Here is a 272,043-nt window from a genome sequence, read left to right on the forward strand (position 1 = left end):
CCATCCATATGCACCTACCCCATTGTATCTCTGCTCCTGCTCTTCCTTCTACCCTTTTCTGTTCCAGAACCTTTTGATCTTTCCGTGTCTTTTATGGTCATTTATGGAACCTGAAACCAGAATGAACAGCCCCTTCACATGACTCTTTTTTTTTTCCTTTTCGGATATTCTCTGTATTTACATTTCAGATGTTATCCCCTTTCCCCCAATTCCCACCCCCTCCCATTGCCTCCATGAAGTTGCTTCCTCTCCCAACTACCCTCTCCTCCCTCAGCGCCTTGGCATTCCCCAATCTGGGAAAAAGAACCTTCACTGGACCAAAGGCCTCTCCTCCCATTGATGCCAGAGAACGCAATCCTCTGCTACAATGCACCTGGAGCCATGGGTCTCTCCATGTAAACTCATTGGTTGGTATTTTAGTCCCTGGGAGCTGTGGTGGATTTGGTTAGTTGGTAATTTTGTTCTTCCCATGGGGTTGCAGACCCTGGGCAAAAGTCACACAGAAAAGAATTGACAGCGTACTCAAGCTATATACCCCTGTGTAAGAAAGATCTGCTGAAAGACCAAGAAATCTCATGACTCTTGAATTAAGTTACTTTAACTTTTTGAGGGGACCTGGTTGTTGCTGCCACCACAGAATTCCCCAGCCCAGATTGAGCGCGGATTATCTTTCTTTGACCGTGTAGCACCACACACTAAAATTAGCGATTCCGGAGGGTCTGTTCTTCCCACGTTCGGACTCTGGTCCAAAGCTCGATCCTTGGGGCAGGCACATTGCTCCTCGGAAATGCATCTAATGCTCCCTTCGCTCTGTGGAGCCGTAGAGCTTTGCAGGGTGTGCAGAGCCAGGGCTGGGGTAGGAGAGAGAGCCCGACCTGACGAAGGACGCAGGAGCTGGCCCTCCGTGGCCACGTGACCCAGGCCACACCCAAGGAGATTACTAAATCACGTGACGCTCAGCCTAGGAACGTTTTTCTCACGTGACGGAGGAACCCTGGGTGGACCAATAAGGAAGCGGAGGCCAGGCTGGCGACCGGGAGGGGACGGTGCGCGGGAAGAGAACTTTAGGCATTCGTAGTAGCTGCCGGGACTCGTTGTGGGTCGTATCCTGTCCCGATCTGGTTGTAAAACAAGCTCGACTTAAGTGCCTATGTACCATGAAGTGTCTGATCACAGGGGGCAACGTGAAGGGTAAGTTTGGACCTGCTTTGCAGTAGACCATGTGAGCAAGCCCCAGAAGTCCCCCTAACCACTTTCTGCTCTCCTACCCGCAGTGCTGGGCAAGGCTGTCCATTCGCTATCCCGAATCGGGGACGAGCTCTATCTGGAACCCTTGAAGGACGGGGTAAGAGACTGGGGCGCAGGGATGGGGGCAGATTCAATGGCGAGTGGGGAGCCTAAGCTTGGAGTTCACTCGGCCTTACAGGGTTGATGGTGGACAGGTATTTCGGCTCAAATTATTGTCCCTTGGGTTGTTGGGACATCAGCTTGGGCCCTGTCTTCTGAGGCTGCATGTATACAGAGGGCACTTACTCTTCCTAGAGCACCTAGTGGCAGGCAAGGTGGGGCTAAAGTAGTTTAAGGGAAAAGCAAGCATGGCAGATCGTGGCCTCGGAAGACTTGGGAGGTCTACATGCAGAAGGTCTTGCTACACAGAAAGGGAAGGGAAGTTTCAATACTAAGCGATGGAAGAGATCTGCCGCAGGATGAAATGCAGGCCATTGGGGTGCGCCTGCCATTGCTCCTGACTATGTGTACTCTACTTTTTGTGTCTCAGCTCTCCCTACGGACTGTGAACTCTTCCCGTTCTGCCTATGCCTGCTTCCTCTTTGCCCCACTCTTCTTCCAGCAGTACCAGGCGGCTTCCCCTGGTCAGGACCTGCTGCGCTGTAAGATCCTGATGAAGGTAAGGACCACCTGAAGCATCTCCACAGCGGTACCACAGTACAGTACTCAGTAAATGATGACTAGGGAGTTAGTCTCACATGGGAGCTATTCCATGCAAAATGCAGTAAGATAAAGATGTTTAGAGGGTTATAAGAACTATGGAGAGGGTGGTGACCTTCAAGTTGGTCAAGAAAAGTTTAGCAGCCCTTCCCAGCAAAGGGAACAGCATGGACAAGGCCTGACAGTGTGCAGACATCCTGCATGCAGTGGGAAACCCTTACAGCTCTGTGGGGCCAGTGATGGGCCAGGGCCTACGTGGGATGTAGAGCTAGTCCATAGGAGCAGAGTGCCAGGCTGATATCCCACCCTGCCCAGTCCTTCCTGTCCGTCTTCCGCTCTCTGGCAATGGTGGAGAAGACTGTGGAAAAGTGTTGCATCTCCTTCAGTGGCAGCAGCAGCCACCTGGTGGTCCAGCTCCACTGCAAGTACGGTGAGCAAGCGGCCGGACAGCCGAGAGTTCCCTCTGTGAGTGTGGGAGGAAGGGAAGTAAAGGTTGTCAAGCCCACTGAGACTATTTTCCCTTATCCAGGAGTCAAGAAAACACACAACCTCTCCTTCCAGGACTGTGAATCCCTGCAGGCTGTCTTCGACCCAGCCTCATGCCCCCACTTGCTCCGCACCCCAGCACGGTAAGCACACCTGCTTTAGACTTCACCTGAATCTCCCACCCTTGGGGCTTTAAGTGTCATTCTAGGAACACTCCATTCTCGGCTGGCCTGGTTAGCCTATGCCTGTCATCTTAGCATTTCATAGATGCAGTGGAGGATCTGAAGTTTCAAGGCCGGTGAGTTTTTAGGCTAACCTAGGTAATTTGAGACTCTGTCTCAAAAAAGGGTGCACATGCTGGGAAGATAACTCAGTAAACTGTTTGATGTGCAGGCATGGAGGCCTGGTTTTGAGTCCTGGAGTTTATATAAAAATGTATAGTGTCAGGCTGGAGAAATGGCTCGGTGGCTAAAAGCACTGACTGCTCTTCAGAGGTCCTGAGCTCAAATCACAGCAACCATCTGTAATAGGATCCCATGCCCTCTGCTGGTGTGCCTGCAAGCAGCTACAATGTACTCACATAAATAAATAAATCTTTAAAAAAAAAAAAAAAAAAAAAAAAATATATATATATATATATATATATATTAAAATGTGTAGTGTCAGTTGGGTGGTGGTGTATGCCTTTAATCCCAGCACTTAGGAAGCAGAGGCAGGCAGATCTTTGTGAGGGCAGCCCTGGTCTACAAAGCAAGTTCCAGAACAGGCAGGGCTACAGAGAGAAATCCAGTCTTAAAAACCAAGATGGGCAGCACCTGAAAAGTAGCATCATAGAGCATATCTTCTGGCTTCTGCCTGTGCACATTCACACATAACACAAAAGCACCTTTGTCTTTAAGGGGGAAGCTCTGGGTTTCTGTGTCAAGACCACACAGCCCAGTGCATATTTGGGCCCTAACCTTGCTCTTCAAAAGTAGAAGCTTCTTCCTCTCCCCATTTCCACTGACTGGGGTCCTGCCTTCTGTATCCCAGAGGTCTGCTCTAACTGCTTTTCTAGAGAGAACCCATGACCAGCTTATAGATCTCTTGTATGACCTGAATAACCAACCCCGAAGGCCTGTCCCTGAGCCTTTGAAACAGTTTCAAAGCCCTCTGGCCTCTCATTCATCTTTTAGTGTCCCTCTTATAGTGGCTTCTTTCTAACTATCAGGGCTCTAGACTCTGGGTCAAAGGAAGAACCTGGGCAAAGAAGCTGGAGTCTAGGAGGGCTGCTGTGTAAGCCACCAGTCAACATCAAGACAAAGCATAGCAAGGAGAATGTGGTTCCAGCAGACATTAAGGTCACTGAAGATAAGTCCAGAATTCAGTGGACTCTCCCCTGCCTGTTCTGGACACTGTTTGCATCCAAGTAGCCCAAGGTCCCATTCAGTTTTCAGAGACTAAAAGACTCTTCAGGCCCCAATGTCAGTTTCCCCAGGGTCTGTTAATAGTGATGAGTTCCTTTTTGGAGGGGCAATCCCCTCACCCCCAAGTACTGGCAATAGAACCCCAGGACCTTGCATTTGCTAGGTGCTCTGTGCCACTGAGCTAAATTCCCAGCCCTAACTGCTTCTTTTTCTCACATAGAGTTTCAAATATAGAAGTCGGTATGATGGGTCAGCAGTTAAAGCTGATGCTTTAAGCCTGACTAGTTGAGTTGTCAGGTTTTAAATCCCCCCCTCCACACACACACAGTCATTTTCAAAAATTCAAATAGATGCCAGCTATCCCCCACCCTCTACCCCATGCTAGGGATGGAACCCAGAGACTGTAGTCTTGAGGCAAATCTAGGAGTTACTTTCCTATAAATGTTCAGCATTATATATCCTTAGAATATGGAAGCCAGGCTGGAGAGATGGCTCAGTGGTTAAGAGCACTTGACTGCTCTTCCTGAGTTCAATTCCCAGCAACCACATGTAATGAGGCTGCCCCTTCTTCTGGTGTGTCTGAATACAGCTCCAGTGTATTCACATACATAAAATAAATAAGTAAATCTTAAAAAAAAAAAAAAAAAGGAAGCCAAGGCTTGGCTTGGTATTCCATACCTTTAATCCCAGATTTTGGCAAGAGGAAGGCAGATCTCTGAGTTCAAGGCCAGCCCCAGCTATATAGTGTGAGACCCTGTCTTTAAAATAAGTCTACCTTGTTCCACTTCTGCTTTACACAGGGTGTTGTTGAGCCCCTGGGTTCAGAAACTGGATTGGGTATGGTAGTGCACACCTGTGATCCCAGCTCTTTTTAAGAGGTAGAGTTGGGCTGGAGAGATGGCTCAGTGGTTAGGAGCATTGTCTGCTCTTCCAGAGGTCCTGGGTTCAATTTCTAGCAACCACATGGTGGCTCACAACCATCTGTAATGGGTCTGATGCCCTCTTCTAGTGTGTAAAAGAGGTAGCATCAAAAGGCCAGGCGGATTGCTAAATTTGAGGTCAGCCAGGGCTACCTGTTTTAAAACTCCCATCCCCCAAAAAGTAGCAATGTCCTCCTATACCTAGCTTTCCCCCACCTCTGTACTCCACTGTTTTCTGGGTCCCTTAGCAAACAACCCTTTTCTTTCATCATCCTGTTTTGCCTGTTCCCCTCCACTGAGTATAGGCTTAGTTTTATGTGGTCTGTGCTTCCATTGCCTTAAAAGCTTCTGACCAGGCAAGTAACAAAGTGGGCAGAGCATCTCATGCTCACCCATTGCTTTGTCCTTGTCACAGGGTTCTGGCTGAGGCGGTTCTGTCCTTTCCCCTTGCACTGACTGAGATGACACTGGGCATTGGCCGTGGCCGACGGGTCATCCTTCGAAGCTACCAGGAAGAGGAGGCAGGTGAGGGAATTAGACCTGTCCTGGGGGGGGGGGCACAAGAACTAGGAGTGAAGCCAGGACTTAAGTCTTCTTGTGCCTGTCATACAGATAGCACCAGCAAAGCCATGGTGACTGAGACTAGCATTGGGGAGGAGGACTTCCAGCAGCTGCATGCCCCAGAAGGAACAGCTGTTACCTTCTGCCTCAAGGAATTCCGGGTGAGTTTACTATGGCTGTCCCCTGGTCTTTCAGCCAAGCACAGGTTCTTACTACCTGCTCTTTCCATCCCAGGGGCTCCTGAGCTTTGCAGAGTCAGGGAATTTGCCTCTTACTATCCACTTTGATGTACCAGGCAGGTAATTCCAGGCTTTTAGACTGTGGAGGAAGCAGGGCTGGGATGCCCAGAACAGGATAACCTACCTTAACCCCTCTCACTTAGGCCAGTCATCTTTACCATTGAAGATTCTTTGATGGATGCCCACTTTGTCTTAGCCACACTCTTAGAGCAAGACTCATGTTCCCAAGACCTGTGTTCCCCAAAGCCCCACCAGCCAGTGCCTCAGAAGCAGACACACAGGTAAGGGTGCTCACTACCTAGCCTTCCTTCCCTCCATTTCTGCATACTCAGGTTAAGCCTGTTACTTCTAGCGTCTGCACCTCCCCCACACATACTTCCTGTCAGGCCCAGCCTCTGTGGGGCTTCCAGCCTTAATGGTCAGCTGTACTGAGACCCCTCCCATCCATAGAGGCATCCCCAAGGTCCTGCTGGCTTCCTTCTCTGGCTGAGGCCTCCCCTCTGAGCCTCTTTCCAGACTAAGAGAGAAAGGGCTGCTGGGAGGCAGGGAGCTGCCTGGTGTAGGGGAAGCAGGTGGCTGGAAGGGCAGGTGGGTTGGGAGGCTGGGCTCAGTATAGCAGAAGCAGAGGAAGTTTGGTCTGGCTCTCAGCCCAGCGTATCCCTTGGCTCTTGTGCTCTCCAGCTCCTATCCCTTGGGAAGGTGAGAGATTGGGCCCCACGTGGCCCTGTTCACAGGACTTGTTGCTTTCCTCCCCAGCTGAGCTAAATTGGCCCCAGAATTCTCCCCCAGGCCCCTACCTGAACTCTTGATCAAAAGGGTTCCAGTTCCACCCCCTCCAGGAAGCTCCCACTTAACCCCTGCATCCTATCCTCCCAGCCAAATTAGGAAGTAATAAAACTGAAAGCTCACCAGCAGTCTTGAGGCCTCAAGTCCTCCTCAGATCCCTAAGTGGGGCCTGCCTCTGTATCCTTTTTCCTTGTACCTTGTTGATATTATCTCTGCCTACAGCACACCCCACTTAGATGACTTTACCAATGATGACATCGACTGTTACATGATTGCCATGGAAACCACCGTGGGCAATGAGGACTCCCGGGTACAGCCTTCCACTTCCCTCCCACCTGTCCCCCAGACCTCTCATGACCTTGCCCCTCCCTCAGAGGAAGAAGAGGAGGAGGCTGAGCCTAGTACAGTGCCTGGGACTCCCCCACCCAAGAAGGTAAAAGCTGGAGGTTGGGATAGGCACTGAGGTAAGGAAGCAGCTTCCAGAACTAACTAGGCTTTCTCTATTCTCTTTCCAGTTTCGTTCACTTTTCTTTGGATCCATCCTGGCCCCTGTACACTCCCCCCAGGGTCCCAACCCTGTGCTGGCTGAAGACAGCGATGGTGAAGGCTGAACTTGAGAAACTGAAGTCTGTGTCCAAAGGCTCATGGACCAAAAGCAGGCTCAGCCACTGGCAGAGTTGGGCTTCAGTCACTGGACATGGAGAAAGGTCTATGCTTTGAGTAGGCCCCATTTGGCTGCCTAGGCAACTGTGTTTGGTCTGTGTTCTATATTTACTTAGACTATACCAATCATGTTTCTGGTGCCCAGCTGTCACCTTACTTTGAGGCTCTATAGTATCTGGCCAGAACCAGAAGCTTAGCTTCCTTAGGTTCACCTGCCTCTAAAGATCAGTGTTGAAGACCCTCTGCCAATTATGAACTCCCTGTCAGACCCTTGTGTGGTCAGTGGGAACTGTCTCTCTCCTAACCTGATAGCCTCTGGACCTGACTGTGTCACTGGTGCTGTCTGTCTGGGCCCAGGCCCAGCCACTCAGTCTGCCCTCCCAGGTGGCTTTGTACCAAAGGACTATTGGCCCTCTGTCTAGGATGAGGGAGACAGAGGCCATGGCGAGAATCCAGCTTTGACCTTTATTCAAGAGACCAGATGGGTTGCCCCAGGATCTGGCTGCCAGCCATGCAAGACTGGAGACCCACAATCTGGTCTGCCATTGCCCTGAGCTGCAGCCTTGGCCCCAGGATTCCACTTGCAGCCACCACCGGTGCTGGTGGGAGGGACCCCTGGGGAATTAGATGCTGCTATTGATTCTTTAAAAAATAAAAGGAAAGACACTTAACGCTGTATGTGTGTTCCCCATGACGGGTGGGCCTAAGGGACCAGTGTGACCCATGGCAGCATGATTTCTGTACAAATAATCCGTCAAAGGGGCAGAAGGGCAACACATGGAGGCTATTTCTTGGCTTTGGCAGAATTGCGGGGTGGAGTGATGGGACGGCCTCCGGGGTTCAGGCCACTGAACTGCCCATACTTCCCCTTATTCTTATCAGCGGGCTTGAGGATCTGAAAGAGAAAACCCAGATCAGGGTCCTGGTGCTAAGCCTGGCAGCTTCCACCTAGAGAGAGCACATGAGTCTCTTCCCCACACTCACTGGAGGGAGCACATAAGTCTCTTCCCCACACTCACCTGGAGGGAGCACATAAGTCTCTTCCCCACACTCACTGGAGGGAGCACATAAGTCTCTTCCCCACACCCACCTGGAAGGAGCACATGAGTGTCTCATCTACACTCATCATGGCACCGGCGTTGTCAAACTCGCCACAGTAGTTGGGAGCTGAGAAGAGTGTTACCAGCTGCCTCTTGGCAAAGAACTCGTAGCCATCTTCTACAACCTGGGCAGGGACAGGAACTGTTTAGTCCATAAATTAAGCAGCTAGCCACCCACCCAGCCTGCCCCAGGCCACTAGCCCACCTGATGTGCTCTGCAGATGAGGTCCAAATCATGCTTGTGCAGGAACTTGGCTACCACCTCAGCCCCAAAAGTAAAGGAGACACCACGGTCATTCTCGCCCCAGCCTTGAACATCCTTGTCAGGGTCAGACCACAGGAGATCACACAATAGGCCCTGGTCAGGCACATCTGTGGGTCGCATAATACGTCTAATCTGCTCCATGGATTGCAAGTCTGGAGAGAGGCCTGAGGGTGGTGGAGTGGAAATAGTGTTCCTTAAGCCAAAAAGCAGGTACTATCCCATACCCAGAAGTTCTTAGGGGTCAGTTCCACTTTCTTCACCAACACTGGGTTCATCTTTTGGGCTCCTTAAGTTCAGGGAGACAGAATTCATTATTCCCCCGCTGGCCCCATTTCTGTGTAGCCTTGGCTGTCTGGGAACTCAACTTTGTATGTCACAACCACCTGGCCATCCCTCAGCTGTTAGAAATACAAAGAGCAGACCTCCATGGGGGAAGGAGGCGAATGAGTTGCCTACAGGATGCTAAAAGCCAGGAAAGAGTGCAGCCAAACTGGAGTGTGGAGCCGGGTATGGTGGTGTAAGCCTTTAATCCCGTCACTTGGGAGGCAGAGATAGGCAGAACTCTGAGTTCAAGCCCAGCCTGGTCTCAAAGTGAGTTCCAGGACAGTTGGCTGTTATGAAGAGAAACCCTGTTTCAAAAACAAACTGGGGTGTGAGTAATCTATAATAACGACAGCAAAGATGAGAGCTATTCCAGGAAACAGAGGAGTTCTGTTAACAACTTTCCAAGGCCCCTAAGGCTGTGGCCCAAGAACCCAAGCACAGACCCCCCACAACCACTCTTACCTCCATGGCAGCAGAAGATCTTCTCATCTACAATAGCTGCAATGGGCAGGCAGTTGAAGCAGTCAGTGAAAGTCTTCCACAGCTTGATGTTGTATCGTCTCTTGCCTGCACAGAAGGAAATGGCTCATAGGGAAGACCACCTACCACACAAAATCCAGTCTACTTTTCTGTGCACCCCTCTCCAGGGTACTTTGTGGGTTACTCTGACAAAGCTAGTAGAAGAGACTGGGAGGCAAAGTTTATATTTGCCTTGCTCTACCCTTATCTGTCTACCTTCCAGAATTCTAACATCTGGGTCCACAAGAACCTGAACTCCAGTCTGGTCCAACCTAGATGTCCCACTCTTATGAATGAGGCTAAACCAAAAGCAGGCCTGGTTTATTCTTACAGGCATCCTAAATGCGTAGTAGGGGATGTAACAGAGGGGAGTGTCATTGGGCAGAACTGTCGGGGAAGCTTAAGCAAACAGCAGCCCTGCATGTACATCCATTCACTAGGTCCTTCCTGAGTACCATGGATGGCAGACAGCATGTCGTTGGGGCCTTAAAGGGCTCCTCATTTGTGGTCTTTTGGCACGAGACCAATGTAGGGGACCTATGAAGAGCAGGGAATGTAGTTCTAGGCAACCAGCAACATTCAAAGCACTCACATTCATCATAGAAGCCATAGATGCGGTTGATGCTGGCACACTCATGGTTCCCACGTAGCAGAAAGAAATTCTCCGGGTATTTGATCTTATAGGCCAGCAATAGGCAGATGGTCTCCAAAGACTGCTTGCCCCGATCCACATAGTCCCCCAAGAAGAGGTAGTTGCTCTCTGGAGGGAAGCCACCATACTCAAACAGCCTTAGAAGGTCATAGTATTGGCCATGGATGTCACCTGGGAACCAGAGAAGACTAGGTAGGTGCAAGATGTAAACTTGAACCCAGGGCCAACAATGGGCTAAAGGGAGGAGAAACATAGGTACTGAGACGGGAATAGGGGCTATTTTCAGGAAGCTAAGGTGTTCTGAGCAAGGGCTTACCACAGATCTTGAGAGGCGCCTCAAGCTCCAGAAGAATAGGCTGGCTCAGGAAAATCTCCCGGGATTTGAGGCACAGACCACGGATCTCGTTCTCTGTCAGCTGCACATTTTTTCCAGGCCGTGAGCCCTGCACTGGGTACGGAATAGGGTCTTGAGACCCTGACATCGCAAGCCGGATGAGGGTAGGTGTCATGCCCTCCCCAACACGGGCAACTGTTGCAAGGGAGCCCCCTCCCCCTGAAACCTTTGCATCAGGCCTTCAAAGGCAAGATCCGACCCCTCAGCCACCCGTAGGCCCTCCGGAAAGGCGCCTATACTAAGCAGCCTGTCAACCGAAGCCCCCTCGTTTCGGGACTCCTTCCCAGCTACCTTTGCAGGAATCTCACCCTGAGCCCGGGCTACTCACGCGTCCCCGGCCTCGAAGCGCGCTCCAAAGCCTAGGCGCAGGGAGTGGGGGTGGGCTGCCGTGGCCATAGGACCTCACGGCCTGTCCCCGCCCAAGCGACGCTAGCCCTCGGGAGCGGCGGGCCCGCCCGCGCGCCACTTCCGGACGGCGGTGGGCCCGGGCTTGGAGCGCGTGCACCTTCCCTACCCATGCCCACCTTCCAGCAGGCGCCCGATGATGGAGTCCAGGTTGAGCTTCTCGCTGTCGGACATGGCGGCGCCGCCGCTCCGGCCCACCAGCTCCGGGCCCTCTCCTGCCTCCCGCCCTCTTGCAGCCTCCTTCCGGCCTGGCTCTCCTTCCGCCCTCCCCAGCCCGCCCCCGGCCCGCCGCTCCGCCTCTTCTGCCGGCCGCCCCGCCCTGCCGCGTCCGTAGTTCGCCGCTCTCTAGCGCCTCCCCTGGACGGGAAGCACCGCAGCCAGGGTGGGCCTTGGGCGGCCGGGCGGGGCCTAGCAGGGGTGGTGGGCGGGGTTTGTGGGGGGGTGGGACGGCTCCACCCTGGAGGAATCGCCCTGCTGTGTTCAGATGAGTTAAGACCGGAAGTACTGTAGAAATTGTTTTTCTCTTTCCAAGTCTCTTCCCACCCAAGCCCTGTGTGGGACTGTGGTGTGAGCATGTTAATCGCTGACTTCTCAAACACTGTAAAGTAATTCCTCGAAGTGCAGAAAAAGAAACTAAGGCTCAGTGATACTGAGTGGGCTCCAGACCTCCAGAGCCTCACATTCACCTTGGTCTTTATGGCCAGAACCATGAACACCTGCTACTGAACTCTCTGCAATGTTTTGGTCCAGGTTGCCTTGGTGCCTGCTACATCATGGTGTTTTTTTTCCATAAGTGATGTAATACTATTTTACCTCCTTCATGTTGTAAGTCCTTTGTAGAGTACTTGGACTTGTCTAGCATGTGCAAGGCCTAAGGTTTCATCTCCAGCGCTGGAATGAAAATAAAGAAAGAAAAGGGGGGAAGGGCATTATTTTTAAACAGTAAAACATTAAAGTAGGCATGGTATCATAAACCTGTAATTCTAGTGCCTGAAATTCCAGCACTCAGGAGTCTGGACACAGGGGGATCAGAAGTTCATGGTCATGCTCAACTACATAGAGAGTTTATCTCCTCCCTGGGCTACATGAGACCCTTGTGCCCAGACTGTACCCCTTCACTCTCAAAAAAAGAAGACCCAGGAGAGGGGGTTGGAGCAGTGGACAACATTAAAGCATAATTATTATTGGAACCATGAATTGTTTTACATGCAAATAACCTCAAAACTCATGGTGGCCTGTCATCTTCAACTTGGACAAGCCAGGGACTCTTCACACCCAGCATCCTGTGGATGGGAGGAGTTCGTGGCTGGGGCACTAGGGCAAGCAGGAAGAACCTCATAGAGGAAGGGGGGAGTCCCCCCACCAGGGAGGGGCCCCCAACAGGCTGCTGAAGCTGTGACTGAGGAGGAAGTGAGAGGAGGAGGTGAGGTGCAGCAAAGAGGTGAGCTGGAGCTAAGGGCCAAGCCTGGGGTGGGTCTCTGAACAGAGACTTGGCCTCTGTGGTACCTCAGGGACTACCTTACTCCCCAGTAAAAGAGGCTTAGTCCTCTATGACTTGAGGACAGGTGACTGGAATCCCCAGCCTCTGTCTGGCTGCTCACAGTGGCTCTCTGTATGTCCTGCAGCCTGTGACAGTGGGGTCTAGGGCAGAATGGCCCAGGCCCTGGGAGAGGACTTGTTGCTACCGTCAGAACTACAGGATGATTGTAGCTCTCTAGGGTCTGACTCAGAGCTCAATGGGCACAGTCCATATCGTCAGGCTGACCGCTATGGCTTCATTGGGGGCAACTCAGCTGAACTGGGGTAAGTGCGGTATGGGTAGGGGAGGTCATAGGGTACAGAGACTGAGGACTATGTTCTAGAATTAGGCCTGGTGTCAAGGGTCTTGCTGGGGCACTAGCCCAACACTTAGTGTCCCTCCTCGGGTTCCATGTGGGATTAAGGTAAGAAGGGTAGTGGAGGGGATGTCCTTTGTGTCTCTTTTATCCTCTGAGGGTCTGCACTTTCTCTTAAAACTGAACATCTTTTCCCTTTTTATCTCTGGCCCCAGAACCCCAGATGGAAATTGGGATGTTTTTCATTGTCTTCTCCAGGTTTACCTCACACAGTTAATGAGAACCAGACAGAAATGTGACACATCACACAGCAGATCAGAAACAGAAGCAGATTCAAACTCGGGACTTCTGGCTTCCAGTGCAGGGCACTACCCACCCAGCTTCCCCCATAAGTTATCTTTGTCTCTGTTTTAGAGGACAGCCAAACAGATCTTCCCTAAATACACACCTCCTGATCCTGTTAGTCTATCCGGCTTCTATCCCTACTGAAGCCCCAATCCCTCCCTTTAACTGTGGCAGCTTCTGGGCCACAGATCCACTTCCCGAACTCCTCAGAGATCTCCAGACCAGGAGCTGGGGTTTCTCTAATAAACTGGAATGGAAAGGTATATGTTCCAAGGAATACTTTGATACTGTGTCTGTTGTATGCCTCCAGGCTTGGTCAACCCTCTGCAGACCTCATCCGACAGCGGGAGATGAAATGGGTGGACATGACCTTACACTGGGAGAAGACCATGTCTCGACGATACAAGAAGGTAAGGATAGAGAGGTCTACATACACTGGTTCCCAAAGCTCTTAATCCTCCTGCCTCTGCTACCCAAATGGACTCTTGACCAATAAAAAGCTGTCCTTAGAGCTGAGCAGTAGTGGTGCCTGCCTTTAATCTCAGCACTCATAAGGCAGAGGCAGGCAGACTCTGAGTTGGAGTCTAGCCTGGTTTACAGAGTGAATTCTAGGACAGCCAGGGCTATACAAAGAAACCCTGTTTCAAAAAACAAACACAAAGGGGGGGGGGGAGGGAGAGAGAGGGAGGGAGAGAGAGAGAGAGAGCTGTGCTTATGTGCCTGGGACCTGCAAGAGAGCAAGAGAAGTTAACCTAACACACCTTGACCTTACCCACAGGTAAAGATACAGTGCCGGAAAGGCATCCCCTCAGCCCTACGTGCCCGGTGTTGGCCCCTACTGTGTGGGGCCCAGATGCGTCAGAAGAACAATCCTGGCACCTATCAGGTAAGAAAGTTGGCAGAATCTTTACTACCCCTTCTCAGAGCTCCCTGCCATCGAACCCTCACATCTACCTTCCCACCACCCATAGGAACTGGCAGTGGCCCCAGGAGACCCGCAGTGGATGGAGACCATTGGCAGGGACTTGCACCGTCAGTTTCCTCTGCACGAGATGTTTGTGTCACCCCAGGGACACGGGTACGAGGCCAGGAATACCCAGTGACACCAGGTCCTCATGCTAGCTCTTTTAGTCCTACTTTTCCATCCTTGGATGAGGGAGACCGTGGCCTGGGCAGAGGCCATCGAGGGCAGGGCAGGGATGCCTGGGAGGTAGCCTTAATGAGACCTTCTGGCACAGGCAGCAGGGGCTGCTGCAGGTTCTCAAGGCCTACACCCTGTACCGGCCAGAACAGGGATATTGCCAGGCTCAGGGACCGGTAGCTGCTGTGCTGCTCATGCATCTGCCCCCAGAGGTGAGTGACCTTGACCCTGCTCTGAGACCCTCAATACCTAGTGATCTGTGCCCCCATGATTCTGAGACACCCCAACCCCAGGTATTCAGACCTCAGGAATCTGTGTTTCTTTACTTCAGGTCCTGTTCTTATGTCCACCAATCTCAGTAACATTACGTCTATTATCCTTGACCTCTGAACCTGTGACCTTTGATGCTGACCTTTACCCCTGTGATCTAGGAATCTGGAAAATTTTCACTCTGACATTCTGAATACTGATCCTGAGTTCTGTACAATGCCCAGGCTTGCCAGGAATATCCCCTCACATTGGCTTCCCCTATCTTATAATTCATGGCACTAAGGATCTGGAGCACTGTAGCCTTGGCCCTGGGTTGCTTGGGGAGGGGGGTAACCAAATAACCTTAGGATTCTGGGATATAAACTCTGAGAGCCTTCCAACTTTTGTTACAACCTTATGTCCTCAAATATGGAACCCCAGGCCCTGTGACTTCCAACTCTTCACCTCCAGGACAGGGTGGGCTCTGAGCAGGGTGGAAGTGGTATGAATCCAGGCCCCTGTGCATGTTCCCCATCCCTCCTCCTCCTCTGTGGACAATTCCCTAAGGAGTACTCAACAGGCCTGTGCCCTGCCCTCAGGAAGCCTTCTGGTGCTTGGTGCAGATCTGCGAGGTCTACCTCCCTGGCTACTATGGCCCCCATATGGTAAGAGGCTGGGTAGGGAGGTAAAGGATGGAAATCAAGAGATGTGAAACTTGGGCTTTGGGAATGGAGGTTGGCAGCTTGGGCTAGCCAGACTAATAAGGAGCCCGGCTGTAGGAAGCAGTACAGCTGGATGCTGAAGTGTTCATGGCCCTTCTGCGGCGGCTGCTCCCACGTGTGTACAAGCACCTGCAGCAGGTAGGCGTTGGCCCTCTACTCTACCTGCCTGAGTGGTTCCTGTGCCTCTTCACTCGATCACTGCCCTTCCCCACGGTGCTGCGCATCTGGGACGCCTTCCTTAGTGAGGGTGAGTGGGGCCGGGGGGATAGCCCACGTTTCTGAATTTGCAGTGTTTGTTGTTCCCACTCTCAGCCCTTTTGGAGCCTCCTGTCACATGGACCTGAGTGTGTCTGTGGAGAAAGCAGACCATCTTATGGACACAATCCCAGAGTGATGAATGAGGGCCTCAACTTTGTCACAAACACCACTGTGGGAGGCCAAGAGCAAGGATAAGAAAGTCTCTGATGGGGTTGGGGTCTGTGTAAAGGAACCGGGTTGGTCAAAGCACCTACTGTGGAATGTGAGTGGCTCAGGGCGTGCAAACTTTAGGCATGGTCCACAGCCATAAGAGGTTCTCCTTCTCAAGGCCTTGTACCCACAACTCTTCCTAAGTAGCCTGGTGAAGCTGCCTCTGACAGCTAGCTTGTGAAACTTTCATTGGAGGGGGTAGGGCTAGGAGGTGACAGTACCTAAATTAAGAAGATATTTATAGAATGTCATAAGTGCCATGAAGAAAATAAATCAAGGGATGTGACAGAGTGTCAGGAGAGCAGCAGGAGGTGGCTGCTGTTTTTAAAGACAGTTCTGGCTGCTCTGTGGAGGAGGTAAATAGAAGGCAAGCAGGTGAAGGTTAGAGGCCGGGAAGACCACCGGCAGGAAGACTAGGTGACTCTTGGGAAGAAGGACACAGAAAGGTAAAGCCAGAAAAGAGGGTGCTGGAGGGGGGGCTGAGGATGGAAGGGGCATCAGAATAGAGCCAAGATGGACTCTGGATCTTTAGGGTTTATGCTTTGTGCTGCCTGTGTGTCTAAAGGTTGTTCTAGAATCAGCTTCAAGCTTGGGCTGGTGATGCAGTAGCTCAGTTGGTAGAGTGCTGCAAGAAGTACGCCATAAGCCCTAGATCCAATCTCCAGCATTACACGAAATTCATCATGGGGACACGTGCCTGTAACCACAGCACTTGGGAGACAGTAGCAAGATAATCAGAAGTTCACGATCCTCCTTGGCCACACAGTGAATTTGAGGCCAACCTGAGCTACATGAGACTCTGTCTCCAAAACTTAAAAAACAAACTGGAAAATCATGTCACAAGTATCCAAAGCACATGTGTCACCTCCCCTTTTACCCCAGACCTCAAGAGGCAGGGCTGATCATGGTTGTCCAAATGATCCATGTCCCCTGTACCTGAGGATAAACACTGCACAGGCTCCCTTTAATAGCAATAATGACGTTGGTGGTGGCAATTATTTCTTTGTAAGTCACAGTTCTCACTAGGTCTCTCTGTAGTGCTAACTGCTCTTATTGGTTCAGAGGATGCCAGAAAGGGATCGTGAGGTTCTAGGACTGGCAAGGGTTAGAGTGTCTGTGTGTCTGTGTGTCTGCATGTGTGTACATGAGTGCTGTGTTTTTGCTGTAGGAAGAAAAGCTCTGCACAGAACCTTTCTAGAGTCAGAGGTGGCAGATTCAAGATGGAAAGTACTTAATAGGCACCGACCCAAGTACTCTTCAAAGAAACAGGATGCTGAGGTCAGAGAAGGCTTAGCGTAAGACTGTTGTTAGCAGCCCCTGGCTCCTGACTAGCTGGCCTTCTTAGAAGTGTCTGGTGTCCTGAGGCAGGCTTGGCTCCTTCAGTGTCCTGTTCCCTCAAATTATAGTATTCCTTCTAAATACTTAATACATCATAATTTATACTTAAAATTCCAGTGCAGAGGCTGAGACAGGAGGATTTCTGTGAGTTCAAGGTAAGGCTGGGTCACATAATTTCAGGCCAGCATGGCCTGCAGAGTGAGCCACAATCTAAGAAAACTAAAAGCCAAGTGTGTGAGGTGGTGAGGTGGCAAAGGGTGCCTGTCACCAAGCCTGATGACTTGAGTTTGGTCTCCAGGATTCACATGACAGAAGAATTGACTCCTACAAGAGGTTCTGTGACCTTCACATGTGTGATGTAGCAGCACATAGAAGACACATGCTAAATAAATAACCAGGTGTGGTGGCACACACCTGTAATCCCAGTATTCAGGAGGCAGAGACAGGAGAATTGCTGCAAGTTCAAGACCAATCCATGCTATATAATGAATTCCAAGGCAGCCTGGGCTACACAGTGAGACCCTGCTTACACAAAACAAAACGCACTGGGCATGGTAGCACATACCTTTAATTTGAGCATTTGGGTTGGAGACTAACCTTGGCTACATAGTATGTTCCAGCCAGCCATAGCTACAGAATAAGACTGTCTCAAAAAAAAAAAAAAAAAAAAAAAAAAAAAAAAAAATCAAGCTTGTGATATCACATGCCTGCTATCCAGCTCTCAGGAGGCTCAGCAGGTCAATCAGTCTTAGCTATGCAGGCAGATGGAGGTCTGTTTACATGAGATCTCAAAAAGTAAACAAATGAATTGTAGTTGTTGGCCATTTTTCTATGCCTGAGTTGGGTGAAGTGAGCTGCAATGAGGCAGAAGGAGCATGTCTGAGGACTGATGGGGTTGGGGGACAGGCTAGTTTCCTTTGAGTGAACTACGCCTTCTCTGCAGGTGCCAAGGTACTGTTCCGTGTGGGGCTGACACTGATGCGCCTGGCACTGGGTACTGTAGAACAGCGCACAGCATGCCCAGGGCTCCTGGAGACACTGGGGGCCCTACGAGCCATCCCTCCTGCCCAGCTGCAGGAAGAGGCCTTCATGTCCCAGGTGGGTATCTCTGCTAGCAATCCACCATATGCCCCATGCTGTATGCAGGAAACTAAGCTTGGGGAGAGTAAGACGCAGTTCCTGCACTCTGTGCTGCAGAAAATGTGAGAACCCCAGGCCTCAGCTGTCTTCCTTTAGGTCTCAGCAAAGCTGTGTCTCAGCCCTCAGCCACTTCCTGGGGTTGTGTACTGCCTGCCCCATGGGGACCTAAAGGCTTCCTGCTCCCTGACACCTCAGTCCAGGCAAAGTTAGCATCAACTGTTCCCCACAGGTGCACAATGTAGCCCTGTCTGAGCGAGACCTGCAGCGGGAAATCAGGATCCAGCTGGCCCAGCTGCCCAAGTCATCACCTGGGCCAGTCCCTCTGCCACAAGCTCGCCTTCCTGGGGCCCAAGCCATCTTTGAGTCCCAGCAGCTGGCTGGGGTGCGAGGAGACACCAAACCCGAGATACCTCAAATTGTGGTGCAGCCCCCAGAGGAGCCCAACCCACCACGGCGCAAGCCACAGACCCGTGGCAAGACTTTCCATGGGCTCCTGATAAGGGCCAGGGGACCCCCTATTGAGGGTCCCTCCAGGTCCCACCGAGGCTCTGCCTCTTTCCTGGACACACGATTCTAAGTGTACCATGCGCTTAGTGCCACCATATCTCAATCAGCTGAACAGTGATGCCAGCCCCAGAAATGTGTACTGCACTTTACTGTGTGACTCTGCTGGTTCCAGCCAGGACCATCTTGAGGAGTGGAGTAACTCCCCACTTTAAGGACTGTGTCAGGCACAAAGATAAAGGAAGGATACTGAGTGGAGCTTGTGGGGAACTGTTTGGTGCCTGCCGTTGCCAGCCTCAAAGCCAGCACTGAAGGCTTGTGGGAATAAAGCTTCTGGATGAGATATGGTACCCCATGGGCATGGGAATCCTCAAATAAAGCCTGACTGAGAAGACACTGGATGAAGTTGGATCAAATATCCCTCCACTCTCCACCCTGGACTTATTGCCATGTTCTTTCCTGCCTTCATCCACCCTTTCTGTCCTAGCCCCACATGGGACACACCAAGGCTGCCCATTGGCTGCTGGATGAAGTGTTTACAGGGAAAGTAAACCAGTGTGCCCCAGCCTCTAGGGTACAGGTCAGACTTCTCTACCTGCCAGAGGAAGTCTCCCCAGTGGCAGGTGGGCCCTAGGGGGGCCCTCCAGCCTCCCATTGCCTCCCCTAGATGGCTCAGAGATTCCTTGGGTGGGGGACTCTAAACTATGTTGTTCTCCCTAACCATGCTCCTGATCCCATCTGTCAAAGAGAGCCAGAGAAGAACAAAGGCCTAGTGTGCTCAGGACAAAGGAGAAAGGTCCTGCTGGCCCTTGTTCTTTCCTAAGCCCTGATGTATTCCTTTGGGACCGCCACCATAGAAACCCTCTCCCACACTCACTAATTGCCCCTTTGGGTGCCTAGGGTGCCTGGGACATGAGACATCGTCAAGACAACAGGGCTGGATCTGATGCTGGCTTGTCTCCACAGAGTTGAGTCCTAGTTGCCCTGGCTCTCTGACTCCTTGGGTAGCTTCCCAGCATCTGAAGGTGGGAACAAGGCAGGAGTTGGGAATGAGAATTTGGAGGCCCTCTTTTCCATGGGAAACCATGCAGTGGCTGTGGGGAGACAAGAGACGTGAGATTAAGCAGAGGAAAGGTGAAGAGGGATGTGCTTCACTCTCGGAGAAAGGGACAGGGTTGAGTCAGAGAGAAACCAGCAATTCTACTCCCAAAGGAAGGGGCAACTGTTAAAATCGTTCTAAGATTTGCCCTGTGTAAGATTTGGATCAGAGGTCAGTGTATCCTTGAGGTATGATTACACTACCCTGCTCAGGACAAGTCCTTAGTATCAGTTCCTATGATACAATGTTGGAGAAAGAGCCAGTGTGCAAAGGGGAAGCCACCTGCCAGCATACACATTTAGCCATAATAGATGTCTCCTTGATAGGAGAGTCCTATCAGCTATACGGAGACGTTGGCACGGTCCCCTATCAGACTCTGGATCTGGAACATTCTAGTCACAGGGCTATAGAAATGCATTTTGTGAGCTGAGCCAGAGGATATACATCTGTCATCCAAGCAACCTGGAAGTGGGGGTAGGAAGATCAGGAGTTTGTCAAGGCCAACTTGTGCTACCTAGTGATACCCTGTTTCAACCTCCTTTCCTGTCCCCTGCCACCAAAAGGAAAAAAAAAAGCAAGAAAAGTATATCATATATGCGTTTGTGACACCTGTCAAGTTTAGGCAGACCTGTCCCCTCACATGGGGCTTACTTTGGAGGAAAAAGTTACAGGAGACCAGACCAGTATCTGTACTTTCCCTAGGAAAATGGAGGCTTAGAAGTAGAAAGAATCTCAAATCCTTCCTACCGTGGCAGGCCAAAGGTTTGCCCTGACCTCCAGTCTTGGCACTCCATTAACCACTAGCACCTACCCTCAACCACCCACAACTCTGGACATCTACTCTGACCTGCTCTCCTGAGGACTCCTATGTCAAATACTTAGAAAAGCCAGGCCTGGTGGTGCAGGAGAGCCAGGAGAGTCACAAGTTCAGTATTTATATGGCCTACTAAGTTCAAGGCCAGCATCAGTAACTTAGGGTTACTGTGTCTCAAAATAAAAAAGGAAACAGCTCTGGGCAAGGTAGCTTAGTGGAGGAGTGCTTGTCTAGCTTGTGTGAAGCCTTGGATTCCATCCCCACTACAGAAAGGAAAGAAAAAAAGACACGTGGGCCTCTGGAGCCTCCCTTCCCTCATCTTCTTCACTCACTAGGGTACCTGCAGCTTATTAATCTTTTCTTTTCTTTTTTTTTTTTTTAAGATTTACTTATTTTATGTATAGAGTACACTGTAGCTGTCTTCAGAACACACCAGAAGAGGGCATCAGATCCCATTACAGATGGTTGTGAGCTACCATGTAGTTGCTGGGAATTGAACTCAGGACCTTGGAAAAGCAGCCAGTGCTCTTAACCATTGAGCCATCTCTCCAGCCACCCCTCCCCCCCCTTTTTGATCTTTTCATTTTGGGTTCATAAGGCCGTTCCTCAGATTCCCTGCCCAGTGTCTCTGCACCAGTCCTGACAGCCTTACTAGAGGAAAGTTGCCTGGGAGGCTGAACATGCAGCCCAAGGCCACAATGGGAGCCAGAGGCAGCTAGGATTGCCACAACTTAATCTCAGGCTCTGGTCAGTGCCCAAACCCTGGCAGGCAGAAGCGGGGATCTTGCGAGGCAGTGGTGGTATACAGTTTTAATGTCAGCACTTGGGAAGCAGAGGCAGATAAATCTCTGCAAGTTCCAGGAAAGCTAGGGCCACACAGAGAAATCCTGTCTCAGACAAACAAAAATAGTGGGAATCTCAGGCATGCAATAGGTAGGGGAGGCCACCCACATGCTGCTTTTCCTCTACAGAGAGACCATGGGGATGGGACAACCTTTGCCTGAGCCACAAGCTCAGACACCCTCTGTAGAAGTAGCTCACTAGTAGTGGGTGCTTTCCAGCAAGACACTGGCCCGGGCAGAGTCACTGTTGTTCCTCCTCTGGGAAGCATTCTCTGGGCAGCGCATAAGCAGGTCCTGTTGCCAGCCATCTCCATGGCAACTCCGAGAAGTTAGAGAAGGGAAATAGGTTCCTCCTTGTGCAAGCACTATTGTTTTGTGATAGCTTCTGTCTGTACAGCTCAGGCTGGCCTGCAGTTCACAATGTAAACCAGGATAGACTCTAACTGGTGGTGATCTACCTGACTCTACCTTCCAAGTACTGGGATTACAAGTGTGCCTGGTTGATGTGAATGGCTGGTTTTGGTTTTGTTTTGAGACAGGATCTCACTATGTGGACAAGGCTAGCCTCAAACTCACAGAGATCCAAAGGTCTTCTGGGATTAAAGGCGTGTGCCTCCTTACCCAGCATGTGAACACTTGTATTCGGGTTCTGATGGGCCCTCCTTCATGAAGCAGTGCCCATCGATCCTTCTTTTGCACTAGCTGGGAAAAGACAGCTTGCTCCAGGCAGCCTGGACCCATGCATTCTGGTTGGGATAGATGGTGTGGCACAGTGGCAAATGACTCCTCAGCTAGGTGCCTTTATGCCATGAGCAACTGAGCAACCATTTCCTGTGAGCCTAGCAGCTCCTTCAAAAACTGCCTAGGAAGGGGCTCAGAGTCAGGAAGCACATCTAAGGAGTTCAACCAGTGGAGAAAGAAGCTGGGATGGGGCCCAGAGGTGTCTGCCAACCTGTATTTCCCAAAAGATATGAGCTGAGGCAGGAGCAGCGATTCCATATGAATCCCTGCCCTAGGATGGGGGAAAGGGGACTTTTTTCTTTTCAAGACAAGAGCCTCTCTGTGTAGCCCTGGAACTTGCTTTTATAGATCAGCTGGCCTTGAACTCAAGAGCCTCACCTGCCTCTGCCTCCTGAGTGCTGGGATTCAAAGTCCACCACACCCGATGGAAAGAGAGCTCTTGGTCTCCATCTTGTACTGTCATCCACTACAAAAGTTTCCTCACAGCCTCCCAAGTTCAGAGTCAACATGTGCCCCTCCTGCCAAGTTCTTGAATTGGAAAGACTTTCTAGATCTTTCAGACCCTCAGTTTTCCCCTACAGATAATGGGTAGATTACCAGTCCTATCCCAGATTCCCTCTTGATTTCCCTGCCCATCTCACTCTCATAATGACATCTGGGCAGAGTCACCTTACCTCACTCTATCCTAACTCAGCCCAGCTCAGCCTTGGGTGACATTACTTCTTCCCTGGCAAAGACACTGAGACAGCTCTGCCCACATGCCTGTCCCACATCTCAGTGCCCAGAGTACAAACTGAAGTTGCCCAACTTGAATCCGTCACCCCTTTCACAACTCTTGAGACAGAGATTTTCATGAGATAATATGGCGTACTGAACCATCACTACGATACTGGCCAGAAAACTGGACCAGCTCTGTCACCACCCAGCAGCAAGGCTGCATAGCACCTGAAAAAATGGCTCCAGAATCTACAAAGTCAGAGTATCTTTATCATGAAAACTGGGGTGAAAGAAAGTATAAATGATTTAATTGACTATGGCTAAAAAGGACTGGGCTATTCATATGGGGCAAAGTTTCTGGTAAGGGAGGTCAAATGCAAAGAGACACAGGCTCATGTTTTTATGTTGCTTGTGTGCATGTGTCTGTGTGTGTGTGTAGCATCTGTGTAGAGGTCAGAGGACAACCTGCAGGGGCTGACACTATGGCTTTCGGGGATTGAACTCAGGTTCTCAGTCTTAATCTCAGCCTTACCAACTGAACCATCTTATCGGCCATTTTTGTGTGTTTATAGGTGTGTTTGCTTGTTTGTATGTATGTGTGCCATGTGGCTGCCTGATGTTCCAGGACGTTAGAAGAGGGTGTCAAATATCCTGGAGCTGGAACTGCAGACTGTTAAGATCTACTGTGACTGTGTAGGTGCTGAGAATTGAACCTGGGTCCTCTGGAAGAACAGTGGGTGCTCTTAACCATTAAGCCATCTCTTCATGCATGCCACCTGTGTTTTTTTTTTTTTTTTTTAAACATGTTCTCAAATAGCTCAGGCTAACCTTCAACTTGCTATGCAGCCAAGGCTGCCCTTGAACTTCTAATTCTTGTTCCTGCCTCCATCTTTCATGTGGTAGGATTACACATGTGTATACTATACTTGGCTCTTTTTTTCTCGTTTTCTAGAAAGGATCTTGGTATGTAGAAAAACTTAGCCACAAGTATAGTGATCTTATTGCCTCAGCCTCCTGAATGCGAAGGTTACAAGTGAATGCCACCATGACTAGCTAGTGTTGTTTTATTGAGACAAAGCCTGGTCTGCTTGTGTTTTGAAACAAAATCTCTCATGTTGCCCAGACTGGCTTCAAACTCTATACATAGCCTAAAACGAACTCCTCCCAACCCTCCCATCTCAGCCTCGGGAATGCTTGGATTACAGGTGTGGGTCACCATGCCTGTTCAAGCCAGTCTTCAACTCATGGTCTTCCACCTCAGCCTGCTGATTACTGAATTACCCAAGTGTGTTTCCATGCCCAGCTACAGTGTCCTTGTCTTGTTGGGCGTTGTTATTGTTGCTTGCTCTTTTTTTCTGAGACAGGGTTTCTCTGTGTAACCCTGGCTGTCCCAGAACTCACTATGTAAACCAGGACTCAAACTCAGAGATCTACCTGCCTCTGCCTCTCAAGTGCCACCACTGCCAGGCTATATTGCTTTGTTTGAGGTACTGAAATTGAATTCAGACCCTCACTCATGCCAGGTGAGCTCTATAGCTGATTTACACCCCAAGACTTCTGACTTTTCATTTTGAGTAAAAGGTCTTATGAAGCTATCCACTCTGGCTTTCAGCTTGCTTTGTAGCGCAGTCAGGTATGAACTTATCATCATCCTCCTGCTTCAGACTGTCAGGTATCTGGATGACAGGCCTGTGATACCAGATCTAACTTAGTATTACTTTTTTTTTTTTTTTTTTTTTTGAGACAGTGTCTCAATAAGTAGCCAAGGATGGGCTGGAATTTGCAACAATTTTTCCTTCTGCCCAGGGCTGGGATTTCAAGGCTGCACTATCAAGCCTAGTAATATTGCTTCTTAACTGGTTAGATTGTAAAAATAATAGCACTCTCACAGTTAAACTCCTTGGGTGTGGACCAATCTTTCAACATGTTTACAAAGCTGCTGACTGGTTCCCTTCTCTATTTTCCCTCCTCTCTACCACTTGTAAATAATACATTTCGGAGTTTTTCTTTTTTCGCCTACTAGACAAACACAAGTAGCCTGATCCCCAGACAGGCTTATCTGGGAGTGGGACAGCACCTTGCTATTCCCTGGGCAGCATGCCCATGTTGGAGTACAGGAAGGATCCCAGTTAGCTGGCTTCTTACCAGGTGTGTGACCTTGGACACTTCACACCACCTCTCTGAGCCTAACTTCCTTATGCATAAAGGCAGTAATGACAGCTTTCAAGATGTTAAGAATTGAGATACTGCATGCTCTCTTGTAATAGTGCCTGTTACAAGAATAAATATTTACAGGCCAGGTGTGGTGGCACATGACTTTAATCCCAGCACTTAGGAGGCAGAGGCAGGCAGACCTCTGAATTCACGGCCAGCTAGATCTACAGAGCAAGTTCCAAGTCAGCTAGGGCTACACAGAGAGATTCTGTCTCAAAACTAACAAACAAACAAATAAAAACAAAACAAAGGAAGAACAATCACTTGCTGAAAATTTCAAGCTCACCTACTATCCAAAGCCGCCTACTAAGTCCTACGTGTTAAGAATCCACAAGAATCCCCATTTGAAAATGAGACGCTGTCTTCAGAAGCTGCATAAGCCATCTGTACTCTGCCTAGTGCCCACAATAGAACCCCTCTGTATCTTAGTAGCAAGGAAGTGGGGCTCCTGGGCTGGCTGCCTCTCACTGTAGGAATCAGTTAGCATAGGGACTGTCACCTGAGGCACATGTGGAACTAGGGCAGAGGAGTCCTAAGCAGCTCTGGAAAATCCAGTGGGGAGTGGGGGGACATGGGAAACTAGGGAGCCCTGGTTCAGTCACCTTCCCTTCTGAGTGATAGACAGAAGTGGTCCTCCTAGACTTCTGTGCATGCACTTTCTGGGAAACTATGAAAGCTGCCACCTCTGTTCCCAAGGAGTACTGCTGGATCCTTAATACTCTCATTGCTCAAGGTGTTTTTTAGAACAGTGGAGGTCCTGGGGAGCAAGCAGGGGGAGAGAGGATCAGAGTGTTTGGTATATATGAGGCTAGGCACTATGGCTGAAGGCAGAAGGAAAGTGAGAGTCAAGATTAAAACCTTAGCTCTCCAGATCCTACAGCCCAGAGCCAAGTTTGGAACCTACTAGTGTGATGCACACTGGCAGACTGCATGACCCTCTAGGTGTGATTGTGTGGTTCTCAGAGAGATTGTGGGTGTAATTGCATTTACACAAATCAGATTATGTGGGCTTCTGGAAGCCCTGTTGGCCCTGCCATAGCAAGGAGTATAGATTGCTGGCTTCACGTCAGCATTTTAATCGGCTGTCCTCATGCTACCTAACTGGCAGAGATCCTGGCTCAGGAAGGACACTGAGAGACCGTGCCATGTAGCCAGGGGCTCCTGACTAGGACTGACAGCTGCCTGGCTGGGAGCACTGGGAGCTTTGCTCCATCTAAGGGCAGGGTGGAGCCAGTGCCCCAGGCAGGCAGTAACAAGCTGGGCTCTCTCCCCACCAAGCCTCTCTCCTCCCAGTCCATAGCTTTTCCTCTATATTTTCCCCTGTGGGTCTCACTGTAGACCAGTCTGTGTCTGGATAGTCCTAGGCTCTGGCTCAGGCTTGTGTCTGTTCTGTAGATTATCTCTGTGTCAGTCATCAGATCCCAACACCCTCGGGATCACAAGTCCCTTGTCCTAAGCCTGGGTTGCGGAGGAGGGAGCCGCTAGGGAAAGGGGGAGGCGGGGCTCTGGCATGAGTCTAAGATGCCCTGCCCCGGGCATGGCTAGGCTCACTATATAAGGACAAGCCACTTGCCACAGTGTGTTGTGCCTCCACCACTGCAGAACTCCCTCGTTCTTTGCTCACCTGCCCACCTGCCTAACCTGGTCCAGTTGCTGCTACCAGCAGGTACCCCGGTTCCTGCCCTACCCCATGGGAGTCAGGGAGTGGGGATGAGTGGGGACATGGGTTGGGGACCCTGGGAGCTTGTAGAGCTTACCACTAACTTTACACATTCATGGGAACCCTGGTCACCCCACCACCACCACTGCAGGGGCTGAGCCAACAAACACCCCAGTTCCCAGCATAGCTGATGTAACCAGGGGTTGGAGGACTCTCAGATGTGTGGCTCTTGGGGTCCATGGAGCAGAAATTCCTCTTTTTCCTTGAGGGTGGGGGTGGGGTAGGGACAGGACAGAGGGTATATGGACTCCTTGAAGTCTTAAGGGCAGAAAGGGGCCAGATTACCCTGATCCCTGTTTTGTTTCTCTGTCCCCTAGTCTCTCTGCCTCTCTACCTCCAAGATGGTGAGTCTCTTGTGGTCCCTTTCCATAAAGATCCAAGTCCCAGGATAGAGGGAGGGCAAGGACTGGCACCCAGAAACCTAGCCGAGGACTGTCAGCTTACACCCCATAACAAGCTTCACCATTTGACCCTACCCAGTGTGCCAGGCACTTACCTATGCCATGTCATCCCCAGGAGGTAGGTGCTGTCAGCCCAATATGGTTCCTCATTCCAATAGCACCTATGGAGTACCGCCTATCTGCCCAGCACTGGTCTGGGTTTGGGGACACAAAGATGAGCCATGAGTCCATGATATCAGAGTATTTTCCTAGGAAAGGACACAAACAAGTCAGCCCTGGTGTCCTGAGATGCAAGTGAAGGTCTGAGGTGCAGACCTTGAATGTCTGGGCCTTAGCTTACAGTTTTTGAGCCAATAGATGATTTCCCTAGGCAAGTCAGAACCCATGGGTGGAAATAAGACAGGCACCAGGTAGCCACCAAGCCAGAGAGAGCTAATGACTGTTCAACATGGATGGCTCAGCCTGTCTCCTGAAAGACAGGCCCAGTTGCCACACTTGTATAGGCCAAGATACTACAAGGAGTAATGTCCCCATTTCCTTCACTCTGAGGCTCCCAGTCTCAGAGAGGGGGTAGGGTGTCTTCTTCCTGCAGACTTCCTGCAAAGAAAATAGTGCCAGAACCCCATACACTTGTAGACATATTGAATCAGGTGTGGTGACACATGCTTTTAATCCCAGCCATTTGGGAGTCTGAAGCAAAAGGATTGTCAGTTCAAGGCCAACCTGAGCTACACAGTAAACCAATCACCCAACCAGGTGCACACCTGTAATCTCACTGCTTGGGAGGTGGGGTGCCTTTAGTTTGAGGTCAACCTGATCTAAAAAGCAAAAAAATCTGTCTCAAAAAAAAGAAAAGGAAAAACGAAGAAGAAAAAGGAGCAAAAGGAGGGACTGAAGTTGCAAGGCAGTTGGTAGAGTGCTGGCTCAGTCTACCTGAGGCTGAGTTCTACCCATAGCACCATGTAAACCTGCTGTGGCAGAACATGCCTATAATCCCAACGCTCAGGAGGTAAAGATATGTGGATCAGAAGTTGAAGGTCATTCTCCACTACACAGAGCTTGTGGCCAGCCTCAGCTACATATAACCCTGTCTCTAAACAAAACAAAATGCCAATAATAAAAAGGGTGCCAGCCTTCACCAAGAGGTGTCACATCATCTGGGTGCTGAGGAAAAAAATAAATTCTAATAAGTAACAGTAAAAACTCCATGATGGTAGATGAGTCACTGAGTCCTGGAGAAAACAGGGCTAGACCTTGGTTGAAGTATTTCAGTTTGGAAACATCTGTGTGGACCAGTTACAGTGTGTCAGCTGGGATTGTAGCAACAAGATGACAAAGCCCAGGCTCCTATGATCCCAGCTAGGACAGACAGACCCTGGCTGTAATAGGGGCCAGCAGTCCAATGGGAAATATGTCCCTTCCCATTCGCTGGCCCAAGACACCACATTTATCAGTGTACCTAGCCACAGTTTCCACTTGGCAAGCCTTCCCTCCCCCCAACTCCTTCCTCTTTTGGTCCTTTGAACTTGACCCAGGTGGGAAGACTGGGAGGCTGGCTTGTACCATTGAGTGATTTAAGATACTCTTTTGATAATCCTGCCCAAAACATACTGTTTCTGCCTCCTGCTCAGCTCAGCCTGGATCCACTGAGTACAGAGTGGGACTATCCTCTGGGCTCCAAGGACCTGGATGGAAAGGAAGAACCACAGAAAGGAGGTGCTGGCCTGCCACCCACAGGCTGCTTCCCTGGGCCCTGGTGCCAGGATGTTAACCTGGATTGCAAGGGCTCCCCAGAAGAGGCTGAGGCTCGGGTCTGGACTGTACACTACTACGGTCTCCTTCAGAGCTGTCTGCAGCAAGCTGGCCTTCCTGAGACCCAGGACCGCAGCCAGGCACCTCGTACAGGTGCCTCAGGGCTCGGAAAAAAAAAAAACCGGGTCTCCAAGAGACAGGGAGGGACCTTCAGTTCAGTTGCTTCCCTTTGTCTGTCCAGGTTGGCTCCTCCCCCAGGCTGTGGTTCCATCTAAAGGCAAAACCAGAGGGCCTAAGGGCAGGCAGGTCATGTCTCCAAGGACATCAGGTCAGGGCTCCCCACCATGTCCCACCCTACCCATCCTGCTCCCCGGAAATCCACGATATCATTTGCATATTCTGTGGAGCTGAAACTTCTAGAGCGATGTCTTAGGAGATGCTATGGATGCAGCTGAGCAGTTGCGATCCCAAGATGCCTCCTTGTTTCATAGATCAGGTGGGTCATGAATAATTTTGTGTGGACCAAATGATCTTCAGCTAGAATACATGAGAATCACAGACTCATTCCCATCACACAGACTGGAAAACTGAGGCTTAGAGAAACAGTGGCCTTTCTGAGGTCATGTGCAAAATACAGGTTAGATTCCTCCTCCAGTGCCTTCTGGATCAGATGCAGATAAAACAGAACCAGTCTCAAGGCAGGGATTTCGGGCATCTCCCCTTTCATATTCAGCTCCCTCTGTCTTCTCATTTGACCCCTAAGAAGGACCTGGGAGGCCTAAGGGTGAGGGTGGGAATGTGGGAATAGGGGAAAGTGGGCAGAAGGGGAGCAAGAGGAGGATCCTTGCTGAATGTGGCAATATTCTCTTCCCCCAGGCTGCCCTGGGGCAGAGGTGACCTTGTGCATTCTGGGTTCCCCCAGCACCTTCCTTTCTCTGTTGCTGGAGGGTGGGGTCCAGAGCCCTGGTGAGTATGTGCCCAAGTTTCCTACCCTCTCCTACAGAAAGGGCAGCCCTGACCTAGACCAGCCACATCCCAAAATACCCACCAACCTTGGCAACTGCCTGCATTCTACAGGACCAGCTGCCATGCTCTGAATAGGGGTGGGTTCTGGGAGTCGCTGACCCCCATGACACAGAAGCCGGGACTGTGGGTGGAGGGTGTCGGCACTACTAAGCATTCCCTGGCGAGCCACCTTCCTCCATTTGTCCACAGGAAACATGCTCCTTTGCCTGTCCCCTGCCTGGCTGATGAAGGAGGCAACTCCAGGCCAAGAGGGTGAGGCAGCCCTGTTGGTGTCCAAAGCTGTGAGCTTCTATCCAGGGGGCCTAACATTCCTGGATGATTTTGTTCCCCCTCGGCATGCCACCTACTTCCTGGCAGGCCTGGGGCCAGAATCTGGCCATGGCAAGGAGGCAGCAGAGCTGGCTCGGAATCTCACTTGCCCCACAGGAGCTTCGTCAGAGCTGGCACGGCTGCTGGAGGACCGGCTGCTGATGAGGTGGTTGCTGTCCCAGCAGAGCGGTGTGGCAGTGCCAGCTACCCTGGCTTTCACTTATAGGCCTCCAGGGCTCCTTCGGGGAGGGGATGCCAGCCCTGGACTACGGCTGGTGGAGCTCAGTGGGAAGGAGGGCCAGGAAACACTGGTGAAAGAGGAAGTAGAGGCCTTTGTGCACTCCAAGGCCTTGGGTGATGCTTCACAGGTAACAATAGGTCCTTCTCTGCACCGAGGTCTGTGTGGGCACCTGCAGGAGGGAACCCATGTTGTGATTATCAAATCCTGCTGGGAAATCCCCAACTCTTAGCTCTGCCCCATTTCTCCATAGCAGTGCCCTGTGCCCTCCTACCTCAGTTTACTTACTGGCACCTGTGGCATGAGCATCCTACCATTCAGACACGAGATAGTAGTGGTGAGGAAGGGCCTTTTTCTTTTTTGCTGTAGGTGGCTGTGAGGCTAAGTGGCTGGCGCTGGCGGGGACAACAGGTGTTGCCTCTGCACCTGCGGGTAGAGCCATCCACAGTGGTGAACACAGTGCTGGGATTGCTGGAGAAGCTGGAGGAGGAGGAGAGTGTTCTCGTGGAGGCGATGTGCCCACCCGTCCGGCTGCCCTTACCAGGTTCTCGCCTGAGCCAGCCAGAAATTGGGAGCAGAGACTGACCTCTAGACCTCTTGTGGGCTTAGACTTCTCATGTTCCTCCAGGCAGTCCTGCACCTGGCCCTGAGCTGGCTGTGCGTATCTGTGCAGTGGTGTGTCGGATTCAGGGTGATAGGCCCCTACTGAGTAAGGTGAGAATGGCTCAGGTCTAGGGCATAGACCTGTCCACCCTAGCTCTGCCTAACCCCACTGCTCTGATGAAGGCCTGCCTGGTGCAGAGAGGATAGGATTTGGGGGGAGAAATTGGTTACTTCCAAGGGGACTCCTCGGGCTGACACTTTTTTTTCCCTCAACCTTCTTTAACCCTTCTGTATCAGGAGCCCAAGCTCTTGTGCTTAATCTCTGTTCCTTGTCCTGGGGACCTGATTCCCTTCCCAAGATGTTTCTCCTTACAGAAGAAACTAACTCAGGGTTAGTTCCATAGGAAGATGCCAAGCTGAGGAACCCAGGAAGGCTTGGGGGACCTCGGGTACTCAGCAGACGTTTAGGGGAGATGATGAAGGTTTTCCAAGAAACATGCTAAGGCTAGGAAAAAAACAGGGTACCTATAGCAGGTTGGAGCAAGCATGTTTGTAATCTTCGAGCTTAACCCTGAGGGATCTGAGCACCAGATGGCCAGTGAAGCTGAGAATGATTTGTAAAGTTTAGGTCTTAAGAAAGAAGGGGGTTCCTGAAGTGCAGGGAAGGTGGGGCCTGGATCTTGGTGTAGGGAAGATGCGCAGGCGTCAAAGGGGTACTTAGAAAGGTGAGTTTTGGCAGGGCTTCTCCCAGGCCAGCCCCTTCTGAACTGCCCTGTGGTCAGGTGGTGTGTGGCGTGGGCCGTGGGGATCGACCGGTGCGGCACCACTATACCCTGCCGAGGACACTGGGGGTGGCGCTGGCCCAGTGCGGCCTGGAAGAGGAGGCGCAGGTGGCGCTTCTGGAGCAGGGCATCAAACAAGCAGCTGAAGCCGCGTTGGCCGCAGTGCTGGCCCTGGAAGCCGGACTGAGCGTGGAGCAGCGCGGTGGACGCCAAGTGCACACTGACTTCCTCGGTGAGCACGGGAGGCGTGGCTCGGGCTGGGCAGCTTGGGCGGCGTGGGGACGGGGTTGAGAGGAACTCAGTCCGCGCATTCTTGCCCGTTCCAGGCGTAGACTTCGTTCTCACAGTGGTCGGACGCACGCTGACTTCCGTGGTCCTTAAGCTGAACACTGGCCTGTGCCTAGAGGCATGCGGCGCGCTTGAGGGGCTGTGGGCCGTGCCACGCCTGAGATGCTCAGCTGAGGAGGCAGCTGCAGCACCACTAGTGGAGACCATGTTGCGGCGCTCAGGGCGCCACCTCATGGAAGGCAAGGAGTTGCTGGTAGTCGGCGCAGGCGGCGTCAGCAAGAAATTCGTGTGGGAGGCGGCGCGGGACTACGGACTGAAGGTGGGCGGGGCGCAGCCCAAATCGTGTTCTGATTGGTGGGGGCTATGAATGGGCGGGACTAGTTCTTCAGGCCAGAGTGGCCGCTTTCCGGGGGCGGGCCTTCCTGGTGAGGGGCGGGCCCTGCTGCTGTGTGAATGGCCACTCAGAAAAACAAAGGAAAAGAAGAGGTGGAAAAAAATAGGCTGAAATGGGCAAGAGACTGGCGGTATTGCAGATTAACAGAGGAGCTCACTTCTCTATTTTATTTACTTTTGAGAAAAAGTCTCACGATAAATCCTGATTGACTGGAATTTTCAATGTAAATCAGGCTAGCCTCAAACTCCTAGAGATCTTCCTGCCTTTTCCACCCTAATCTAGAATTAGAGCGTGCACCACCAGGCTCAGATTTTTTTTTTCTTGCTGTCTTAGCGATTAAATTAGGACCTTGCATATACTATGGGAAAAAGCTCTCTATCCCTGAGCTAGAGCCCTGGATTTCATTATTTTTATCTATTGATTTATTTTTAATTTTATCTATTGATTTATTTTTAATTGTATGTGTATGGGTATTTTGCCTGCAAGTATGTTTATGCACCATGTACGTGCTTGGTGTCCACAGAGGCCAGGAAAGGGCGTCGATCCCCTAGAACCGGATTACAGGCTGTTGTGAGTTGTCATGTTGGTGCTGAGAATCAAACCTGGACCTCTGGAGGAGCAGCCAGGGCTCTTCACTGCTGAGCCATCTCTCCAGCACCGATTTATTTTGCTTTTTAATTTTTATGTGCTTGGGTCTGAAGTATGTATCTGTACAAGTGTGTGCAGGTGTCAGTGGAGTCCAGGAGAAGGTGTCATCAGATCCAGAGTCACCTTATGTGGGTGCTAAACACTCTGGTTCTCTGCAAAAGCAACAAGTACCCTTAATGCCTGAGTCATCTCTCCAGCCCTCAGTGTTTGGGGATCTTTGAGATATGTTCTCATATAACTCATGATGGCTTCAAACTCCTTATATAGCTGAAGCTTGCTTTGAATTAGTCCTCCTACCTCCACCTCCAGATTCTGGGATTTAGGAGTGTTATTTTATATTTATATTTTTGTTTATTTTAGTAATTATTTATGTCAGATATGGCTCAGACTGACCTGAAACTTAATAAGAAAATCAGGCTGGCCTTGAACTTTCTGAGATCCTCCTGCCTCGGTCTTCCGAGTGCTGAGATTACTCTCTTCAGTTCCTCCTGCATACCTTTCTTCCCCAAGACATATCTTTCACTATGTAGCCCAGACTTGGCATTCATAACAGTCCTCTTACCTCAGCCTCCCAGGTGTTGGAATTAGCTACTAGGTCTTGAACATCTGGGTAAGGAAGAAGTTCAGTTCTGTCATAGGGGAAGATTTTTGAAGCTGAATCCTGCAACTTGGCACACAGGATCCTCCAGGAGGGAAATGAACACTTTATTGATTTCAAGTTACATTTATTGTTTGAAGAAGGCTAGGACTCACGTTGTAGGATCTGGAGTTAGCCAGGCAACATACATTATCATTTCTATTGAAACAGATAAGAAAGCTGAATCTTTCTTAGGCTGGCCCTTGTCCACCACTGCACAGTCCCTGGGGAATTCCCATAAGCCTTGGCATCACAGTTCTTACCTGATAGTATGTCAGTTGAAGGACTGACAGACTCCTGATGCCAAGTTACCTCACACACGGCCACTTCTCCCTCATCAGTGGCTGCTTCTGCTTTGAGTAGCAGCTATCTAGTGTCTCTGTTCACCTAGTAAAACACAAGCTTTAGGGACACGGGGCTCCTTGAGAGTGCAGAACTTCACATTACAGTGTTAGAATATGTGGAAGGGAGCCATTGCAGTACATTGAGCTTTATAGGGACAGCGATGGGGCAAGCAAGAGCCAGACGGGCACTGGGCGGCTCTGTGCCTCTCCGAGGAAAATCAACTAGACACGGGCAAAGGAGATCCTAAGAAGTCAAGAGGCAAAATGTCCTCATATGCATTCTTTGTGCAAACCTGCCGGGAGGAGCACAAGAAGAAGCACCCGGATGCTTCTGTCAACTTCTCAGAGTTCTCCAAGAAGTGCTCAGAGAGGTGGAAGACCATGTCTGCTGAAGAAAAGGGGAAATTTAAAGATATGGCAAAGGCTGACAAGGCTCGTTATGAAAGAGAAATGAAAACCTACACCCCCCAAAGAGGAGACCAAAAAGAAGTTCAAGGACACCAAGAGGACTCCTTTTGCCTTCTTCTTGTTCTGTTCTGAGTACCACCCAAAAATCAAAGGCGAGCATCCTGACTTATCCATTGGTGATGTTGCAAAGAAACTAGGGGAGATGTGGAACAACATTGCAGAGAATGACAAGCAGCTATGAGAAGAAGGCCGCCAAGCTGAAGGAGAAGTACGAGAAGGACATTGCTGCCTACAGAGCTAAAGGAAACCCTGATGCAGCAAAAAAGGGGTGGTCAAGGCTGAAAAGAGCAAGAAAAAGAAGGAAGAGGAAGATGCGGAGAAGGATGAAGAGGAGGAAGAAGAGGAAGACAAAGATGAAGATGAATAAGTTGGTTCTAGAACAGTTTTTTTTCCTTGTCTATAAAGCATTTAACCCTTCTGTATACAACTCATCACTTTTAAAGGAAAAAAAACTGAAATGTAAGGTTGTGTAAGATTTGTTTTTAAACTGTACAGTGTCTTTTTTAATATAGTTAACACACTACCAAATGTGTCTTTAGATAGCCCTGTCCTGGTGGTATTTTCAACAGCCACTAACCTTGCCTGGTACAGTCTGGGCGTTATAAGTTGGCATGGAAATTTAAAACAGGTTCTTGTTGGTGCACAGCACAAATTAGTTATATATGGGGGACAGTAGTTTGGTTGGTTTTTTTTCTTTTGGCTTTATTTTCTTTTGCTTTGTTTTTTCATATTCAGTTGTCTTTGATGCAGCTTATATGAAGATAATTGTTGTCCTGTTAACTGAATATCACTCTGTGACTGAAAAAAAAGTGGCTGTTTTGTTGACATTCTGAACACTTCTAAGTAAATACAATATTTTTTATTAAAAAAAAAAAAGAATATGTGGAAGGAATGATAAGCAAGCCCCAAGCCTTGATGGCTGGTCTCTAAGCCCTGGAGGAAAGCTGCTTGTGAGCATGTTCTTCTTCTTCTTTTTAAGGTTTAATTATTTTTATTTATGAGTACACTGTTGCTGTCTTCAGACACACCAGAAGAGGGCATCAGATCCCATTACAGATGGTTGTGAGCCACCATGTGATTGCTGGGAATTGAACTCAGGACCTCTGTAAGAATAGTTGGTGCTCTTAACCACTGAGCCATCTTGCCAACTCTTGTGAACATACTCTAATAAGCCCTCTGGTGTACTTTTCTTGCACCCTGCTCCTCTCACCCAGCCTGCCCTTTTCTCCTTAAGTTTTTTTTTTTTTTCCTGACTTCCCTTCCATCCAAGCTGAAGAAGGTGTCTTACCTCTGCACATTTATTCAAGTCATCAATAAACACATATTGAGCACTTGGTGTCTACCTCTGTTGAAAACCATCCTGTATCCATGACCCAACACCTGCTCATATGGCTGTCCCTCTGCTTCGTTTCAGCTGCATCTGGTGGAATCAGACCCCAACCACTTTGCATCCCAGCTGGTCCAGACCTTCATCCACTTTGATGTGACTGAACACCGGAAGGATGAGGAGAATGCACAGCTGCTGGCTGAGCTGGTACGGACACGGAACCTGAAGCTAGATGGCTGTTTCTCCTTCTGGGATGACTGCTTGGTGCTTACTGCTCTCCTCTGCCGTGAGCTGGGTCTGCCCTGCAGCCCCCCAGCTGCCATGTGCTTGGCAAAGCAAAAGAGCCGCACCCAGCTACATCTATTGCAATGCCAGGGCCCACCCTGGCCTTCTACTTCCCTCCATGCCGTGGCCTGCTGCCCATTGGAAAGTGAGGCTGATGTGGAGAAGGCCATTTACCAGGTGCCCCTGCCAGGTGTGATGAAACTGGAATTTGGGTCAGGAGCAGTAGGCGTGCAGCTGGTGAAGGATGGGCCACAGTGCCATGAGCACTTCTCCCGGATCCTCCGTGACTTGCAGGGTGAGGCTGACCACCCAGGCATTGGGCTGGGCTGGGGCAATGCTATGCTGCTGATGGAGTTTGTTGAGGGCACAGAGCATGATGTGGACCTGGTGGTGTTCGGTGGACGGTTGCTGGCTGCTTTTGTCTCTGATAATGGCCCCACGAGGCTGCCTGGCTTCACAGAGACTGCAGCCTGCATGCCCACTGGGCTCGCACCAGAGCAGGAGGCCCAGATGGTGCAGGCAGCTTTTCGCTGCTGCCTGGGCTGTGGGCTGCTAGATGGGGTTTTCAATGTGGAGCTCAAGATGACTGGGGCTGGGCCAAGGCTCATCGAGATCAACCCTCGAATGGGAGGGTTCTACCTTCGAGACTGGATTCTGGAGCTCTATGGTGTGGATTTGCTTCTGGCTTCTACAATGGTAGCCTGCGGCCTGCAGCCTGCTTTGCCTGCCCACCCTCGTGCCCGTGGCTACCTAGTGGGCATCATGTGCCTGGTGTCCCAGCACCTACAGCTGCTGAGTTCCCCTGGCAGTCGAGAGACTCTGCAAGCCCTCCATGACCAGGGTCAGTTACGACTCAACCTGCTGGAGGAGGCCCTGATACCTGGCCAGTATGAGGAGCCCTACTGTAATGTGGCTTGTGCTGGGCCCAGCCCTGCTGAGGCCCGTCACCGCCTGCTAGGCATCTGCCAGGGCTTGGGCATTGACAGGCCCCATTACCCAGTTGCCCATTTCCTGTCTCATTTCAAATAGCACTGGGGTCAAAGAGCAGTAGGAATGAAGTGCTAGGGGAGGGGGTGTGATGCTCTGTTTCCCTGTTCCTCTTTCTGTCACTTTGCCCAAAACCTGGTTCAGCACACTCCTATGCCTCAGGTCTATTCCAGAACAGTAGAGCCATTTTGACATCAAAGTCTTCAGGATTCAAGGACCATAAAACAAGTATCAGGAATTTGCTGGGTCCTCTTGCCTTCCAGAAAGCCTCCATCTAGTCCCAGGTGTCCCCAAGACTCTAGCCTTTAAAGAACTAACAAATAGAGCTTCATCACCACATTGTCAGTTACCTAGCCCAGATGGGAGTGAGTGAAACCCTGGCTCCTCCTCCTTCACTCCTCCAACCCTCCGGGTTCACCTCTTCCTGTCACCTACACAAGGAGAGACCCTCCACCAACCCCTAGCCTTGGACAAAGGCCATGAAATCTGAGGTTAGCACACCAGTCTTTATGCAGCACAGCAGACCAGGACAGTTGTAGAGCTTGCTGAAAATGTCTGGCAGTGATTCACTGTGTCTGTTGGCCTGAGCAGTAAAAGCAAATGTCTGTCATCAGCAATAAGCATTTCCCTTCACACTTTTAGCAGACCCTAGTGCCCCATGCTACAAATGAGGAAGCAGGCTCAGAGAGAAAAAAATTACTGCCTCCAAGGTTCTGTCTCAATGGACGAGGACAGGATGCAAAGGCCAGCTTTCTCTGTTTACTGTTTTACGTGCTCAGTCAGCCTTCGGGTCCTTTCTATCTTCAGTCATAAGCAGCACTCAGACTCCTGTACACCTCCCTCCCATATATCATGCATGTTCCCCACCAGTTTTGTTGCTTTGGCCTCTGGCATACCTAACTAGCCTGCCCCTGGGACTTCCGAGTACCCACCTTTTCTCATTCTGGGAAGCTAGCTACTCTGTAAACACCTGTCTCTGCCCAGCACAGGAGCCATGGACAGCTCCCAAAATATGCCTACCCAAATAAAGACTTATAAACTAGTGAAGTATCTGGAATCCAGTTTGTTTTAGATAGTGCTCCCATTCAGTAGGTGGGGAGCTGGGAAGTGGGAGGGAGAGATGGAAACACATCCTATTGGCTGGGCCCCAGGGCTGACCTACATATAGGTATAAGGTAACCCCCTGGTCCAGACAGACTCCAATCAAAAGGCACGGGCATAGTTTGGGATAGAACCCAAGCAGTCAGGTTTGTGCGGCAAGTGATTTTACCCCTTGAACCATTTCACTAGTTCTCATCCATCCTTTCAACCATATTCTATTAAAGTATCTATTCTGAGTTAGGCAGCAGGAATACTCGGTATGTTTACATTAACAAAAGTCCATATTTAGATGTGTTGAGCCTTTCAGAACGGGAGCCTTATAACAAAGCCCAGGCAGTCGCCCAGAAAATGTCAGATTTGCAAGATCTTGAGCTTCAGGGAGGTTGTAAGGAGTGTCCCTAATACAATCTGCTGCTACCTAATACAATCGAACAGACACAACTTTGCTTTCAGGGCAGCTCACAGCTCTAAGAAGTGCTGAAGAGTTGCTATTTAAACCCAAACCTTCATACACCTGTAATTCTGCCCTTTAAATCTCACTTGCCCCAGAGTTAAAGTGAGAGCCTCTGTGCGTGCGGCTCGGATCAAGAGTTGGCCGAGGAGAAACCAACTAGGAAGATGATCTAGTAAAGCCTATTCATAAGGCTGCAGGATGGGCGGTCCAGATCTCTGGAACTACGATTCCCGAGAGGCTTTCTGACAGACGCCATCTTTTCTTCCCACCCGACTTGAGAGTGGGTGACGCTAGCTTGCGCCAACAGAGCGCGCGGCTGCTGTCGCGGAGAGATGACGTGAGCACAAGCTTGAGGCTGTCAGTCAGAGCGCCGCCTGGTCCGGGCCAAGGGTCCCGCGGGGCCGGCGGGGCCATGGCGGCCGTGTTTGATTTAGACTTGGAGACCGAGGAAGGGAGTGAGGGCGAGGGCGAACCGGAGTTCAACCCTGCGGTGAGTGTTTCCCTCCGGGCGCGACTGGACCCAGCTGGTTAACCAAAGCCCTGGCGCTCCCTACTGAGTGGTTTGTGGCACCTACAAACCCCGATCCTTCTCAGATCCAGCGCCAGTCCCAGCCCTTGGACCCGATCTCCCCTTTTTTTAATCCTTGGTCTATCCTTCCCAGCCTGTCCCCATCCCTGCTGCTGTCTTCCTATCCGTGGTCCTCTCCCCTGAGCCAAGTTTAGCCTAGGTTGAAAGGAGATGTTCTGGCACCTTTCATGGTTCTTATCACTTGGTTTCTCACAGGACGTGTGTCCCCTTGGCGAGTTAAGGGCTGCTGGCCTGGAGTGAGTGAGGGTCTTGCTTGGAGGGTGGGGGCATGGAATAGGGGGGCGGAACTTGGGGTACACTAGAGCCTTGCCCTTATTAACGTATTATATCTTTAGGACAGTGGGGCACTATGAGGAGGTGGAGCTGACAGAGAGCAGCGTCAACCTGGGCCCCGAGCGCATCGGACCCCACTGCTTTGAGCTACTGAGTGTGCTGGGCAAGGGGGGCTATGGCAAGGTACTAGCATCTCTTCCCCTCATGGTTACCTCATCTCTAGCCTGAAACAGCATACCATCCTTCACACCCAATAGGCTTGTAGTAAATCTGCTGAGTCTCTGATGGGATTCAGAGCTGGAAACCTGAGGGAGGGAAGGGCAGATCCTTTCAAAATCCGATGGAAATCTTTACTGTTCCACCCTTAAGCTGAGCTTAGAGCTTTTGGTCCCAATACTAGAGCTTTAGGGTGGGGCTTCTTGAAAATTGGACGTGGTCAGGGAAGTTAATCCAGTCTCCCCTGCCCTACAGGTGTTTCAGGTGAGAAAAGTGCAAGGCACCAACTTGGGCAAAATATATGCCATGAAAGTCTTGAGAAAGGTGAGTCATTTGCTCAGCCAGCAAAAACAGAGTAGCTGGCATCCCCGGCAGCCTGTGCCAGGGCTTGGAAAGACAGCCGGAAACATGATAAAGACAGTCCTTATCTTGGCACTTGCTGACTTAGTATCTGTTGTCAAATATCCATATATTTGAAGCAGTAATTCTTAAGTGAAAGCAACTTGCCTGCTAGGGTACATAGGGCAAGTTTTGAGTCTCAGGACTCATGAGGGCAGGTGGTATGGTTGGCATTCAGTGAATAGAAGCCCAGAATGCAGCTCAGCAGGAACCCGCAGCAAAGAATCCTCTGGCTTAGTGTGTCAGTAGTGTCAAATTTAGCTGAACTGGGTAGGTTACACCGTAGTCTCAGGACCTGAAGGGATAAAGCTGGAGGATCTGAGTAGTGGTGGACCACCCTGGATTACATAATAATTAACCTTGTCTCAGAAAACAAACAAAAAAGTCTCAAGGGTGAGAAACTGAGAGGATAAACCAGTTCCAGAAAAGTTTATTGCAGCAGAATTACAGAGAGATTCAAGTGACCAAAGATGGCAGAAGGTTAATGGCTGAAAAGCAAGCGAGAAAGACAGGAGTTGGGGGCAGTATTTAACTGTAACTGACTAATGAGCTCTCAGAAGTTCTAATCATCTTAATTATGTGTGCAAGAGACAGGGATATGCCAGGTGATGTATGGGTGTTTAGAGGCAGGGCAGAGCATAGGTAGGATACCCTGCTTACTGTCACTTATGCTCTTGAGACAAGGTCTCACTGAACCTGAAGCTAGGCTGGTGGCTAGCAAGCCCCAGAGATCTTCTGTGTCTTCCTCCCACAGACCCGGGTGCTGGCACACACAGCCATCCTTGGCTTTTATATTGGTACTGGAGATTTGAACTCAGATCTTCATGCTTTCATAGCATGCGCTTTTAACTTCTGAGTCTTATGCCCCCGTCCTCCCATTGCCTTTGTCATGATCAGACTTTGTCGAGGGGAAGACTGGAGGAGCTTCTAGAAAAAAAGGGGGCTCTTGGTGATAATGTTCACCCTTGGTACCCTGACTCTACGGTTGGTTACAGGTGGGATGACCATGATATCACTGCACAGCCATGGTCTATGCAGACCTAGAGTCTAGACAGTTATATACCCGGGTTGATTAGCTCCTCCTTTGTATAGTTGAATGTTGAGGTTGAGCATTCTGGAACAATAAATCAGCAGGACAAAAAGGAAAGCACTCTGGGTACTCACTCTGGGTACCTTCTAACTTACTCCTGTATCTCTAGGCCAAGATTGTATGCAGTGCCAAGGACACAGCACATACCCGGGCTGAGCGGAACATTCTAGAATCTGTAAAGCATCCCTTCATTGTAGAATTGGCCTATGCTTTCCAGACAGGTGGCAAACTCTACCTCATCCTGGAGTGCCTCAGTGGTAGGTGTGTGGGCTAGGCTGAGTAGTGTGTGTCAGGGAGCCAGCCTGGGAATGCTGGGTGGGGACTTAGGGAATCCTGAGAGGTATGATTGTAGAGGATGGCTAGGAGGCTCACACACCATGCCTGGCCATGTGTCCATCTGTCTGTCTCTCCATTTGTTCATTCATTCAGCAAACATCCATCGAGTGCCTAGTGTTTGTGGGGTGGGTGGGGCTGGTGGGACTTTGTATACATGTGATATCCAGAGAAAATTTCATTCACTTTTTGCTACCTTTCCTGCCTGTCCCCTGTGTGCCAGGCACCCAGTCAGGCCTCATCTAGCTTCACCCTTCTTCTTGGAAGTCTCATGGCTGTTTACTGTTTTTATAAGTTTTGGTTTTTGTTTGTTTGGTTTGGTTTTTTGTTTTGCTTTTGTTTTTTTGTTTTTGTGATTTTTTTTTTTGAGACAGGGTCTGCTTAGACCCTGACCTGCCTAGAACTTACTATATAGACGGTAATAGCCTTGAACTCAGGAGATCCACCTTGAATTTAGTTTCTCAAACTTAAGATCTCTGCCTGTCTTTGCATACTGAGTGCTGGTGTTAAAGGCGTGCGCTACACAACTTCCTGTTTTGTCTTTTGAGACTGGATCTTGCTAGATAGCATTGGCTGGCCTAGAACTCACTACATGAAACTCAGACCTTCCCTGCCACTGTCTGGGATTAAAAGCATGTGCCACTACACCCAGCAGGTCTGCTTCCAAACTAGGTTTGAGGTTCTAGCTTACCTGCGTTCTTGTATCACTCCACTATCTTGGTCATCTTCCTAGAGCATTCATCTCTAAACACCCAAACAAAGCCTTGGTCTTTTTGATCATGCCATTGCTCACCAAGAGTATTGATACCCATTCCTTCTACCTGTCTCCCCCGTACCAGCTGAATCCTATGAGCTTCTTCCTGCATGCTTGGCATCCCTTTCCACTCTATCAAGACACAAAGAGCTACACCTTCACTGCACTTCTCCATCATTGTATTGAGATTAGCTTCCTCTGCCCTCTATCATGAGGCTCTGAAGTTCCCAGAGCTGTTACCTTTGCCTGGCGTCCTAGAGCAGTGTCCACATGTCTGTCTTCCCATTAGACTGAGCATCCTGAGGGAAATGGCTGGGTCTCCTCAACTCTGCCCCAGCTTCACGCAGCACAGGGCCAGGCACCGAGTGAGTAGGCGACGGTAGATGTTTGCTGATTGAATTGAGTCCCCACGACAGCTCTGGGAGGCAGGTAGGGTGGGATCTACAAGTCCCATTTTTCTCTAGAAGAAACTGATGCTCAGATAGTAACGGGGCTGGGCCGAGTGCACAGCTGCTGATGTGCTTGTGTCACAGGTGGTGAGCTCTTCACACATCTTGAGCGAGAAGGCATCTTCCTGGAAGACACAGCCTGGTGGGTCTCTGGGGGTGCTTGTCCTTGCCTTTACCTGAACCTTTGCCCTGCCTTTACCTTGTCCTGTCTTTGCAGCTTCTACCTGGCAGAGATCACATTAGCCCTGGGCCATCTCCATTCCCAAGGCATCATTTACAGGGATCTCAAGCCTGAGAACATCATGCTCAACAGCCAGGGTGAGCATGTAATGCACACAAAGGCATTACATCGCTTGTCTTGCCAGGGTCTGCAGGGCAGGGCTGAGGAGCCCACAAGTAGGCCTGGCCATCTCATGGGCATCTCTTCAACATTCTTCCTCAGGCCACATCAAACTGACAGACTTTGGACTCTGCAAAGAGTCCATTCATGAGGGTGCTATCACTCACACCTTCTGTGGCACCATCGAGTACATGTAAGTAGCACCTGGCTGGCCAGGGTCTGGGAGAATAACCAGAGAGGGCCTGCCCTCACTGACAGTTCCACCCAGGGCCCCAGAGATTCTAGTGCGCACTGGTCACAACCGAGCCGTGGACTGGTGGAGCCTGGGAGCCCTGATGTACGACATGCTCACTGGATCGGCAAGTCCAGCTTCATTGGGAGCAGGGTGGGTGTTGGGGAGATCCCTTCCAGGCTGGGGCAGGACTGGGTGGGAGGACCCCTAGGCTGCCCTCACCTTCTGCCTTCTCCAGCCGCCCTTCACCGCAGAGAACCGGAAGAAAACTATGGATAAAATCATTAAAGGGAAGCTGGTGCTGCCCCCCTACCTCACCCCGGATGCCCGGGACCTTGCCAAAAAGGTGGGGCTCTTTCTCATCCAAGGACATGTTTCCATCTCTTCCCCTAAGCCCTGTCAGCAACTCTGTACGTATGATTGACTGTCCCTAGGCTCTGGGGGACAACCCCCCAAGCCCACCTGCCTATGAGAAACACTGGCTTTGGGATTCAGAACCCTGAGCTCAGGCCTGGGCTCTGAGTCCCTGAGCAGTACTGGATCTGTGTCTTTATCAGAAGAGTGTTCTTGTGAGTTAGCGCCAGTACCAGCCTGTTAGGGGAAGAGGAGTGCCATCAAGGCTTCCTGAAGAGGATACTATTAACCCAACTCTGAAACTACTGAGGAGTTCAGTGTGCAGAGGTCCTGTTCTAGATCTTATACCCTATTTCTGCTTGCTTTCTGCCCATTCTGGAGGCTGGGCACACACCATCCATTTCTCTCTACCCTTACTTCTTCCCTGTGCAGTTTCTGAAGCGAAATCCTAATCATCGAATTGGGGGTGGCCCAGGAGACGCTGCTGATGTGCAGGTGAGTTTGGTTTTGTCACCACTGGGGTCAATGGATGAAGTGGATTATAGCAGGGAGCTAGGCAAGTGAATAATTGACATTCCCTGGTACCCTCTACCCTCAGAGGCACCCCTTTTTCCGGCACATCAATTGGGATGACCTCTTGGCCCGTCGTGTGGATCCCCCCTTCAGGCCAAGTCTGGTGAGTATATTGGGGGGTCCTTTTGGCCACCTGGCATGTGGAGGTCCTGCTGTTTGGATTCCTTTAATTCCCCACGTGGTTCTCCCCACAGCAATCAGAAGAAGATGTGAGCCAGTTTGATGCACGATTCACACGGCAGACGCCAGTAGATAGTCCAGATGACACAGCCCTCAGTGAGAGTGCCAACCAAGCCTTCCTGGTGAGGGCCTGGGAGCTGTAGGGATCAGAACAAGAATTGTAGCTAGGGACTAAAGATGTCAGCATCACCTGGCCTGCCCTCTCCCCACAGGGCTTCACATATGTGGCACCTTCGGTCTTGGACAGCATCAAAGAGGGCTTCTCCTTCCAGCCTAAGCTGCGTTCCCCCAGACGCCTTAACAGCAGTCCCCGCACTCCCATCAGGTACCTAGGGACAGGGCAGGCATGTGGCTGGGGCAGGGTTCCCTAGCATAGACCAGTACCTGTGGGCTACTCTGGCCAAGCTTTTCTTTAAAGGCTAGCTTCAGGTTCATGCTCATTGTGGGACCCCAGTCCTTATACATTTGTGAGAGGCTGTTAAAGTGATAGTTTGTGGATGTACAATTTGTGTGCCCAAGTAGATAAAGAACCTAACCTCCCTTACCTGCTCCCTTACCTGACTAGGCCTAGGAGGCTCTGACTTTGCCTTTGTTTCTCTTGCAGCCCCCTCAAGTTTTCTCCCTTTGAGGGGTTCCGGCCCAGTCCTGGCCCACCAGAGCCTATGGAGCCATCTCTACCTCCACTCTTGCCACCACCATCATCACCACCACCCACAAGCACTGCCCCCCTTCCCATTCGTCCCCCCTCAGGAACCAAGAAGTCTAAAAAGGGACGGGGCCGCCCAGGGCGCTAGGAGAATAGAGGAAAAGGCAGCTGGGAGAACCTGGCTGGCTCCAACCTGCGGATGAGATTAGAGTGTGTCTTGTGTGTGGTAGGGTGAACCTTACAATCATGTACACAGAGGGCTGCAGGCTGCAGCCTTTGGACGTGGTTCCCAACCCCATCCCATCACAAGGGACTTGGCCTGTCTTTGGACCTGTGCTCTTGTAGGATTAAAGGACCGAATCATGGCAGAGTGGCTTTTGCTGGGCTTCAGGACACAAGAGTGGCTTGTTTAGGGAGAGGAAGGCATCTGAAAGGACCATGGACCTCCGTGTTTACCAAGTTTTATTTTCAGTATATCTGCCCAGTGCCTGTCTGGGGAACGGGTGGGGGTGTCAGTCTACAAAGCTCATGTGAGGGTGGGATGATGAAGGTCCAGGGCAGCTTGTGTTTCACCATGACAGCATGGGAAGAGAGGCTGGGGCAGGACAGGACAACAAGCTGACTCCTACAATGCAGTGACACGGAGGCCCTGGGCCCCTGCTCTTCCAGCACTGTCATCCCAGGCAGCACTGCCTGAGAAGGCATGCAGGTCACTCAGCAGGGCCTCAGCACTGCTGCCTGAGCCCACAGGACCCTGATTGCTGAGACCCAGACCTCCCTCACTGTCTGTGTCATGTACATCTGGGGTCTGCTCTGCTTGACGCTGCTGCTCCTCTTCCTTGACATCAGCTTCCTCCGGGCCACCATCCATCATGAAATCTTCTGCATCCTGTTCATCCTCCTGTGGCTCTGGTTCTTCTGGGGATCCCAGCTCAGTGCGGGCTCGAAGCCAGCGGCCTGGAGGGCTGGCCCAGAGCAGACGGCAGGTGTGGCCCCACAGTGCAGCACCCAGGCGAGCTGGGTGGTAGTACCCGCCTGAGGCACGGCTGAGGCGGCGCCAAGCTAAGGCTAGGCCAGTGACCAGCAGCAGTAGGAGCAAGAGCAGCAGGATAATGGTGACCACACTGGAGCCTGCACCATCCTCTGGGCCTGCCCCAGAGACCAATGCCCATGGCAGGGCCAGCAGCACCCCAAATCTGAGGGTACCAGGCAGAGCCTGTGGGAGACAATAGGGAGTTGTCACTTGATGAGACCAACTGAATTCTAAGACCTCAGCTGCCTCAGGCAAAATAGGGACAGTCAAGCAGAAAATCCCCAGCCCATATTTGGTCAGGTGCTCATAAACTCAACCCTGTAAGTCACTTCTCACTGCCTGAGGCCTGTGCACTGGCCTTCCCTCTGCTTAGAGACCACTTCCAAAGCCTCATGGCTACATGCTTGCCCTCACTTAGATAGGCCTGGCTGATGAGACCCTGCCAGACTTTTTTTTTCCACTTTACATTCTGATCATGTTTCCTTCCTGGTCACCCCTTCCCACACCTGCAAGACTACTACAGCTAACTTACTGCCTCAGCCCATCCATTCACTAACCTTAGGTCCCTTGATTGCTCTTTTCCCACCAAAGTAAGCACTTGGGTTGGGAGGGAGAGGAGGGGAAGCAGCTAAAACCACATGTGGCACATGGATGCTCAGTGGATATTAGCTGGATGTTAAAGTGGCCTGCCCTGCAATAGAGGGAATTGAAGGGACCTGAGAGGCTAGTGGCAGGTAGCTCTCTGGAGGCCATGATGGTGATACCTAGACGATATCAGAGGTTGACTGGTTTCAGAATGAGGGGTCTTTGAAGCCCCTCCTCTCAACCATGGGGCTGCCCCAGCTGCAGGGTTTCCGTTCAGCTCCCCGCTCTACCCTGAAGGGCCTCAGGCATACAGGGCCACCCAGCTTGGGGGCAGCATGTGTAGCTATCAGGAAGCCTGCGGTTGGAACAAAGCAGGTGGGGGTGTGTGGTAGCAGGGGCGGGGGAAGGGTGCTGGGTACAAGGCTCCCCTATAGCACACCAAACTCCGGGGAAGGAGTTAACCCAACTCAGCTCATGAGGGGACCAGGTGGGGGACTATCCCAAGGGTCTTGAAATAGGGCTATGCCTAGAGAGGAACTAGAGGACCTACCTTCAATTCCAGAGAGCTCAGATCTGAGGTGAAGGCTAAGTTTCAACCCATTCTAGTCCTGGGTCTTGCTACCCAAGGCTATGAAAGGAGACCCTTAACTCCTTCAACCTTGATATTCCATCCCTAACCCACTACGCCCCCAAGAACCCAGAAGGTTCCACAGCTCACCATTGATCCGCTGGCCTTTGCACGGGCACCCACCTCAGACTCTGGCTGCTTAGTGAGAAGTAAGTCCCGGAGCTCTTAAGTACAGAGCTAGTAGGAGTTCTGATACTTCCGTTTCCTGCCCCAAATGCCCCACCTACTCTTGCCTATCACAGGACCTTTATGGGGTCTCAGCCCCTCTCAGGATTACCCATACCAGATCCTCCCATGCCTCTCTAGGTGAGACTGAGACCACAGGATCTGTGACCAGAACTCCAGAGAGGAAGTATGCATCTAACCCAAAGCAGGAAATCCACATACATACTATATAGCTTTGGGGGGCCTGGAACTCAGATCGTATTTCTGCATCTGGAGTGCTGGAGCTAAAAGTGAGTATCTGGTTAACCTTAGAACAAAAAAACAAAACAACTAAGCTCTGCACATGCCACATATGAAGGTCAGATGCCTCTCTTCACTGTGGGATCCAGGGATTGAATTCAGGTCATCAGGCTTGCTTAGCAAGTGAATTTACCCACTAACCCATCTCCCGTACCCTCCCCTATCCTTTTTGCCTCAGTTTCTCTGAGCGGTGGAATTCTGGTATTCAGGGGCTACTTTCCATATAAGATTTACAGTTTTCCTTCTTAGCATCCACCCCTACCCTCCACAACAGTAGGTCAAACCTGGATTTAGAAAGAGCATTTTATTTGGAATGAAAATATAGAACCCATCTCTGCTGCTTCTGGTGAGAGGGCAGTAGGTTGGGCAGGTCGAAGACATGGTCCCTTAAAGTACTTGGGAATTTGCCTTGGTAAAAAATCTCCCAAAAGCCAGGTGGTGCTTCCAACCTGGGCCCCAGGCCATGGAGGGGTGCAAACTGGCCATGACCTGCCACAGAGGCACTGAGCAGCAAACTGCCTGGTGTGACCTGGCCACAGAAGCTAGGTGGGAAGGGTTGGAGGTGAAGGAGGCAGTGTTGGGAGCAGACCCCTGGTGGCCCTATGTATCCCCATTTTCCATGCGGCCCAGATGCTCCTCCAGGCGGCTGATGCGGTCCCCCTGTTCTTTGACCAGCACTCGAAGCGCCCGAAGCTCCTGCATCACCTCTTCCAACTTCCCAGCTTCCTACAAAGATATAAGGAAATCAGAGGCCATCAGCCATAACCCACCCCTAGGGAAGAGAACCAGGGCCCCGCCAATGGGACAGCACTCCTAAATGTAGGTCACGTACACCAGACCCAGCAAGGTTGCCACTGGGAACATCAGTAATTGCAGTAGCAGTGGAGGCTCCAGAGCGGCTGTGACTGGCAGGCCTGCTATCCGATAGTACATTGCGCCGGCTGACCTTCAGGTCCCGCTGTTTACTGGGCACATAGGCTTCCCGTAGTGAGATGAGGATTGGATCAGCATCCCGACCGCTCACCCAATCCTCTGCCTCAAGAGCAGCCTCAGGTCCGGCTGTGTCAGGGTACAGATCATCCTGGAAGAGGTCAGACTGGGCACCAGGTAGAGGAGGTCAGAATCAGATGGAGGTCCCTATCAGGGGTTTCCCATCTGGTCTAAGTGACTGCATCCTCAACACCCTTCTGACCTGTACTCTTGCCAACCCATCCTCTAAGTGCCTGATCCTTCCTGGCACAGCCCTTACTGGCACCATCTCCAGCAAACCACAAGGACCTCTATGAGGCTCTGTGGAGTCCTGTGAGCCATATCTATGGCCCACAGATTATGAGCTTTGCCGCAGGACATGCCTGGCAGACTGTACACAGCAGCTGGAGGACAGTGGGACTGTGTTCCAGGCTCTTCCCACAGAACACCACCCCAGCCCCAGTTAGTGCAGCCTCCTAGGGGAGCCTCTCCCCACCCCTCATCTTCCTCTTAAGTGCCTGGTCTGTCACTGCAGGGCTTCAGCTCATCCTGTGCCATTCCTTCAACAATTCACTAGAACTCAGGCCACCCTGTATTGGTACAGCCCATAGGCTATACCCACTCGACAGCCTCACCGTTGCCTTGGTGTGGCCCTTCTGCTAGGGGAGAGAGTGGGTGGACAGGGCGATCAGCAGCCTCACCTTTCTTGGCACAGTCATGACTATGGGCTCACACTTGCGCTCATGCAGTTTGTAGAACCTGGAAAGGGGAGGGGAGCCATGGTGGAACCTCCTACAGTTTTCCATTTCCCCACTTGAATATTCCCACAGGTAGACCTGAGTCCCCACATACAGGCTGTCATGGGAGTTAAGCTCATGCCTTCTGTCTCAAGGGTCCCTAAAGCATGACCACTAGGCAACTTAATGACTGTGATTCTACTAGTCCTACTTCTTCCTCCTCCCTTCCCCCTTCTCTCCACAGGTCTATGTAGATCAGCCTGCCTCTGCAAGAAGCTGGGATTAAAGGTGTGCTCTTCCCTTTGTTTTTTGAAACATGGTTTTATATATTCCAGGCTGGCCTTGCACCTACTAAACTCACTACAGGGCTAAGGATGACCTTGAACTTCTATTCCTCCTAGGTCTTCTTCCCGAGTGAGTTACAAACGTGTAGCAGCTCGTGCTTTACGGTGATGGAAAACATGGGCTTTAGCTGGGCAGGCTCTCCACCAACCAAGCTACATGCCCATTCCTGTCCTTTCCTTGTTTATATGTGAGACAGTCTTGCTACCCTGAACTTACAACAATGGCCAGGCTGGCCTCTGCCCTTGTAGTCCTTATATCTCCCAAACTGGGATAACAGGTACATGGCAACAAGCCCAGTTTAGCCTCCACAATCTGAACTTTCACCTTGGATGCTGACAACCTGGTCCCTGTTCTGTCTTGAATAAAGTCTGCCTACAGATGGCCACCTCAGAGGACCTTCATACCTGGCAATTTCACACTTGCTGACCTCCAAGCCCCTCTTAGGCATGCTACCCATACCCCTCTGGGGTTCTTTGCTGGTAAATGTATTCAGGAAGTGGATGTAGGGGGGCTCATCTGTGATCTCAAAGTACCGAATGCTGGAATCACCCTGTGGGAATAAGGAAGTTTAGCACTTAACCTGGTCCTTCCCTTCTGCTCAGCCCAAGTTTGCTGCCTACCCAGCCTCACCTTGCCACAGACATAGACCACACTGGTGTCTGGGTCATAGAAGGGCAGTAGAGCCCCATTGCTTGAATCCAGCTCCTGTAGGGCCATGGGCTCCTCAAGGTTTTCCTAAGCACGAAGGACAATTGGGTCAAGTCAGCATCTTCTTGTTCCAAGCACTGCTGGGCTGGCCTCAGTCAGCAGCACCTTTCTCCATTTTTAGGTCCCTCTTCCCAGCTTTCTCCAGGCCTTAAGACTATTCCCACATCACCAGCAAGTGTTGAAGACAACCGGCCACGAAGGCCCAGGTAGTACCAGCCCAGGCCTTGAAAGGGCTCTTGAACTGATTGTGCAGGAACATTCTGCTGAGGGACAGAATGTCCCTAACCCAGGGAATGGAGGCTCTAGGGAGAAGGGCACCTTTATGGTTTGTACAAGCAGAAATAAGGATGTGGGAAGCACTGGGGGAGCAAGAAAGCTGGAAATGGGGAAGGGAGGAGTTGGCAAGGTCCTGGAAGTCTCAAGGGCCAAGCTGAGAATCTATTAAGTACAGACAGACGTCTCTTCCATGCCAATCTATGCTGGGGTGAGGCCCAGGTCTCAAGCCTGCCTGCCTTAGGCTCATTACATCACTCACTGGGTCCCAGAGTGCCAGCTGCCGTTCACTCATGCGGCTGAAACCAGTGGTGAACACCTTCCCATCAGCCAGAAAGATGGCTCTCATGGGTCGAGCCCCCTCGTGAGCCTTCTCTCGTTCCTGTAGGATGGACAGGTGGTCAGTATGGTGCAGATCAAGACCCTAAGTCTAGACATTGTCATCTTTGCCCTCTGGGGATACCTACTGCCACCAGGGTGCCCCGCCTGGGATCGATGATTCGGACACTCTTGTCCTTGCAAGCTGAGCAAAAGAGGCTGCCATTGTGGTTCCAGCTCACGTTGTAGATGAGGTCAGGGTGCAAGCTGTCCAGGCGGTACAGCTCCTCTGCAGTGCCCACATTCCAGATAAGCACCATATTGTCACAACCTGGTAGGCAAGTGGTCATCAGCTCAGACAGCCTGGCATGCACTCGTCGGGCCATTAGCCCACTAGGCCCACTCTGCCCCCTCCTCTTGTACTGAACTGGGTCATCATCTTTGTGGCCATCGCTTCCCCTGTTAGACTGGGCCGTGAGAGGCTTCTCAACACTCCAGGATCATCCTGGAGACGGGTAGAGACGAAGGGGTATGAAATGGTGCAAACCTGCACTGAGAAGCACATTTCTGGCTGTGGGGTGCCAGGTGATGATGCCCACACGCTTGGTGTGCCCCTCGAGCACCACTACTGGCTCTGTCAGAGGGGAGGTCAACCCATTCTCTGGAATCTGCCACACCTGTGGTAGGGAGAGGGAGGATGGGCTCAGGCCTGTGCTTGCCCCGGCTGCCAGCATCCTTCAGCCACACCCTGAGACCCTAACTTGAACAGTCCTTCGCTCACCATGACAGTGCAGTCCTCTGATCCACTGGCAATGACTTCATCATTGTGAGGACACCAGTCAATGTCCAGAACAGGTCCTGTGTGCCCACACACAGTTGGGTAGGCCTTGTCAATGCGGCCCGTCTGTAGGCATGAAGGACAGTCAGAGAAGAACCAAAAGTCCTGTCTCCATTCCTCCCAGTATCTGTGGGCCCTCCAAGGTGCAAGAACGATGTGACTACCCTGGTTCCCGGTGGCCCAGATGTGACTCTGCTCCACCCAGCATATGAGGAAATGCCTGAAGCCTCTTATCCACACGTGGTGGCAATAAACACGTTTTCTAGTTGTAACAACAATCCAGCAGTAGTCATGGCTAAGAAGTGACACAAACTGCCCTGCCCACAGGTGTGGTCAGTGTGTCCTCAGGCCACCTCTCCACCCTGACCCGCTGAGGCCCACCTTGTTTAGAGGAAGCACCATAAAGGCACCCCCACCACTGGCTTCCACAATCACTGCCAGGAACTTGGGGTTGACTGCGCAGAAGGTACTGTCCCAGGTAACCCTGGACACTCGAATGTCCTCATAGCACTGGTCATTCTTGACTGGCTGACCGAATACATGCCGGAATTTGCTCTGTCGAACAACTTTTCGGAAGGACATGTCTGCAAGACAGAGATACCTGGATCAGCTTCTGCCCTCCAAAGACATACAGAGCACGTCACTAGGGAATTGGTCATGATAACGCTGGTTATCTATTTCCCCAGTTATAGAATGGGGTCATAGGTGCAGACCAACAGGCTCTCCCCCTAAGCCCCTCCCTGGCTAGGCTCTGGTGTGTGTGTGTGTGTGTGTGTGTGCGTGCACGCACACGCACTGCTGAAAGGAAGACAGCTTAGATCTTCTGTAGGTCCCAGATAGTTCCAAGAAGTTTTCCACGCCCAGAGTTTGAAAGCTGGGTGATGGGGAGAAGAGGCAGCAAAAGGGGTTGTTTGGTCTTCCTACTAGGCCGAAACTGAGTCCCAGAGAATGTGCAAAGAGTGCAGGACGTCCGGCCTAGGGACCCTGGCAGAACAGGGGTCGAGGATGCTACCAGGTCCTCAAAGTGGCCTCGGAGTACGGTCCAAGGTGAACCAGGAACCCAACTTCCAAAGATCCCTGCCCAGGAAGGGAGAGATGGGCGGCTGGGGGGGGGGGGGGGGAGGAGTTGGGAATGAGGGTGGGGCGCGGCGCTCTTCGGGCTCGCGCCCCCCGGCCCAGGCCCACGTCCGCGCCCCTAGTCCGTCCCTGCCGCTCTCACCGCTCACCGCTCACCGCTCTCCGCTCCCCAGGGGCGCCGGGGACTGCGGCGGCGACCTCGGGTGGCTTCGGATCCCGGCCTCTGGGAAGCAGGAAGCGGGAATCAGGAAGTGACAGACGGGGCGGGGGCGGGGCAAGGTCACGCGCAGAAGGCGGGACTTTGGAATGTCCCGCCCACGGGGCAAGGCCAAATCGCAAGGCTCTGGGCAGCTTGTTGAAAGGGGGAGGCCTGGTTGGAGCCATAGGAACATACTGTGGGAGTCTCTTGGGGAGGGGTGAAGTCTGCCCACTGATTTCCCTACCCAGTTCTACCAAAAGGATTCTCTCGCTCCGCCTCCAACGTTTTCAAGTGTTTTGTTTTGTGTTTGAGACAGGATCTTACTCAGCACACTTGCTGGCCTGGAACTGGCAAAGAACTCAGGTATCTGTCTCCCAAGTGCTGAGATTACAGGCATGTGCCACCACACCTAACCTTAGGTATGGGTTTTAAAGTTAGGGGTTCATGATGTCAGTTAGAAATGTACACTGGAGAGGTGAAAGGCAATCTCATACATCTTGCTGGACTCCAGTGGCTTCTGCTCCAACTTAGAGAAAATGGAAGTAGAGGATGACAGTGCATCCCATGCACCTTCCTTTCTTCCCTCCATGTCCTCAGATTTGCCCTATTTCCTCTCATCCTGGAGGACTTAGGTGTGCCCGTTAGGACCCACAGTAGTAATAGAACACTATTCCTCGGTGTCCATCTTCTGAGTGGCCGTCTTTCCCAGAAAGAGAAGGGCATGCGAAGAGAGAGCAGAGGTAAAAGGTGCTTCATTTAGCTTTCATGAAGCCCCATCTGTGTGTGGGAGAGTAAGTGGACTCGTGGCCCCACCTCAGTGGTCACTACACTCTGAAGAAACAAGCCTAGAGATGACAGGTACTTGATTGAGACCTCCCAGCTGGGATTCGGTCCTAGCTTGTTATTTCCAAGGTCTTCGGGTTTCTCACTGTTCATGAACCCTGGAGTCAGGCAGGCAGGAGTGTGGCTTGATTTGGGTAGCAGATGTTCAAAGGGAAGCACATATGAGGCCAGGTGGCTATAGTTCCAGATACCACTGCCCACACCTCACATTCCCACATCACCTCACTTCAAATAAAATCCATAGTCCCATGTTCCTCTCCCAGAATTCCTGTCTGACCCCAGGACACCCACCACTTTCCCCTCTCAGCGTGTGTCCCAGTGACACCAAACCTCAACTCCCACCTATGGCTAGCACATCCTGCTCTCTTCCTTCTTCTGGAAGCTCTTGCTAGCCTTGAGAAAGTCTCATCCTTCAATGACTCCAGGCCTCACATGTCACTTCCCCTGTGGGTCCTTCTGGTCTTCCCTCTCACCCAGTCCCTGTCTGACTTTCCTTGTTCCCATTAGTTGTTCTTAGTCCCAGATGCTACACTGTGTGATTATTTGGCACCCTGCTAAGATTCATGCCAGCAAATGAAAGACAGGGACTTGGTCTTGTCCACCACCACCCTATCATCCCCATCCCCTTCCAGTGCCCAGAAGGAGACCCTGCCCAGCACCAGCGTGAAACCATGTTATGCTGGATAAAAGAATGAGCAGCAGGCCTGAATATAGAATTGCAAAGTGTTCATATTCACAGCTCTCAGAACCAACACAGGGACCTCACTTGGAGGGGGAAGGTGCTCCTGCAGTTGCCTGAGCTAGGGACGGTTTTGAAAACTGACCTCTCCCTTTCTGGCTCCATCTTCTCTAACACAAACCTGTTCTGTGAGCCACTAGGATAACTCCTCTTTATCATGTAAAACCTTCCTTTTGAGTAGCAATTCTCCCACATGGGTAAGACTCCCTTTGAGGACCGTGGAGGCGGGACCAGTTCACTCCCTGAGAGATGTGGTGGGTGTCCCTGAGAAATGTTGGAGGCAGGGACATTTTATTCTCTGATCTGTCTGCCATGTTGAAAAGGATTTGGGACCCCTGTTAGGAGAAAGGAGAGACAGACATTTAGACTTTGCCCTTAGAGTGTGTAAAGTCCAGCAGAGGAGGTGAACATTTCCTGTGGAGGAGACACCATAGCAGCATAAGGGGCCAGATGGATAATTGGTTCCCATGCTACCTGCCCAGAGGAGGGCTTTGGCTTAGGCCTCATTTGGAATCAGGGTGCCTACTAGAGTATCAAATAATGGCTGACAGTGACTGAAGACAGACTTTCTACCAAAGAACCAATCATTATTATACCCACTTTACATATGGACAAAGCAAGTCCCCAAAAGAACTTTGTTGAAGGCTACATAATGAATGAGTGGCGGAGACAGGGCCCAATTACCCTTGGAGACATCCTGAACCCTATAAATGTCTCTAAAACGAAAGGGTGTCCAGAAAGCTCCCTGGTAAATGCTCACTAAATATCTGTTAGAGGAATTCATTCCCACTGGCTTTAGTGCCTCTGGTGATTTGAATAAGAATGGCCTCCATAGGCTCAGAGATTTGAATGCCTGGTCACCAGGGAGTAGAACTCTTTGATAAAGATTAGAAGGATTAGGAGGCATGGCCTTGTGGGAGGAACTGAGTCACTGGGGGAGGGGTGGGCTTTGAGGTTTCAAAAGCCCATACTAGGCCAAGTTTATTCTCTCTGCCTGTGAATCAGGAGGAATGTAACTACTTCTCTAACACTATGCCTGCCACCATGATTCCCTGCTATGATGATCATGAATTAAGCCTCTGAAACTACAGGCAAACTCCCAATGAAATGCTTTTTTTTTTTAGGAGACTTGCCTTGGTCATGGTAATAGAACAGTGACTAATACAGGGCCTATTGTTCCTTCTGCTGCCAGTGTGCTCTGAAACTGCCTTGGCCATTTTGTGGCCTTCTCGTGTGAACCCCACAAGCAAGAGAACATACCCTCCATTATTTTGTAGTGCTGGGGATTGAGCCCATGGCTGGAGCGTTTTTAGTCAAGCACCCTACTATTGAGCTGTATCACCAGCCCTTTCTTTTCTTTAGATTAATTTTTATTTAATTTATATGTATATCTGTCTATGTGTGTAGGTGCCTATGGAGATCAGAGGGGGTGTTAGATCCCCTGGAGTTTCATGAGTGTAAGTTGTCATATGTGGGGGCAGAGAACCAAAGTGGGTACTTTACAAGAATATTATATTCTCTTGGTTGCTAAGCCATCGCTCCTGTCTCACCAGCCCTTGCTTTTTTTTTTTTTTTTTTTTTTGATCCAGGGTCTCACTATGTAGTCCAGGCTGGTCTTGAACTTGAGACTCTTGCCTTGGCATCTTGAGTGCTAGGATTACAGGAGTGAGCCACGCCCAGCACACTTCCCCATCATGTGGATCAGGCGATTGCCACTAAGAAGGAGTTTGCAGCAACGCAGATGGGCTGCGTCCCTCCACCACGATACCTGCACAGCCTTAAGATACAAGCTTCCCAGGGAGAGCTTCTCAGAGACCTTCACTGTCGTGGACTCACTCGCTAACGGGAAAGGATGGCGGGGTAAGGGAGGGAGAGCTGAAGAGCTGATCTGGGAGCACTAGAGGCTGGGAAGAGAAAACTGGCTCGGGTGAAGAGGGGGTGACTGGAGAGAAGCACGTGGGAAACCGTTCTCAGAACTTCCTGTTTTGTTTTGTTTTTCCCTTGCAGCATCTGCAGCTGGAGAGGAAGAGTAGGCTCAGCTGTGTGACTTCCGGAGCTTTTGCCCTTCCTGGGACCATGGCGCCCAGGGCTCTCTGCCTTTAGGCAGCTTCTTGTCTGTATCCTGGGGTTCAAATTCTAGTATACTTTGCACCTGCAGTTTTCCCAGATCCTGTCCAACCCACCCTGAGGGCTAGTGGCAGGTGACATTAGTTCGGTTCTTAAGTGGAGTCAGACCTTGAAGATTTCTTGAGTCTCTCACCCTCAAGGCACCCTCAGGACACCTGGTTGTCTGCCACCCAAGCAGTCAGAGGATCGCAGGTACTCTGGTCAGATGGTGGCACTGTCCTCCTGTCGTACAGATCTAGCCCCCCCCCCAGGGGGGTCATTTTTCTTTCAGTGGTGTTCGCTCCAGAGCCTCACCATGTGCCAGGCTCCAGCATGTGCCGCACTCACTTGCTGAAGTCATCCTCAAAGGGCCCTCAGAGGAGGAGCATGGCAGTTTACCAAGCCAGGGTGTGGCAGAGCTGGATTTGAATCCAGGCCTGGCTGCTCCTGACTCCTGCCTGGATGCCTCATTCTTGGTTGCACCTTATTGGGGAAATCCTGTCCCAGGCTTGGTGTGCTGGGGGGGAAGGTAAGCATCAGAGTCAGCTCGGCTGTGCCAGGCCAATTGACTCCTGATGGAGTCTGTGGGCTCCTGGAAGCCTCCCTTCTCTACAAGAACATTTTTTGTTGGGTGCCCAAGCCAGAAAACCAGACGGAAATGGGGAAAGTTATGGAAAGATTAGAGTGAGATCAGTTCAAGCCTAGAGAAAGTGTCTCAGCTATCTTCCTGAGGGGGTAGAGATGATAAGGGGAAGGAAGCATGGATCTGAGAACGAACAGGAAGAGAGAACCCAGCGGGACCATCCTCAGTGGCTCCAGGATGCTGGGTGGATGTGTGATTGGGGTAGTAATGGAAAAGCTGGTGACACCCTGCCTGGGACTTTTGACTGACTGGTTTCACTTCCCTTTAGTCCTCCCAGCAGGCTCAAGAGACTCAGTGGGGTTCCTATTGCTGGGTTTCTTACTGTTCCCACCTCTGTCCAGCTGTTCTTTCTGATTCTTCTACTGCCCTGGCAGGCCTGGGCTTCCCGACACTCAAGTAGGTCCTGCACTGGAGGCTTCTTTTGGGGGGACATTACTAGGGTTTTCTTCCTGGGGAACAGCTGGTCTGTCTAAGTTCTCAGGGGCCCTGGGAGCGGGATCTGGAGATGGACTAGGGGAGTTTTCCTCACCAGGGTTAGAGGCTGATTCAGCCCCACAGGCAGGGGTCTGGGCTTCCGTGCTTGACTGTGGCTGGGCCACAGGATCCAGTTGTGACTGGGTCAGGGAGTCCACTTGAGGCTGGACCACATAATTTGACTGTGGTTCTTCTGAAGGGTTCATTTGAGGTTGAGCCGTGGGATCCAACTGTGGCTGGGTCAAAGGATTCACCTCAAGTTGAACCACAGTGTCCAATGGTGACTGGACTGAGGAGCTCACCTCAGGCTGGACCACAGAATCTGACTGTGACTGGACTGAGGAGCTCACCTCAGGCTGGACCACAGAATCTGACTGTGGCTGGACTGAGGAGCTCACCTCAGGCTGGACCACAGAATCTGACTGTGGCTGGACTGAGGGATTCACCTGAGGCTGGATCACAGGATCCAACCTTGACTGGCCTTCAGCTGTTGGTCCTGGCAGAGTCAAGCCCTCAGAGGTCACCTGAGCCTGTGGCTCTGCAGGTGTGAAGCTTCCAGGTCGCTCCTCACAGACAGCAGCTGCAAAGGAGGAGAGCACAGTGCGTAGTAGGGCCCGGAGGTCAGCACTGGCTGCCAGGCATAGGAAGGGGCTCAGGCAGCTGTTAAGCAGGATCAGGTAGTCAGAGTATACCAGGGCTTCCCAGAGCAGGTAGCCAGGGTAGACATCCCATAAGAAAGCCAGATAGAGCAACTGTGCCAGCTGGTAGGGTAGCCTCAGGACCACATAGGCTGACAAAATGGTCTTGGCCACACGGGCAAAGCCATGGCAGGCCATGGGCCTGGGCTGATGCCCACAACAGGTCTTGCAAGCAGTGGCTTGGGTAAGAACATGGCAGACCAGCAGCAAGAGGAAGGGCAGGAAGCCTCCCAAGATCTCAAGCATCCGCAGAGGCAGCTCCTCAGTGTCCCAGAAGTCCAGACAGATGACTAGATCATACCACCAGACAGCAGCCTCAGGGAAGACCAACCAGGGCACACTGAAGAGCGTGGCCAGCACCCAGACCCCAGCGCACACCCAGAGGGGCAGGCGGGCTGGACGGCGCCCTGGGTACCATCGTGGGCACAGTGCCAGCAAGCATCGGTCCAGGCTAAGGGCTGTCAATAGGAAGAGGCCGGAGGAATAGGACACACCCCACAGGAAGTAGTAGAAACGGCAGGCAGCAGTGCCCAGTGGCCAGTGCCCTCCATGCTGGATTTCTAGGATTTGAAAAGTCGCTGCTGCCAGGAATAAGAAGTCAGAGAGGGCCAGGCTGAGCAGGAGCAAGGCCAATCTTGTGCCAGCCCCGTGCCGGGCCTGTGAGCCAGCCAGCCATGCCATTAGCCCATTGGCTGGCAGTCCCAGGAGCAGCAAGGCCACCAGAAAGACTGTGTCCCAGCTGCCCTGAGGGTAGTAGTCCTCATCATCGAGCTCTGTGCGAGGACCGTGGCCAGCAGCGCCCAGGTTGACTTCCACAGCAGTGTCCATTCTGGGTCCTCAGCGTAGTGCAGGACATGGACTGCCAGTCTGCCGAATCAACAAATGCGTGATGGCTTGGTATGAGAGAGATGGTGTTGTGCACTTTCAGGACAGTCACTGCCCCTCTCTGGGCCAGTATTATTGCCTTTTAAGTAATTAGCCTGTGCAGGGCACTTAAATGGATAACCTCATGTGGTCCCCCTATAATCATTCTACCAGTGAAGAGATGGTTGTCCACTAACTCTGCAATTTGGTGAAGGTTACAGATATGGTCTGCAACTTAGACTAAACTTAAATACCATTTTGCCACATGGAATCCATGTGCTCAAGTGCATTTATTGGGGAGACTATTAAATGTTGTCTTTAGACAGGGTCTTGCTGTGGGACCCTGGCTGTCCTGGCACTTGCTGCATGGACCAGAATGGTCTCAAACTTGAGGCAATCCCTTTGTGTTAGCCTTTTCAATGCTGGGATTACCAACCTGTGCTGCCAGCTTTGGGTTTTATTGTTTGTTTTGTTTGTTTTAAGATTTATTTATCTGGGGCCAGGTGTGGTGTCAGATGCCTTTAACTCCAGCACTCAAAAGGCACAAAAACAGGAAAATATCTGAGTATGAGGCTAGCCTAGTGTACATAGAAATTTCCAGGCCAGTCAAGAGTGTGTTCTGGTGTCCAGAAAGGGGTGTTGGCTCTCCTAGAACTGGAGTTACATGGCAGTTAAGAACTACCACATAAGTATTGAGAACTGAACCTGGTTCCTCTGCAAGAGCAGCAAATGATTTTAACAGCTCTTATTTCTCCAGCTCTGATTTAAAATTTTTGAAACAAGATCTCATGTAGCCAAAACTGGTCTCAGTCTCATTACAGAGCTGAGGATGGCTTTGAACTCCTGACCTTCCTGTATCTATGTACCAAGTGCTTGGATTACAGCCATGCACCACTATGTTCAGTTTATGCAGTATTGCGGATTGAACCCAAGGCCTCTTACATGCCTGGCAAGCATTTTACCAACTTCACCATATCTCCTGACCCCTGCCTCTTGTTTCTTTTGGACAGGATGTCACTACGTAGACCAAACAGGCCTTAAAATTGAAATGATCCTCCTGCCTCTGCTTCCACAGTGTTAGGATTATGAGTACACTGCTGTGCACAGCTTCAGCTGTAAGTCCTGTTTTGTTTTAGGATAAAGTGCTTTAGTGGAACATCTGTGTGAGTGGAGAGACCGTGCTCCAAATGAAAGCTGTGGGAGCAACCCCTAGTGTTCCACAAGACAATTTTAAGTCTCTTAAAGGTAGTGAGGCTGGTAGTATCAGTACTTGGGAGGTGGAGGCAGGGCGATTGTCAGGAGTGCAAGGTCAGCCTACACTACCAAGTTTTAAAAGCTTCTCTCAAACAAATCAAACTGCAATGTCCAAGTTGGAGAAGTGGGTAAGAGGGTCAGGAGCTCAAGACCAGACTTTTTTTCTTGGGAGTTTGATGTCAGCCTGGGATACATAAACTATTATCCCAGAAGAGAAAGAAAGAAAAGTACAGAATCATCTCTTCACAAGAACATGATTCAAATGTTTAAAACCCCAGGAAGAGAAGTGCTGTTCCTGGTGGCCTGGCAGGCTGTGGCTAGGAGGGTCCTGTGAGCAGCTTGTGACTCTTCAGTGACTTGCACTGCTGCCTGTGTTTCTTCCCTGCACCTCAGAGTTCAGCACAGGTGGCCCTGTTTGTCACTGGAGGTTCTGTATAGGGGAGGCAGTGGCTCTCCAGGATGATGACAATGAGGTGGCCAGGGGGCCCAGTGCCTTCTGCTGTACTTTACCTCATACAACTGGTGGAGGGAAGGAAGTATCCCTTTGAGGGCCGAGGGACTGATGGCTACTGGAACACATCTAGGTCATGCTCGGAACTTGTGGTTGCAGCCACTGTGACCATGGCTCCCCACCCTAGCCTCTTTCTTGGCAGAGTCTCCTCTATGAATTCCAGCCCCTATGGCCTCAGACCCTGGATGCCCTCCTTTCAAGGCCTGGCTTACCTGGGAGGTGCAAGCCAGGTAGAAAGAGCAGGGTGCGTCCTGCTTGCCCAAGGTCCAGCCACCAACCGGTCCCACGATGGAGCTTGCCGCATGGCACCCAGTGTCGATATGGAGGCAGACAGGCAGGAAACCCAAGCTGCGGGAGCATCAATCATTCATGGGTCTGCTCTCCTGGAAACCCTAACCGTGGCCCCATAGGGCTAAGTTGCCAGCCAGGGCCCCCTATTCCAACAAGGTCAGACAATGGAGAGACCCCCTTGCTAGGAACTCCTCTGGCCCAGGGCGGGCTGTGTTGACTCCATTTCTCCATCATCATCCAAGGCCTCTGGCCTGGCCGCTTTTTAAAAGTTTCATATGTCTTATACCCCAATCAGGATGTTACTCTATAGGGGGGACTCAAGCTCAGTTCTCAGCCTTTTTCTAGTATGCCTCCTTCTGCCTTAGGGGCCTTCACTGGTCTTGGCCACGTGAAGTTCAACTATGGTACACCATTGTGTCTCCATTTCACAGATGAGGAAACTGAGACTTGAAATGAATCGGCCACTTTTACTAGGCAAGAAATAGCTGAGCTTAATATGAGCTCACTGAAGCTGCTGTACCCTGGCACCTTTTACTCTTGAGAACAGATTTCAAGACCCATCTGGTGCTGCCAGGCCACCCTGGGGCAGAGGGCGGGGATTAGGCTGGCTGCCTGACTCATTTACCCTAATCCCCTTCACTGTAGATCCCAGGTGATCAACTCAAGCCTGGGGGGCTATAAGCAGCTTTCTGGGCCCTGAGATGCAAGGGCCCTCCAGGGAGCTACATCACTGAGTTCTGTCATCTCCTATATGGCAACAGAGCACAGTGCACAGTTGGTTCCTGGCCCCCAGAAAATCCCTAAAGGGGCTGTTTCTTCAGGGAGTGCTGCTCAAGGCCCTACCTTGACCAGAAGAAGGAGCAAGAAAAAGAGTTGGCGCCTAGGGTCCCAGAGAGCCGGTTCTGGGGAACAGTCCTCTAGCCAGATCTCTGAGGCCTCAGGAAGCAGCAAGAACTCCCTAAGGACCAAAGTGGGGCAGGAGGAACCAACCTCCTCAGCACCTGCCAGGCAAGCCTCTCACCGACAGTCCCACCGACACCGTTCTGACCCCCAGCAGGATGCTGCCCAAAGGACTTACGGGCCCCTGCTCAACCGCATGTTTGGAAAGGTCAGGGGGTCTAGGGGTGGGTGGTTGAGGGTAATTCTCATCTTATCCCTTCCTGCTCCTACATGCCAAGGCCTCCTGCTTCTTGTGCCTCAGGCTGGGAAACACAAGAGAGGGTAGAGTTGTGGCCTTTTGTATCCTAGATCACGAGAGTCAATGTAGGAAAAGATTGGCTACAGACCATGTGGTATAGTAAACAGAGGCAACACCAGATATCTTGGAAAACTCATCTGAAGTTCCAAAGGCACTGGGAGAAGGTTGTTCTCGGCTTGTGGGGTCTGTAGGAGTTCAACTGTCTTCAGCTGCTGTGGCGGGGTTAGCCCTGCCCAGTGCACTTGCAGAGGCTGGAGGAGCTGAGGTAAACTGGGACATGTTGCTTATTTCTGTACAGGACCGTGAACTGGGCCCTGAGGAGTTGGAGGGTGAGTGTCCCTCACTGTTGCTGGGAGGTGGAAGGTGACCTGGGTCTGGCCTCCTGGCCTGACTTCTGCTCATCCCTTCAGAGCTTCAGGCTGCCTTTGAGGAGTTTGACACTGACCAGGATGGCTACATTGGCTACCGGGAACTAGGTGACTGCATGCGGACGCTGGGCTACATGCCCACGGAGATGGAGCTCCTAGAAGTGTCCCAGCACGTGAAGATGCGCAGTCAGTGATGGAGTCCTGCTGGGTGGTTGGGTTGGGAGCCAGCCTGGTTACCCAGAGTGTGGGTGGGCCATGGTCTTGTTATCTTTGTTTTTAGCTATTATTAGTGGGGATGGGGTGTGTGCCTCAGTGTGTTTGTAGAAGTGAGTGCTTCTATCCTGTGAGTTCCTGGGATCCACTCAAACTCCGGTCATTAGATGTGGCAACCACCGTTATCCCTGGAGCCACCTACTGCTAATGCTTCTTTAGTTTTACAGTTTCCAAGAGGAACATGAGATTTGCCCTTGATGTGCATATCCTGATTTGCTTTCTGCTGCTGTGATAAATACCATGACCAAAAGTAGCTTGAAAAGAAAAGGGTTTATTTTGTGTTACATTTTACAATCCATCATTGAGGGAAGTCAGGGCAGAAACTCAAGGCAGGAACCTGGAGGTAGGAAATGAAACAGAAACTAGAAAAATGCTGCTTATTAGCTGGCTCTTCGGGGACCATCTTCCAAGGAGTTGTACCACTCACAATGGAATGAGCTCTCCTACATCAATCATTAATCATTCAAATGCCCCACAGACTTGTCTATGGGCTACTCTGATAGAGGCAATTCCTCAACTGAAGTTCCCTCTTCCTAGATAACCCTAGCTTATGTAAACTTGACAAAAACAAAACAACAACAAAAACCAACGAAACAAACCCAAAAAACAGAGCAGTGGCACATTCCTTTAATCCTAGCACTAGGGACGCAGAGGTAGGAGGTTCTCTATGAGTTCGAGGCCAGCCTGTTCTACTTAGTGAGATCTAGGCCAGTGAGGACTGGATAGAGAAACCCTGCCTCAAACAACAACAACAAACACAATGAGCATTCAGGGCCATTCATCTCTTTCCCCCAAAGCTGTTATTTGCCTACTGGCATCTTGGGGACTGATGACATGGCAGTGCTTTGGAAAGGTATTTAGTACTTCCTACTCAGTTCAACAGATCTGCTTTCTAGCAGCCATAGCCCTGTTACATGGACTAGCTTCTTCCAGGCCCATCCCAGGATGAGAGCAGGAAGGTTGGCCAGCCACCCAAGGTCTCAGACAGCAACAGGATTTGAACTTGAGCTGACTCTCCAAAGCCAGGTCTTTTTCTGGCCCACTGGAGCATCATAGAGTTCAGGAGCATCCCTGACCCTCCCAGTATCCAAGAAACCCCTCTTTGAGCAAGGACCTAGGTGTGCCTTCATGGATTCAGAGCCCTGGTGGGAAGACAAAGTGTGGCATTGCCATCAAGCAGATTGTGATGCTCTGCCTGGGTCCACAGTGGGAGGCTTTGTGGATTTTGAAGAGTTTGTGGAGCTGATAAGCCCAAAGCTGAGGGAGGAGACAGCTCACATGCTGGGTGTTCGGGAGCTTCGAATTGCCTTCCGAGAGGTAAGAAGTACAGGGTGTGGCAAATGGGTGGCAAGGGTGGACCACCACATTCTTACTAAGAAGTCTCAACCTTCAGGAGGCCCAGAGAGGCAAGATTAGAGTCCAGGGACAGGTAGAGATGGCCCGGCTAACTCCTAGTTCAGGTCTGCAAATCAGGCAAACTTTCTACCATAGGAGACAACATTGGTTATTGAAGTTGGGGAGGGTTAGACAGCGGATGGGGAGCATCATTGCCTGGCATCTGGTAGTGTTGAGTGAGAGTAGAACCAAGAATAGGATGTGGTTGGGTTGACAAAGTATATAGCTAGTATGCACAAAGCCCTGGGTTCAATTCCTAGAAAGCCAGGCTTGGTGGTATACACATGTAATTCAGGACTTGGGAAGGCAGGAGATCAGGAGTTCAAGGCTAAGCTGAGTTTGAAGACAGCTTGGCCTGCTGTCTCAATAATTCAAACCCATTAACTAAAGCCGAAGGTGGCTGAGCATAGAGGTTTATGCTTTTAATCCCAATACTTGGGAGGCAGAGGCAAGAGAATCTCTCTTTGAGGTCAGTCTGGGCAGGATGTTTTAAATTTAAAAAAAGAAAGAAAACAAGGGAAGTAGAGCCAAATATGGAGGCAACATGGCATAGGAGCCCTGCTTGTACTCTCTACTTTGACAGTTTGACAAGGACAGGGATGGACGGATTACAGTGGCGGAGCTGCGGCAGGCAGCACCAGCTCTGCTGGGGGAACCACTAGAGGGCACTGAACTGGATGAGATGTTGCGAGAAATGGACCTCAATGGGGATGGCACCATAGACTTTGACGGTGAGTCATCCTTACAGACACCTCTCCCATGCCTCCAGCACCTTGAACCTCCTACAATCCCTGACCTGGATTGGCCTTTCTCTTCCCTCTCTTCTGCAGAGTTTATAATGATGCTATCTACAGGCTGAGGCACCTTCAGGGATAACATACTGCCTCTGGTAGCCAAGACACCAGCAGGAACCAGACTACCAACACCCTTTCCTAGCGTGGGAGAGACAGCCCTCCCCCAACCCCTAGGCTGCTTCACTTCAGACTACACCCAACTCCAGTGTTTGCCTAAACTGTCTTCTCCTCCCACCCACAAACTGTGGAGGGAAAAAAAAACTGTATCTGGTTGCAGTTCTCAATGGAGAACAAGATCTGAATCTCTTTAAATCCTGCAGAGGTAGGGAGTTCCCCAGTACTGTCTGCATTCAAATAACTGAGGCATAGTGCACTGGGGGAATTCCTAGGGCATAGTGAACTGTGAGGATGACTAGATCACTTCCCACTACTTGTGTGTATAAAGTGTCATTTTTCGGAAAATGAACTTGGGTCTGGTAATGGCTTAGCAGATAAAAGTTTTTGCCACCAAGCCTAAATTGGATCCCTGAAGTCTGTGAAGTGGAAGGAGAGGGAGCCAACCTCTCAGAGTCCTTCTTTGGTATGCTAATGCTATCCACCCACCCCCATCCCAATCCTGCCATGAATAAATAAATAAATGAAAAGTGAACCTGAATCAGGCTGTGGTGACTCACGTTAGTAATCTCTGTATAGAAGGCCTAGGCAAGAGGGGCAGAAGTTCTAACTCCGAAAGAACCTAAGAGGATGGCTGAGAGCTCAGTGTTGGGCCTTAGGAGTGAGCAAGCACAGGGGGAATTCAGTCCCGGCCTGAGGTTTGGGCGCCTGGATTCTAACACTCACAAGGGACAGAGATTGAGAGGGAAGGCATGAGTCACCTACTTACATTCCAAAGTCTGAAAAGAAACTGAGAAGAAAACTCAGGCATGAGAGAGTGGCTAAAGGTGACCCGTCAGGGCTTTCAGTGGAAAAAGTGTTAGAGACAAAGGTGACAAAGGGAAGCAGAAGAAGGGTCAGGTCTTTCTGCACTTGTCCCTGTGGACTTAATTTAAGGTTAGCCTGAAAGATGACAGATACAGAGTGTACCATTCAACAATCCAGCAGAGGGGGCAAGGAGGAAGTGAGAACTCTGATTTAAAGTAGAAGTCTAGGAAGAGGAAAGGAAACAAGCTTTTCTTTTTCTTTTGGATGGGGTCTCATATAGTCCTGGCTGGTCCTGAACAATCTATATAGACCAGGCTGTCCTGGAACTCACAGAGACCTTCCTTCCTCTGTTCTACCCTCCAAATTTTGGGATTAAAGGCATGTACCACCTACTATAGTCACTAAGGAAGTCTTTTTTTTTTTTTAAACAACTTTATTTTACAAAACAAAGATAAATGTACAGATTTTAAACATTTTTTGCTTAAAATTATACATTTTTTTGTCAGTACTTTTTTACTAAGGAAGTCTTTATGCCGCCTGTCAGTGTGTCTCAAGATAAAGAAATACTGCTTATAGTGTCTATCTGGTTCCTAACAGTGTTTGAGAAGTGTGACCAGTATCATCTGGGTTAGGTCAGTTAACCAGCAAGAGGCAGGCTCTGGGTTGGTGTGTGACTTTGGTACAGTGCCTGCCTGACACTGGCAAGGTCCTGGGCTCAAATGCCAGCATCACCAAAAAAAAAAAAAAAAAAAAGAAAGAAAGAAAGAGAAAGGCCAGCAGATAAAGATGCCAAGTCCCTGGGATTCACGGGATTCACATATGAAAGGAGAGAACTGATTTCCACAGTTGTCCTCTGACATGCCACATAGGATGTTACATTATGAACCTGTACTCCTAAATAAATAATATAATTTTAACAACAGAAAAAGAACTCATTGGTTACAACGTTAAGTGATGTATACTGGGTCAAAGAATGGAATTAGACTCAAATCTGCTCACTTAAAAATTCTTCTTAGCCATGGTGGCACACACTTTAATGCCAGCCTGGTGAAGAGAGGCAGGTAGATCTGAGTTTGAGGCCAACCTGGCCTACATAGCAAGTTCCTGCTGGCCAGTCAGGGCTACACAGTGAAGCTGTTTGTTTTTGCTTTTGTATTTTTGTTTTTTGAGACAAAGTGTCTGTGTGTAGTTTAGGCAGTCCTAGAACTCATTATGGGGACCTGGCTGGCCTTGAACCCAGTGATTTGCCTGCCTCTGCTTCCTGAGTGCTGGGATTAAAGGTGTGTCTGCATCTACCTCCCAGTGTGAAACTGTCTTAATAATAAGCAAAATGATTGTGGTGTGTGGGTGCCTGCCATGGCACGCTCGTGGAGGGCAGAGGATGATTTGGGGGACTCAGCTTCCCCTTTCCATAGTAGGATTCGGGGTTTGAATTCAAGCTGTGAGGTATGTGTAATAATTGCTTTCATCCAGTTTTCTTCTTAGTTAAAGTTTTGCAATTTTCCTTTTTCATTGTTTGTTCTCATTATGTTTATCCAACTATAACTGTGTGAATGCACTGCTAATATAAATTTGAGTTTCGTCTTTTTCACTTTTTGGAGAGGTGTCTCAGTTGTTCTTGCAAAGGACTTTGGTTTAATTTCCAGTAACCATGAGGTGGCTCAATACCCCCTTGGCATGAGGATGCCATAACACATGTATAAAGGTCAGAAGCAGCCCCTGCTGCTCTTCGCTTTTTGCTCTGAGAAAGGCAATGGCTATCTTAGCACTTCTGATACTGGGCCTGTAAGTTTCTGGGGATTCTCCTGTCTCCATCTCCCATCTCTGTAGGACTTGGAATGGCAGACATCCAGTACTGTGTCTAGATTTATGTGTTCAGAAGATTCCAACTCGGATCCTCTCAATCACATAGTGAACGATTCATTTATCCACTGCTCCACCTCCCTCAATTTTCTATTGATCGCTTTAATTTTTTTAAAGATTTATATATAGGAGTACTCTGTAGCTGTCTTCAGACACACCAGAAGGTAGCATCAGATCCCATTACAGATGGTTGTGAGCCACCATGTGGTTGCTGGGAATTGAACTCAGGACCTCTGGAAGAGCAGTCAGTTCTCTAACCACTTAGCCCTCTCTCCAGCCCCTTACTTTTCTTCTTTCAAGGTAGTTCCCTGTGTGGCCCTGACTGCCCTTGGTAGTTCAGGCTGGCCTTGAAATCATAGATCGCCTGCTTCTGCCTCCCAATTGCTGGGATTAAAGGCATACACCACCACCTGATTTTTTTTAAAAAAATCATATTTGTGTGTTTGTGCTCAAGTGTCCTATGGAGCATGTGTGGAGAGCCTATGGGAGTCTTCTCTTTCCTTCATGTGGGTTCCAGGGATTGAACTCAGGCTGTCAGCCTCCACAGCAAGTGCCTTAATCCTTGGAGAATCTCACAAGACCTCTACGGTATAGCTATATACCTAGCCTTGGCTACTTGCAGAGTGTCAAGTTACTAAGGTGCTCTGATTGCAGGTCTGAGGTTGGAAGGTCTGGTGGGCCAGAAGAGGAGTGAATCAAAGACTAGGTGTCTGTCCACTCACTCAACAAAGGCACAGGACTCAAAGGAGTCGGCATCCTGTTCTTTCTCTATGGACAGTCACTCAGCTGGTCTTTTGTGGCTTGCAGAGGACATCAGCCTGGTTTCCCCCCCCTTTTTTTTCCTCACCCTGATTTTAGAAGGAGTTTGTGTTTTTGTCCTTGGTGAGTTGGACTCAACCTATGAACTGGGGCCTTGAGCTTCTCATCTGTGAAATGGAGTTGAGGCCGTGAGGGTTCTAAGACTTGATTTGAGGAAGGTTCTCAGCACGGCTTGTTGCACGTAAGCTACTGTAAGCTCAGATTTCTTTAAAGATTCTGGTGTTTAAGTTTCAGACATTATTAGAAACCCTGATTTTCTAAAAATCTGAGATGTGTTAAACATTTGGTGGCTCTAAGCATCTCCTTGTCACCGTGCTGCTCTGCTGAGAAGCTGTGATCCCTCTGCTCCCTGGTTCTCCCAACCTCTGGGTCTAGGAAATAGGGCAGTGGGTTGGTAGAGGGGCACTGCTGTCTCTATATGACCCACATTTACAGACAGCTAGGACAGCCTAGTGCTACAGAGCCAGGCAGGAATCAGGGTACCAGCCTTTAGGCCCCGTGCCTTTATCACCTAGTTATCACCTATCACTTAGTTAGGACTACCAGGAACACTGTTATGGGTGTGTGTATTTGGGGGTAGTGGTGGTGGTATTGAATCTCCTCAGGGCTGAAGGCAGGGAGGCTGGGACAACTTCTTCATCCAGCTCTGCCCTGGACATAGTAAGTGACTTTAGACACACTTGAGATCATTCAGGTTGTCCTTGCTGCCATGGGAGGTTGGTGGTCTTCTACAGCCCCAGGTGAGTCCTTTACTAAACCTTTGTAGAAGGGAGCTGTGGTCATTAGTGTGCTGGGCCAGGCCTGGTGGGGCAGAAAAGTACAACTGTCCTTGCTGGAAGTAATTACCCTTTTATTAGCACAAAAATACATCAACCCAAGAGTCCAGGGCCAGGAATAAGTTAAGGCACATCAGGTAAGGGGCAGTATCTCCAGGCTGGCATGGCCCAATATTCTGAGCAAACCCAAAGGGACCTGGTGGTTGTGAGGGTCCCAGAGGGCTTCCGTCTTACAGGTGAAAGAAACAGAAGCGGGTGTAAGTTGGAGTAATACCCTGTGGACACGTGGAGGTGGCCTGAGGCCTTGGATCACTGGTAAACCACTGGCCAGCTGCAGCTCACTTCTCAAAGTAGGGCAGGTAGAAGAACTGGAAGCCCTGGCGGCCCTTGACAGCACAGTAGATGAAGATCACGTGGTAGACTGTGGGGGTAGTGTCTGTCAGTGAAGGTGCCTGGCCCTGCCCCAATCATGTCCCTCCCTCATGTCACTCTTACCTCCTGGGACTAGCAGCAGTATGCCTGGCACGAAGAAGATGGCGCTGGAGACACCTATGGTAGAAAGAAACTGACAGCTCACGACTAGGGGTCCTTGGGACAATGGCTGCCTGGGAAGGCCTCCCTCTCTCTGGGAAGGTGGCTAATTTGTGTTCAGAGTTGGGAGGGTTTGCCAAAGACCCAGGCAGGAGGGACACTCACCTGGAGAGGGGGCCACCTCCAGTCCCACGCCGACCAGGATAAGCACTGCATACATATGGGGTTGTGGAGGGGAAGGACAGGAGGGGTGAGGGCAGGGTCTTCCAGCCAGGCTTCGGCCTGATACATCTCCCACCTAAACTGATGTTCCCTGGGCAGACTTCCTCCCAGGATACTCACCAAGCTGTGTTTTTAGGGCAGGGAGTTTTTACTGCCATTTGGTATGACCTTTCAGTCAAGAAACACAGTGCACCCTCCATATGGCTAAGAACTGAGAACTCCACCACAAAAAGCAGATAGAGGTCTGGCATGGTGGCAAGCACCTTTAATCCCACCCCTCAGGAGGCAGAGACCAACCTGGTTTACATAATGAGTTCCAGGACAACCACAGCTATACAAAGAGACCCTGTATCCCTGCCCCCCGCCCCTGCAAAAGACAGATGGGGAACAAGAAGATGGCTCAGTGGGTAAAAAGTTTGCCAAAAGCCCAACTACTTGAGTTTAATTCCTAAGACCCAAATAGTGGAAGCAGAGAACCAATTTGCAAGTTACCTTCTGATTACATTGAGCTGTGATGACATACATTCCTCCTACACACACACACACACACACACACACACACACACACACACACACACAAACACACACGCACATGCAAATGAAAAGATGTGATGGAAGGGTGGATAGGTCCTGTCCCATGGCCTTTTTAGTGGATGGACCCACAAGATCTTGAAAGCTATGATATAACGTGGAAAGGGGTCTGTGTGGGAGCTTGAGTAACTGCCTCAGGTCAGTCAGGGAGATAGTAACCTCTAAGCCTGGCAGCGACAGCAGCGATGGCACCGCCAGGCCCTGGGCTAAGCATTACACGCAATGTCTTAATAGACTAAAACATGAACAGATGGGACACAGGAGAAGCCGTAGGTGAGAATTCAGGCAGAGAGAATCCAGCACAGGGGGAGCAGCACAGTCAAGTCTCAGAGTCTGGAGGGAACCTGAAGCTTTCTAGGAGCTTCCAGCACTTGCTGAGACTGAACGAGAACCTGGGCTAGAGGAATCTGGGACAGCACATTTTCCCAGACAGGGATTTGGCCTTTGGTGAAAAGGTGGACTCACTGATGGGACAGGGTACAGCCAGGGGCCACCATGAACTTTTGTGTATTTCATGTTCTACAGAGAGCACCCCAAAACGGGGTTCACACTTATTCCCTGACCCTGGTTTAAAGCTTCAGATTCTGTTCTATAAATGTCCTTTTCTTAGAGTAACATTCCTAGAGCCCTTGGTGGCTTTCTGGGAAAGCTTGGCAGTCATGTGGTGGATCTCAATCCCAGGCCATCTGTCTTCCAGCTGCAACCTGAGGAAGCAGCTCTTCTGCCTGTGTCCTTACTTCCCAAACCACCATGCTACCTACACTTGCTATGCTGGGTCGAGAAGGTGTCACCAATGCCTGGCCTGAAGTGGTGCTAGCAAGTGGCAGCTCTGTCTCCTACACTCAAACACCTAGAGGTGGAAATTAGATTCTGCCAGGAGACCTAGATGGCTGAGAGTTTTGACCTTCCTAGAGAAGGAAGGGAATGGGACCTAGAAAGGCAGCCACAGTTGGTCCTTCTTTATGGCCCTGTGTTGATCCTGACCCTGGATGCTCTGGGACTTTGTATCTCAGTCCCATAAGGAAGACAGAAATATGTGGTTGTGAAATCTGGACCTCAGCTTCCCTCACTGAATAGTGTGGGGTAGAAAAAGATCCTGGTCAGATCACAGACCACAGGAGAATCAGGCCTCATACCTGGCCTCAGGAACGCTAGTATCCCGAGCACCTATCCTGCTGTCATGAACAGATTCTGAACCCTGCTTCTCACGTGCCACCTCTATAAAGGTGAAAAAAATGGACCTGCCCATAGTCAACACAGAATAAATGGGAACTGGTACCTTTCCATCCTCTGGTACACTAGAAAAACAAACAACTGGGGGGCGGGGGCACGCAGGCAGCATATGCCTTTAATACTAGCTTTTGGGAGACAGAAGCAGGACCTCTGAGTTTGAGGCCATCCTAGTATACATAGCAAGCTCTAGGACAGCCAAGGCTACACAGAGAAACCCTGCCTTGAAAAACCAGTAAATAAATAAGTAAGGAAGTAAGTGGGGCATAGTGGCATATAACCGTAACCCCAGAATATGGGGAGTAGGGCAGAATAATCAAGTGTTCAAGATCATACCTCACTGGACTAATGAAACTCTGTCTCAAAAAAAAAACTTCAAATGGGGATAAGGAACTGAAGAGACAGCTCAGAGGTTAGGAGCATGTATTACTCTCACAGAGGACCCAGGGTTGGATCCCAGCACCCACATAGTGGCTCCTAACCCTGTCCAACTGCAGCTCCAGGGGATCCAATTCCCTTTTCTTACTTCCCTGGAGACTGCTCACACATGGCACACCTGTAAACCTGCATACACATAAAACAAAAATATGAAAAATAATTTTTAAAAACTTAAAAAAAAAAAAAAAAAAGGCTGGGTGGTGGTGGACACCTTTAGTCCTAGCACTAGGGAAGCAGAGGCAGGTGGGGCTTCAGACCAGATCTAAATAGTGAGTTCCAGGGCTATACAGAGAAACTCTTGTCTCAAAGAACAAAAAAACAAAACAAAAACAAAAACAAAACAAAAAAACCCAAAAACAACCCCCCCAAAAAAACAAAAACAAAAATACAGAATCAGGTTCCATTTGGCCAAATGATCAGGACTATGGGGCTAATCCTCTCATAGCCATGCTTGCTCAGTTCTATCAGGGGGCCTAGAGTGCTAAGGGGCTTCAGAGCCTGCTCTTAGGAGGGAGGGAAATTAGAGCCTTAGGACACTCACCTAGCCCCAACAGCAGAAGCAGGAAGGAGGCCAGCACTACCCGGCGGTTTTTCTGGATCAAAGGATGTTGGGTCCAGCTGGGTGGCAGGAGAGCAAGATGGAGGTCAAGGAGGTGAAGCAGATGGGGAGCCAGGGCTGGCTGGCAGGCAGAGGCAGAAGGTACTTGGAAGCTGAATCCCAAGAGAGGAGGCTCTCACCTGCAGCAGGCATTGTAGGAGCGCTGGGTGTTGCTGCTGATGGTGCTGAAGGACCACTGGGAGCTACGGATAGACATGTGCCCAGTATCCCTGAAGGACAGAAGGATGGTGAGGGGGAGAAGATACAGAAAGGGACAGAAGTCGAGAGAAAACTCAGGGTATTTATAGGGTCTGAGGTTAACCCCTGCAGGATAGAGGGTCCCAAAAGAGGTCAAGCGTAGGGGGTGAAAGTGAATTATAGAATGGGGTGTGTGTTAAGAAGAATGTAAAAGGGAAGAGTGACTGGGTTAAACTGAGGATTCCTAGAAGATAGAAAGTCTGGCACTGATAAGGTGGAAGCATGTGGCACTGGGGTAAGGTGACCCGCTGGAAAGGAGATCCCATAAGGGAAGTAGAGCTAGGCATCCCTACAAGACAGATATGTGCAGATGGGGACCGGGCAGGTTCCTGTAAACAAGGGTCTTGAGACATAGGGCCTGGGATGCAGAGTGGGTCCCCACCTGGCTCTGACCTGGTGCTGACTCCCCCATCAGGCTCTGGAGAGGCCTGGGCTCCATCCTCATCATTTTCCAGGTTCTGTTCCAAAACATAAGGTCCAGAGAGGTTTTAGGGTTTGGGCCTTTTCATTCCCCTCTGGGGTGAGGAGGAAAGCAGCCTGACAGCTTCTGCCTGGCCTGTCTAGCAGCTGCTCTCCTGGCTCTCCCTGCCCTCCCAGCATAACTGGTTTGATGATTCAGAAGCCAAAACTCAGGTAGGAAGTAGGTGGCTGTTGGGGGCTTCACATAGAAGCCAGCAAGAGTGGGTGGAGGGCTGCCAGCATAGATTCCAGGAGCAGGTGACCCCTCAAACCCTTAGGATTTTTCAGGGACCCAACATAGACTCTGGATTTGGTGTAGCATAGCACAGGCTTCTGGTTCCTATATCCGCCCCCCCCCCCCAAAAAAAAACAAAAAACAAAAAACAAAACGATAGGGTTGGGGGAGGCTACCCAAGACAATGATTTATGGTTTGGTTGGAATTAAGCAAACACATCACATGTGGGGACCTCCACTTTTAGGATGATTCTCAAAGCAGAGGGGATGCGATGCAGATTCTCCATAGGTCCTGTGGCCAGGGGCTCAAGGGATGCTGTATGAACCGACAAGGTCTGGTTCATATTGGAAGTACTCCCCAAACTCCGAGGAGTGATATTGGGATGTCAGTCTAAAAGAGAGGTGGGTTCTCCACTGTTGCTGAGACCTGAAGTCCTAGTCCGGGTTTGCGGCTCTCCGCAGATGCATTGGGGCCGAACTCGGAGCTCAAAGGGCAAGAACATAACTCTTGATGAGCAGACACGTCTAGGGGACAATTTTCCGTTCTGCTAGGGTCTCTAGGCAGAGGCTCCGGAGTTCGACTTCTTCCGGCCCCGGCCTGGGGTCCCGCCCTATCCCGGACAAGAGGGTGAGACGAGCAGGGCCGTTCACCTGGTAGCCTAGCCGGGACTGCTTGTCTTCATCAGCCACCTCGAACCGAGCCCGGCGATCGAAGTGCAGCGGCCCGAAGCGGGCGACCCCACTGGACTCGGGCCCAGACCCAGCGTCCTCCAGGGTCAACTCGAAGGCGTCATCAATGCTGAACTGGGGCCGGGCGGCGCTCATGGCCCCCGCCGGCCTAAGCGCAAAGCGCCGCCGCCATTTGAGCCCGCCACGGCCCCACCCACCAAACAGGGTCCCGCCCCTACTGGCCCCGCCCGACGCCCAGGGAGCGAAGATATGCCCTTTACAACGGCCCCGCCCTGTCCGCGCCTCCTCCGCAGGCCTGAGCTGCAGAGCGCCGAGTTGATTCAGGATCACATCAGAGTCTCGCGGGTAGCGGGACTCGCGGCGCCACCCAGAGGCTACCTTGGTGAGCGACAGCCCTGGCTATGACCAGGAACAAACTAGGCTTGTGCTTGAAAGAGTGGGTGTGTGTGTGTTTGCGGGGTCGGGGAGGAAGGGGCTGCTTTCCATGCCCAGCCGCTCAAACCTCACGAGATGGTCTAGATTCCAGCCTGCACTCCTGTGCCATCCAAACTCTTGGGCCTGTTCATATTACTCACCACAGCTTCCAATGAAGGAGTGTTGTCATTTTGCAGATGTGGAAACTGAGGCTCAGAGCTTATTTGTTTCCTCCAATTCAGAGTCCATGAGTTAGCTAAAGCGATTCCTAAAAAAAAAAAAAATCTTTCTCGCACGGATTACTGCATTTTCTTCTGTTATTTTTTTTTTCTTGGAAAAGGAGGATCTCCCTATATAGCTCAGCTGGCCTTGAATTTCCAATCTTTTTGCTTTGGCTTCTCTAGGCTGTGATTACAATTACAAGTATATACCAACCACCATGTTGGCGCTCCCCCTCCCTCTCGTGTAGGTTGGTCTCAAACTCAGTATGTACTGGAGTACCTTGGACTCTTCTTGCTTCTGCTTCCACCTTGTACCACCATGCCTGGTTTATTTCAAGATGGCAATTGAGCCTAGGGCCTACTGAATCCTGAGCAAGCATTCGTGTGTGTGTGTGTGTGTGTGTGTGTGTGTGTGTGTGTGTGTGTGTTTTCCAGGTTTCACTATATACCCCAGGCTGGCCTCCGGTTTGCAATACTCCTGCCACAGTACTGTGTTTTTGTTTATGTGTGTGGTGCATTTACATACACATGTGAGTACCATCAGACTTCAGGAGAGGTTGTCCCCTGGGGCCCGATCTATAGGTATTTGTGAATTGCCTGACATAGGTGCTGGAAATTGAACCTAAGTCCTTGACAAGAGCAGTACTCACTCTTAACCCCTGAACCATTTCTCTAGTCCTTAGTTTTTTTTGTTTTTTGTTTTTTGACATTACTGCTTTCTCTTTGTTCATCCCTTTCTCTTCAGTGCTCAGGAGTGTTTGGAACTGAGTAAATGCTCAATAAATATCTGTGGCAGGACTGAGTAGGCACTTAGCCAAAGTGGCACATCTGGGATTTGAACTCACATATTCCTAGCTCACAAAGTGTTTGTTGTCCTCCATGTCTACCCACCCTCTCACATTATAATATCCCATATAAATCAACCCAATTTCTCAGTTTATGGTGAAAGAGGTTCCTCTCTGTCATTTTCCCTCCCCTTTTCCCATCTCCCCTCCCCTTCTTCTCCCAAGACCTAGCCTCACTCTGCTTCAACAGACCCAGCCTGTCCTATCCCACACATGGCATTGTCTTCTGTGTGGATGTGTTTGCAATTTACAAACATGGTGTCCTGTATCAAGTGCATTCTGTTGTTTACATTTTTCCACTTTTCCACTCAGTGCTAATGGTTTCCACATGCATCTTGTTTGCTGTCTCTGCTAGCTGTGGGCGTGGTACCAGTTGGGCTTCCAGCACTCAGCCCCACAGCAATCAGGCAGAGGTTGCCTCATGCACACACTACTGCTGTCTTCTATGAGTGGTGGAGGCCCCCTCTTGCAGCAGGTGGATGTCCAGGTCTTAGGGTGATTTCCTGAATTGTGACGAGTTGACACCTACCCTAAGACTTCTGCCTTTCTTTCAGCCCCTGGTGGCATCCAGTTTCCTAAGAGCTGGTAGTTTTGATGAACATAAGAGATATGTCTCTCCTTCCCTATCTATGTTCTTTGGTTGGTTGGTGAGGTCTTTTTGACCTCTTCCTATGTGGCTCTTACCAGGCTGGAAATTGCTGTGTAGACATGGTTTCTTTCTTCCTTCTTGCCTCCTCTTTTCCTTCCTTCCTTTGTCACCCTTCCTTCCTGCCTTATATATTGTGTGTGCACACAAGTCTGTGTGTGCATGCATATATTCTGGTACTCATGTAGGTCAGAGAACTTAGTGAGAGTAAGCATGTTTTGTCTGTTATGTGGGTTCAAGGGCATCTAACTCAGATTGTCGGCCTGTGGCAGATGCCTTTATCAGACCCTCCCTTCTCTGTTCCCCTTCTTTTTTTTAGATTTATCTATTTATTTTATGTATGTGAGCACACTGTAGCTGTCTTCAGACATACTAGAAGAGGGCATTGGATCCCATTACAGATGGTTTTGAGCCACCATGTGGTTGCTGGGATTGAACTCAAGACTCCTGGAAGAGCAGTTAGTGCTCTTAACCACTGAGCCATCTCTCCAACCCTACCCTTCTTTTTAAAATTTATGTGTATGAGTGTTTTGCCTGCATGCATGCCAGAGTATCACATTGTGTGCCTGGGGCCTGTAGAGGTCAGAAGATCCCCTGGAACTGGAGTTACAGATAGTTGTGAGTGGCCACGTGGGTGCTGGGAACCAAGCCGTGGTTGTCTGGAAGAGCATCAAGCACTCTACACCACAGAGCCATCCTACCACCCTGTCTCAAGTACTTTTCCCATTGACTGGTTCACTGAGGAATACATCCATCTTACATGCCGGTCTTACATTGTTGGGAGAAATGCTACTTGCTCTTCAGTCTCTTTCTCACCTTGCATTTTTCTGTGTATGAAAGAAAATTTGATTTTGAAGTAAAATACACATAACATTAACTTGCCATCCTCACAGTTTCAAACTGCACAGTTCAGTCATGTATTCACAGTATTGTGTGGCCAGTGAGTCTGTAGAGCATTTTTTTTTAATTTTGTAAAATAGAAACAAAGTCCTTACTTAAAAAACTTCCCCATCCCCACTGTGCTATTCTACTTTCTGTCTCTAAGAGCTGCAATGTGATTACACAGTATTTGTAAACATGTTTGCCTGCATGTATGTATGTACATTATACGTGTGCCTGGTGCCCATAGAGGCCACAAGAGCATGTCTAGTTCTCTGAAACTGGGTTCACAGAAGGTTATGAAGTGCTCTGTGGGTGTGGAGAATGGAACTTACATCCCCTGAAGCATCCAGTGCTCTTAACCACTGAGCCATCACTCCAGCCCATACAGTATTTTTTCATGACTGATATTTCCCTTAGAATACTAATACGATTATGTAATATATTCAATTAGCTTAATTTCTGGGTGTGTATGCTACAGAAAGAGCCCAGGGACTCCCGAATGCCAGGCAAATGTTCCAACACTGAGCTATGCCTTCAGTTCCTAGCTTAACACTTTATTATTATTATTATTATTATTATTGGTTTTTCAAGACAGGTTTCTTTGTATAGCTATTGCTGTCCTGGAACTCTCTCTATAGACCAGTCTAACCTTGAACTCAGAGATCTGTCTCTCTTTGCCTCCCTAGTGCTGGGATTAAAGGCATGTACCACGACCACCTGGATAATATGTTATTATTTTTATTATATACATTTTTCATTCTGTGGTGTATACTTATCAGCCATATTGGTCAGCTTCCCTTCTTTGTACTTTCTGGACTGTGAGTACAGCAGATTACTTTCTACTAAAATTTGGAGCTTGCCTGTAAGCTCTCTTTGTTGATAGAAAACAAAACCAAGCATGTTTCCTTTCCCCTTCAGTAGCCCTGCCCTTCTCTAAGGACTTCCTGCTGGAAAGTGAAGCAGTGGAGTGAAGCTCTTAGCACCTGGGGCTCAGGGGAAAGACAGTAATCCTCCTGGTTATGATGAGGGATGAAGACACTGCAGAGGCCCCAAGACTCCCTTACCTCGAGAGCAGGAAAGTCTCACAGCTGTTGTTTATAGCTAGATTCCCAGGGGGAGAGACAGATCATCTCTCCCACTAAAGTAGCTCTTTCCTACCATCCATTTTCTTCCCTAATATGTAGGGGCACCTACTATGTACAATCACCCATAGATTCATCCAAACCCATAAAGTGTTGGGTTTCCCATGGGGATACTAATCCTAAGCTCTCTTAAGGGGTGGGTAGGGGATAGCTAAACAATTCCAAGCAAGCCATTTACCACTGAGCTACATCCCAGCCCAGTCCCTTTATTGTTATTATTTTAAAAGATTTATTTTATGTATATTAGTACACTGTAGCTGTCTTCAGACACACCAGGAGAGGGCATTGGATCCCATTACAGATGGTTGTGAGCCACCATGTGGTTGCTGGGAATTGAACTCAGGACCTCTGGAAGAGCAGTCAGTGCTCTTAACTGCTGAGACATCTCTCCAGCCCATTATTATTTTTAAGATAGGTACCCTATGTTGGCCTGTGTATAACCAAGGATGACCTTGAACTCCTGATTCTCCTGCTTGCCACCTTCAGAGTACTGGTATTTTAAGTGTGTGTCACCACACTGGGCTTCCTTCCCTTTTTTCTGAAGTGAATCTAGACTCCAGAATCTAGATGTCGTAATTTATGCTAAGCATGCATAAATTAAGCATGCAAAATAAAAGGGCCAAAGGTGAAGCAGTTTTTTCGTTTTTCATTTATCTAACTGGAATGCCGCTAACAGGGCATCTACAATTTAAACGGGGTGGCACACAGCTACTAGAGCTGCAGCCCCAATAAAGCCAGCTGGCAGGGGGAGGCCCCAACCGCGTCCCACGGTCCAACCAAGCTCCGCCTCTACGCAGGTTCAAGGCCCGCCCCCAGCTCCGCGTTAAAGCCGTAGTATTCAGAACCAATCACGGCTCTTTTCTTCATTCCCTCCCTTTTTGGCGTCTGCCCTCGGTCAAAATGGCGCCTGCTCAGACGCTGCGGAGGCTCTAGGAGTTGCCGAAACAGGTCCGGAAGCTACCGAGTGAGTCCGGAAGTTGCCGAAAGGGAGCAGCGGGGAAGGAGGATGGCGGATCTCATCGCAAGACTTCGAGAGGACGGGATCCAAAAGCGTGTGATACAGGAGGGCCGAGGAGAGTTGCCAGACTTTCAGGATGGCACTAAGGTTTGTGTCCATTCTCTCCCCCCTTTCCCAGCCTCTGTTCTGAAGCGCGGTGCGCATGCGAGGCGGGAGGAGGCCGTAGGTGAGAGGTTGCGCATGCCCAGAGAGCAGCTGCCAGTCACCCTACCGCTCACATGCCGAGCTCGACGCTGATTGGTTTGAATTTAAGTGGGAGTAAATTCAGACGTGTCTACTCCGCCCCTTGGCTTTGCTTTAGGACTGCATTGGATAGGGGTGGGTGTCAGTCATCTCAAATGGTTTTGGTGTGGGTGTGACCCCGGTGCTGATACCAGTACCTGAAGGTTCAAAGCTCATGCTGTTTTATGAGTAAAGGAAGCCCTCTGAAACCATCTAGGGCCACTCTTATTGTTTACATCGGGAAACTGAGGTCCTGGAACTAAAAAACAGAGTCCCAGAGATCCAGTTTTTCAGACCAAACTCCTACTTCAGCTTTCTGATAGATAATAGCATTGTTTTTATCTCTGGGCACCAAGTTCAGGCGCTCCCTTCCTGAGGATGTCTAGGTTTCCATGTTCTATTGCTGCAGATCTGGATACCAGTGAAGCCAAAAGCAAGAATTCTGTGATTGAATGTATGCTTGCTGGCCAGTGGTGTTAAGCTAGCAGGCAGAGTCTAGCCTGATGTGGTAAGGGGTAAATGCTGAGAGCAGGGGGTGATCAGCGTGTTTGAAAGAGGGATCTCCCAGCTGGGCCTGGTGGCATAAGCCTACATTCTCAGCCACTGGTAAAGCTGAGGCAGAAGAATTGAAAAAGTTAAAAGAGCAGCCTGGGCTACAGCATAAGTTCAAGGCCAGCCAGGAACACTTAGTGAGACCCTGCCTTAAAAAGTAGAAAGATGGAGGTAGAGAACAGGCTTTGGAAGAAGCCTGGCAAGAGGGATTCCAGATGAGACAGACTAGGATAATCATAAAAGGATAGAGGAATCTGTGAGCAGGGGCACCCGGTAAATAGCAGGCAGGATTGAACAATCATTGAGGGGTTAGCGGGGAGACAGTCTTCTGAGGGTGAGGTGCTTGCTGCTAAGGCCGATGGCTTGAGTCAGATCCCCAGGGTCTAGATGGTAGAAGGAGAAAGTGACTTCTGCAAGTTGTTCTCTGCGAGCCCCCAAATAGATAAATAAAAGTAACTTTAAAATATCACTAGGGTTAGGGATGGAGCTTAGTGGTAGAATCTAGGATGTGGAGGCCTTGGATTTCATCCCAAGCAGAAAAGTAAAAGAAAAAGCCCAGCCCAGTGAGCCCTGTGGTACATGTTCATAGGTTTCTCTCCCACAGTGCTAGACAGATATTGTTGATTCAGTTTTTCTGATGTGGAAACTGACTTCAGAGAAGCAGCACAGCCGTGGAGCAGTTAAGAGTGTGGGTTCAGCTAACCATATCCTGTTGAGATTTCCGTTTCAAGTTCTCCTCTGTCTGCCCTCACTTTAATATGATCTTATCTAGAGTCAACTTTTTGACACGACTCCATGCCCAGATTACTCCCAAATGTGGATATCTACCTTTCCCCACCCTTCTGCCCTTGATGTTGGAATGGTGCCACAGTATTCTTGTTTGTTAGGTTGGTTGGTTTTTGGAGAAAGGGTTTCTATGTAGTCCTGGCTGTCATGGAACTTATTCTGTAGACCGGGCTGGCCTTGAACTCAAAAGATATACCTGTCTCTGCCTCATGAGTGCTGGATTTAAAGATGTGAGCCACCATGCCCAGCTGTGACCACACAGTCTTAATCTATTTCATCTATGCTGACTCCAGTCCAGACAGAGTTGCCTGGGTCATACAGAAAATGTCTATCTCTGTCCCCCTCTTCCTGTCCTCATCCCTCTAAAAGTGACCACATCACAGCAACAAGAACCTAAGTTAGATTATATCCCGCATCTGCTAGAAGCCACCCAGTGGCTCTCATTTCAGAGTAAAAACTCGGGTCCTCAACGTATTCTGTGTGCCCTGTGGAGGTCATCCCTGCTCATGGCTGGGAGTCCATGGAGTCTGCACTCTTTGTTCACACTGTGGCACTGGCCTTGCTGATTTGAACACTGCACATGTTGGCCCATTGTGTGCTTTTGTACCTGTTGTTCCTTCAGCCTAGAAACTTAACCACCTTAGTCTCTGCCTGACTCACTCTTTCCTTTATTCCTTATTTCCTGTTCTCTGCTTAAAAATCTGTCTCCTTGAAGAAACCCCTGCCCCACTTCTGTTAATTTTTTTTTCTTAAAATGCAAAAATAAAAAACAAACCCCCCCCCCCCCCAAAAAAAAAGGAAAATCACTTTCCTCTAACACAGCATATGGTTTTGTCTGGCTCTTCTTCCTTTATTCTAGAAAGACTATGGAAGCTCCTTGGTGGCTCTATGGCTTCTGTGTGGTGTAGTAGTATTTGTGTGTGTGTGTGTGTCTTACACAGAGTATAGGCATATAGTAGGAGCTCAGTAGGTCTGATTGAAAACAGGCTCTGTCTCAGCCCTGTCCCCCAGTATCCATGGCCCTTGTCCTCTTCCTGTCTGTTACATCACTCTCACTGAGACAGTGCAATAAAGCCAGGTGCAGCACTAGCTGGTGGACCCAGGAGAGCATCATCCTATGTCTTTAGAAGCGAGGCTGCATTTGAGCTGGGAGTTTAGTGAGGCTTTGTACCTTTGCCTAATATCCCATGTGGTTTCACAGGCCACGTTCCACTTTCGGACGCTGCACAGTGACAGTGAAGGCACCATCATCGATGACAGCCGAACACGAGGCAAGCCCATGGAACTCATCATTGGCAAAAAGTTCAAGTTGCCTGTGTGGGAGACCATCGTGTGCACCATGCGAGAGGGGGAGATTGCCCGCTTCCTCTGTGATGTCAAGGTAATGCTTTTGGGTCTTGGCATTTGTCCAGCCATGCTCTGTGTTCGATCCTCAGGGCCCCTGCCCTGGCTTAGCCACAGACTTTGTCTAAATAAAGATTTGAGGTGGTGATTCATGCCTTTAATCTTAGCACTCTCTCTAAACTACCACCAGGCTTTTGACTTGCATCCTGGCCTCTATTCACTTTCCTGTCCATAAACCAGACTTCAGCTAGGGACTCGTTTTTATGCTTCATTCACACTTATATGGCACTTGGTCACTATTAGGGAGGGTTATATATGGCTGCTCACATGTCCCTTTGGAGTCTGGTGCCTGCTAATGTCTCCTCCTATACCCCTTACCCTTCCTTCTCTTTCATTTCCTATAGCTTGCCCCTTTCTCATACTTCAAAGCCAATTCATAGTCATCACCGCTGGGATGTTCCCCTGGCTGCTAAGGGTTTTCTTGAACCCCTCTTCTGTGTTCTTCTGCTCCCATGCCCTGTGGTAGTCAGGATCTGGCCTTCTGTCTAGTTGTACCCACACATAATGGGAATTGGCTTTTTTTTTAACCTCTTGCTTCCAATTGGAGCCAAAGCCCTTTGTCCAAAACCATCTGCATGTGGATGCCTGCTGGTAATCTACTGTGTGCAGAGAGCAGGGGGCAGTGAAGAGACTGTTATATGAATTCCACCATCCCTACATCTTTCTAAGGGTTATAGGTTAAGTTCTAGGTTAAGTCTCCTGTTTCTATCTTCCCAGTGCTTTGTTTGTCCTGGTACTGAGGACTGAACCCAGGGCATTGCACATGCTGTGCAGATAATGTACCTTTGAGCCATACACCCAATCCTATTCTTCAGAAATAGGTGTGGGTTTGTGGTGTGTGTGTGTGTGTGTGTGTGTGTGTGTGTGTGCGCGCGCGCGCGCACGCGAATGTTCGCACTCGTATGTATGCATGCATGAGTGGGTGCTCCAGACTGGCTAATGAGCTCTGGGAACACTACTGTCTCTACCTCCCAGTACTGGAATTCCAAGCACAGTAGGTCAGTCACACTCCTTTAATATGGCTGCTGTGCGTCTAAACTCAGGTCACTTTACCCTTGGAGCCATCTCCCCAAGTCCCTGATTTTTGTTTTGTCTTGTTTTTGAATCTCTGTATTGCCTAAGATGCTTTTAAATTCTTGGACTCAAATGGTCCTCCAGCCTCAGCTCCCTGAGTAATGATAGTTGCCCCAATGCACCAAGTAGCTCCCCTGGGAATTTTCTATGTTGTTATTTTTGTTGATTGTGTTGTTTTTAGAGACAGGGTCTCTTTGTAGTCCTGGGTAGTCTGGAACTCACTCCATAGATCAGAATGGCCTCAAACTCAGGGCTCAGAGATCCACCTGCCAAGGTGTACACTGCCACACCCCATTCCCTGAAGTGGAGCAGGAGAAGGAAGAGGCGGAGCTGGTAACAGGATGTGGTAAAGAGTTTAGCTTGTAGGACTCATCCCTAAGGAGAAAAGTGGGGTGGGGAGAGGAGAAGAAGAGACTAATACTGGATCAAGACAGAGAGGACACCTAAGGGAATTGTTAGTCCTTTTGTGAGTTAGGCAGGTGCTGGATTTTGTGGTCAGAGATGATGGCAAAGCCGAGTGCTTTATTGTGAGGGTAGAAAAGCACTAGAGGAAGTCAGGCAGTGGTGCACACACCTTTAATCCCAGTATGCAGGAGGCAGAGGCAGGTAGATCTTTGAGTTTGAGGCAGCCTTATCTAAAGAGTTCATTCCAGGATAGTCAGGGATACATGAAGAAACTCTTTCTTGAACCCCCAACACCACCCCAAAGAAGAAAGTAAAAACAAAACAAACAAAAAACAAGAAAGAAGGAGGGGAAGGGAGGAAAGAACCAGTGAACCAACCAGAAGGAGAAAAGCCTCCTGGTCTTCCTTGTATGGATGGTGATGTTGAAAAGTCTCTGTGCCCAGTGAGCACCTGCACACATTGATGGCGCCTTTGCTGCTTTCCTGCAGCATGTAGTCCTGTATCCTCTGGTGGCCAAGAGCCTCCGCAACATCGCTGAGGGCAAGGACCCCCTGGAGGGCCAGCGGCACTGCTGTGGAATTGCTCAGATGCATGAACATAGCTCCCTGGGTCATGCGGATCTGGACGCCCTGCAGCAGAACCCCCAACCTCTCATCTTCCATATCGAGATGTTGAAGGTAAGGACCCCTTTTCTCAAACAGGACACTAGTCCTACCTCCCCATATACCCCACTGTCCAGGGTTGGTCTGTGGAAAGGGGCAAGGGAAGGGAAACTGGAAGCTCCTAGGGCCCCACTGATCACCACCTTGACTCTCTTGTCTTTTGTCCATGAGTCCATCTTTTCCTCAACAGCGGACCAGCTGGCCGTGCTTTGAGGGTACTAGTTTAGGTAGTTCCTCTTGTCCACATAGGTTACTCTTCATGGAACATAAGCTTTGCCAGGGCATGGGTGTTCACTGTCATCTTCACTGTTACGTGAAGTACTCAGTATTCGGTATGCCCAGGCATGTACCGGTTGGTCAGTACATGCTAAGAGACCAGTGGTCAGGTGACATGTTTTTCAGCATCTAATGTCAGAGGCCTGGCCAGCCTTGTACTGGTCAGGTTTGCTGCAGAGGACTCTGAGGTGCCCCATGGGCTCTGCTCTGTATTGGTTCCTGCCTTGGCAGGTGGAGAGCCCTGGCACCTATCAGCAGGACCCATGGGCAATGACGGATGAGGAGAAAGCAAAGGCAGTACCCCTCATCCACCAAGAGGGCAACCGTTTATACCGTGAGGGGCAGGTGAAAGAGGCTGCTGCCAAGTACTACGATGCCATTGCCTGCCTCAAGAACCTGCAGATGAAGGTATACTCAGAGGCCGCAATGGGGAGGGGCCCGTGGAAGAAGCCAGGGCTAGGGCCAGTTCTCATCGTCTGCACTTTCCTTGCCCCCAAACACCCCAGGAGCAGCCTGGATCACCTGACTGGATCCAGTTGGACTTGCAGATCACACCGCTGCTACTCAACTACTGTCAGTGCAAGCTGGTGGCTCAGGAGTATTATGAAGTGCTGGATCACTGCTCCTCCATCCTCAACAAGTATGACGGTGAGCACCAGGCCTTCTGGCAGTCCAGACTGGCCTCTTCCCACCCAGCGCTATGGGCACTTGGTCCTAGCCCTAAGCTTTGACAGCTCCCCCTTCTGAGCTCCCCACAAGAGTCTGACTGAGATGCCATGCCAGTGGGGAAGGGTTGTGTCATGAGTGGCAGTGTGACAGGGTGGCACTGGTGCTCTGTTTAGAGAGTAGACCAACTCTCCTCTCATGCCTCTTGCTTGCCTTCCGGTATCCCTGCAGACAACGTCAAGGCTTACTTCAAGCGGGGTAAGGCCCATGCTGCTGTGTGGAATGCCCAGGAAGCCCAGGCTGATTTTGCCAAAGTGTTGGAGCTAGACCCTGCCCTGGCGCCTGTGGTAAGCAGAGAGCTGCGGGCCCTGGAGGCACGGATCCGGCAGAAGGATGAGGAGGACAAAGCCCGATTTCGGGGCATCTTTTCCCACTGACAGGGCCCCAGTTCTGCCCGGCCCCGCCCTGCCCTGCTAAGCCCACTGCTGTCACACCTTGTCAATCCCCCACTGCCACCTTGCGCTTCTGTGTATATAAAGGCCTAATTTATCTCTCTGGCTTTGCAGAGCTAATTCATCCCAAAGGCTGGTGGTCATCACTGGCTAGGTGATTGGTAGTCAGTGGGAGGAAGAGATGGGGTCTTACCCTAGCTCCCTGCTGGTTTGTGCTAAAGTCTCTGGGAATTTCTTCCTGGCCAGCACCAGCCTCAGGAGCCTCCAGTATTAAGAAGCAGGCACAGCCCCCACAGGCCACTTTGTTCTAGCCTTAGGTCCCACAGTCCTTGGCTTTGGGTTTTGGAGACAGATTTTTTTAGGGGCAGAGGTGAGGGGAGCTGCAGAGTAGGAGTCCACATGACTCTCATAAACTCAAACACTGTTGGGGGCAGACGGAATAGACAGACATCTAGGAAATGCCCTATGAAAGAGCAGCCAGGGCCCTTGGGGAAAATGAAAGTGAAGGAGCTCCAGCCTGGCCTTACTCTGACCTTGAGCAGCTCCTGGCCCCTTTTAGCACTTCAGTGTCCCAGACAGGAAGGGCCTTGGTAGAGTGCAGTTGTTTATTTTTATAGGTTCACACACTGGAGAAGCTGCTGGGCCCTAGCCCACTCCCTCCTTCCTCCACTGGGGGCGGTCCCCCACCCCCCCACAAAGGGAAGTAATACTGAGGAGTAGTCATACAGGGTGTGGGGCCAGGGCTGGGGCCAAGGGTCTAGGCCCCAGCCTCCCACAGTCACTGTCCCCCTTGAGTATCAATAAATAACGTAGGCCCAGCCACGGCCCGCTCACTCTTCACTGTCCAACTTGAGGCTGATGCTTCGAGTCTTGCCCCTGGCCAGGGTGGTGGGAGGTGTTCCTGGACCCTCTCGGTCCACCTGGCTGGGGCCTCTAGATCGAAGCAGCTGGCTCTGCTTACGGAGGAAGTCCACAGGGGCAGCCACAGCATAGCTGCTCTTGGCCAGAGCAGCTCTCGGAGGTCCTGAGGAGGCATGGGAGTGGGAGCCTGCCTCCAGCTGGCCCAAGTGAGCCACATAGCCATCTGACAGGAACTGTGGGCAGAAGGAGGCAGGGATGAGGGGACAACCAGCCTCCCCCAAGGCTCCTGCACAGGGTAGATAGACTGAGTGATACTGGCAAGTGGCAGCCTGGCTCAGCCTGATCAGGAAGCTTTCTCCCACTCCGTAGTATCCCCTGACTGTGAGCCAGGCACCTTGGCTCTACTCCCAATTTGCCTCTCTCTAGACCTGACTCATTGTCAAGCAGGCATCCTGGGGAAATAACAGCATTTAGCATTTAGCAAGCTCAGGCCTAGCCCCGAGCCTTTGACCTGCAGTGGATGATGAGACCTTTGTTATAAGTGATGAGTACAGATAGTACTCATTCCCTACCCACTGAGTGAGCTCAGGAAGGCCAAAGACCTGCCCAGGGCCACTACCCACAGAGCAAGCTCAGGAAGGCCAAAGACCTGCCCAGGGCCAGTAAGATGATCTGTATCTGAGACTTTGAACAGTCACAACCCCTGTGATCACTTCTAGTCTATATACAGTAAGTGTAGCCTACTGCCCCTGTCCCGGGAGGAATAAGTGGTTCCTGGGGCCACCAATACCTTACTTCTGCCCTTTCTTACAGGACTAAACACACTGGGTGGTCCTAGCCTTGGCCTAGGAATTCTGATCCCAGCTTTCCCTTGGGTCTTACCTGACACTGTGCTTGCAGTTTTCGAACGGCACGGCCGACAATGTAGGTCTGGCTTGGAGAGAGTCCCAGTGCTGCGTACACTGCGACATCTTTTGGTGACCCATATCCAGCCACGACATTCAGTTCTACCTGTGTGGAGAAGCCGGTCAGCAGCCCTGCAGGAGGTGTGGTAGGAGCCACAGCCATTCGGGAAGTGGGGGAAGCCATAGGGCTGAGGGTGTGGCATGCATCCCTCCAATAGCTGTTTCAGGGGCACCACTATTTGTGAAGAGATGGAGGCAAGGTCCTAGTCAATATAGCTCAATCCCCTGTTGGCCCTAAGGACAAGGGCCCTCAGGAGGGCGGGACCACTGAGACCTTTTCAGGCTCAGGTTGATGGGAGTGGGACCACTGTCATGTGGAGTGGGGTGAGGGCAGGTTAGGACTATTCTCAGCCACAGTACCTCTTGCACCAGGCTCTGCAGAAACATAGCTTTCTGTCGCAGTGGGTCATGGGTGAGGCCGTCACAGAAGGAGACAACACCATGGGGGAAGTTGTGTTGTGACAGCCAGGCCACTACACGGTGTTTTTGCATGTCAGGCCGGCCAGTCACGTACACAATCAAGTAGCCCGAGTCCTGCCAGTGCCTGTGAGATGGAGGCTTGTCAGCTCCAGTCCAGAGTGACGACAAGTCATTATGGCTGGTGGGGTTGAGAGTCCTACCTGACCACGTCCACTGCGCCAGCGCGCACCTTGGGGTCACTGCCCATGATAGAGACACTGGCAGTGAAAGAGCCATCGATACTGAAGACCACAGCTTCTGTGCCTCGGGACACCACCGTCAGACAGCACTCGGCATAGGTGTGGTCTCCCCTGTGGTCCATGGAAGCATGGCATGAGTGCAGTAGGGTGAGACTGGCAGTGCCCCGCCCCACAGGTAGCCCAAATACCTGCTGCTTACCTGACCACCATGCGCACAGGGTAGACACCAATGCCCAGTGCACGTTCTGAGGGCACTGGGAAGGTGAGACGGCCTGAGCTGTTGGTGACCTCCGTGCCAAAGTGGATCCACTTGCCCGACAGTGGCTGTGTCATGACATAGATGTCCACCTGGAAGGGGTGGGAAGGGCTATGGAGACACTCCTGTGCACATTTTACAGTCAGGGAGAGCAGATGCTGGCCAGGCAGGGAGGAATTCCAAGTTGATCTGCAGATCAACAGCTGTTAGGGCAGGGTAGGAATGCCAGGAGCACAGGCATCAGGTCCTGACCTTCTCTCCAGTAAGTGTGACCACATCCAAAGGTCCATACATGAAGCGCCCATTCAGCACCTGGGGACGACCCTCGCATACCACGGTGTCACTTGCCCGATGGTTGGAAGTGACGTTCTGGTGGGAAAGAGAGGGTGAGCTGGGGCCGGAAAGGATGCATATGTAGGGAGAAAGAACTGGAATCAGGACCACTCTGAGGAAGGGCTGCCATGGGAGACCTCAGAGGCTGAGCATGTGAACATCTGTGGACCCACGTGAAGTATATGAAAGCCGGAAGCTTTCTGACAGTTGGGATACAGAGATTATCAGGTGAGGATGAATGAGGATCCAGACTGACTAACTGGGGCTCAGGAGAAGTGGGTAGAGAAACCTCAGATTTCTAGGGGTAGAGTCAAGGCAAAGCAGAGATGAGGCCAGGACCCTGAGGATGCTGGGGACATGCTTGAGCCCTTCCTGGCGACACACACATACCCGGATCTTGACCTGTGTGCGTTTGCGCTGCCACTTCTCCCTGGGGAAGGCAGGGCTGTAGATGGATGGCTCCTCACACTCAGTCAGCTGTGGCCTCTCCTTCTCGATGACCTGCTCAGGACACCAGGCAAGAAACAATAGTCCTCTTCCATAGTCCTGGGCTTCCTGGTTTCCAGCCCACATCCCTGGCTCCACTCACCTGACGCAGAATGAAGGCCACTACATCTGCTGACTCCCAGTAGCTGGCGTGGAAGAGGTGGGGCAGCGTGACCGTGGGAAAGGCGGTGAGCGCCTCAGGGCAGTACAGTGAATAGTCGATCCGCTTGTTTCCCCACCAGCGTTCCAGGACTACACAGCCATGGTGGGCAGTGAGTCAGGGTGGCCCGCTGCCCACTGCCCATCTACCTGGTCTACGGGGGTCCTTCCCTCCCTCCTTTCCATCCACCTAGGACCATGTGTGTGCTTTATGAAGTGATGCTCTTCCAGGCAGGCTGAGAGTGCAGGCTAGTGCTGGCTGACTTACTCTTAACCACCTCACTGGTGGTGCTGGGTGCTGCTGGCTGGGCTGCTGGCTCATTGCCTAATTCATTGCCCTTCCAGAAGGCACCACTGGCCGAGGTGGGCGTGGAGGGCACCATCATCTCCAGCTCTTCCAGGAAGAGGCTCGAATGGGTCTGCAAAGTGTCAGCTGGGGGAAGAGGACCAACCTAAGCACCAGACTGGCCCCCCCATGTCTCTTTTCTTGAGGTCCCAGTATAACTTAGCTCCTGGACATCTACTATATGCCCTTTTAGCCTCTCTGGTTGGCTGAAGCTTTTCAGGGGAGAGACAGTGTTGTCTTTGGTGGTTTGCAGTCAATAACATTTCTACCAGAATGCCAGCTACCCCAAAACATGCAAGCATATACGTGCTCCCCATTAGTACATGCAACCAAGTGCCCATGGAGGTACAATCTTATACATAGGTACATTGACATGCCAACGCCACAAGCCAAAAAGTCCTAGGGACCCTGACTGCCTATGGGAGAAGAGGAGTGATTCTCGTTTCCCGGAGGGGTGATACGAGAGGTTATCTATGATGTGGGGGCTACTTCCTGTCTCTTACTCTCTCCTTTTTTCCCCTTAATTTTGGTTGGGGCAAGGGAGTTGTACCCAGCAGCAGGGATGAGCCATCTCCTAGGGGAAACTTCTGGTATCGAGGTACAGCCAGGGGGGCGATGGCCTGGAACTTGGGGGCCAGCAGGGGTTCCAGCCGGGAGGCACAGGGGTCAGCGGCATGGAAGAGATTGTAGATCTGCTCACAGGCTGGACGCATCTGAGCCACTGTGTACCCATTAGACAGAGAAGGGGGAGGTTTTGTTTGTTTGTAGACATGGTCTCTATATAGCCCTGGCTGTCCTAAAACTCACTATGTAGACCATACTGGCCTTGAACTCACAGAGATAAGCCTGCCTCTGCCTCCCAAGTGTTGAGATTAAAGGTGTATGCCATTATTCCAGCCTGGGGGTAAAGTGTGGTTAAGCCAGGCACGGCAGGGGTCTCCTGGCCAAGCAGTAGTGGAATCTTTCACTGGCTACTATGTTATGGGATAGAGCACTTCCTGCATGCTGGCCCTTTAAAAAAAAAAGTCTTAAATTTTCTTTTAGATTCATTCTATGTGTATGAGTGTTTTGCCTACATGCATATATGTGTACCATGTGCCTGATGCCCATGAAGGTCATAAAGGGGTGTCAGATGCCCTGAAACTGAGTTACAGATGATTGTGAGCTGCTGTGTGGGTGCCGGGAATTGAACTCAGATCCTCTGCAAGAGCAACAAGTGCTTTTAACCACTGAGTCAACTTTCCAGCCTTGGGAGCCCCTTCTTATATAGAACACCTTTTCCCCCAAGAAGTTCCTTCCAATCCACTTTGGGACCTAACCTTGCTTATCCTTTCTGGGTCTTTCATTTCCTCCTCTAACCAGGCCATTACTTGACAGTGAGGAAGAACAGTAAGAATTCCCTTGTCTCAGGTGAGCCAGCAAGGCTAGCAGAGATGGGGAAGGAACAAACAGCAGACCAAGAGCTCCCCTCTTACCCCCAGGGCTTACCCTCCATGGCGGGCATCACGGTTTTTCGTAGAGCCAGCACCAAGCCCAGTGGGGAGCCAAAGAGGAAGAAGCCTGAGACCTTGAAGTCCAGACGAGCAGCATTAATGGGGCCGTCAGGAGCCTCGGAACTAGCAGGTGGACAGGAGGCTGTGCTTGCACGACGGGGCTCCCCAGAGGAGGCAGCTGTGGAGGCCACCTGCAGGCTGCAAGGGAAGGAGAAACTCAGTGCTATCGCCTCTGAGGTCCAGCCTGTGCTTAGGGTAGGGATCATTGGACAGAACTGTCACCTGTTCTGAGAGCCGTCAGGATCAGGATTAGCCATGTCACTGGAAGTACGCTGAGCAGACAGAGCTGAAGGTTCTGGGCTAGCACGACCCAGTACCTCCACCCCATCTGCCAGCGGGTCCCTTACTGGACCAACTTCTGGGGAGAGCATCTCATTGTTCTAGAAGGGACAAAGGATAGAAGCATCCTTAGGCCTGAGACCATCTGATTCTTACTTAATTTGGAAGTGAGGATACAGGCTTGGGATTGGACCAGGCAGAGTCCCATAGGAGAGTCAACTTTGCAGCTGGGGCCCTGCCCACATGCAGAGAGGCCAGTTCTAGGGGAGCAGAGACCTAGAGCTGGAGACAACCCCCCTCCTGAGGAGGCTGGGTTTGGCCACACTGACCATGCTCCCACGACGGCTGCTGCCTCGACTCCCTGTGCCTGCACTGGCACTGTGGCAGAGCGCATCAAAGCCCAGGATGCCACCAACACCATCTCCGATCAGCACCACCTGAGGGAGAAGGTGGCACAACTGAGAGGCTTTGTCACCAACCTAGATGGGGCCACAGCTGCATGGGTACTGGATGCTTCCTGGGAGCACGTCTAACCCCTGACCTGCCCGCAGAAACCTGTGCCCTCCGATGAGCGCAGGAAGGCTGCATAGGCCTGGTTGGTGCGAGCGATGACAGTGGCCACGGCACCTTGGTAGCGGGAGGATGAGGTGGCCAGCAGCGGCAGGGCAGCCAGCGGAATGTGGTCCTGGGAGCGGGACAGGCTATCCCCATCATGGCTGTAGGGGCTCAGGCTGCAGGAGGAGAAAGTGTGGTGGGCCTTCATTTTAACTACTGCCACCAACTCCCCTGTGCCTGCTAGCAAGTGTCCTTTGTGGGGTGTCAGATGTGAGAGGCATTTGAGGTGCAACTGTTAATTGGGACTATTCAGATCCAGACATGATGGTCCACCCAGTGACCCTAGTACTCAGGAGCAGAGGTTCTCACCCTTCCTAACACTGTGACCCATTAATATAGTTCCTCATGTTGTGCTGACCCCCAACCATAAAGTTACTTTTGTTGCTACTGTCATTTTGCTACTGTCAGGAGTTGTGATGTAAATTATCACTATTTCCCAAAGGTCTTTGGGGATCGAGGTCCACAGGTAGAGAACCAGTTGCTCTGGAGGTTGAGCTAGTAGGATTCTCACAATTTGAGGCCAATCTCAGCTACGAGTTCTAAGCCAACCTGGGTTAAAGTGAGGCCATGTCTCAAAAAAGCAAAGTCAGAGGCTATGGCAATGGCTCGGCAGTTACGAGCACTGGATGCTCTTCCATAGAACCTGGGTTTGATTGCAAGCACCATCATGGCAGCTCACACTGTCTGAAACTCCAGGTCCCAGTTATCAGATATCACCTTCTAGCCTCTGAACACTAAACACATTTGGCAAAACACCTATACGTAGGCAAATACACACCATACACATAAAATACCAACAAGAACAAAATCAAACCAATACAGAACCAGTCCATTCGTGACCAGGACTGTTCCAGGTGTGTGATTTCCCTCTTTACCCCCCAGAACTGCCCTGATCTTGGGAGCACCCCAAATAGATGATTGCCTATTGGGGCCCCTGTGTGTGCTCCACCCTTCCACCCCTGGCCAGTACTTGGAGACAAGCGCATAGGCAGCCGCGCAGATGGGTGGACAGGGCACCAGCCGCAGTGCCACGTGACCCAGGGCCTCAGGGAAATGGACTCGGGTGACGGCCTCAAAGGCTGAGCTCAGTGTTTGCACGTCGGCCTGCTTGGAGTTGGTGTCTCCAGGGCCAGAGTCCAGGATGCTGCCACTGTGTAGGATGAGGAAGAGAGCGTGCACAGAGCATGCCTCGACCCCTAGGTCCCCGGTTCCATCCAGGCCCTGAGGGATACAATGAGGAGTGGGGTGTCAGATCAGTGGCCAGCCAACAAATGAGCAGAATATGGACATAGAGTAGTTGAACATACTTGCCTCTGAGTCCCTGGGAGCTCTGGCCACATCTTCAATGCCTTTGGTAGCCATGACTGCAGGATCTAAGACAAGGGAGAACCAGTGGGGGGGGGGGGGATCAAAGACCACTGGAACCCTTCATCATGGTGATTGCCTGATGTCCCTGTTTTATTCCCACCCAAACCTCCAGACCACTTTACATTCTATGCTTTTCCACATGCTGGCCCTGTGACATTGCCACAAAGTGTTTGGAAAATTTCTCATCCTGACCCATTTGATGTAGTGAACCATAGATCCAGAGGATGTGGATACATGGATACAAGGGATACAGAGGTAGAGCACTTGCCTAACAAGCATAGGAGCTTACTATCCTACCTCCAAAAAAAAAAAAAAAAAAAAAAAAAAAATCAGAAAAGATAGACTAAAACAGTCAGCAACCACCTCAGGGGAATACCATGGCAGCCACAAGCCACACGTGGCTATTTATACTGAGATGAATTAAAATGCAAAATCAGAAAAATAAGCCCCACATCTTAAGTGCTTGCTAGTCACATGGTGCTAGTGGCTACCACATAGGTGGCTCAGACCTAGAACATTTCCAGTGTCTTGGACAGTTCTGCTGGACAGCTTTGGTTCAATCCTTAAAACTGCAGTAAAAACATCAGTACCAAAGGAAGCCTTCCTGGATACCCAGGCAGTCCCTTCCTGGTGCCACCTGGACCTGTCTGACCTTTTCTCTTTCATCATTCCACCCTTTATCCATCCATTCGCCAACTGGGTATTAATGGGAACCCTCTCCAGGCTGACACTTCTCTCAGGCTCTGCTCATTTAGAGATGAACTGTTCTGAGTCCCTGCTGCTACAGAGAGTGCTGGTGTCCGGTATCCTGAGGTGAGAACTTTACCTGGTACCCCCTCCACCTCGGTTGGGGAGGCAAAGGCATCGATAAAATCATTGGAGTTCCACTTGGTCATCTCCTTGGGGAAGACCTCATCGCTGTCTGAGAATCCTTCTGAGGAGACAGTGGACTGTGTCATGGATAGGGTGACTTAGGAACTCTCCAAGACCCCCATCCTCCAAAAATGTGGCTTCTGTGCTGACCATGGGCATCAAAGAATTCTTCCTCGGAGCTGTTCTCAGAGTCTCGGGCAATGTTCTGCATGCGCCATTCAGACAAGCTCTGTGGAGACACACCGCCTGCAGGACCATCTGAATGTCAGCTTGGGAGCCTAGATGGGGTGTATGGCTCCCTCCCATCCCTGGCTCCTGTACCCCAGTCTCACCTCCATGTTGGGATGAGTAGGAGGAACGGGAGGATGAGGACCACTGTTTCCCAAAGCTGGCATCTGGTGAGGCGTCAGGGCCAGGAGGGGCCTCAGGCCCATCAGGGGTGCCAGTAGTACTGGTCCCTGGCCGGGCCTCAGTGCTGGATTTCCCAGGGGTCTGGGCTTCCGGTCCCTCATTACCAGTGTTGCACTTAGCCATACGCTGGGCCAGCATGCGTGCTGTCTCCTCCTCCAGTGCCCGGATGTCAGCCATGCTCAGTTCTATCCATTCATCCTGCCAACACCAGGCCTGGCGATGGGCCCGAAGCATCACCCTGCGCAGACCTGCAGAAGCCCCAGATGTCAAAACCATGCCTCCCACCCCTATTTGCCTGCCAAGGCAGCTGTATGCCCAGTCCTCAAGGTTAGGTAATGGCTCCCTTAGGCATACCACCCACTAAGTACCACAAGGACAGCAGAGCCTGTGTTGTCTAGAGGACATTTGTCTCCCTGTCCTTTCTGGTCTATTTCTCTGACTGCTCTGAGCACTGAACCAGTCACTCTAGCAAACATGATCAAGGCCTGTGGCTTGCTTTCAGCTGGCTTCCTGCTGAGGCGCTAACAGTTAATTAAGGTAGTAACAGTTAATGAAATGTCACGGTTAGTGAAGGTGTTAATAGTTAATGGAAATTCTGGCAATCCTCGAGAGGGTGGAGCGAAAGATGATACCCATATCATCTTAAGGATAGAAATAAAGGGAAATAAAGTTAAGAAACCCCAAAGAATCCAGAAAGTAAAATAATAATGGTTGAATTACAGACCTCGAGCGGAAATGCATTAGCATGCTAATAGGGGTTATATGTTGGTGATTTTCAGTTTCCTACTTGTGCTTTTCTTAAAAAGCATTACAGGGGAGTCTGCATCGCTCTCTAAATTCACTGTCCTTATCTGCAAAATGGGAATGGCAGTAGCCCTTGTCTTAAAGGGCTGTCATGGATACTAAGGGAGATCCTTCAGTAAGTGACTCTCAGGATCTGGTGCAGGTCAATCACTCAGGCACTGGCTGTCTCATGTCAGAAAGGAACATTAAGGTGCTGAGTTGCCTCACAGCATCACTTGCTGGAACAGCTACAGGGGTCAGTAGTGGAGGAAGTAGAAGCCAGGCCATGGGATCCCACCACCTGGGGCAGGTCTCTCTACGTGGGTGCAGGTGGCCCGTGTTCAGACCTGACAAGGATGCAGGGTTCAGTTGCAGCTCTTAGGGGTCAGTTCAAAAGAGGCTTTAACTGGATCTTTAATATCAAGGCCCTAGTTCTGGGGAACGGAGGTCACCCTGAGGAAAACAGCAATGGAATCAAAGTGCTCCTTGGCCTGCAATCCTCAGCAAATCTGTGAGGTGACCATCCTCACCTGGTGACCCTCCGGAGCGACTCTCAGCATTGCCAAATTCAGAGACTTCACAAAGGCAGCACCATCTTTGAGTGTCAGAGATAGCACAGGCCTCAGAAACCATGCTGCCAGCTTCTTGCCCTTTTAATTCTCTGAGGTGCCCTAAAGCAGGCTCCCTTGATTCCTAGCCAGGCTCCACTACCCCCTTCGCCTCTCAACCGTGTGAACGGGAACAACACAGGCATAGTGCATGCTGGGTACTCTCATCTGGATGCTCACCTAGTGCATGCTGGGTATTCTCATCTGGATGCTCACCTACATCATGGATGAACTGCTCAATCTTGGCCTGCATGCCCCAGTAGCGGAACTCAACCTTGCACAGCTTATAGGCACACATGAGAGGTCCTGTCTGGGCGGCTGTCTTTGCCCAGTCATCAGCCAGTGGCCCTCGGCCTGTCTTGACTGAGCGGTACAGCCGAGGGTCCTCCTCTGCTTTGTACTCTCCTGGGGCCACTGCATCCCGTACGATGTCGATGGTATCTGAGGGGGTTTCAATTGGCACTAAGCAACTCTCCTCTCTACCCACCGCCCCAATGATTAGGAGCCTTTCACAGACAGGAAGATAAGATTTGGGGCTTGTTGGGGACTGCCCACCAAGGCAATGGCAGAGGGCCCAAGAAGGCCTCACCCAGGATCCTCTGTCTTCTTTCAGCCCCACTCAGGTTAAAGACGTTAGGCTGCTGACCCCCATCAGGCAAGTAGTAGGTCTCTATCTCAATGGAGAATTTCTCCACAAAGGGGCAGGTGTACCTGGCAGAGGGTAGTATGAACGTCATGCTGTGTGTACAACGCTGTTTTCTTCCCAGTCCTGAGCCTGTGCCTGTCCCACACACTCACCGTGTCCGGGTATACGGGTAAGCATTCCAAGATTCCTCTTCTACCTGCAGAGCAGCCTTGGGCAACAGTGCCCGGAACCAGCCTGGGATGTGGGAGCCCACGTGGTACACCTTGTGTGTGTACTGCCCATTGCCTCCAGGCCCATCTGTGTAGGGCCGGTTGGCCAGGATCTCCACACCACTGCCCTCACCGCTAGACTCCTCCCGGCTCTTTTTCTGCAGCCCAGGACAGAAAATAGGAAACTCAGCCCCTAGCTTAAGTTCTGGGGTTCCCAGATTGGTTCTGATTCTTTGCATCACCTTTTTTAATAAAAAGATTTATTTAACTGTGTGAGTGTTTGACTGCATATATGTATGTGCACCACCTGCATGTCTGGTACCTGAAGAGGGCATTGGATCCCCAGATATTAGAATAGCTATTGATTGTGATGTTGGTGCTGGGGGGGGGAGTGACAAAATCCAGGTGCCCCACAAGAACAGCAACTGCTTTTAACAGCCAAGCTATCTCTGCAGCTTGCATAGACTTTTCAAGTTTCTGTAAGTTCCAGGGGTTGGGATCATGGGTTCTGCAACCTAGCATTTGATCCTGTCATTAATTAGGTGGAACGTAGGCCTAGTGTTTGTTGACAGACAGCACCTACTCCTGGCACAACTTAGGCTGCAGCAGAGGGAAACAGGAAACAGGAAGGCAGTAAGTGGCAGAAGAAAAGGAGGTGCAGCAAGGGTTACAGACCTGACTTAGACACCATAGCCATGGCTTGAATCTATGGGGGCTGGAGGGTAGGGGGCTCAAAGCAGAGAAGTTTGTGCAAGTCTGGGAGGGGAACATGATGAGTATGTTCACAGAATAGCAATGAGACTGCCTCTCAACAGATTTGACTTGCCCTTTCCCTCTGGCACCTCATCCCCAGCTCTTGTGACATCCTTCTGTGTGTGAGAGCCTCGAGCTGTCCTTTCATAGCTCTGAAGCCCAGATGTGACCCACTCAACCTCCACGAGGTGAGATATGGCCCTCTCTCCTAGGCACAGATTCTACAGGCCCGAAGAACAGACATAGCTCAGACCCCCTGAAGCTCTGCTAGCTTGCAGCATTTTTCTCACAGCCAGAGGCTAGATGCCTTCCTCACCATCTAGTTCCTGCCTGTCCTGTGCCTGCCAGTCTGAGGCCCTGATCCACATACCTGTTTTCTGATCTCCTGAGAATGCCAGGATTCTTCTACATTTTTCCCCAGAAGCCCCTGCTTAAGCTACCTACCACCTAGCGTCCCTGGCTCCCCGGTCTCCTAATAGACTGTGTTCCCTTCCCCCACAGGATTACAGATTCTTAGGATTACAGGAGACCATATGTAGGCTGAGCATTTAATGGATGAAAAAACACCCGTTGGCCTTTCTTGCCCTTTTGCCCCTCTGTTCCAACCTTCGCGAATATCCAAAAGCGGATATCTCTCTGTCCTCTTTTGGGCTACAGAATCCGCTAACGGAACTGGTTGTGGGGGATCCAGCGGGACTATCCCCCTGAGGCCTGCGAATTCCTTCTTCACTCCACCATGAAGCATGGCTCCAGAATAGCCTTCCCCACCATTCTCACCTGGATCATGTAGAGCTGGGCTACTTGGTACTCGTCCAGGCTCATGGGCAGCAGGATGTGGTACTCCTTGATAAGCATCCTGAAGACACTCCGCTGACCGCGTGCGGCCTCTGCTCCTCCTAGCGCAGGGTACCGCGCGGCAGTCAGTGCAGGGCGGTGGTGCGCGGTACCGAGCCCTGCACGCCCGCTGAGGGGCTCGGGCCGCGGAACCCCATGCCCGGGCCCGCCGCGGGGGAGGCAGAGGGGAACCCAGTGTTGCCTCCCGAGCCGCGGAGCCCGGAGCAGCAGAAAGGCTCAGAGCTGACCTCTTTTCCACGCAGCCCCCGCCCCCCGCCCGCCTGTCGTCATGGCAACCGCGCGCTGACGCGGCCCCCCAGAGTCGCGGACGCGAGCCGACACGCCGCAAGGCCATCCTCGCGTCTTCACCGTGGCCCCGTCCAGCGTTTACCGAAACAGCATCCCTCAGGGCCGCGCCTGGCTTCCAAGACCAGAACCTTAGGAACCCGCCCCCTTCATCACTTCATCCTCCAAAGTCGGTGGGGTTCGGTGTACTTCACTCCTAGACGTCCACCTAGACCCTTGTCCGCCAAGGTGTTTCTCTGGAAGCAGTCTTCATGAGCCTCTGCAACTCTGCTAATGCTAACTTACCTTATGGTACCAGGGGAAAAAAAAAAAAAAAAAAACAACCCTCCGTCCGGCGCCCCACTCCCAAACCTGCTTTCACCACTCTAGCGGGTAGCCGGGTCCTAAACTATATGCACCCTTGGTCTTCGCTGACTTTCCATTTGTCCTTACAGCCACCCCATCATCTTCCCACGAGGTTGCCCATTCCTGGCTGGTGCAGGAGCGGTCCACTGGTATCCCTCTGGCCTCCGCCCTGGGAGGCCCACTCTGCCCACCTGCGTCCCGGCCTGGCGCCACAGTTCCGCTGCAGACACCCTTCCCACCCCCATCTCGCACCCAGCGGGCGGGCGAGAGGCCCTCTGTCTTCACTTCCCTCTGCTCCGAGTCCCTGTCGCCAGGCGCGCTCTTGATCCGCCCGCTCACCGACGTCCCTGCTCACCTCTAGCTTCTGGCGGGCGCCCCTCACCCGACCCAAGCAGGGGTGGCCGGCCCCAAGGTAGGAGTCCGTTGTGTCCCCAGCCCCGGCCTCGGATTCCAGATGGAGCCCGACCCTCCAGAGGCGCGGAGCCGGCCCATAGCCCCGACCTTTTTCCCGGTCTGTCCGCCGGCGCCCCTGCTGTCCCTCCCCGCCGCGTCACTGCGGCCGCCCCGCCCCCTTCCTGGGCTCGGCTGGTCCTCCCCACCCCGGCAGGGTCGGGGGCAGCCCCGCCCGCAGCGCAGTAGGGCTGGCCCCTGCCTTCCTTCTCCAAGGCAGACAGGGAAGAGGCCGGTCCTCAAATGTCAGTTCTTTATTTCTGTGCTGTCTGTACACCCCCAAAATTGTTTCATTTCCCACCCAGGCCCAGTAAGGGCAGCCCTCCTGTGTACGTTGAAGAGGTGGAATTTGCCCTGGCTGGATCCCAGGTTAGAGGAAATGCTGTACCCCAACAGCCAGAAGTTGGAAGCTGTCACTTGCCTCTGTTTAGGGTTGGCATTTCAGGGTTACTTAGCGACATACTCAGGTAGAGGTCATCCCCTTGACAGACCCCAAGTCCTTCCCTGCTATGCCTGATAGGTAACTGCTCTGTTACAAGGCCCAGACACCCATGGCTGGCTCATGGAGCCACACCCAGCCTGGTTTAAGTTGTTGGGACAGTGAAGAGCAGCATCAAGCCAAGGTGCCGCGGGGAAGGGAGCCTCTAACTGCCTCCCTAAGGAGTCAGAGACCCGGTGTGTTTGGAGTCTTCCAAGGATGATTTAAAGTGGAGGGTAGTGTAGGGGCATCTGCCAGGCATGCCTGCCAATCCAGAGGAAGGGCCCTTGAGGCTCAGGCTGTTCAACAGTACCTCCAGCTGTGAAGACAGCCAAGGCCCTACACTGCCCTCTGGTGGCACCTCCCTATGCTGACTTCCTCCCCACTGGTGTTCTGGCCTTTCAGCTATTCTCCCCCCCGGCCCCCCCCCCAGCAGGAAGGCACAAAGCTGGGGTGGCAATGGACAGGATGGGAAGGCATAGGTTCACGCAGCCTTCCCCACTTCCTGCTCTGCACTTCCCCAGAGGAACCACACACAGAAAGGCTCAGAGCTGAGAGAATGATTCCAAATCATCTTTTATTTATACAAAAAGGGCATATTTAGTAAAAGACACACCAAAAAAAGAGTCGGCTGTGGCCCCAGAGATGAGGCAGGGAGGCCTTCTGCACTCCTGTTGGAGAGGGAGGAGGCAGCCTGGACTAAGAGTTAAGGAGTAAGTGCCGTGTGGTGGGACCACAGAGAGGAGCAAGCTCCGTTAGATCAGCACCGCGAGCAGGTCACGGATGAGACTCACAGTGGCCTCTCAGCACTCCTTCAGAGGGAGGAGACCAGTGTGTACAGCCAACTGGACGAAGATCTGCTACCTGGTTCCTGGAGGGCACCCATCACGGGACGCAGGACAGGAAGCCCAGGATAGGAAGCAACGTGGGGCAAAGGCCAGGGAGAAGCAGGTGCTCTGCAGTGGCTGGAAAGGTCCCGACGAAGAGGTCAAGGTGCTTCCTGTTACGTGCGGGCATTGCGTTCTGTCTCTGCCAAGCACTCTCTGACTAGCGCCCGAGCGTGGATGATGCCTGGGGTGGGGTGAGGATGGGGAAGTAAGCAGGGCCTCAGAGACCTTCCCCAGTCACCCTTCAGCAAGAGCACCTCTAATCTAGTGAGGCTGGATGAGATTAAGGATTTGGCTAATCCTGGAATTCACCCCAAGTTCCCAAGCACCTTCTTGGAAACTGACTCAAGTTCATTTTGAAACACCTCCCCCTGTTCTGTTCCAATCTAGGCTGCCCCAAACGTCCTGTACTGACTCTAGACATCCTCCATCTTACTGAAATGTCTCAATGTTCAGTATCTGTGTCCTGGGCAGAGCAAGGGTGGGCCTGGCTTCGCTACCTCTCTTCAGACGCTCCATGGCACTCTTGCTACCAGCATAGGTGGGTCGGATCTCTTTGCCCATCTCTTCTATGACAGACAGCAGGTCCGTGTAGGTGCTCTGAGAGCCCTGGGAACCGGGTGGCTTCATCGCCTGTGTCAAATGAAAATACAGATGTGACCTCAGACCCCAGGGGATCTCCTGTCCTCATCCATAAGCAAGCTCTTGGCCACACTCACCTGTACATACCCCATGGAGGGCGGTCCGAAGTCGTTAAAAAGTGGTCTGAAAGGTGCTGCAGCTCCTGGCACTGAGCCCGATGGCGATGGGACACTTCCGGCTGCAACAACACGAGTAAGAGGTCAGAGTGTGACAAGGACCCCGTCACAGATTTCCAAGCCCAGGACCGTTCGCCAGACTACCCCCAAAGGCATGCTTCTTCATTCCACTCTGAACAACTTCAGAGACACGCTCCTTCCCTGCGCTCCACCTACAATCTCTACGTGACCACGCCCACTTCTCAGGCCAGCAAACTGAGGCTGAGCCAGGCTCGCCTAGCAGGCCCCGTATTGCAAAATTCGAGCCGTTCCTCTACAAGACCTCGACTGCTCGGATAAGGCGAGCAACGGTGGAGTTGGAGCCTTACCTGTAGGGACCGGGGTGCCTGGCCCGGGGGTGCTGGAGCCAGGGGTACTGCTGGGGGCGGGCGCGATAGGTTTGTAAGACATCCCAACTCCTTAGTGCGGCGGCCGTCAGCCGGCCGCTCCTCCGGGGTTGGCTGTCCAGCAGCTCAGCCGCACTCTGATTGGCAAGCGAGCTGCACGCCCCTGGTAAATAGAGCTCCGGCCGGAAGGGCGGGCGGGAACGACCGTTCCTCACTCTCGATTGGTGAGTTCAGCTGTCACTTGAGCCTCCTCATTGGCTGAATCTTGCCCCTGCAGGCCGCAACCGCCGCCGATTGGCCTCTACCTTCCGGACCTCGCACCTGTCTGCCCCGGATTGGGCGGTGACCGCCGTCCTCCTCAATTGGCGAGTTCGGGGCCCGGGGCCGGCGCGCTTTCAATCCGATTAGTCCCGAGGCCCGAGAGGCGGGGCCTCGGCAGCGGGCCAGTCTAGTCCCCGCGGATTGCTCCGGTGGTGTGTGGGCGGCCGCCGAACACACTCTGTCCTCACTGCCTCGCGACTTCTCTCCGCTGTGGACTCCCAAGGCCACGGCTCCCACAGAGTGAGCCCTCCGCCCTGCCTCGAGCGTTTTACGTCACCTTTCACCGGTTCAGTGCTCCCTTCGCCTGTACGCATGCGCGCGCCTCAGGCCTGTATTTGTTCCTATGGCAACGGTTCCCTCACCAAAGTCATTACCAAGCTCTTTCTTTGGGTTGGTTTGAACCTTAGGTCTAGAAGGCAGCCAACGACGCTACTCGAGGCCTGAGCCCTAAGTCTCTCACCTTCTCCACAGACAATGATAGAACATCCTAGCATCCTGGACTGCGTTAGGTGAAGTCAGGACCCGGGTCAAGACCCTTGACTGGAATCTCAGCACCTCACTAATGGTTTCCTCCTGGGCTCTCCTTTTGGCGGGTTGGATGGGATTGAGAGGAAGTCTCAAGTAGCCCTGTCAGAATTCGAACTCCCTGTATAGGCGGGAATGACCTTGCACTCCTGACGCGCTGTCTCCCAAATGCTAAGGATTACAGGCACACGCCACAGATTCTTGCCTTAATATGCTTCAGCTTCGCAGAGAAACTGAGATGAAAGTCCATATGGGTCGAAGCACGGCTGGTCATTGTTCTGACTTCATTAATGAAACTCCCACCTGAGTCTGGCCAGCTCGTTCCTACTTCCTCGAAGTCAATTCACTTAAAAAAAATAAAAAACTATTTTAATGTATATGAGTGTTTTGCCTGCATCTGTATCTGCAGAATTGCTAAGCCATGTCTTTAGCCCCCAACTCATTAAAAAAAAAAAAATCGGCTGCAGAGACGGCTTAGCAGATAAGAGGACAGGCTGCTCTTCCAGAGGACCCAGGTTAGAATTCTCAGCATTCACATAGAGCCATTTGTAATTGCATTTCCAGTGGGCCCAATATGCACCAAGCAAACATGTAGTGTACAAACCAGAGAAAACACCCTACACACACACACACATACATCTATATATTTTTTTTCTTTTTTCTTTTCCTGAGAGAGGGTTCTCACTATCTTGTTCTGGCTAACCTGGAACTCAATATGTAGACCAGGCTGGCCTTAAACTCACAGAGATCCTCTTCTGCTTCCTGAATACTTTGATTAAAGGCATGCATCACCACTCTCAGCTAGATGAATCTCCTTTTTTGAGACTATGGTGGGGGGCGGGGAGGCTGAAGGAAAAAAAAGGCTCAGTGGCCAAGAGCTCTTGCTGACTGTTCTTCCAGAAGTTTTGAGTTCAATTCATCTGTAATTGGATCCAGTGCCCTCTTCTGGTGTATCTGAAGACAGCAACAGTGTACTCATATACATAAAATCAATCTTTAAAACCCAAAGAGCAAACAACAGCAACAAAAAAAATCTCAAATTAAAAAAAAAATCCTGCATCTAATCATGCCTCTTTAGAATTTTAGCATACTTAAACTAGGGACTGGGGTTGATGGTGAGAGTTTGTAACCTCATCTGAGGCTGGAGGATCATGAAGTCAGTGCCAGCCTGTCCCTCCCCCCCCCCAAAAAAAAACAAACAAAAAATAAAAGTTCTGGTCAAGTCACCCAAGATAACCCCCAAGTGTGCCAGCAAGACTGCACTGTGGGAAAGATTCCAGTGGGTGGGAAGGAGTGTGGGAAGAGGAGCCACTATAAAACGCTCCTTTTAGGAATGTCCCAGTTCCCCTCCATTCAGCCCTAAGCCTTCCTGCTTTCTCCATTGCTCCATATGTTCAGCACTTGGGGCTGAGTAATATCCAAACGAAACAAAATACCATGGACTGAGTAATTTAAATCGAGAAGATTATTTTTGCACAGCTTAGGGGCTAAAAGTCTGAGGTCAGACAACCAGCCTCCTGGGTTCCTGGTGTGGGTTTTTTTTTTCCCCAGTATCCCACAGGGTTTCTAGGTAAGAGTCCTGCCCTTTGACCTTTATTTTTCACTTTTTTCTCCAGATTTGTCTCAGTTGGAACTAGGGTGCACATGTGAGTTTAAGAGAACACACAAACATTCCACTCTTAACAAATGGGGGAAGTAAAGTGGGCTGTGCTGAAGAGACTGATTTTAGACGTTCCTCCTCTTAGAGAGAGTGGATCCTCCCTGAGGAACAGGGTGTGTCCCAAAGGTTAGAGCTGACAGCTGCAGCCTACCCAAAGACCAGACTCTGCTCACTGTAGGAAGTTGGCAGAGGCCTCTTGGCTTGTTTGTCAGGGGGACCTTTCCCCAGCCTGTAATTTTGTGTGTGTGTGTGTGTGTGTGTGTGTGTGTGTGTGTGTGTGTGTGACATACATGGGAATGTGTGGGTACTAAAGTCCATGTGAATGACTGAAAAGGCCAGAGGAGAATATCCGGTGTTTTCATCTACTGCTGTTTGCCTCACTGCTTTGAGGAGGGATGTATCATTGAACCAGAAGCTCACATTCCAGCTAGCTTGGCTGGTCAGGGAGCTCTAACTCTACCCCAACCCCTAAATTTTGGGGTCACAGGAACACTCAACCATCTTTACTAGGTATTGAACTAGGGATTTAAACTCAGGTCCTTGTGCTTGCAGAATAAACTCCTACCCCAGCCCCTGGGGGTTGTGTGTGTTTGTTTTTGAGACAAGATTTGCTATATATGAGCTGGAGAGATGGCTCAGCAGTTAAGAGCACTGACTGCTCTTCTAGAGGTCCTGAGTTCAATTCCCAGCAACCACATGGTGGCTCACAACCATCTGTAATGGGATCTGATGCTCTCTTCTGCTGTGTCTGAAGACAGCTACAGTGTACTTATATAAATAAATACATCTTTTAAAAAAAGATTTTGTTATGTAGCTCAAGCTAGGCCTGAACTCACAGCAGTGCTCCTGCCTCTGCCTCTCAAGCATGGCTTACAGTGTGAGTCACCTGGCTTATCTGTGCATTTTGGGAACCTTCTAGTATGGCACCCTGCAGATCAGAAGCTAATAAGTGAAACCCACAGACTCAGTCCACCTCACAGGCTGACCAATTCAACAACCATCTGTAATTTTATATGAATAGCTAACACTGTTTTTCTTTTACTTAAAAAAAAAAATGTTCTGGGGCTGGAGAGATGGCTCAGCGGTTAAGAGCACTGACTGCTCTTCCAGAGGTCCTGAGTTCAAATCCCAGCAACTACATGGTGGCTCACAACCATCTGTAATGAGATCTGATGCTCTCTTCTGGTGTGTCTGAAGACAGCGACAGTGTACTTATGTACAATAAATAAATAAATCCTTTGTTTTCAATATGTGTATGTCTGTGTGTCTGTGTGTCTGTGTGACTATGTGCAGGGCAGGACAGGTGCCTGAGGAATCCCTAAGAGGCTGACAGATTCCCTGGAGTTGGAGTTCCAGGCAGTTGTGAACCACCCAACATGGATGCTCAGGATTCAGCTCAGGGCCTCTGGAGTGGTGGGCACACTTGACTACTGAGCCATCTCTCTAGTCTCTTTCAAATTCAAAACCAAGCCAAACCCCTTTTTTGTTCTTTGTTTTGTTTTATCGTGTGAGTCCTGGAGCTCTATGAGAGTGGCTACATGTGCAGCGGTGCATGCAGAGTGACTGGAAGACAGCAAGCAGGACTCAGGTGGTTGTTTGATTCTTCTGCTGTGCGGATCCCAGAGAACAAACTCAGGCTGTCAAGCTTGGCTGCAGTCACCATTACCCACTGAGCCATTTTGCTGGCTCCGATGTGTATTTCTGTATTTCTCCCCACTTTATGTTTGTAAAGTTTTAGGGCTGAAGAGACAGCTCAGCTGTTAAAGGCTAGGGTCACAACTGACTTTATGTTTGTGAAGTTTCATACTAGAATGTTAAAACAAATGAATGGATTCACAAGCAGAGAGATGTCTCTACATCTGGTGAAGATAACTGACCCTCGAGCTGGAGAGATGGCTCAGTGTAAGAGCACTGGCTGTTCTTCCAGAGGTCCTGAGTTCACTTCCCAGCAACCACATGGTGGCTCACAACTATCTGTAATGGGATATAACAAGGACATTGGCAGCATGAACCCTTCTGCTCAGTTGGTGGAAACACAGCTTGATAAAGCTACTGCAGAAGATATTCCAGCAGCTTCTCCCAAAATTATAGTCTTAACACAATAACCCAGAAAATGGGTGTTGACCAACTGATTTGAAGATGTCTGCCCTTGCAAAGCATGCATGTGTGGCTGTTTATGACAGTTTTATGACCTGCAACAGTGTAGGTGTATTTTATGTTGTTCCACTCCTGGACACCTCAGACAGTTGCTCAGAGGAAGCTTAGTGTTTCATGGCTTCATGAACAGGTTTCAGTTCATTGTTGTTCCACTCTGGTTGGAGCCTATGTCAGAAGGTACCTGTCCAATTCACGGCTGTAAAACTTTCATGAGACATGAAAAAAGATGAAGAGGAAGATCCAGGATCTGAATTGTCCAGGAACTGTCCCCTACAAGAACAGTTGCCCAGCAACCTCTCCTTAGAAGGCCCCACATCCTTGAGCTTTCTTTCCTCCTAGTAAGTAGTACATAAACTGGGGGAACCAAACCTTCAACTCGTGGCTCTTTGGGGAGACATTTGAGATTTAAGCTTAGTATACACCTGTAATCCCAGAGCTCAGTAAGAGTCTGAGGACCATAGCCATGAGTTTGAGGTCAGGCTGGGTTACAGAGCCAGACTTTCTCCCAAAAGTAATTTACAAACTATAATAGCCTTCGATGGGTGAATAGGAACAGGTGGGTGTCTTGGTTCCTGCAGCTAATCCCAGAATTTGGGGGATGAGGTAAGCAGAACTCAGAATTTAAGGCCATCTAGTCTACACAGAAAGTTCCAGAACAGCCAGAGTTACATAGAAAGACTCTATTAAAAAAAAAAAAAAAAGGTGTCTAGATGAATTAACTGTGGTATACCCTTACAACAGATATACCATTCAAATACACCACATCAATTAACTGTGGTGTACCCATTCAACAGAGTTTTACTCAGCAACAAATAGAAATCATATATCTAGCATAAAATATTATAGATAAAAATCTTTTTATTTTAATTATTATTATCCATGTATTGATGTTTTGCCTCCATGTATGTCTACGCACCACTTTCATGCCTAATGCCCTCTGTGACCAAAAGAGAGTGAGCCTCCATATGGGTGCTGGGGAGAGAGCCTGCGTTCTCCAGAATAGCAGCCAGTGAGTGTTCTTAACTGCCGAGTCATCTCTTCATACAACGACATAAATCTTTTTTTAAATTTTTTATTAATTCCTTGTGAATTTCACACTAGGTATTCCAATCCCACTCACCTCCCCGTTCCTTTGCCCTCTGCCCTTGCAACTGAAAGAGTTAAATTTTTAAGCTAGCCCCACTAACCCTGCCTTGAGGACAAGTATGTCTCAAGGCTGAGAACAAAAACCGCAGACCACCTGGTCTCGATAAGGTCTGGCTCTGCAGTCCTGAGAAAAACTAGTACGGAAGTCAGTGTGCCCCAAACAGGTTGATCTAGAGTTGAATCATATCCAAAAGCAGACAGAGTGTGTCAATTTGAATAAACCAATGAAATTGCTATGTGCCTGTTGCTAACTGCTTATGTAATTTTCCCTATAAATATGTCCCCCTAATTGAGTTCAGGGTCGACTCCTCTATCTCCTGCGTGAGATATGTGTCGTCCCCAGAGTTCTGGTCTCCACCCCCACCCCTTGAATAAACTTCTTGCTTGAGTGCAGCAAGATAGGCTCTCTGTGAGTTCTTGGGTTTGAGTTCTCCTGGTACTTGAGTGAGGGGCTTCCCCGATTCGGGAGTCTTTCACAACCTCTCCACAAAAAGAAAATAAAAAAAAAAAACAAAAACAAAAAACATCTCATTATGGGAGCTGTAGTGTGTCACAGTGTGTCCCACACTATACTCTTTTGTCCATGCATCTTTTCTTGCAGATGTTCATTGCAATGAGTCATTGGTCCTCAATGGGTCTCCTCTTGCGTATCCTGTTGTTGCTCTGTGTCATGGAGACTCTGCAGCTTTGGTTCTGCAGGACCAGCTCCTTCACATGCAGTTCACAGATGGGGTAGATGTTGGGATGAGCCAACTCATAGCCTGGATCTGGGCTTGGGTGGTAGCTGTGTCAGCCTGCCAGCCCTCATCCATAGCACTAGGGCAAACTCCAGCACCACCTTGGCTAACACACACAGTGCTGCAGCTGGTGGGGGCAGGGCCAGCTCTTCTGTTACTGGGGCCAGCTCTACAGTGCTGCCCAGGTGAGGCCAGGGGGTCCTGCTCTCCGGAGTGCTGCAGCCATGGAGGGGGTGGGACCAGCTCTGCACAGCCCCTGGACATCAACATGCTCCTGGTCTGGCAGCCTAGACCAGGGACACCCACATGGCCTTGGCTGGTAACATGAGTCACGGACATCAACACAGACCCCTGCTGCTGCATGGTCACAGACCCAGATGTGGCCTCAGCAGCAGCACAGGGTGGGACTTCACCATGGCCTCAAGTGGCAGGGCAGGCTACGAACATCAGGCTGATCCTCTCCATCCTCACCTCTCCAGTTCTGCCTCCCTTCGTAGTGCTCGAACCATTCCATTTTTGTTTCTCTCTCATCTCTCCACCACATACTTGCATATCTTAGTGGTGCCCACTGCTGGCGGGTGGGTCTCTCAACATAAATTTTAAGTGTATGGTGCTAAGTGAAAAAAGCTACAGTGTGTATGATTTCCATTGCACAGCGTGCTGGAAAAGGGAAATTACCATAAGACTGATGGGTGACTAGTTGTCAGGAGATTGGTTAGGGCTCTGGGGGTGGAGCAGGATTATTCAAGTCTAGGCAGTGTTTTTAAGAGAGTGAGACCGTTTCCTAGGATTCTATGAGGATGAGTAGAAGATATCGGATATTTATCAATGAGCAAACTTTAATGTGTGTGATTTTTAAGAATGAATCTAGAAGGTAGGATGCCATGATGGAGCAGGGAAAGCAAGCAGAGAATCTAGTTGGTTCACAGACACAAAAAGAGTACCACTTTGGGAGTGGGCCACTGCTGACCTGGAACTGAGTTGATCCTAGAAGGCCAAAGGCCACAGGGCACCTGAGCTGGGAGCCGGGCAGTGAGCACGTTCCCAGGGAAACCCAGGATCTCCTCAGGGTCGGCTTGCGGACAGCTCCCCTTCTCCTCCCCACCTATGCCAGTTGGGATCTTTTGAAACATCTGAACTAGTGGCTCTTTTTTGGGGGAGGGGGTGGAGCACACATAACATCAGGGTACTGTGGGTACTTTCAGTGTCAGCAGACACATTGTGACTAAGACCTCTGGTGCCTTCACCTTCCACACACAGAGGCTTGAGTGGGCGTGGGCAGCTGACCCCACCTGCTTTCCCATCAGTTGTGGGGCTGCCACCCCCAGCTCCTGCAGAGACATCTTCTCGTGAATGATACCATCTGTGCCAGCTTTTGGAAAAGCCATGGGGCTCAGGCAACTCATTGTTGGAGGCTGTAGGGTTGGCAGTAGGGATCACTTAATTGAGGATTAAGGATTAATTGGGATCTGCAGGATGGGTGGTGCTGAGGCTGCTGAAGCCAGCACCGGCACCTCAGAGTCCAGATTTCAGGATCAGGAAACTAGGGCTGCCTCTTTGTTTTCCCTGAGACCATCTTGTGGGGACTAGTGTGCCTACAACTCCTATTTATTTGTGTGTGTGAGCCAGAAATTGGCAGCTGATGTCTTTCCCACTCTCTTCCTCTTTTCATTATTTGAGACTATGTAGTCTTGCCATATGCCTTAGTGTTTTACTGCTGTGAACAGACACCATGACCAAGGCAAGTCTTATAAGGACAACATTTAATTGTGGCTGGCTTACAGGTTCAGAGGTTCAATTCATTATCATCAAGGTGGGAAGCATGGCAGCGTCCAGGCAGGCATGGTGCAGGGGGAGTTGAGAGCTTTACATCTTCATCTGAAGGCTGCTAGTAGAAGACTAGCTTCCAGTCAGCTAGGGTGAGGGTCTTGAGCAGTCTCAACAATGTTAACAGTCTAAAGGTCAAAGTCTCTTCTGAGATTCATCCAGTCACTTAACTGTAATCCCCAAAGCAAGGCAGGAAACTAACTGGACAAACTTGGCATCTCCATGTCTGATGTCAAAGTGGTCTTCAAATCTCCAACTCTTTGTTCATCTTTGTTGACTGTAGCAAGCTTCTTTCTCCTAGGCTGGTCCCACTCCCTGTTAGCAACTTTCCTCAGCAGATAGCCCATGGCTCTGGCATCTGAAAAACTCTTGGGGTCTCCAAGAGAACTTCAGTGTTACAGTTTCTTGTTCCAATGTCTGGGATCCACACATGATCTCCTGAGCTCCTTCAAAGGGCTGCATCACTTCTCCAGCTCTGCCCTCTGTAGCACTTTAAGCTCAGGTTGATCCACTCCACTGCTGCTGCTGTTCATCCCATGGTACTGGCATCTCCAATACACTGGAGTCTTCTGCTGCAACTAGGCTTCACCAAGAGCCTCTCACAGGCTCTCTTCATGGTGCCAAGTTTCAACTCCTTTGCATGACCCCTTCAGTCCTAGGCTGTCAACAGCAGCTGGGGCTGTACCTTCATCAGTGGCCTTCCAATGGCCTCCCACAGTCCCAAGCCTCAGCTGTTCTTCATGACTCCGTCATGCCTTCAAAATCAGTACCGCCTGGATGACTCTTACACATTACCAAGTACGGCTGCAGCACGAGGTACAGTCTTGGCTATCTCTGAAACACAGCTTCCTTGTGCTCTTAAAAAACACTTCCCAGAAGATTTTGCCTTAGTAATGCTGGTCTCTTTTTTATTTCTTAGCTCCAGCTAACCAGCACCAACTTTCCCAGTAATCCCTTTTATTATGGACTCCACGTAGCCAAAGCTGCCAAGTTCTGCTCCTCGCTGGGCCTGGAACATGGCCCCTTATTCTATTACAGTATACCAGCTTTCTGTTTTCCAACTTCCTCACTGCCTACGCTTGGCTGTCCTGGAACTTGCTCTGTAGAGTGACTTTGGACTCAAAGATCTGCATACCTGTCTCCTGGGATTAAAGGTGTGTTCTTTACTTAGAACTTGCTCTATTCTAGGTTAGCCTTGAACTCAGACCTCTGCTTGTCTTTGCCTCCTGGTATTAAAGGTTTGTTCTACCGTGCCTGGACCTAAATTTAGCTGGATAGGATCTTACCCGAAGATCACTACTCCCTTAATTCAATGTAATATCCTTGAACTCAGGATTCAGTTCTATTTTACTTCCTAATGTCCCTTTAATACTCGAACCATATATTTTGAATTTTTCCTTTCTCAACTTGCTCCTGTTCATTAAATTGTTCTTCATAAGAGTGAACTTTAGTAACCACACAACAGAATTAACACCAGGTTATTTGAGACAAAGCAATTAATCTAAATATCTTCACCTTAGTCCAGGCAGAATCTTTGGACAACGGCAGAAAGCAGCCATGTTTTTCCCCAAAATACCACAAAAAAAAAAAAAAAAACAGTCTCTAGGCCACACATTTAAATTATCCACTGGAAACCTCTTGGGCAGCATCAAATTCCTACTTAATGGAATGGCCCATTAAGCCCCATTTAAAACCCCCATTTAAAGCATTCCACTGCTTTCCAAATCCAAAGTCCCAAAATCCACATTCATGGTCAGGCCCATCACAGCAATACCCCAGTCCCTGGTCCCATGGTGTACCATGACCAAGGCGTCTTATAAGGCTGGTTTACAGGTTCAGAGATTCAGTCCATTATCATCAATGGCAGGAAGAGGAGCTCTACAACAGAGCCACACCTCCTAATCCTGCCATTCCCTGGGCCAAGCTTGCTATCTTGACCAGGCTGGCCTCAAACTCAGAGATTTTTCTGCCTCTGTCTCCCGAGTGCTGGGATTAAAGGCGTGCACTACCACGCCCAGCTCCTTCTTACCTGAGACTGACTGGTATCAGTTGTGAACTACCACTGTCTGTGTTCACACTTTCTGTCCTTTCTTCCCTTTTTGAGTCAGGACTTCACTATGTGGCTGGACTGCCTTAGTGTTCTGAGCACTGGGGTTACAAGTATGTGTCACTGCCTACTTGATCTTCCTAGCTTTACATAGTCTTTATTTTTAAGCTTTATTTATTAGGTATAGTGTTCTGCCTACAGGCCAGAAGAGGGCACCAGATCTCATTACAGATGGTTATGAACCACAGTGTTGCTGGGAATTGAACTCAGGACCTTTGAAAGAACAGTCAGTGCTATTAATGCTGAGCCATCTCTCCAGCCCAACATAAAAGCAAGAGAGTGTTAAATTACAAATGTTTCTACATTACTTAGTCTGAGGCATTTTGTAACAAAAGTGGGAGTGGGTAGAGACAAGGGCTGTGAAGGCTCTGTATGAAGATGTGAGTCTCTAGTAGAGCAGAGCTTTAGGTTAGGGATACTTGTTAAGGAAAAGGACAAGTACCTGGTTAGGGAAGGAGTGAGTCCCTGATTCCTGCTAAGCAGGTCCTTCCTTCTCTGCTAAAAGGCTCACTAACATAGACTGTCCATTAGAGCGGTCTTGAAATGGGCAGGGCTGGCCAATCCTGTTCCCCTCCCATTGTACTCAGGAAGTACTCCCAGAGGAAAGAAGTCCTAGCTCTCAGACTGATGTGCTTCCTGGAGAGTCCTTCTGCCAGCTAGCACCTTCCTGGATGCCTAAGGCTGGGCTCTGAACAGTCCCTCTCCCAGGCTGGGGCAGAAATAAATGTGACAGAGCTGAGGGAAATACTCTGTCCTGGGAATTTCAAAGACAGAACTCCAGAAGCTCTGGTGTGTGTGTGTGTGTGTGTGTGTGTATGATCAGTCCAAAGGTTGTCTTTTTTGTTTTGTGCTTTTCTTTGTTGTGGGGTGAGAGGGGGTCAGAGACAGGGTTTCACTATGTAGCCCTGGCTGTCCTGGAACTTGTTCTATAGACAAAGGTGTCCTTGAACTCACAGAAATCCAACTGTCTCTACCTCCAGAGTGCTGGGATAAAAGGCATGCACCACAGTGTCCAGTTCAGAGATATCTTTTGGCACTTGCTTTGGGTTAGATCAGAGAGGAAGAAGAGGGAGCTTCTCTGGAGCTCACAATTGGGGTGACTTGTAGTTAGCCCAGTTCCAGGACCTAACTTTTTGGGGTCAGATACCACACTTTCAGGATGAGTGGAGTAAACACTCCACAAGCTGGGAGATGCTTTATTGCCAGAGAACCAGGATGAGGTAGGGGGTGATGACAGGGGAGGGGACTGTGCCCAGGCAGAGATAGGGAAGAGGCACACAGTCCTGTACACAATGACCTTCAAAGAACACGTGGGATCCTCTGCAATTCGGAGGCTGGGATGCTCCAGGTTGGTCCACCGCAGCTTCTATAAAGGCTCACCGAGACATCATCCGAACAAATTCTGCCAGGACAAACGAAGGTTTTAGGTCTTCCCTCCTGATCCCATCAGAGATGAGGCAGATCTGCCTGTCACAGGGTGGGCTAAAGGATGCTTGAGGACATTCAAAGGCTTCTGTGATTCAGGCAGGAGAGGTCTCGGTTGCCCAGATTATAGTCTTGGTTCTTCTCCCTGTTTCTTTTCCCCCAAGTAAACACTTGCGCTTTCCTGAGTTTCTTTTCTTGCCAGTAGGGAGTATGACATCCTTCCCTCGTTGACCCTCCATCATAACTAGGAACTGTTTAGAAACAGTGGTTCTCAACCTTTCTAGTGCTTCAATCCTTTAATGCAGTTCCTGATGCTGTGCTGACCCCCAACCATAAAGTTATTCTGTTGTTACTTCATAACTGTCATTTTTGTTACTGTTATAAACTGTCATGTAAATATCTGACCTTCAGGGTATCTGATACCCAGTCACAACCCACAGGTTTAGAATCCTGGAGGGCACCTGTGGCTAAGCAGGGGAAGCGTTACCTTCAAAGTCAACCAGGCCATCTCCATTGAGGTCAATGTCTTGGAGTATCTCATCTACTTCGCGTTGGCTGAGGCGTTCTCCCAACAGAGCCTTGAGGGCTGCCCGGAGCTCCCCTACGCTGATGCAGCCATCCCCGTTGGTGTCAAACTGTGGCAGCATGGATCACTGACTGAGCCCTGAATCTACTTGGCCTCTCAGTGCCTGCAGCCCCACATTCTCACCCACCCTCTCCACCCCTTCCACCCCAGGCACACCTCCCGGAAGGCATCTCGAAGCTCCCTCACGCCAATCATGTCTGCCGTCTCTGCCAGCAGCTTGGGGCCCATCAGCTCCACAAAATCTTCAAAATCCACCTTCCCACCACCTGAGGGTATGTCCATCCATTAGAGACCCCAGCCTAGCATCTGACCTTGTTTCCCGCCCCACTGCCTTCCTTTGGCTCCTGGCCCCTTCCTTCGTGGCATTAGATGGTCTGTCCTTCCTGGGTGCCAAAGACTGCGCCATCGGCAGCTCCTGGTGGGAAATTGTCCTCAGCTAGGTTTTATTTGTGGTTTGTGTGTTTCTCTGTGTAGCCATGACTGTCCTGGAACATGCTTTGTAGACCAGGATGGCTTCAAAATCAGAGATCTGCCTGCCTCCTAAGTGCTGGGACTAAAGGCATGTGCCACCAGTCAGCTAGGCTCTTAAGACACAGGTTCTTGGTTTCCCTGAGCCCCTGTTGTGTGACTCAAGACAAGTACTCCACCTCTTTGAGCTTCAGTCTCTCTATTGGTGAATGGGGATCATGTCATCCTTCCCGCTTTCCTAGCAGGTTCTCAGGAGGTGGCTCTCCCTTTAATGACAACTATATCCTGGGCTCTTGGAACAGCCCTTGCGGCTACCTCAGGGCTAGGCCAGGGCTGGGGCATGAGGCTCATGTAGGTTTGAAGCACATACTGATTTGTTGTGAAATCTCAATGAGCTCCATCTCCGTGGGCATGTAGCCCAGCGTCCGCATGCAGGCACCCAGCTCCCGGTAGCCGATGTAGCCATCCCGGTCTCGGTCAAACTCCTGGAAGGCAACCTGCAGTTCTGCCAGACAATGAGGTTAGTCCTTTCCTAAGCCTCACCCTCTACCTGCTGGCTCGGGCCAGCCCATCTTTCCCTTTTGCTCTAATCCCTTCTTGCTGCTAAACCCCAGCTCCTGTTTGTTACCACAGGGCCTTTGCGCACGTGGTATCACAATTTTTGTTCTCTCATCAAACATCTAGTATGTGCCAATCTCTGTTCTACATGATTAAAAAAGGGAGGAGAAGGTGGGAGAAAAGAAGAGACAGAAAAGCTAGCAGGAAGAGTTCCTTGCTCATTTTTTTCTGGCCAGCCCAGTCATTGGTTTTCCTATGAGTGCTCTACACAGCTGTAGCTCTCTCCAGAAGGTGGGGGCCTTATCTACCTGGATAGCAGGAGTTCAGCAAAGACCCTGTGGATATCCAGGAGGTGTCAGATAGATGGGCAAATATGAAAGCAGCCCTTGACCAGTGTGGTCACTGAGACCAAGGGGTGGCAAAGAAGGGAGGCTTTGCCACTTCTCCCTGCCCAGTCTCCCCCAACCCCCATGGATTTCTTGCTCCTCCTGGACCTTGCAGAGGCCCTAGCCCTAAACTTCTTCTTGTAATCCCCATCCCACACCCTACCTCAATGGCCCGTTCCCTGAACCTGTTACCTTCAATCTCTTCCGGTCTCAGCTCCCGGTTCTGCAGAGGACACAGATGGTTAGGAGTTCCTTGGCCCGCCCAGGCCTCATCACCCTCCTTCTGTGTCTTAGGGTTTCTCATCCACCCCACAGCGTATCCAAGGCCTGTGCCTCATTCTGCCCAGTCCTGTTCACCCATCTGGGTGTCTCAGGAATCCCTTTTCCCTGCCACTTGCCCTGTCTCCACAGTCCTCTGAGGTGCATAGCTCCTTTTAACAGAGGTAGATCCCAGGCTCAGACAGAAACTCATACCCAACCCAGCTGGCCTCAATGTCACTGCAGGTCAGCCTTGCCCCCGACCCTCTCCTGAGGGCTCTCCCACCTGTCCAGCCAGCCCCCCTTGAGAGCATGTCCTTTCTATTTCTGCTGGGGAATGTAACCTGGGCTTGTTATAAGCAAGTCTTCTGCCACTGGACTGCACCCCCAACTCTCAGGTGGCTGTTTCTTGGGTTCCTACCCAACCCCACGGCTGGTGTAGGGGTTCCTTGAGCTCTGCCCCACCCCAATGGTTGCATGTCTTTCCTCTGACATCCTCTCTAGCCTTCACACCCACTTGGGAGTGATGAGGCTAAGGGACCAGAACAACAGGCGGGCAGAAGAGTGACCGTACATACAAGCTGGGTAGCGGCGATGCTGGGTCGAAGGAAGATGCACGCTGGCCCCACCAGGCTGCCGAGCACTGAGTAGCCCTGTGTCCCCTCCTGCTCCTCAGCTCTGGGGCCAGGGCTGGGGCAGGAGCCCCCTAGGGGGGATCCGGGCCACCGCCAGCGGTCCTGTGGCAAAGTCAGCTGTGAGCTGGAGCAATGCCCATGTAGGTCTCCTATAGCCCCTCTCCAGCCCTCATCTGCTGCTCCTGTCTCTGAAGCCCAGCACCTGACAGAGGGGGAGGGGCCTCGAGGTACACAGACCCATTAACACTCCAGGCTGGAAGAGTTCATCCCTAATGGCTCAGCTTCGTAAACTAAAGCACAGAAGAGGTGGGGCTTTGGCCATCTCACTGAGGAAGCCTGTGGCAGAACAAGACCTGGCCTCTAGCTCTGGTTACCCTGGTCAAGGCTGAGAGAGTCAGGCCTGTACAGAATGGGTAGCTGGCCTATCAACTTAGCAGGGGGGACCTAGGCAAGCCTGGGGAAGTCCAGGAAAACATCTCTTTCAAGAAAAGCATACAGATACCCCCTCCATCTTCTCTGGAACCAATCTCTAATCCAGCCCAATACCCCAATAGTTCTGGCCTTCTATCTCTCCCCTTCACCTTCCTACCTTAGACCTCCGGTGCCAGGGCCGCTTGGCACAGTTCCCCATGGGTCTCTGAACCATGCCAGGCCCTGAGTCCTGGGGGGATGCTGTAGATTCTGCCAGCCCCCTGCTGTTTCCAGGGACAGCCTGGGAGCACTGGAGAGGATTTTCCTGGGGTTTTGTGGGCAAGATCAGGAGCGGGTGGGCAGGCGGGGAGCCCTGGGCCCGGGGCTTGGGCCCTAATCCAATCCGGGATTATCTCTGAGTACCTCTGTTTCTGTGTGAGTGTGGGCTTACTCAGAGTCCAGGCCCCCTGGAAGGCACAGTCTTCCAGATCTCCTCAGGAGGGTTTTCTAAACAGTCCCCCCTCTAACCAACCCCTGTCTCAGCCTTACAGTAATCTCCTCCTTCAGAAGCAGACTTGGATCCTCCGGAAGAAGTAAGTACCCAGTGCTTGGGCCAGCTGGATCCCAACTCTCCCAGTGTGGCAACTGGGGGACTGGAGGATGAAGTCCTTGGAGAGAGAACCTGCCTGCTTTTATCTTGGCCCAGTCTGAAGTTCCTGTGAACCTGTCAAAACCCTGTATCCATCCAGAGCTCGACATTGTGCATGAAGGGTCAACTCTGGGGACCCATCCCTCAGTGTCCACAGAGGTGGCAGATGGATTTTCTAACTTCTCCTGACCACTCTGGTCACCTATGTATAGACATGGTTCTGGGTGTATTTTATAGCCAGCTGGGATTTGGGGTCCTTTAGTAAAGAACAGTCCGTGTCCCTTACCTGTCCATAGGCAGCCTGCACCTGGGCTTCCAGCTCACGGAGGAGGGCCTGTCTGCGGGCAATAGGGCTGGCTAGGTCTTGGCTGGGTCCTGCAGTGTCTGTGGGTGGACTGGAATCCCCTTCAGGGAGGCTGCCATCTGCTGGGCCCTCAGGTAGGGCCATGGATGTAGGTGTGGTACCTTTTCTGTTCCAGCTGTGTCTCCTCAACCTGTAGAGAAGTAGCTCAATGGGAGCTGTGGCTGTTTCATATTTGGCTTTGGGGGTTAGGAGAGCCGGCTCCTCTAAAGTCACTACCTTCTTCCATTGCTGTTCCCATAGTCCATCTTTGAAATCTTCACCTTCCTCCTAGACTACTTCCCAACCTTCACAGGATCACAGACTATACACCTGGGCCCCTTGCTGATTCAGGTGGCCAGGCTCCCAAGCTGGCTGGCCTCCTCCCATCCCGTGTCCTGCCTGCACCTCTCTCGTTGGTGGTCCTAATGCGTTCTTCCTGCTCCGCATCCTGCTCACGCTTCATCTGCTTTGGCCTTTGCTACTATCTGTCTTGTTCTCACTACCCTCAGGCCTCTCAGTCTCTCTCTGTTCTCAGTTTCTTTCTGTGCCTTAACTTCTCTCTGTCCCTCTGTTCTCTCTGTCTTGACTCTCTGTCTCTGACTCTCTGTCTCTGTCTGTCTCTGTCTGTCTGTCTGTCTCTGTCTCTCTGCCCCTTCACTATTTCCCAGAGACTCTCAGTTTTCTCTGTCTGTTTGCCCTTCCTTCTTCTCCACCATTCACTTTCCCGGGACAGCGCCAAGATTTTGGAAAAGGATGCCACCTGCCCCTCTCTCCTCCACCTGGAGCTCCAGGATCCCTCTGTTTTCACTTCTGCTTCCCCACCTCCTGAGTAAACCACTCCCCTGACCTGTAAGCTTTTCTCAAGGAACAAGGGGAAAGGTGCCACACAGCCCCTTGCCCCTTGCCACACCCCAGTCACTCACCACACAGCTGCTTACTCTCACTTCCAGAATGAGGTCAGCTGTGGCCTGCTGGCCTGCTATGGGCCCCTCATGATTTATTCACATGCCCTCTGCACCAGTCTTTGTCCCAGGGAACCAGATCCCATGCCATGTCTGCCATCTGAGCTAGTGACTCTATCCTCGATTCAGTGACAAGCTTGCAAACATCAAGGCTGGGAGGGAGAGTTGGGGAGAGAGGCGGGGCCTCTAGCTCCCTTGGTGTGCTTGCCTAGCATACAGAAAGACCCTGGGCTCAATACAGTAGAGAACAAACTGGACATAGCATTGTGGACCTGTAAAATACCCAGAGGTAGAAGAATCAAAAGTTCAAGGTCATCCTTAGCTACATGGTGAGTTCCAGACCAGTCTGGGTTATAAGAAACCCCAGGGTGGTTTCTAGTCCCAGGAACCACAACAGACCCCACCTTCTCTGAAGACTCCAGCCTCAAGTGCATCTAACTCAGACAAGGGCCTTTAAGCAGTCTGTTTGTGCTTGAGAATACCCACCAGGCAGGTGAGAGGAAGGCTCTGCACACTAGGAACGCTGTTCATTCTGCTGATGAAGTATCCTGACAGTTGTCAACAGTGATCTGGCAGAGTCCTGGACCTCAAGTAACATTGGGCAGAGCCCTTGGGAGGTAGGGGAGAGGATCAGTGGCATCTGTAGAAAGTATGGGCATTAAGAGATGGGGCACCAGAGGGTGGCGTTGGCTGAGTGCCAGCTCTTAACCCTCTGCCTGGGAGCGGGTGAGCAACCTCACTTCTAAGTGGCGCAGGGGCAGCACCCTCAGCAGTGCAGGGTAACGGACAATGAAAAAATACAGGACAGACAGGAGGACTTGCTGTGCTTGGAGGTGAGGTAAGGTGACTGGGAACAGGCTGAACACAGCCTGAAGAACACTCTGAGATCTGGGATAGGCAAGACCAGAGGTGCGTGGAGAGGTGTGTGGCCGGGAAGTCAAGGGTGGGAAGGGTTCTTTGTTATTGTTCACATGACTCAGCATGTGGTTTTTTTCAGTCCCTTTGCACCAGGCAAGGACAGCCTCAAAAACAGTCCCCAGAAAGCATATTCTTTTATGTTCTGCAAGGTCTTAGAGGGGACCGACAGGGCTGAGTCCCCCTGGGAAAGTACTCTACTTTCTGATCTTTTTTTCCCCCCAGTACTGAGGATTGATCCCAGGGCCTCATATATGTGAGGTAAATACTCCACTAGTGAGCTACATCTCCAACCTTCTCCCCCACCCCCAGCCTCTCTCTCTCTCTCTCTCTCTCTCTCTCTCTCTCTCTCTCTCTCTCTCTCCCTCCCTCCCTCCCTCCCACTCTCTCTCTCTCTCTCTCTCTCTCTCTCTCTCTCTCTCTCTCTCTCTCTCTCTCTCTTTAATCTTGTCAAGTAGCTGGGAACATAGGCATGAACCAGCCAGTGAGTTCAGTGATTTGTTTGAAAAAACAAACAAAAAACAAAAATGGAGACCAACCTTGTATTTCTCTCTAGGAAAGTAGGAAGTAATGAGAAATATGTGTCTCAAAGTATTGTCCAAGGTGGTTAGGGAAATAATTAGTCACAAGTTCATAGGCCAAAGTTTTCCATGAGGACAAAGGAATTGTCTCCTGTCTGGAGGCCCCTCCTGGCTTGCATCTCAGTGTCCTGAAGAGCTCATCTTTGTGTCCTCAATTAGCTCATAGTGACTTAGCCAATCGGGTGTGAGCCCTGGCGCCCAGGGTTGTGAATCAATAGATCAGGGCACACTGGGCAGAGGCCCTCAGGAGACAAGAAAAAAGTTGGTGGCCTCTACAAAGGGAGTTGGTGGCAAGAGGGTGGGGTTGGCAGAGTGTCAACTCCAAGGTCTCCAGGTCTGAGTGCAGATTAGCCTTCTGGAATCTTCCATCTGTCAGGGTCAGAACCTTTGCAGTGGTAGAAGGATGGGTGTCCAGCTAGCTGGATAACTGGACAGAGTGGATGAGTGGCTAGTTGGAAATATAGATGCTCAGATAAGTGGATATATGCATCGCTTAGGAAGATATTGGAAGGGTTAATGAAACAATGGATGGATAAGCTGGTGAAGGTTAATTTGGTGGGCAGATTAGTATGTGGGATTTTGGTGGACTGATGTGTAGTGGGATTGGCCTAATGCTTGTATTCTAATGTTAGCACGGGTTCCCCAAAACTGTTTCCTCCAAAGACAAGAAAGTCCATTAGTAAGATACTGAGGTACCCTGGCCCCAGTTAATTATGATTGGTAAAGGTGCCACCAGTCAATAGTTGGTAGGGAAAAGACATGAGTGGGGTTTAGGTTTCCTTGGCTTGGGACCATAAGGAATGAGCAGGGGGAGAAAGGGGGAGAGAGCCACCGTTCCTTAGAAAAGTGTTTAGGAGAGAGGCTAGAGCCACCATGGGGTAAAGTGCCCTGGGCTCTGTGCCAAGAGAACATGGACCAGAGAGCTGACTAATTGGAGTTAAGAGCAGTCATGATGGAACATAGAAATCAGTAAGTCATAACTGGGAGTTATTGATAGGAGATCGATTCTAACAGCACAGAGGGTAGGCAGTTGCCCAGCTCAATCTAGAAAGGTTGTGTGTGTGTGTGTTTCATTCAGAACATAAACCACTGAGGTGGGTAGTAACCCTGTGCCAGGATTTATTAAAATATTCCAGCTACATTAATGGTTGAATGTTGGATAGATAAATAATTGGGTAAATAGAAAGAAAAGACAAATGGATGGAAGCGGGTAGAGGGCAGGTGAAGGTGCAGGAATATTTTTATTTTATTTTATTTATTTTAGTTTGTGTATAGGCATTTTGCCTGCACCCATATTATAGACAGTTGTGATCCACCATAAGGATGTTAGGAATTGAAACCTCTCTAGAGGAGTAGCCAGTGCTCTTAACTGCTGAGCCATCTTCTTAGTCTCAGGTGCAGTCTTATACCCCCATCCCCTTTTTGGACATGGTCGTACTCTGTAGCTTAAGCCAGTTTAGAACTCACTCTGTAACCCAGATTTGTCAGAAAAGATGCCTCAAATTTATGGCAACCCTCCTGCTTTGGTCTTTACAGGCATGAGCCCCAATGCCCGAGTTACAATCTCTGTTGTAGTAAATCATCCTATTAATTGGAGGTTTCTATCCCACCTTAGATCATTCAGTTCCCAGATAAAGGATGAAAGACCAGGATAAATCCTGACCCCCTAACAGGTAAAGACCCCTAGCAGATAGAGTAGAGGCAAAACTGTAGGATAGCAGGTTCAGTGACTGTTTCAGGAACTGGCTGGCCATAAAAACATAAAAGTTAAATAACACTTCATAAACAATCTTGAGAAACCGAATGTTCCCCTCGAGATTCTTCACTGGTAATTTTCACCTTATAGGCAATCTTGAGAAATCAGGTATTTCCCTTACGATTCTTCACTGGTATTTTTGGTATTCTCCAATGACGTTACCCCCCCCCCCAGGTTGTGATTTGTTTTCTTTAAAACCCCCTTCTCCCAGCCACTCGGGGTCAGACTCCTCTACTCCTGAGTGGGATATGAGTCTCGACCCCAGTGCACTGGTCAATTAAAAAACCTCATGTAATTGCAGCAAGGAAGGTCTTTCATGAGTTCTTGGGGGGTTGTGTTATCCCGAGACTTGACTGAGGGTCTCCCCTCTGTGGGGTCTTTCAGGACACAAACCTTTTATATTTATGATAAGCCTTAGACAGCACTAGAGCTGGGCAGATATTAACCCTCTACCCTATTTTGTCTAATTTCTTGTCAAATAACCCCAAGATATCGCTTGTCACCTGGGGCTACTTGTGTTCTGAGTGGCCAGCCCTCACGGCCTGTTCTCATGATCCCTATCCCTGTGGTGTCTTCCTCTCCCTGTGGTTGCTGCTTCAGACCCCAAGCATGTGAACCAAAGCCCACCTGCCCACCTCTCTTCTGCCTAGCCACAGGCTGTAGGCATCTTTACTGACCAATCAGGGATAACTTAGGGGACAAGGTTACATAGCATTACTTGGTGTATGTTAGTATCTCCTTATCCCTGGAGGCAACCAGACCTTGGGAGCCAATATTTAGTATTACAATGTGATACAGAGCAATAGGCCATCTCCATTTCCAGAAAGTCACCTACTAACCTTAGACTCTCCTAGATGACATTAGCCGGTCCTATTGGGTAAATTCTCAGCAGATCAGCAACATGTCTTTTGTATGTGTATGTTATGTGACGTCTATATGGATGTCAGAGGACAAGTTAGATGCACCATCCACCTTGTTTTATTGGGAAGGATAACTCACTGGCCTGGAAATCATCAAGAAGGGTAGATTCTAGCTAGCATAACCCAGGGATCTGATGTCTGTCTTGTACTGGGATTAAGGTTACATGTTAACATGCCCAGCATCTTTTACCTGGGTTCTGGAGGTCAAACTCTGGTCCTCTTACTTACTCCAACAGCAGGTTACCAATTTTACCATCTCTCTAGTCACTGAGTTATATTGTTTATAACGCATGACTTAGGGTGGAAACCATGGCTACACAGGTGTCCCCCAGTCATTTATTGACACTAATCAATGCATGACTAAAGTTATGTCTGTCATCCAGACTTTCAAGTGCAACACCTCTGATGACAAAGATAACGTTGTCTCTGTCAGAAGTCATCAAGGAGAGGCTAGTGGATGACTTTCCTGAAATGGCCTACACTTTTTTGATTTGTTTGTTTTATTTTGCTTTTGGCACAGTCTTCGATGGCTGAGTTCTTGGAGGTAAGGCCTGAGAGACTTCATCTCAGGATTGAGTCTTGCTATTGATATGCCTTTTCTGTCATTATTAAATTAATACAGCAATTCCTGGGCATTAGTCTACCCTATTAAGCAGGTTTTCGCAGATCAACAAAAATGCACTATTTTATAGTGATGCTATGTAGACAAATAAATGATTTCTTAATTCCTAATAGTGAGTCTATAGAATTCCTAAAATTATACAAGTAATTTTGGGCCTTCTGTAATATGAAAACTGCAATTAGGACTCTGCAAACCTTCATGTGTCATGAGTTAATTGCACTAAGGTAGAAAGTAGGTGTGTAACAGAATTAGGATTAAGGATAGCACTCCTGAACTGGGGAGATGGTTCAGTGGTTAAAAGCACTGGCTGCTCTTCCAGAGGTCCTGAGTTCAATTCCCAGCAACCACATGGTGGCTCAAAACTGTCTGTAATGGGATCTAATGCCCTCTTCTGGTGTGTCTGAAGACAGCTACAGTGAACTCATATACATAATATAAATAAATAAATTTAAAAAAGGATAACATTTCTTTAGGCCGTTAATCATTATCTGATAACTAAAGGCCATAAACTGGGAGTGAATCATATATTGTAGGTGTGAGGACAGAAGATAAAATATTGACTGGATTTATCTATACAAAACTTCAATACTAATGAGACACTAGGCAGATAAGCCTCCTGACAGAAATGTGCTAGCTTAGAGAATTATAGTTTTAAACTCTCAGTGTGCCCGTGGAGCTAGCCACAGATAATGAACCTTTAGTTAGTTAGATAGCCAGCCTTAATGAAAACACATGTAAACCTTTCTGTGGTGACTCCTTATTCCATTTATAATTTAAATTTATGTTTGAATTTTTGTGAACTTCTGAAAAAAGAGGCTCGGAACACTATGTGATCTATTCTCCTGATAGACTAGGAAGGATGGCATTAGGAAGCAGAAGAACGGAGGAGAAGCAGAAAAAACAACAGGACACAGCAGGATAGAAGAGAGTGGGAGGGAGAGAGGAGAGAAAGAAGAAAATAGAGAAGAGCTGAGGAGAGAGGAGAGGCCCGAGAGAGCACAGCAGAGCAGGAAGTGCAGAGAGAGCAGGAAGCTGCAGTTTTCTCACCAGGAGACAGGATGGAGCAGGCTTCTTACTGAAAAGGACGGGCTTTGTCAACAGACTTGGCTTTCTTTCATTTAGCAATAGAAAGGTAGACCCTTTTTCTTTCTCTGTGCAGTGAAGGTTAGAGGTTACTTTTCATCTAGAATGAGTGAGTTCTTTCTACACTGGTGCTTTGGCTTCTGTTCTGTCTACCGTGTGTGTGTGTGTGTGTGTGTGTGTGTGTGTGTGTGTGTGTGTGTGTGTGTGTGTCTGTGTGTGTGTGTGTCTGTGTGTGTGTGTCTGTGTGTCTGTGTATGTGTGTGTCTGTGTGTGTGTGTCTGTGTGTGTGTGTCTGTGTGTGTCTGTGTGTCTGTGTGTATGTGTGTGTGTAAGCATATGTAAGTATAGATGTGTGTGTGTATTTAAGTTAATGAGACAGATTGTTGGGCTCAACAAAAAGGTGAATGTGTGTATGAATGTAAGAATGTTTCTATGCACATTTGCTTGTGTAAAAGTTTTTCTTTCTCTGGAAGGGACTTTCTTCTCCTGGCTTAATAAAAGTTAATTGCTCCAAACCTCCCTCTCTCCAGGCCAGTGAGAGGCAAGGCTTCCAGATGAGAGAGAAAGGAGCCCTAGCAATTAATCCTTACTTACTTACTTAATCCCTCCTTATTTAACAACTGAACTTTACATCGCTTGAGGCCTCTGACCTCAGAGTCACAGAGTCAAGACAGGTAAAATGTTATTATAGATAGCAACTTTCATTCTCCCAGAAACCAAGTTTTGCCCCCACCCCCACACTCCTAGAGTCTTCTCTACATTGTCCCCCACGGTCTTGAACCTGGAGCCTCACCTGAGAAGCACCACACACAGGCCAAAGTGAGTGAGGCCTGGAGAAGTGGGAGCGCTCTAGCTCAATGGTGTGACCACTGCCCGAGTCAGTCCAGGTCCCTTAGAACAAGTGGTCACATGACCCTAAAACTCCAAAGCTGAAATCTGGATTTGTACTCAAGAAAAATGAATGCCAGGTGGTGGTGGCACATGCCTTTAATCCCAGCACTCAGGAAACGGAGGCAGGGTGACCTCTAGGAGTTCAGGGCCAGCCTGGTCTACCAAGTAAGTTCCAAGACAGTCAAGGCTACCTAGGGAAACCCTATCTCAACAAACAAAACAAAACAAAAAGTTATAAAGTATTAACACATACCCCAACATGGATGAATTTTGGAAAATGTTATGCTAAGTGGAAGGAGCCAGAAAAGCAAATACATACTGTATGAGTCCACTCATGTCGTCACCAGAGAGGAAAATCCTTGGTGCCCGGGTGTTGTGGTTTGAATATAATGGCCCTCAAAGACTCATGTGTTTGAATGGCCTGTAGGGACTGGCACTATTAGGAGTTATGGCCTTGTTGAAGGAAACGTGTCACTTTGGGAGCATGCTTTGAGGTCTCCTATGCTCAAGTTGCACCCAGTGTGACACACAGTCTCGTTCTGCTGCCTGTGGATATAATAAGAGTTGCCTTGGTCATGGTGTCTCTTTTGCCTTACAGACAATTAATTCTTCTAGACTCCTTCCAGTGACCTAGCAACACGGTTTATCATCACCTGCTGTCATAACTACCTGTGTCACCACCAGGTGTGGGTGGCCTGGCATAAGAGGACTGCTTGCTATCTCAGTCCCTCCTCCTCCTCTGTCACATGGTATGATTTCTCAGGGGGACACCTTGGCAGCCAGGCCTGCTTAGCCCCTTACCCCACCTGCCCACTACATTATATTTCATAACATTGATGCCAAAGGACTCCAGAGGCTCTTCTGGTGTTTGCTTCTCATGGGACTAGGTAACACAGCAGGACCTACATCCAACCTGCCACCACCTGCAACAACTCTACTTTCTGGCTCACCCATCCTGTATCATCCCATCCACCAATGACACTTAGGTAAATTTCCCTGTTGGTCTTTTTAATTTCTCCCGGAGTCTGAGGAAAAGACCTACTATTGTCCAAGTCCCACAGACTGTCCTGTCCTCAGAACTGCAACCCCGCCTTTTCCGTAGATCTCACTGGGCTATTGTGCCCTCCTCTGTTCTTCCTCAAGTCTTTCTGTGGATGAGACCCTCTATAAGAGTTTGGTTTTCATTCTCATCTCTGGCTTCCTCAAAATCCCTGATACCAGGCAATGAGAATCTCCTCTGGCTTAGCCAGGCTAAACCTCTGACCCCCCGTTGAGTTGAGGTGACCCACCGAATGACCCTCTGAAGAATTTGGTTTTTGTTCTTCCTCTGAGTCTGAGGATGTGCATGACTACAGGCTGCAGTGATGTTCCACCTTCCTTCTCATCCACAGGAGCAATCCTCTCATTCCCCTCTTGCAATGCCTCTTAGGAAACTTCCAGCCTCTACATGGCCTTAAATGTATTTGTCTTTCCAATCATATGTCTACAAATGCTACAAGTGATTGGGAAATGGGGAGAGATTCTCTATTTCTCTTTTCTCTAAACCAGGTTTCTTCCCGCCTGATGTATCAACCATTTGTTTGTAAATTTGTTTCCAAACTCCAGGTAAACTTCCAGGCATGAACCTGCACACCCTCCCCTCCTGCAGATGGCCTGTAGGACCTCTCTGTCTCTCTTCCTGGGCTCGGATTTTATTCCTGATTTCCAGATGCTCACTGACACAGACAAATGATTCTCAAATATCTTATATGTACTTGCTCTGCGCTGCATTAAAATTGTACCTCCCCAATCTTAAAAAGCTTTTATCTCTGATTCCTTTACATTCTGCTCTCAAAAAAAAAAAAAAAAAAAATTATATCTTGAGGTTTTGCTGTAAACTCTCATCTAAGGCTTTATAAGTTGCTCACTGGATGTGGTCTAAAATTTATATAATCTACAATAATATTTGGCTTTAGTCAACTCTTGTTTAGGACATATATATTTGTATGTAACTCAAATTCAACTCTGTGTGTATGTAACTTGGATTTAACTCTCTATATATGTCCATATAATTTAGATGCAACTTTCATTTAAGGAAAAAAATACAAAAACTATAGATTTTCTACAAAGAAAAACGATTTAAACATTAGTAACCATGTGACTTTGCCATCTTCAGACGACCACATTGTATGAAGCAACAATTTTGAAACTGCTCAGCCTAATGAACTGTTTATTAATTTGCCTCCTTTTAGACTAAGAAAGCAACAAGTCTTGTGTTTTAAATTGGTGTGGATTTTTGTGTGATGATAAAAATCAAAGTTATATTTTTTTACAACATACTGTGTATGTGATTCAACCCTGTCTTAAAATGTTTCTTATATGATGATGAAATTTCAAGATCACAAAGGTAATTCAGATTAACAGGAGCTAATTTAGAATGTGTGTCTAACCACGTGTGTCTTTGATGCTTTATGACCACACATGCTTGTGTGAATAGGTACTCTTTCTTTCTCCTGCCACCAGCTACCTTGGCTAAATTCACCTCTTTTCTCTCCACTAGATCTAATACAACAGGAATCCGGATGTCACGTAAGTATGGGTAACTTGGAAATCATTCCAAACCGTCCTACTGCTGCTTTGCCTTAGTGTTAGCTCTGAAAACCTTAAGACAATGTGAAGTCATCTCTCCCATGTTCCTCCTCCACAGAACAAAAAAGCCTCATTCGCTGGGCCTAATGGCCAGACTGCCTCTGCCTGCAGTGCCATAGAGACCACGGGAACCTGGGAGCATTGTCTAGGCAGCAGACTATGGACTAGTCCCTGTTGTTTTAACCGATATATGGCATGTAGATGAAAACTCATCCTTTCAGATCTCTGATCATACTGCTGACTCAGCTGACTCTAGCTTCACAGCTTGAGAACAGGCAACAAGCTTCTTACCCGAGGTCGTGGGTAGGTCTTCTTGCCATCACCGTGGTAGTTCTGAGTCAGTCCGTTAGCTCGTTAAGACTGCCAGGTGTCCTATTTAAAAAGAAACAGGTTTACCTTGCTCACAGGTAGCAGGTAAAAGGTAAACAGGTTTCAGATATAATTTAAACTTTAAAAGTTCCGAGTTCTAACACTGATCAATGACTTTAAAAGTTCAGAGTTCTAACATGATCAATGGAGTTCTGAGCAATTATTAGCCTAGATCTGGTAAAACATTCCACTAAACAAACAACTATCCTAGTCACAAGTTCAAGATTTTACGTTCCTTTTGTCTTTTAACTATAGATTTAAAACATATCCCTCTCTCATAGAACATATTTCTCTCTCTCTGCTCCCCCTGCCCCCCCATGTGTTCCTGGCCGGCCTCTCTTCCCTCTCTTTCTGTCCTTCTCTGTTCCCTTTCTCCCCTTCCCCCACAATAAACTTCCCTTATATCAGGTCTGTCATATGGTGTGATTTCTCAGGGGGACACCTTGGCATGGGCCTGCCGGGTACCCTCTTACCCCATCACCACCAAATTATACTCCATAACAGTCTCTTCCCAGCAATGGAAATCCTAAGACACCCAGAGGTGAGGAGTCGCTGCTAACGGGCTCAGGGCTTCTTCAAGGGTTTAATGACAACGCTCTGGACTTGGATAGTGGTGACAGTTGCTCAGTGCTGAATATATTAAAACCCACAGAACAAGGCTGGAGAAATAGCTCAGTGGTTAAGAGCTCCAGGTGCCCTTCTACAGGACCCTGGTTCAGTTCCCAGCACCCACATGACAGCTTGCACCTGTCTGTAACTCCATTCCAGGGGATCTAATGTCTTTTTCTGGATTCTGCAGGCAGTGCGTGCACATGCTGTACTTGCAGACAAACCACCCGTATACATAAAATAGGTTTAAAAAAAGAAAAAGAACTGACAGAGTATCCATTGTATTAGGGTGAACTTTCCACAAACCAAGGCTCTTTATGTTTTTAAATTGCTCTTAAAAATAGGTATAAATAGACAAACAGTCTCAAGATGGGCACAGACAGAAGAAGCTGCTTAGCCCATTGAACTGTCCAGGATATGCTTCTGGGGTGTTAGAACGGAAGAACTCTCTCTTTAGGCAGTCACCTGGAACTCTGTAAGGAGGGATAGCCACATGATCACAGAAAGGTCTCCTATAAGGTAGTCTGTCTGTCTGTCTGTCTGTCTGTCTGTCTGTCTGTCTCTCCCTCCCTCCATCCATCCATTCTTCCCTCCCTCCCTTCATGTCTTCCATCCATCCATCCATCCATCCATCCATCCATCCATCCACCCATCCATCCATTCATCCACCCATCCATCCATCAATTAATTAGCCAGGTAGTTTTTCTTGACCATAGTCCCTGAAATCAGCCAGTGTAGGAGGTAAAGGGTCCACTTTGGCTCACGATTTCAGAAGTTTCAGACTGTGGTCTCAGTGTCCTGTGCTGAAGAAGCACATCGTGGTGGGAGCATGTTCAGACAAAACTGCTCACTTCATAGAAGAGAGAGGGGCTGATTTTCTCTATATTCTCTTCAGAGCATGTACCCAACGACCTAACTTCCTCCACTGGGAAATGGCTCAATGGGTGGAGTCTTACCACACAGGCACAAGAACTAAATCCAGATTCCCAGCACTCACAGCAAAGCCAGGCACAGCAGCACATCCCCGTTACCTGAGTGCTAGGGAAAGTGAGGGCGGCGGTGGAGACGGTGCAATATCTGGGCTCACTTGCCCAGCCGGATGGAGCCAAATTGATAAGCTCAATCAGAGATCATGTCTCAAAAAATAAGGTGCAGAGTGAAAAACAAATGCAGTCTTTGGCCTTGACTTCTGACCTGCACATGCACAGACACACACACAGACACACACACACACACATATGCGTGCGTGTGCCCCACAGAGTTTCACCATCTTCTAACACAGTGATTTGTTCTCAACCTTTCTAATGTTTTGATCCTTTAATACCATTCCTCATGTTGCAGAGACCCCCAACCATAAAATTATTTTCGTTGTTACTTCATAACTGTAATTTTGCTACTGTTATGAATTGAATGTAAATATCTGATATGCAGGATATCTGATGTGCAACCTCTGTGAAATAGTTGTTCAATCCTCCATTCCCCAAAGGGCTCATGACCCACAGGCAGCAAATCACAGTGCTAATGGTACCACAGTCTGATAACCAAGTCTTTAGTACATACTTTTGGGGGTCACCTATTCAAACTATAGCACATGTTTTCCCAAGTCTGTGATACTTCTACATAATGAAGAAATGTCTTTGAGATACCATATCCCATCAGCATAATGGCAACAAACCCCTCTTCCTTCCTCTTTAACTTCTTTCCAGGGTTGCTTGGGAGATGAAATGAGATCATTTCTATGAAAGGTCTTAGTAAGCAGCTCTGTGCTGGGCAGATGTTCCTCCAGCTGTGAGCAGAGATGAGAGCCCAGCTCTGACACCACCTCCTCCACTTGCTCCCAGCCCCACAAAGCTGCCAGCTCAAGGGAGGGGAAGTGCTTTCCAAGTATGAGCCTTGGCTACTAGGATTCTCCTGATTGGGGTAATTTTGGCACCCCCAAGTTCTAGGTGGATAGTTCTGCATCTCCACTTTCTATGTAGCTCTGACCCACAGAGAGCTCCAGCAAGGAACCCTAGTGGGGAATTGGCTGGAGTCCGGGGCATGCCAGGAGGATTGGCCCCAGGCTTGGGAGATGGCTTAGACTGTGAGCTGCTTGCCTTGCAAACAAGGACCTGACCTGAACTCCCACGACCCACATTAAAACGAAACAAACAACACAAAAGGCTGAACATGTAATGAAGAAAGGATAGTCAGTCCTTGTGGCTCAATGGCCAGCCAGCCTACCCTGTTAGATGAGTTCCAGATCACTGTGGGGCCTGTTGTCCTGTTCAGGAAGGTGGATAGCAGTTGAAAAACAATACCCAGACACCACACACCCATACACACACACACACACATCCCACATACATATATAGACACACAACACCCACCACACACACACATACCCATCACACACACAGACAATCACACTACACACACACACACACAAACACACATCACATGCATATACACACTATACACAAATACACACCACACATCACACACACATGTACACACCACACACATATACACACAATTCACCCTAGTACACACGCATACCACACATATATACAAATACTTACAACACAAATAAACACACAGTACACCTTCAGACACACACATTTTAAACAGAAAAGGAGAGATGGAGGGAGGGAGGGATATGAAGAAATCCTTATCACCACCTTTAACTACTAACCACCCCTATTAGCAACTTTGCTGTTCTCAACTGCCTCGGTTCTGCATGATTTTATTTATTTATTTTTATTTTATTACGATTGTGTGTGTGTGTGTGTGTGTGCGCGCGTGTGTGCGCGCGCGCGCGCGCGTGTGCATGTCACCATGGTTGGAGGGATGAGAGGAGCATCCTTGGGAGTCTGTTCTCTCTTTTCACTGTGGGTTTCAGGAACTGAACTCCTGTCACCGGGCTTGGTGGCATCCCCTGAGCTTTCTCACTGGCTCTGATTTATTTATTTTTCATCATGTGTGGAGGGGATGTGCGTGTAAGTGCAGGTGTGGCTCAGAAGCCAGAGGTGTGGGACTCCCCTGAGCTGGTGGTGTGTGCTGCCTGGTGTGGCTGTTGGTATCTGAATCTGGGTCATCTGCAAGAGCAGAGCATGATCTCAGCCTCTGAGCCACCTCTCCAGTCTGTTTTCACTTTTTGAGACATGGTTTTCCTATGCAGCCCAGGCTGGTTTCCCTCAGCACCTTCCTCCTTAGAGCTCACAGCACTAAGAGTCCAGGTCTGCCCTGCCACACCCTGCTCCAGTGGTACCGATCGTTCCCTGTTCTGTTTCTCCTCAACAAGAAGGTATCAAAGGGGGAACATGGGTTTAAAAAGTGAGGTTCCCAGCCTGGCAGTGGTGGCACACTCCTTAATCCCAGCACTCGGGAGACAGAGACAGGTGGATTTCTATGAGTTTTGGGGCTGGTCTGGTCTACAGAGCAAGTCCAGGTGAACCAGGGCTACACAGAGAACAGAGAAACACAGTCTCGATAGATAGACAGACAGACAGACAGACAGAAGTGAGGTCCCCAGGGGACTGGCTAGACCAAGCCAGTTGAAATCCTGTTAACTAGCTGTGTGACTTTGGGCAGGTCACTTCACTTCTCTGTTTTAGTTTCTGCCTCTCTGAAGCAGGAACAGTGCTAGCCTCCAGGACTGATACATGTACGCCTTAACTCTTGCTAAGAGTTTTCTGTCATGGCACCACCCAGAGAGGAGGGGATGGTTCATTAGTTAAATCCCTTCATTCTTTCCTTGAAAAGACAGACCCTTGCTATATAGCTCTTGCTGGCTTGGCGATCTTGGTGTAGACTAGGCTGCCCTGGAATTTGAAAGGGCTGCCTCTCCGTACCACCACTCCCAGTAACATTGCTGTTACTATTATTGCTATTATTTATTTTTTGTCATGTATAGGCATGGTTTCTCTTTGGAGCCCTGGATGTCCTGGAAGCCTATAGACCAGACTGGGCTGAACTCAGGGATCCTCTTGCTTCTGCTTCCCAAGTGCTGGGATTAACCACCGCCCCTTTGCATTGCCTTATTTTCACAAGGAGCAAAAACATTTAGTATACTACGTGCTGTTGGCATGTAAGGCGCTGTCCAAGCCCCTGGGGACACAAGAAAACGCGTGTTCTGGGCGTGTTAAGGTGTGAGGCTTACCACGTGTGCCTCTTGCAAAGCTCTAGTAGAGTACAGCACAGAAGATATAAAGGTGAATTTGCCCTGCCCTGCCCTGCCCTGCCCCAATACGTCTGCCAGGAACCTGGTACACGGAACATGAAGACTTGGCATGTTTCTGGGACAGTGTGGGATGTCTGAGGGGGTGGAGCCTCGCTGTAAATATAAGGTCCCCGTCAGGTCACTGTTTCTGCTGAGCTTGCACCACACTGCATCTGCCCAACAGTAAGTAGGAACCTGGAGGTGAGGGCGGGGGCAGTCACACACCCCACACACACTTCTACTGCCCCGTGACCCTGCAGTCCCGGCAAGGTCCTGCTTCATCGTGCTTGTTTCTTGTCTACCTCTCCTAGTGCCACCTTACACCATCATCTATTTTCCCTCGAGAGGTGTGGCCTCAGCGCTTTCTAGAGATGGGCACAAGCAATAGTCTTCTTGGTCATTCCTGGGGAATCCCAGTGGAGTCGGAAGGGCGTGGCCAAGACCTTTGGGGGCGGGACCGAGACTTGGGGTGGAACTACAATTGTGGTTGGTGGGGTCAGGACTGCCCCCTTAACCTCCATAGGCAGCTGCATTGTCTGTTACTTTTCCTCCTTCCCCGTGTTGTTGTGGGGTTTGGTCTTCGCTTTCCAAGATAATGTTAGGACATGGCCTCTACCACCACATTTCTCCCCTCCCTACAAGGCTCCCAACCTAGTTTAGTCTTCTTGTCAGCTCTCCACTCTCCCAAACTCTCCCAGGATGCCCTGAGGGTAGGTCTCTTTGCTGTCCCTCATCTCCGTCCCCTATATACAGGACGCTGTGAGGTTATGCGAATGCTGCTAGCTGACCAGGGCCAGAGCTGGAAGGAGGAGGTGGTGACCTTGGATGTTTGGGAGCAAGGCAAATTCAAGGCTTCCTGTTTGAGTGATTGTTCCTCCCCGTGGTGAATCAGGTTGGGGCACAGCCTTAGGGTGCTGTCTAGGACGGGGGGGGGGGATATGCAACCAGGTTCAGCACCCCTTACAGATAGGTCTTCTCCCAGCTGTTTGGGCAGATCCCCAAGTTCCAGGATGGAGAACTCACTCTGTACCAATCGAATGCCATCCCATGGCACCTGGGCCGCTCCTTCTCCTTCGGTGAGTTCTGAAGCCCAGCCCTGAAAGGCACCTGACAGATGTTCGTCAGAATGTCCTGGGGCTTTGAATTGCCTCACCTGCAGCCACTGATGTCCCATATGGCTGGAGGACAAGTGGGTTACCCTAGAGGATGATGCAGGGCCGAGGTTCCAGAAGGCTACCTGTGTGCTGCTGGGCTGTCTGCTGTCTGCACAGCCAGGGGCTGTGAGTTTCCAACTTGTATCAATTTTCTAATGACATTCCCTGAGAGGCTATGACTTTCTATGTAAGACGGTGTGGGAGGGCTAGAGACTTCCCAGTAGACTTGGGACTTCCTGTTCTTGTCTTTCTAACTTGGCCATACCTGAGTCTGAGAAACCCGTAGTCACAGTGAGGAGGCCTCAGCCTGTTTGAAGAATGGCAGGACTGTGACTCTCTCTGGGTCTGGTTAGGAGAGGGGTACCTGGGGTTCCACATTGATGTGGTAACCTGGAGGTAGATGGGTAGACAGCTTGTTTTAGGGGAAGTACAAGCCAGAGAGTCTTTGTCTTCCCTTAGTGTAACAGAGCCAGATGGCAGGTGTGGCCCCCCAAAAAAACAGCCCCGGGCTTCAGTTGGTTGTGAGCCTGGAGCTTAGTAGGCTCCTCCCCTGTGAAGGTAGGACTTGGCTGAAGTAGGCAGGGAAGACCCTCACGATAAGGTTAGAGAGTAAGGTTCTACAGGCGCAGGCTGAGGTCTTCAGTCGGTACATAGGGAAGAGTACGGAACCCGAGCCTGCTGCCTGCCTGCTGACCCCGGGCTCTACGGCAAGGACCAACAAGAGGCAGCCCTGGTGGACATGGTGAACGATGGACTGGAAGACCTATTCAGGCGCATTGCCCGGCAGTTCTTCCATATCAACGTATGTAGGGGCCGCAGGCTAGTGCCAAGCAGGGTGGCAAGGAAAGGGAAATCACTTTGGTCAATCTGGCTGCAAGTCCCCTGATGGGGTCATTTCTGACCACAGAAGGAGGGCAAGGACCAGTATCAGAAGGAGCTTCCAGGACACCTGAAGCCATTTGAAACGCTCTTGACCTGGAACAAGGGTAGCCAGTCTTTCATCGTTGGTGACCAGGTGAGTACTGGGTCAGGCCTTTCCCAACCTTCTCATTGTCAGATCCTTTCTCAGAAGGGTAAACTGAGGCCAAGTTCCCTGATGCAGAGGTAGAAGCAGGAAGCATCCAGTGTTTTGCTCCATGGAGCTTCTCCCTGTCCTGCCTCAGCTCAAGCCCTTTTACACCTTTGTCCTGTAGATCTCCTTTGCTGATGACCGCCTGCTAGACGTGTTTCTGAACCTTGAGCTCCTGTTCCCTGGTTACTTGAATGACTTCCCCCTGCTCTCTGCCTATGTGGCACGCCTCAAAGCCTGACCCAAGCTCAAGGCTTTCCTGGAGTCTCCTGAGCATGTGAACCGTCTCCTTGCTGCTTTCATAAAGATGTGAGCCCACCTGCCTCCCCCAAATCACACCCCAGACCAAGAAAAATGATGTCAGTAACCAGTGCATGACATGCCTTTAATCCAGCACGTGAAAGGCAGAGGCAGGTAGATCTCTGTAGGTTCAAGGCTAGCCTGGTCCACAAAGTGAGTTCTAGGACAGTCAGGGCCTATCTCAAACAAACAAACAAAAGACAATCAGGAGGCTGGAGAGATGGCTCAGTGGTTAAGAGCACTGGCTGCTCTTCCAGAGGTCTTGAGTTCAATTCCCAGCAACCACATCATTCCTCACAACCATGTGTAATGGGACCCAATGATCTCTTCTGGTGTGTCACATAAAATGAACAAATACTTACATAAATAAGTATTTTTATTTAAAAAAATGTTTTTAATGGCAGGAAGCTGCACTGTAGGCTTAAGGGACAAGGGTGAAGACACAGGGGACTGTCTACAGGGTTGACACCTAGGCCACCCTTGCTAAAAGATCAGTCCCAGCACTTCCAGGAAAGATGGTCTTTGGGACTCTAAATCTCCAGGCCCCACTAGAGGGCTTCCTGCTGGGCGGGTGACTGACCTCTAATCCTACAGGATTTCTTCATCCAAGAAAAATGCAGCTCTTACCCTAAGGGTATCAGCTAGTGTCTGTCTCATTCGGAGAACTCATTCCGGGCAGACATTTACCCTCGGGAGTGACACATACACTTGTGTGTGTCAGTTGTGCAAGCTTGTGGCCAATTGTCACGTGTTATCTGAGTTGGAGTCTCCTTTCACACGTGCAGGCAATCGGTAAGAACAGGCCTGCAGCTCTAGGAGCTCCCTGCGGCTTTCAAACTGGGAGCGTTTGGAGACCCGTGGCTGGATCTGCTCTCCAGCCCACAGTGCAGCCTTCTGCCTTTGGAACAGCCTTTTGTCTCAAGGTTAAAAGCGCTGTCCTGCTGCTACTTGGGATAGAACAGGAAGAGTAGATTCAAGGGGACTGACCTCATTCTCCCAAAAGCTTTCCCTTTTCTAGCCCTCCTAGGATTGAGAGGGCTGAGAAATGAGAAGGGATCAGGGCTCAGCGTGAGGATCAGGTCTCCAACCTGAGATCAGGGATCATCAACTCGGGGAGTATGTTTAACCCAAGGGGCAGGGCTCACCATGAAGACCTAAGCTGGTCTTAGGACTGAAATCAGGATTCAGCTCAGGGATCAGGACTTAGTCCAAAGATTAGAGTTCAGTCCTGGGATCAGGGATCAGAGCTTAGCCCTTGAGTTGCACTCCTCAGCTACGTCATACAAGCAGAAAGTCTATGGGAATTTTTCACCATCTCCTAGTGTAGCTTCTACAGCAACTGCTGCCACCTTCCTAGAGAATGTCCTGAGGCTCTTCATACCCTGAGGGGACTCAGATGTACCATCAGGACTGTCCAAGCTGCTCTTACCTTTATGTGGGTCCCATGGAAACATAACTAACCCTCTCTGGGCCTGTTCTCTCTCACGTTGAGGCCAAGCTGAGGCCACACAGAGCTGGAATTTGCAGTCAATCAGGTGGATACTAAGCCTGCTCTCTTTCCCAAACATCCCCAGTTGCTCTCTGGACAAGTAACCCATATTGGGTAGTTACATATTAAATACTCAGACTGAAGCCAAATGGTAGAAATCTGGGGTCATGTTCAAACTCCAGCAGTCTGGGCTTTTGTGTCTGGGCTAGGAAGGCTGTGTGTTGCTTCTGTATACCTGGGAAATGAAGCTGGGGTCGACCCCAGCCAGGAGTCCCCCAAACTGCCCAGTCCCAGTGTTTCCCTGTTTAGCAACAAACCCACCCCACCCCTGAGCTCTGAACATTCCTCTGTCAACTTTAGCCGAGGCTGGAGGGAGGAGCCTTGCTCTGCATGCCTGCCTGAACTAAGGTTATTTTCTGCCACAAGGCAGAGATGCTGCCCCAGGGCCCATGGGTACAAGCTCTGTTCTTTCCACTCAGCTTTAGTTTCTGTCCAGACCCTAGTTTTTGTCAGAGCAGGGAATAAACGAAAGGACAGCTTTCCTCTTAGAAGTATGACCACCAGACCACAGGAGGCAGCAGCCTCTCCTATGGAGTTCTGGTGCAGGAGGCTTGAGGCCTTCCCACGGATCTGTCTGGCCTGTTTTTGTGGAAAGTTACCATTTTGCAAGTCTGAAGCAGATGCTTTTTTCTGCTGTTCCAAAAATAGTAACTGTGACCTTTGGCTTATAAATCCAGCCAAGGCAACAGTTGCATACACATGGGACTCTGCCCAGTTCCAGCCTGCCAACTGCCAGGGCATCTCTTCCTCCCACTCCCTGGGGATGTTAGTTCCCAGCATCCTCCTCCTGTGCAGGTCTTGTCCTTTAGATGCAGGCCTAACATGTGACCCAAGGCTAGCCAATCCCAGAGCCTCAGCTCTAGCTGTAGTTATAGAAGGAGGAACTGGGCCAATCTGAGTCCATCTCTGACAGGATACCCCACCTCACTGGCACAGTTGGTCAGAGGCCAGGAGCACCCTGTCATGTCCCTTTCTTCACCTTCCTCTGAGGTGGAGCCCCCTCTGAGAGAGGAAGCTCCCTCTGAGATATGGGTCAGGTAGCTCCATTCTGGTCAAGTATCTGTCATCCCCCCAACCTCTCTCCCCACTCCATCCCTCTGTCCCTCCCTCCCTCCTTCCCTCTCTCTCTCCTTGATTCACCAGAGCAGGATGGGGCAGAATTTAAGTTCTTGGTACCTGGTTTGAGAAGCTAACTTATCCATCTATCCAACTTCTGGTTTGGTCAGATGAACCACAAACACTTGCCTCTGGAAACACAACTTGTGTCAAGTAAATGATGGTCACCTTTAACCTTAGCACACAGGAGGCAGGGGAAGGAGAATCTCTTTAGTTCAAGGTTGGCCTGATCAATGGAGTTCCAGGATAGTCAGTGCTACACAGAGAAACTCTGTCTCAAACAAACAAGAAACAAATATCACAAGAAGAGGAGGAAGAGGAAGGAGTGTGATGGTTTGTATGTATGATAACGTGGCACTATTAGAAGGTGTTGTCCTGTTTGAGTAGGTGTATCACTGTGTGTGTGGGTTATAAGACCCTCACCCTAGGTGCCTCAAAGTCAGTATTCTGCTAGCGGCCTTCAGATGAAGATGTAGAACTTCCAGCTCTGCCTGTACCATGCCCGCCTGGATGCTGCCATGCTCCCTGACTTGATGATAATGGACTGAATCTCTGAACCTGTAAGCCAGCCCCAATGAAATGTTGTCCTTATAAGAGTTGCCTTGGTCATGGTGTCTGTTCACATACGTAAAACCCTAACTAAGACAAGGGGAGAGAGAGGGAGAGAGGGAGAGAGAGAACAACTTGTATTCCTTTGACTGAGAGAGATTGATAGGTTCAAAATCTGTCTACAAATCCTTTGACAATTTCCTCCTTAAAACACAGAGCTCTGGCTGGTTGGTAAAGCGCTTGTTTTGTATGAATGAGGACCTGGGGGCTGTAGAGATGGCTCAGTGGTTAAGAGCACTGACTGTTCTTCCAGAAGTCCTGAGTTCAATTTCCAGCCACCACATGGTGGCTCACAGCCATTATGGGATCTGGTGTCCTCTTCTTCCCTGCCGGCATACTTGCAAGCAGAATGCTGTATACATAATAAATAAATAAATCTTAAAAAACAAACTAACTAACAAAAAAAACAATGAGGACCTAGGCCAAGCACAGTGGTGCACACCTTTAATCCCAGTGCTCAGGAGGCAGTGGTCAAGAATCTCTTGTGAGTCTGAGAACCTGATCTGATATGAGTTCCAGGCCAGCCACAGCTACACGATGAGACTCTGGGGAAAGGCTGAGGACTTGGGCTCCACTCCCAGAACCCATGGAATAGCTAAAAGTAGCAACCATGTGCCTGTAATCCCAGCACGTGTGGTGGAAGATGAGAGCATAGATCCCTGGAGTTCACTGGCCTTTTTTTTTTTTTAAAGGCTGTAAACCCATCGTGGCTGAAGGAAGTGTGTATGTGTGTGTGTATCTATGTTTGTGTGTGTGTGTGAATCTCTTGTGTGTATATCTATGTGTTTGTGTGTGTGTGTATCTGTTTGCATATCTATGTGTGTGTGTGTGTGTGTGTGTGTGTGTGTGTGTGTGTGTGGTGCTGGCGACAGAGCCCAGGTTTTTACAATAATATAGATGTGCTATTCTACTGAATGAAGGCTTTGGATCTTATATTGTGACTTCACAGAGTCAGAGACCATCAGAAGCAGACAGATAAAACATCCCTGGAAAGACCTGCCTATGGCATGGTACCCCCTACTCCCACCCCCACCCCTGCTTCCTTTCTGTCACTTAAATAATGAGTGGAGTATAATCAGCCTCAGGCCTTGGTGCCTCTCTGTTCACCTTCTGTGTGATGATCACTAGACATCTTTGTCAATTGGAAGTCAGAATTTCCACAGCTCACTCCATAGGCTCAGGGTGTGTGTTGACAGATGTTAAAACAGGATCTGCCTGTATAGCCCAGGCTAGCCTTGAATTCCTGCCTCAGCCTTCTAAATCATGGGAAAATAGGCATGTGGAATATTTTACCACTGGCTTTGTCAGCCCTAGAATTTGCCTCCTAAGAATGGGGGATATAGAGGATACCTCCTCCCATCCCAGGGATTGGAATATGCAGGTAACCATTGTTGTGATGTGGACAACAGGCCTGGGTTTGTAACACCATTAGGTGTACACTAGCCCACTCAGATGACCCTGCATTTGTGATTCGGTGAAGAAAGTTTCTATTATTGGAAGCCTTGGTCACTGAATCTGGATTTATCTGGTCCATATAGAACCTAGTGTGTGAACAAGAAGACAAAAGGGCTGCAGATCTAGTTGGTCAATAAAGTTTTTGCCACACTTTGGACCTGAGTCCAAATCCCCAGTATCCATGTAAAAAGGCAGACGTGGTAGCATGCGCCTGTCATCTGGTGCCGAGAGGACAGAGACAGAAGGGTCCCTGTCAGATCAGTAATCTTCAGGTTCATGGAGAGACTCTGCCTCAAAAAATAAGGTGGAGGGGGGTGGAGAGATGGCTCAGAGGTTAGAGCACTGACTGCTCTTCCAGAGGTCCTGAGTTCAAATCCCAGCAACCACATGGTGGCTCACAACCATCTGTAATGGGATCTGATGCCCTCTTCTGGTGTGTCTGAAGACAGCAACAGTGTACTCACATACATAAATTAAATAAATAAATCTTAAAAAAGAAATAAGGCGGAGAGCAACACAGGAAGTACACTGCATCAACCTCCTGCCTTCATACACAAGCATACAAATGCCTGCACACACACACACACACACACACACACACACAACAGAGATATAGGAAGTCTTAGGTGTTTTCTTAGCCTCTGAAGAGGAAACTTTTTACAGACTTCCATGTGGTTTTTTTTTAAAAATTCTACTTCTTAAAAATAATAAAAGGGCTGTCAAGCCCAGCACAGGGGCATTTGGTTGTAATCGTAGCACTAGGCAGGTGGATCCAGGAGGGCCATGAGTTTGAGGCAAGCTTGGGATATATACAGAGTTCGAGTCCAACTTGAATTACAGGACAGCTCCAGGAAAAGAAGGAAAGAAAGAAAGACAGTGGGAAGAAAGGAAAAAAGAAAGAAAGAGACAAAGAAAAGAGAAGTCACAAAAACCAAACAAATAAAATCCTAGGTGAATACCATGCATGTAGAGAAATGTCCTAATGACCAATGTTCTCATTTCTCAAAGGGCCGATACAACACAGAAGCTGATGGCTCAGGTCAGACCTTTGATTCATAGAATTTGCTTTTAGTCATTTGCTGACGGTGTATAATGTGTCCAGGCACTGCGTTGAGTATTTTAGATATGTTGTCTCATGTAGGCATGTGGTTCAAGTTCACAGGCTGTAAAGAAGCCCAGTGCCTGTTCTCTTACCTACTATACTCTTCACCTTACCTCCTCCCCTTCCTTCCTTTCTCCTCCTCCGGATGACACTTAGGTGGAGCCCTGGGCCTCATGGGCACTGCACACACTCCTCTGCTGCTCTGCGCCTCTGTTCCTCTTTTCTTTCTAACAAGAGTGATCTACAGGGGACCTGACTGGGCTGTGCTTTGCTGCCCTACCAGCTGCTTTCTGGCTGGGTCCCCAGGATGATCTAAGGAGACACTGTATGAAGGAGGCACCTCTTTCCCACACCAAGGCACCCCTATAGCAACCTATAGGATACCATAGACCTCAGTGGGGAACCAGACTGGCATCAGCTCACACAATTGCATGCCTGCCTTCTTGGTGAGGCTTGCAAGGCCCATACCAAGGCTTTGTGACAACCTGTATGACTCCATTCTTGGGATACTGGTTCCCCCAGCATAGCAAATATGAATATATCATTAAGAGGTTTTCCTGGATCTAGTGGTGCCAGCCCAGAGCCATTACTTTTTGGCAGGGCAGCATGTGTTCTGGGGCTGCCTCATTGTCTGGATCACTAAGGCTAGGAAGATGTGGCTCGTGATTGGCTGGCCTGGGTCACGTGCCCATAATGGTCAATTTTGTTTGATTCATTAAGATTTGGTTCCTTTTGAGGAGGAAGGGCTTTGCCAGCAGAGCAGAGGGGAGAAAGAATGCTCAGCCCCTGCGCTGACTTTATCATGCCAACCTGGTACCTTTGGCCAGCATCTTCTACACTCCTTTAACCTCAGCACTTGGGAGTCAGATGCAAATGGATCTCTGAGTTCAAGGCTAGCCTGGTCTACAGAGTGAGTCCCAGGACAGCCACAGATACACTGGGAAACCCTTTCTGGAAAAGCAAAAGCAAAAGAAAAAAAAAAAAAAAATCCCTAAGAGGAGCCTGGATATATACAAGCAGGAACTTTGACCAGAGAGGGTCATGTGGATGCCCAGGGCGTGGATACCACAGACAGCACTGCCTGTGGCCAAGCAGGCAGGACTAGATGTACTAGTGGGAAGAGAGGGAGCCGGACAGCTCCATTTTAGCCGACCTCGATCTTCAGTAGCAGGCAGATACAGCAGCGCCCGGGACAGAGACTGGACTTTCTGCTAGTGGTCCAAAAAGGATGGTCCAGCAGGCAGAGGTGGATGTCTGCACCAGACCTGAGGATCTCACTGTGTTTCCTATTCCCACTATCAAATGGCCAACAGTAGCTGTACATTTACAGTTCAACTCCATTCTCACACTAAGCTGCCCCAAGCCAACACAGATCCCCAAGGGAAGGACTTAGTTGCACCAATCTTAGTCGTAAGCTTCCTGTCCTCCCCCCCCCCCTGAGTCTCACTATGTGGCCCTGGCTAGCCTGGAACTCACTATGTAGATCAGGTTGGCATCAGCTCAGCAGAGACCCACCTGCCTCCACCTCCCCAGTGGTGAGATTAAAGCATGCTTAAACCTCCTGGACCCTGACAAATTTGCTACCAAACTGGGGGTTCCGGTGGTTCATTGATTTGCTGAAATGGCTCACAGAACTTTAGCAAAATTTCAGTCGCATTCGACTCTGAAAAAGCGGGGTGAAGAGCAAGGGGCGTGGTGCGGTAGGAACAGAGTAACAGGGAATGCTCATGCCTCGTTCTGGGCAAACGCAGAAAAGCACTTAGGGGACCTAGGCTTTGGTTTGTCACCGGCAACTGCGGCCACCAGAGTCTGCAAAATGCAAAACTCAAACAATAGAAACATGTTGGCAGAATATTAGCATTCTCCAAAAACATTAAAATACTCAGGAGGGCTGGTGACTAGGAGCGACCCTCTGCCTCAGCCTCTGCACGCTCGCGCCCCCTGGTGGTCAACACTTTATTTCTTAGAGCCGGTTTCCAGTGGTTTGTTCTGGTTGGTTGATGGGTGGGTTGGCTTTTGAGGCCGTGGATTATTCTATTACTGCTGTTTTGTAACCTGTCTGCAGCCTGCGCTGATCTGCTTCCTGAACAGCGTCCAGTCTGCCAGCCCCCCTCAGGGAATACTGCACGGTTTTCGGCTTCTTTATTTTGGAAATGAGATTACAGTAATCACATTGCCCTCCTTATAGAGTTTTGCTTTCTCAACTTAAAAAAAAAATACAAAATTAGACTGGGTAGTGAAACGTGTCTGCAATCCTAGGACGTGGGAGGCTGACAGAGAAGGGTCATTAGTTCAAGGCCAGCCGGGGTACATAGACTGTCTCAAAAACAATGAAAACAAACAAACAAACAAACCAATGTAACCAAAACTAAAAACCATATCATAGGTTATAGTTCATAGTTTGGGTAATAACCTAGCATGTCCAAGACCCTCTGAGACCAATCTCAGGCACACAGCATTGCTGGCAAGCTGGTTTTGTTGATCCGCACAAGCATGCCACCCACAGACACACACCAGGCATATACAGACACACACAAGCAGGATAAAACATTTAAATTTAACAAACAAAACGAAGGCTATGAGGCAAGAGAGAAGGTAGAGCTGTTAGGACAACATAATGCCGTGTCAGAAGACTGGCGTTTGGAACTCAATACTCGAACGGAGCAACTCACAACCAGTTATAATCAGCTCTAAGGGATCTGATGCCCTCTTCTGGCCTCTGTGGGCACTGCACTTACATACACATACCTATATACATATGAGGGCACATGCTTATACACACAATTAAAAGATAAATTTTTTATTTATACTTTTAATATTTATATAGACACACTCTAATCCCAGCTGTCGGGAAGCAGAGAATCCCTGTGAGTCTGGTTGACCCAGGGAGGACCCTATCTTAAAGTTGAGATCTTCGTTTCTGGTATTGTAAACTACGGACATTAATTTATAACTGGTTACTTTGTGAAGGCCTCAGTGACGAGCCTCCCTTTTCAGCTTCCCTTCCCTAACCTTTGCCGTTATTGTCTTCACAAAGCCAGCGTGACCATTTAGTCAATCGATCGGGATTCTATGCTACCGTGAGCCTCCACAGTGCACAGACACCAAGGCGGTGTTTGCAGGCTTCACTGCTCAGCTTTGCACCTCCCTTCCTTCCTTCCTCACCTCTAAATCACGCCCTCGGAGGTGGCAAGGGAGAGGCTAGAGGGGAAGGGTAGACCGGCTCCCTAGCCAGCGGTCTCCACCAAAGCCTAAAGTGCACCGAGTAAGAATGGAGAACCGTGGGCTATCGAGGTGGCAGGTGAGTCAAGGGGCCTGCGGTCAAGCTTGATGGTGTGAATTCTATTTCTGGATCTCATGTGATAGAATGAGAAAGCCAGCTCCAGGGCTGGAGGGATGGCTCAGCGGTTAGAGCACTGACTGCTCTTCCAGAGGTCCTGACTTCAATTCCCAGCAACCACGTGGTGGCTCACAACCATCTGTAATAGGATCTGAGGCCTTCTTCTGGTGACAAAAGACAGTATCTGAAGACAAGAGATAGTGTACTCACATACATACAACAAAAAAATAAGCATTAAAAAAAAAAAGAAAGAAAGCTCCAGCAAATTGTCCTCTTGCTGCCACAGATGCTGTGGTTTGAGCATGAGTGTACATACTCATGTACACCTCACACACCCATACACACACACACACACACACCTATACACACACATACCCCACACACCCATACATACACACACCCATACACACACACACCCCACACATCCATACACATACACACACACACACACACACACACACACACACACACACACGCATGCATGCACACACATGAACTGTCAGAGACTAAACCCTCAAGGCCAAGATAGAGACTAAGCCCTCAAGGCCAAAATGCAACCTCCTCTAAGTCTGGAACGACAAGATAAGCCAGAAACACCTGTGACCTTCGAGAATAGCCACACATTGTTCCAAGACCATTGCCCTGGCCTTCCATCAGGCTCCTCTCCTCCCCAAGCATACACACGCACACACGCATGCATACACAGGTGCACTCATTCACTCACACACAAACATAACAGAAAAGTCTACAGAAACTGTTGATAATACCCCTAGTGTTTTCTGGGCCCTGGGAGGCCTTCATGACTTTAGCACATCACCTAGCATCTGCAGAGAGAAATGGTCTCTGAGAAACCATGGTCTGTCTGTGAAAAGGGGTTGAGACAGCTCAGTAGCGTTTTCTCTGTTGCCCCCGAGCAGTGAGGTAGAATCCAAAGCTGCTTGACCACCCTCTGAGTCTACTGCAGGAATATGTCTGGAGTTCCTACCTCCTGGGTCCTGATGTCAGTGCGAGGATGTTGGCAGGTGCGGGACATCGCTCTGGGGCACTCCACAGTAACCACCCTGGTGAAGCAAATGACACTGAAAGGTGCTCATGACTCTGTCTTGAGGACACTGTACCAGGGGTCAGCAGAGTTTCTACACAGGAGGGACAGCACATGTTTAACCTCTGGGACAGCACAGCAGCTGTGGGGTTCATCATCCCGGCAGCTGCTGTTGTACAAAAGCAAACAGACAGCCGTGTAAAAGGCAAGCATGGCTGAGTAACTCTGCAGCACACCTTTAGTCCCAGCACTCAAGAGGCAGACACAGGCGGATCTCTGTGAGTTCGAGGCCAGTCTTGTCTACAGAGAGAGTTCTAGGACAGCCAGGACTGCACAGGTAAACCCTGCCTTGAAACAAATATACAAGGGTCCAACAAAACCTTATCTACAGAGACAAGTAATGGCCAAGGTCCTCATGTGTGAGCCCTTACTTTCTACGGTGACCTAGACACACTGACCTCAACTCCAGTAGCAAACTGCAGAAAGAGTGATTTCAGGGGGAAAAAAAGAGGAAAAAAAAAAGCTGGGTATACTGCTCAGTGGTTAGAAGCACTGGCTGCTCTTTCAGGGGACCTGGGAACAGTGTCCAGCGCTCACATAGTGGTTCACAAGCATCTACACCATGCATGTGATACACAGATGTGCATGCAGGTGAAACACACATGCATATAAAATAAGGAAAATTAATGTTAAAAAGATCAAGAGGTTGGGGGTTGTTGAGCAGACATACTTAGACACAGGTGATTGAATGTGTGTGTGTGTGTGTGTGTGTGTGTGTGTGTGTGTGTGTGTGTGTGTGTGAAGCTTGAGACTGAGGGTGCCTAAGGTATTGGCAAAGGGGACCATTGCTGCACAGTCCTCATCACTGCCGTGATTGGGGAAGGACTGTAGTTGCTGTCACACTGCCACTTCCTGACCTGATGCCGCTGTGGGCATTCCCAGTCAGATGGCTGCAGACTCTCTGGGGAGAGGCACTTTCTCCCATCCATGCTTTCTCCTCACATGCCCATGGACTGACGAATTAGAGTCCCGAAGCCTCCTCCCAGCCCCAAGAATCTTGAGGAGAACCTCTGGTCTCAGGCTCTGCCTGACAAGGGCTTGGCTGTCATCTCATTTCTCTGGGACTCTGCTCCTTCTTCTCGAAGCCACAGGCTAGCCTGTTTGGCAACTAAAATGAGAGTTTTAATAAATCATAGTTTGGCAAAGTAAAACTATAGACTAATCAAGTCCACCAGAGGGCGCAGGCTCACATGTTCCAGATGCCTCAAATACAACAACCTTCTGCAGAACCATGTGCACACAGAGAACACACATTCTAGAAATACAGAAGCACAGCACAAAAAGGACAATTATGCATGTAAAACAGAACAAATAGTGGACAAAAAAAGTTGAAGAATCAGCAAGATGGCTTAGCAGATAAAGACATTTGCCACCAAGCAAAACACTCCCTTGCATAACACAATAAGTAAATAAATGATTTTCTCAACGTTGAAACAGTAAATAACAGATTTATATACCATATAAAACTGAAAGATGGGGGCTGGAGAGATGGCTCAGTGGTTAAGAGTACTGACAACTCTTCCAGAGGTCCTGAGTTCAATTCCCAGCAACCACATGGTGGTTCACAACCATCTGTAATGAGATCTGATGCCCTCTTCTAGTGAGTCTGAAGACAGCTACAGTGCACGCATATATAATAAAATAAATAAATCTTAAAGAAACAAAACTGAAAGATGGAAATATAAAAAGCTGGTTGCAGCGAGTGACAGAGTTCTACGTGAAAAGCTGAGGCAGGAAGATGGCTAGAGATCACAAGCCCCAGGCCAACCTAAGCAACATCCCAGGATCCTGTCTCATATACAAACAAATCGGGCTGAGCGTGCAGCTCAGTTTGCAAAATGTATGCTTATCAAGTACAAAGTCCTGAGTTCTGCCCTAGTGCCTTATAAACTGGGCGTGGTGGCTCACACCTGCACTCCCAGCACTCAGGAGGCAGGAGGTGGATCAGAAGTTCAAGATCACTCTCCAATACGTGGAGGGTTTGAGGGCAGCCTGTGAGGTCAGCATGTGATAGTCTGCATGGCCAATGAACAAATGTATGTATGTATGTATGTATGTATGTAAAACAGCTTAAACTCTAGAATAAAATGGTGAGTGATACCTGTGTTGGAGACTGTCAGAAAAAGATAAACTAGAAAAATGTTATATATTTTATGTGTTAGCAAAGTACCAGACAGAAACCAGCATCATTTTCTCAGCCTCTGGTGTATCACAGGTGTGCCTCACCATGCCTGGCTTAAAAATCTTCTTTTCACTTACATCAGGCAGACTTGACAAGCCTTCATGGTTGTCGTGGATGGTGGCTGGTGCCTATAATAATCCTGGCACGTGGAAGGAAGCCTGACGCAGAGGTGTCTTTGAAAGTTCTAGGCAACCCTGCCCTATATTGAGACTTGTCTTAAATATATATACACACATATATGCATATATATATAAATATATTTATATTTATTATGCGATGTTTATATTTAATATATAATATTTATATATATTCTATTCTTTCATGGAGAGTCTCGGTCCTGGGTCTTTAAGCCATTGGAAGGGGACCTTGGAATCATCTTGGGAGCATGCCCATCCCAGTTCCAGAGAGCCTCAGTGGATGGAGAGCTACAGCCTCTCTGGACCAACTAAGGTTGTGATAAAGATCTCAGTGGGGGCAGGTGGGGGTGCTCCAGAACTGTGGAGATCTTTCTGGAATAAGCACTCCAACACCAATGAGAGAGGAAGGAAGCCAGGTTAGTTACGAAAGGCTGCTGGGTCCAGTTTGTATTTTCATTTTAGATTTTAAAACCACAAGGTGGTCGGGCGAGCAAGCAAGCAGGTTGCCCGGTGGTTAAGGGCGGCAGCACATTGTCTTGGCGGTTTCTGCAAGTCAGTCTGTTTGGCAGCAGGGGAAGCAGGCTTATCCAACAGGCAGTAAAAAGCGTGTCACTAAAGAAATCAACAAGTCACTATCTAATAGTTGGTCTTTTCTACATTATTCTACATCACAATCAATGACTCATAGGTCCACAGTATGGGGTGGGGCATGCAGAACCCCATTTTCAGCTATGCTAGAATTTTGGCTGGCTTGATAATGTTGGCAGGTAATTAATTGTTGGTGAGTTCAGGAGTGTGGTAGCCAAGAGACAGCATTCACCTTCTCCTCCCCATCGACTGGTCCTCCCTATCCTTTGGTCTTTTCTGCCCCCTCTTTTGAGACGTTCACTAAGCCTTGGTAGGGGGATTGTGGCATGTTTCATACCTCCGTGGCGTTAAGTATATAAATACATTTTAGAACGGAATAGTTAAGGGGAAATCCTATTAAAATATGCAGAAGGCTTATGATTTGGTTATGTATTTATTGAGACAGGATCTCACTTATGTAGCTTTGGCCAGCCTGGATCAAGATGGCTTTAAATTTTCAGAGGTCTGCTGATCTCTGTCTCCTGTCTGCTGAGGTTAAAGGCATGGCACCAGACAGCCAGCTATGCAGAAGATAGGAAATGATACTTCAACAGAGACAATGTACCCATGTGCAAACAAACCCAGGAAAAGAAACTCAACACAGGAAATTAAGTTAACACAACAAAGACAGAACACAACAAAGTGTCCAGCTGGAAATTAAACCTCAATGCTCAGGCAAAAAAGGCAAGTCCTCCGCCACTTGTGTGTTTCAGAATGGCAACACTAAAGCTGCAACTGTTGTTGCTGCTGCTGCTGCTGCTGCTGCTGCTTCATGCTGGGGAGGATGGAAGAATTCTTCCACAATGCTGGTGGAAGCCGGAAAACATTCCAGCTACCTTGGCAGCATCTTAGCAAGTTAAACATGTTCTTCCGGCATGACTCGGCAGTCTTTCTACACATATATCACGTAGTTTGGGAGCCCTACTGTTTACCTAACCAATATGCAACCATATAGGGCAGCTGTATTCATCATTCCCATGAGCTCAGCTGCGCCTCAGCTGGTAAATGGATGAACTGTAGCAATCTAGTCAAGTCACTATGATTCAGCAAATCCCATCCATTTGCCCAGTGGGTTACCCCTTTTTCTGCTTGCTCCTGGAACCTTCATGTTTTTCTTAGTGTCCCAGGCGTGAGAACACACAGAACTGGAGTTCACCTCTCCCTGGGGTTGGATTTCTTCTGATGAGGAAGTCCTTCCACACCGTTGATGGAAACCGAGAGCTCTCCTCCACAGCATGTTAGGAAGTCATTTCAGAAAGGGTCCCGTTCTCCAGATCTGGTTTCCTTTGCAGTCATAATCCTCCTGCCTCAGTCTCCAGAGTGCTGTCATTCTAGTCATGCATCATCATACTCAGCTCAGCACAGTTCTTGCATATGCGTGTAGTATCTCTGTGTGTGTTTGCATGTGCATGCGTGCATGTTCCCATGTGTGCAACTGTGTGTAAAGGTCTGAAATTGACACCAGGAATCATCATCAATTGCTCTCTGCTTTCGTTTTTTGTTTGTTTGTTTGTTTTTAAATTGAGGCAGAATCCCATGATAAACTCAAGATCACCAATCCCAGCTAGTCTGACTAAGCTAGCGGGAATCTTGTCCCTGTCTCGTAGGCAATAGGATTACAGGCCAAAAATCTACACAAAATTCTCTAGCCCTCAGGTCTGATGCTCTGAATAAGGCAGTAACCCAAAGTATGGGTTGGGAGGGTGGGGTAGGAGCTGGGGGGGGGGGGCTGTAGTCCAGAGATTTCCCTCTCATAACTACCCAGCCCTTTGAGAACAGAGCAAGAGGTTCAGTGATATACCTGTAATTCCAGCGCTTAAGAGGCTGAGGCAGAGGAGTTGCTACAAGATCAAGGCCAACTCATGCATGCAGTCTAAACAGAGCCCATAGTTAGGAACCAGCAGCTTCCACCAGGCAAGAAAAAAAAATTCAAGAATACAAGAAGGGCCCAGACCCTCAGTAATGAAAACTGGGGCCCGAGGGAGCTGACGGTAGTTGAGAATGTGAGACTGAGTTCGATGCTATGTCTGCCAATCAAGGATCCGCACAGTTTGGGACCAGCACTTCCACCCCAGACATCCCAGACACAGCCAGGAACTGAGAGTGAAGTAGATGAATGCATAGACGAAAGGGCGGGCTCAGACCGGAAATCCAGTAGTCACTTGATGCCGCGATACACATGCCTGTGCTCTGTAGAAGGGGGCAGAAAGGCCAGACTGTGCTGTGGGAAAAGGGAATGGTCCACCGGACACTGTGTCAGAGCCTGGGGAGGGAGTTAAGGGTGGAAAATGTTTCTGCATATTTCAGTTCAAAATAAGAAGCAGACTTGGGATTCTTTGAAGTAACCAGAGTGGGAGAAGAGAGGCAGAGACAGGCACCAGCTAGGACAGTGGCAGGCAGTGTGGGGAAAGAAAAAGTAAGACACAGACATGGCTGCCCACAGCTGCTTCAATAGTTCAAATCCCTGTTACCCAGGGAGACACAGGGAGAGAAGCCAGGGAAGGAGAGCCAGAAAGAAGCAGCCCCCAGCCAGCCTGAGTAGGATAACACACTTAGATGTGTGTGACAGTGAGGTTGTGTGTAGTAGCCTTTAGGAACAGATGTTTATTTTGTTAATATTTTTTATTTAAATAAAATGACATGCCTCTGAGTTCTGGGGACCGAACTTGGTTCCTCTGCAAGAGCCGGGAGTGTTCTTAACTTCTGAGCCACCTCTCCAGCTGTTACTTTTGAAAGGCTGAAGAACTGGTTTTTTGACATGGAGGATCCGGGATCTCAGTTTTCTGACTGCTCCTGGCGAAGGTCAAAGATCAAATGAAGCTCTTTGGGCAGGAGAAAGAAGCTGGTGAGTTAGGATGGCCACTGGTGGAATCTACCGGAGAGGTTGGTATGTGGGGACAGGCAGAAGGTGGACAGAGTTGCACCTGCAGAAAGCCGGCCAGCTCCAGCACGAAGTGGTAGAGGGCCGAACACACCCCTCTCGGAGCAGGACCCAAAATTGAACCCAGCACTGCTGCAGACTCAGGTCCAGCTTGTGAGTGTCCCCGGCAGGAGGCGGGAGCTGCGGAGCTCTGCTATCTCCCTCCACCTTGTTGACTCAGCATCCGGGGCGGGGCGCGAGGCCCCTTATAAGGCTGGCGGCTCTGGGGCCTGTATTTGCGTCCGCGCCCGAGAGACCTCGCTGACTACGCAGCTCTGCGTCCACACCGTCTACGCAGCAGTCAGTAAGTCCGCGCCGCCCAGCTTCCCCGGACTACCAGCTGGCCGCTTCCGAGGCCTGGGCTCGCGGGACTTCAGCTCTCTGCACCGGGCAGCTTGCATCCAGAGCCGGGGTTGGGGGTGGGGTGGGGGACAAAGCAGAGAAAGGACCCGGGAGATTGGGCAGGAGGGTGCACCACCCTGAACCCTAGTCACCCCCCTTCTTCTACCTAACATTCTTCTTCTGTTCACCCCAGTGCCGCCATACACCATTGTCTACTTCCCAGTTCGAGGTAGGAGTTAGCCCTGCAGGAAGGGGAGGTCTCGGGTAGGGGCTGCAGCTCACCGTTCCCATCTGCCCTGGTTCTGCCCTCCCCTCTGGTTGCAAGACTCTGCTTCCCTCACCATGCCCTGTCCCCTGACCCGAGGTTGTGTTGAGGCTGGGCCTACACACTGTCCCCAAATCCTTACCCTGACTCCATACAGGGCGGTGCGAAGCCATGCGCATGCTGCTGGCTGACCAAGGCCAGAGCTGGAAGGAGGAGGTGGTGACCATAGATATCTGGCTGCAAGGCTTGCTCAAGCCCACTTGTGTGAGTGACACGCCTGGTGGAGGGAGCAGAGGTAGGGCCCTAAGAGGACAGCGGCCTCACCAAGCTTTGTTCCTCTGCTCCAGCTGTACGGGCAGCTCCCCAAGTTTGAGGATGGAGACCTCACCCTTTACCAGTCTAATGCCATCTTGAGGCACCTGGGCCGCTCTCTTGGTAAGTTCTGAACTCAGGTGGTCCAGCTAGTGGGCAGGGTTTCTGCTAGTTTCCGGGTATCTGCCCTCCTGGCCACTCCCCTTTTAGTCCAGCGTGGACAGAACCAAAGTAGGGACACACAGAGATTATCCTTGTTCAGGCTGCAGTTGTGGGCTGCCTGCTATGGCTTCCTGTTGCCTCTCATGGGCTCAGGATTCACATGACTGCCACATCCCCTCCCCCCAAAGACCTGCTAACAGCCACATGCCTGAGGGCTGGGGTTTGAAGTGAGGAAATCAGGGATCAGTCTTGCTGTCTCTCCCAACCTGCAGGGCTTTATGGGAAAGACCAGAGGGAGGCCGCCCTGGTGGATATGGTGAATGATGGGGTGGAGGACCTTCGCTGCAAATATGGCTCCCTCATCTACACCAACTATGTGAGCCTGGATCCCTGAGTGGGTTGGGGGCGGGGGGAGGGCGGTGAGCAAAGGAGCTTCCTGTGTCAGAGCCAGAGTCAGGCTGGTGTAAAGAGGACCAATAACTTCAGGAGGGGGCAGGGCCGGTAGTTGCAGGTAGGAAGAGTGTGTGTGTGCCTACACATGTGTAGGTGTGTACGGAGCTGGGGCTGCCTTGGACCAGCTGGCTTGGGGCTGTTGAAGAGTCTCATGACTAGATTTAAACATGAAGCTCCGAATGGTCCTCCGAGGTGCCGGCTCTGAGAGAGAGCTCCGCAGTAATAAAGAGCAGAGAACTTGACTGAGGGCGGTACCACACCTGCAGTCACAGTTGGGAAGCCTGAGCTACTGTGAGTTGTGCGGGCAGCCTAGGGTGGAGAAAGAGATCGTAGCAGGGATGGAATGGCAGTATGGAGTAGGAAAGAATTAGCAGTTCAAGTGAATGAGACGAGGTCAAAGTCTGGATGTTGGCTGCAGGCACAGTGGTAGCTAGGCTCCTGTCTCTAGGCAGTTAATGGTAGGTCATGTCCCTGGGGGTGGGGTATATCTAGAATTCATTCCAGGGCAGCAGGATTCCAGTGCCCACTGCACTGTGAAGGTGGGAAGATGGTTCATCTCTGGGTGTCTTCCTGGCAGGAGAATGGTAAGGATGAGTACGTGAAGGCCCTGCCTGGTCATCTGAAGCCTTTTGAGACACTGCTGTCCCAGAACCAGGGAGGCAAAGCTTTCATCGTGGGTGACCAGGTGAGTGGTTTTTGCATTCCCTTTTCCTTATGGATAAAAACAAGAAGGAGTAACCATTTGTAAAATGGAGCCGAGCTATGGGGGTGTGGGGGTCCCTCATCTCTCTGCCCCCCAGCCCCAGCCTTCTCCCAGCTACTGATACCCACACCTCCTACCCCTACAGATTTCCTTTGCCGATTATAACTTGCTGGACCTGCTGCTGATCCACCAAGTCCTGGCCCCTGGCTGCCTGGACAGCTTCCCCCTGCTCTCTGCCTATGTGGCTCGCCTCAGTGCCCGGCCCAAGATCAAGGCTTTTCTGTCATCTCCCGACCATGTGAACCGTCCCATCAATGGCAATGGCAAACAGTAGTGGACCAAAGACACAAGAGCTTCTTGTCCTCCTTTTCAAAGACTAATAAAGTTTGTAAGAAGAGGTGTCTCAGGTGTGTTTCCTAGTGAAAGGGGGCTCTGGGACCCCCAGGCTGGAGAAGGGCAGAGGACCAGGAAGCTTGCACACAAGGGTAGGAATAGAACATGCTTAATATTTGCTGACCTTTGAAATAGATGGCCGGGGGAATAGAAAGAGAAATAAAGTAACATCTAATGAAGAGGTTTTCCAGTTGATTTGCCAGTCTGTCTCTGGAACACTTAACACCTGGCTGCAGGCCAGAGCTATTTAGTTTCCTGGCTTGGGATAGGCTGAGGCACTGTGACCGGAGGCTGGCCTGGTAGAGGGTTACAAAGTATGTGGGAGTCCTCCCTTGGCTTGCTGGTGATGCCTGAGTGTCTGTTGCCCAAATGGATCATAGCTATGGACTGTCATGCTCAGGTGTTTCGTGCAGGTTTCTCTTGGTCTCAGTATTCTGCACTTAATGAAATTTTTTTTTCCTTTTAGCCTGGATTTTGTTGCTGTAACAACAGAACACCTGAGGCTAGGTAACTGGAGATTGTCACCATCCACTAACTGCTCTGAGTCACTACCATGCTCTAACTTGTATGAGACAATGGCTTTCTGGCTGAGAGTGTCATCGGAGTGTAAATGAGGAGAGGATGACTGCCTCTCTTTTGTGCCTATAATCACCACTATCCAACCAGCACCACCCACCAGTCACAGACTGACACCATCTGTAGGCTAATCAGTGTAGATTAGAACCCATGGGCACATGTGTATATCACAGTACATACACTGTGAGGGTAAAAAAGAAAAGCCCAAGAATTTATCAAACATTCCTAGCCAGGGAAAGTGCAACACCTTCACCAGACCCCGTAGAAAGAAGCACATTGTCACAGCAATGGCCTTACCAGTCTGTTATTCAGACACATGACACAGACATCAAGGGACCTAATTGGCAGAGAATCTCTCTTTTTTTTTTTTTAAAAGATTTATTTAGGGCTGGAGAGATGGCTCTGAGGTTGGGAGAACTGACTGCTCTTCCAGAGGTCCTGGGTTTGGTTCAGCTACACACCAGAAGAAGGCATTAGATTACATTATAGATGGTTGTGAGCCCATGTGGTTGCTGGGAATTGAACACAGGACCTCTGGAACAGCAGTCAGTGCTCTTAACCACTGAGCCATCTCTCTAGCCTGGCAGAGAATTAAGAGTCACTCTAGCTCCACCTCTGCATGGCCCTATTCCCACTGCTTGATGAGGCCCATTCAAACAGCCAGGCAACCATCCATCCATCCCTTCAGACTCCTGGCTCTCACCTTGAGTAAGGATCCTGTACTCCAGTAGCTGAGCTCTACATTCTCCGATTAGCTTCTTTAATATTTAAGCACCTGCCTGTCACTCTGCCTCTGTGTTGGCTCTTTGCCTTGTCTTTCAGGAATTCATCTTCGAAGCCTGCAGCCTCTTCCCTTCTGCCCTGGGAAGGGTAAGGAGCAATCTAAGAGTTAATATTCCTCAGGACCGATATGAAAGATGCTGTTGCCAGCATTCATGCTGTCATGGGAAACTGGGATTACTTTATAAATTATAGCAGACAGAGACAATGCTGAGTACAAGCCCATTGCTGCTTGATACATTCTAGCACCTTGAAAAGACACACCTCTAACCACAGAGGATACAGAGTTCTGGAGTTGGAAAAAAACAAAAAAAAAAAAAAAAAAAAAAACAAAAACGAAACATTGTATCTGAATCCACACAGCTTCTGGCAAGGAAGGTACACAGCTGGGGAAGGAAATGTGAGGAGTCTTGAAATGTGGGGACTCCTGAGGGGTCTGTGGCCAGCACCCAACACTCTTAGTAGCATCTTTCTCTATTCCTTCCTTCCCTCCTTTTATTTCTCCTCTTTCTCCTTATTTCGTGTGTGTGTGTGTATCTGTGTTGTTTTATGAGATAGTGTTTTTCTGTGTAGTCCTGGCTGTCCTAGGACTCACTCTGTGAACCAGGTTGGCATTGAACTTAGAGATTCACCTGCATCTTTGTGTCACCACTAGCTGGCTATTTCTTTCCCTTTTTAAAAAAGATGTATTTATTACATATAAATACACTGTAGTTGTCTTCAGACACACCAGAAGAGGGCATCAGATCCCATTACAGATGGTTATGAGCCACCATGTGGTTGCTGGGATTTGAACTCAGGACCTCTGAAAGAGCAGACAGTGCTCTTAACCACTGAGCCATCTCTCCAGCTCCAGCTATTTCTTGATAGTTGAGAGTTGGATATGATTGTGAGTTTTGGTGGGAGAAGCTACATTAAGCCACAGTGCCTTCCACAAGGGGATTTCCTGAGCTGCTGCTTATTTATTTATTTTAGATTTACTTATTTTTATCTTATCTATAGATGTATTTTCTATTGTGCTGGTGTCTGTGGAGGCCAGAAGAAGGTGATGGTGCTCCTGGAAATGGAATTACAGGCAGTTAGAAGTACCATGTGGTGCTAAGGAACCAAACCTGGGTCCTCTGGAAAAACAGTCGATGCTCTTGAACACTAAGCCACCTCTTCAGATCCTTAAAATACGTTTATCGCAAATGGTTGACAGAGTTGGGTTTGAGGTGGCACATGCATAGTTGCTTTATCCCCTGTGCAAAATTTCACCAGAATTTGTCTTAAAAACTGAGTGGTGCTGAGGAGAGAGAAGAGTCAGGTGAGATGCTGGAGACTGGCAAAGACTAAGGATGCACGAATGAGAGCAAAATGGAGCTCTTGGTGGGAGGTTACGTTCATATCTCACCCCGGGAGCTAAGCTTCTTACCAGATGTTTCCCTTGTCCTCCCAGACACAAAGATCAGAGGCTGGAGACAGTTATGGCTCAACAGTTATGAGTCCTTTGCTGCACAGACATAAGGACCAGAATTTGGATCCCAGCGGTTAGGTAACAAGCCAGGTGTGGTCCTGCGCACACTTATAACCCTAGCTTAGTCAGGGACTAAGTTGGGGACTGCTATGGCTTGCTGGCTTTCAGCCTAGCTGAAAAACCTTGAACTCCAGATTCAGGGAGGGACGCTGCCTCAGAGGACTATGGTGATAGAAGAAGAAGCATATTGTTCCTTTTCTGGCCTATTTGTGAACGCTGAACACACCCTCAGATACAGTCATGTACACACACACACACACACACCACTTTTTAAAAATATTTATTTTATTTTATATGCATTAGTGTTCACCTGCATGTGTATTATGTGAAGTGTGTCTATGTGAGGGTGTTGGGTCCCCTGGAATCAGTTACAGACAGTTATGAGCTGCCATGTGTGTGCTGGGAATGAGCCCGGTTTCCTGGGAGAGCAGCCAGTGCTCCTAACCCCTGAGATATCTCTCTCCAGCCTTATTTATTTTCTGTGAGTGGGTGTTAGGTCTGTGCACCACATTGCATACAGTGTCTGTGGAAGCTTGAAGAGGACCTTGGCTCTCCTGGCCCTAGAGTTATGATGGCTGTGAGCTGCCATATGGATGCTGAGAATTGAACCCAGGTCTCTACCTCTAGCTCTTACACACAACTAAAATAAATACAACAAAACTTAAAACAAAACACAGATTACTTCAAATAGAGGAAATAGGTTACAGTAGGTAGGCCTTTTCTTTTTTGTTTTAATTACATTTCATTTGGGAATCAAGAAATGGCTCAGTAGTTAAGAGCACAGGCTGCTTTTCCAAAGGACCTGAGTTCAGTTCCCAGCATCCATACAGTAGTTCACAACTCTAACTCCAGTACCAGGGGATTTGACACCCTCTTCTGGCCTCCACGGGCACCAGACACACACATAGTGCACAGACACAGAGCTACACAAAACATGTGCATACATAAAAGAAAACATTTAGTTACATATATTTATTTATTTAGTGTTTTAATGCATGTGTACTTATATACATATGGGTGACTGTGGAGGTTGAGCATGAGTACACAAATGCAGGCATCTGTTCTTGAAGGCCACAGAGAGTGTCAGGCTCTCTGAGCCAACCTATGTGCAGAAAGAATCTAAGCACCATCTGTCAATAAAAAAGCCTATGGCCAATGAGCTGAAGCAGAAAATAGGAGGTGGGACACTGGCAGGAAGAGAGAGGATTCTGGGAAATGGTGAGAAAATGAAGGGAGATTCTAGCTGGATGCTGAGGAAGAGGCTAAGGAGGAAGCAAGGAGACTGAAAGAGAGGAGCTAACCATGTGGAAGACATAGAATAGTTTGAATGGATTAAGTGTGTTAGGAGTTAGTTGGGGAATGAGTCAAAGCTTGTGGGCAAGGCATTTATTAATACAAAGTTTCAGAGTCGTTATTGATGGGAACTAAGTGGCTGGAAGGAAAAACAGATTTTGTTGTAATTGTTGATGTTTACACTGATGAGATTCTGGGCTATCATGAACTTTGGTCCTCAGAAAGAGTAGCAAGCACTTTTAACCACAGAGCCATTGTTTCAGCCCTATCTGGATTTTTATAAGCCTGGAGGCCGATACTGCCAGCTGCTTGAATCCAGCTTCTCAGCAGACTTTTCAAGTACCGTGTTGTTGTTGCTGCTGTTTGGGATGGGGTTTCTCTGTGCAGCCCTGGCTGTCCTGAAATTCACTTTGAGGACCGCACTGGCCTCAAACTCACAGAGATCTATTTGCCTCTGTCTTCCAAGTGCTAGGATTAAAGACATGTGCCACCACGCCTGGCTTTGAATCTGACTTTTATGTTGCCCTGAGGATGGGTGTACCATGGGGTAAATGTTGACAAGAGCCTCAGAGTCTTTGCGTGGTGGTGGTATTCTGGTGTCAAGTGAGCTCCTCATCTGAATGGACCCATAGAAGACTGTGGCCTGAGGAATAGCAGTCACTGCTTTTGTTATTACTTTCATTTTTATGTTACTTTTCTCCTGTCTGGGACAAGGTACCTTGAAGAAGTAATTTGGAGAGAGGTTATTATAGCCCAGGGCTACAGTCCACCACAGTGTAGACACTTGACAGGATTCCTGGCAGCAGGAGCATCAGCCATGACTTTCTCACTTCTTAGAGGATTAGGAAACAGGACTCAGTACAAAATCAGGGCTACACTCAATGTCCACCCCAGTGGCCTACGTCAGGAGGTAGGACTATGTTCAGAAGGTTCCACAGACTCCCAAAACAGGGCCACAAGCTGGGGAACAGGTGTTCAAACACACAAGCCTATGGAGGACATTTCACCTTCAAACTAAAGTCACTGAGTTTTGGTAGTTTGAGATAGTTGTGAGGTTTGAATGAAAATGGCCCCCATTGGCTCATAGAGAATGGCACTATCAGGAGATGTGGTCTTACTGGAGTAGGTGTGGCTTTGGAGGAAATGTGTCACTGAGGGTACACTGGGGGCTTTGTTTTCAGAAGCTCAAGCCAGGCCACTGTCTCTCTTCCTGCTGCCTGCTGATCCAGATGTAAAAACTCTCAGCGCCTTCTGCAGCACCATGTCTGCCTACATGCCACCATACTTTCTGCCATGATGACAATGATGACAATGGACTAAACCTCTGAACTATAAGCCTGACCCAATTAAATGTTTTCCTTTCCAAGAGCTGCTGTGGTCATGATGTCTCTACACACACACACACACACACATACACACACACACACACACACACACACACACACAAAAGCTAAGTCAATAGTCTTGTTATATAGCCCAGGTTAGCATTAAACTCACGGCCCACCTATCTCTGTCACCTGTGTGCTAGAAGAAGTTACAAGTGCATGACACCACACCTGACTCCCAGCATTGAGAAGGCGCTCCGTATTCAAACTTTTCTGGCTACAGAGTTAGTTCCAGACTAGCCTGGTTATGGAGTGAGCTCCTGACTCAATAAAATAAAATAAAATTGTGTGTGTGTGTGTGTGTGTGTGTGTGTGTGTGTGTGTGGACATACGAATGGGAGTGGGGGTGGCTGGAGAGAAGGCTCAGGAGGCGAGAGCATATTCTGCTCTCATTGAAAATTAGAATTTGCCTCCCAATACCCACACCAAGAGAAGCTTTAGGGATCTACCACTCTTCTAGCCTCTGTAGGCACACACACACCCTCCTCTGCTCCCTACACACACAAAAAAATAAGATTAACACAAATAAACAACATCAACTGAAGAGCTAGTGTGGCAGCTCATACCCTAGCACTCAGGAAGTGGAGACAGGAGAATCAAAAGTTCAAGGTCATTCTCAGCTACACAAGGTCATCTTGAGCTACACCAGAGCCGGTGTAAAATCTTTATCATTATCAGCATCACCTGAGGGCATCTCTGCAGCAGTCAGACAGGGAAGCAAATCCCAAAGAAATAAGAAGAGTCTGTAATCAGGGGTTTATCCCAAATCATTTAAGTCCAGTATAATTTAAGGGGAAAGTTTCCTGGTGTAATACAATCAATCCCTTGTGCACAAAGAAACATAGTTACATTGAAACACAACTTGGGATACATGTCCTTTCTTCCAAGAAGATGGGCTCTAGAGATAGGCTTCCTGCATAAATTAAGGGCCTGGGGAAGGCTCTGGACTGTCTTTGTCATACAGACAGGGTAGAGGTCATTTGGGTTTTTAGTCACCTCTGGTCCTGGTGGGAGCTTGATATCTCCAGGCCCAACGGAAATCACCTCCAACTCCCAGCTTTCTGGATGGAAGAATAGCAGTCAATCTTTCCCACTTCGAAGACAATCATATGTGCTTAACATTCCTGGTTTCTCTGGAGATCTTGTGGGCACAAGGACCTTTGTCCTGTGCTCCCCAAAACCACCACCACCATCATCTAACTTGGAGGTCAGTAAATGAGTGTGTGGGCATCTCATGATTCTAACTCCTACATGAACAGACCCCTATAAAACTGAGAACAATCAGTTCTACATGTGAAATAAGGGAGAGAGACACACTCTGATTCATTTTATTGGTGGCCCACAGAAAAGTTATCCACATGGAGAAAGGCCAGAAAGAAGCCCAGCTTTTCAGTCTATAGGTAGGCTGGAGTCACAGCTCACGAGGCCACTCCTGGTGCTGCCACGTGACTCCCATCCACATGGCCAGCGACACAGAAGACAGAGAACAATGATAATATTTGTCTGTAGGAAAAGGACCAACAAAAGCAAGAGTCCTCATGACAGAATCTGGCAGAGCCTCTGTCCCTAAAGACATATTCATCCAGATTCTCCCTCAAATCTAAATTTAGGACGAGAGACAAAGGGAGGGTTGTTAGTGTTGGTGTGTTGCTGTGTGTGTGTGTGTGTGTGTGTGTGTGTGTGTGTGTGTGTGTATGTGTGTGTGTGATTGTGTAGACCAGAGATTAGCAGCTGGTATCTTTCTAAGTTACTTTCCACTGTTTTGTTTGGTTGACACTGAGCCTTGCTATATAGCTCTAGATGGCCTGTAACTCAAGAGATCTGCCTGTATCTATCCCCTCAACACTAGGATTAGTTTGTGACACCACACCTGCTACCATCTTATTTTTGAGACAGAGTCTCTCACAGACTCTACAGTTCACTGGACTAGTTGCCAGTGAGCCCCAGGATACCTCCTATCTGAAGCAAGCTGTGCTGGGATGGCAGGAGTGTTTGGCCACACCTGGCTCCTACCCAGATGTGAGGGGTTGGAGTCAGGTCCACAAGCTCTCAGAACCAGCACTTTACTGGCTGACTGTTGCCCCAGCCCTGTTGTAGTAAACTCGGCCCCCAAGTTCTCTCTCACTTAGAAAATAAAACTCTCTGGCCAAACAGAACTAACATTATATTTATCCCAGCAGCGCCGCTCTCTGGTTCAGCTCTCTCCTGGCAGAGGGCCAGCCCTCGAACTCTATCCACACTCCAACCAGCCCAACGAATTCAAAACTCCAGAAACTTGTAATTTAACAATGGCTTTATCTCAGATTTTCTCTGTAATTTTACACTCTACAAAATGTCCACACTATAAACTCAGAGCACAATGATATGATATAATTTGCCCACCTAGACAAGACAAATCGTCCTGTACAAATCCACCTCTTATAAAATATTCATAACAACCTGTAGCTATGCAGAGAGGGTCATCCTCCTCTTCCTCCCTCTTGCTTCCCTCTCTTTCTCAAACTTTGTTCCCACCTACCCTTCCTTCTGACAGGCCTTGTGTCTGCCCTCTTTTAATTTCAACCACACAGCCCCAAAGAGAGGTCTTTACCATTCTTGCACTGAACCCAGAGCTGTCTTCTGGGGTTGAGCTGGATCTGAGGCATGACATGCTAAGAAGCCTTGAGTGGCTATGTCAGGATCACTTGAGCACAGCGCCACCAAAAGATAAAAAGTCCCAGCTAGGGAATCTCCCTGTTTTGAGAAATTTGGAAAACAAAGTTTACTTCTAGATCTGGTGAGGTGAGGTAGCTTGTCAGGTAAAGGAACCCATGCCTTGCCCACTGCCACACCCACTGCCGAGCCTGAGGACCCACGTGGTGGAAGGTGACAGCTGATCCAGTTGTCCTCTGACCTCCACATGTGCTCCATGGTATGCACATGCCCACACATAATATAAAGTGGTTTCACTCTGTAGCCCTGGCTGTCCTAGAAATCACTCTGTAGACCAGGCTGGCCTCAAACTCACAGAGATCCACCTGCCTCTGCTTCCCAAATGCTGGGATTAAATGCACCTGCTGCTATTAAATGTTTTAGAAGAGGGGTGAGGGTCATCAGCAATCAAGCTCTCACCTAGGAATTGTCTGAGGCCCTTAGTTAAACCCCTATTACCATAAAAATAAAGTTTAAAATGTAAAAGAAACATTCAAATTCATGGTTTAAGAAAGTTATAGGGGTCTGGAGAGATGGCTCAGCAGTTGAGAGCAGTGGCAGCTTCCCCAAAGGTCCTGAGTTCAATTCCCAGCCATGTATAACTGTAGTCCCATGGGATCCAGTGCCCTCTGCTGGTATGCAATGGTCCATGCAGGCAAAGCACCTATACAAAGAATAAATCTTTAAAAAATCATGTGTCTCAGTAGTTAAGGGGATGTGCTACTCTTGTGGAGGGCACCAGTTTAATTCCAAGCACCTACAGGGCGGCTCACAACTGCCCATAACTCCATGTCTAGGGGATCCAACTCCCTCTCCTGACCTCTGCTGGCTCCTGCCTACACATGGCACACATACGTACACTCAGACACCTATACATACACATTAGATAAACACATTTTAAAACATCTCCATTGTGCTTGGGATTTGGACCTAGCCCCAAGAGATAAGTCAACGTGGCACAAACAAGAGAGAAACGTTCATATTTATTTAAGGCAAGTTTTCCATGGCATGGGAGCTTCCCAAAGACGCTCCGAGGAAACAGCTGGTATTGAATAGTCATGTGGCGATCAATTTGCTAAAACAGGACAAAGCCAAGGAGCTTGGGGAGGGCAGGTAATAGGGTGGAGAAGTGACTAGAAGATGGGGGCTGGCTTAGGGAGTCATTTGTGTAGATTTCCCTCAGCCTCAGTATTCTCCCTTAAGGTTAACCTTAGCCCAGGCTTCGGTTAAAAGCAATGGCTTCTAGATACCACACCCACCTCCATGCCTGACAGAATTCACTGCAGTTAAGCAGAGGGACAAGAAAGAGGCTAACTGGGGGGGGGGGGGGGGTGATGGTGTTGATGTGGATGGCAAGGGCTGGTTCCCTGTTGAAGATTTCCTCTGCACAATGCTCATTGTTGTTTCCCATTATCAGAGGAAATGACAGCAGTCTCCCACACTGGAGGCGGGAGTGGTGTTCAGCGGTGGGGCTGAAATTCCTGGCCAATCAGAATCCTCCCAAACAATAAAGTCCACAAAAACAAAAACTCCTCTCTGTTTCTCACAAAAGAGCGAAGCAACTACAGTCCTGAGCTTCTAGCCTGGGACTCAGACCAGAGGCTCAAAGGGAAGCTAAGTACAGAGCACTTGGAACCTGGGACCCACCAGGTGACTACGGAGAATGGCCCCGTCTCAAACAAATGAAAACAAATAGGGCCAGGGAAGTGACTCATCCAGTAAAGGTGCTGGTTGACAAATCTGACACCTGGGTTCGATCCTTAGGACTCACTTGGTAAGAGGGGACTGACTCCTGTACATTGTCCTCTGACTTCCACACATATGCCACTGTATGCACACGCTCGATAGATGGATATACACATAATACAAACAAACAAAAAGAAAATGAAAATTCTTTGACGTTTAAACACAGGCTTCAAAATACGATGGGAAAACTATCATCCATTCAACTGCTCAAAAAAATTCTTTACAATAATCATCTCTTTTGCATCCAAGAGAGTTGCAGAATATTCCAGACAGCAAAAGAGAATATATAAGCTTATTATAAAACCATACAACTAAAAATAATAGTCAGGCAACAAGTCACAACTAGCATCTTTTTACTTTATAAAATGACCTTTAAGAATGACACAGGGAGGGGCAGGGGGGATCCGCACTGGAGAGATGGCTAAGTGGCTGAGAGCAATGACTGCTTTTCCAGAGGTCCTGAGTTCAAGTCCCAGCAACCACATGGTGGCTCACAACCATCTGTAATGGGATTTGATGCCCTCTTCTGGTGTGTCTGAACACAGCAATGGTATCACACACATTAAATAAATACATTTTTAAAAGCCATAAACAAACAAACAAGTAGCACGCGAGTCAGATGTGTTGCTTTGAGGAAGCAGAGCAGATATCTGTCAGCTTAAGACCATCCAGGGCTACATGATAAGAACCTGTTTTAAGGGGTCAGGGTGAAGAATGGCATTATGGGCTGGGGTGTAGCAGAGGGCTTGCCTAGTGTGCATAAGGCACTGTGTTCCCAGTATCATGTAATTTCAAGTGTGGTGTGCCCACTTGCCATCCCTGTGGTCTGATGGTGTAAGGAACAAGAAGTTTAAAGTCATCTTCAGCTACATAGTGTAAGGCCAGCCTGGGCTACATGAAAAGGATATCCTCTTCAACTGAGTAGGTTTTAGGGATTGGAGTCAGGTCTTGGACTTGGCAGTGGGTGTCATTATCCAGTGAGTGATCTCATCTGCCCTGTTTTGATTTTATCTGTTTGACACGGTGCTATTCTATGTACCTCAGGCTGGGGAGACTCCTCATCCAGAAAGCAAGGCTGAGGCCACAGGCATTTCAAAAATTACAACTAAAAAATCACAGTCTCAGGGCTGGAGAGATGGCTCAGTGATTAAGAGCACTGACTGTTCTTCCAGGGGTCCTGAGTTCAAATCCCAGTAACCACATGGTGGCTCACTACCATCTGTAATGAGATCTGATGCCCTCTTCTGGTGTGTCTGAAGACAGATAGTATACTTATAATAAATAAATAAATCTTTAAAGAAAATCACAGTCTTAGAGGCTGGAGGGCTGGCTCAGCAGTTAAGAGCACAATCAATCCCCTTTTGAGGAGGACCGGGGTTCAATTCCCAGAACCCACATAGTGGCTCAGAACCACTGTAACTTCAGTCCCAAGGGATCTGAAGTCCTCTTCTGGCCTGTGTGAGGTAGACAGACATACATATAGGCTAAACACACACACACACAAAAAACTACAATACAATGAATCCCCATCTGTCAGGACCACTACCCCTATGTCTCTGCTGTCTGATTATGTGGCTCTCTGAAAGGCAGGTACCCCAGAATTCTGTGTTGTTATTTAAGATCAGCCTGCCTGTCACAGGAGGCTTGACTCAGTGGTAGAGCTACACAAAAGAGTCTCCACGCAAGGACTAGGGGCATAGATCAGTGATAGAAGGCTTGTATAGCTTGCACCAGGCCCTGGGTTCCACCTTCAGCATTGGAAAAGAAACATCTTGGCCATTCTTGGCTCTCTGCTGTTCCATACACACTATACTATCAAATTCTCAGTTCTATGAGAAGCCATGGAGAGCCTTAGGCAGAGTTTGCACTGAGTGTGTAGGTTTGGAAAGTAAAATTCCTGAGCCTCTGAAATACTGGCTGACTCTAGGGCTTGTAGACCAAATCATGCAAGAAAAAAGCTCTAAGTAACAGCCATGGTCTTTAAAGTACCTCATGACCCAGTGCAAAAATGGAGGCTCGGAAAGAATTCAGTATAGAGAGAAAAAAAAAAAAAAAAAAAAAAAAAAAAGACTGCAGGGGAAGAAATTGCCTTTGGGAGGTAAACAGTGACCTCTGGAGGCGAACACACAGCAGTGCTGAGCAGCTCACCCTGTGTCTGACCACAAAGACAGGGCAGGCTGTTTTCCTTTTCTTAAGCCCAGTAGTTCTCAACCTTCCCAATGCTGAGACTCTTTAATGCATTTCCTCATGTTGTGGTGACCCCAATCATAGAATTAGTTCATTGCTACTTTGTAACTATAATTTTGCTACTATTGTGAATTGTAACTTAAGAACCTGACTGTAGGATATCTGATATCCCACCACTGTGAAAGGGGTTGCTCAACTTCCTAAGGGAGTCATGAGCCACAGGTTGAGAAGCTCTGATTTACAAACCAAGGCCATTCTAAAAACTGGATTCTTTGGAGTAGGGCTATTCAGTTCACATTTGTAATCGTTTCGAACGAGTGTACTGACACCTCCTGTATCTGCCATCCCATACAGCCACCAAGGACCCACTGGACAAAAATATACTGACTGCTCTTCCAGAGTAAGAAAATATTACAGCTTAGTATTTGAGGACAGAGAGAGTAAGCAGAGTGTCTGGGATGAGTCAGGACTGGCGGAGGAGGGGACAAGCCAGAGAGTCAGATGGCTATCAAAGCTCAGGCAGGCAGCTGGAGTGCCCTGCTCCTGTGATCTGTGACCTGTCTCAGTTATAACCTCAGTGGCTCCCCGAGGAAACTGCAGATGATGTCTACCATGACCATCAGGACAGGAGACAGACAGGGACAGGGACAGCAGCAGGATGCCCAGCCAGGTGAGCACACAGGCCTGGTGCTGGTTCACTGCCCACCTCCCTCCCAGCGGAGAGGTTTCTTTCAGCTGCATGCTGTGGACTGCGTTTCTGTCAGCTGGACTGTGTTCCATCTGATTCGATTCATATTATCTAGGCTGGAAGTAAAACTTAGCTATTATTTAGTCAAGATAAGTGATCCCAGCACTTGGGAGGCAGAAGCAGGCAGATCTCTGTGAGTTTGAGGCCAGCCTGGTCAAACAGAGTGAATTCCAGGACATAGTAAGACCCCGTCTCAAAACAAACAAACAAATTAAACAAAACAAAACAAGCCTGCTAGATGTGGGGAGGCATTCCTTTAATCCCAGCACTCAAAAGGCAGGAAGTCAGGAGTTCAGGGTCATCTTGGGCTACATATCAAGTTTAAGGCCAGCCTGGGCCCCAAAATACCCTGTCATAAAACAACAACAAAGTAAAATAAAATTTAAAAATGAGAACAATAAGTCTGTACATACACTGCATGCCATCCCTGTTCTAAAAGTTTACAGGTGAAAACATCTAATGCAGGCAAGCATGCCTGGGGCACAGAGAAGTCAAGGAACTTGATCCAAGCCACAGAGCATGTCAAGAGAAGGGCAGAGGATTAAACCTGACTGGATTCAGATTCTTCTGTCAGCAGGTATCCCTGAGGCAGCTATAGTTTACCTGATGGGAAAGGGATTGAGGTGATACAGCACAGATTAAGAAGGAAAGTTACTCCATCATCGCAGATGCCAGCCACCCTTCGGGATAAAGCCATGCTCCTGGGACAGTCCTAAACACTATCAAGACCTCTCTCCCAAGGCACAGATAGAGCTCAGTTGGTGTGGTTTGGGGTGGGGCTGCCTAACATGCATGAATTCCTGAGTTCAATCCCCAGCTCTGCATAAAATCAGATGTTAGAGAAGTTAAAGCCTCCCTTGCTTCTGTGGAAAGTTTGAGGCCAGGCCGGGCAGCACTGACTCTGTCTCAAAAACCGGAAGCTTCATAGTTACCGGTGGTCATAAGAATTTCAGATTTGAAAGCATGTTGCTCCAGGATGGTGGGCAAGGAGTTTAGTTTCTTTTGTTAAATTGTAAATGTTTTGGATCATTGAACTCATGTGCTACTGTAAAGTGTCTTTTTTTACTAATTTTTAAAATGTATATGAATACACTGTAGCTGTCTTCAGACACACCAGAAGAGGGCATCGGATCCCATTACAGATGGTTGTGAGCCACCATGTGGTGGCTGGGACTTGAACTCAATGATCTCTGGAAGAGCAGTCAGTGCTCTTAACCACTGAGCCACCTCTCCAGTCCCTGTTTTGTTTTGTTTTGTTTATTTAACCACTGTGAAAACAGAGTGCAGAGAAGCCAAAGGGATTATGTAATTAAGTTGGGTGGTGAAAACGCACTGCTACCATTTTTGGATTTGTCTTCTTTCTTTCTTTTTCTTTCTTTCTTTCTTTCTTTCTTTCTTCCTTCCTTCCTTCCTTCCTTCCTTCCTTCCTTCCTTCCTTCCTTCCTTTCTTTTTAATTATTATTATTTTTTGAGTCAGGGTCTCATGCAGCACAGACCAGCTTCAAACTAACTTGCTGTGTCGGCAAAGGTGATCTTGAACTCCAATAGCCAGGCCTAGTTTATACAACATTGAAATACAACCCCTCTAGTCTTCGTATTTTGTATACTTACAATGAAAGGAAAGTTATATTTTTAATTTTTGAAAATACCGGTTATGGTATTAAATACGCATTTCCTAAAGAGAAGTTTGTCAGGCAGGCCTTTATCCCACTCAGCCAGGACAACAGCTACTCTATATAGTTGGTCCTGTGGATGAAGAAAGTTCCCTGGGGATGGTGACATTCACAGGGTTCCTCAAGAGGAGGAATCAGAAAAAAGGGGCCAAAGGGACTAGCAGACCCCTGGTGTTGCCAGCTGTGCAGACGGCAATTGGAGCTGGTGCCTTGGAGCCTTGAATTCTGGATCTAGGAACGTTAAGCATAGTCCCGGTCAGTGAGGAACTGTGAAGAATTTCTGGTGGAGGGTGGGGGGCAAACAGGCCTGGAATTTATTTATATGAGTGCACTGTAGCTGTCTTCAGACACACCAGAAGAGAGCATCAGATCTCATTATAGATGGTGGTGAGCCACCATGTGGTGGCTGGGATTTGAACTCAGGACCTCTGGAAGAGCAGTCAGTGCTCTTAACCACTGAGCCGTCTCTCCAGCCCATGGCCTGGGATTTATAAATTTCTGTTGGCTCCACATTTGTAGAGAATGAATTAGAGTAGCTAAGAGCCAAGTGGGGTCCTTAAGGGACCTGAAAGTTTCCAGGTGGCAGATAAAGAGCCAGGGCTAAGAGGAAGGGCCTGTGGTCATGGGAGCAGGAGTGTCCTCTGGAAGAGACAGTAGGTATGAAGCATGTGAGATGGTAGGCATCCCTCATGTTTCTCTATGTCCAGACAGAAGCCAAATATACAGCTAATGACACGGCAGGCTGAGAAAGAAGGAAGTACCAGGCCTCAGACCCTTCAGAGGAAACTGTTTAGAAAATGACACCAGAGTGGACTTTAAAATAGATTTTCTCTCTAGCCTAACTTAGCTTCAAACTCATAGCAATCCTCCTGCCTTTGTCTGCCAAGTATTGGAATTACAAGTGTGACCCTGTACAACCAGCTAATGACCTCTGTGTCTCCTTGTTCTTGCTCTGCCTCTCTCTGTCTTCCTGTGTGACACGTACCTCTTTATTAGGGTCACGGGCAGGGTGTTGAGCATGCTAGGCAAGCCAAGGGACATCTCCAGCTGCCTCCTTTAAAAAATGTTTTTTCATTGTTGAGAAAGGGTTTCCCTATGTATCGCTCCATATGCAAGGATGGTTTTGAACTTGTAGCAATCCTCCTGCCACCACGTCAGACTCCCTTCTTTACTTTAGGAGCCTGGAAAATAAGTGCACTGGCAGCTTTACCAAGCTGGGCGGGCCCAGTTTGCATCACAACCAAGCTGTCTGCCTCTGCAAATGGGGTACATCACTCCTACTTGATGTATGTGGAAGGATTAATGGGATAAAACATACTAAGCACTTGGTGCTGAGCCTGACACTAGATGATTGTGGGTCCTATCCGTCATTCTCCATTTCTGTCCCTTTCGTGACCTGCATCTTCTCCCTGGGATCTGAGTACTTACCATGTGTCTGGGAATACCCTGGCTCCACCCATCTCCCCTCCTTCTGCCCTAAAATGATCCACAGGCTTAGGTCTGAGCCCTGGATTAGCTGTGTAATCTCTAGCTCGACCCAGGGTAGAGGAGCCTGAAAAGCCCTGCCAGGCTGTGAAACTTCAGGCAGGATGTGGATGCTCCTGGTGCGTCTTTTGGGAGCATTGATGAACGCAGTGACTGTCACAGGCTTGCTTGTAGTGCTATGGGTCCTACTGCGTGACAAGCAGGGAAAAGAAACAGGGATTTGGGTTCTATCAGTCAGGGAGGAAATCCTTCAGAGCCTTACTTTCACCCCCACAGAGTTAAGGCCATGTGGGGCTACTGTCCCAGTTTGCTGTCTGTATCAGTGGTAAATGCCATGACGAAACAAACAAACTAACAATGACAACAACTCTCAAAACCCTCGGGGAGGAAAGGCTTACACTTCCATGTCACAGCCCCTCATCCAGGAAAGCAATGTTGAACACTCAGGGTTCCTGTGGGCAGAAATGATACAAAGGCCACGGAGGAACACTGCTTACTGGTTTGCTTTCCATGGCTTACTCAGATCTTTAAAAATACAGTACAGGACCATCTGCCCAGGGATGACTTCACCTACAGTGAGTTGGCCTTCCCACATCAATCCTCAATCAAGAAAATGCTCCCACAGACTTGTCTACAGGAAATTAATAGAGGTAATCCCTTAGTCAAGGGGTCCACCTTTTCAGATGACCAATGTGTGTCAAGTTGACAAAAAGAAAGAAAGAAACAAACAAACAAACAAAAATCTCCAACAAAGCTGGAGAGATAGCTCAGTGGTTAAGAGCACTGACTGTTCTTACAGAGTTCAAATTCCAGCAACCACATGGTGGTTCACAACCATCTATAATGAGGTCTGATGCCCTCTTCTTGTGTGTCTAAAGACAGCTGCACTGTACTCACATGAATAAATAAACAAATCTTAAGAACAACAACAACAACAACTTCTAGCCAGCGTATGCTGTGGGCAGTGTGAAAGTAAACACATTCATTCTCTTACACACTAGATTTCTAAGTCAGATATTTGAGTGACAATTTTGGAGCTTTGGTTTCTTTGAAAAACAAAAAGAAGGATTGGAGAGATGGTTCAGTGGTTAAGAGCACTGGCTGGGGGGGGGGGGGGACAAAAAAAGCAAGTGCTTCGTCTCAGAGATCTGGCGGAGCCGTCACCATGCCTCTGGCTAGAGACCTATTACACCCTTCCTTGGAAGAGGAAAAGAAAAAGCATAAGAAGAAGTGGCTGGTTCAGAGCCCAAATTCTTACTTCATGGATGTGAAATGTCCAGGTTGCTACAAGATTACTACAGTTTTCAGCCATGCCCAGACAGTGGTTCTTTGTGTGGGTTGTTCAACTGTGTTGTGCCAGCCCACAGGAGGAAAAGCCAGGCTCACAGAAGGCTGTTCATTTAGAAGAAAGCAACACTAATCATCTATAAAAGTTCCTGAATTTGTGTTTTTCACGGAAAGCCTTATCAACTTCAGTTACTCTACCAAGACAATGTAATTATTGTTTGGTTTTATAAAGTCTACAACAATGATCTCCTATTTTGGTGTCAGTTTTTCAATAAAGTTTTAATTATGGGAAAAAAAAAAGAGCACTGGCTGCTCTTCCAGAGGTCCTGAGTTCAATTCCCAACAACCATATGATGGCTCACAACCATCTGTAATGGGATCTGATGTCCTCTTCTGGTGTGTCTGAAGACAGCTACAGTGTACTCATATACATAAAACAAATAATTCTTTAAAAAAAAGGAAAAACACAGGAATATTATGGAAATGTGTTTTTGTTCTAATACTACCTGTGAAGATATAGGGCTGCTTCAGATTGTTCACAGCAGCTGACTATGATTTCCCTCATGCTCTAGCAAGGGCATGATTTTGCCAGCTACAGACAGTTTCTGTGATGTGACATTTGGAACTCTGTGGCGTTTTCAGAGGGCATATATGTGGGGAGCCAAATGCGGACACCATTACAAGATGGCGCTGACTCCCTCATGGTTTGAGGTAAACAACTTCATATATAGTAATGCTCTTGTCAGCTAAGGCGCTGCACCTTGCTCATGCGCTGTACATAACCTATCTCCGGCCAATCCCGAGTCCTCTGGTGTCAGCAGACTGGTGACAACCAATCATGGCAAGCCCGTATGCACTTCTCCCTATATAAGTGGACAGGTAGGGTAGTTCAGGGCCCCTCGCTTCCTGCTCTCCCCTTCAACCAAGAGGCTCCCACAATAAAGCGTGATCTGAGAAGAATCCTCTGGTGGTGGTCGTGTTTCCTCGCTGGTCGAGGAGCGCGCCACACATATAAATAATTAAGCCCCAAGAGTTTGTTAAGTAGTTGTGCACAAAGAAGAAACAAGAAGAGGAGGAAGAGAAGGAAAAGGAAGAGGAAATAATTAGATATCCTAACAGTAAAGATCAGACTTGCCCCAAGGAGCTGATGCCCCCAATCAACAGGAAGTAGTCTAATGATAGTGTTGCCCCCTTCTGACCCCTGACTTTATTCAGGTGTAAGAGTCCATGATACAGGGAAGAATGATGCCCTGGACTCAAACAGTATGCAAACACAAAGAGTGTTTTATTCTCAGAAGTCCAGCGCACTGGGGCCTCCCATTACCAAGACAGAGAGACACTCATGTGAGCTCATAGGCCCGATTTAAAGCATCTTAGGGGAATATTAAGACCTTGTCTAACAAAGCAGAAGGAAGGAAAGAAGGAAGACAGGCAGGCAAGCAGAAAGAAAGAGAACGTATATCTGGGATTGGTTTGTGAATCCAACATTAGAAAGTCAGAGGATCACAGCAAGTTCAAAGCCAGCCTATGCCATGTAGTGATTTCCAGGCCTTCCAGGGCTAAAGGAAATTCTATCTTAAAAGAAAAACAAGCAAAACATTTTTATTTTGCTCTTTAAAAGTCACACCAGAACCAGATCAAGGTCCTTAAATACCATCTTAGAGCTAAGGTTCTAAAGACAGGAGTAGTCTGGCTGCAGTGTGTTACCTGAGCGCCAAGGGCTGGATCTCTGAGAAGGGGAGGGGAAGCCTTGTAGCATTTGCTGGAGCCTGTGACACCTACTGACCAACTCTGGTCTCTGTATTACTGTAAAAGACTTACAGACACACTGCTCTGAGAAGACCTATGCAAAGATGCTGGGTCAGCTTTGTGGAAGGCAGGGGGGCACTGGTTCCGTTGTTAATGAATGCTTCCTCAGGGCACACAGATGCTCTGGGGGAGCGCTTAGTTCAGCGAGGCTTGGCTAGGTCAGCCACCAGATCAGGAAGATCCCGCTGTAGCCTAATTAATTCTCTCCCCAGCGTCCATTCGTATATACAGCTGGTGCACACTAAACGCAGAGCCTGTAGGAACTGGAATACTTGGGATCCAGCAGAGTGACACGTGAGCCTTGTTTACTAGGGAAAGGAGACTGACTGGTCTCCAAGAAAGGAAAGTCTAGGCTAGCTGGACTACATCTCCCAGAAGATGCAACACCAGAACAAATTTCCGGTCTCTGTGCCCTTGCATTCCCCCCCTAGTGGGCGGGGCCGAAGGCGGAGCGCGAAGTGAGGAGGTATCTGGACACGCCTCCGGCTGCGGGACGTGTGACGCACTTCCTGTGCGCCCCTCACCCGTGTGTTTCTGTCGCGCCGGTCTCGGGGTTCGGAGTTGTGAAGGTGACAGCCGGAGGTTACCGGTCTGGCTCCCGCGATGCTAGCAGCACGGCATTTTCTCGGCGGGTCGGTTCCCGTGCGGGTATCTGTGCGTTTCAGCAGCGGCACGGTGAGGCCCACCCTGATTCAGGCCTGGCGAGCGGCTAGCGGGATTGTAGTTCCCTCTGTAAAGTCCTCTCTGGGCTACCACCCGGCCTGGATAAAAACGAACAGTCCTATCTCGGGGCTTATTCTCTGCATTCCAGCTTCTCTTGTTTTAATAACCTCGTCCTAGGGTGAGGGTTTGCAGGTTTTGAGACATCTTAGTCTGTTATTCCTTCCTTGCAGCCTTGCCGGGTATCAGGATTTTTGTCCTATTTGAAAGTTCAGAACGCAGCTTTGGAAAAGATGTGTATCTCCTCAGTCCCCGGACAGTGTTCTGCTTCCTGTATTGGCCAGAAAACGTTTTTGTGATTTTTTTTTTTCTGTGAAATAGGGGCTCACTATATAGTTCTAGGCTGTATTCAAACTAGTGGTGATCCTTTGATCTCAGACGCTCTGGGTGCTTCTGGGACCACAGGCATTCATCACTGCACATGAAGAGAAGTGCTTTTAGGGAGGTAGGAATGAATGTCAGGCCACTTTCTACTAAGTCACGAACCATTCCAGTCCACACCTCTCCTTTATCTCAGATAGACTCCGAACACCTTTTGTTTCCCAGCCCCAATGAGGCATTTCTCTTCCATCAGTGATCACATATTACCTCTTTAACAGAGTTAGTACAATCAAGCCCCTCCGGGTTTTACTCTAGTGGAAAAGCCAGACAAGTCTATGCTGGGCTTGGAGAAACAATGTTGGAGCTGTTGTTGAAGTGTGACGTGGGCTTAGTGGGGACCATCTGCTTTTAGCTTTGTGAACTTCCCTAAGATCCTTTTGTTTAGGGCCTCGGTTTTTTCCTTTGGAAAGTGGAGGAAACCATTCCTATCTCAGGGATGTTACCAGGATGAATAGGGATGAAGAGTGGCATGTTTAACTCGGTATTTTATAAAGAGGAGGCACTACTATAAGTGGTGGTCAGAAGCTTCAAAGACTTTGAAGCCTTTGCCCCCTCTGTGGTGCAGCTCCTGTGTAGGAAGGCCCAAGAAGCTAAAAATTCTGCCCCAACCCCTCATGGTCCCCAGGCTCTGGTGGACCTCCTGACCTTCTGTCTCCTTAGACAGCACCCAAGAAAACCTCATTTGGCTCGCTGAAGGATGAAGACCGGATCTTCACCAACCTGTATGGGCGCCATGACTGGAGGTAAGACAGTGCCTTTAGCCTGCTGGGTCCTTCAGTGCAGGGCTTCTCCTTCACATAATTTCCATTCTGTACAGGCTGAAGGGTGCCCTGAAGCGGGGTGACTGGTACAAGACAAAGGAGATCCTGCTGAAGGGGCCCGACTGGATCTTGGGTGAAATGAAGACATCAGGTTTACGGGGTCGTGGTGGTGCTGGCTTCCCCACTGGCCTCAAATGGAGCTTCATGAATAAGCCCTCGGATGGCAGGTTTGTGGGGAGTATCCTGAGCTCTGGTTGCAGGACACGCTAGGGGTTGCTGAATCACTGGACTTCGGGGCGATGCTGGGAAACTTAGCAGGTTGTAAGAAGAATTTAAGAGGTATCTCCTCAGCAGAGACTTAAGATGTTACAATCCATACAAGATTTTGATTTATTTTTCTAACTTTGCCTTTTAGTAATTGGCAAGCTTTGGAGAATCTGGTCCTTTTGAATTTTCTTTTTTTCTTTTTTTTTTTTTTTTTTTTTTTTTGTGTGTATGTCTGAGTATGATATGCAGAATTAAAAAGATAATGGTTTGCTCAGCTTTTGACCTGCAACTTCAGTTGACACCTACAATGCAAATTATAAAGTTAACCCCTGAGTTGGCATAATGGCTCAGCAGGTAAGGGAGCCTGCCAAGCCTGGTGACCTGAAGTCATCTCTGGAACCCACATGGAAGAGAAAACTGACTTCCATAAGTTGTTCCCTGAACTTTACATGTGTTATGGCACATGCTGCCTCCACCAGTAAATAAATGTAATAGACAATATATATATATATATATATATATATATATATATATATATATATATATATATACACACACACACATACATATTTTCAAGACAGGGTTTCTCTGTGTGGCTTTGGCTGTCATGGAACTCATTCTGTAGACTAGGATGGCCTTGAACTCGGAGATCCACCCTTCTGTGCCTCCTGAGTGGTACCACCACTACTTGACTTTTTTTTTTTTTTTAAGTCAACTACTCTATCTCCTGTTGGCCTCTGGGCTGTGGTGGAGGTTGAAGAACAGTTCTTAGGACCAAGAACTGAATTGACTCTCAAGGGACACATAGGGAGATGTTGGATCTGTTCTCTTAGGAGAATATCAATTATCTTGTGGACTTGCCTGGTCACAGATGAAATAGGCAGTGATAGTCCTGTCATCAGAGTGACACAAAGAGAACCTTGGGTAGGGCAGAGAGAATCGGCTGCCTTGAGGCTTCTCTGAGTGCAGAGGGAATGGAGTTTGGTTGAGAACTGGGTCCTGGTGGGTCTGTAGCCTGACTGATGTGCAGGACCCCACAGGCCCAAGTATCTGGTGGTGAATGCTGACGAGGGAGAGCCAGGCACCTGTAAGGACCGAGAGATCATGCGCCACGACCCTCACAAGCTGGTGGAGGGCTGCCTGGTGGGAGGCCGGGCCATGGGAGCCCGGGCTGCCTATATCTACATTCGAGGGGAATTCTACAATGAGGCCTCCAATTTGCAGGTGAGCACATGAGTATTAGCTGTCAGTACATGTACACTTCACATGCTGTCTTTCCTGGCACAGCCATTCTTAAATAGTAGTTCCAGTTTCTGGGCTAGCAAGGGTGGGGGTGGGAGGTCCATTCTTACATTCATCAACAACATGACCTGGCCCCATGGTTCTTCCTTTGTGCTTCCTAAGTTCAATTTAGGAAGTATTGAAGAGTTTCATGAGCTCCAGATTGGAGGCTAACTCTTGGGGTATAATGAGGCTGGGAAACTTACACCTTGTCCTACAGGTAGCTATCCGAGAGGCCTATGAAGCAGGTCTGATTGGCAAGAACGCCTGTGGCTCTGACTATGATTTTGATGTGTTTGTGGTGCGTGGGGCTGGGGCCTACATCTGTGGAGAAGAGACGGCACTTATTGAGTCCATTGAAGGCAAGCAGGGAAAGCCACGCCTGAAGCCACCCTTTCCAGCAGATGTGGGTAAGACTTTGCCCAGCCCTGAATGAGGCTTTGCTGTAACTCTGCTCTGTGGGATCCTGGGTCTGACCAGGTGCCTTCTGGGTAGTTTTTGCAATATTTTCAGAGCCCTTTGGAGGGGAGGACAGATTAATGGGGAAGGTGTTAATAACACAGGCTCTGCCAGTGCCACTCAGCCTTCAGTTGACATCAGATATCCATGTCCCCTCTGGGCGGTGTACTTTCTTCCTGTCCCAGGAACTAGGGTTGTGGTGGTTAACAGGAAGTAAGCTTCCCTGGAGTCAGACGCAGTGTGGGTCAGGAGTGATTAGGAGACAAGAGTAGGAACTGCCATCGGAGCAGGACATCCCACTAACAAGTCAGGTTCCCAGTGGGGTAATGGAGCAATCCTTTAATCCCAGCACTTGAGAGGCAGCAGTGGGTGAATCTCTGAGCTCAAGGCCAGCCTAATCAACAGAGTAAATTCTAGGACAGTCAGGGCTATGCAGAGAAACCCAGTCTCAAAAAGCAAAACATGTTCCCTTTCCTGGGAAGTCACCAGTCTCTTGTCACTTCCTTGAAGGAGTGTTTGGATGCCCCACAACTGTGGCCAATGTGGAGACAGTGGCTGTGTCCCCTACCATCTGCCGTCGTGGTGGCACCTGGTTTGCTGGCTTTGGCCGAGAACGCAATTCAGGTACCAAACTGTTCAACATCTCTGGCCATGTCAACCACCCCTGTACTGTGGAGGAAGAGATGTCTGTGCCACTGAAAGAGCTGATTGAGAAACATGCTGGTAAGCCAGGGCCACTCAGGAGGGGGCAGAACTGTGGGAGAGCACAGTGGGATAGCCATGACAGTCCTTTCGAAAATTGTCACAGGTGGTGTCACGGGTGGCTGGGACAACCTCCTTGCTGTGATTCCTGGTGGCTCATCTACTCCACTGATCCCCAAGTCTGTGTGTGAGACAGTGCTGATGGACTTTGATGCGCTGGTACAGGCTCAGACGGGCCTGGGCACGGCTGCGGTTATTGTTATGGATCGCTCGGTAATGGTCCTCATGCCCCACAAACCTGCCAGCCTGGGACTGTTTCCTCCTAGCTGGTCTGAAAATCCCTTGACTAGCTCTTGCTCCCAATTCCTACAGCCTAAAACCCTGTACAGTGGGAAAGTGTGTAACAAAACACTGGAACCCAGGTCAGGTGTGTTGTGGGAGTCTAAGATGCCTGTGCACTGTACTTGTCTCCTAGACTGATATCGTGAAAGCCATTGCTCGTCTCATTGAGTTCTACAAGCATGAGAGCTGTGGCCAGTGCACCCCGTGCCGTGAGGGTGAGCTTCCAGGGAAAGTTGGGATGTAGTTGCTGAGCTGTTCTTAACCTTCCCCCATGAGGCCTGCATCTCTTCAGAGTTGTCTCCTTCATGGTGGGAGACCCTCAGGCCCTTGTGCTGCTCTGCTGCAGGCGTTGACTGGATGAACAAGGTGATGGCCCGATTTGTGAAGGGGGATGCGCGGCCAGCTGAGATCGACTCCCTGTGGGAGATCAGCAAGCAGATAGAGGGCCACACCATTTGTGCTCTGGGTGATGGGGCCGCCTGGCCAGTACAGGTATACATTGCCCTACTGTGTGACACTAAGGTGGGGACAGCCCAGAGCTTTGGGAATTTGGAACTCTGGTTTATACAGTGCCTCCCTCGCCTTCCTAGGGTCTGATCCGACATTTCCGGCCAGAGCTCGAGGATCGGATGCAGCGATTTGCCCAGCAGCACCAGGCCCGGCAGGCAGCCTCGTGAGCCCATACCTTAGCCTGCCAATTTCATATCCCTTGGGAAGCTGGAGAATAAACAAATGCTGCCCATTCTCCAATCACAGCTTGTCTGGGACTTCCTTTTTCTCCCCTCTGTCCCTCACCCATGTGTGGAGATTTGTTTCTTCACTGGGCAAGGGAAGCAGAATGGGACCAGGGCATTGAAGGGTGGACTTGGCTCACTTCTCTTTTTGTGGCACCAGGACCAATCCCAGGGCTTTGGACTTGCTAGGTAAACATGCTGCCACTGAGCGACGCCCCAGTCTTAAGTTTGGTCCATCATAACCTCTAAAACAATGCTTCTTAGCCTGTGGGTCGCGACCCCTTTGTATTAGGATTCATAACAGCAGCAAAATTATAGTTGTGAAGTAGAAATTAAATAATTTTATGGTTGGGGGTCACCACAACATGAGAAACTGTATTAAAGGGTTACAGTATTAGGATGGTTGAGAACCACTGCTCTAAGGGGTGAGAGACAGGAGAATAGGAGTCTGGTCTGCCCTGTGAGGTGAGGGCATAGAAAAGGCAGACATTTCTAGGGAAAGGACAGGCTCTCAGCTGGCAGAAGCAGGTGTTTATTTTGCTTTGTGTTTTGGGGTTGCATATTTGGACAAGAATGTGCGTAGCAGATGGGACCAACCCAGAGCTCTTTCCAGATGCAGCAGACAGCTTGGCCCTTGAATGGGTTGCAAGCAGGGCCCTGTGTTGACTAGTCACCAAGTTGGGGGGGCACACTGTCCAGCAGGTGCCACAGTTCCAGCCGGTGGTCACAGTGGCCTAGGCACTCACGCCAGTGGCGTAGGCGTTCCCCACTGGCTCTGCCACTCAGCTGCACCCCACCTGCCAAGGGATGGGTTAGCAGCCCTCAGAGGCTCCTGAGGCTCCCTCCTGCACCCCGTGTTTCTGCTCACCAATGAAATCATCAGCTGTCCCCAGGTCATAGTCCCACACAGACACCAGCAGTGCCTTCTGGGCCAGCTCCTCCCGAAGACCTGCGTAAAAGAATTCCTGTAGGGTAGGGGACAGGAAAGATGTCAGTTCTTTGCAACTTAAGAAACACGGTCAGGTAGGGCCTGATTTGCTAAATCAAGACCACACTTGACTGGAGTCTCCCAGTTGCGACCCACCTCATTGAACTCAGGGTTCAGGGTCTTTCTCCGAACACTGGTCTTATATTTGGATTTCTTCCCAGAACTTGGATGCAGGAAACTGAAGGGAGAGATGGGCTGGTTAGGCATGGCCCTGCAGAGCCAAGGACCCTCTCACCCTTCATGCCCACCTGGTTGTTTCTACTCACAGGCGGACAAAGGGGTCTGAGTAGCCATTGGCATCCATGGGAGCAAGGTGGGCGCAGCGCAGCACACCCACCAGCAGGCCACCACGCTCCGAGCTGTAGCACAAGGACAGTAGGATGCGTCCACGTTCCTCCCCAAACACCTCTGCCTCCATTTCCTCCTGCAGGTGCAAGCTGTGCTCAGACCCTGTGCAGTCTGAAGCCCCCAACCTGCAGAGGCCCAGTGTGAGTACAAATGGCTACAGAGAAACCAGGCTGTCAAGTTTTATTTCCCTAGATAGCCATTTTCCCTGCACCCAGTGAAGAGACCTTATAGTACCTTATAGAACCTTCCAAAGCTCAAAAAAAGTTAAGGGTTTGCTGCTCATGTCAGGGCAAGTAAAGGAACTGATGGTGAACATCACAGCCATGCCAGGGGCTTTCTAAGTGGCTGTCCTCATGCATTGGAAGTAGCTCTGCAAGGCTGTCATCAGGGAGAGACAGGTCTCTTACATCTTAAGTCCACCTTCACTTCCACTGATTGGCAGACCATCTTATGAATAAATATTCTTAGACACTAGAGCTCCCTGCAGAGATACAAACTTTCTTACCATTGGCAGTGCTCAGTACCGAAGGCATGATTGCATATGGGTTCTGGGATTGTGGGGACTGTTTTAGGGCGATGTCCACTACTTTGCGGGCTGAACTTAGGTAATTAGATACTACAGACACTTGGGCTCCACTAGAGGGCAGGGCACCTACAACTGTTGACAGGAGCAGGAGCCTCCCAGCCTTGTCCTTCCTTCTGGGCAGGGCCTCAGGTGGGGTTGAATAAGCACTGAGGTTACCTTCATTGTCTCCTGAGAGGCAGACCCAGAGGTATCCTCTACCCTGACACTAGTAGCAGACAAGCATCCTAGGAGCTGATCTCTTCTACCCTGCCCAATCTTCCCACCTCTGGCCACAAGTACCATCTTTCAGTCTACCTATAGTCTGAGACCTGTGCAGGCTTTTCCTAGTATCTCCAGGCTGCCCCAGCAAAAGAGTCACTGTCACCTTGCCCAGCCCCTGAGACACTGGCACCTCTTGAGGCCTCACCTAACATGAGCGATGAACTCAAATTCCTCTAAGTCCTTAAAGGCCTGGACCCCTGTCCACTGCACCCCTGATCCCAGCCTGGATCATCTAGGTTTGCTTGTCTCCATAGCTGCTCAGTCAAGCTTTGCTACCCACCTCCTCATACAGAGACATGCCACGGGCTGTGTCCAGGCTCTTTGGCCTCTTGGTCTAAAAAAATCAGAGACTTGGTCACTTTAGTAGATACTGTCCAGGACCCCTCCCCCACTCTCCTAACCACATGGCTCCTGGTCCTGTAGACCCAATTTGAGCTTCAGCCCACTTACCAGCCTCCGCTTCTCCAGACAGATGTCAAAACTCCTGGCTCGGTTTGGCACCAGCTTCCTCAGGGGCACTCGTAGCTCCCCCAAGGGGGGTACTCGTCTCCGGCGCCTCAGCCGTGAGTCCTCACACACACATAGCCTGGTGGCCATTCAGGTCAGTCCTGGTCATACAAGCCCCACACCCTGTCTGCCTACTGGTGCCCTGATCTGTGTCCTCACCTCAAGGTCTTCCGTCCAGCATCTTGGCAAGTAAAGCCATGATAGGTGAGTGTCTCTTCCCATACAGGTTCCCTGGTACCTCGAACTGTGCGTGTCCGAAGCTGGCTGGCCTGGGATCAGGAAGGCAGGTCAGGCACCCTCCTGGCTTCCTGCCCTGACTCTTGGATACTAGCAACTGAGATTTAGTTCTCGGGGTAGGGTGAGGTAGGACCAATGGGTACCCTAAGCTGGTCCTGCTGTCTAAGGGCCTGGATTTTACTCTCACCTTGCTGGCCCCTGGCAGCAAGTTAGCTTTGACATATGTGTCCACAGAGCCTGCGGCTGGTGGCTTGAGGCCCTGGGAACAGAAAGTGGATATATAGAGAGACCTGTGGCTTGTTCCATTCCAGGGACTCTGCCTCTGTCCTCACCTTTGCACGGTGGGCTGTGCAGTGCAGGGCGCTGTTGTCCGCATCAAAGAGAAGGGTGAACTCCAGGGTGCCTAGGGCAGCTAAGGTGGCAGGCAGTAAGTATGGTCACCCCATTCCCACACCCACTTGTCCCACATGGCACACTGTCACTTGCCTGGCCTCTGCCATGGGTGCCAGAGACATTCCTGACCCCATCCTAGGGAGCATCCCCATTGTCTCCCCTACTTACTGCTGTCATCCGAGTCTCCTTCGGGTTCAGGGCTGGGCTGCAGCTGGGGTGCAGAGTGGATGGCCGGGGCCAGCACTGCCTGTTGATCTGGGGTGTGCAGCACCGGCTCCAGGAAGGGGTAGAAGTGTGGGAAGTAGTCAGAAATGAGGTGGATGGGCCGTATGGGGCCAGGGCTCACGTCGATGGCCATGTGTTCCTGCATGCTCACCCGCTGCCGCCCACTGGCTGGCCCTGCACATGCCATGGTGGTCCAGACATGGAGACTCAAAGAAGCTCCCACCTACTGAGGACACCGGCCACACAGCTGGCCACCAAGATGAAATAAAGAGGCATCACCAAGGCTCCCCTAGGACAGACAAGGTGTCCTAAGACACCTTGCCCCACCTGCAAAGTCAAGGCTGGAGTCAACCTTCTGGGATCCTTACCTCTTGAGAGCTGTGTCACACTGCTTTGCTGCTGCTGGCTCTCAGGGTATGTTTAGGGTGACAGAACCTGAGAATGAGGTGACCCATCTGAGCAAGGTGTGTCTACACCTCCCAAGAGCCCTTCCCTAGCACTGGGGACCCAGCCTTGTCTCCTGCCCCTGCCCTCTCCGTTCACACTCTGGAAAGGAGCTATTTTTACACCATCATGTGGTCCTGCTGCTGGTAAGGAGGTTGCAGGGCCAGAGGTGACAAAGGGGTGTGTTGGGGGGGTAGGCAGGAGAGAAAATAGGTGAGAAGGGCGGAAATGTAGGGGAATGTAGAGGGAAGAGGAAGAGATGGGGGGCCGTGGAGGTGCTCCTGTAGAAGTGGGCACAGCAGCTGGGAGGGCCCTACATTCTAGTCCCCTCAAGGAGACCAGTGATCACACCACACTCCTGCCCTGTCCTCCGACTGGAAATACAACTGAAGCAGTGATGTCCCTTTGTCCCCTTCCCCCCAGTCTGTCCCCTTAGCCTTCTGGTGGCTGTGTGGTGGAGATGGCCTCTCCATCTCCCTGTGGCTCTTCCACTTCCTAGGCAGTGCTTTTTACCCACTGCCCTTCACCCTGGCCACTGGTCACCCTGTTGGAGGTGTTCTGAGCAGGGGCGTTCACTGACAGGAGCTGCCCAGCACCCATTCCCCTTCTGCTCCACAACAGCTTGTTGGTTTCTGAGACAAAGTTTCACTGTGTAACCCAAGTAAAAGGGGGCTTTGAATTCTCCATCCTCCTGTCTCCAACCCTGGAGTGCGGGGATGGGGGTGGGGGGGGGATTACAGGGGTATGTCACATGCTTGGCTTCTTTCACTTCTTAAACATTTATTCTGTGTATGTATGTACATATATGAGCACGCATGTCATGGTCAGAGGACAGCTTGCAGGAGTTGGTTCTCTCCTTCCACCATGTGGGTCTTAAAGATCAAGCTTTGTGACAGGTACCTTCACTCACCATGCCTCTATCATGGTTTTGAAACAGGGTCTTTCATTGGCCTGTGTCTCACCTAGTAGCCCACACTGGCTGGCCAGCAGCCCTAAGAGATCCATCTGTCTGGAATTCCAAGGGTGTGCTACCACGCCCCATGTTTCACTTTCCACATGGAAGATGCCAGAGTAGTTGTCAAACACTCTTTTAATTGGTCTGGAGTAGCCTGGCAAAATGGAGGTAGAGGCACTTCTAGGCCAGGCAGGCTTCAAACCCTAGGCAGCTCTGGGACAGCTAGGGATGGCTGGTAGATGCCAGGAGCCAGCAGCTTCAGGGCAAACTCAGTGATGACAGCTGTGAGGCCCCAGACACGGTGTGGTCCATGCAAGAAGACAGGCAGTGTGTAGCGGAAGTGGCCACCCTGGCAGAAGTGGGTATACCCCTGGTTCTGTGTCTGCAGCAAGTGGGCCAGAGACAGCTCAAATACGTTATCCACCTGTGAGCAAGAGACAGAGAGAGGGTGGACAGAGGACTGCCTGTGAGTCCACTGGCAGGATAGCCCAGCTCCCCACTTGCCCCCATTCACCTCCTCAGAGTTGGGCCTGAGGCTCTGCAGATCCAGTGGGCCCACGTTGGCAAGCACTGGGACTATGGTTGCCTTTCTCTGGGGTAGGAAGAGAGTGAACACTCAGGAGGAGCAAACTTAGAAAGCAGACCCTCCTCTGCCCTCCGGTCCCAGGCCTTGGTTTCTTGCCATGCTGCCTCACAGGTTTCCCTAAAATTGTACTACCCTAAAATCGTCCACTTGTCATTCAAACCCAGGTCAATTCAGCCTAACCTGCAAACCTTCCTGGACCCTGTCCTGAACTGAGCAGGGCTGGCTTACCCGGTCACCTGGGGTACTGAGTGACAGAATGAGGGTGGCTCACCCGGTCATACACTGGCTGCAGGACACCCCACACGTGCTCCTTGGACACCTCTAGGCCCAGCTCCTCCTGAGTCTCTCGAAGGGCTGTATGTATTACATCTTGGTCGCCGGGATCACACTTACCACCTGGGAAACTAAATGGGGAGAGGGAGTCTTGGGACCACAAGCCATCAAGAGGCAGTTTACCTCCCTGTTCTATCAGAGTAAGGGGAACAGGCAATGAAGATAGAGATTACAGCATGCGGGTCTGGCAGCTGGTTAAGACCGTGCTGGGGGTCAGACACCCCACGTCTGCCTATGGTGTTCCAGTGGTGCAAATATCGACCCCGGGTGTCCTCAATTTGCTGAGGAGCTCGGATCGCCTCTCTCCAGTCTACGGTTAATGGGCAAAGTCCTATTTATGAAGTGGAAAATCAGAGGGATATGCGGGCCACAGGTAGTGCGCCGGCAAGGCCGGCGTACCTGACTTCCCCTTTGTGCCTTCCAACCAGGCGACTAGAGCGCAGCGTGTAGAGCAGCGCAGGGACCCCGCGCACCAGGCACAGCGGCACAAGCACTGCGGCCGCCGCGGGTCGCGAGCGTAGCCGGGCAGTGGTCCGTGCTAGCTGCTGCCGGCAGCGCTGCTCGTCCTCCGCGGACAGGCAGTCAGGCAGCATGTCTCAGACGTCCGGGGCACAGGCGGCACCAGCCAGCAAAGGAGGGGACGCAGCAGAGGGCAAGCTTTGGCGCGGGGCGGGGACCTAAGTGGAAGCCGGAAGAGCTGTAGCCTCAGAGGGGCGTGGTTTCCCGGAGCCCGGTATAGGAGGGGGACAGGGCTGGGACTGCCCTTGCAAAGCCTAAGAGGCCGGCGGTACGAGGCTTGCCGAGGTGGAGCCTCCGAGAAGGACAAGGCAGTGCCTGCTAGGGTGGGACTTCGGAGGAGTTCCAGACAACGCCTGCAAGGGAAAGCTTCGGAGACCGTCGGGGGTGTGGTTTAAGGCGGAGTTTCGCTGCTATTGAGTGACAGAGGTGATTTAGGTTGCGGAATCTGGGGCGGAGCTTGCTAGGTGAGGGCAGAAGCGGTTTTGTGTATAGGGACAAGAGCGCCACTTAAAGGAAAGACCTGACCTAGAGCTGGTGGAAGGCGAGTCCAGAAAAGCCGGCCAGCTTCGTTTGAGATTCTTTTCCGGGCCTGACTTCCCTATTAGTGTGGTCTGGACTTTCCCTAACAGTTGGTTTGGACTGTTTCTGGAACGCTTGAGTAACCTGAATTGAATGGGTCCTGACTTCGGGTTCGGGAGTGGGGATATCTGGCTGTTGAAGATCTTCTGGGCTCCTTGTCTCTCGTCTCCTGGGTGTCTGTGCTTTCCAGAATGTCTAACCGAAGAGCTCCGAGTTGGAGTTGAGTCGGAGTCCTCCGGTGCCCCTGGATGCCCACTCCAAGAGAACAAAGAGTACGAACCTTCCTCAGCCTTATCCCACCAGTCTCTACCGAGAGAACTTCGATGCCTATCTACCTGGACTTTTACCTCTGGCCTTGATCGGCTACCTTGGCCTGTGTGATTCCTATCTGCATATTAGGCACACTTCGATGGCCTCTGGTCCTCAGGACCAGCCTTAGAGCATTGCATTTAAATGGAATGACGAGTATCAGCTGTACTTTGTGCTGTGTGACTATGAGGCTGAAACCTCCCTGAGCCGCTTCCGTCCTTATATGGGTGCACAAAATATGGACGCACCAGGTTAGCCACAGCCTTGCTGGTGTTGTTTGTTACCATCACCCCGTGCCCTGGGTCCAGCTTTTTGGAGGCCTGTGACGGGACTGTCTGGTCTGGGAGTTCCTGAGGACAGAAGGGCTGTGACTGCTGGTGCCAAGCAGTTTAATGTGGGGGGAGGGGTGGACAACGGAAGCAGGATTTAGAGGAGTCATCCTTGAAGCAGGGGGACAGGATTCAGGACTTTGGAGTAGGAAGTAGACCTGATTCAAACAAAGGCTGGCAGGCTCCAGACGGGCTTTGAGGCAGGAACCACTGCCACCAGGGCTTCCAGTTGAGGTTCTTTCCTTAGGAGATGTCTTACAGAGGAGGGTAGGAGAGGTGGGGCACAGGGTTAGGGGACTTTCACAGCACTTGGCTATCACTGGGAGTCTTGGTTAGGTATCAAGCACAAGGCAGAAGTGGGCAGGAGCCCCAGGCCAGCTGTGAGGGTTGTGTCGTCCTGATCTCCAACAGTGCTGATGTTGGGGAGAGGGTAAGGTGCCAGCCGAGCTCTTGGGGCCCCAGCATGGCTTGGGGATCCAGGGTACAGGTTCTGATAAGGGAGGGGTCTGTAGGTGGCAGGGGCCAGCAGGACATCAGGGGCAGGCAGCAGCTGATGGTGTGACTGGGTAGGGGTCCTGGAGCTGGACGCTGAAGCTTTACTGGTATCTGAGGGAGAAAATGATTTGAGTAGACTGCAGATGTCCCCCCATGTCCCCAGTCCTAATATTGAGGCCTATGTATTATTTGTCCTTGTTCTTTGCCTGAGCTTTCTTCCTTACCTTCTCTCTCCAGCTGTCTCCCAGTCCCAAGCTAAGCCTCCAGTCTCTAATGCCCAATCAGGATCCCCTCCTCCAGGAAGCCCAGCCGGCGCCCCTAGGTAGGGGTGGGGGATGAGGATGTTGCTGATCATAGTGAAGACCCTTCCTAGAGGCTTATGTGCCTGCCAGTGTGTTTGGGCTGGGATCTCACCTTTCTGTCGTTCCACAGAGCTCTTAAGCAGGCAGGGACTGAGGCTGTTCCGACTCCGGGCAGGGATGCTGAGTAATGGCCGGGGGCTCACAGGCCTGAAGATAGGGCAGAGACAGGAATGGGGTAGGAGGCCAAAGGAGCCCCCACCCCAGATGTTATGGTCAGAGTCAGATAGGGGATCCCAGGGCAAACTAGAGGACATGACCATGAAGGAGGTCAGGAATGAAGGCCTTAGGAGCTGCTCGGGATGGAGGGGTTGAGGGACGGTCCAGAGGTGTGCTTAGAGCAAGAAGGTCGGAGTGAGACACTACCATGAGTCTGTGTCAGCCTCTCTGAAGCCTTTGGCAAAGGGGTTGCTGGCAATTTTCAGCTGTGTGATCTACAGAGAGAAAGTGTAGTTATGGACTGGCTTCTAGCCCTGGAGGCCTACACTTAGTCTCTGTCCCCTGGGAACTTCTAGTCAGCAGGACCCAGACCCCCGTGACCCAGGCTCTCTCGTGCCAGCAGGAAAGCAGATATCCAGGGGACAGAGGCACCTCCAGCCTCAGTCTCTGCCCCTCAGGGCTGGTCTGGATGACCAGGATCTGTGGGATGACCCACCCTGTGATTCTGATAGGCTGTCACGGCTGTGAACTGCGTCTCCGTGAAAACAAAGGACTTGAAGTTTTCCTGGGCATAGCGGGCGCTGTCCTTGCGTGGGTCCACGAAGACCACGTGGAAACGGGGCTGATAACGGTGCATAGAGTTGAGAATGATCTGCAGGAGGGTGGAAGCCAAGTACAGGGGTGGAGCTGGGGCAGCCACCCTCCCTGGGCCCAAGACTCCTTTACCCTCTTCTTGCCTGCTGTCCACCTGTAGCTTTCACCTTCAGGACTGTGTAGAACCTGAACACCTTTTCCACTCATCACCTTGTAGCAGCCCTGGTCATCTTTCACCCAATCTCCTCGGCGGCCTCCTGGCTGGCCTCCCTGCCTCCATACCTTGTCCCTGTGCCCATTCCCACGCGGCAGCTGGGGAAGACACACACACCTGCTCTAACCCATATAGCCTAGGTTCTCACCTCCGGCACTTGGCCCTGTGGGACAGCCTACCCACCGCTTTCCTTGTCTCCACTCCAGCCCCACTGGGAGTCTCCTTGCAGTCTCTCACTTCACTTCATGTTTTCTGGCCTCAGGACCTTTGCTCAGTCTGTCCCCTAGGCTTCCAACTGCCTCCCCTCTTTCCTCCTCTTCCTCCCCCATGCCAACACCACACCAGCCCTGCCAGCTCCAGCTCCAGGCTTTACACAACCACATTCTGCCCTGCCAGAACTGGCCCAGTTCCTCCCCATGACCGTCCAGTGGCTTGTGCCTCACGTGGCCATTGTCATCCATCAGGTTGTTGGTCAGCTTGAGTTTGTCAAAGGACACGATCTGCCGCATCCACTGGGCACCCTTGGCTGGCGAGTCGGGGTGGAAGTGCACTCTGCCAGGCGTGGCAGGGTCGGCCTTGCCTGCCACCAGCCAGGCAGAACTGTGGAAGGCGTACCTGGAGAGGGGTCAGAGTGAGTGGCCAGGGGCTGTCCCTGCCCTACTCAGTGCCATGTCTAACCAGGGTGACAGTGAAGACGCTGATTCTCACCCTGTCGTGCTCAGCCTTCCTGGCGGGCATCGTTTGCTGTTTGTGTATGCCTCAGGCTAGCCCATTCCCTCTTCTGCCTAAGACCTGTTGTTGCTTTAGGCTGGGACCCCCTGGCATGGACTGGAAGGGCTCCACCTCACCCTGTCTGCCCTCAGGGTCACGTTCCTGTTCTCAGCACCCCGCTCCCTTCCCAGGTCCAGACCTGTATCTCTTGTCATCCAACGGGATGAAGTCCATGAGCAGAACATAGTCGGCCAGCGTGTCCATGCCCAAGATCTTCACCTGGAAGGTTGGGAACATCCTCCTGTGGGAAGGAGGTGCTCAGCCAGGCTGTGCCCCTCCCCCAGCACCTGCCCAGCTCCTGCTGTCCATGCCCATACCTGCCCGCTTTGGTGACAATCATCTCTGTGCCCAGCTGGTTGAATTCTTCCCACAGTGGCTTCATCTCCAGCTGCACCATCACACTGGACACACGTGGATTCTTGGGGCCCTGCCCAGTGGGCTCTGCCATGGCTTGGGCTTCTGTGGACATGCTGCAGAAACCTGAGGGGAATGGTGTCCCCAGCCGGGATTCCCAGTTGGTGCTGTTTACAGGAGGGGGATAGGTCTCTGGAGGAGCAAGTACCCCAAGGCCAGCAGACAGGAAGACTGTGGAGAGAGGATGAACCCCTGAGTCCTGGCCTTGTCAGTCTGGTTCCCTGTCTGTTCAGCCTCATCTTTCAGGCCTTATCTGTGTGCCTCTTCTTCTGGAAGACCCCTGGCTGCCATGTTCCTGTCCCCAGTGATGTCAGCCAACATCAGTCCACAATCATTTACTGTGAACTTCTCGTCTTTAGTTTTTCCCTGAGACATGGTCTCATGTAGCCCAGGCTGGCCTCAATTTCATTATGTAACCACAGATATCCTTGAACTTCTAATCCTCTAGCTTCCACTTCCCAGGGCCTAGGGATCCAGGCATGTGTCACCACAACTATTTGGTAGCCAAGGCTGGCCACAAGCTATAGTGTATCCTCCTGCCTTAGCTTTTCAAATGCTAGGATTATAGCCACTGTACTTAATGTAAAGTCTTTCCCTCAGAAAAGGGTAGAGACAAGCAGCTACATGGCCTTGGGCAAATTGTTTCACCTCTTGGATCCCCATTTTCCCCATTTCAGAGGCCAGACAGACACCACAGTGAGAATAGAGTGTGACACACAGGAGGCTCTTAGGTGGCATGTTTATAGATGATGTATACATGGGGACAGGAAGTGTGACAGGAGCTCATGTGGCTCCATGGAGCCCCAGCAGCCTAGCGCTGTCTGATGGGAAGGAAGCTGAAGGGAGATCTCAGAGCACACAAATTATCCTGCCTAGACCCTGAAATGTGGGCTATGTCCCCAGCAAAACCTTTACATTGTGGCTAGAGTATACACAATGTAAAATTTACCATGTTAAACATGAGCATACAGCTCATGGCATTGGGACATTCATGGATGTGTATGCACCCCCTTCCTGTTCTAGATAGGCTCAGTCATAATTTGCAACACACAAGCCTTGGCCAAAAACTTCCAAACACTCCAATCTCTTATTTAATATAATGATACTTGGGCTTTGAGATGGCTCAGCAGGTAAAGAAGCTTGCTGCCAAGCCCAATACCTGAGTTTAATTCCTACAACCTATGTGGTGGAAGGAGAGAACCAACATTTTGAATCCTCAGACTTCCGTGTATACACACACTGGACTAGTTCACTTTCTATTACTCCAATAAACATGGCTGAAAGCATGTTGGGGAACAAAGGGTTCCTTTGGTTTATAGCTCTCCGTCTATCCTTAAGGGAAGTCTGGCAGGAACTCAAGCAAGTGGGAGCTTGGAGGCAGGAACGGAAGCAGAGGTCATGCAGAAGCCTTCTTACTGGCTTGCTCTGCTCGCTTTGTTATATAGCCTAGGACCACCTGCCCAGGAATGGCACCACACACTAGTGGGCCAAATCCTCCACATCAACCACTAAGAAAATGCCCTGTAGACATGCTCATAGGCCAATCTGATTGATGCAAGCAATCCCTCTGGTGAGGGTCTCACTTCCAAAATGACTGGCATGAGGTGGATACCTAACCAGCACACACTAAATAAATAAATAGTAACTAAACAATGACCCCCCAGCTGGGGACACAGCTCAGTTGGTAGATTGCTTGCTTGCCTACTGTGCACAAAATGCCTGGGTCAGTTCCCATCATGTTAAAAATGTACACAACACGGTGGTACGTGTCTGTGATGCCAGCACTTGAGAGGTAGAGGCAGAAAGATCAGAAGTTCAAGACTTTTCTTGGCTACATTGTGTGTTGAGGCTGGTCTGGGCTACACGAGACCTTGTCTCCCTGTCCCTGTCTCGATAAAATAAATAGATACTAAAAAGGAAGGAAGGAAGGCAGGAAAGAAGGAAGGAAGGAAGGAAAGGGATAGAATGGGCAAGACTGATTAAAAAAAAGCAAAGGTACTGGTTTCAGTATGATGTCATCAGCCATCAGATGACAGTTAGGACAAGAAAAGAATCCAGAACTTAACAAGTGTGAGAGAAATTATAGAGAAATTGGAATCAGAGGTTCCTTACAAAATCAAACGCCAAATCACTGATGTAGGAACCCACAGACAGGCGTCTGCACACCTACCTCAGGGCAGCTCTGCTCCGGTAGCCAAAAGGCAGAAGCAATTTAGTGGCCACTGGCAGATGAGTAGATAAGGAAAATGTAGCTCACAATGGAATACTATTCACCCTTCAAAAGAAAGGGTTTTCTGATGCAGTGGGAGAGGCCATGAGAGCATCCTGCTATGTAAGACAGGCCAGAAACACAGCGCAGGTCTGTATAATTCTAGTCACAGAAGGTTAAAAAAAATTTACAGAAACGCAGAAAGTGGTGGTTGCCAGGGCAGGCAGAGGAGAAAAGTGTTCAGTGGGGATTTCAGCTTTATAAGATGAAGAAAACAAAAAAGCCCATGCATGGTGAGGAGTATACAGCTATGAATGTCCTAATGCCATGAGCTATGCATTGAGACACAGTGAACACTGTTATATTATGTATCCTTGCCACGGTTTAGAGGTGCTGCTGGTGGTATAGCTCCGCAATAGAGCACTTGCCTAGCATGCATGGTGATTTGGTTCCATTCAATGCCCAGGACTGGATTTTTTAAAAGGTTATTTTGAGCCAGGTGTGGTGCACATCTGTACTCCCATTATTCAGGAAACTGAAGTCACCCTTAGTGACATATTGACTTAGGTAAGCCTCAGCGACATTCGACCTCTGTTCAGAATACAAAACCCAAAAATTTATGGAGAACATTCCAGTAAAGGGCTGCAGATGGAAGAATTCTCGGAATTTGTTGTGGTCGAGAGACCAGAGGCAAGGTCTCCATTCTTAGCAGTGCCCCCTGGTAGGCAGGAGCAAAGGGCACTGTTGGACCAGTAGAGGCAAAGACAGGTGGGAGGGCTGGAGGGGCCTCTCCGCAGGCTAAATGGATGTGGTGAAAGCCAGACAACCCGAGCTTCATTTCCATAGCTAACGAGACGGAAGGAGAATAATGCCAGCTCCAGAGAAGTTGTCCTCTGAACCCCCACAAACATTCCATGGCTATCCCACCTCTGCCATGCACACTCACATGCATATATGTCCAGGAATATGCACATGCTATAATTATAAATAATAGGTGACTGGCGGTGTCACCAGGTAGGCAGTGCCACTGGATGGCTTACAGAACCTGTGTGGACAGGATTTGTGCCATGTCTTCTGCAGCACAGGTGGAGACCTTTAGGAAGGATCGGCAAGATCCGAGGCCATAGCTCAGGGAGCCCCTTATCCAGTTATCCTGGAACCCCATCCACTTACAAGGCCACCTCTACAGCCTGAACCCATACTTACCTGCCATGCGGACAGCCGGATCTCAGCTCAGGCTAGGCTGCAGCCTCACCCAGTGAGGGGTGGCCAGCGAGTAACACGGGGTTGACTCCTGTGCTCAGCAACACACCCCACTCTCGAGCCTGTACCTGTTCCCGGTTCCCAGTACTTCCCTCCTTGATTGTCCTCTGTCCAAATCCCTGGCTGAGGATTTTTCTCCTGAGCTGGACTCTTGGTCTAGATGTTCGTAAAGCCCAGCTTGGGGATGTTTCTGGGGGTGTCTCTCAACCACCTCTGATTGTAGGGTCTGAGCTGGGCCACTGGGTGGGTTTGGCTCTGGAGGCAGGCTCATGTGGAAGGGGGCAGGTGGGAAGGCTGTGACGTTGCAAAACTCCCCCTCTCCTCTCCTGGTCCTCTCTCCCTTCTCCAGCTAAGAGGCCCCCAGCTATTCCCGATCAATGGGCCCCAGTGCAGTTGGGGGCAGGTTGCCATCTTAAGGACAGCCTGGGGTCCACAGGGGCCAGGCTCTGACTAGATGGAAGGGCTGAAGGGGAGGCAGCAGATGTGGGCTACGTGCAGAGGTGGTGCCCTTTCTCCTAGCCTAAGACCCCAGCCTATTGGTATTGTCCCTACAAGCCTATAGCTTGTCCCTGCAATGGACAGGTGGGAGATACGGGGAAGGCAGGGAGAGCTCCAGATTGGGTGATTCAGATTCTCCCACCAGTCTGATGTCTCAGTGTCCCTGACTTCAGTGAACAATCTCTCTGCCTGTGATGATCCAGCCTTAGCTGAAGAGCAGCATACAGGGTCATCCCCCACATGACAGTCACCTGTCATCACCTTTAGGTAGACTGAGGCATGCTGAGCATCTGCTTGCACACTGGTCCCTCTCTAGCCTTGCTTCCCTCTTCCAAGCTTCCCCACTGCCCAGGGGTTGGGCTTCCTATAAGCCCCTGCTTCCTTCGTTGAGAACATCCATTGACTGGTGCTTAGCAGCCTGCCTGGTCAGGCTACCTCAGGCTACCTCAGGCTATACTCCTGGGAGGAAGTATCCAGACCTCCAAAGAGTCGGGTGCTAGAAGTCTGTGCCCATAGAGGCCATGGTCTTTGTTGGGGCAAAACCCAAGCCATGGTTGGAGGGGTGCTTTATTCTGAGTGTAACACGTTGACAGTCATGCCTCTCCCTGCCATTCATTCAATGCCCCAGATTCCAGCCTGAAACTGGAGATGTGTGTGTGTGTGTGTGTGTGTGTGTGTGTGTGTGTGTGCAGTGTCCTCCAATGAAGTATGCCCCAGACCTCCTGCCCCAGAGTTCAATAGGAGAGAAAAGGGAGAGGTTTGGGGATCCTATCCCAGTCTTAGCTACTCCTCCTCAGTCCAGATTCTCAGAAGTGGGCCAGCCTGGATTCTGCTGAGCCTTGATGAATGTGTGTGTGTGTGTGTGTGTGTGTGTGTGTGTGTGTGCCTTCCTTTGATACATGTAACAGGAAGCACACACATATGAGCATAAACATGCTAACTCACATGCCTGCATGTACACACATGAACTCAAAAGCCTATCCATGACAGGACAGTGGGTGGGGCTTCTGCGTGTGTAGTCTCACAGATAGGACCCACAGCCCAGTACATAACACATTCACACTGCACAAGGCAAGCCATCCGGCAGTCCTCCCTCCTGCCTCAGGCCCCTGCTGGCCCCACTGCCCTCTCATCCATCTTGCCTGCCAGCTGCTCCCTGGTGCACCCATATCCTTCACACCTTCTCATCTCACAGCTCAATACCAGGAGGCAGTGTGGCAGCCATGGCCGCAGGGAGATGAATGAGCCAGGCAGACTGCAGAGGCCGGGAGAGTTCAGCTGTGGGAGGGCAGAGCTATGAGTAGGTTGTAATGCTGTGCCTGTCCAGAAGGGTACCTGGTTCAGGACTAAGGGACACCACTAGGACCTTCCACTGGTCCCCTCATGCTGGTGTGGGGTTGGTTGAGAAAGTGGTGGTAATGGTGGTGAAGGGATCTTGGCTTCTCTCTTGGGTTTCTTTCAGCCCCAACCCAGGCTATCTCCTCCTAGTGCCCTTGTGGCTGGGCAGTCGTCCTGGGCACACCCTGTCTGCATCCTGACTCCTCTGAGCCACCTGGGAATTCACTTCTGGGCCATGTGCCTAGCTATGCACAGATCGCCTCAAAAGAATGCTGCAGACCCAGAATTCTTGGGAACACACACACTCTAAGAACACAGGTAGGCACAAATCTGGACAAGTACAGCTGTATATGTTTACACGGTCAAGGTCACATGCCAGTAGGGGGCTGGGGATACCCCCACCCCCACCCCAAGCTCCTGATCTTTCTTCACCTATAGGATCTTTCTTTATCCCCAGGATGTGTGGCTACATACAGACACAGAGGTGCCCATCACTGGCTCCAGATCCTTCCAGATCCAGGCCCTTTTCCCAGTTCCCCTTTGGTATGCCCACATGTAAAGGTCCATGCATGATCCTGTGGCATCCCTGCCCTCCTCCATCCACCTTCCTAGTCAAAGCCCATGCTGGGCAAAGAACAAGAACTGTGAATTTTTTGGGGGGGTACAGTTTATTTTATATCATGAGATCAGTTGTCTGGGAAGGGACATGGTGTCCAGAGTGAGACAGGGGACCCTGGGCTTGGAGCTGTGTCTTGGGACCCATTGTTCAGATAGGGAAACTGAGGTCAAGCAGGTATGACTTGGGTTAAAGAGTCTGGGTGGAGCTGGGAGTCAATCCCGGCAGGGCAGGCACTGAGACCCGGATCTTCTCAGATTTCAGAAAAGCCACATGCTTCTCATAGTAGGCAGCTTCGTTAATGAACATGGGGTACACAATGGAGTCCCCCTCATACAGTACATCCTCTCCGCTGAACAGCTTGAAGATAGGATCACCAGGCCTCAGTGGTTCAAAGTCATGGTCCTGGGAGAAGAGCCAAGGCCAAGGTTGCTGGGACCATGACCTCCACCCCCATGCTCCCCCAGAAGAGTAACCCTACCCTTGCCAAGGAGCACTGCTTAGAGACAAGATTAGTCCTGAGAAATGTGTCACCAGGGTGATTTTGCTGTTTCAAGAACAAGGTTCATACTATGCAAATTAAAATGGCTATGATGTCATCAAGAAATACCCTCACCAGAATCACTCCTATATATATAGTCTCTTTCTGGACAAAATATAGAACATGTTTATATTTTTTAAAGTAAAATCTCTAAAATGACTAGTGTTATACAGCATTTGCCAAGCGTATGGGCAGGTCTGGATTAGGATGCTCTCCCTAAATCATAAATAAGTATCATAATATAAGATTAAAAATACTAAGCCTGATGTAGAAAAAGGCTACTGGACTGCACAAGACCCTGCACAGCGACCCCGTGTGGACAGTCAGATCACAGGCACGGGGCTGCTCACATATCCATGGAAAAAGAGTATTTGCACTTCTAAGCAGGTGACTTGGGTCTTGTCTCCTCCCCTCTGCTCTAGTTAAAGGAGGACAGTATCCACCAGCCTCCCTCGCTCCACTGTGACGATTTAAGCTTCTCCAAATACCAGACCCAGGGCGAGGCTCTAGGTGCAGGGATTCTAAAGTACTGGGGACTCAGTCCATTGTTCTGGGTACCCTTATTCCCCGCAACACCGACCTGCAGTTGAGGGTGCACGGTGCCAGCCAGGTTACCATCCGTGGTGCGTGGGAAGTCCACCTTACCCGAGATTCTGTAGCTATCCATCTCAAAGGCGGGGAAATCCTTGCCTGGGTAGAAGCTGGATGTGACCACTTGTCCCTCCAGTTTCCAGAAGCCAGCCCTTTCTTCAGACCTCAGTTTCCCTGAAAAGCTACAGGAGGGTCTCACCTTGGTTGAAGAGCTCGATGAAGTCCAGAGTGGACTCTACCAGAGTTCTCATCCGGGAGAACTGGTCGGCCCGCAGCACACCCTGAGGCTGGGGGCCCAGTTCCAGACCTGAGGACCAGGAAAGAAGATGTCCGGCAGATGCCCCAGACCTAGACATGTGTAGGAGGTCCTGCTCCCCTGGCTCCAAGCATCTTTTCTACCCTTTCTAGTTCCGCCCTCCTGGCTCCTCCCCCTCACTGCCGCCCCCTCCTCCTTTCCTCCCCACCGCTCAGCTCACAGATTCCTTTCTTGGACAGAGATTGCAGGCTGAAGGTCTCTGTCTCAGATGCCTCATACTGTAAGAAGTGGAAGGGCAGCCCCGGGTTGTGCAGCTGTGGGGTGAGAGGGACCAGTCAGGACCCAAGCCTTCTTGAGAGGGGAAACTGAGGCACTGACTGTGGGAAGAGCAGTGCGCAGGAATCACAGGGTCATCCACCCTGACCCATCTCTTTTCCTGGGTTGGCAGGTTACAGCAAGTCTGAAGTACCTCAGGTGGCAGGCCCCAGGGAACAGAGGTGACAGTGATCCCTTTGCCCCCTCCCTGCCCTCCTTCCTGCCCTCTAGGGACCACCTGTAGGTAGTTGCACAAGTGGAAGTTGAAGGAGTCGTGGGAGACTTTACTGATGAGGCAGACCCCAATGTTGGCTGTGGTGTTGTGCAGGTCTAGTATTAAGTCAAAAGCCTGGCCTGTGCCTTTGGGACCCAATAGCTGGTTCAACTCTCGGGCTCTTTTCAGTTCATATGCATCATCAGGGGTAGCGGTGGAGCTGTGGGGAAAGGAACGGTCATCAGTCACCGTCTTCTCAGTCTTCCTTTCTTTGGCTAATGTCTCACTTTTTTGGGAGGGGGCAGATTAGCTGGATGCCACCTCCTACAAGAAGCCTTCTCTGACTGCTCTTGGCCAGGCTAGATGCTTCATGTAGTCCCACCTCCACCCCAGTCTTTTGATGTGTCTCCAGTAACTTGAGGCTCACATGTTGGTCCTGTTCCTTATGTGGGTCTCACTCCAGCTGGTAAAAGAGTCTGGCCTAAGGTTCAGTGATGGACTCAAACTATAGTCCAGGCAGACTTCCTAGAAGAGGTGACATTGAACTGAATATCTCTAAATCATTTGGTCTTTGAGAAAAGGTAGAGGTGCCTTGATAGCCACAGAGGCAGGTCTATAGGAATGTTAATACCTGGCTGTGGATCAGCCAACCTGGCCGAGGGTGCTCACCCAAGGAAAGCGAGGGTGCAGGTGCGGTTGAGATCGCAGTCCATGTAACGGCGACAGGCAGCAGTGGCTGCTGGGTTGGCCAGAACTGGCATGGCTGAGAAGCTGGGTCTCTGCAGCTCCCCTGGGGTCTGTAGCCAGTACTGGACCAGGTGGACGCCACACATCTCATTCCCATGGGTGCCCCCAGTCACAGCCACACGGAGCAGGGGCTTCCGGGATCCAGGCAGGGAGGACATCCCAGTGTGGGGAAGGAGTCACAAGAGATGTGGAGCCTGGTATCCAGAAGCCCTGAAGAGTCTGAGGCAGGGGGCTGCTTGGGAAGATGGAGATGTCAACTACGATGCCAAGTTCACGACACCAGCAGCCAACTTTTTGTCCCCCTTGCAACCTCAAGTCCTCTTCGGGAACATTTGAGGGTGGGTGTCCGAGGACCTAAGCTGAGACGAGGGACTCAGACAGTCGGAAGGTAGACTGTTCCCACCCACACCACCATCACCACAGAACTATTTTACAGATGGTAAAGCCAATGCCAAGCTTTCCAGGGAGAGAAGACTGAAGCATCAGTGAATTGTAAGATTTGAACCCTTGGGCTGGAAAGATGGCTCAGTGGTTAAGAGCACTGGCTGCTCATCCAGAGGTCCTGAGTTCAATTCCCAGCAACCCTAAGCTGAGCAGCAAGTGTCTGGGTTCCAGGTCACCTCTGCACCCTCCTCGGAACTGGCCGGAAGTCTCGGGGCATCTTACCTGCTGGGCTTCCCTAGGCCACAGGCCTAATGCGTCCACCTCTCAGGCGACTGTATTTATAGGCCTGCAGGCCTCAGGCAGGAAGTGTTTGTGCCAAGTTACCGGAGAACTGGAGACGGGCGGGCGGCTGGGCTGAGAGCCAGGAGCCACGGAGCCAAAGTTCACAGGGCCCCACCCCTACTCCTAAGCTCCGCTCCCACTCCCCCTCGGGCTAATGGGTCCAAGTCTCTGGGGCTGATTACTGTCCTTGCCCACTCTGCTGTCTTCTTGGAATGGGGACAGTTCTACTTGAAAGGGTCTCTGGGGACTCTGTTGGAAGTTACACTTGCCCAGAAATGCCTGACCTGGAACAGCGTCTCCCAGTCCTCAGAATTAGGGGTGGTCCAGTGCCTGGTTTCATATGGGTAGACAAGGCCTGCCTGGTGTCCCGCTCGGATCCATGCTGATAGGCGCTTTTCCTGAGGCCACTTAAGGCAGACAGCAGTGGACAGTGACTTGATTTTGGCCACAGCAGCCCTGTACTTTGGGGACCACCAGAAAAGGAGTCCCCTTCCCTGCCACCTTCTTTCTGCACCGCCCTTTGTCTTTGCAGCTCATGACTCACCTCCAACCTCTTTAAAGCTGTGACCCATGGGGTTCAAATCTTTTTTTTTTTTTTTTTTTAAGATTTATTTACTATATGTAAGTACACTGTAGATGTCTTCAGACATACCAGAAGAGGGCGTCAGATCTCATTTCAGATGGTTGCTGGGAATTGAACTCAGGACCTCTGGAAGAGCAGCCAGTGCTCTTAACTACTGAGCCATCTCTCCAGCCCAAGGGTTCAAATCTTATAATTCACTGAAGCTTCAAACAAAATTGCAAAATGCTTTGTCTGGTCTTTGTGATGGCCTTTAAGGACACTGTAACTGAAATGGCTTTGTTTGCTCTGCTTTGGTAAACAACTCTCAAGCCCAGTTTACAGATGTGGAAACTGAGGCTCAGCAGAATAGCTAAGGGTATACCGAACACAGGGACAATTGGACCTGGAAGACAGGGTGTGATCCTTTCTTCTCCCTGATGCCTCTGTGGGGTCCTGGGGAAGTCCTGCTCCCTGACCCACAGTTGTCTCTACTGAGCTTAGCTGTCCACAGGCAGGAGCCAAGCACTGTTCAGAGGTCACTGAAGAAAGAGGTAGTGAACCATGCAGCTCACTAAACCATCCGATTAACTATGTCCACTGACTGTGAGTGTGTGAGCGCTGAGGTCAGGCTTTGTGTCCCAGGATGTACTGACTAGATTGTTCCTGATGTGTATATAAAAAAGAAAAGATATGTCCTGGGTTTCGGCACCAATGTTAGGAAAAGGATAAAGAGAGAGAGTGTGTGTGGGTGGGGGGTATGCTCCATGGAGGTGCAGAAAGGCATGGAGGGAAGGGGATGCCTCTTGGGAACCCATACTGGGAATCCCTGACCCCCGGTGGGACCAGCCACAGTATAGTAAAGAACAGAGTTTATTCAGGGCATGGGGAGGGGAGTTAATAGGGTAGTAGGGGCAGAGAGAAAAGAGAGGAGTAGAGAAGTAGAGGCCGGCCATGAGCATGTGGAGAGAGAGGGGGAAGGGAATGGGAAGAGGAGGGACAAGGGGGGAGAGCAAGGGAACAAGAGCAAGATAGTAAGGGGGCAAGAGAGAGAGGAGGGGGCAAGCAGCCCCTTTTATAGGGCCAGGTAACTGTGGAGTGGAGCATACCTGGCTATTGCCAGGTAACTGGGGTGAGGTTTATAGAATTCCAACAATTCCTGCTGTAGGTCCAAGCTTACCAGACATAGTTTGGGCATTCTGGGTGTCTGGGGCTCTCTGGGTAACCTTGTCAAAACCACTTAGATCACACTCCAGCCCGAGTCTGTTCTCTTACCCTCCCCCACCCCATGAGCCCTGTGACTCACCTTTGTTCTCAGGAGGCCTGGCAGATATCCTTTGGCAGAGAGCTGGAAGAGGCCCTGGGAACATTTTCTGTAGTCTGGGGCCTCAGCTGAGAGAAGGCAAAGACCTTCATAAGGTCTATGCAGAAGGTCACTGAACCTTTTGTCAACAGTTCTTGGGGCTGTTCAGCAAGCCCTTCCCATGCAGATGGCAGGGTCGGTAGGAGGAAGCAAGTGTCCTGTCTCCTTCCTGGGCCCTGCTCTGCTCCAGGGTACAGCCCTGGTGTTCAGTCTAAAGGTTCCCCAGCTGCAGGGGTCCTGCTGACTCCTGCAGGCCTTGCAAATAGTAACTGCTTAGCAACTTGGCTGTTTATAGGGGGTGGGAGGGTTCAGGGCCCTTCCTGCCAGAAGGGTTGGCTATGGGGAGACCACAGTGGGGAATGATTTATTTCCTCAGCTGAATCTAGCTTCTCTTGTTTCTGTGGGTTTGTAGAATAGCCGAGAGCCAACATAGAAGCACAGAGTTCTAGTTCTCTCTCTCTCTCTCTCTCTCTCTCTCTCTCTCTCTCTCTCTCTCTCTCTCTGTGTGTGTGTGTGTGTGTGTGTCCGTCTGTCTGTCTGTCTGCCTGCCTGTCTGCCTGCAGATACAGTTGTGAAGAGAAGCTAGGGCTGGCCTGATGAGTTATACCCCTGAGCCCCAGGAAGAAGAATGCTCCTGACAAGCTGTGAGACCCAGAGAGAGGCAGCATGTTTCCTGGGCCTTAGGAAATGAGCATGAGGCAGCCCTAGAAATGCATCAGAACTAAGCTACCACCACCCAACCCATAAGTTGTAAATCTTGATCCAAGAGGGTCTGTGGCTTGAGATCCATGCCTGAGAGTCGTGGTCCCAGTGGCTTTGAAGCCCTCGGCCTGATCTTCCTCTCTCCTGATTAGGCTATGACTCCCTTTGTCTGCTCAGCTCCCCTGGCCTGCCTGTCATATCTCGGTAAAAGTCTGACAGCCTTGTTCTCTGTGCTTGGTCTGCTGAACCCTGAGGAAGTGACACTGGCCACTGTCTTACCTGTGGGAGGAGGGAGAGAGAGGAGGCAGCTGAGGGGTAACTTTGTTCTTTGCCCCTCAGTCCTCCCACACCTGCTTTATTAATTTGATTTCAGGTACCAGGCAGGGACAGTTCTGCCTGACTACTGGGGACATGGCAGGCAGACAGGGCTGGCTTCTGTCCTCTTGTATCTGCTTTCTAGAGAACAGATGTTTGGACAGGATTATATTTCTGTGGCCACACTGGGACCGAGGAGCATGGGACGTCTCTTTGCAGTCCTCTGGAGGGCACTGAGAAAATTCTGTGGTCCACAGCCCTAGCCCCAGGGAACAGCTCTGTCCTTTGCCTCTGCACCAAGTCAGGTAAGACTTTCGGAACTTGGTGCTGCCTCTCAAGAGCTGAAGCTGTAATAGCTCAAGGAATAGCATCCCATTTTCTGGGGCTGTGATAAAGGCTTCATGACCTTTATGAAAGGTTAACAGGTCTACACAAATCCATCACTAAAGAAAGTCAGGACAGGAACTCAAGACAGGAACGTGATAGCAGGAACTTGAAGCAGAGGCAATGAAGGAAAACTGCTGACTGGCTTGCTCCCCATAGCTTGCTCATCCCACTTCCTCACACATTCCTGGACCAACTGCCCAGGGATGGCACCCTGAGCTGGGCCCTCCCCATGAGACTCATTCATCAAGAAAATGACCTGCAGGCCAATCTGATGGGGATGTTTTCTCTGTTGAGGTTTCCTCTTTCCAAATAACTCTAGTTTATGTCAGATTGTCAAAAAAACTAACCAATACAGCCCACAAAGGGCAGGAGACCCTTTGCCGTGGTCTTACACAGATATACACCTCCACCTGAATCCTTCCTACAGTCTGACGTGGCCTCCCTCTCCAGACCTGAGGTCCTGCTGCATGCTCTGCCTTCCCACCACCTTCTCTGGTGTTAGCCCCTTCAGCTTCCACTCCAGAGCTGTCCTAAGCTTTTTCTTGCTAATTGGATGTTCTGGGTTTGGATGGGGGAGACTGATACACCTGTATTGTCTATTTTCTTTTGGCCTCCCTGGTGCCTAACGACCACTGTGGGTCCAGCACCTACAGCTGGTCCCACATGACCCCACTGGAGCCCCAGAGTGGCTCCCAAACCTGTCACTCACCTGCCCCATGCACTAGCCCACCAGTCTCATCATCCAACCACCTCATTCATCCAGCCCTCATCCACACACTCCTCTGACCTCAGCAGGCGCCTCCTGTCTTCATTTGTTCTCTCCGTCATCTACCCATAAGCCTCTGTTGTGCTCCCCGTGTACCAGTCTGGAGATGCCATCACTCAGAACTTTAAAACCACACTTCTTTTCATTTCCTCACCCCCAGGCCACTCGCTCAGATTTGCTGTGCTTCTAAGGATGAGTGGTAAAGCCAAGGCTGAGAACTGGAAGTGGCTCCAGGGTGGAGACAGGGAAGAACAAGGGACCAATCCCAGGGTCCAGGCATCCTGTCTACTCAACCTCCAACCCCATGATCCTTAACAAAGCTGTCCCTCAGCTCTGCCCTACCATCCTCTATGAGCTTAACACAACCCTGGCTTGACTCAAGGCCTCAGTTTCCCTGTGTTTAAATGAAGTCTTCAGTTTCTTTCTTTGTTGAGATAGGGTCTTTACATATCCCTGGAATCACTTCATAGATCAGGCTAGCCTTATAAAAATCACAAAGATCCACCTGTTTCTACCTCTGCTGGGATTCAAGGTATCCACAATACCCAGTCCAAAGCCTCTATTTTTAAAGATTTTGTTATTTTATTTTCCATGTATGAGTGTTTTGCCTTCATGTATGTCCATATGTGTGCTTGGTTCCTGCTGATGCCACAAGAGCGTGTTATATGCCTTGGAACTGGAATTCCAGATGATTGTAAACTGCCACGTGGGTACTGGGATGGAATCTAGTCCTTTAGGAGAGCAGCCAGTGCTTTTAACCATGGTCTATCTCTTTTATTACCAAGTCTCAAATTTTATATTCTACCTCTCATTACATCTTTCTAGGAGATGTGGCCAATACATATACACACATCCCTGCCTGGGCCCAGAGCAGACATAACTAATCAACCATGCTTTCCTTCTTATTCATGCTGTTTCCTGGCCTGCTATCCTATGACTAACCTGTATTCTGCCACATCTGCTGTGTCTTGGGGCATGGGACCATCTGGTGCCATGATCCATGAGTAAATCTTTTCCCCCTGAATTTGCCCATGTCAGATCATTTAACAGAAGCTACAGAACGTAACTAATAAACACACTTTAGATTCCACCAATTAATCAAATCCAGGTTCATGATCATGTCACTTCAGGTGGGACAAAGCCACCCCCAGGTGTGGATGGAACTGTGAGAAACTACTCTGTCTTTCAGGATCCTGTTATGATCTGACAAAGACAGTCCCCCCAGTCACCAGATCTGCCCAGACTTGGTGAGGAAGCTTCTCTGTCTAAGCAGAAGATCAGGAGGCTGCTGAGGGCACTGTGCTACAGGAAGGGGCTGGACCAGCCACCTGGAGTTTCTGCCAGTGTGTTCAGAAAAAGTTTCAGAAGTGGGGTGTTCACAGGCTGGACCAGACACCTGCCTTTCAGAAACCACTGGGGGCTTGGAAGCCGCTGAAAACTCAGGTAGGTTGGGCAGGACAGCAGGAGAGAGGAGTCAGGGTGGCATTCACAGGATGGTACAGCTCTGGGAGCCCATGGCCCAGCTTATCAGTTGCTGGTTCCAGGTACCATAAGGTGGGTAACGGAGGTCATTAAGCTTTTCTATTCCAGGGCTGCGCAACAGACAGGCACGCTGGTGGGAGAAGGTGTCAAAGGAGAACTTGCCATGGTATCTGCCCATTCCGCTGTTGCCTGCAAGGACACAGAGAGTAAGTGTGTGAGGATAGCACCTGAGCAGCTATGCTTGCCAGCCTGAAAAGCAGTCACCTGCCAGGACCAGGAACAACCTTGCAAGTTCTGAGAAGGTCAGGGCAATCAAACAACGATTTATAAACAGGTAAACGATTTATACATAGAGGCCATAAGAGGCTCAGAGCCTACATCCATGTGGAGTAGCAAAGAACTTTCTGGGATGGGGGCTGGACTATGGAGAGGAGGCAGTAACTCACCAACTCCCCCCAGGGGCAGAGCTGGTAGGGTCAGGTAGAGAAAGCCATCGTTGCCTCCAAAGCCACCGCTGCTGGTGCGTTCCAGCATCTGGTTCACCACCTGAAAGAGTCGGGAGTGAGCAGGGGTGGGTGGGTGAGTCCTGACAGTCCCCTGGGGGGAAGAATCCCTCCTTCTGTGTAGCCTCACCCAGCTCCTCCTTCCACAGAGCAGTCCCTTATTTTAAGTACTCACTAAGGGGCAAACTCATGCTATTATCGTGAGGAGGTCTGACCTTGGTGTGAGAGTGGATCCCCACTGCAGCCAGGCAGGCTCTGCCTGACCTCAGTGTGAGAGTGGATCCCCACTGCAGCCAGGCAGGCTCTGCCTGACCTTGGTGTGAGAGTAGATCCCCACTGCAGCCAGGCAGGCTCTGCCTGACCTCGGTGTGAGAGTGGATCCCCACTGCAGCCAGGCAGGCTCTGCCTGTGAGGTCCTGAATGCTGTTGTCCTTCGTTTTCATACAAGCTTGGCATATGAGGAATTTTACACAGCTCAGAAGGGGTCAGGGGCCTCCCTAGCACACCTCTTACTGCCAGCAGAGGCTCCCCGAGCCAGAACAGACAGCGGGCTAGTTGTGCACCTGGCATGTGTGTCCCTGCTTGTGCCCTGTCTTTGGGTGTCTTTGTGCAGTATTCAGTGGAACCAGGCTGGCTGCTAACACTTGCAGGATTAGTATAAAGCCCCGATCAGGAGGTGTGGCCAGTCTGTCCCCTTTTCACCACATCTGTGGCCCCAGCCTTGAGAGGCCCTACCTGGCTGTTGTTGGAGAAGGCATACAATGCCAGTGGCTTCTCCCGCTGGTTAATGAAGGTGATGGCCTCCTCCAGGCTTCTCACAGTCACCAAGGGCAGGATGGGCCCAAAGATCTCCTCCTGCATCACAGGCTCTGTCACCTGCACGTCTACCAGTACTGTGGGGGCTGCAGACAAGGGAGAAGACAGCTTTGCTTGTATTCATGCCTAGGAGGGGAACAAAGCTCCAGAATGGGCAGATTCTGGATCTGAACTCTCAGTACTCCAGGGTCTGAGTGTCCAGTAACCTGACCACCTAGGACAATGAAAAGCAAATAGAAATTTAAGCCCCCACAACCGGGGTCCCAGCTCACTGAGACTAAAACTGTGGGGTCTAAGGTGGTAATTGAGGAGCCAAAGGCTTAGGCACAGTAACAGCAGAAGAACAGGTAAACTCAAGGATACAAGGACTCTTGCTGAGGCTCACATTCAGGGGCCAGCACAGCTCCCTCCAGTATGGAAATGCCTCATCCCAGGTGGCCTGTGTGTCAGGGGCAGGAGACTCACCAATGTAGCGCTCCCCCTCATCGCTCTGGCCCCCGATGGCCACTCGGCCACAGCCCAGCAATCCCTGGAGCCGCTTGAAATGCTTCTGGTTGATGATTCTGCCCAGGTTGGGGGAGGTCTGCGGGTTGTCTCCATAGAAACGTGTGATGGCATTCTGCAGGGCAGGCACCAGACGCTCCTGCATCTCCTGGCTACACAGGACATAATCGGGGGCCACACAGGTCTGGCCGGCGTTGAAGTAGCGAAACCAGGCCACACGGTTGGCCACTGTCTGGGGGTCACAGTTGTCATCCACATAGCAGGGGTTCTTACCCCCCAGCTCCAGGGTGATGGGCGTCAGGTGTTTGGCAGCAGCGGCCATGACGATCTTGCCTACCCGAGGGCTCCCTGAGAACATGGTCGAGAGGCACCTGGTCAACTGGTCTAGGCATTAACTTTGGCCTCCTCTCTCCACAGAGACCTTTCTCAACCCAAGTTCTGGGCTGTTCCACCTACATCCTAGAGTCAGTCCCTCCATCCTGACCACCCAGGAGTCAATCTCCAAGATTCTCAGAGGGCCCGGAGAGACATCCTCAGGGACACCCCACCTCTCGACTATCCCCTCCCCTGGCTTATGGCCTTACTACACAAAGCTTTCCCACTGTGTTATCTGCTGTGCCCCTTCCCCAGGATCCTGGACAGGGCGACCCTTACCTGTGAAGAAGATGTAGTCAAATCTGTGTTCCAGCAGCTGCCCGGTCTCCTCGGGCCCACCCAGCACCACAGCAAAGCAGCTCTACAAAAAAGGGGGAGACAGCTCAGGGGACAGACCAGGGGCAGGAGGGCAGCTCAGGGGGCAGATCCAGGGCAAGAGTGCCTCCCCACTGGCCAGGACAGGGGTGTGGAGTGTGGGGATGCCAGCTGCTGGATGGGCAGAGCCGTGCTCACCTGGTCCAGATACTGGGGTAGCAGCTCTGCCAGCACCTTCTCTGTGTTCTTGCTAATTTCTGATGGCTTCAGCACCACACAGTTTCCTGCCAGGAGCCAATGGGGAAGTAGAGAGGGGAGGCTGGTGCCTGTGCTCTCCGTGAAAATCTGGAAGCCTTCTTTCTGAAGGATCATCCAACTAGGAGGGCTCAGAACCCCACTCACCTGCAGCAATGGCCCCCACTAAAGGCATGATCACCAAGTTCAAAGGGTAATTCCAGGGGGCAATGATAAGCACCAGGCCAAAGGGCTCTTTCCGGATGAAGGCTGAGCTCAGCTTCGTGAGCTAGGATGCAGAACCATCGTCACATGCTAGATGGGTAAGGGCCCAGCCCACCCCCACGCACACGCCCTGGGTAATGGAGTCCCCAGATGAGAAGACTGGCTTGCTTTGGTCTCAAGGGCAGGAATGAGCCACTGCCACCTTCACCTGCCATCCCTCAGCCAATGGGGCTCACCAAGTTGGTGGACACAGATTCGTCTTTCATCCAGGTCTGCAGGTTCTTGAGGGCCAGGTCCACCTCATTCTGACACAGGATGATCTCACTCATGTCTGACTCGAAGGCTGACTGTGGGGTGGGGAGGTCAGATTCAAGGCTGGGCCAGGGTCTACCATTTGCACAGGGCTTGACAGTTTTCTTGAGCTTATAAACTCAGCGTATGGTAGTCCTGGTGGTCCCATGGAGAGCAATTCTGGACTGCAACTGCCTCTACTGAGACTTTGGGCAAGGAACTTAACACTGGCTGCCTCAGTTTCTCAGCTTGTGACCTGAGAACAGCTGTTACTCTGGCCTGTCAGAGGCACTCTGTGTGCTTAGTTAAAGTTGCAGTCTGTGCACAGAGCAAAGGTTAAAAAACTGGAAGATTTGGTCCTTCAGGGCACAAGATGTCACTAAGATGTGGCCCAGCTTGGCAAGGTCATCACTGCCCCATCCAGATGCCCCACCCATCCCCCCATGCAGTACCTTGCCCAAATCCTTAGCCAGTGCATCTTGCAGCAGCTGCTTGTTGTCTTGCAAGAAGCGACCCAGGCCCTGCAGCTGTGCTGTCCGGAATTCAGCAGGCCGAGTCCGCCCTGCATTGAAGGCCTCCCGCAGTCCCTGCAATGTGGCCTCAGAGGGGCCTGTCCTGCAAGATGGAGCAGTGTTCATTGGTAGTCTGTGCTCCTGTCAACCTTTGTGGAGAGCTTCATTAGATCCAGGGCCCAAAGCAGTCCCCCAGTACACATCAGACACACCCTCCTTTCCCATCCTCCCCAACCCTGAGTTTCATATCCCTCCCAGACCATATGGCCAGTTGCTACATAGTGGAATTGTATGCGCATGAGGTTCCTGTATATTTCTGATTCTGGTTTTATCTTTATGACTTTTTGTTTGTAGTTGTTTGAAATAAGCAATTTCATACCTTTCTGTTTTCTTTTAAATTTTATTTATTATTGGGAGTGAAGAGAAGGGCTCACACCACCTGCAGTGTGAAGGTCAGAGGTCAGATTTATGGTTGGTTCTCTCCTTCCATTTTCCAGTGGCTTCCAGGTCACCAAAGCTCACAGGACTATGTACCTGAGCCAACACGCCAGTCTCTGTCTCTGTCTGTCTGTCTGTCTGTCTGTCTGTCTGTCTCTCTCTCTCTCTCTCTCTCTCTCTCTCTCTCTGTGTGTGTGTGTGTGTGTGTGTGTGTGTCCCTGCCAGCATAAGTGGAGATGAGTACAGTCCTGTTGCACAGAACATGGTTTTGTGTGTGTGTGTGTGTGTGTGTGTGTGTGTGTGTGTGTGTATGTGTGTGTGTGTGTGTCCCTGCCAGCATAAGTGGAGATGAGTACAGTCCTGTTGCACAGAACATGGTTGTGTGTGTGTCTGTGTGTGTGTGAGTGTGTGTGTGTATGTGTGTGTGTGTCCCTGCCAGCATAAGTGGAGATGGGTACAGTCCTGTTGCATAGAACACGGTAGGAGGAGCAGATCTTCCTGGAAGAGACTGAGACCAACGGAGCCACCTGGAAAGGACTCTCTCCACCCACTAAGTTTCCTGCAGGCTGTGTGCTCCAGTTCCCCAGCTCCTCCATCCCACCCCCAACAGCATTTCTCTGTGTAGCCTTGTTTGTCCTGGAGCTTGCTCTGTAGACCAGGCTAGCCTTGAACTCACAGAGATCTGCCTGCTTCTGCCTCCTGAATGGGCTTCCCAGATTTGGGGAACTGTCACTCATGCTGGGTTGGGCCTTGGTGAGGCAGATGTCTTGGAGTCATTTTGCTCCTGTAAGTGACCCCTCACCCACGTTCCTGTAAATAACCTGTAAAGTCATTGGCTCCTCAAGTTGGATATTAGTGGTTTCCATACTTTGGGTTGTCATGGTATTCCTCTCTAGGGTGAGTAGATATATGGGTTCTGTCACCCCAGGAAAAGTTTTGCCTCACAACAGTAGCCCAGGCTTGCCTCCAACCATGAAAGTGATATTTATATGTGCATGTGCTTGTGCGTTTGTATTTATGTGTGCCCATTTTCAAGTGTCTACATACCTGTAAGGAGTGTCTGTCAGTGGGTGCATCTTTACACTTGTATGTCTGTACACATATGTGTTTTATGCAATGAGTTGGTTGGGAATGGGTGTTGCCTGTTTGTGTGAACAGGAGAAGCACATGTTGGTGTTAGCATTATCTTTAGGCGCTACCCAACAGTTACCTAGCAACAGCCAGTACGAGGTAGGAGTTTGGCTCCCATATTAAAAAGAGCATTCAGTTCTCTTCCCCAACTCCCTCTCATTTCTATGTTTCCAGCTGACATCTTCTTTTCTTTCTCCTCTCACTTCTGTCTTTCTCTGACCCCTTTCCTTTAGACCCATCCTATAACTAATACCTGCATGGGCCCCACTAAGGTGCCCCCACACCCCAGTGCATCATTTCACTACATTACAAAATATATCCGGGCTCACAGCCCTGAGAGGGAACAGGAGCAGTACCTGCTGAATACCCTTGAGGTCCTGCCCCATTAGCACCTATATCCTCCCTGGACATCAGCAGGTCACCATCCTAGTTAAAGACACCCACACCCATCTCTGAAGACAGTGCCTCTCTGTGGACAAAGCCACTCTCAGGCATTACCACCACAACTCACCCCATCATACACCTCTTCAACCTGGCAGTGAACAGAATTTTAAAACAGAGCCCCTGTTGATAGAATTCTCAGGACAGCGCCCATGAGGACAGAACTCTTAGGACAGAGCCTGTTCTTAAGAACAAGAGGCTAAATTGAGCAGCTACTGCAGGCTCTCAAGGGCTGTTTCAGCTGAAGAATGTGGGGAGACAGGAGAGTGCAGACTTGCCCTCCTCCCCTTGACAGACAGAGTGAGTGATTTCCTAGCTGAGGACTCCACATTCAGGTCTCCCTCCCCTGGGGCCTACAGGACTGTCCCTAAGCAGATTCACCTCCTGTCAGGGCTGAATGGGGACCCAGGCCTTCCTTCCTTACAGCCAGAGCTAGAGGAGTCCCCACCTAGACCCCTAGCCAGAAAGACCAGAGGCTATTCCCTGAAGGAACTCCCTGGAGGACCTGGGCCTGGCTGGGGCTACAGGAACAATTGGTGTAGACTCTGTACCTGGTCACATTGCCCATGGTTCTAGCAGTGTCCTGCCTTCCTGGGGCTGAACATGGGATGTGGTAAGGTCCCTGGGGCTCCTTAATGTGGGGCAGCCGACTCCACTCGTTCAATTATAATCTGTAGGATTACTTTTGTGCACACTGGCTGACACTGACTGACATGTCAGTTACATGGCACGAGTCTGTAATTATACAGGATCAGCACCATAGGCATCTCTGGAGACAGCCAGAGAGCCGTCATCCGGGCTCTAACTGCAGTGAAGACACAGGGACAGTGTGCACTGTGAATAGGGGAGGGGCAGCGGGGCAAAGGCCTTGGGGTGCAGAGTCTGAGAAATGGGGTGTATCAAGGACAGTTGTCTTGATGGGACCTGATTCATGGGGAGCTGGGGTGGATTCTGTGGACACCACATAAAATACGGAACAAGGCTGGAGGAAGACAGAGGGGTGGCATGCCTCACCTTATTTAAGCCTCATAGTACATATTATTACTCTGTACTAAGGATGAGAAAGTGAAGCTCAGAGACTCTATGTGATTTGTTCCAGTTAGCTTTGACTGTTAACCTGACACAGCCGAAGGTCACTTGAGAAGGGAGTCACAAATGAGCAATTGCCCAGACCAGATTTGCCTGTGTGGGATTGTCTTGATTGTTAGCTAATATAGAAGTGCCTAGCCCACTGTGGGTGGCACCATTCCCTAGATAGGTGGTCCTGGCCTGTGTAAGAAAGTTAGCTGAGAATAAATCTGTTTGCTAATCAGAAAGCAGAATCCTCCATGGTTTCTGTTGTATTTCCTTGACATTGAGTTAACACCGGCATTGACTTCCCTCGGTGATGGTCTCTGACCTGTAAGCTGATATCAGTTAGCTTACATCAGTTTTCTCCTCCAAGCTGCTTCTGGACAGAGTGTTTTATCATATGGACAGAAAGTAAATGAGAGCAGCTACTTCAGGCTCCTGGTAGACAGTGGGTGTTTTTCAGTCCCCGCACCTCTCTCTTACACCACGAACACTATGACCATGTTCCAGTATATGTCCCATTTGGTGTGTGTGGAGGAGTTATGTATGCATATATGTGGTGTGTGTTCACACGTATAAGTGACTGCTTGTATGCATGCAGTTGTGCCTGCAGGTAAGTGTAGAAACCAGATTGACATCTGCTATCTTCCTCAATTCCCTTTCTTTAATGAGACAGAATGAATTACCTCACTCCTTGAGATGCTTTAGCCATCACGACTGAGGGGAATCCCTGTCTCTGCCTCCCAACAGTGGCTTAACAGGTGGCCTTCCATGCCCAGCTGGCTTTTGCTTGGATGTGAGGGAATCACTGTGTGTGGGGGGTGGGGGGTCATGATCTCACTGCCCAGCCTTAGCTGACCTGGTACTCTTTATGTAACCTTGAACTTGAAGCAATCCCCCTGCTTCTGGGTATGAAGGTGACATGTGTGCCACCATGCTGAACTTCTAGTCACATAGTTTTTATAATCTCCTCTATACCTTTCAGTTGCTTCCAGATTTTCCAAGAGAAAGTAACATTTCCAGAGCCATTGTTGTGATAAAAATAAAAAAGGTTTTGTTTCCACCGGGGAGAGTCGCTGTAGTATGGAGCTGGACACCTGGTCCTCTACAGCCCGACAAAATCATGACTCAACAGTCAATAACTTATCAAACAGATTTATATGTTAAATTCTCAATCCACAACACATCCAAACAGTAAATTCACTGCCAATTAATAAAGATATAAACCACCCACCTAAACAAGATAAAATGGATCTAGTTACCTTGATCTGAACCACCCTCCTCTGCAACCTCCATCTTGAATCTCCTCTCTCTCCTCTTCTGCCTTAGCAAAACTTTGTCCCTGAGCACTCTCTACTGACCTAGAACCCCTGACCCCCATGCTTCTGCTCCTACCTCCCAAGTGCTGGAATTATAGACAAGTGGCATTACACTCAATGTGTGCAGTCCTGGGGATCAGACACGGAGCCTCATGCACTCTAGGCAATCCCTCTGTCATCCCTGGACCTACTGTTTGCTCACAATGCAGTCTAGGCTGTCCTTGAATCCATGCTCCTCCTAGAGACCTGAGGCTACAGGCATATGCCACTGTGCCCCATTGGTAATGTAGCTTTTCAAACCTAAAACTAGATTGAGTGTTGTAATGCACACCAGCATTCCAGAGGTAGAGGCAAACAGATCTCAGTGAGTTTAAGGCCAGCCTGGTCTACATAGTGAATTCCAGGACAGCTAGAACTGCACAGTGAGACTCTGACTCAAACAAACAAACAAACAAACTTCTCAGCTCTGCCCTTGCCTTCCAAGAAGTTCCCTCTTTTCTGACCCTGGTCACAGCTCTGGTGTCCCTTGCCAGGTCTCCATCTGCTTGTAAGGCTACCACCTCAGCAGCATGGAGCTCCTCCAGACAGGACAGGGTTTGTCCCTAGTCCTGGGACTATTGGGTGTTTCTTATATGTAACAGGATTGTGAGGCTCAGAAGAACAAGGCAGATGACTGTATACCTCTGATCTAGACCCCCGGTCCTATTGTAATGAGCACTGCCCTAGGTTCATTGCTGGTCTCAAACCCTCAGCTCCTGGCCCTGCCCTTCACCCGTGACTCCATATCCCATTCCCAACAGAACTGTCCCCCACCCAAAGTCTTTTGTACTGAAGCCCCTTTGCCACCAGTGCCAGTGGCCCCACCTACCCCTGACAGGACTCCAAGCCTGTGTCCTTGGCAGACATTCTGGTTCCAGATATGCAGCTTCTCTTTTAGCCAGACTCTCTTGCCTCTGCCGATCCTTCTAGGTGGGACCACACTGCCTTGCTCTACCTGGCAGTGCAGGGCCTGTTCTTGAAGCTCTAACAGGTGATGGGTGGGGCAGCTGTCTCCTAAACCCCACGCCTGCCCTTCCTTACTGCCTCCTAGGCACAGCTCTAGAAAACCGGAATGGCAGGCTGTGCAGGCTTCTCTGTGGGTCTGAATGTTCTGGAGAAGCTGAAAGGAGTTAACTAGTGAGGAGAAAAGTCACGGGAGTGAGAGGTGAAGACAAACCTCATCAGGTTCCTGACAGCAATATCACCTTCTCCAGGAAGCCTCCTGGGGCTAAATCATCTCCACCCTCACACATCTCACACATGTGTGTGTGCACATGCACACACAATGAGAGTGTCCCTGTCCAGAAGAAAAAAAACGTGGGACTTTTATTTCTAATTTTCTATGACAAATGGCACACATGGAGTAGGGGAAAGGTCACTGAGAGTTGTAGAGGAGACTCTGCAGGCAGGAGGGTTGTTCCAATAGGAGACTGTGATGTCTTTATTTCCTATTTACTAAGATCCTAGTCAAATTACTTAACCTCTCTGAACTTAATGGCATAAATGTGTGTGTGTGGGTGGGTGGGTGGGTGGGTGGTGTGTGTGCGTGTGTGTGGTTTTCTTGCTTATATTTGTGTACCAAATGCATTTCTGGCAAGCACAGAGGTCAGAGAGGTCATCAGATCACCTGGAACTGAAGTCACAGGTAGTGTGACATGCCATGTGGGTACTGGGAATTGAACTCAGGACTTCTGGAAGGATAGTCAGTGCTTTAACCACTGAGCCATCTCCCAGTCCTTTAGTATTATGCTTTCTAAGAGACTCTTCTGGGAGTGAGAAGACATGCTCATAGCTTCCGGCACAAGTCAGTGTTTCTGGGCTGCAGTGCTAAAGGCTCCCAGTATGTCTGTGCACATTCACTGAGTACCTCCTAGGGTCTGAGAAGCCCAAAACTGAGATCAGCCCTGCCTCTGTCCCTCACTAGTGACCAGACCCTATGCCCCACCCCTCCCTGACCCAGACATCAAGTACACCCTCAGTTCAGAGTTGCAGAGGAGTCTCTGCCAGTGGGTGTTTAGCACAACCTTTCCTTGTGGTTGGAGCTCAGCCAGTGGAAGCCACAGCACACTACAAACCTCTGGCCCATGAATCTTTGCTAGTTTCAGAGCTAAATGCCCATGTGGGCCCAGGAAGGGAGCACAGTAGGAGCTGAGGGGACTCAAGATGGCATCTTAGGGGTGGCCTTGCCTAAGAGCAGCAGGTGGACCCCAAAGATGACTTCCTACCCTAGTTGTGAAGGAACACTGTGTGTAGGCTACAGGCTGAGACCCAGATCAGTAGAGAAGCATTTTAAAGAAAACTAAACCAGAGAGGAACCGGCACAGTTGTGATCCTGAGAGCAACAGGCAGAGTGTGAAATCAAACCATTAGGGAGCTTCCTGTACCCTGCTTTGTCTGGTGACAGGCTGCTGAGACAAATGACCCAAAGTGACCCAGACAGCAGATCTGTGTTCTCTTACAACACTGAAGACAGAAATCCACAACCAAACTGAGTATGGTGGCTCACACCTGTAATTCCAGTCCTTGGGAAGGTCAGGCAGAATTGCCGTGAGTTCCAGGACAGCCAAGACTAAGACTTTGTCTTGGGGGGGGGGGGGACAAACAGACAAAAAACCAAACCAAAACCAAAATATGCTGAGGCCTGTTCCCTAAGCCTGTGGGGAGGAGCCACCTGCCTCTTCCAGTTCCAGGTGACGGCCAAGAATCCTTGGTTTGTAGCCACACCTCTCCAGTCTCCTGTTTTTACATAACCGTTGTCTCTAATCTTTTCTATCTGTCTTCCCTCAAAACACCCCATACACATCTTTGTCCATCAATAATCCTGGCCTCTTACATTCTTGACAAAACTAAACTACATTCTCACCTTCTGCTTCTCTCCGATGAGGACACCTGTGACTGAAGTGAACATTGTGTGGATGGCCAGCATCTTGGCAAGATCTTTAACATCATCAGATGCTGAGGCTGAATGGTTGCACTGACCATGAGCTACAAGAGAATCCTTCCCTCTCAAACTTGCCCATGTCAGGTCATTTAACAGAAGCTACAGAACATAACTAATAAACACACTTCAGATTCCACCAATTAATCAGATCCAGGTTCATGATCATGTCACTTCAGGTGGGACAAAGCTACCCCCAGGTGTGGATAGAACTGTGAGAAACTGCTCTGTCTTTTAGGATCCTGTTATGATCTGACAAAGATAGTCCCCCCAGTCACCAGATCTGCCCAAACTTGGTGAGGGAGCTTCTCTGCCTAAGCAGAAGATCAGGAGGCTGCTGAGGGTACTGTGCTACAGGAAGGGGCTGGACCAGCCACCTAGAGGTCCTGCCTGGCTACAGGTATGTTCAGAAAGAGTTCCAGAAGTGGGGTGTTCAGACCAGACACCTGCCTTTCAGAAACCACTGGGGACTTGGAAGCAGCTGAAAGCTTAAGTCGGTTGGGCAGGACAGCAGGAGAGAGGAGTCAGGGTGGCATTCACAGGAGGGTGCAGCTGTGAGAACTCATAGCCCATCTTATCAGCTGCTGCCTACGGGGACTGTAAGGCGGGTAACGGAGGTCATTAAGCTTTTCCATCCCAGGGCAGCTCAGCAGGCAGGCACGCTGGTTGGAAAAGGTGTCAAAGGAGAACTTGCCGTGGTATCTGCCCATCCCACTTGATCCTGTGGGCAGCATAGGACATAGGGTCAGTCCTTCAGTGGACAGTTGAGGAGATATCACACAGACAGGGGAGCTATCATTTCTCATTCGTCCAATGGTTAAATAAGCACTGTGTGTAAAAGGCTGAGCCCTGAGCCAGCCCCAGTACTAGCTTACCAGGTGCTAGTGCAGGATAGGCAAATGGTGGTCAGTGAATTAAATTCTGAACCCAGGCTGCTGGGGTGGGAGTAGGGGATGGACCCCAGCTTTGTCCTGAGTAGCTATGCTACCTTGAATAAGTGACTTTGCTCAGTCTTCTGTGATGCTGTCACCCTCCTTCTAGGGTTTTGGTAGAAAGTAAGTGAATCTTCAGAGTCACAGAGTTTCCACTGTCTAGGAAGGGACAAAGGCTCAGCTGGGAAGTCCTAGGGAATGTCTGGATGAAGTAGGGGGGCCATGGAGCTGGGATTTCCAGAGAGAAAGAGGCCAGGGGGTTGTGAAGTCAACCAGATAAATATTGTCGGTAAAAGCCCAAAGGATTCAGGCTTGGGGACAAGAGTTGGTGACATGTTAGGACCAAGCTCAGTGGCTGCTGTAACAGACAGAACTGAAGGAGAGAAAAGGGAGTAGGACCTCTAGGCAGACCAGGAGGACCCAGGGTCTTCCATCACTCATCCCACTACTGAGAATTACCAGGTGGAGGGAATAGGGTACCCTTTCAATAATCAAGTGGGCTCAGTGGGAGAGTGGCTGCCAAGGTCACATCCCAGGCATCCTGGAAGTAGAGATCCGCAGGCCTAAGTTCACAAGGATATGAGAAGGCTGAAGGGGCAAGTATGCACCCCAATCACTATAGCTATGTGGGGGATGGGCAGCTGAGGACCAGTGTTGCTTGAGGAAAGTCAAGATGCTTAGTGGCTAAATTCACAAAACAGCCTCTCTGGTCCTCACCCACACAAAATTTCCACCAGAGACTGTAGGGAGGTGGGAGACAGGCAGACTAGATGGACATTCTCAGTGAAGAGGGGCTTCTACTCCTTCCCGCTGCACTGGGCACTGAGAGACGCATCTTCTGCAATTAGTGTGGTCAGATAGCAGGATGGGATGCAGGTGAGGGATCAGCCCAGGAGGGCAGAGCTCCGCCAATACCTACCCACTCCTCCAAAAGGAAGGCTGGACAGGGTCATGTGCATGAAGCCATCGTTCCCGCAGAAGCTCCCACTGCTGGTCCGGGCCAACACCTGTTTGACAACCTGGGAGAGAAAGGGAACTTGTGAAGCCCACCTAGATGACTTTGTTTCAGTGAGGGCCTGAGGTCCAAGGGGGGGTGTGGTAGGACAAACTCCTGAACCCCTATGCTGGGAACAAGTTCTCTGTGTGTCTGCCTGTGAGTAGCCCTGGCATAGTGTTGGGATATAATCCTAAGAAGGAGGCATGAGGCTAGAGACTGGCAGAGTAGAGGCAGTGAGGTGCCAGGTAGTCATGGAGGTTTCCCAGGGTAGGGCATGAACAGGCTGCTGAGTCTTATTATAACTGAGACAGTTCTTCAGAAGAGAAAGGAGAGAGAACTGACCGCCTTTGTGGGGTGAGTTTGGGCCTCTAAAGTCAAGGTTCAGCTTATCAGCCTGATGACATTGGCCTCAGGAGTTAAAGCTACATAGGCAACTCAACACGACAACCTATAAGAACCTCAGAAAACAATGCAAATTACACACACACACACACACACACACACACACACACACCACATACCACATACCACACACACACACACACACACACACACACACACACACACACACACACACACACACACACTGTCTATAAATGACTCGGGGAAAATCCCCTGTCCCCTGGAGTTGGGATCATATCATATCTGCAGTAGCCTACGGATCAGCATCCTTGGAAGAATGACAGCATCTCCCACCTCCCCAGAGGTCAGCTGAGAAACTTGCCCCAACACTCAGGAAGAGGTATGACAACTCACAGCAGAGACACTGGCAGACGAGGCCTTGCCCAAGTGACTATTAATCTCCCTGGCCATGAACCACTCTCTGGCACTCAGAGGCAGCCTTTAGCTCTAGGACAATCTCTCTGAAAACACTATGCCTTTTATTTAATTGAGAGGAACCAAGAAACTGGGATAGTGCAAAGACCTGACAGCACAGGCTGAGGCCTCATAGGATCAAAAGCACAGGCAGCACAGATGGAGGGGGACAGAGGGAGGGGCACAGATGGAGGGGGATGGAGAGGGGACATGGATGAAGGGTACAGGTGAAGGGCCAGCTGTGGTGGTATCTGAGATACTTTCCTGGTTCTGACCTGTGCCAGGGTCCTTCATGGGGGAACTGGGCGTGAGATACACGGGAAATCTACTGACTTTGTGGCTTTTCCATAAATGTATTCTCGAATTAAAAAGTGTGTGTACAAAACCAATATTGAGGGCTTGGGGATGTAGCTTAGTTGGCAGAGCTTTCTTAGCATGCTCCTAAAAACAGTTATCACAGAACTATGAATGTAAAGACTTGAAGCTCCACAGTATGAGGTCTGAGCTACATAAGACCTTGTATTGTATCCAGAGAGAGAGAGAGAGAGAGAGAGAGAGAGAGAGAGAGAGAGAGAGAGAGAGAGAGAGAGAGTGAATACTTGGTTGCCCAGGAAAACCAGTATGGTCTGGATACAATGTGGGAGGGGACCTCATTAAGCAGAGGGCCCCTGTTCTCTCTGCTGCCTCTTTGTCCACTTCTGGAAACTTCACCCACCTCAGCACTGTTGGAATATGCATACAGCGCCAGTGGCTTCTCCCTCCGGTTGATGAACTCCATGGCCTCATCCAGGCTCCTCACAGTCACCAGGGGCAGGATGGGCCCAAAGATTTCCTCCTGCACCACGGGCTGTGCCTCCTGCACATCCACTAACACTGTGGGGGCTGCGGACACAGGAACAGACTCAGCTTCTCCATAGGCAGGACTTGCAGAAGCACAGGGGCCGTGAAAGGGAGAGAGCAGGGATCCCAGGATGGGGAATCTCAGGGTCGGATTTATGAAGACTCCAGACATAGTGTCAGGGATTCTGGCCTTATGGAATATGGGACAATAGAAGGTAGGACAGGAATTTAAAACATACTCTGACCACCTACAACAGGGATTTATCACACAGTGGGCTTGAGCTCTGGGACAGCTTTTGGAATTGAGGAGTCACAGATCAAGAACCACACTTGTGTAGCACCAAAAGCTAGAACTCACTTGTGGACTCAGACTTCAGATCCAGAGAAGGCCCCTCCAGTATGGAAACGCCTCATCCCAGGTGGCCTGTGTGTCAGGGGCAGGAGACTCACCAATGTAGCGCTCCCCCTCATCGCTCTGGCCCCCGATGGCCACACGGCCACAGCCCAGCAATCCCTGGAGCTGCTTGAAATGCTTCTGGTTGATGATTCTGCCCAGGTTGGGGGAGGTCTGCGGGTTGTCTCCATAGAAACGTGTGATGGCATTCTGCAGGGCAGGCACCAGACGCTCCTGCATCTCCTGGCTACACAGGACATAATCGGGGGCCACACAGGTCTGGCCGGCGTTGAAGTAGCGAAACCAGGCCACACGGTTGGCCACTGTCTGGGGGTCACAGTTGTCATCCACATAGCAGGGGTTCTTACCCCCCAGCTCCAGGGTGATGGGTGTCAGGTGTTTGGCAGCAGCGGCCATGACAATCTTGCCTACCCGAGGGCTCCCTGAGAACATGGTCGAGAGGCACCTGGTCAACTGGTCTAGGCATTAACTTTGGCCTCCTCTCTCCACAGACCTTTCTCAACCCAAGTTCTGGGCTGTTCCACCTACGTCCTAGAGTCCCTCCATCCTGACCACCCAGGAGTCAATCTCCAAGATTCTCAGAGGGCCTGGAGAGCCGTCCTCAGGGACACCCCACCTCTCGACTATCCCCTCCCCTGGCTTATGGCCTTACTACACAAGGCTTTCCCACTGTGTTATCTGCTGTGCCCCTTCCCCAGGATCCTGGACAGGGCGACCCTTACCTGTGAAGAAGATGTAGTCAAATCTGTGTTCCAGCAGCTGCCCGGTCTCCTCGGGCCCACCCAGCACCACAGCAAAGCAGCTCTACAAGGGGGGGGACAGCTCAGGGGGCAGATCCAGGGCAAGAGGGCAGCTCAGGGGGCAGACCAGGGGCAGGAGGGCAGCTCAGGGGGCAGATCCAGGGCAAGAGGGCAGCTCAGGGGGCAGACCAGGGGCAGGAGGGCAGCTCAGAAGGCAGACCAGGGGCAGGAGGGCAGCTCAGGGGGCAGACCAGGGGCAGGAGGGCAGCTCAGGGGGCAGACCAGGGGCAGGAGGGCAGCTCAGGGGGCAGACCAGGGGCAGGAGGGCAGCTCAGGGGGCAGATCCAGGGCAAGAGTGCCTCCCCACTGGCCAGGACAGGGGTGTGGAGTGTGGGGATGCCAGCTGGTGGATGGGCAGAGCCATGCTCACCTGGTCCAGATACTGGGGTAGCAGCTCTGCCAGCACCTTCTCTGTGTTCTTGCTAATTTCTGATGGCTTCAGCACCACACAGTTTCCTGCCAGGAGCCAATGGGGAAGTAGAGAGGGGAGGCTGGTGCCTGTGCTCTCCATGAAAATCTGGAAGCCTTCTTTCTGAAGGATCATCCAACTAGGAGGGCTCAGAACCCCACTCACCTGCAGCAATGGCCCCCACTAAAGGCATGATCACCAAGTTCAAAGGGTAATTCCAGGGGGCAATGATAAGCACCAGGCCAAAGGGCTCTTTCCGGATGAAGGCTGAGCTCAGCTTCGTGAGCTAGGATGCAGAACCATCGTCACATGCCAGATAGGTAAGGGCCCAGCCCACCCCCACGCACACGCCCTGGGTAATGGAGTCCCCAGATGAGAAGACTGGCTTGCTTTGGTCTCAAGGGCAGGAATGAGCCACTGCCACCTTCACCTGCCATCCCTCAGCCAATGGGGCTCACCAAGTTGGTGGACACAGATTCGTCTTTCATCCAGGTCTGCAGGTTCTTGAGGGCCAGGTCCACCTCATTCTGACACAGGATGATCTCACTCATGTCTGACTCGAAGGCTGACTGTGGGGTGGGGAGGTCAGATTCGAGGAGGCGGGGCCGGGGTCTACCATTTGCACAGGGCTTGACAGTTTTCTTGAGCATGTCTATAACACTGTAAGGGCAGCATGCTGGTCCCATGGTGACTGCTATTCTGACCTGGTACTGCCTGGTCTTGTAAAGTTAGGTAAGCGACTTAAACCGAGTGCCAGAGTTTCCCTATTTGTGACCCAAGAACAACTGGGCTTCAGGGGAAGGGGATACTTGTGTGGTCCTCCATTAATGCTGCGCTCTGTATCTGAGGCAGGGAACCAATATGCAGGACACAGTTTGTGCCACACAGCTCATCACATGCCATGAATGAATCTCCTAAGGGACTGAAGATCTCAGAAAGAATACTGCTAGCCTGGGAAGGAAAGGTCAGCTCCTCTGTGTCTCCGTGGATACATGCCCCACCCCCAAACCCCATAGCACCTTGCCCAGGTCTCCATCCAGGGCATCATGGAGGTGTTCTCTATGGTCCTGCAGGAAGCGGCTCAGGCCTTGCAGTTGTTCAGCCCTGAACTTGGCCATCTTTGTCTTCCCTGTGTTGAAGGCCTCCTTTAGCCTCTGTAGCTTTTCCTCAAAAGGGTCCGTCCTGAAATATGAACAGTTAACTGGGTGGTTGAGACTGTTGCCTTTCATCGTCTGTGTCACCCAGAAGCTTATGGTCTTCCGAGGCTGTCTTATCTCTCTAATGACCTCGAAGGCCAGGGCCTGCAATGGTGCTGTGTGCTTCCGAATGCTGGTGAACATGGAGCTTGTTTTATTTTGTTTATTTGTTGGTTGGTTGTTGGGTGGGTTGGTTGGTTGTTGGGTGGGTTGTTTGTTTGTTGGGTGGGTTAATTGGTTGGTTTTTTGAGGCACGATCTCATGTAGTTCATGCTGTCATCCAAAGTTTTATATTGTTAGCAGTGACTTGGGAATTCCTGATTATCCTGTCTGTACTTCCCACACAGCTAAAATGAAAAGTATGAGACAATCCACAAGGCTCATTTTACAGCTGTTGCTGTGTGTCCGTGTGCAAATAAGTGTCTGTGCCCATGTGTTTTTATGTATCTGAACAAGCATCTATATTCTGAGTATGTGAATCACTGTGTGTGTGTGTGTGTGTGTGTGTGTGTGTGTGCCCTTGTTCAGCTTTTTGTGTTGACCTGAATGAATACAGGTGTGAGCTTTGCTTCTGTGTAGTTGGAAGCTGTCCATGCTGGGCCCTGACCATGGTCCCTGGAGGGAGCACGGGAATAGCATCCCTGCTGTGTACCCTTTAGGCCCTGTCCCCATCAGCATCTGTTTCTTCCCCTGGTCCTCAGCAGGTGATCATCACCTTCTTCACTGAAACTCAGACACACCCTCTTGTGTACAGCATGACCTATGGATAGAGTTCATCTAATGCCAGCACAGACTTGTGAATAGAGCTTGTGAAACAGCACTCCCTGTGAACAGAGTTTTAAATCAGGACAGTGCTCAACAATAGATAGCTAAAAAACAGTGTTCTTTGGAGTAGAGCTCCTATAGGGACAGCTGGCCTCTTGGAACCTCAGTCTCCTCATCCTTACAGTGGATGGCAGTATCTACCAGATTTAAATATCACTTCTCCACAGTAATCTGTCTTCTCAGGACAGCGCCCCCTGTAGACAGAACTCTCAGGACAGCGCCCCCTGTGGACAGAACTCTCAGGACAGCATCCCTGTGGATATAACTCTCAGGACAGCACCCCTGTGGACAGAACTCTCAGGACAGCGCTCCCTGTAGACAGAACTCTCAGGACAGCGCCCCCTGTGGACAGAACTCTCAGGACAGCATCCCTGTGGATATAACTCTCAGGACAGAGACCCTGTGGACAGAACTCTCAGGACAGCGCTCCCTGTGGACATAACTCTCAGGACAGCACCCCTGTGGATAGAACTCTCAGGGCAGCACCCCTGTGGACAGAACTCTTAGGACAGAGCCTGTTCTTAAGAACAAGAGGCTAAATTGAGCAGCTACTGCAGGCTCTCAAGGGCTGTTTCAGCTGAAGAATGTGGGGAGACAGAAAAGTGCAGACTTGTCCTCCTCCCCTTGACAGACAGAGTGAGTGATTTCCCAGCTGAGGCCTCCACATTCAGGTCTCCCTCCCCTGGGACCTGCAGGACTGTCCCTAAGCAGATTCACCTCCTGTCAGGGCTGAATGGGGACCCAGGCCCTCCTTCCTTACAGCCAGAGCTAGAGGAGTCCCCACCTAGACCCCTAGCCAGAAAGACCAGAGGCTATTCCCTGAAGGGACTCCCTGGATGACCTGGGCCTGGCTGGGGCTACAGGAACAATTGGTGTAGACTCTACCTGGTCACATTGCCCATGGTTCTAGCAGTGTCCTGCCTTCCTGGGGCTGAACATGGGATGTGGTAAGGTCCCGGGGGCTCCTTAATGTGGGGCAGCCGACTCCACTCGTTCGGTTATAATCTGTAGGATTACTTTTGTGCACACTGGCTGACACTGACTGACATGTCAGTTACATGGCACGAGTCTGTAATTATACAGGATCAGCACCATAGGCGTCTCTGGAGACAGCCAGAGAGCCGTCATCCGGGCTCTAACTGCAGTGAAGACACAGAGACAGTGTGCACTGTGAATAGGGGAGGGGCAGCGGGGCAAAGTCCTTGGGGTGCAGAGTCTGAGAAATGGGGTGTATCAGGGACAGTTGTCTTGATGGGACCTGATTCATGGGGAGCTGGGGTGGATTCTGTGGACACCACATAAAATATGGAACAAGGCTGGAGGAAGAGCAACGTTTACTCTTCCTGAGAGGGACAGCAGTGCCTGGCAGATTCTGTTACCCCATTGTAAGGATGAGGAGACTGAGGTCCAAGAGGCCAGCTGATTTGTCCTGCGCACAGTGGCTGCTGACCAATAGGTCTCTGTGGACCCCACAGACCTCTTCTCTCACTAACATTATGGTCACGTGCCAGTGTGTATTCCATGATGTGTGTGTTCAAATGTTTGTGGGGTCATGTGTATCATATGTATAAGTGCTGTGTATGTGTGTGTGTGGAGGCTGCAGGGTAACACTGAGTGCTTTCTTCAATGGTCTTCTTTATTTACTGAGGGAGGGTCTCTTACTGCCCACAGCTCTCGGGTTTGGCTGTAGGCTGGCTCAGGGTCCCCTCCCTTTGTCTGACTTCTGAGTACTGAGTTAACACACGGAATGCTATGCCTACTCAGCTTTTCCTTGAGTGTAGATCTGAACTTCGGCCTTCATACTTATGTGGCAAGGTTTTACCCACTGAATCATCTCTTCAGCCTCGCATGATCGAAGTGTGTGTGTGTGTGTGTGTGTGTGTGTGTTTAGAGACAGGTCTCACTATGCAGCCTTAGCCACCTGGTACTCTCTAGTAGTCTTGAACTTGTAGCAATCCTCCTGTCTCTAAGTGCTAGGATCACACTTTTTATCATCAACACCTTTTAGAAGCTTCAAGAGTTTTTATACTAAGAATGTAACACTTCAGCCTGGAGAGATGGCTCAGTGGTTAAGAGCATTAACTGCTCTTTCAGAGGTCCTGAGTTCAATTCAGAGTAACCACATGGTGACTCACAACCATCTGTAATGGGATCTGATGCCCTCTTCTGGTGTGTCTGAAGACAGCTACAATGTACTCATATGAATAAAATAAATAAATCTTAAAAAAAAAAAAGATTAACACTTAATGTTGGTGATCTGACTACTCAGTGGCCACGAAGCCTGACGACCTGAGTTCAGAGTTCGAATACCTGGAGCCCACATGGTCAAAGAAAATAACAATTCACAACAATTCATACAGGCGGCTGTGCTCTGACCTCCACCCTCTACATTCATGCCACAGCTTTTGCACATTCTTGCTGGTGCAAACACATACACACACACACACACACACACACGCATGCTAAATAAATGTAAAAAAAAAATTAAAAGAATGTCACAGTTCTGGAAACACAGGAATACGTCCACACACCCCAACCCGGCTCTCTCTTTCCCTCCTTCCTTCTCCTCCCCTCTGAGACCTCCAGACCCACCTTTCCCTTCCACTGTCCTATCATTGGCTCTAGCCTTTATCTGACCAGTCAGAATGGGGACTAAGGCTTGTGAGGTCACCTGAGCACACGATCTACTGCAGCCCCTCTTGAGGACGCAGAATTAACATCAAAATACTAACAGCACTGGGCCGACCCAGCAAGGGATGAGGCTCAGGCTGCTTCTTGCACACTAGGCCAGCACTCTGCACACACTAGGCCAGTACTCTGCATAAGATGCATCCCCAGCTTCCTTTATTGTTTGCTTTTTGATACAGAATTTAATACATAACTGAATTCATGAGTTCAGAATTCTCCTGCCTCAGTCCCTAGAATGCTGGGATTATAGGTTTGTGCTACACTGCCTCACTGGAATGTGGCTTTTTAAACTTGAAACCAATAACTCAGCTCTGGATTTGTTGGGATTCTGTAAACCCCACTCCTCAATTACCTGGCAGTAGCCAGGTATGCTCCTCCCCGGTGACCTGACACTATAAAAGGGGCTGCTTGCCCCCTCCTTTCTCTCTTGCCTCCTGGCTCTCTTGCTCTCCCACCCCTATCCCTCCTCTTCCCCTTTCCTTCCCCCCATTCCCTCCACCTGCTCATGGCCAGCCTTTACTTCTCTATTCCTCTCTCTCTCTCTCTCTCTCTCTCTCTCTGCCTCTACCACCCTCTTAACTCCCCCATGACCTGAATAAACTCTATTCTGTACTATACCATCATGTGGTTGGTCCCTCAGGGGGAAGGGATTCCCAACATGGACCCCCCCCAGAGGCATCTCCCTTGCCCCCAGGCCTTGCCGCACCTCCATGGGCCATATGCCCCCCCCCACTCTCTTCCTCCTTCCCCTAACATTGGTGCCGAACCCGGGACGGCATCATTTCACAACATTGGTTGGTGCCCCATCATCTTTTCCTTTCAGGATTGGTCTCCCAAGAAATCTCTTTCTTTATAACAACCTAGTCACAGTTTAACCAGGTCCCCAAATACCCACAAAGCTGCCCCCTGTCACCTGAAACTCCTCCAGGAAAGACAGGATTTGTCCCTATCCCCAGGAAGCTAGGTGTTTCTAGGAACCTGTCTTTTACAGGGATGTGAGGCTCAGAAGGACAAGGAAGATTAAGATCACCATCCCCTGGGCCCACCTCTGCCATGAACCTCCTGGTCTACTTCTTACTCTGAAGTTCTAGGTTCCTTGGTGGGCTCAACCCCTGGGTTCCTGGCCCTTCCCTTGACCTGTGACCTCTTCATCCCATGTCTGTCAGCCACTGGCCCCACTCTATGGCCCTAAGGCTCCTCTCAGCAGGTGTACCTACCCCTGCTCCGGTTGTGGGTGTTTGCCTTTGGTAGACATTCTGGCTCCAGACGTGCAGGTCCTCTCCTACCCTGCTGGCTCCTGCCTCTGCCAATCACTCTTAGTACCCTTGGACCACACTCCTGCGCCCACGCCTGACAGCATGGTGATTTCGTCCTCTGTGGAGCAACTGCTTTTAAACTTCACGCCCTTCCTCTACCAATGCTTCCCTGGTTCCACTGAGGAGAACTGGAATGACAGGACAGGCAGGCTTCCAAAGTATGGAGGGGCAGCTGGGAAACTAGCTGGAAGGAAAACTGTCTTGGGACAACCTCACCAGAGCTCCACAAGCAATACCATCTCCTCCAGGAAGCCCCCATAGGCTAAGTCCCCATCTCCTGTCTGGCTAGCCAAGGAAACTTTATTTCCACTCTCCTATGATCAAATGGCACACATAGGTCAGAGGAAGGGCCGACAGCTGCAGAGGAGACCTGGTAGGCATGCGGTTGGGGGGCAGCTCCGAGGGGGGTGCTCACCAAGGTGGATGTCACTCATATCTTACTTCCCTTTTCCATGTGGAGCCCTGTTGAGTTATTTAACTTCCCTGAGTGTAATCAGTATTGTTTCTGAGAGACTCTCTTAGGAGTGAGAAGTCATGCTCACAGCTTCCGGCACAAGTCAGTGTTTCTGAGCTGCAGTGCTAAAGGCTCCCAGTACATCTGTGCACGTTCACTGAGTACCTCCTAGGGTCTGAGAAGCCCAAGACTGAGATCAGCCCTACCACTGTCCCTCACTAGTGACCAGACCTTATGCCCCACCCCTCCCTGACCCAGACATCAAGTACATCCTCAGTTCAGAGTTGCAGAGGAGTCTCTGCCAGTGGGTGTTTAGCACAACCTTTCCTTGTGGTTGGAGCTCAGCCAGTGGAAGCCACAGCACACTACAAACCTCTGGCCCATGAATCTTTGCTAGTTTCAGAGCTAAATGCCCATGTGGGCCCAGGAAGGGAGCACAGTAGGAGCTGAGGGGACTCAAGATGGCGTCTTAGGGGTGGCCTTGCCTAAGAGCAGCAGGTGGACCCCAAAGATGACTTCCCACCCCAGTTGTGAAGCTGCATTGTGTGTAGACTATAGGCTGTGTGAGACCCAGCTCAGTAGAGAAGCATTTTAAAGAAAACTAAACCAGAGAGGAACCGGCACAGTTGTGATCCTGAGAGCAACAGGCAGAGTGTGAAATCAAACCATTAGGGAGCTTCCTGTACCCTGCTTTGTCTGATGACAGGCTGCTGAGACAAATGACCCAAAGTGACCCAGACAGCAGATCTGTGTTCTCTTACAACACTGAAGACAGAAATCCACAACCAAACTGAGTATGGTGGCTCATACCTATAGTTCTAGCCCTCAGGAAGCTCAGGCAGGAGGATTGCCATGAGTTTGAGGCCAGCCTGGTCTACACAAGTAGTTCTAGTTTAGCCAGAGTTAGAAAGTAAAATCTCATCTCAAAATTAAAGAAAAAAGAAGGAAGAGACAGAAGAGAGAGACAGAGAGAGAAGGAAGAAGAAGAAGAAGAAGAAGAAGAAGAAGAAGAAGAAGAAGAAGAGGAGGAGGAGGAGGAGGAGGAGGAGGAGGAGGAGGAGGAGGAGGAGGAGGAGGAGGAGGAGGAGGAAGAGGAAGAGGAAGAGGAAAAGGAGGAGGAGGAGGAGGAGGAAGAAGAAGAAGAAGAAGAGGAGGAGGAGGAGGAGGAGGAGGAAGAGGAAGAGGAAGAGGAAGAAGAAGAAAAAGAAGAAGAAGAAGAAGAGGAAGAAGAAGAAGAAGCACTGTGAACAATTAAGGTTAGATGGTGCCCACTTCCCTTGGTCCCTTGGAGGGCCATGGAAGAGCATTCTCTGTCTTCCAGCCTCAGGTGACTCCCAGAAACCCTTGACTCATTTCATCTTCCCAATCGCTGTGTCTATCTTTACATGGCCTTTGTTTCACAACACATCTCCTGTCCAGTCTCTCCACCTATCACAGTCCTGGGAATAGGCCCAGAGCCTCCAGCATGCAAGTGCTCTATTCCTGAGTTACATCCACAGTCCACCTGCCTCTCTCTTATGAGGACATCTGTGACATCTATCACCCACTTGAATGAACCTCTTGTCAAGATCCTTAACCTTATCAGATCTAGAAAGAACCTTTCTACACAGGGTCCCTTTCATAGGTCCCAGCAGTTAGAAGGTATTGTTTCCAGGGCCTACTTACCGACCACGGGGTGTGTGGGGAAGGGGCAATGCCATTGTTTTGTCACCCCTAAGGATCATTGGATCACAGGGAACATACTTAGGCACCCACAGATGGGAAAGCTGTCGTGTCCTTGCCTTGACACACCCATGAGGCAAACAGTGGAACAGGGAGAGAGGCAGAGAACCAGTCAAGTGAGCAGAGCTTCCCCAGGCCGTAGTAAAACACAACAGGGCTCAGGACAGGTGGCAGGAAACAGCCACATCTGCTAGGTAGGAGAATACATCTTGTCTTCTAGGTAGGAGAATAGTATTTGACACAGACATCAAACCAAAGCCCCAGGGAGTTCAAACTGGCTCACTATCAGAGTTCTGGTGGCCTTGGATGGATTGGTCCTGGAGAAGCACATGTGTAGTCATGGGCTGTTTTGGACAATGTAACCATATCTTAAAAGAAAAGGGAATGCCTTCCTGGAAGAACTTCAAGGACTGTCCTGCATTGGGAGACAAGGTTTGGGGGCAAAGGGCAGGGGGAGATGGGAGCTGACCAGGTGTCTGCTGAGGCCACAGATAGACTACAAGTCACTTTGTAGCTCTCAGATTCTGTGCCCCTGAGTCCTATCTGGTTAAAGATGTCAACAAGTCAACTAATAAGATACAGAACAGATGCCCAAAGTGTGAGTCAGGGGCTCAGGGACAAAGCCAACTGTAGGTCTTTCAACCTGTCTTTGGCAGTGGTAGCTCATGGGGAAGGAATATAGAAAACCGGCGGCCATGCTGGGCAATGGTGACACGTCTTTAATAAGAAGACTCTGGAGACAGGGGTAGGTAGAAACTGAGTTCAAGGTTAGATTGGTCTATAGAAAGAGTTCCAGGACAGCCAGAACTACTAAAAGGAACTCTTGTCTCAAATAGCCAGATAGATAGATAGATAGATAGATAGATAGAGAGAGAGAGAGAGAGAGAGAGAGAGAGAGAGAGGGGTGAAAGACCCCCACAGAGGGGAGACCTTCACTCAAGTCTCAGGATGATGCAAACCCCCAAGAATTCACGAGAGACCGTCCTTGCTGCAATCACACAAGGTTTATTGACGGGAATTGACAGGAACCAGCATGCTGGGGCGGAGACTCATATCCCACACAGGGGTAGAGGAGCTTGACCCCGAGTAGCTGGGAGAAGGGGTATTTAAAGGAGAAAACCACAACCCAAAGGGTAGGGAGGGCATCATTGGAAAATACTGAAAATACCAGTGAAGAATCACAAGGGAAACACCTGTTTCTCAAGATTGTCTAATTTAAATTATTTATGATCAGCCAGTTCCTGGAACAAATCAACCCTAACCTTGATTCTTTATGGTCAGCCAGTTCCTGGAATAGAAGAATAGAATTGCTGAACTGTTGCTGAACTGGCTAACCTACATTTTGGCTCTACTCTACCTGCTAGGGGTCTTCTACTTTACCTGTTAGGGGGAGCAGGGTTTATCCTGGTCTTTCAAAGGAAGGAAAGGAAAGAAAACCCTGCCTGGCAGCCAGGGATATCACAAGGCAGGTAGGATCAAAATGGACAGCTACAAACAAATAGATCAGAGCTAGAGGTTGCCACTTGGAGTAGATCAGGGGGACACCTGGCTAGCCTGGCTCCTGGTGGTGGTCATGTTTTAAGCTAGCAGGTTCGTGTACTTGGAAAGCTGTAGTGTCAGCAGGCTCCAGGGTGTGACTTGTTGCTCTGTCATCTGGGTCTGCGTGTGCAGGAATAACAGCTGAGCACATAACATCTTCCGTTGTGAAACCAAGGCTACCTCCACCCATTGCAAAATGTCTGTTGGAGTCACTTCACACCCTAGGGAGAACCATGGCCTTCTGCGGCTGAAGGGATGCAGACAGTGGCTGCACCGGGTGGGATGAGGTGGGAAGCCCTGCCACTGAGCACTAATGAGACAAGCCTGGGAAGACATTACTGCAGGGGTAACCATGAGGGTGAAGTTGAACTTTTAGAATGGGGAGGTAGTGCAGGTTAGCTCTACTCTGGGGGCTTCTACATAAAGTGACCAATTACCAAGTAGGTGCAGCATAGGTGAGCAGTCAGCCATGACACTCCAGTGAGATTTGGCATGTGGCTATGAGCTAAAACATGTCCTTCAAGTATATATATTGAAGCCCTAAGCCCCAGTGTGACAGTAATTGGGGATGGTGTTAGGATTCTGTAAACCCCACCCCACAGTTACCTGGCAACAGCCAGGTATGCTCCACCCCAGTTACCTGGCCCTATTAAAGGGGCTGCTTGCCCCTCTCCTCTCCCTCTTGCTCTCTTGCTCTCTCTTCTCTTGCCCACTTGTCCCTACTCCCTTTGTCCCTCCTCTCCCCACCCCTTCCCCCCCTCCACCTGCTCATGACTGGCCTCTACTTCTTTACTCCTCTCTTCTCTCTCTCTCTCTGCCCCTACTACCCTCCTAACTCCCCTCCCCATACCCTGAATGAACTCTATGCTGTACTATACCATCGTGTGGCTGGTCCCTCAGGGGGAATGAATTCCCGACATGGGTTCCCCAGAGGCTTCCTCCTTGCCTCCATGCCTCGCCGCACCTCCATGGAGCATATCCACCACCACCCCCGAATCTTTTTCCTAACAGATGGCCCCTTGTGGGGTGATTAGATTAAATCATAAAGTCGGGCTGGCTGTCAGGATCTGATAGATATTCTTGTAAGAAAAGAAAGCTAAAGTGCTAGAGAGAAGGCTCCGTTGATGATGCCTGGTTTGTAAGCCAGTGGAGCTGGGTTCCTGAACCAGAATCAAGAGGAAAAGAGAGGTGTGGTGTTGCATGCATATAATCTCAGCGTGCAGGTGAGACAGAGACAGGGGGTCCCTGGGACACTGGCCATCTAGTCTTGGTGAATTCCAGTCCAGTGAGAGACCCTTGTGTCATAAAGTAAGGTGGTCAGCTCCTGAAGAATGACAGCTGAGATTATTCCCCGGCCTCAATGCACATATACAAAAGGAAAGAAAGAGACACTCAAACCAAGAAACAAAGAAAGAAACAAGTAAGAAGTAAGCAAAGGAAGGAAGGAAGCGACACCAGAGGGCTTGCTGGCGTTGTTCCCCTCTCCTCAGGCGGGGACAAGATAGAGTGGAAGCTGGTACAGCCCAGTTGAATACCAGAACTGTAAGAAAAAAATGTCTCAACACAGATCCAGGAGTGCTTTCACTGAGCCATAGGAAGTCAAAAGCCATGGTACAAGAGAGAGGAGGGATAGGGGACAAGTGTGTCTGGGTCGGGAAGCCTTCTTGGGTGAGAGAAAACAGCCGTGCCCCCAGGCCCCTGGCTCCCTAACCCAGACTCAGTGACCAAGGCCAGCTCAGTCAACAGCTTCCCCAGGGCAGGAGTGAGGATTGAAAAGAAAAAAGACGATTTTCTCTGCGCCGGGTGCAAAGTGCTTCCACCCTGGCCCGGGGAAGAGCTGCGTGCCATGGGGACCTGGCGCATTTGCTGCTCTTTGGAGGGGTGTCACTCGGGGGTGGTGGCAGGGCCACTGTCCCGCCCCTGGGGTGCCGAGCTTTGGGTTGTGGACGCCAGTTATTAGGCGCTGAGGGTGAGGCCTTGAAACAAAGAAGAACACAAATCATGGCCCGAGGACTTCCTAAGCAGAAGCCTATAGAAGGTGTTAGAGAAGTCATTGTTGTAGCCTCTGGAAAGGGTGGTGTTGGAAAGTCTACCACCGCAGTGAACCTTGCTCTTGCACCGGCAGCGAATGATTCGGTAGGTGTTCATCAATAGAAATCCTAATAATGTATTACAGTGCTTTCAGGCAGTGATGTAGTGTTGTTTCCTGGAGCTCTACAGTCTACTTTCAGTCAGTGCATGTTTTTAAGGGACTAAAGATGCTGCTATTATACTGCTGCATGTCGTAACAGCAGTGTTGCAATTAAACGTTGACCACGTATCCCATGGTAGCTTTCATGTTCTTGCACAGAGGCAATTTTTCAAAACAAAAATGTACGGCTACAGTCTGTATCTGTGATAGTAGTATTCTGGATTCAACTCTTTCTGAAGCTAGGGCCATAGGATAACTCCCAAACATGTCTAGAACTTGGCTCTGTAGCTCAAACTAGCTCAGAATCTTTCTGCTTCAACTGCCAAGGTCTTAAGATTACAGACATGCGCTCTCATGCCTGCCTGGTTCATCAGAAATAAGTTTCAACTTATTTAACTTAACAAGTTAAAAGATACTCTAAAAGTAGTGTTAGTCCTTTGGAGCAGAATTTGAATTGACTGTGTGTATAATGTAAGATTGAAAGATTGTTTATTCCCCCTTTATACCATATGATTAACTGTATGTATTTTTGTATATATTTGGTCAGCTTTTGTCTCTTCATATAAAAATTAAACTCACATGTTCATGTGAAAAAAAGAAAAGAAAAGAAAAAAGACAATTAGACAGCATTAAAACATGACTGGGGCCAGTTCTGAGGCTGAAGCAGCTTTTTTATTTTCCAATCAGCTTTTCAACCACTTTAAAATTACATGCAAGATAATAAGATCAGTTCTGAGTCAAGGAACAAGCAAGGCAGTAAGCAAAAACCCTGTAAACATCTTTTCTAGGGGCTAAGCAGGAAGACTGAGACAAAGGGACTGCCACGTGCTGAGCCTGCCCTGAGCTTCAACAGTAAATGTTCTTAATCCTGGCCTGTCTCCTGCGCCCAGACCCAGAGTCAGATTCCTGCCTTGAGATTATTTCTTTTCTCCTGACCTGTCAAACTCTCACCAAGTGTCTAGAAGCAAGTGGCCCCAAAAAGGTCCTCCCCAACTCAATAGATGGATTCTGGAACACTTTGGTCTCCCACACCTTAAAATCCCCAGAGAGGGGCCTCTGTCACAGTTTGTTTGTTTGCTTGCTTTTTGTTTTTCAAGACCAGGTTTCTCGTTTCTCTGGGTAGCCCTGACTGTGCTAGAACTCTCTCTGTAGTCCAGGCTGGTCTTGAACTCACAGAGATTCACCTGCCATGCCTATAAACCCAGCTGTAGAGAGGCAAAGGCAAGAAGATTACTATGAGTTCTAGCAAATTCCATATGAACCAAAGCTACATGAAACCACAGTCAAAAACAAAAACAAGGGTGTGATGGTTTACATATGCTTGGCCCAGGAAGTGGCACTATTAGAAGGTGTGGTCCTGTTGGAGGGAGTGTGTCACTCTGGAAGTGGGCTTGGAGTCCTCCTTCTAGTTGCCTGAGAATGCTGTCTGTTCCTGGTTTCTTTTGAATGAAGATGTAGAGCTCTTAGCTCCTCCTGCACCATTTCTGCCTGGATGCTGCCATGTTCCCACCTTAATGATAATGGACTGAACCTCTGAACCTGTAAGCCTGCCCCAATTAAATGTTGTCACTTATAAGACTTGCCTGGGTCATGGTGTCTATTCTCAGCAATAAAACCCTAAGACAAAGGGATAGAGAGATGGCTCAGCAATTAAGAGCACTGATTTCTCTTCCAGAGGTCCTGAGTTCAATGCCCAGGATCCACATGGTGGCTTCTGTAGTGGACCCGATGATGCCCTCTTCTGGTGTGCCTGAAGACAGCTACAGTGTACTCATATATGTAAAATAAATAACTCTTTAAAAAAGAAAGAAAGCAGGTTCAGCAAGCCATGATTAGCAAGCCAATAATAAGCAGCACCCCTCTATGGCCTCTGCATCAGCTCCTGCCTCCAGGTACTTGCCCTGTTTGGATGCCTATCGTGATTGCCTGTGGTGACAAACATCGATGTAGAGGTGTAAGCCTTCGCTCCAAGCAATAGGAACCCTAGACTAAGACAACTAGGAAAAGCAGGTTGGCTTCAAGTTCACAGAGATCATCCTGTTTCTGCCTCTGAATGCTGGATTAAAGTCACCGAATTGGCTTTCTTTCAATTAATGAATAATTCATTTGCATTTCTTTCAACCCATTTTCAAATGCTGCTGTACCCTCTTGAACTTTTATTAATTCATAAACTCATGTATATACACATATGTAGATATAGTTATTTGTGCTGTGTGATATGAATTAATATTAGAAATAAAAAAAAACATAGGTTACCAAGGTAGGCAGAATTCTGGTGTGTCTGAAGACAGTTACAGTGGACTTATAATAAATAAATAAAAGAAATTATTTCTTGGGCTGGAGAGATGGCTCAGTGGTTAAGAGCACCGACTGCTCAACTGCTCTTCCAGAGGTCCTGAGTTCAAATCCCAGCATCCATATGGTGGCTCACAACCATCTGTGATGAGATCTGATGCCCTCTTCTGGTGTGTCTGAAGACAGCTACAGTGTACTTATATATAATAAATAAATAAATCTTTAAAAAAATTATTTCTTTATTTTATGTATATGGGTGCTCTATCTGCATATATACTTGCATGCCAGAAGACAGCATCAGATCTCATTATAGATGTTTGTGAGCCACCATGTGTTTGCTTGGAATTGAAGTCAGGACTTCTAGAAGAATGACCAGTACTCTCAACCATCTCTCTAGCCCAAATAAAAACAATTAAAAAAAAAAAAAAGAATGATGCAAACATATTCATCTGTGTTTATATCATCATGTAGCCTCCAGTTGGTGGCTCTGCATTTGGGGACAGACTGTGAGGGTTTATAGCCTGTCCCCAGCCCCACTGTTCACTCAGCTTTCTGAGAGTAGATACAATGTAACCAGCACTTCCTGCTTCTTCCCCACCCCCACTCCAGCCTTCCTTGCTTATTGCCATATCTGCCCACCATTATGGACTGCATCCCTCTGGAACTGTAAGCCAAAATAAACTTCCTCCCTCAGGTGGTCTTTGTCAGGATATTTTATCATAGCAACAGAGCAGAAACTGCCACATCACCCATAGAGTGTTGAGAGAAAAGAAAACAAGGCTCCACTCTCCTGAAGTTGCCAAGTTCTTATGACACCAGGAGAGTTCTTTGAAACTCTCTGAAGTATCATTCATGGTGAGAGGGTTGTGGTATGGAGGAAGTGAAGGTCTGTGCCATTGTCTCCAGCCCAGAGACCCAACAAAATGCTGAGTTGTGGAACCTTGTGCAGTAAGATAGTGGCTGAGGGCTGAGGTTCCATAGGCAGATGGTACCCAGAGCTGTGACATGAGAAGCTATCTCATCCTGGCTGGACATCGTGAAGCATGCCTTTAACCCAAGAGCAGGATATCTGAATCTGAGGCCAGCCTGGAAGAAGAAGGAGGAGGAGGAGACACAGAAGCAGCAGTTGCCACCTTCCTCCCATGACAACAGTGTGTGGTAGCAGCCACATGCCATCTTTGATGTTGTTTTGAGTCAGAGTCAGCCCTGGCTGTCCTGAAACTCCTATGCTGAAGACCAGGCTGGCTTCAAGCTCACAGAGATCCTCCCTCTTCTATCTTCCTAGTGCTGGGATGAAAGGTGTGTACCAGAAGACCTAGTTCCACATGTCATCTTGCTGACCAGCATCTCAGGCCTTGTGTCTGAGCATCTAAGGACACAATCAGGTTCCACAAGACAGCAAAGGACAGACACATGTATCAAAGCATGTGAAAGTATCAGTGAGCTTTAGAATTCTGGAACCAAGGAAAAAGTATTCTGACCTCATCCAAGCCAAATTTTATAATATGAGGAACCCAAGATTTGAAAGACATAAAATCATTTTAAAATATAAAGAATAGGGATGAGGGCAGGAAAGATGGCTCCATTGTTAAGAGCATTTTCTGTTCTTTTAAGAGGACTTGAGTTCAGTTCCTAGCACCCACATCAAATGGCTCACAATTACCTATTAACTCCAGCTCTCAGGGGGGAGTCTAGTGCTCTCTTCTGGCCTCAAAGGGTACTGCCCTCACATGCACATAACCCCACATGGATATACACATACTTAGAAATAAAATCTTATATTAAAAATAGCACGAAATAATCATAAATATGCACTTTATCTTAGCCAATGATCTGGATAGATCTCCCCCCTTCCTTCTTACTTCCTTTCTTTCATTTTTGAGACAGTCTCACTAGGTAGCACAGGCTGACTTTAAAACTGCACTCAACAATTCTTCTGCCTCCCAATTACTGTGATTCTAAGGTGGGTGTCATCAGTTAGGGTTGGTGAGTCGGTGTATGTGTGCTTAAGTTCAAGTCTAAGTTCCAACTGTAACTGAAGTAGCTAAATCTTGCCACCAGGATGTAACCACACCTGATTCTGTGGAGGGATTCTGAGGGCTATTTGTTTTGGCTGTTGTGCTTGTTAGTTTGTTTGTTTTTAAAAATTTATTTATTTATTATATAAGTACACCATAGCTGTCTTCAGATACACCAGAAGAGGGCATCAGATCCCATTACAGATGGTTGTGAGCCACCATGTGGTTGTGCTGGGATTTGAACTCAGGACCTCAGGAAGAGCAGTTAGTGCTCTTAGCCACTGAGTCATCTCTCCAGCCTGTGTTTGTTTGCTTTGAGACAGGGTTTCATAGTGTAATCAAAGTCAGTTTCAAACTTGTTTTGTAAACGAGTAGATGAGGCTTTGAGCTCGGAAAGCCACATAGACTGGCCTCAAACCCTCAGCAATCCTTATACCTCAGTCTCCCGAGCAATGAGAGACCACACCCGGACTGAATTCACAGACAGAGTACCGGCTTGTTGCCAAACTTGCCTGCCACACAGTGTTTCTGGTTGGCTTGTCACCCAGTGTGTACAAGGCAGACTGCTTTTCCAAAATCCTTAGAAAGCTTGGCATCTCCAGCTGTCCCTGACAGTTCCCCCTAGGGCCTGTACTCTGGTTCTGAAGGTCTAACAATTCTCCTACCTCCTACGCAGATACATTTCACAGAGAAGCAACCTAGGACTCCATTGGGTGACTCCTTCCAAGGTCACAGAGCCCAGCTCCAGGGATGGCTAGAGGCTAGAGAGGATGGAGGGGAGGGGAGCTGTTCCTGGGGAGCGGCAGGAGGACTCATGAGAGCTTGGCATGGAGTTGTAAGATAGGGACAGGGGTATGGCCTTCAGCCAGGGTCAGGGGTCTTTAAGGATAGAAAAAACACAGCCCTAGCAGACAGCCTTGTGGAGTAAATGATGGGTGTGAAGAAAAGGCCTGGGACAGGGTCACAGGGGTCTGGCCTCTTCTTTGCTTCTGAGGCTGTCAAAGAAAAGAGCAGTGACCAAGTTTATCCAGGGTCCATAAATAAGGTAGCCCCTGAGCTGGCAAGATGCACTTCAAGAGGGCAAAGACCTCGCTTGTGTGCCGCGGTACATGTAGGGGATGATGGGTGGGCTCTCCCTCGCCACCTGGAGGAAGAGTGGCCTCTAGCATTTGTCCTGTTCTCTAGGCTCAGGAGAGACTGTGCTCCTCTCCCCGGTCCCTGCAAACCATTTCTGTGACCCTCACTTCTGGGTGGGTAGGTGCAGCCAATAGGCTGTACTTCCAAGAGAAGACATGGGTCTTGATGGGGCTTAGAGGGGACACATCCTCAATGGGGTAACTGAACCCTCCCGACAACCACCCAAGGATTCTGCTCTGTGAGGAAAAACCTGCATGGGGTCGACAGGAACACAGCCTCCACCCTCTCCAGAAAATACAAAAGTCTTTATTGATTATTTTCTATCTAAAAAAGAAAAAGCCCCCTGCTCTGAGGTGGGGGAGCCTGCGGGTAAGAAATGCAGAGCTCCAGTCAAAAGTTGTTACACCGTAAGACTGGGAGCAGAGGGCAACCTGAGCTATGGCATGCTGGGAAGGAATCCGGCTGATTGAGGTGGACGCACATCCCTTAAACAGGAATAGGAGGCCTCAGGCTCTGAGAAGGGAAAGAGCATCCTTCTGACAGATGGAGCATGATTCAGGAAGATCCTGAACCTGAGACACAGGAAACTGAGGCTGGAAGCCGGAAAGCGGAGTCTAAGGCCAGGCTGGCCACCCTGGCTTCCTCACTGCTCCTCAAGCCCGTCACCACCCAGAGCCTGTTCATAGGGACAGTGCCTGCGGCAGGGGCCAGCTGGCTCTGCACCCAGGGGCCCTGCCTGTGGTGCTTCCTCCTCTGCACAGTCTCCCGGACCCTGCTCGCCCTCTGCGTCGCTCTCATCTGAATTGTCCTCCTCCAGGTAGCGGTAGCCGCGAACTTTGTGCTGTGGCTTCGGAATGCGTGGCTGTCGCGGGACCAGTCCTTGTTGTAACTTGTGTTCCATCCACAGGTATGAGGCTGTTGCTGCTACCAGGGTCACCAGCAACACTGCCAGCTTGGCCTGGGAGCAAGGGAAAGGAGAGACACCGCAGTCCTTCAGGGTCTTCCTCCTCGCCCGCTTCCTGGCTCTCCACTTCCCAGCCCCCTCACCCAGGATTTCCAAGGCAGAGAAACCTAGTGAGACCTTATCTTAAAAACAAAACAAGCCCAGTGTAATGGTGCATGCCTCTAATCCAAGCACTTGGGAGGCAGAGGCAGGTAGATCTCTGTGAGTTTGAGTTCCAGGACAGCCAGAACTATATTGTGAGACTCAAAACAAAGCAACATAAAAACATGGAGGAGCTCATTCCTACAGAGATGAAATGAGAGGCCCTGGGTGTCCAGAAGCTAGTGAGCAGGTGATCCGACCACCCACAGTTCAGCTGGGTGTGCCCACAGGCACCAAGGCTAGCAGTAAAGCAGTAAGTGGGGTGTTTGGTTGGGTATACCCTATAGACTAAGGGGCCCTTGGTTTAGTGCTTGGCCTTTAGAAAGTAGTGCATTTTAGGAGGCTGTGAAATCAGGGTCTGTTTCCCAGTGAGGCATGGACACCCAAGCTCCACCCATCCTCACCTTCATGGGTAAGCTGGAGCCCAGGTACACAACAAAGATAGCCACAGCCTGCCACCAGTGATAGATGGTGAAGATGAAGTCCTGCCTCTCTTTGTCTTCATATAGGATGCCCAGGAGTGCTGCAAGTAAAAGAAAGAAAGCAGGTAAGGAACCCTGTACCAGTTGCATCTCAGTTCCTGAGACTGCGCTTGGAGTACCAGCAAGAGCTGCGTGCTGATCCTTGCCTGACCCCTACTGGAGACTTTGGTTACTACACTGTCAAGATGAGCTCAGAGGCGCAAGACACCCTCTACTACCCAGTGTGCCAAGAGTTAAGTTGCTGTTTCTCCACCTTGCCAAGGGCGCAGAAAGAGAAAAGCCTCTGGCCTCTGGCTCAGGTTGGAAATAGAAGGTAGGGCATCTGGAAGGCAGAACGAATTCTGGGATAGGACCACACTTGGGAGACCAGCCTGGGAAGATGTGAGCAGCAGGATACACGGTACCTGAGCACAGTCCAGCCACATGGCAGAGCGTAGGTTATAATAAATGGGACATTTTAGTTATGATCTAACTATAGTTACTAATTAACTAAAATATATTTTAGTTACGATCAGAGAAGAGCCTAGCTATACAGCCAAGGAATTTGTAAATATATTTTGAATCTGAGTCTTATTTCTAGGAGCATAACCAGAGCCTAATTTCTATACATTTCAGCAATCAGCTTTTCACAAGGCAAGCCCGGGGCGGAGTGGGTGGGGACTGGTTTCCTGAGAGACCACCTCAAGGTGGCAACTGGAACTGAAACTCCAGAGCTCAGGACTGGAAAAGGTAAAGGTTCAAAGTTCACACTGCAGGTGATTTAAGGAAAACAACTTAAATCTCCAGAGCTGGCCCAATTTTTAAAAAGAGCTTATATGAGTTATCTGTTGGGTTTGACGCTCTGAAGTAAGAAGATTACACAGGCCTGGCTGACTGTGGCTGCTAACTGCTCAGGACAGGAACATGCCCAGCATGAGGCTTGGGGTGTGTGTGTGGGGGGGTGCTTGAAACTGTGAACAGCACCAGACCATGAGAAGCAGTGCCAGCAAGGACAACCTACAAGGTTGTACTCACGTGCGCCAGCTGCCTGTCGCTGACACATACACATTTCACACATACCCCGAGAGCCCCATGCAGCCAAATCCTGGCCTACCATAGTGTCTTTTCCAGGGTCTCACCCAGCAGCCCAGATTTGGGCATGGATTCTGAGGCTGGGCAAGTTGGGTTTGGGCTAGATTCTCATTACAAACAAACAAACACCCGTCTGGGTACGCAAGTACACACTCTTAACTTCAAAACTGGAGAGACGAACACAGGATGATCTCTGTGAGTTTGAGGCCAGCCTGGTCTACATAACAAGTTCCAGGCCAACCAAGGTTACATAGAAAGGCCATGTCAAAAAGAAAAGGAAAAGAAAGAAGAAAAGAGAAAAAGAAGAGCCATCGAGATGGCTTAGTGGGTCAAAGACACCTGTCACCAAGCCTAACCTTCCTGTGTTCAGTCCCCAGGACTCATGTGTTACACAGAGAGAACTGACTTCCCCTGACTATCCTCTGGACTCCCCATTCATGCCATGAGACCTGCACTTCCACATGCGTACGCATATGCATTATAAATAAATAAATACACATATTATTGATTTTTAATTCTTGGGAGGAAGAGGTAGGCAGATATCTGAGTTCGAGGCTAGCCTGATCTACAGAGCTTGTTCAAGGATAACCAGAGATACACAGAAATCCTGTCTCAAACAAAAACCAACAACAAAGGGCTGGAGAGATGGCTCAATGGTTAAGAGCACTGACTACTCTTTCAGAGGTCTTGAGTTCAATCCCAGCAATCACATGGTGGCTCACAGCCATCTGTAATGGGATCTGATGCCCTTTCCTGGTGTGTCTGAAGACAGCTACAGTATATATATAATTAACAAAAAAGTGAAAAGGAGGTGGGCCCATAATTCCACACTCAGGGATCTAAGATAAGATCGACTATTGTTTAGAGCCAGCCCAAACTCCATGGTGAGTTCAGGACAGCCCGGGCTACAGTGTAAGGCTTTGTCTCAAAACTTATAATATAAAGAAAAAGGAAAAGGCTGAATGTGGTGGCATATGCTTTTAATTCCAGCACTAGGGAGGTAGAAATATGTGGGTCTCTATGGGTTCAAGGCCAGTCTGGGATCTATATGGGGAAGGCCAGGCTCTGAGAAACAGAAACAGAAAGAAAGAGTCCAGTTCTGCCCCTACACGCTGAAAAAGCGCCTGGCTCCCTTCCCCTCCCTGGGGCCTGGACTCCAGATCTGCTTCCTGTGGTACAGAAATTATGCTACCATGTCCCTTGAACACTGGTGTGCGTTTCTATATACTCTCCCCAGGTCTTTTCACTGAGCCCGCACCCACCCTGTGTATCCACAGGATTTCACATGTATACCCCTCAGTGTGATGCCCACCTGCCACAGCATGGAACTCCTACATCCTTCAAAGTATGCATGGGATTTCCCCCACCATCTCTACAGTGTCCACAGAAGTCTTTCCACCCCAGACTGTGCCAAGCAATCTTCACCTGCCTCAACTATGTCCACAGAACCTCAGGGAAGATTCCCCAGTGTCCATTGTAACCCATAGGATGCAACTGTCCTGAACCACCTAGAGGCGACCACAGCCGGCCTCTCCCTCACGTCAGACATGCCAGTTCCTAAGGCTGTACTCACTGCTAAGTCCGGTCTTGTTGAGGGCACTGCCCACACCCCAGAGGGCAGCCACGAAGTAAAAGATCCAACTGTGCTGGAGGACCCGAGGCGCTGGGGCCCAGAAAAAGAGGCTAAGGGTGAGCAGCAGGTGCAGTACTGCCCCAGCCACGAGGGGCACGGATCGAGGCAGCCACAGGCCCAGCAGCCCCAGGACTGAGGCGGCGGAAGCACCCAGGCTGTAAGCTATGAGCAGGTACGCCAGCCGCTCTAGCCCCATGGAGCACACGCCATAGCCCTAAGGAGAAGAGCAAGAAGAGGCCAGTTAGTCTCGAGTCCTTCCCACATCAGATACCACTTTGGTTCACACTTGAACCTCTCTGGATCTCCTGGTACTAACTCCTTCTAAGGCTGGTAGGAAGGGTGAAAGCATCACCACTGTAATTATTATGGAAAAATGATTTGTTCATGGTAAAGGCAGTGGGGCAGAGAAAAGGACGAGAAAGAGGGAAGGGAATAATTCAGGTTATACTTATACATGTTTATACATGTGTATGCTATGCATCTGAAATTCAAGTTTAGCCAGACGTCTTGTCTGTTCTTACCAGGGCGAAACCAGTGCAGGCAAAGAGCACCTCAAAGCCACTGTAGATAAAGAAGGGCACCAGGTGGCGTAAGCGGAAGTCACGCACGTGTTTGAAGGGCAGCTGAAAGATGTTGCCCCAGCCCACGCTGCGCAGATCGATCTCTTCCGTGGGCCGGTAAGCGGCTCCACACAGACCCAGCACCTGCAGAAAGGAGCTGTGAAGGGACCATCAGCCAGATGTCCCGCCCTGGACACACCCACAGGTCTCAGCTTGAGACTCCGCCCTAGATACGCCTACACTTCAACTAAGGGTGTGGTGGCGCCGGTCCTTAGTCCCAGCACTCAGAAGGCAGAGGCAAGAGGATTTGGGTGAGTTTTGGGCCATCCGGTCTACATTACGAGTTCCAGGACAACCAGGACTACAAAGAAATAGCCTATCTCAAAAACCAAAAGAGAAAAAGAAATGAGCTGCAGTCCCAAAGGCCCGCCTCAATACACCCCCAAGCCTCACTTTAAATTGTGGCTTTACCGAAAGGCTTCAACACACATCCGGAGGCCCCGCCTTCCCTTTCCGCACACTCTTAGCTCAGCCTCTGACCTAAAGCCACACTTCCCTGTTCGGGTCCCTCAGAGCTTTAGCTCTGCCTTCCAGTACTGCCCTCAGTCCTGAGCCACACTTGCCAGCCCCATGCGACCTGTCCTCTTTGTCCTTTTCCTATAGCCTTGGACATCCCAACTCCAGCCTTAATCTACAGGCGTCATTCCTGCAACCAGAACTCAATCCTAACTTTTAGGCTCCTAGCCTGCAATCCCGACCTGCCCACATACCAGGCTTGCTCCCACCACTTCCTCCCAACCACCCGAGCCTCACCAGAAGCATGGCCAAGAAGGCCACTGCCATGAGCACGCTCTCGACAACAATAAGGTTTCTGCTGCGCGGCAGCATCCGGAGAACCGTCTTGTTGAAGCCATTCAGGATGCCATAGCTATTAGTGCCTGGGAAAGGTGGGCGGAGACATGGCTAGGCTATCAGGTTACAGAGGTGGGCGAAGGTGGGCTGTAGTGGCGGGTAAGGATTCTTCAAGCAATCTCCTTTGGGGTGGCAGTTTGTGAAGGGGCACCATCCACTCCCCACCTCCATGCATGCAGCCCCGAAAGCGGAAAGGGTGGGCCTAGTGTCTGCTGTGTGAGTGAGTGTGAAGGGAAGCAAGCTTTGGAGGTCCTGCCCCTCCCCTGGACTGACCGCAGCTCTTCACGTTGACCAGTGTGTGGTTCAGGTCATACAGGTAGTAGTTGAGGAAGTAAATCATGGGCAGCTGGGCACATGCGAAGCTCAACTGTGGGTGGGAGGGTTGTTAGGGGTCAGAGCCCAGGAACGGAAGCAGATAGGAGGTGGGGGCTGAGGAGGAGTCTGGACATGGCCTCTGGTGGTGGGGAGCAGAAGCGCTCCCACCTTTTGCGGACAGCCCTGTAGTGGTGATGGGGTGCCCATGGCAGGAGAACTTCTTCCTGAACTCTGGACAGGGAAGAGGTCTCCATCACTAGAGGTAAGAGAGCAGGGTTTGGCTCGGGAGTGCTGAGAAGACAGTGGAATAGCTTGTAATATATGTGGAATCTAGACTATCTCCCCTCTGCTCCCCCTCCCCCAGGGCTTCTGTAGCACTCACATGGAAGAAGCTATAGAAGATGGCCTGGAAAACCAGGAGATAGGGTGCATGGGAGCCTCGTGGTGGGCGCTGCTGAGGCCCCTGCTCGTCTTGCTCCTTATAGTGGGAGTATTCATAGTACTTCTGGGACATCCTGGAACACAGAGAGTGAGAGGCCTTTCCCCAGGCTGCCCTCTGCCACACCTCTCCCTCCTACAACTACAACTACAGGCTAGCCAGCTTCAGAGGGGATACTGAGGCCCAGGGGAGTAAAAGGCTTGCTTGGGGTCCCCTTGCTAAAGTTGGCAAAGAAATAAATATTCAACCAGTTCACTGCTCACCAGGCTTACCTGGTGATATAGTTGCCCATGGAGGCCCAGAGAGGCACAATGGCCATGCCCAGAGCCACAGCAGAGGGTACCAGTGTGTAGTAACGTTCCCAGTAGTTGGTAGAGACAAAGAGGGCATAGATGCCCACAGCTAAGAACATCATCCACTTGGTACCAAAAAACCTGTACAGAGGGAGAGACATTAGTACCACAGGTCCAGGGATTGCAGTGGTCTGAAACCATCAGAGCCTCAGGTTCCAGATACTAAGGTTAAGGGAGGCCAGGGGAAGCCTTAGCCTGAGTCAAGGGCTCACAGATACAATCTCAGAGACACTGGCTGGTGGAGTGGCCTGTGTCATAGCTGAGATAATGGCACAGGCCGTGGCTCAGGCTTCTCACAGTCACTGTAAGGATAGAAAACAAGAGGACAGGCCCAGGAAGCTAAGCAAGCACTGGCTCCTGTGTTTCATCCCCAACACCAGTGTGAAAAGCCAGGTGCACCAGATGCATCTGTAATCCCTGCACTGGGAGATCCTGATAGGCAGTCCCTGAGGTTCACTAGCCAGTCAGCCTAGTCTAAGTGACAAGCCTTGAGTCCCAGTGAGGGACACCATCTCAAAGAAACAAAATAAGATGGACCTCTGGCCTCCACACATACCAACACACACACACACACACACACACACACACACACACACACACAAATAAATGTAATGTTAAAATAAAATAAAATAAAATAAAATAGGGGCTGGAGAGATGGCTCAGTGGCTAAGAGCACTGACTGCTCTTCCAGAGGTCCTGAGTTCAAATCCCAGCAACCACATGGTGGTTCACAACCATCTGTAATGGGATCTGATGCCCTCTTCTGGTGTGTCTCAAGACAGCAACAGTGTACTCACATAAAATAAATAAATCTTGAAAGAAAGAAAGAAAGAAAGAAAGAAACAAAAGCAACAAAGAAACAAAGAAAGCAAGAGAGCAAGCAGGCTGAGCAAACCACAGAGAGCAGTCAGTAATTAGTGTTCTTCCATGACCTCTGCATCAGCTCCTGCCTCAAGGCTCCTACCTGGTTGAGTTCCTGCCCTGACTTCCCTGGATGATGGACTACACCCTATCAAATGAAATAAACCTTTCCTTCCAATCTACCCATTCAGGAGTTTCCTCAGGCTGTGGGGAATTTCTGCAGTGGCCAGGAGGTTGGACCATGTACACCCTAGAGCTCCAACCTGAGCCTCTGCAACTAAGACCTTTTCTGTGAGCACTGCCCTTCAACACAGTCATGGCTCACTTGGGCTGAGAAGCTGTGCTGTGCCGGGTACTTCAAGGCTGTAGCCCAGGAAGTCACAGTTTGTCTATTAGGATGCCACCAAACCAGAGCCCCCACGAAACCAAATGTGCAGATGGTGTGTATGTGTGTGGGAGCTCTTGATTCCTCCTCTATAGCTGGGATTTCCCCCTTTCTTTCTCACTCTCCCAAACCAGCAAGGCCTCGCTGCAGTTCTCCGTCCCCTCCCTCCAAAACACGAGGGCAGCTGTGGCTTTATGGTCCAATCGTTTTTCTGCACCCCACGGAGTCGGGGGTGGGGGCGGGGACAGCAGCTTGGCACCTGATGAGCACAGGCGTATAGAGCAGGGCAGCGATGGGCGTCACGTTGATACCCATCAGCATCTTGCTGTCGATGTCCGGCAGCCCCATGTTGCCGTACTTCACCTCCCTGTAGGTCTCATCATAATGCAGGATCAGCTGCATCTGCAGGAGGCCTGGAAACGGAGCAGCGCGGAGGGTTTTAATTAGTCTGGCTCAGAGCAGCCAAACAAGCTCACCTAAGGGTCACCCTAGCGACCCTTTCCTATGCTCATCAGGACCGGGATAAGGAAGACTCCCATTCCCATCCACCCGCACTTAGTTTCTGGCTGGGTTATGGACACACTGGTCGGTGGCATCTCCTCCCAGTCCCAAGCGAACGGCAACAGCAGCACTGACCCGGGAAGTGAAAGGGGAAGGAGGCCAGCTGGCCGCAAGGTTTCTCTTTCCAAGATCGGGAGTGGAGGGGGAGGGGTGGCAGAGGGATGGCAGGGTTTGTGTGTCCGCCCTACCCAGGTAGACGCCGTAAGTGAGAGTGCCACCGGTGCTGGCCGCCAGCACGTTCTTGACCACTCCGAGGCGCTTGCGGCGGTAGTAGCGACGCTCCTCCTCCTCCTCATTGTAGTTGGGGTACGCGCCCACGAGTTCGTCCAGCTGTGGGCCGATCGCTAATCACACATAGACTCCCTGGTCGGACTCCTGACCCTACTCCGCCTTCCAGGAGTTCAGGTTTCCCACCAGAGACCTAGTCCCCATCCCAGGGTCCCCGCAGTCCACAATTCTAGGGTCCCTTCCCCCTGACCTGGTCTCTTCTCTAAATCCATGCTCCCCACTCCGAGTTCCAGTTTTGCACTCAGAGCCCCATCCCCCATTCTGGAGTGCGTCCCTACTCTGAAACACCAGTCCCCTGTCTAGAGCCCCGCCCCTCATCCTAGGGTACAGGGACCCCCATCCCAGGGTCCTTCCCCGCCCAGGTGCCCCGCGGGGCAGTCGGCCCGTTGACCCATTGTTTCCCGCCCTGCTCACGGGAGCTTCTGGCCCATCAGGAACTCCGAGCCGGTCTTCATCCCCTTGAGGACCCGCGGCCCCAGCCACAGGGTAGAGCGGAGGCTCCACCTCCATGACCAGATCGAGACTGAGGGCTTGCAGTTTGGGCCACCACAAGCACTTCCTCCACCAGAGACCGCCCCGTCCAGTCGGCCCCACCCCGTGGACCGCCCCCTTCCACAAGTATGTGCATGGTGCATGTGTGTGTGTGTGTGTGTGTGTGTGTGTGTGTGTGATATCTGTGGTACGTGTGTGTATACATGTGTGGGTTTTGTGTTTATGTGTGGTGTATGTGTGTGCAGTATGTAGTGTTATGTGTGTATGTGTATTTTAAAAAAGATTTTATTCTACCTAAGTACACTGTAGCTGCCAGAAGAGGGCATTAGATCCCATTACAGATGGTTGTGAGCCACCATGTGGTTGCTGGAATTTGAACTCAGGACCTCTGCAAGAGCACTGAGCCATCTCTCCAGCCTGTGTGTGTGGTTTTATGTGGTGTGGTTTATTTGTGTGTGGTGTGAAATGTATGGTGTTTATAGTATGTGTATGTGATGTGTGTGATGCATGTGTATGTATGTGCAGTATGTGTAGTGTGTGGTTTGTGTGCGTATGTGTGTTGGGTTTATGTGTGTGGTGTGTTTGTATGGTGTATGTAGTACATGTGTGATATATGTGTGTAGTCTGTAGTGTGTGCTTAGTGTGTGTGGTATGGTTTGTCTGTGTGGTGGTAGGCATGTGTGTGGTGTATATGTGGTTTGTGTGTGTGGCTTTTGTCTGTATACATGTATGTGTGGTGTGTATATATATAGTGTATATTGTGGTATATGTGTGGTATGTGAGCTGTAGTGTGTGGTTATGTTTGGTGTATGTGTTATATATAATGTGTGTGGTGTGTAGTATGATGTAGTGTGTGGAGTATATGTGGTATGGATGTGGGGTGTGTGTGTGTGTGTGTGTGTGTGTGTGTGTGCCACAATTGCTTGCATCTTGGAACACAGCCTGAGAAAAATGCTTGTTCCAGACTCAAACTTAAGAACCCGACTCTACCTCTCCATCCCCAGTTTCCTCCTGCATACAACAGAGACCTGCCAAGCATCCTCCTGGAGAGTATCAGTAAAAGTGAACAGGTGAGCGGATGAAGGAATAGGTGACAAAGAAGGGTCACTGGGGAGTCTAGGGCCTGAGGTGTAGGGACAGGTTAAATTTGCAGGGGATCTGTGCTTTTGGCTGGCAGGACTGTCCAGACGACAGAGGGTGCTGCTGTGCTGAAACAGTGTGGTGCCTAGTGGCTCTAGGCGGGAACAGGGGTGGCTTGTAACTTGTTGATCAGGTGCCCCCTGTCATGGGCAGAGTCCTGGGTGGTTCCCCAGCACTGTGTCATTGGCCATGGCTATGCACGCCTGTAAGTCCAACACACAAGAAGAGAGAAAAGGGACCCAGGAGTCAAAGGGTCATCTTGCCACATCTCTAGTTTGAAATCTGAACTGACTGCAGCATGAGGCACTGTCTTTAAAGGAACAAGAGACAGGGTGCTGCCATCATGTGGGGCACGGAGGACACAGGACAGGGGGGGACACAGTAGGCACTAGGAAGTTCTGACACCGTGTGGCTGCAGAGTGGACACCAGCGTTCACAGCCTCCTGTGGTGGTCATGGTGAGCCTGTGGCTGAGCGTTCACAGTGCTGGGAATGGCAGTTGAGACCCCGAGAGGATGGAATTCTATAGGACAGAGAGGGCAGGTGAGGCATGATGAAAAGATGGCAGCTGGTACGGGCTGTATCGAAGGGAGTGGGCTCAGTGGGCTCTGTGGTGTGTGTCTGTGTGTGTCTGTGTGTGTCTCATGTATCATTGTGTGGTGTGTGGGTGATGTGTCTATGTGTGTGTGGTGTGTCTGTGATGTGTCTCTGTGTGTGACGTATCTATGTGTGTATATATGCATGTTTGTGTTTGATGTATAGTGTATGATATATATGTGGTATGTATGGTATATGTGTATGATGTGTGTGTGTGTGCAGGGTGTACAGTATGTGGTTTGTGTGTGTGATATGTGTGGTTTGTGCTACGTAGATCCTCTGAAAGAAGCTGAGAGGAAGCACCCAAAAGAAGCCCCACCCCTCCCAGGAGTTCACCATCAATCATATTGGCAGAGGTCTCTGGGTACCAGGGCAGAGGCCAGTATCATGTACCTAAGTCTGTGCCCTCTTTTCAGTCAGCCACTGACTTAAAAACAGAAATTAGGCTCAAAACCAAGGCTCACCCGTAGAGAGGCTTGCTGTCTAATCTGGCCACCTGACATCAATCCTGGAGCACCACACAGTGGAAGAAGAGAAACATTTCTGTGGGTTGTCCTCTGACCTCCATAGCGTGATGTGGTATTAGTACACACATGCACTATATGTGTACATATATATGTACACACATACACTTAGGTGGACTATGAAAAATTTGTCAGAGCAGAGGTGACCTGCTATGACTTGCAGAACAGAGAACTTGACAAGGTTTCTATCTCTAGTCAGACCACACAATTTGAGGTGGACCCCAGTACTGGGCAGCTATAACTCACATGCTTTCCTGACACTTCTCTACAACAATGTTTCATGATTTGGGGTTTTTTTTGTTTGTTTGTTTATTTGTTTATTTGGTTTAGCTTTTTGAGACAGGGTTTGGTTTAGCTTTTTGAGACAAGGTTTTTCTCTGGGTAGCCCTGGCTTTCCTAAAACTCACTCTGTAGACCAGGATGGCCCTGAACTCACAGACATCCACCTGCCTGTGCCTCCCAAGTGCGGCGATTAAAGGCGTGAGCCACCGCCACCCTGCTACATTTCATGTTTTTAAGTTCTTCTTATGACAGTGACCAGTGTTCCTCACAGGAAGAAAAGGCTGTGGCAGCTCACACCTGTAAGCCCAGCACCGTCCCAGAACCCCATCCTGGGGAACTGGTCTAGTTTCTTTTCTCTTGTGATCACACAGTTGAGAGAAGAAAAGGGCTTAGGTATGAATTCCTAAACCTTAGGCATAAATTCCTATAATTCCAGATCCAGTTCATCACTGAGTGAAGTTAAGGCAGGATCAAGACAGGAACTTAAGAGCAAGGTTTCTCGGGGCACACCTTCTGACCAAGGGAGTCGCTTCACAGCTAAAGAAAAACTGCAGAGACCGTGGAGTGTTGTTGAGGTTGGTCTGTTGCTTTACTGTAATGTTAAATTCTATACTGAAGGTCTAGGTCCGCAAGTGAATTCTCCCAGTTACCAGCTTCTGTTGTTCAAATCTTGTTCCTTAAGTTAAAACTATTGGTTATTAAATGGCTACAGCCACTGTCCTGGACACCATGGGAGAGCAGCAGCCATGGTCCTGAGCTTCCCCATTGTCACGGGCTTCCACTGGGGCCACGCATCAGCAAGCCAAGGTCAGCCGGCTCGGAGGGAGCCTCATCAAGTTCCTGAGACACATGATCCGGGAAGTGTGTGGCTTTGTGCCCTACAGAGAAGCAGCAGTGCACCAAGATGTCCAAGGACAAGCCTGCACTCAGGTTCCTCTAGAAGAAGGTGGGCACACACATTTGTGTGCCAAGAGGAAGCAAGAGGAGCTGAGCAACGTGATGGCAGCTGTAAGTGATCGATCCAGTACCCAAAAAAAAAAAAAAAAAAAAAAAAAGGCTACAGCCAACTACAGGGATTAGAGCTAAGCAGGCTTTTGAGTTACCTGGTTGAGAAAGAGAGGGGAAAGAGGAGAGAGAGAAAGAAGGCCCTCATGAGAGCAGATGTACTATAAGCACATGGCCAGGAGAAACAGCAAGTATCTGGGGAGGTAGCAAGGGCAGCAGTAGAAAAGTAAATTAGGGATGATCCCCCAGTAATCGTCAAAGACAAGTAAAATAGCCATAGTCTGGGTCTCATTTATGTGTAAATCAGTCAGGGATAAGCTTTAGCTGCTTCTATGGCTGAGGATGCTGCTTCCTGCTCACTTGCTCACAGGCTCCTGCTCAGCTAGCTTTGTTACATAGCCAAGGGCCGCCTGCCTAGGGCATGGTACCTCCCACAGTGGGCAGCCCTCCTACACCAAATAACTCCACAGACATGGCACAGGCTAGTATGATCTAGCCATTTCTCTCGATTTGGCAGAATCCCTCACCTTGCTCTAGAAATTTGGAATTCCTGTGGGTCTCATTTGAGGCTGTTCCTGAGTTAAGACAAATTTAACTCCTGAACTCTAAGAAAAGCCCCCGACTAGGAAGGAGGCTCTCGGAAACCTAACATTCCTCTTGCTTACTAGGATCTCTACTAGATGAACTCCTTTGTGCTGTGTGTCCCCAGACCAGTGGCTGACCCTCTCTGGGCCTAGTTTCTGGCTGAGAGCTACAAGCTCAGTTCCAGCTCAGCCCTACATGACAGCTGCTCTGCCTGTGGATCAGTCTGGCTCAGTTCCAGACAGTAACACAGCAGAGCTGTCACATGCTGATCCACGTGACAAACGGCGGCTGGGGGCTCCATCCCACGCAGAAGACGAGGCCCTCAGTGGCCCCTCAGCTCCACACCTACCCCAGCTAGCTGAATCCTGCAGGTTGGTCAGCAGAGCGTGGGTCTGAAGGCCTCTCTTACGCTCCCAGGTAGGCTGGGGAGCGGGGTGAGGCGAGGCGGCGAAGAGCATCTCCCAGGTGCAAGGTCGCCGCAGAGGCCCTGGCCAGCAACCTCCGGGCTGGCCCCGGGCACCTGCGGGGAAAGACCGGGAACGGTGGCCCCAGGGCACAGAGATGAAGGATGCTGCTTTCTCCCCACACACATGTAATCCAATCGCCAGCCTGTCTGCCCCAGCATCTGCTCAGGATCATCCCCCTTGTACTGGCTCCCACAGGTGTCCCTGGAGGAGAGCCAAGCGCCGCTCGGCACCTGCAGAGAAGCGGGACCCCAGGGGCCACCTCGGCAACACAGGGTGACAGGCAAAGGGGACGTCTTTGGGGAGCGACACATCTCGAGCTCTGTAGTTATAGGTGTGGCGTGCACATCCTACGTGGCCACGTCCTGTCCCCTCACAGGCCCCAGTTTCCCATTGTAAAATGTGAGGTTTGGAGTGACAGATCTGTGAGTGGGCTGCAGCTGGAGGTCGATCGAGGGTCACAGGCAGGCAGAGACCTGGGAGAGGGCTGGCGGAGTCTGGTCCTGAGACCGTATTTCTGGACTCTGGGTCTGGCCTCTCCTTTTAACGGATGGAGAAGCTGAGACTGAGGGTAGACAAGGCTGGGTGGGGTGTACAGTCTTATTTTGATATTCCAGGCCTCTTAGTCCCTCCCCCTTCACACTGAAGTCCCTAGGCTGCGAACACTCCCTTCTCTTCCCTCCTTACCCCATCCACTATCCCCATTCAATGCTCAGAACTGCTGTGTGACTTTGAACTGGGCCCTGCCTCCTTTTCTGTGGTCTGAGAGTATCTCTAGGCCTCTATGAGATAGATGTTGTGGTAAAAATCCCAGCTAGCAGCCTCCACCTGGCCTGGAGCCAAGGTCAGGCACTAGGCCAGAGCAGCCCCGCCCCAGGGGCAGGCAGTTTGGACCTTGCATAAGGGCAGGGTGCCAGGCAGAGCCGGACAGCCAGGAAGCAGTGCTGCTTGGCGAGACCTCAGGTACCGTATCCCGGGAAGATGGGAGTAGAATTGTTTATTGATCTGTTCCAGCTCCTCTGGGGTGCCAGGCTTCCTGTCTTGTCTGGCAACTGGCGGTTTCACACACAGGCAGCCTGTGTTTTCCAGGCACTGTAGCTTGAGGAGAAAGGGGAAGGAAGGAGGGCGGAGAGGCTCAGAGGGCAGGGCCCAGCTAGCCCGTGAGTCTGCACTGGGTTCCTCAGCCCTTACCCTCCTGGGGGACTCAACATTCTGTGAGGGGGATGAAGGACATGGCTGCCACAGAAGAGAACAGGGCTCCTGACCACTGAAGGTCCATTCAGATGTTTCCAAGGCACTACAACCAGGCGGGCCTGGCTAGTTGGAGACACTCCAAGGGTCATAGGAAAAAGTCTTCCTTAACAATACATTTAGTCAGAGTGAAAGAGAGGCAACCCCCTCCACTCCCCCACTGCAGTGCTGGGGGCAGGATCCTGTGGGTCCAAGGACTACATATTCTGGTCAGCTTATCTATAGGGAGGGTAGGTGGGCTTCGTCCCCAGGCCAGAAATTCAAACCCCTTAGATTTCAGGACCTGGGGGTCTTTCAGAGCCTGACTGTGTGACGCCCCCCCCTCTGGCAGTCCTAATGGAGATCTCCACACCTTAACCTCCTGCCGCCCAGGTCCCTCCCGACCCTCCTGCCTCTCAGGGTGATGCCCTTGCCTGAATCCACACGAATCGAGGTTGCCTTGGGCTCTCACCCTGGAATTCTCTCCCAGTGGCGCCATCATGACTAAGTGCTTCTGGGGGCTGTGCCTGGGACCAAGCCTTTCTAAACTTTCTAAACCTCTGCCTTTGAGTTTCCCCCAGCAGCAGGCACTACAAGTACCAGCAAGAACTTACCCATGTTACCAATGAAAAAGGAGAGCCAAAGAGCCCGAGAGACCTGCCCTGGAGCGGTAAACGAGCTTGCTGAGGCATGTGCCCAGGTCACTGAGTCCCTGACTATAGAGACCTGCGGTGTAGTAGGAAGGATCGGTAGGAGGAGAACAGGCATGAGCGTGTGGGCAAGTCCATCAGCTGGAGACTTCCAAGACTACAGGGCAAGACAGCTAAGCCCCGGGCATTGCAACGTGGACTTGAACGCTCACTCATTCCCCATTTTCTCCAGTTTTCCGGATCACCCTGCAGTTCTGGGCATCCACAGCAAATGCCTATGGTGGTCTAGCCTATTATAGGCAGCACCTGTTTGACAAGACAAAGTCTCATGTAGCCTAGGCTTGTCTCAAGCTTTCTATATAGCAAAGGGTAATCCTAAACTCTTTGACTTTTCTGCCTCCACTTCCCAAAGAATCAAATTCCATCCTTCATGCATACTTGTCAAACTGAGTGAGCTATATCTCCAGCCCCTATTGAGTAGTTATTTTTTTTCTATGTTTTTATAAAACATTTGTTTATAGTTAGGCAGTGATGGCACATGCCTTTAATCCCAGGACTCAGGAGGCAGAGGAGTTCAAGGCCAGCCTGGTCTACAGAGTGAGTTCCAAAATCAAGACATTTGTTTATAATGCTAGGTAGTGCATTCCACAACATGTCCGTGGAAGTCAGAGAAACGACTTTGTGGGATGACTCTCCTTCCACCTCTGTGTGGGTCTAGAAAGCATCTAGCTTGTCAGGCTTGTACTGAAAGCCTTTGTTCTCTGTGCCATCTCGACAGCCCATAATTTGGGGGATGGGCTGGGGTTGTTTTTGTTTTTGTTTGCCTTTTAAAAAAAGATCTATTTTATGTGTATGGGTGTTCTATCTGCATGTATGCCTACATGCCAGAAAAAGGCATCAGATCCCAGTATGGTTGTGAGCCACCATGTAGTTGCTGGGAATTGAACTCAGGACCTCTGGAAGAGTAAACAGTGCTCCTAACAACTGAGCCATCTCTTCAGCCTCTTGTTTGTCTTTTGTTTTGTTTTCCTTTTTTCAATTTTATTGGATATTTTCTGAATTTACATTTCAAATGTTATACCCTCCCCTTCAACTTGCTTCCTTGAAGGTGCTCTCTCTCCCAATCACCCTCTCCATCTCAGCTGTTGATGATGTTGTTCTTCCCATGAGGGTGCAAACCCTTCAGCTCTTTTAGTCCATTCTCTAGCTCTTTCTTTGAGGTCACCATGTTCAGTCTGATGTTTAGCTGCAAGCATCCCCATCTGTATGTATATGACTCTGGCAGAGCCTTTGAGGAGACATCCATGTCTGGTTCCTGTCAGTAAACACTTCTTGGCATCAGCAAGAGTGCTTAGGTTTGGTGGCTGCATATGGGGTGGTTCTCCAGGTGAGGCAGTCTCTGTAGATCTTGTCTTCAATCCCTGTTCATCTATTTTACCTTGTATTTCCTCCCCTGTTTTGTTCTCCCTTCTAAGAAGGACTAAGATATCCACATTCTGATCTTCCATCTTTTTGAGCTTGTTTGTCTTTTTAAAGGAGAGTTTCTTCTTCTTTTTAAAGATTTATTTACTTTATGTATATGAGTACACTATCTTCATGCACACCAGAAGATGGTTGTGAGCCACAATGTGGTTGCTGGAAAATAAACTCAGGACCTCTAGAAAAACCAGCCAGTACTCTTAAGCACTGAGTCATCTCCTCTTCAGGCCTTGTTGTGGGTTTTGTTGTTGTTGTTGTTTTGGGGGATTTTTTTTTTTTTTTTTTGGAACTATGTATGGTTTTCTGTAGCTTTGGATCATATGGAATTTGCTAGAACTCATAGAATTCTTGCCTCTGCCTCTCTGCAGCTGGGATTACAGGCTCATCATGTCAGGTTGATCACTGCTTTCAGAGGGATTGCCCAGGCCCAAGGTCCAACTTGGACCCTAGGGAAACACAAATGACATAGAAACTCCCATCCAGCCTCAGGGAAATCCCTGAGCTCAGCAGCTCTGAATCTAAGCAGCTGATCCAGGGCTTGGACAGAGCAGCGTGGTGGAGATCAGGAGAAGCGATCGGATTGAGGGATAGTGACCCAAGGGATCTGCTCTTCACGCTCCTTGGACTCTGATTTCTGCAGCTCACAAGTATTGCTTCCTCCCAAGGACTGTCTGTTTCTCTCCCCACCCTCGGGCTGCTCTGTTCTCATGCTCCGGGAACCGGGAGTCTGAAGCAGGCAGCTGCTGTGAATCTGGACCTGGACCGAGGTTTTTCCAGTGTGAAGGAGCTGAATGTACTGAGGCTTGCTCTGTCCTCTCTGTGCCCTGGTCTTTGTTTCCTCCAGTGGAATGAAGAACAATCCCCTTGCTGTTGCTGTGTTTAAAGGAGTCAGCACAGACATCCTTACTGACTGAGCCAGGGTGGGCCAATCCGGGGAACTGGGGAGTGGGTACAGCCCAGTGAGGTTACATAGGAACCCCCAAGGATATGTTTACTATGGTTTCCCAGTTTTCCTGTGATATCTTAGTCGAAGCTTCCTGATCCCAGGTGACAGATGGCCTTAGCTCCTCTAGTCCCTGGTAGACACACCCTTAGTCTACAGTGACCGACCTCCAGGGGGCATCAGGGTCAGTCGGGCAGTTCTGCAAGAGAGGTGTATGTCCTGCTGCCATGGTGAGCTGGTATCAGTGTTGTTAGGAACACTTCAAGAATGTTCCACACAGACCTTATCCATGGAGCTTCATGCCTACAGTGTTTGGTAGCATGCCTTACATTTTTGTGGGCTCTGAAGAGACTGTGAGCAGGGAATGACTGTTGGGGGGAGGCTCATTTCTTTTCTCATGGGTATGTGTATTGTACATGTTCACATGTGAGTGGGTTCGCTGTGCGAGTTTGCGCATGTGTTTATATGTCTGAAATCTTTCTTCATAGCTTCCCACTCTGAGACAGGGTCTCCCAGTCAAACCCAGAGCTGGCCAATATGAGCAATCTCATTAGCCAGCTTGCTCCAGGGAGTAACGCCTCCCTGGTTTCTGAGGTTGGAATTATAGGAAGGTCACATGCCCAAGAGCATTTTCTTGGGTCTGGAAACCTGAACTCCTTGCTTGCACAGAGGAGCTTTAACCACAGAGCGTCTCCCCAACTCTGCTGGTGACTCATGGGCACTGGCCTCCCCTGAACTTCCTGGGAACAATAAATACTTTGTACTACTGTCTGTGATGGCAGGGAAACTGAGGCAGGTCAGAAGAGGCTTCACCCGAGGTCTCACAACTGGTAGAAGCAGAGGCCGGCGATACACTGGTAATGCTCTGGGGGTGGAGGGTGGTGCTGTTCCCTACAATCTCAGCTTGTCTCGTTGGAACAGGACATCTGGAGAGTCAATACTGGTCCCTGGGCACAGTCTCTGGTGTTGCTTATGGCTCCAGACCAACTGCTCTCCACATACCACTCCCAAAGGTTCCCCCAGGTTGCAAAGCACTGATACCCATCTTCACAGCTGTCAGCTAAGCAAGCATGGTGCCGTGTGCCCATAAACTTAGGACATATAAGCAGGGAGTTCAAGGGCATCTCAGCCACATAGTTAAAGGGCAGCTTGTCTCACATTCAACCAAACCAAAACACCCAGGGCTGGAGAGATGGCATAAAGTCCTTGCCAGCAAATGTGAGGAGCAGAGTTCATATCCCAGTGTGCTCAGTGTGACAGCTGCCAGGAATTCCATAGCTTGAAGGTAGGCATAGTGGAGCCTAGTTACACTAGTTTCCCTTTTTATTATGTGCATGTGTGAATGCAGGAGCATGCACAGGCCAGAGGTGTCAGATCCTCTGAAGCTACACTTACAGGTGTGGGTGCCAGGAATTGAACCCAGGTCCTCTGGAAGAGCAGCAAGAGTCATAATGCTGAGTCATTTCTCTAGTCCCGGACTGGTCTTATCTGTGAACTCTGGGTTCAGCTGAGAGACTCTGACTCCACAAGGCGGAGATTGAGAAAGACACCCGGACTAGCCTTGGGCCTCCATGTGCATGGACACATATGCACGTGCATGTACATCACACACAGAGGCAAAATTTTAAAAGCACAAACCAACAATAACGACAAATCCCCACACCTCACGCAACTGGGAACCAAGTAGGCAAAGTGGGGTTGGCCTCCTGGTCCCATTAGAGGGGACAATAAATGGAGGTGGTCAGAGGGCAACTAGGCTTTCATCCTATGGGGCCACACTGCACAAAGCCAAGTGGAGCCGAGGGACCACGGTGGATTGGAGTGGGCTTCCTGGAAGAGGTTTCAGTTACACCGAATGCTGAAATCAGAGGGGAAGTGAGGAAACTTTGCCTCCAACCATCCTAGGCACCAAGTCAAGGAGAGAATTCATCACAGGGCTCCTCTGATGAGCCCAGGGGAGGATCAGGTCTCCTCCTTGTCTGCCATCCCTCGCCGGTGACTGCCTATCACCCCACCCTACCCTTCTCCTCAGCTTTCACTTTCTCCTGTGTTCCGGCTGGCATCATGGCTGAGGTGGGCAGGACGGCCTCTGGGAAGCCCAAGCTGTTCTTCCCTTTGTGCCAAGGAGAGTGTCATCACAAAGGTGTAGTGACGCGTAGGTCAGCCAAGGTCTCTGAACTGTCCCCATTCAGTGGCTCTTCCTGTGCAGTGGCCCTCAGCTTCTGTGGCTGCAGTGACATCCCTCACTGTACCCATCCCTGTCCACTCTCCCTGGGCCAGCCAGTGGAAAGTCGCCCCTGGGAAGGCATTAGAGCAGGAGGGTCCTTGGGTCAGAGCTAAGCTTCACTGAGGCAGGACCCTGGCTCACTGGCCCAGCTTAAAGGCTGACAAACTGACCAACAGCTGTCCCTAAGCCCGTTCTGTGTCCTGTAGCTTCCTGTAAGTCCACCTGGCAGGAGGAGATATGCCTTTTATGTCTGGCTGTTTCCCATAAGGACAGAGTCTCAATCAGTCTCTTGTTACCAATGGGGTTATCCAAGAGAAACCCCGGGAAGGCTCTGAGCTACTGGGAAGGGCAGGGGCTGAAGAGTGTCACAAAAGTAAGGGCAGCCCCAGCCATCTGATTCACACTGCACTGTCCCACAGGATGGACTCGTTTGAAGACAAGCTTCAGCATCTTCGAGAGGCCTTCAATGCGGGGCGGACGAGGCCAGCTGAGTTCCGGGCTGCACAGCTGCGAGGCCTGGGCCACTTCCTCCGAGACAACAAGCAACGGCTCCAAGAGGCGCTGGCGCAAGACCTACACAAGGTGGCATAGAGCAGGGACAGTGGGCTGGGGGTGTGTGTGCCCCAGGTCAGCAAAGCTGGTACAGCTCAGGCACATCCCCCAGGAAGAGGAGCTGAAAGCCCAGGGGACTGCAGCCCCTTTTGTGAGACATGGCAGACTGTCTGACCCCTTCAGCTGTCCTCCATGTACTCTGCAGCTGCTTATGGAAAACTTGGTGTGTGCTGGGTACCAGTACCAGTCTAGAGTCTGGAGAGATAGAGCAAAGCAAAATCCCTGTGTCTACAGAGCTGACCTTCTCAGGGGACGGGCTGTGCATGCTACCTGCTAATGTGTAAGGTTAACAGGATCCAGCTCATGAAGCTGGGTTTGTATGTGGGGGTCAAAGAAGGCTTTCCTAAGGGAGGAGTGGCTCAGAACAGACAGGAAGTAGGATAAAGAAAGAGATGCATAGACATTGGAGGAAGTGCCCCCCCACCAACATATGCAAAGGTCCTGAGGCAGGACGGCTTGGTGTCCATAACTGAGGAGCAGCAGAAGTCAGAGTGGCTGGAGGAAGTAAGAGGGGAAGATATGGGAGAGAAGGCCTGAGGAAGTGGGCCACACCCTGGAGGATTTGGATCTCACTTGGCACTGTAGACATAACAGCCTCTGTACCCTGCAGGCTCTGTGGTTCCCACTCAGTTCCAGCAGCAGCCATGCAGGCCCCCCACCCCCCAATCCTGAGATAGCTGTTCAAGGGATTGCCCCAGGGAGTTCTCTTCCCTACACCCCTTGAGGTTACCTAGAGACACTCCCCACCCCCAGTCCTAGACTCCTAGGACTAACTCCTGCAGCTTCTCACCAGCCCCGCCCAGCACCCAGGAGACCAGACCTTTCCCCCTTCAGCTCAGGTTCCATCTCTGCTTTCTCATCCGACTCCAGAAACCCGGACCTTACAAAGGATGCAGCAGCCCAGAAAATTCACCTGGGTGCCTCCCTCGGCTCCAGTCAGACTACTCACTGTCCCCACCCTGGGGAGGCCAGGCAGCATCTGCCCAGTGCTATGGCCGTTCCCCCATCCTGCCCCTAACACTCCTCTTGCTGGGCAGTCAGCCAGTCAGGCCTAGTGGAAGGATCAGAGAACTCAGTTTCTTGACCAGAGAGAGACACACAGCCAGGAAAACCAGAGCCCAAGAAGAACCTTGTTCATAGTACCCTGCTCTCCTAAAGTCACTGTGCACCCTGGGTATAGACTGATTTGTAAGCCCACCCAAACCTTCCTAGGGTCCTCAGAGCTGCCAGGCTTGCTGTGATCTGTGTATGGCTGAAACTTGCCAGAACCAGGATCAGCTACTAGGAAGCATGGTGGTGTTGGGTTGCACAAGACATCCACCAGTCTTTGCATGGAGTATTCATTCCCTCATACAGTCTTGCCTGGCACTCTGAACCTCATCTCCTGCCACCAGGGGGGTACTTGGTAGTATTCCCCTGGGCTGTAGGAAACAAGACAAGGAGAATAGGGCCTTGTGCCCCATGCTCTGTAGTTTGTGCTGTGCAGAAGCAGAGCAAACCCTGACCAGCCACAGGGCCTTTGTCCCTGACAGGATTTCTTCCCACTATATAGTCTGCCTCCAGGTGCCCAGGGCTCCCAGGAGTGGGTGAATGAGTGAGTGAGTGAAGGGATAAAAAGATGCAGGAGCTACCGGAAGGAAGCTATGCCTGCTCCAGTCAGCCCTGGTCTTCTTTCCTCTCTGTAGTCAGCCTTTGAGTCAGAGGTGTCTGAGATTGCCATCAGTCAGGCTGAGGTGGAGCTGGCCCTCAGGAACCTGCGGTCTTGGATGAAGGATGAGAAAGTATCCAAGAATCTGGTAATTTGGAGGAGGGGAGGGCAGGGAGGCAGGCTGGCATTGGGAGCTCCTTGTTCCCACAGTGTGGCTCCACAGAGTCTCATTGCTCACCCCTGCTCCAGGCCACACAGCTGGACTCAGCCTTCATCCGCAAGGAGCCCTTTGGTGTGGTCCTTATCATTGTGCCCTGGAATTACCCCTTGAACCTGACACTCGTGCCACTGGTGGGGGCCATTGCTGCAGGTGAGGAGACCGCCACCTTCCCACAGGCCTACTCACGGGAGAGCTCAGGTCTGCCTAGGAACCCAGGGAGACTGGCACCCTGTTCCTGGGTGGCCCCATCCATCACTTCTGATTCTTCATCCAAGGGTGGGTGTGGATACATGCCCTGCATGGCTGCCCTCTCCCAGCATTCCCTCTGTGCTGGCTACAGGGAATTGTGTGGTACTCAAGCCCTCAGAGACCAGCAAAGCCACTGAAAAGATCCTGGCTGAGGTCCTGCCCCGCTATCTGGACCAGGTAAGCAAAGATAGTTGATTTTTTTTTTTTAAGATTTGTTTTATATATGTTACTACACTGCCATTGTCTTCAGACACACCAGAAGAGGACGTCGGATGCCCATTACAGATGGTTGTGAGCCACCATGTGGTTTGGTTGCTGGGAATTGAACTCAGAACCTCTGGGTCAGCTCTTACAGCTGAGCCATCTCTCCAGCCCAATAGCTGAGTTCTTATACTTGGCTAGTGGAGCCTCTTCTAAGTTGCATGGCCTTAGCTATATCTACATCACCTTTCCTCACCTTCCACTTTCCCCCTGGGATCTAGTCCCTGCCATCTGTCCCCTCAAGTCAGCTGGCCCTAACATCATTTTTTTTCTTGGTCTAGTGTTCAGCCACCCCCCACCCCAGGAAGTTCTCAGGAAGGATTGTCCATACCAGGGTGCAGCACAGTGGGTGGGATCCAGGCAGGGTAGACTACCCCTGGGCTCGGAGGCTGGGTCTGAGGAGCTTCACCTACCCCCACAGAGCTGCTTTGCTGTGGTGCTGGGTGGGCCCGAGGAGACCGGGCAGCTGCTGGAACACAGATTTGACTACATCTTCTTCACAGGTAAGGGTCGCCCTGTCCAGGATCCTGGGGAAGGGGCACAGCAGATAACACAGTGGGAAAGCCTTGTGTAGTAAGGCCATAAGCCAGGGGAGGGGATAGTCGAGAGGTGGGGTGACCCTGAGGACGGCTCTACAGGCCCTCTGAGAATCTTGGAGATTGACTCCTGGGTGGTCAGGATGGAGGGACTCTAGGACGTAGGTGGAACAGCCCAGAACTTGGGTTGAGAAAGGTCTGTGGAGAGAGGAGGCCAAAGTTAACGCCTAGACCAGTTGACCAGGTGCCTCTCGACCATGTTCTCAGGGAGCCCTCGGGTAGGCAAGATTGTCATGGCCGCTGCTGCCAAACACCTGACACCCATCACCCTGGAGCTGGGGGGTAAGAACCCCTGCTATGTGGATGACAACTGTGACCCCCAGACAGTGGCCAACCGTGTGGCCTGGTTTCGCTACTTCAACGCCGGCCAGACCTGTGTGGCCCCCGATTATGTCCTGTGTAGCCAGGAGATGCAGGAGCGTCTGGTGCCTGCCCTGCAGAATGCCATCACACGTTTCTATGGAGACAACCCACAGACCTCCCCCAACCTGGGCAGAATCATCAACCAGAAGCATTTCAAGCGGCTCCAGGGATTGCTGGGCTGTGGCCGCATGGCCATCGGGGGCCAGAGTGATGAGGGGGAGCGCTACATTGGTGAGTCTCCCTCTAACCTTAGACCTTTTAAAGCCAGAGGCACCCATGCTGGACTACAGGTCTCAACCTATGTCTGAAACCTCTCCATACCTCTGGAAGCTGGTCTGAGTACACAGCTCTGGGTGGCCAGTGCCACAATGCCCCGATCAATCTGGGTCCTCACAAAACCCAGAACCCATTGAGCTGTGACCTCACTCTAGAGATACAGAGTGTGACTTAAACTTCTGTTCTAGCTTTTGTTGTTCTGTGAGACTCCAGACCTCAACTAGAAGTCAGACCCTGGACTTACGCCCCTCTTTCTGAAAACGGTCTTTCCTCTGGGTTGCCTCTTGTATTGCAGCCCCCACAGTGTTAGTGGATGTGCAGGAGGCAGAGCCCGTAATGCAGGAGGAGATCTTTGGGCCCATCCTGCCCCTGGTGACTGTGAGGAGCCTGGATGAGGCCATTGAGTTCATCAACAGGAGGGAGAAGCCACTTGCGCTGTATGCCTTCTCTAAGAGAAGCCAGGTGGGAATCAAGTACCAGCAGTGGGCTGTAGGAGGGTGGCAACAAGGGGGCTCAGCCCCTCTGGGTAGTTACAGGGCTTTAGGCATGGTGACCTCCTTGCTTTGTCCCTGCCCTCCCTCTCAAAAGGCAAACCTTACCTGGGGCAAACTATCCTGGATGCCATCACACCTGGCCAAACAATGTTTTGAGCTGCAGTCTCATGTAGCCCAAGTACATACATGATACATATACAACACACACACACACACATACACACATACATGGCATACACACACATACATACATACACATATACACACATACATACACACACATACATACATACATGGCACAAATACATACATACAGGCAAAATATAAACATCAAATAAATACATCTTAAAGACTAAAAACAAACAAGTTTACCAAATAAGGGGCTAGGTTAGATAGCTGAGCCATTAAAGATATCACAAAGCCTGGTGACCTGAGTTAAAGCTCCAAGAATCCTGTGGGAGAACAACAAACTGCAAATTTTTCGTCCAAAAGATCTTTACGTGAGCTATGACTGGTGTCTCCCTAGTCTCTGTCACATACACATAAATATACAATAAAATGTAATAAAATTAAAAACAATTCCTACCAAGTCAGCTATATACCCAGCTGTCATCATTCTTAAAATACACTTTACTTATACAAAACTTCAAGTATATGAAAAGCTGCAAAGTCAGTAGACTTCCCGTGTACCTCACAACTAGGAAAGTACAGCAAGCATCACTACCACTGCCCCTCCATCCTGACCACGGGTGCTCCAGACCTTGTGCTTCATGGACTCGGCCAAGATCTCTGCAATGTCCCCCAGTTTCCTGGTTTCTCACAAGTCCATATCAGGGAATGGGATTCTAGAGAGAATGCCTCTGAGCCGTCACAGAGCCACCCTAGAAGGCTCTGCTGAGAGATGTTCTGTCCTGTCTGAAGGATCTGAGCAAGCCTTCATGCTGGCCTGGAGGACAGTATACTGGAGCTCTGGTTATGGAGGGGCAGCTACCATGTCACTACAGACATGTTCCAGACCCCAGGGTTTGTTTGTCTCCTGAGCCATTTATTCAGTCAGAACAGCTTCTTGTGTGTGCTCTCAGTTTAGCATTTTTATTACCTTTGTATATTTCTGTGTGCACATGCAGAGGTTGGAAGACAACTTGCAGGAATCAGTTCTCCTTCTACCTGTGGATCCGGGGCATCAATCTTAGGTCATCAGGCTTGGTGGCAAGTTCCTGTATCCTCTGGAACACATCACCAGCCCCATTGTTAAAAAAAACAATTTTTTTTAAACATTTATTTATTGTGTGGTGGTCAGAGGATAATTTGAGGAGTCAGCTCTCTCTTTTTACCATGTGTGTTTTATTTTGGGGACCAAGTCATATTGTCAGGATTAGCAGCAAGAGTCTTTACACACTGAGCCATCTCAGTAGCCCTTTTAATGAGGTGGGGTTTCAAATAGCTCAGGCTAGCCTTCAACTCACTATGTAGGTAAGGATTACCTTGAACTCCTGGCCCTCTTGCCTTCACTGATGTAATTACAGGCGCATGCCACCAGAGCCAATACTGTGTCTGACTATGCAAGGCTGTCTTGGTTCTGCCCTGTGGCCACTTCCTCCTTTGTTCTACACAAATGTCTCTGCTGGGACCAACTCAGACTCACCTTCCAACTCAGCCATTCCTCCGTGGAACCTTTAGAAAACACAACACAGCACTCTCAACCAGCCAACTGCCCTCAGGGTCCCTGAACCCAGCACGGGTCTGGTTGTCTTCCAGTCTGCTCCCCTATTGATGTGACTATCACTCGGGACAGCCTCAGGCTGAGGCAATGCTGATACCTGGTAGGATCCACTTCACAGGACAAGGCCCAACTCAGACTTGTCATTAGAGGCCATTAAGTAGGGCAAACCCATCTCCTCTCCCTTCAGCGTTCGAGGGACCTGCAGACTGAAGAAAAATCTTCAGAATGTCAGGCAAGGCTGAGCTCAGACTGCTAAGTCCAAACCTGACCTTAGGGACCCAAACTCACCCCACAGTGCCCCTTGTTTCTTTCCCTTCTCTCTGGAAGAACTGCCTCATTTAGAGTAAGACTCAGTAGCCACCCTGTCCCCCTCCCTGGGAAACCTCCATGACTTGCTACCTCACTGTGTCCCTTCTCTGCCTGTCTGAGTAGATGATGCCAGGTCCCATGACTTATTCTTGGGCTTGTGTCCCAACACTCTGCCAGAGACACATACAGGCGGACACATAGAGAATATGGCCCCAGGGTGGAGTTTGTGAGTCTGGACCTCAGGCCCTCACTGAAACAAAGTCATCTAGGTGGGCTTCACAAGTTCCCTTTCTCTCCCAGGTCGTCAAACAGGTGTTGGCCCGGACCAGCAGCGGGGGCTTCTGCGGGAACGATGGCTTCATGCACATGACCCTGTCCAGCCTTCCTTTTGGAGGAGTGGGTAGGTATTGGCGGAGCTCTGCCCTCCTGGGCTGATCCCCCACCTGCATCCCATTCTGCTACCTGACCACACTAACTGCAGAAGATGCGCCTCTCAGTGCCCAGTGCAGCAGGCAGGAGTGGAAGCCCCTCTTCACTGAGAATGTCCATCTAGTCTGCCTGTCTCCCACCTTCCTACAGTCTCTGGTGGAACTTTCCAGATATTCTCACCCATCCCCACATATTCCCTGCCTTCAACTCTAGGACAGGGCCAAATGATGCTCCTTTAGTCTTCCCATGTCCCTGAAAACCAGCTCTGGGTATCTCTGCTTCCAGGAGGTCAGGGATGTGGAGAAGCAAACAACTCCCAGCAAGCCACAGGCATGTGACCAGAGTAGCCACTTCTTCTTTAGGCTTACTTCCTCACCGAAAGTGTCTTGGTCCTTACACCCAGTCAGATTCAATAACAGAACAAGGGACAGCATTGCCTCGCCAGTCCTGGTCTTGCCTGGAAGTCCTGCTCTGTTAGTCTGTGGTGGCAGCTACTGAACTTGACCCTTACACCACCCCCCATCCCCCAACCCCCTGCACATACTCTATCTGGCTGACATATTCCTTTGGTCTCACTCACTTTAACAAATCAGCTTTATTACTCCCAACTCCATCCAGGCCATGCCCCCTGTACTTTCTGAGTTGAGTCCTTGTCCCTTCCTAGACAGTTAAAAGTTATACAGGTTTGAAGATGTCTGCCACAAACTTAGAAGGAAGGTGCCACTCTAACAGAGCCTGAGGCAATCACTTGTCCAGAGTGATATACATGCAGGACAGGGCTGGGATTCAACACTGGGCATCCTGGCTCCTGAATTCACACCTATGACATCAGTTTGCCTGTCCCTCAGGACACCCGATAAACTGGATGGGACAAGCTCAGTTGCTCATCCACAATGCCTTGTGACTAGCCAACTGAACAGACAAAGAAACAGAGGCTAAGACAGCCTACCTGTCTATGTGATGTCCCCTCAGTTGGCCCTTAAAGACCTAAAGACCCATGTTCTGTTCTGCCCACAGGAACCAGCGGGATGGGCAGATACCATGGCAAGTTTTCCTTTGACACCTTTTCCAACCAGCGTGCCTGTCTGCTGCGCAGCCCCGGAATGGAGAAAGTCAATGACTTGCGCTACCCGCCCTACACCAGTCGCAATCTCAGGGTGTTGCTGCTGGCTATGGAGGAAAGGAGCTGCAGCTGCACGCTGCTGTAAGCAGGGGTGTTAGGGCACAGACACCTGCCTGGGTCACAGCTGTGGAGGAAGTGGCCTGCCAGGGCCCAGGCCACAGAGTTTGCCTAGGCCTTCTTAATGCAGCCCTCCACCTCCTGGGGCTCCTCTTTTTGGACCTTTGAATAAGTTAAGGTAGAAATATAGGAAGGGATGAGGTGACCTGCCCGTCCTCTCCAGTGCTAGCCATAGAATCTTCGAGAAAACGGGGCACTTCTGAACTACCCACCTTCTTGTGGGTAGTGTTGCAAGGGAATAGTGATGGCACAGGCCATACTCTGACCAGGAATGTCTGGATCTTCTGAACCTCAGTTTTCTATCTGCACAATGGAGATAAATGAACAAAGACAGCCTATGGTTGCTGGAAGTATTAAACTAGGAGGGCTGACTCCAAGCTACAGGTGTCTTGTCTTTTTCGGAGTAGATGTACTGCCACCACCGTAAGACTACGATTCTCCCCCAGCTACTCTTTACCCCTTAGCTCAGCACATGGTATCCCTATCTCGTCCCATGCAGACTCCTCCCCATTCTACTCAGCGGTGAAACATTCCACCAGTCTGAGCTCCAAGCCCCACTTCCAGCCACTCAACTGCTAAAACCCAAATTTTTGACATCCTGTCTCTACACCTGGCCTGGTTTTTGACCAAGTCAACATGTCCTTCCTGCCAGATTCCTCACTGCCAGCTTAGACACTACTTCCTAAAGGAAGTCTTAGCTGACCACTCCATACAAGGCATGCAGACTGATCATGGTTCCCTAGTCCCAGGGGCTGACTTGACAAAAGTCTTGTTACCCGCGGCCGTTACAAGAACCAGAAGTTAGGGCGCTAATAAGCTGTCGCCATCTTTGCAGTATTCAAATGAGCTCCACCCCGCCCCCCTCCTGGGACTGTACCGCCGTCCCAAACTGAGCTCAGGAAGTCCCGCCTTCAGCATCTCGGAAGTCAGGAGAATTAACCTCTACGATACAATATGGCAGCTCCCTACAAAGCTTCAAGCAGCTGCTTCCATCAGCCAATTAGAGAAAAATATAGTCCTCGGCCCGCCTCCTGCAGCAGCACAGGCCAATCAGACCAAAGAAGGAAAGGTCACTATGGAAAAAGGCGTGAGAAGCTCGCCCAATGGCAGCATCCTGAACTTAGGCCCCGCCTTCCGGTTGACCCGCACCTGGGCCAGGGAGGGAGCCGCCGCACTTCAAGGTGGGTGTCCAGGACAAGGCGACGAAGACAGGGTCTAGGTGACGCAACGACAGGGTTTAAGGGGGTGTCACCGCTGACCTCGTGAAGTCTGGGATCTAGCGGATCGGCTCCGGACCCGCGGCTTCTGTGTCCTTCCGCGAGCTGCGGGCCGAGACGCCTGCACCCTCGGGCGCATGCGCTGCCTTCTCGGATGCCTTCTGCATTCATAGGGTCAGAGGTCAAGGGGAAGGTCTGAGAGAAAGTGGTAGGTTGGGATCCAGGATTGCCTGGGGTCAAGAATTGGCCGACCCGCTACAGGTCAAAGGTCACAGAAGAGCGCTAGAGTGTTGATGAAGTGTCCTAGGTCAACATCCTTTTCTTTGGTTGCATACATCTCTAATTTTCGGGAACCCTCTTTCTACATCGGGACCAGAAACTGAGGCCAGGGGACATCATTTGCCCAAGGTCATTCCAAAGGCTCCGGGAGAGTTCCAGGAGGTCCTTGGGTTGGGAAGAGGAACTTGACCCTGATGATTAAGGGTTTTCTGCAAATATCTCCTGGATTCCCGTCTTGGTTCAAATGGCATTGGGTAATTGGGGGACACTCACTGAACATGACAGGAGACAGGGTCTGTGACATTTGGCATGAAGCCTAGCTCAGAGTTAACTGGATACACTGGTGGTGGTCGAGGAGTTTTGGTGTGAACGGAGGAGGAGTGGACATGGGAAAATGGATTAAGTAGGTTGCTTAGGAGCTGCAGAAATAGAAGGAACTTGGGGTGACCTCACTCTTCGAGTCAGCAGAGTGAGGTCATAGTAATGGTTAGGGGTACTGCTCTTGACTGGGATGGTGTGTGAATAGGGCGTAAGATAGAGGTCCTGAGGAGGGTAGTTTAGACCCTTCCCTTGTTCTTCATGTTCCAGATGTACCGTCTGAGTTCGTCAATGCTGCCACGGGCCTTGGCCCAGGCCATGCGCACAGGTAGGCCCAGAGGCCTTTCCTGGGGTTGGGGGAGCCGAGCTTCCTGGTGTGAAATCACCTCTCTTCTTGCAGGATATCTTAATGGCCAAAACCTTCATAGCAGTGCAGTGGCGGCTACATACAGTGAGTACCAGATCTTCTGACTTGAGCTTTTCCTGACCATCATCATACCTGAGGCCAGGGAAATTGCTTTGCTAGGGGCCACTCTGAAAATGAAGGTAGCGATCAAGAGAGAATGTGACTCACAGTCACTG

General features: G+C 50.1%; 27 protein-coding genes across 52 annotated transcripts in view; 12 read left to right on the forward strand and 15 right to left on the reverse strand.

The window, feature by feature from the left end:
• Positions 1-1,056: 1,056 nt before the first annotated feature.
• RAD9A (RAD9 checkpoint clamp component A) lies at positions 1,057-7,321 on the forward strand. 3 transcript variants are annotated; one of them, XM_080910769.1, is made up of 11 exons: positions 1,057-1,191; positions 1,275-1,345; positions 1,778-1,906; positions 2,263-2,377; positions 2,477-2,576; positions 5,175-5,284; positions 5,372-5,481; positions 5,555-5,619; positions 5,703-5,840; positions 6,568-6,778; positions 6,861-7,321. In XM_080910769.1, the coding sequence occupies exons 1-11, from the start codon at positions 1,158-1,160 to the stop codon at positions 6,954-6,956; spliced, it is 1,179 nt and encodes a 392-aa protein (XP_080766895.1). In that variant the 5' UTR covers positions 1,057-1,157; the 3' UTR covers positions 6,957-7,321. The 3 variants fall into 3 exon arrangements, with proteins under 3 accessions (XP_080766895.1, XP_080766893.1, XP_080766894.1); XM_080910767.1 differs by having other exon boundaries at positions 2,263-2,576; XM_080910768.1 differs by lacking the exons at positions 1,057-1,191; positions 1,275-1,345 and having other exon boundaries at positions 1,661-1,906; positions 2,263-2,576.
• A 133-nt stretch (positions 7,322-7,454) lies between these two features.
• Positions 7,455-10,925, reverse strand: PPP1CA (protein phosphatase 1 catalytic subunit alpha). The gene is made up of 7 exons (XM_080910798.1): positions 10,787-10,925; positions 10,185-10,316; positions 9,809-10,039; positions 9,160-9,264; positions 8,314-8,537; positions 8,099-8,233; positions 7,455-7,903 (listed from the first exon to the last, which is right to left on the reverse strand). The coding sequence occupies exons 1-7, from the start codon at positions 10,839-10,841 to the stop codon at positions 7,793-7,795; spliced, it is 993 nt and encodes a 330-aa protein (XP_080766924.1). The 5' UTR covers positions 10,842-10,925; the 3' UTR covers positions 7,455-7,792.
• A 1,364-nt stretch (positions 10,926-12,289) lies between these two features.
• On the forward strand, positions 12,290-18,695 carry TBC1D10C (TBC1 domain family member 10C; the record flags this gene model as incomplete). Of its 2 annotated transcripts, none has more annotated exons than XM_080913088.1 (9): positions 12,290-12,470; positions 13,158-13,257; positions 13,626-13,733; positions 13,819-13,925; positions 14,086-14,200; positions 14,837-14,902; positions 15,017-15,206; positions 17,709-17,863; positions 18,135-18,695. In XM_080913088.1, 9 exons carry the CDS (start codon positions 12,319-12,321, stop codon positions 18,480-18,482), a joined length of 1,341 nt encoding a protein of 446 aa, XP_080769214.1. In that variant the 3' UTR covers positions 18,483-18,695. The 2 variants fall into 2 exon arrangements, with proteins under 2 accessions (XP_080769214.1, XP_080769213.1); XM_080913087.1 differs by having other exon boundaries at positions 12,319-12,470; positions 14,086-14,204; positions 14,805-14,902.
• A 7,734-nt stretch (positions 18,696-26,429) lies between these two features.
• On the forward strand, positions 26,430-38,060 carry CARNS1 (carnosine synthase 1). Of its 4 annotated transcripts, XM_080912446.1 has the most exons (11): positions 26,430-26,502; positions 26,874-26,900; positions 28,589-28,862; positions 29,586-29,675; positions 29,925-30,412; positions 30,652-30,826; positions 30,911-30,996; positions 31,668-31,899; positions 31,994-32,274; positions 35,861-35,980; positions 36,236-38,060. In XM_080912446.1, exons 2-11 carry the CDS (start codon positions 26,898-26,900, stop codon positions 37,085-37,087), a joined length of 2,601 nt encoding a protein of 866 aa, XP_080768572.1. In that variant the 5' UTR covers positions 26,430-26,502; positions 26,874-26,897; the 3' UTR covers positions 37,088-38,060. The 4 variants fall into 4 exon arrangements, with proteins under 4 accessions (XP_080768572.1, XP_080768569.1, XP_080768570.1 ...); XM_080912443.1 differs by having other exon boundaries at positions 35,861-38,060; XM_080912444.1 differs by having other exon boundaries at positions 28,589-28,673; positions 35,861-38,060.
• An 876-nt stretch (positions 38,061-38,936) lies between these two features.
• On the forward strand, positions 38,937-45,393 carry RPS6KB2 (ribosomal protein S6 kinase B2). Of its 3 annotated transcripts, none has more exons than XM_080913560.1 (15): positions 38,937-39,090; positions 39,385-39,425; positions 39,525-39,645; positions 39,934-40,002; positions 41,277-41,424; positions 42,788-42,845; positions 42,921-43,021; positions 43,146-43,236; positions 43,312-43,402; positions 43,514-43,621; positions 44,062-44,124; positions 44,228-44,305; positions 44,397-44,504; positions 44,595-44,730; positions 44,987-45,393. In XM_080913560.1, the coding sequence occupies exons 1-15, from the start codon at positions 39,013-39,015 to the stop codon at positions 45,229-45,231; spliced, it is 1,536 nt and encodes a 511-aa protein (XP_080769686.1). In that variant the 5' UTR covers positions 38,937-39,012; the 3' UTR covers positions 45,232-45,393. The 3 variants fall into 3 exon arrangements, with proteins under 3 accessions (XP_080769686.1, XP_080769684.1, XP_080769685.1); XM_080913558.1 differs by having other exon boundaries at positions 44,595-44,707; XM_080913559.1 differs by having other exon boundaries at positions 39,005-39,090; positions 39,530-39,645; positions 44,595-44,707.
• Positions 45,394-45,653: 260 nt separating this feature from the next.
• PTPRCAP (protein tyrosine phosphatase receptor type C associated protein) lies at positions 45,654-47,367 on the reverse strand (the record flags this gene model as incomplete). Its single annotated transcript, XM_080912962.1, has 2 exons — positions 45,654-46,244; positions 47,329-47,367. The coding sequence occupies 2 exons, from the start codon at positions 47,365-47,367 to the stop codon at positions 45,654-45,656; spliced, it is 630 nt and encodes a 209-aa protein (XP_080769088.1).
• Positions 47,368-48,043: 676 nt separating this feature from the next.
• CORO1B (coronin 1B) lies at positions 48,044-53,244 on the reverse strand. 3 transcript variants are annotated; one of them, XM_080911793.1, is made up of 11 exons: positions 53,147-53,244; positions 52,309-52,511; positions 51,871-51,993; positions 51,637-51,766; positions 51,239-51,420; positions 51,034-51,153; positions 50,421-50,525; positions 50,195-50,340; positions 49,410-49,467; positions 48,572-48,835; positions 48,044-48,465 (listed from the first exon to the last, which is right to left on the reverse strand). In XM_080911793.1, exons 2-11 carry the CDS (start codon positions 52,507-52,509, stop codon positions 48,340-48,342), a joined length of 1,455 nt encoding a protein of 484 aa, XP_080767919.1. In that variant the 5' UTR covers positions 52,510-52,511; positions 53,147-53,244; the 3' UTR covers positions 48,044-48,339. The 3 variants fall into 3 exon arrangements, with proteins under 3 accessions (XP_080767919.1, XP_080767920.1, XP_080767921.1); XM_080911794.1 differs by having other exon boundaries at positions 53,154-53,237; XM_080911795.1 differs by having other exon boundaries at positions 53,161-53,226.
• Positions 53,245-57,926: 4,682 nt separating this feature from the next.
• On the reverse strand, positions 57,927-59,534 carry GPR152 (G protein-coupled receptor 152; the record flags this gene model as incomplete). The annotated part of the gene is made up of 1 exon (XM_080912963.1): positions 57,927-59,534. One exon carries the CDS (start codon positions 59,532-59,534, stop codon positions 57,927-57,929), a length of 1,608 nt encoding a protein of 535 aa, XP_080769089.1.
• Positions 59,535-62,377: 2,843 nt separating this feature from the next.
• CABP4 (calcium binding protein 4) lies at positions 62,378-66,066 on the forward strand (the record flags this gene model as incomplete). Its single annotated transcript, XM_080913120.1, has 6 exons — positions 62,378-62,734; positions 63,123-63,153; positions 63,235-63,378; positions 64,673-64,782; positions 65,444-65,591; positions 65,691-66,066. The coding sequence occupies 6 exons, from the start codon at positions 62,378-62,380 to the stop codon at positions 65,717-65,719; spliced, it is 819 nt and encodes a 272-aa protein (XP_080769246.1). The 3' UTR covers positions 65,720-66,066.
• A 4,024-nt stretch (positions 66,067-70,090) lies between these two features.
• Positions 70,091-75,489, reverse strand: TMEM134 (transmembrane protein 134). Of its 4 annotated transcripts, XM_080912161.1 has the most exons (7): positions 75,247-75,489; positions 74,295-74,359; positions 73,784-73,873; positions 73,587-73,663; positions 70,730-70,774; positions 70,529-70,582; positions 70,091-70,454 (listed from the first exon to the last, which is right to left on the reverse strand). In XM_080912161.1, exons 1-7 carry the CDS (start codon positions 75,418-75,420, stop codon positions 70,372-70,374), a joined length of 588 nt encoding a protein of 195 aa, XP_080768287.1. In that variant the 5' UTR covers positions 75,421-75,489; the 3' UTR covers positions 70,091-70,371. The 4 variants fall into 4 exon arrangements, with proteins under 4 accessions (XP_080768287.1, XP_080768290.1, XP_080768288.1 ...); XM_080912164.1 differs by lacking the exon at positions 73,587-73,663; XM_080912162.1 differs by lacking the exon at positions 70,730-70,774.
• Positions 75,490-80,326: 4,837 nt separating this feature from the next.
• On the forward strand, positions 80,327-87,057 carry AIP (AHR interacting HSP90 co-chaperone). 2 transcript variants are annotated; one of them, XM_080911575.1, is made up of 6 exons: positions 80,379-80,540; positions 83,215-83,394; positions 85,385-85,573; positions 86,066-86,242; positions 86,341-86,482; positions 86,732-87,057. In XM_080911575.1, the coding sequence occupies exons 1-6, from the start codon at positions 80,442-80,444 to the stop codon at positions 86,935-86,937; spliced, it is 993 nt and encodes a 330-aa protein (XP_080767701.1). In that variant the 5' UTR covers positions 80,379-80,441; the 3' UTR covers positions 86,938-87,057. The 2 variants fall into 2 exon arrangements, with proteins under 2 accessions (XP_080767700.1, XP_080767701.1); XM_080911574.1 differs by lacking the exon at positions 86,066-86,242 and having other exon boundaries at positions 80,327-80,540.
• Positions 87,058-87,543: 486 nt separating this feature from the next.
• On the reverse strand, positions 87,544-101,114 carry PITPNM1 (phosphatidylinositol transfer protein membrane associated 1). 3 transcript variants are annotated; one of them, XM_080911572.1, is made up of 24 exons: positions 100,956-101,114; positions 99,893-100,011; positions 98,306-98,520; positions 98,097-98,218; positions 97,724-97,948; positions 96,038-96,364; positions 95,856-95,951; positions 95,659-95,766; positions 94,776-94,837; positions 94,435-94,685; positions 93,391-93,580; positions 93,179-93,286; positions 92,793-92,950; positions 92,506-92,708; positions 91,568-91,738; positions 90,940-91,104; positions 90,616-90,764; positions 90,417-90,527; positions 89,946-90,062; positions 89,637-89,785; positions 89,399-89,548; positions 89,139-89,322; positions 88,696-88,824; positions 87,544-88,046 (listed from the first exon to the last, which is right to left on the reverse strand). In XM_080911572.1, the coding sequence occupies exons 2-24, from the start codon at positions 99,968-99,970 to the stop codon at positions 87,783-87,785; spliced, it is 3,732 nt and encodes a 1,243-aa protein (XP_080767698.1). In that variant the 5' UTR covers positions 99,971-100,011; positions 100,956-101,114; the 3' UTR covers positions 87,544-87,782. The 3 variants fall into 3 exon arrangements, 2 of the variants coding, with proteins under 2 accessions (XP_080767698.1, XP_080767699.1); XR_013974923.1 differs by having other exon boundaries at positions 88,033-88,046; positions 88,696-88,820; positions 100,956-101,083; XM_080911573.1 differs by lacking the exons at positions 97,724-97,948; positions 98,097-98,218; positions 98,306-98,520 and having other exon boundaries at positions 100,956-100,973.
• A 974-nt stretch (positions 101,115-102,088) lies between these two features.
• Positions 102,089-103,710, reverse strand: CDK2AP2 (cyclin dependent kinase 2 associated protein 2). Its single transcript, XM_080912736.1, has 4 exons — positions 103,542-103,710; positions 103,135-103,235; positions 102,916-103,048; positions 102,089-102,599 (listed from the first exon to the last, which is right to left on the reverse strand). Exons 1-4 carry the CDS (start codon positions 103,621-103,623, stop codon positions 102,532-102,534), a joined length of 384 nt encoding a protein of 127 aa, XP_080768862.1. The 5' UTR covers positions 103,624-103,710; the 3' UTR covers positions 102,089-102,531.
• An 11,705-nt stretch (positions 103,711-115,415) lies between these two features.
• CABP2 (calcium binding protein 2) lies at positions 115,416-119,863 on the reverse strand (the record flags this gene model as incomplete). 3 transcript variants are annotated; one of them, XM_080912620.1, is made up of 7 exons in its annotated part: positions 115,416-115,441; positions 115,952-116,099; positions 116,207-116,316; positions 116,889-117,023; positions 117,655-117,685; positions 118,299-118,457; positions 118,945-119,001. In XM_080912620.1, 7 exons carry the CDS (start codon positions 118,999-119,001, stop codon positions 115,416-115,418), a joined length of 666 nt encoding a protein of 221 aa, XP_080768746.1. The 3 variants fall into 3 exon arrangements, with proteins under 3 accessions (XP_080768746.1, XP_080768747.1, XP_080768748.1); XM_080912621.1 differs by lacking the exons at positions 118,299-118,457; positions 118,945-119,001 and adding an exon at positions 119,702-119,863; XM_080912622.1 differs by lacking the exon at positions 118,299-118,457.
• A 16,199-nt stretch (positions 119,864-136,062) lies between these two features.
• LOC308416698 (glutathione S-transferase P-like) lies at positions 136,063-137,759 on the forward strand (the record flags this gene model as incomplete). The annotated part of the gene is made up of 5 exons (XM_080911754.1): positions 136,063-136,155; positions 136,278-136,371; positions 137,124-137,251; positions 137,357-137,464; positions 137,643-137,759. The coding sequence occupies 5 exons, from the start codon at positions 136,063-136,065 to the stop codon at positions 137,757-137,759; spliced, it is 540 nt and encodes a 179-aa protein (XP_080767880.1).
• Positions 137,760-154,168: 16,409 nt separating this feature from the next.
• On the forward strand, positions 154,169-156,595 carry LOC308416768 (glutathione S-transferase P). Its single transcript, XM_080911835.1, has 7 exons — positions 154,169-154,261; positions 154,493-154,528; positions 154,722-154,828; positions 154,912-154,999; positions 155,311-155,414; positions 156,069-156,176; positions 156,340-156,595. Coding segments are annotated over exons 1-7 (633 nt in total). The 5' UTR covers positions 154,169-154,260; the 3' UTR covers positions 156,529-156,595.
• A 17,226-nt stretch (positions 156,596-173,821) lies between these two features.
• On the forward strand, positions 173,822-174,254 carry LOC308416488 (small ribosomal subunit protein eS27-like). Its single transcript, XM_080911502.1, has one exon. It carries the CDS (start codon positions 173,833-173,835, stop codon positions 174,085-174,087), a length of 255 nt encoding a protein of 84 aa, XP_080767628.1. The 5' UTR covers positions 173,822-173,832; the 3' UTR covers positions 174,088-174,254.
• Positions 174,255-176,283: 2,029 nt separating this feature from the next.
• NDUFV1 (NADH:ubiquinone oxidoreductase core subunit V1) lies at positions 176,284-181,431 on the forward strand. Its single transcript, XM_080911740.1, has 10 exons — positions 176,284-176,438; positions 177,525-177,607; positions 177,682-177,852; positions 178,933-179,116; positions 179,394-179,583; positions 180,143-180,355; positions 180,441-180,607; positions 180,810-180,891; positions 181,023-181,168; positions 181,267-181,431. Exons 1-10 carry the CDS (start codon positions 176,367-176,369, stop codon positions 181,351-181,353), a joined length of 1,395 nt encoding a protein of 464 aa, XP_080767866.1. The 5' UTR covers positions 176,284-176,366; the 3' UTR covers positions 181,354-181,431.
• Positions 181,432-182,018: 587 nt separating this feature from the next.
• LOC308417072 (double C2-like domain-containing protein gamma) lies at positions 182,019-185,428 on the reverse strand. The gene is made up of 11 exons (XM_080912172.1): positions 185,324-185,428; positions 184,899-185,202; positions 184,670-184,749; positions 184,525-184,596; positions 184,260-184,369; positions 184,044-184,179; positions 183,874-183,927; positions 182,665-182,822; positions 182,495-182,576; positions 182,279-182,375; positions 182,019-182,207 (listed from the first exon to the last, which is right to left on the reverse strand). The coding sequence occupies exons 2-11, from the start codon at positions 185,140-185,142 to the stop codon at positions 182,077-182,079; spliced, it is 1,164 nt and encodes a 387-aa protein (XP_080768298.1). The 5' UTR covers positions 185,143-185,202; positions 185,324-185,428; the 3' UTR covers positions 182,019-182,076.
• A 1,054-nt stretch (positions 185,429-186,482) lies between these two features.
• NUDT8 (nudix hydrolase 8) lies at positions 186,483-187,904 on the reverse strand. Of its 2 annotated transcripts, XM_080911625.1 has the most exons (4): positions 187,673-187,904; positions 187,212-187,344; positions 186,869-186,946; positions 186,483-186,778 (listed from the first exon to the last, which is right to left on the reverse strand). In XM_080911625.1, the coding sequence occupies exons 1-4, from the start codon at positions 187,864-187,866 to the stop codon at positions 186,551-186,553; spliced, it is 633 nt and encodes a 210-aa protein (XP_080767751.1). In that variant the 5' UTR covers positions 187,867-187,904; the 3' UTR covers positions 186,483-186,550. The 2 variants fall into 2 exon arrangements, with proteins under 2 accessions (XP_080767751.1, XP_080767752.1); XM_080911626.1 differs by lacking the exon at positions 186,869-186,946.
• Positions 187,905-189,325: 1,421 nt separating this feature from the next.
• On the reverse strand, positions 189,326-192,070 carry TBX10 (T-box transcription factor 10; the record flags this gene model as incomplete). The annotated part of the gene is made up of 7 exons (XM_080911888.1): positions 189,326-189,615; positions 189,919-190,013; positions 190,230-190,297; positions 190,519-190,674; positions 191,274-191,445; positions 191,741-191,842; positions 191,919-192,070. 7 exons carry the CDS (start codon positions 192,068-192,070, stop codon positions 189,326-189,328), a joined length of 1,035 nt encoding a protein of 344 aa, XP_080768014.1.
• A 6,032-nt stretch (positions 192,071-198,102) lies between these two features.
• Positions 198,103-200,773, reverse strand: ACY3 (aminoacylase 3). Its single transcript, XM_080911122.1, has 6 exons — positions 200,526-200,773; positions 199,881-200,076; positions 199,548-199,641; positions 199,271-199,378; positions 199,061-199,170; positions 198,103-198,344 (listed from the first exon to the last, which is right to left on the reverse strand). Exons 1-6 carry the CDS (start codon positions 200,759-200,761, stop codon positions 198,129-198,131), a joined length of 960 nt encoding a protein of 319 aa, XP_080767248.1. The 5' UTR covers positions 200,762-200,773; the 3' UTR covers positions 198,103-198,128.
• Positions 200,774-206,783: 6,010 nt separating this feature from the next.
• Positions 206,784-210,726, reverse strand: LOC308416570 (aldehyde dehydrogenase family 3 member B2). Its single transcript, XM_080911610.1, has 9 exons — positions 210,619-210,726; positions 210,112-210,222; positions 209,819-209,939; positions 209,615-209,700; positions 209,381-209,462; positions 208,688-209,074; positions 208,142-208,308; positions 207,350-207,449; positions 206,784-207,092 (listed from the first exon to the last, which is right to left on the reverse strand). Exons 2-9 carry the CDS (start codon positions 210,202-210,204, stop codon positions 206,908-206,910), a joined length of 1,221 nt encoding a protein of 406 aa, XP_080767736.1. The 5' UTR covers positions 210,205-210,222; positions 210,619-210,726; the 3' UTR covers positions 206,784-206,907.
• Positions 210,727-218,591: 7,865 nt separating this feature from the next.
• Positions 218,592-229,228, reverse strand: LOC308416256 (aldehyde dehydrogenase family 3 member B3; the record flags this gene model as incomplete). 2 transcript variants are annotated; one of them, XM_080911183.1, is made up of 10 exons in its annotated part: positions 218,592-218,776; positions 219,907-220,006; positions 221,516-221,682; positions 222,091-222,477; positions 222,778-222,859; positions 223,226-223,311; positions 223,430-223,550; positions 223,723-223,833; positions 224,284-224,446; positions 229,191-229,228. In XM_080911183.1, 10 exons carry the CDS (start codon positions 229,226-229,228, stop codon positions 218,592-218,594), a joined length of 1,440 nt encoding a protein of 479 aa, XP_080767309.1. The 2 variants fall into 2 exon arrangements, with proteins under 2 accessions (XP_080767309.1, XP_080767310.1); XM_080911184.1 differs by lacking the exons at positions 219,907-220,006; positions 224,284-224,446; positions 229,191-229,228 and having other exon boundaries at positions 218,702-218,776; positions 223,723-223,752.
• An 11,703-nt stretch (positions 229,229-240,931) lies between these two features.
• UNC93B1 (unc-93 homolog B1, TLR signaling regulator) lies at positions 240,932-250,120 on the reverse strand (the record flags this gene model as incomplete). 3 transcript variants are annotated; one of them, XM_080912851.1, is made up of 12 exons in its annotated part: positions 240,932-241,603; positions 242,155-242,273; positions 244,877-245,150; positions 245,458-245,640; positions 246,310-246,434; positions 246,682-246,775; positions 246,892-247,014; positions 247,106-247,238; positions 247,435-247,596; positions 249,021-249,174; positions 249,511-249,652; positions 250,025-250,120. In XM_080912851.1, 12 exons carry the CDS (start codon positions 250,118-250,120, stop codon positions 241,289-241,291), a joined length of 1,920 nt encoding a protein of 639 aa, XP_080768977.1. The 3 variants fall into 3 exon arrangements, with proteins under 3 accessions (XP_080768977.1, XP_080768978.1, XP_080768979.1); XM_080912852.1 differs by lacking the exon at positions 246,892-247,014; XM_080912853.1 differs by lacking the exons at positions 240,932-241,603; positions 244,877-245,150; positions 246,892-247,014 and having other exon boundaries at positions 242,157-242,273.
• Positions 250,121-261,647: 11,527 nt separating this feature from the next.
• ALDH3B1 (aldehyde dehydrogenase 3 family member B1) lies at positions 261,648-269,976 on the forward strand (the record flags this gene model as incomplete). The annotated part of the gene is made up of 9 exons (XM_080912773.1): positions 261,648-261,809; positions 263,525-263,635; positions 263,737-263,857; positions 264,048-264,133; positions 264,639-264,720; positions 265,021-265,407; positions 265,748-265,914; positions 268,279-268,378; positions 269,425-269,976. 9 exons carry the CDS (start codon positions 261,648-261,650, stop codon positions 269,613-269,615), a joined length of 1,407 nt encoding a protein of 468 aa, XP_080768899.1. The 3' UTR covers positions 269,616-269,976.
• A 797-nt stretch (positions 269,977-270,773) lies between these two features.
• The window catches only part of NDUFS8 (NADH:ubiquinone oxidoreductase core subunit S8), a 4,019-nt gene continuing 2,749 nt past the window's right edge, over positions 270,774-272,043 (forward strand). The window contains exons 1-3 of one of the 4 annotated variants that reach the window (XM_080912494.1): positions 270,774-270,828; positions 271,732-271,789; positions 271,862-271,912. In XM_080912494.1, coding sequence (XP_080768620.1) covers positions 271,732-271,789; positions 271,862-271,912 — 109 coding nt within the window. In that variant the 5' untranslated portion in view covers positions 270,774-270,828. The other 3 variants (XM_080912495.1, XM_080912497.1, XM_080912496.1) reach the window with 3 other exon arrangements.

This window comes from Micromys minutus, assembly GCF_963924665.1.
Source record: "Micromys minutus genome assembly, chromosome: 2".
Taxonomy (NCBI): Eukaryota; Metazoa; Chordata; class Mammalia; order Rodentia; family Muridae; genus Micromys; species Micromys minutus.

Excerpts from the sequence above, each read along its gene's own strand:
- RAD9A (XM_080910767.1), top strand. The coding sequence starts at position 1,158 with ATGAAGTGTCTGATCACAGGGGGCAACGTGAAGG. Across the intron at positions 2,577-5,174 it reads TTGCTCCGCACCCCAGCACG|GGTTCTGGCTGAGGCGGTTC; the intron begins GTAAGCACACCT and ends TCCTTGTCACAG. Across the intron at positions 5,620-5,702 it reads CACTTTGATGTACCAGGCAG|GCCAGTCATCTTTACCATTG; the intron begins GTAATTCCAGGC and ends CCTCTCACTTAG.
- PPP1CA (XM_080910798.1), bottom strand. The coding sequence starts at position 10,841 with ATGTCCGACAGCGAGAAGCTCAACCTGGACTCCATCATCGGGCGCCTG. Across the intron at positions 8,538-9,159 it reads GATCTTCTGCTGCCATGGAG|GCCTCTCTCCAGACTTGCAA; the intron begins GTAAGAGTGGTT and ends CACCACCCTCAG. Across the intron at positions 7,904-8,098 it reads CACTCATGTGCTCCTTCCAG|ATCCTCAAGCCCGCTGATAA; the intron begins GTGGGTGTGGGG and ends TTTCTCTTTCAG.
- CARNS1 (XM_080912443.1), top strand. Across the intron at positions 30,413-30,651 it reads CCTTGGGTGATGCTTCACAG|GTGGCTGTGAGGCTAAGTGG; the intron begins GTAACAATAGGT and ends TTTTTGCTGTAG. Across the intron at positions 30,997-31,667 it reads ATAGGCCCCTACTGAGTAAG|GTGGTGTGTGGCGTGGGCCG; the intron begins GTGAGAATGGCT and ends CCCTGTGGTCAG.
- RPS6KB2 (XM_080913560.1), top strand. The coding sequence starts at position 39,013 with ATGGCGGCCGTGTTTGATTTAGACTTGGAGACCGAGGAAGGGAGTGAG. Across the intron at positions 41,425-42,787 it reads CATCCTGGAGTGCCTCAGTG|GTGGTGAGCTCTTCACACAT; the intron begins GTAGGTGTGTGG and ends CTTGTGTCACAG. Across the intron at positions 43,237-43,311 it reads TGTGGCACCATCGAGTACAT|GGCCCCAGAGATTCTAGTGC; the intron begins GTAAGTAGCACC and ends AGTTCCACCCAG.
- CORO1B (XM_080911793.1), bottom strand. The coding sequence starts at position 52,509 with ATGTCCTTCCGAAAAGTTGTTCGACAGAGCAAATTCCGGCATGTATTC. Across the intron at positions 51,421-51,636 it reads AAATGTGCTTCTCAGTGCAG|GTTGTGACAATATGGTGCTT; the intron begins GTTTGCACCATT and ends CTTGCCTACCAG. Across the intron at positions 51,154-51,238 it reads GGCGGGGCACCCTGGTGGCA|GAACGAGAGAAGGCTCACGA; the intron begins GTAGGTATCCCC and ends TCCATCCTACAG.
- TMEM134 (XM_080912161.1), bottom strand. The coding sequence starts at position 75,420 with ATGAGCGCCGCCCGGCCCCAGTTCAGCATTGATGACGCCTTCGAGTTG. Across the intron at positions 73,874-74,294 it reads GATGGGGGAGTCAGCACCAG|GGATACTGGGCACATGTCTA; the intron begins GTCAGAGCCAGG and ends TCTGTCCTTCAG. Across the intron at positions 73,664-73,783 it reads TCCTACAATGCCTGCTGCAG|CTGGACCCAACATCCTTTGA; the intron begins GTGAGAGCCTCC and ends CCTGCCACCCAG.
- AIP (XM_080911575.1), top strand. The coding sequence starts at position 80,442 with ATGGCGGATCTCATCGCAAGACTTCGAGAGGACGGGATCCAAAAGCGT. Across the intron at positions 80,541-83,214 it reads ACTTTCAGGATGGCACTAAG|GCCACGTTCCACTTTCGGAC; the intron begins GTTTGTGTCCAT and ends GTGGTTTCACAG. Across the intron at positions 86,243-86,340 it reads TCAAGAACCTGCAGATGAAG|GAGCAGCCTGGATCACCTGA; the intron begins GTATACTCAGAG and ends CAAACACCCCAG.
- PITPNM1 (XM_080911572.1), bottom strand. The coding sequence starts at position 99,970 with ATGCTTATCAAGGAGTACCACATCCTGCTGCCCATGAGCCTGGACGAG. Across the intron at positions 98,219-98,305 it reads TACCCGTATACCCGGACACG|GTACACCTGCCCCTTTGTGG; the intron begins GTGAGTGTGTGG and ends ACCCTCTGCCAG. Across the intron at positions 96,365-97,723 it reads GCAGTTCATCCATGATGTAG|GTCTGCGCAGGGTGATGCTT; the intron begins GTGAGCATCCAG and ends GGGCTTCTGCAG.
- CDK2AP2 (XM_080912736.1), bottom strand. The coding sequence starts at position 103,623 with ATGTCTTACAAACCTATCGCGCCCGCCCCCAGCAGTACCCCTGGCTCC. Across the intron at positions 103,236-103,541 it reads AGGCACCCCGGTCCCTACAG|CCGGAAGTGTCCCATCGCCA; the intron begins GTAAGGCTCCAA and ends GTGTTGTTGCAG. Across the intron at positions 103,049-103,134 it reads CCTCCATGGGGTATGTACAG|GCGATGAAGCCACCCGGTTC; the intron begins GTGAGTGTGGCC and ends CATTTGACACAG.
- LOC308416768 (XM_080911835.1), top strand. Across the intron at positions 154,529-154,721 it reads TGTCTACTTCCCAGTTCGAG|GGCGGTGCGAAGCCATGCGC; the intron begins GTAGGAGTTAGC and ends GACTCCATACAG. Across the intron at positions 154,829-154,911 it reads GCTTGCTCAAGCCCACTTGT|CTGTACGGGCAGCTCCCCAA; the intron begins GTGAGTGACACG and ends CCTCTGCTCCAG.
- LOC308416488 (XM_080911502.1), top strand. The coding sequence starts at position 173,833 with ATGCCTCTGGCTAGAGACCTATTACACCCTTCCTTGGAAGAGGAAAAG.
- NDUFV1 (XM_080911740.1), top strand. The coding sequence starts at position 176,367 with ATGCTAGCAGCACGGCATTTTCTCGGCGGGTCGGTTCCCGTGCGGGTA. Across the intron at positions 176,439-177,524 it reads TGCGTTTCAGCAGCGGCACG|ACAGCACCCAAGAAAACCTC; the intron begins GTGAGGCCCACC and ends CTGTCTCCTTAG. Across the intron at positions 180,608-180,809 it reads TTATTGTTATGGATCGCTCG|ACTGATATCGTGAAAGCCAT; the intron begins GTAATGGTCCTC and ends CTTGTCTCCTAG.
- LOC308417072 (XM_080912172.1), bottom strand. The coding sequence starts at position 185,142 with ATGGCATGTGCAGGGCCAGCCAGTGGGCGGCAGCGGGTGAGCATGCAG. Across the intron at positions 184,370-184,524 it reads TGCTGCCAGGGGCCAGCAAG|GCCAGCCAGCTTCGGACACG; the intron begins GTGAGAGTAAAA and ends TCCTGATCCCAG. Across the intron at positions 182,208-182,278 it reads GACAGCTGATGATTTCATTG|GTGGGGTGCAGCTGAGTGGC; the intron begins GTGAGCAGAAAC and ends ATCCCTTGGCAG.
- NUDT8 (XM_080911625.1), bottom strand. The coding sequence starts at position 187,866 with ATGCTGCCTGACTGCCTGTCCGCGGAGGACGAGCAGCGCTGCCGGCAG. Across the intron at positions 187,345-187,672 it reads AGGCACAAAGGGGAAGTCAG|TTTCCCAGGTGGTAAGTGTG; the intron begins GTACGCCGGCCT and ends CTCCCCATTTAG. Across the intron at positions 186,947-187,211 it reads TGCAGCCAGTGTATGACCGG|AGAAAGGCAACCATAGTCCC; the intron begins GTGAGCCACCCT and ends TTCCTACCCCAG.
- ACY3 (XM_080911122.1), bottom strand. The coding sequence starts at position 200,761 with ATGTCCTCCCTGCCTGGATCCCGGAAGCCCCTGCTCCGTGTGGCTGTG. Across the intron at positions 199,379-199,547 it reads TCTGTCCAAGAAAGGAATCT|GTCTGGAACTGGGCCCCCAG; the intron begins GTGAGCTGAGCG and ends CCTGGTCCTCAG. Across the intron at positions 198,345-199,060 it reads CCGTGCACCCTCAACTGCAG|GACCATGACTTTGAACCACT; the intron begins GTCGGTGTTGCG and ends CTCTTCTCCCAG.
- LOC308416570 (XM_080911610.1), bottom strand. The coding sequence starts at position 210,204 with ATGAGTGAGATCATCCTGTGTCAGAATGAGGTGGACCTGGCCCTCAAG. Across the intron at positions 207,450-208,141 it reads CCTTCTCCAACAACAGCCAG|GTGGTGAACCAGATGCTGGA; the intron begins GTAGGGCCTCTC and ends CGACTCTTTCAG. Across the intron at positions 207,093-207,349 it reads TCTGCCCCTGGGGGGAGTTG|GCAACAGCGGAATGGGCAGA; the intron begins GTGAGTTACTGC and ends GTGTCCTTGCAG.